This window comes from Phoenix dactylifera, chromosome 15 (genome assembly GCF_009389715.1).
Source record: "Phoenix dactylifera cultivar Barhee BC4 chromosome 15, palm_55x_up_171113_PBpolish2nd_filt_p, whole genome shotgun sequence".
Lineage (NCBI taxonomy): Eukaryota > Viridiplantae > Streptophyta > Magnoliopsida > Arecales > Arecaceae > Phoenix > Phoenix dactylifera.
The window spans coordinates 7477994-7708075 of record NC_052406.1 but is presented as its reverse complement, the minus strand read 5'-3'; the positions used below and the strand labels follow the sequence as shown (position 1 = coordinate 7708075).

The 230082-nt window shown below is 38.5% G+C and overlaps 17 protein-coding genes, 1 long non-coding RNA gene and 3 other non-coding genes across 47 annotated transcripts; 14 read left to right on the top strand and 7 right to left on the bottom strand.

Annotated features, from left to right (window-relative positions):
• Positions 1-11872: 11872 nt before the first annotated feature.
• Positions 11873-14169, top strand: LOC120113276 (myb-related protein 306-like). 3 transcript variants are annotated; one of them, XM_039134308.1, is made up of 3 exons: positions 11873-12312; positions 12756-12885; positions 13057-14169. In XM_039134308.1, the coding sequence occupies exons 1-3, from the start codon at positions 12180-12182 to the stop codon at positions 13766-13768; spliced, it is 975 nt and encodes a 324-aa protein (XP_038990236.1). In that variant the 5' UTR covers positions 11873-12179; the 3' UTR covers positions 13769-14169. The 3 variants fall into 3 exon arrangements, with proteins under 3 accessions (XP_038990236.1, XP_038990237.1, XP_038990238.1); XM_039134309.1 differs by having other exon boundaries at positions 12187-12459; XM_039134310.1 differs by lacking the exon at positions 11873-12312 and adding an exon at positions 12468-12682.
• Positions 14170-26257: 12088 nt separating this feature from the next.
• Positions 26258-27484, bottom strand: LOC103716411 (zinc-finger homeodomain protein 9-like). The gene has a single exon (XM_008804394.4). It carries the CDS (start codon positions 27318-27320, stop codon positions 26427-26429), a length of 894 nt encoding a protein of 297 aa, XP_008802616.2. The 5' UTR covers positions 27321-27484; the 3' UTR covers positions 26258-26426.
• Positions 27485-42268: 14784 nt separating this feature from the next.
• On the bottom strand, positions 42269-58688 carry LOC103716412 (ATP-dependent 6-phosphofructokinase 5, chloroplastic-like). 2 transcript variants are annotated; one of them, XM_026808209.2, is made up of 14 exons: positions 58448-58688; positions 55846-56192; positions 55550-55631; positions 52209-52282; positions 51810-51921; positions 49757-49852; positions 49565-49666; positions 49374-49448; positions 48948-49088; positions 48703-48819; positions 48526-48630; positions 48315-48395; positions 44817-44945; positions 42269-42817 (listed from the first exon to the last, which is right to left on the bottom strand). In XM_026808209.2, exons 2-14 carry the CDS (start codon positions 56151-56153, stop codon positions 42650-42652), a joined length of 1590 nt encoding a protein of 529 aa, XP_026664010.2. In that variant the 5' UTR covers positions 56154-56192; positions 58448-58688; the 3' UTR covers positions 42269-42649. The 2 variants fall into 2 exon arrangements, with proteins under 2 accessions (XP_026664010.2, XP_008802617.2); XM_008804395.4 differs by having other exon boundaries at positions 55846-56163; positions 58448-58685.
• A 3283-nt stretch (positions 58689-61971) lies between these two features.
• Positions 61972-66118, top strand: LOC103716413 (probable galacturonosyltransferase 9). Its single transcript, XM_008804396.4, has 2 exons — positions 61972-63983; positions 65475-66118. The coding sequence occupies exons 1-2, from the start codon at positions 62652-62654 to the stop codon at positions 65751-65753; spliced, it is 1611 nt and encodes a 536-aa protein (XP_008802618.2). The 5' UTR covers positions 61972-62651; the 3' UTR covers positions 65754-66118.
• A 3509-nt stretch (positions 66119-69627) lies between these two features.
• LOC103716423 (NAP1-related protein 2) lies at positions 69628-77570 on the top strand. Of its 4 annotated transcripts, none has more exons than XR_005515160.1 (10): positions 69628-69892; positions 72980-73102; positions 73226-73276; positions 73488-73559; positions 73666-73779; positions 73866-73927; positions 74452-74512; positions 74795-74851; positions 74976-75100; positions 77149-77570. XR_005515160.1 is itself a non-coding variant. In XM_039134307.1 (10 exons), exons 1-10 carry the CDS (start codon positions 69764-69766, stop codon positions 77215-77217), a joined length of 783 nt encoding a protein of 260 aa, XP_038990235.1. In that variant the 5' UTR covers positions 69628-69763; the 3' UTR covers positions 77218-77570. The 4 variants fall into 4 exon arrangements, 2 of the variants coding, with proteins under 2 accessions (XP_038990235.1, XP_038990233.1); XR_005515159.1 differs by having other exon boundaries at positions 77146-77570; XM_039134307.1 differs by having other exon boundaries at positions 74976-75020.
• A 1378-nt stretch (positions 77571-78948) lies between these two features.
• TRNAE-UUC lies at positions 78949-79022 on the top strand. The gene has a single exon. It is a non-coding gene; the product is annotated as a tRNA-Glu (tRNA).
• Positions 79023-81501: 2479 nt separating this feature from the next.
• On the bottom strand, positions 81502-89819 carry LOC103716414 (3-oxoacyl-[acyl-carrier-protein] synthase III, chloroplastic-like). Its single transcript, XM_039134304.1, has 8 exons — positions 89306-89819; positions 86940-87088; positions 85640-85776; positions 84705-84807; positions 84498-84616; positions 82408-82472; positions 82084-82303; positions 81502-81995 (listed from the first exon to the last, which is right to left on the bottom strand). Exons 1-8 carry the CDS (start codon positions 89515-89517, stop codon positions 81774-81776), a joined length of 1227 nt encoding a protein of 408 aa, XP_038990232.1. The 5' UTR covers positions 89518-89819; the 3' UTR covers positions 81502-81773.
• Positions 89820-94164: 4345 nt separating this feature from the next.
• LOC103720002 lies at positions 94165-100376 on the top strand. 3 transcript variants are annotated; one of them, XM_008809505.3, is made up of 8 exons: positions 94165-94316; positions 94863-95030; positions 95169-95306; positions 95458-95536; positions 99345-99416; positions 99597-99672; positions 99761-99829; positions 100003-100376. In XM_008809505.3, the coding sequence occupies exons 2-8, from the start codon at positions 94863-94865 to the stop codon at positions 100085-100087; spliced, it is 687 nt and encodes a 228-aa protein (XP_008807727.2). In that variant the 5' UTR covers positions 94165-94316; the 3' UTR covers positions 100088-100376. The 3 variants fall into 3 exon arrangements, with proteins under 3 accessions (XP_008807727.2, XP_008807729.2, XP_008807728.2); XM_008809507.4 differs by having other exon boundaries at positions 94173-94316; positions 94815-95030; XM_008809506.4 differs by having other exon boundaries at positions 94173-94316; positions 94738-95030.
• A 3119-nt stretch (positions 100377-103495) lies between these two features.
• LOC103720001 (haloacid dehalogenase-like hydrolase domain-containing protein 3) lies at positions 103496-109433 on the top strand. Of its 4 annotated transcripts, none has more exons than XM_008809504.4 (9): positions 103688-103986; positions 104186-104305; positions 104500-104582; positions 104714-104797; positions 106005-106080; positions 106179-106251; positions 107254-107327; positions 108732-108825; positions 109130-109433. In XM_008809504.4, exons 1-9 carry the CDS (start codon positions 103863-103865, stop codon positions 109197-109199), a joined length of 798 nt encoding a protein of 265 aa, XP_008807726.2. In that variant the 5' UTR covers positions 103688-103862; the 3' UTR covers positions 109200-109433. The 4 variants fall into 4 exon arrangements, with proteins under 4 accessions (XP_026665374.2, XP_017701401.2, XP_008807726.2 ...); XM_026809572.2 differs by having other exon boundaries at positions 103689-103986; positions 104515-104582; XM_026809573.2 differs by lacking the exons at positions 108732-108825; positions 109130-109433 and adding an exon at positions 108226-108714 and having other exon boundaries at positions 103496-103986.
• Positions 109434-111113: 1680 nt separating this feature from the next.
• Positions 111114-113184, bottom strand: LOC103720000 (V-type proton ATPase subunit D-like). 2 transcript variants are annotated; one of them, XM_008809502.3, is made up of 2 exons: positions 112957-113184; positions 111114-112272 (listed from the first exon to the last, which is right to left on the bottom strand). In XM_008809502.3, exon 2 carries the CDS (start codon positions 112184-112186, stop codon positions 111392-111394), a length of 795 nt encoding a protein of 264 aa, XP_008807724.1. In that variant the 5' UTR covers positions 112187-112272; positions 112957-113184; the 3' UTR covers positions 111114-111391. The 2 variants fall into 2 exon arrangements, with proteins under 2 accessions (XP_008807724.1, XP_008807725.1); XM_008809503.4 differs by having other exon boundaries at positions 112953-113070.
• Positions 113185-114530: 1346 nt separating this feature from the next.
• Positions 114531-127480, bottom strand: LOC103719999 (cullin-3A-like). 4 transcript variants are annotated; one of them, XM_008809500.3, is made up of 4 exons: positions 127024-127480; positions 126177-126282; positions 115193-117291; positions 114531-114960 (listed from the first exon to the last, which is right to left on the bottom strand). In XM_008809500.3, the coding sequence occupies exons 1-3, from the start codon at positions 127073-127075 to the stop codon at positions 115251-115253; spliced, it is 2199 nt and encodes a 732-aa protein (XP_008807722.2). In that variant the 5' UTR covers positions 127076-127480; the 3' UTR covers positions 114531-114960; positions 115193-115250. The 4 variants fall into 4 exon arrangements, with proteins under 4 accessions (XP_008807722.2, XP_008807723.2, XP_008807720.2 ...); XM_008809501.4 differs by having other exon boundaries at positions 126177-126267; positions 127024-127479; XM_008809498.4 differs by lacking the exon at positions 126177-126282 and having other exon boundaries at positions 127024-127473.
• Positions 127481-131180: 3700 nt separating this feature from the next.
• Positions 131181-131252, top strand: TRNAM-CAU. Its single transcript has one exon. It is a non-coding gene; the product is annotated as a tRNA-Met (tRNA).
• Positions 131253-131324: 72 nt separating this feature from the next.
• Positions 131325-141440, top strand: LOC103719998. Of its 8 annotated transcripts, none has more exons than XR_005515156.1 (7): positions 131325-131416; positions 131931-132428; positions 133380-133569; positions 133860-133946; positions 137542-137589; positions 137669-137746; positions 140908-141440. It is a non-coding gene; the product is annotated as an uncharacterized LOC103719998 (long non-coding RNA). The 8 variants fall into 8 exon arrangements; XR_005515152.1 differs by lacking the exon at positions 133380-133569 and having other exon boundaries at positions 131327-131416; positions 131931-132061; positions 132170-132428; XR_005515157.1 differs by lacking the exon at positions 133380-133569 and having other exon boundaries at positions 132314-132428.
• Positions 141441-148996: 7556 nt separating this feature from the next.
• Positions 148997-151159, top strand: LOC103719997 (transcription factor TCP15-like). The gene has a single exon (XM_008809496.4). The coding sequence runs from the start codon at positions 149669-149671 to the stop codon at positions 150788-150790; it is 1122 nt and encodes a 373-aa protein (XP_008807718.1). The 5' UTR covers positions 148997-149668; the 3' UTR covers positions 150791-151159.
• A 6250-nt stretch (positions 151160-157409) lies between these two features.
• On the top strand, positions 157410-168067 carry LOC103719995. Of its 3 annotated transcripts, none has more exons than XM_008809494.3 (10): positions 157410-157642; positions 157769-157935; positions 158026-158090; positions 161994-162034; positions 162399-162487; positions 162569-162682; positions 166649-166726; positions 166953-167018; positions 167363-167443; positions 167616-168067. In XM_008809494.3, the coding sequence occupies exons 1-10, from the start codon at positions 157519-157521 to the stop codon at positions 167721-167723; spliced, it is 933 nt and encodes a 310-aa protein (XP_008807716.1). In that variant the 5' UTR covers positions 157410-157518; the 3' UTR covers positions 167724-168067. The 3 variants fall into 3 exon arrangements, with proteins under 3 accessions (XP_008807716.1, XP_008807717.1, XP_008807715.1); XM_008809495.4 differs by having other exon boundaries at positions 157419-157642; positions 157760-157935; positions 167620-168067; XM_008809493.4 differs by having other exon boundaries at positions 157423-157642; positions 157760-157935.
• A 3275-nt stretch (positions 168068-171342) lies between these two features.
• LOC103719994 (transcription factor BHLH062-like) lies at positions 171343-176233 on the top strand. Its single transcript, XM_008809492.3, has 5 exons — positions 171343-171597; positions 172202-172264; positions 173973-174091; positions 174672-174799; positions 175573-176233. The coding sequence occupies exons 2-5, from the start codon at positions 172218-172220 to the stop codon at positions 176002-176004; spliced, it is 726 nt and encodes a 241-aa protein (XP_008807714.2). The 5' UTR covers positions 171343-171597; positions 172202-172217; the 3' UTR covers positions 176005-176233.
• A 4899-nt stretch (positions 176234-181132) lies between these two features.
• Positions 181133-186250, bottom strand: LOC103719993 (AP2-like ethylene-responsive transcription factor BBM2). Of its 2 annotated transcripts, XM_008809491.4 has the most exons (9): positions 186127-186250; positions 185193-185978; positions 185017-185099; positions 182329-182337; positions 182141-182235; positions 181922-181995; positions 181779-181829; positions 181586-181668; positions 181133-181457 (listed from the first exon to the last, which is right to left on the bottom strand). In XM_008809491.4, exons 2-9 carry the CDS (start codon positions 185804-185806, stop codon positions 181315-181317), a joined length of 1152 nt encoding a protein of 383 aa, XP_008807713.2. In that variant the 5' UTR covers positions 185807-185978; positions 186127-186250; the 3' UTR covers positions 181133-181314. The 2 variants fall into 2 exon arrangements, with proteins under 2 accessions (XP_008807713.2, XP_008807712.2); XM_008809490.4 differs by having other exon boundaries at positions 185193-186245.
• Positions 186251-189524: 3274 nt separating this feature from the next.
• LOC103719992 (proline-, glutamic acid- and leucine-rich protein 1) lies at positions 189525-203963 on the top strand. The gene is made up of 13 exons (XM_008809489.4): positions 189525-189876; positions 190762-190878; positions 193128-193192; positions 194217-194322; positions 194424-194495; positions 195566-195625; positions 195804-195930; positions 196007-196200; positions 196337-196521; positions 197245-197372; positions 200166-200446; positions 202325-202568; positions 202684-203963. The coding sequence occupies exons 1-13, from the start codon at positions 189610-189612 to the stop codon at positions 203484-203486; spliced, it is 2649 nt and encodes an 882-aa protein (XP_008807711.2). The 5' UTR covers positions 189525-189609; the 3' UTR covers positions 203487-203963.
• A 2772-nt stretch (positions 203964-206735) lies between these two features.
• On the top strand, positions 206736-214274 carry LOC103720232 (40S ribosomal protein S9-2-like). The gene is made up of 3 exons (XM_039134302.1): positions 206736-206869; positions 207524-207905; positions 213848-214274. The coding sequence occupies exons 1-3, from the start codon at positions 206842-206844 to the stop codon at positions 214029-214031; spliced, it is 594 nt and encodes a 197-aa protein (XP_038990230.1). The 5' UTR covers positions 206736-206841; the 3' UTR covers positions 214032-214274.
• LOC113463594 lies at positions 209652-209745 on the top strand. Its single transcript, XR_003388095.1, has one exon. It is a non-coding gene; the product is annotated as a small nucleolar RNA Z161/Z228 (small nucleolar RNA).
• A 6988-nt stretch (positions 214275-221262) lies between the features above and the next one.
• Positions 221263-222331, bottom strand: LOC103720226 (transcription factor ILI5-like). 2 transcript variants are annotated; one of them, XM_039134301.1, is made up of 2 exons: positions 221746-222331; positions 221263-221654 (listed from the first exon to the last, which is right to left on the bottom strand). In XM_039134301.1, exons 1-2 carry the CDS (start codon positions 221845-221847, stop codon positions 221496-221498), a joined length of 261 nt encoding a protein of 86 aa, XP_038990229.1. In that variant the 5' UTR covers positions 221848-222331; the 3' UTR covers positions 221263-221495. The 2 variants fall into 2 exon arrangements, with proteins under 2 accessions (XP_038990229.1, XP_026665456.1); XM_026809655.2 differs by having other exon boundaries at positions 221263-221651; positions 221746-222131.
• Positions 222332-230082: the final 7751 nt, after the last annotated feature.

The window sequence follows — 230082 nt, the reverse complement described above, 5'->3', positions numbered from 1 at the left end:
ACGCGCACATACAGGAGACCGGGCTTAAATGCTTAATAGCGTTACCTGTGGCCAATGCACTCTTAGTCAAGTAGTGCAAGGTGCGTGGGAGCATTCTCATGGCGTCTGGAATCTTTGATTTGGAGATGGAGAAGAATTTGCATCATGTCTTGGACATCAATGATTGCGGCTCTAGCAATGCAAAGGACGCATTCCAGCTCTTCCCTATGAAATGGAGGAACACGGGACGAGGCCCCATCGAATAACATTCATCTCCATGCTGTAAGCTTGCAGCCATTCAGGATCGAGTTTTTTTCCTAGAAGAATGGAAAGTACATGTCGAATTGAGCGGTAGGGCTGCATGGTTGATTTCAATGGGCGAGCAGGAGGCTGTTTTCATATTTAGAACCCATGATTTTCAGGTCACAATGGAACAATCTACTGTTGTGCCAAGCTCACCCTCTGGCTAAGGCCTCTGAGTTCATGGTCGGCAAGCCTTCGAAACACAATGCGGGGGACACTGCCTGAGGCCTGCAGCGTGAGGAAAAAACTCGGAGCTTGACCTCGATGATCTGGTGAGAATGTTCTAGTTTCCAATATCTATGCTATGGCTGGAAAGCAGATGCTGCCAACGTGAGGAGGTATGAGTGACCAGCAGGGAATTCAGAAGACTCGTGGTTGGAGCTCAATCGAGGTTGATTAGGCTGTGTATACATCTGTCACAAGCGATGACTTAAGGGACATGAAAGAGGAGGCTCATGAAAAGTTGACGGGGATAATGCTGAAACCTAGGATGGAACGTCATGTTCCAGGAGCTTTTGCATGATATTGAGGAAGAGGAGGAGGATGCCATTTCGAGGCTCAGCGAGAAACTCGCAGTGGTTTTTGGGTTGGCAAGAACGGTTGGGGAGAGTATCTTATGGATTGTGAAGCATCTGAGAATATGTCCCGGATTGCCATGTCGTAATGAAGCTGATATTGGAAGTGCATAAATGGGTGATTGTGGCGAGGGATCTCGGTTGGTTTCATTCTGTCAGTGAGGGTTCCTGTTCTTGCAGTGATGTATACTGGACAAAAACATGGCCCTCGATTAGAGTTCTGAGTTCGAACTGAGACTTCAAAAGCCTTTTTTTTTTAATTTTTTCCTTCAAAGAACTAGAATGCAAACAAGCATCTGTTTGCTCGAAGAACTAACCTTCTTTTCCTGGTCTTGGGCATTGAATACTAGTCTCATCCTGTAGTTTGTGTCAATTTTTCAGTGTCCCTTGTTATACAACTTCTTGTTTCTTCTCTTCTTTTTTTTTGAGGGAACGACGTTATACGACCTCATTTGGCTAGTTTTTGTCATCTTAGCTCAAACCTCCATGGCTGTTCATTTGATGAGTTATATTGGTGCTCAAAATTATGTTAGTGATAGGGAATGATTGATCATAGACTCATAGCCTACAAACCTCTCCATCCCTAGTGTAAGGAATTGCTTGAAGATCAGATTAGTGGAATAGACTCAATATTACTTTATTGTGATCGGATTAATGGAATTAACATTGATGTGCGACTAAACAGATGACGGATGCAAGAATTTTTGTGCACCGAGAAATTCTTATCAATTCGATTCCAGATGCTATTTAGAATGTCAACGTGTCCTTCTACCATCCAATTAACCAAGAATTAAGTGATATTAATACAGCTCGAGATAAACTTGTCTGATTCGATGTATTTGTGAAGTAAATAAAATACCAGTGAGCTCATCCTGTTTCATGTAATGTGGTCGTATATTTTTAGATATACCATTTGTCCATTGGAAGTTATAAGACTGGATCATAAATCTCTCTCTGCAATATCCATGCTAGTGCAGTTGCTCATTTTCATGGAAATGTCGGAATTGTAAAATATCGAACTCTCTATACCTTAACTCTAAAAATTATCCAGTCTTAGGAAAAAATATTTGATTCTCAGGCACTTGATAAAAATGCCTTTCAATTACTCATCACTGGAGAACCGATATAAAATCTCAGACCATTTCAACAAATCGTCGACTAGGAAACTGGGGAAAACCGTAAGCTAGTGTTTATCATTGCTCGAATGGTATTGAGCAATGATATTTCAATTCATTCCTCTCTCTGAAGCCGTCGGTGTTTGCTTACCAGCATTTGAACTCATTAAAGCTGTCACAAAAAGGTGCCATCGACATTAAAGATTAAAAGAGACTACTGTAGAAATATTCATATCGTCCAAGATATCTAATCTCAATGAGGCTTACGTTCTATACTGATTGGAGTAAATAATGCATTAATATTACTCAAGACGTAGTTCAATCTCAATACTTGACTGAGCTATGCAGCTCCTTCCCTTCCCCTCGAGTATTCTTCCCAAATTCTGCGAGGCACTATAGCTAAAGCTAGTCAACCCTGAGAAACCTAGGAACATTATTATGAAGATACGACTTCCAGTAATTGAAGCCACAAACTGCAGCAAGAAAGTAAGTGCCTGTGCAAACTTGCTGCAGCTGGTTCAATTCATAGAGTTATCCAGCTGTGGATAGGGTGGGAATTGGATGAGCTCATTGTCTTTGCTCTGCTGGTTAATTTTTATATGGGACAATTAAAATGATGTAACAAGTTTGGTTTCTTTACAAATGAAAAGAAATAGACTGCTGTTGTATCAAAAAAAAAAAAAAATCCCCAAGAGGAATTCAATTAGTTAGAGGCACCTCTCTCTCTCTCTCTCTATGTGAGGACCCGTGCGGGTGTGTGTTTAGTCCCACATCGGTTATTCGCTGGGTAGATCTTGGGTACTTATACAGGATCAAGGAACCCAAATAATATCTTCCAGCTAGCCATTTTGGATGAGGTCCTGGGTTGTTACAAATGGTATCAGAGCGGACCCAGCTCATAACTTATGTGCACTAGGGGACACTGCAGCACAGATTTATTGAGATTGACCACGGACCGATCGTGGTGTTTGTGATTAGATTTGAACCCTTAGCCTGACGAGGACGTCAGGGCTTGAACGGAGGGAATATGTGAGGACTCGTGCGGGTGTGTGTTTAGTCCCACATCGGTTATTCGCTAGGTAGATCTTGGGTACTTATACAAGATCAAGGAACCCAAATAATACCTTCCAGCTAGCCATTTTGGGTGAAGTCCTGGGTTGTTACACTCTATGCGAGTGAGATTTCTGAGTTACACTAATACTTTTTTTTTTAGAAATTTCAAACACGAATGTTCTAATTGAAGACTATAGTTCAAACTTCACTGACACCAAGATACCCGAGGGGCTAGAAAAAATGGTTGGAGTATTACCTCACAAACTCAGGATGAACCATTATTATTCTCGCTTTAACTAGATCATCTAATAATTTTTCTACAAATTAATTTTATTATTATTATTTTATTCTATTTTTTTATAAGTGAGAAATTATAATTTATACTGTTGTGAATCATGTGGCCGTGCATGCCGACAATAATGGCTACTGTAGGCTTCATTCATCAAGCTCGTATCTTAGTATTTGATGATAAAATTAATATAGTAATTGTGATAGGATGCGCAGAGTGATGCATGCCAATAAGTGTTATGGGACAAGTAGGAACACTTCATGGGCCCCATCATTTGGATGGTTGGAGATGGCGGACACCTTCACCACCATGGGCTTGCTGCATCTCGTGGTCATACACCTATCGGATTGCCTCGGCACCGGCGTCAATAAGTAAATGCGACATTGCTCCCATGATGGTCCACGAAAGCGATACATGTCCATTATGGTCCCATCAATTAGCTATGGATTTCAGGACTGGGCGTCAAGTGTCATGGCTCGCGACCACTCGGCTATTCGCTAGCGTAGCCACCAATTCCGGGTTCTGCCACGGCTCGGCAGAGCCAATGGAGATGGGCTTTCGCGGGTGGGCGGCTTCCTGATGAATTAAATATTATGAGCTGAGTTGGTCTCATGTCACTTCAATGCGTTACACGTGGTTGAGTGCAGTTTTCCATCGGGTGACAGCTGTTTTCCTGGTGCAGGTCCATCAAATTGCCGTAATTTAGGCAGAAAATTCATCACGGGCGATGGTATTGGAAGAACTAAACAATCATGTTCGTAGCAATAAATTATAAATTGATGATGAGGTATGTTATTAGTGGTTCATGGTAGCGGTCGCCTTAGTAAATATCTTTGGAGCATGTATCAATATCTTTAAAACGATAATTAAAATGTGAGGACATATTGTGGTGCAGGCATTTAGTGATAAAAAAAGAATAGAAGAGAGAGATGAGTTTGAACCCAAAAAAAAAAAGAAAAAAAAAGAAAAAAAAGAAAAAAATGGTAAAGTACACCCTATTAAGTCGATTTAGAGCTTAATATTTTTTTTAACTTACATCTCTATCTCCAAACCCTCACATCGGAAACGCTGCACTATGAAATTGCTACAAACTGCACTCTTTTCGCCAAATGCTCCCCAAATAGCCGGTTGGTCTGGCCGACATCCCATCTTTACTCATCGGGCCGAAACAGGTCACAGATGCACATGCCAACCTCCTCCTCTACAATAACAATGGTCGTTCAGAGCCTCAAAGGAAGGTCACCCATCCACTGGTCCTCCATGACATCCACACTACGCTCGTCCCCAATCAGCCACTTGGAGTTGGCTAGCACTAGCAGAGCATACGCCCAGATCTCCTTCAACATGAAACAGCATCTCCATCTCCCTCGGGTAGCCACTTCAGAGGTCCATGGGCCATACTTAGCCCTCATCATCGAACTCTAGAGGCACTCCGGCTCAAGAATGAATATCGCGGCATGTCTCGCTGCATCGCCTCCCTCCTCGTCATCAAGGATTGGATGCCCATACCGCCTTCTTGCACTGCCTGACAAACAGTTGTCCAGGCGAGATGATGCACCCCGTGCCCTGGGGTATACGAACCCTACATAAAGCTCCAAAACATCTATTCAATCTTGTGAAGCACAACCATCAGCAAGATGATGTTAGACATAAGGTAAACCGACATCGAGCTCAAAATCGATCTCACCGGGTCAGACTGTCCATCATGGATAAAAATGAGGACTTCCAGCCCTCCTTAAACATCATAAGTAGTGCATGTATGAGCTCGCTAAAAGATGGTTCTTTGGCTATGGGGAGTAATAATATAAGTCCATAGCTGTAGAACATCATCAACTTATTTCCAATGCGAACCATAGGTTTACAATAACATTATGAGATAACATCAAGAAACTTATCCATGAACGTGTCTTATGCGACTATGCATGGACCACTTAATTCATCTTTTTCGGCCAATAAAGGTTGCTATTTGTGCAAGGATAGGTCACCAACCTTAAATCTAAGAGTCACCTGATGTATGCAGCTTCTTTGTCTCGATCTTTTCCATTTATTAGTTGATTCGATCGATGATGAAATGGGAGATTAAGATTTAATGGACTTAGGTCAGCAGTGACACTAATTTTCAGTGTAGTTGGGTCAAAGTAAATCCCAACCTTGGTCGCATGAATTATGTGTAGGATCGAGCTTATGAGGCAGCTACGAGCACGTTCAGAATGTTTAGAAGAAAGGATCAAATCCATCACCTAGATGGAAAAAATTATTGAGAACAATTAGAAAGTTGCTTAGGAAATTGACCACATACACTAAATCCAATTTGGTGATATGAAGGGCATATTTAGTTGAGGGGAGTTGAACTTTGAAATAGGAATAGGAATGAATGACTCCTGTTTGATTGGGGTGAGTCCCATTCTTATTTCTATTCTAAGAAAAAATAGAAATGCTCCAATTCTCCAAAATTCAATACCTACTCTCTCCTAGTATTTAAATCTCATTTTAATTCCGATCACGAACTAAACATATCTGTCGATATAATTATTTCGATTCTCATTCCAATCCATTCCAATTCCTACTCCGGTTGCAAACCAAATACGCCCGAATTGTGTGTTGCATAGGACTTAAGTGTGGCTACGAGCATGTTTAGAAAGAGGATCAATTCGGTTTTTGGAATGGAAAAATTAACACGAGGTCTAGAAAGTTGGTTAGGTAATTGACCTAGAGAATGAAACCATATGGGCAATGTGATAAAATAATATTTATCAGGCTATACATAGTTTCTTAAATTTTTCTTATGTTTTTTGTGTCGTTCTTGTGCTTTATACAAGCATCCGTTTTATTTAGCTTCAATGATCTAAACCAAGGAGCGCAATGAAGCCCCAGTCCTCCGATTTGAATTAGGTTCCTCTTGAAAGATGACAAAGTTTTTTAGAAAAACAAAAGCAAGAGGTTATTAAAATTGGCTACAATACCGGATCTTGACTTCTGTATCAATATTGCACATCAAACTGTCACTTAATTGTTACATGGTTGAAATGGATTTTGCCATGCATGTTACTCTTTCTACTTTCAGCTTTTACCTCAATTTTCATTTTTTACCATTCAACTTTTTGCTTTCATTGCAAGGGATGAACATCATATATGCATTAAATCGTAAGCATTAACTTCACATGAAACAAAATAAATAAATAAATATGCTTTTAGGGTAAAAATTTCGATATACAACACCAATATGAACGAATTATGAGGGACCCTTTAGAAACTGATATTTAGCACCGTCAACACTTTAATCGATTTTTTTGTTTATTTGATTATAAAATAATGATTTTTATGATGTATGTTATTTACTGCTATAGACGTGAATGATGATGTTGTCTTCTCATATTTACTCAGTACAGTGTTCAATAAATAGAAGATTACGTTTTCAGTAGGCAAAGATATTTGAATTTCTTGTGATAAATAAACTCTTGAAAATATACTGGATTAGAGGGGAGGTGCAGGCTTTGTGGTTAGAAGCTCGGACTTCAGGATGGTTGCTGCTGGGGGCTGCCAGCTGTTTGACACCTCGGTGCCTGGGGCGGAGTTAAGAGCGGCATAGTCTGGTTTGTGCTATGTGCGGCATGCTCTGCAGGGGGGATTGGCGATTACCATTCGTTGTTGAGAGATATCCGGGCCATGGTCCAAGATGGGATGGCCATTCAGGCGAAGCATACTTTTCGTGAGGCGAATGGGGCGGCCGATTGGGTGGCTTCATTTATTGCCAATCATTTTGGGGACACCTATAGGTGGGTGAGGCGGAATTGCCTGGTGCTTTCCGAGATGTACTGATTTTTGATTTTCTTGGCTGTACTCGTACTCGTGTAGTATGATTCTTCGGATTTAGCAATATATATATATACATACTTGATTAGATGGATATTGGAAATGGCAATCAATGGCCATGATTTCAATTTCCCTATCTTTATGGTGGTCTCTTCTTTTTGAATCTTGATTAGCTTTGGCCAATCCATGATGGAAGAATAATAAGTGAGGGTCACTTTCTGCTACAATTTAAAAGCAACCATGTTTCTCAACTATCCCTTTATCCATATGAAAAAGATCAGTCCAAACAGCAGTGTTACATCACTAAAACATCAACGCCTTAACTATGTCTCCCCCACATACAAGAAATGAGCAGTGTCGTGGCATGGGTTGTGTTCACTGCTTCACTTTTTCAACAATCTTGAAAACCCCTTTCATACTTCAAATCCCTCGTGACCAAAGACTCACAAAGAATGCATCAACTTTTTTTACTTTCAATCAACAAGAAAGCATCGTTTTCAGTTCAAGAGACAAATTAAGTTCACACGTCCAGGGTGTCTTCAAGATGGTAGAAAAATCTTCATCAGCCATATATGCATGCACGATTCATTTTCCTTCAACATGTGACTAATCTCATGATTTGCGTGCTTGCAAGGTAACTTAGGATTCTAAAATTTTGGAATATTAATCACGCTAGAACAAATAGACCTAGTTCTAGGTGACTATATCTTCTCTGCAACATATGACCAACCATTCATCCTTCTTGCAAGGAAGAAAAAGGGAAGTTTAGAACTATAGAAGAATAATACTAAGTGACTAGGACATCATGTAGCCTATCTACCAGCCGTATTGGGTCAATGGAATGCAAAGAATAAAGGTATGTAGCCATTTGAGTTGTGCTTGATGTGCTGCATGAATTTGATGTTAAAGGGATGTATGGTTAAATCAATGTAATTAGCTATACCGCCTTGAGTTACTTTCGTAGACCTTGCTCTTCTACTAATTTCTCAACTACAAAATAACAATATTAGAATTACTGTCCTAGCATATTTATGCTTATAAAAGATCACAATTAATACTTATAAAAATTATATTAAAATTTTCTATTAGACTATATATGGTGCAAGTTAGTTTACTAGGCAAACTGAAATAGATAAGCAATTTACATTTGTTGTGATTAAGGACGTTGGAGAGAAATTTTTTGATAGAGAAGCGTCAAGGGAAGTGCTATATCATCTTGCAAAAAGACATGGTTATTGTAATTTATAAGTAACATCAATAGAATGATTAAATCACTCTTTTTTATGAAAAAAAAGAGTTGCTAATTTGTTGATTGCATTATGTTCAATTACAAATAGTCATATGACTTTCATTTCAGTGCTTGATATTGCAAAGTTTTTCTCCGCCAAGCAAAAGGTAAATATTGGCTTTCTTTTTTGAAGGGAATAAAATATTGGTTCTCGTATTTGTGACAATGACGGAATTGATGGTATGTGATGGAATAAGTGGTATTAGGGAAAAATAATTAATGGAGGGGCGAGCAATGACCAGGAGGATGGAGAAATGGCAAAATAAAAGATAGAGACATGCAGAGAATTTTGCTGGATTAATAGTTATGATGGCAATGCCGCTAACAACAGTGGTGCAACCGACACTACCCGGAAGGATTGAAGAGAAAGAGAATGGGTGGTGTAGAAATGTATACAGATAATTACGTACTCCATTTTATTTATTCAGATGTGACATCCATTATGTCTTTAATTAAATTCAAGAGTTTTTTTTTTTCATGAATACCTTTTCAAAAATTCAAATTTATGTGAATATTCTCTTAAAATTTATATTGATTTTTGTACCCTTATAAAATACTGTTTTTACACCGTTAATAAAAACCAAAATTATTGTAATTAAAAATAAAATAAAATTTTGAAATTATTTTTTTGGTCCTTTATTATGATGGCCTTATAAATGTTTCGTTTTGCACATCTACCCATTAAGGCTATTTTAGTCATTTTAATTTGAAACTATTAATTTTTGAACGGCATTAGATGGCGTAAGTACATATGCAAAATAAGGATAAAAAATGGATAGAGTAACAAAACAAGTATTTTATGAGAATATATATACAAATAGTAATTTTAGAAGGGTATACATGCAAAATTTGATATTTAGAAGAGTATTCGTGTCAAAAACAACCTAAATTCGATGTAAGATTGGATTCATCATGTCTTGCTCTTTGGTCATGCAAGGCTTTCAAAGCAACATGGCAACTACTTTTTTGAGTTATTATTAGTAATATAATTATTTTCTTCACTTTACTACAATTTTTATCATGTCTGGACATGATAATAATTAGATGAAAGCATAATTTAATCCTTAATTCTTAACATGACATTGTTTAAATGACAAACCTCATTCCATCTATTTGGGGTTTACATGATAATAATTACTGTTATGCTTGCCCTTTAAAATTGATCAGTTCATTATTAACTTGATGCATCACCTGAATATGGGAAGCTGTTCCCGATGGAGCCTTTTCATTCCCATATCTTGTACCCAAACAACATCGTAGAGTATTTACCACTTTCGGCTGTAGATGGCCAGGGCTATTTCTAAGCCTTCATTAAAATGCCCTTTTCTTGTTCTATATATATTTCTTAGTTATTGCTCAAAAAAAAAAAAATCCCAAAGTTTGTGTTCATGATAATATCCTCTCTTTATAAATGCTTTATCTTATGTGATGGAAAATGACAAAAAAGTGATCATACTTTGTGTTAAATCTACTAGTCTTGCCCCATTATAAGTAAATATCAGAATTTGTGATGCACTGCGATGGGGACAGTACAAGTGCTTGCGCCCTCTAATCAGATTAAAAATTATTTTCAAATATTTGATTCAATTTAACAGACTAGACTCGATGCTTTTGAGGTGCATTTTTTTTTTTTGTTTCTCTCACTTATTGTGAAGGTTAAACTAAACTGGATGCTTTTCTTTTGAGAGAGAGTATTGTTATAGTGGTTGGAAAAGATTGAGGCTTGGATATCATGAGTAGGAGTGGCAATTAAGTTGGGTTAGATACGTGTCAGGTCAAAAATTCATCAATTTATATCCAATCTATTTATTAAATATGTCGAAATTTTTAAATTCGTCCTATTTATTAAACAGATAATCTAATCCGATCCACATAACCCATTTATGAAACAGATTAAATTAGTTAAATAGGTTGGACGGGTTTTAAGAGGGTTAAATTGATTTAAATAGATTAAACATATTAAGCAGATCGAGTTAAACAAGTTTTAAACATGTCAGAAATAGATTAAATAGATTTCAAACAAGTTAAACGGATCGGATTAGAATCTGACCTAATTATTAAATGAGTCAAAATGGTTAAACAAATCAAATGTTTAAATCTGAATTCAACCCATTTAATAAAAAGGTTTAGACGGGCTGATCCATTTACGACCTAAATCTGTTTATGTCGAACCAAACCTACTTAAAGTGGTCATTCATGAGTCAAATTAACGGGTTGAGTCATAAATTACCACTTATAATCATGAGAGACTTACAAACGGAACAGTTTGGAGTTTCCATTATACAATACTTGCATATGATCTAGGAGAAAAAACTTCAAAATAAAAGGGGACTGAATTAAGTATTTTGATAAATATTTGAAAAGTGGATTTGTTCAGGGGACTAGTCCTTCCACCATTATAATGGTAGAGATCATGCACGCAGATAACAACAGGAAAGGGATTAAATGGATGGGGATGAATTTAACTGTGATTATTGTAGAGTTATTGGATCAACTTCAGAATCAAGAGTAGAAAAAGTTTGATGGAACGTCTAATGACATACGAAGAAATATTATCTCAATTCTAAGAAGGCATAATCAGGAAAATTCAGAAAAATAGAGTTGCTTTGGGACAGAGCTACAGCCCAGAGAATTTCACTACGGTGGTAGAGAAAGTAGGTTAATAGAGCTCATTCTTCAAAGAATTATGAAAATGATACGTGGGAGAATTGATTAATTGAGTCCACATACATGTACATGCAGTCAAAGATGTACGGATGATGTTTATGAATGTGTGTGTTCGTGGAGGCACATTAGCTTCCTCTTCAATGAATTGTAGAAATAAAAATCTTGGTGAAAATTGTACCTAATGAAGTATTAAAATGCTCATATTGGGCCTTATGATTTTGGAAGTAGTTAACATTATTACATTTCCCAAAATCATTTTTTTTTTAATTTTTGTCGTGGTGTATGCCTTCTATTTTTCTTATTATAATTCCCATAGCCTAACGGATCCTACTATTAAATGTTATAATTACTATAGGATCAGAAATGCTTAAAAAACAGTGTCAACAATAAATGCTGAAATAAAACCATTTCATTTAGGATGGGTATGTATGTATGTATGTATGTATATGACATTTGGTAGCAAGGTCGCAGCTTGATGATGGGAACTATCCTAAAGCTGAATTATCGCATCGCATCACATCCCAGTATAGTGGACTCGCATCACATTACTTGACCGTGCGCTACTCACATGCATAGATCTCTTCGGGAACAGCAAAAAAGCTAGGGTTTCTGCGCGATGGAAAAAGACGACCAAAACTCTCTCTCTCACTCTCTCACTCCCCCACCTCCCCCTCCCTCATTACTGCTAATAACTAGAGTTTTGGATGAGTTCAAGAGAAAGGTAAAGCTCCACGCCACGTTGAAGTCATTCAATGCACGCGGTTTCGTAAGGCAGAGAGAGTGAGAGAGGAGAGGCCCTCCACTCCACCACGCTTACTTTGGCCTCTGGAGAGCCCTTTAGGTGTAAATGCACCTTGCTGTCCTCTTTTGACTCTCTCCTCCATCCCTGCTCTCCGCCCTCCCTTTCCTTGCTTCTCTTGGGTCGGCCAAGGCTCTTATGTATATATAAGAGACGGAACCTCTTGCCTTGACCCTCGTCCTTGCCTTCTCCAAGGAGAAAGGAAAACGGACGAAGAACAGAAAAAAAGAAAGAAAACAACTCCCGTATATCTCTCTTGAGTCGCTTCTAGACGTAGAGAAAGGGGAAAGAGGGTGACATGGGGAGACCTCCTTGCTGCGATAAGGTTGGTGTGAAGAAGGGCCCTTGGACTCCAGAAGAGGATCTCATTCTAGTCTCCCACATCCAAGAGCATGGCCCTGGGAACTGGAGGGCTGTGCCTACTAGTACTGGTAATTAAGCTCCTCTAACCTCTCTATCACGCCCTTCTGCGTCCCCTTTTGACAGGATGGCCTCTCATCATATCCAAAATGAGTTAGCTATTTGCTGAGGCTTTATTTAGTTTTGGATCACCAAAAAGGGTGGCCTTCCGTGAACTGGTTAGTTTTCTTGATTCTATTGTGATGTGTTGGTGTGTTGATTAGATATCCTTTTGAGTTCTTCTTTGTTAGTTTTCTTGATTCTGTTGTGATGTGTTAGTGTGTTGATTAGATATCCTCTTGACTTCTTCTTCAACCTCTCCTTCCACATGGTGAGCTTGTTACTAATTGAGACCCTAATTTAGTTTGGATGCAGAGGGTCTACAACTCTAGATCTAAAAAGGTGGTCTTTAGTGTCCAATTTTGTTTACGCTGTGTGGTTATTCGTTTATTAAATCCTCTCTTGTGTTTGGTAGGGCTGATGAGATGCAACAAGAGCTGTAGGCTAAGATGGACTAATTACCTGAGGCCAGGGATCAAGCGAGGCAACTTCACAGAACAAGAGGAGAAGCTCATAATCCATCTCCAAGCTCTTCTTGGCAATAGGTAAAATACCAGCAAACATGCCTTAGATCCCGAAAAAAAAAAACTTTAGAATATATGAGCTTTCTTTGCACAATTTGAGTCAACATATAAATTAATATATGTTCTTATCATATAATATGAAAGTACTTTGGTCCTAGGCTCACTGTGGTTTATGCCTATATTGGTTGTTAGATGGGCAGCCATAGCTTCTTATCTCCCAGAGAGAACTGATAATGACATCAAGAACTATTGGAACACCCATCTGAAGAAGAAACTAAAGAAGCTCCAAGCTGGTGATGGCAGCTCAATGAGTGGTGGGCTTTCTTGTGATCAATCCGTCCCCAAAGGCCAGTGGGAGAGGAGGCTCCAAACTGACATCCATATGGCAAAGCAAGCATTAAGAGAGGCACTGTCTTTAGACAAGCCCAATTGCCTAGCAGAATTGAAGCCCTCCAATGGCAGCTACTCTTTTACAAAACTAAGCCAACCGGCAACATCGTCATCGATGACACCCTATGCATCAAATACTGAGAACATATCACGACTGCTCGAAGGGTGGATGAAGAATCCACCCAAGTCGAGAGCAGCTCAGACCAATTCGGAGTCTACGCAACATTCGATCAACAATATGGTTGGGACTGACTCATCCTCCAGCGAGGAATCAGCCAGTGCAGCCAACCATGATCTCACTGCAGCGCCAACTATGCTTGAATCATTGCTCAATGTGGACTCGTCGACACCAGAGATGTCTGAAACAAGCTTCTTCCAAGGTGAAAGCAGTACAATCTCAGATTCACACATGCCACTCTCCTCGCTTGAGACCTGGCTCTTGGATGAATTTTTTGGTTCAGTGAAGGTAGAACTAATTGACATGCCATTAGGTGATACTACCGAGCTGATCTAAACCAAGTGCTGTTGGAGTGGGTTTTTGGTTCATTTTTCGTGTAGGCCTTGGACTGATTCCGATTAGAAAGAGCTCTCAATGCCAATGAAGAAGTGTGAATTCTAAATATCCACATGGACATGCAGTGTTATATAAGTCAACTCGCGGGAGTTCGAGAATAATTTCTACCTGTGAGGTCTTCTGTGAAGTCTTTGAAACTATCTTTTGTAAGGGGTTTTTTTTCTTGGGTGATGTCAGATAGATTAAACTATAGGACTTTTTTAGTCTTGTTCACTTCTGAATTGTAATCAAGCGGTGTGTAGAAAGGAAGGATTGTCATGTCCAGAAAATGTGGTTAATTATTACTTCTCTGTACTCTGTTAGTTTTCTGATTTGGCAGTCTAATGAATGTGTTTTAAGAACGTTGCTCACCAAAAGAAACAAACAAAAAAAAAGTGTTTTGGGGATGAATTCTGATGGATATCTCCTATGGATCATATCATCTTGCTCTCTGTACACGGAATAAAGAGGTCCATGAACAAATATTTCCACATGGCTTGTGATTTAGTGAGAACAAGGTAGACCTTGGGTTTAAAGTTCTGCAGGGCCATTGTTTTTTTGTGAGTTGCGCACCTGAAACGGAAGAGGAGGATGCAGCCAAAAAGAAATCTAAAAGTTTGTATGGTAGTGCATGGTGATATGGTATACAAGTTAATAACGACACCCGAAGGCCATTTAAGTTACGATCAGTTCATGTACTAAAAGGGACAGCATACGGAGACCACAATCTCAACCCATATCATCCTAATTGGATTGGCTTTTAGCGATCCGGAATCTTCCTACTCTACTATTTTTGTGCAGGACTTGAATCCTGCCATACTTTCTATGGAAGACATGGTAAACCCGTAAAATGACTTTCGAGCAAAATACTGCAAGTTGTGTTTGAAATAGTTTGTAGACTCCATGATGAAGGATAAAACTAATAATCAGATTTGATTTTTTACATAATAGTGATGGATCTACTTTAATGTACTACATTGTTGAGGTGGAACTCATTCCAACAGTTATATTTATTGAGGCAAATCAATCAACAAATAAGTAGGAGTTTTAGGTTGTGATTAAAAGAAAATGTTGGAAAATGGGCTGAGCCTTTAAGTGCTACGAGCTTGTAGTGAATGGAGAGGTTATAGTAAATGGATCAGGCAACTCTAAGGTGCTTGCATCCTTGCAAGGTGCCTTCAGTTTTTGCAGTAATCTAGAGCAATTATGGATTGTAGCGGACATTTTAAAGTGATTATATATTGCAGTCTTGTAGCCTTCATTGAACATCAACCAGCTGAGGGGAAGACTAAGAAGCCTAGGGCTGTCATTTCTTGGAAATAAACAGATGGGTCATTAATGCAGCTCATGTGAAGTGGTTTGAACTTTTTCCCCCTCTATTTCCACTTGGACTTGCTAGCTCCTGGCCGACCATGCATGCAGTCCCAAGCTGTAAAACAAAGAAAAGAGCCCAAAGTACTCTCATGCATGCCATGACCATATGGCAAGATAACCTCTTTCAACTTGAGAGAGAGAGAGAGAGAGAGAGGAAGCTTCTTGTTTTCTCCAATTCACACTTAAAAAAAGACCTGAGATACAGAGAGAGAGAGAGAGAGAGAGAGAGAGAGAGAGAGAGAGAGAGAGAGGTTTCTTAATCTTCGGTTTCTCAGTTATCTTGTCAAGGGGCCTAACACTAAGAAGAATTGAGAAATCTTGATAGTTTGGCCAATATATCCCAATCAAGATATTAAAACATATCAGCCAATACTTTGCTCCACAAAAAAAAAAAAATGATATTAACAATTGTGTCACACATTAATCTTAATATTTACTGACCAATAATAAGATCCATCTAAAATGATTAAAAATTTTACGAACATATATATTTATACTGTGCCAGTTGATATTTTTGAGGTATGCATTTTATTTTAGCTTAAATGATGAGGCTGTCGTTTCTTACTTATCAGATTGGCAAAACCCAGCTGATGCCAACATAAATCATTGAAGGAATAGGAAAATCATGAATTAATGACTGGGCAAAAAAGCTTTTATATATATTAGGAAAAGGGAAAATAAAACTTATTAGACAAGTGCTTTAATGCTTAAGAGAAATTCAGTAAATGCTTGGTCCCTACTCCACATGTGAATGTTCCTATCGATAGGACTATTGAGCTCACTTTTCTTAGCTGTAAGGGTCCTGCAAAGGGATTGCAAGGACATGCACCATTGCTAGCTTCCCCATTCGTATGCTTTGCCTGGACTGCTTCATGCATGAATATATATATTCTAAAGCTGGCAGAGGGAGCACGAGAACCCAATCCATCTCCATTCCTTCAAAACAGCTGCTCAAAGCTCGATCACTATAATTCTACATTTCTAAGAGTAAGGAAATTTCCTTCCCAAGTGAATAACTACAGTGAGTCTCTGTAAATCATTATTCTCCACTGGTACTGCTCCCATTACTCCCCTTGCAGACACTACCATGTGCTTCCTAACAGTGCTTGAAATGGACTATGTGGATTAGGTTACTCATGGTTGGCATCACGATATCATGAACGGAAGTAAGTTATCAATCACTTCATCTAAATAATAGATAAGCTCTACACAAAATTAATCTCTAAGCAATCTACTTCTTCTTAGCAAAATGCGGGCAAATTATCAATCACTTCCATCTAAATAATGAAATGTAACAATAGGTCTCGTCCCAAGACATATATCCTCACTAGTCCATGTAATGATGGCCAAGATGAAATATAGGCATTCATATAAGGAAGAAATAAAATAGTAGACATTATTTTTGAAGCTGCCTTCATCTTTCGGAGAAAGCTTGTGGTAAGCGAAAGCACGCGTCTACTAGATTTTCTAAATAAGTAAAATTTAGGTACTTGTTTAGCTGATCAGTATCATGCATTTGTTGACATTACAGAGTAATACAAATAGATTTATTGTTCAAGATCTCTCCTAATCGAATTTTTATAGATGTGAAATCTCCTTATTTGTCTTCCCTTATCTTGCAACTTAGGATGGGAATTCATTTTAGACATAAGTTGGCAAAGAGAAATGCCATCAAATTGAAGATTAGAGCAGCTAAGTCACTATTTAGATGCGCATCCCAGTTAAGATAAAAATGTTGGCTATTTGTGTTAATAACAAAGGGGTTATTAAGAAGGGCAAAAAAGAAAAATCTTCCCGGCCATCTAAATTGAAAGAAAAGCCTTCATATCTTCTTCAAAGACTTGAGGCTTCTTCATCAACTAAATGAAAGAATGTTCTCAACCTTTTCTCCACTCAAGCTTAATCAATCTGTAAGGGAAGCGCGTGCAAAAAGACATCAGACAATTCAGCATGCAGCCTATATGGATAATGATCTTGAGCTGCCTAGACAACGGAAGGGGGATTAAAAGTGTCACACCCTAGATCCGGAGTATGATATGGTCGTGCTACCGTTGGATATTACTCACAATAACACGAAGCCCACAATAACGCTTCATATAGCATAATAAAGAAAAATTGTCCAATATCATTTGCTAAACAAAAAGAAGTAGGTAGAGTATCTAAACTCAACATATAAATTCATAGACATAACTACACTTATAGTCTTATTGCTAGTTTGCAACTATGCTTCAACCCTTATTCTTTCATCTTTTATTTATTTTTATTTTTTTCGCTCTTAGCAATCATAATTATCTGGAAAAAAAAAATATAAAGAGATAAATGAGCTTTGCGGCTCAGTAAGTAACCATGCACAATCTTACCGAATCAAGCATCAATTTTTACATGATTCAATGCATCATTTAGAAAGTAGAATTATACCATAAAATAAAATATTTCATAAATATAATAACAAACTGCCATAGCAAACCAATCATGCATGCACAAATAATGCAAATTCATAAAATTGAAAGTACAATTTAAAATATCCATAATTATCAAATATGTGCCATCTATCCACAATTTTAATCAAAACAATGCTCACAGATTTTTTTGTTATCGTCACTATAATCATGTGACAAGGTTCGTCTTCGTAATCGACAAATTTCATAGTTCATATTCGTTACCAACTTTAACCCGTTAATTGGCAGAGGGCCGTTTTTGTTAAATACTAGCTCCAGGATGTCGATTGGCCTCCATTTCTAGAGACGGTCATAGCTATCTGAGAGCTCATAAAATATTTTATATTTTTCATAAATTATACCTTTATAAATAGATTGGAAATACTGAATGGAGTTGCAAAAGTTTAAAATGCATAATTGTACCATATATATTATTTTCATGCAATTTTTATAATCATAATTTATATGTAAATCAGTTATAATAAAGTATTCAGTAAGGATGCTATTTGGCCAAAAATATGGAATATTTACAATCATATGCTTGATCCTAAATTTTAAGAGAATAAAAAGCCCATCACATCACTATATTTTATATTTTAATTTTAGAGAACATAATTCATGCGTAAATTATCTATAGCAAAGCATAATGAATTATTCATAAATCATGGATCCTAAATTTTTAAGAAAATAAAAAAAAAATCACATCACTATATTTATATTTTTGTAATGCATATAAATTAAATAATTCAAAAATTAGCAAGGTTCATGCGGGGGTCACTTACCACTGTTCGCCAAAAGATCACTAGGTTCAGTTAGGCAAATCCGCTGCACATATCCAAACTATTAAAAATTAAATTACTTGCTATTCACTATTTAAAATCTAAATATAAATTAAAAATCTCAATGCAATCCGAGATGAACTTGAGCAGGCTATAAGTTCTGACTCGGTAAATTAGACTAGAACCTACAAATCAAGTAGAGAGAGAATGATTGCGCCTAGAATGGAACATCTCTCTTTTTTTTTTATTTATATATTTATTTAATTAATTAATATTATATTTTTTTATTTTATTTTTTTCTTCTCTTATTTTTTTCTCTGCTTCTTCTTTTTTCTTCTTCATGGCCCAATGTTGTTTTCTTAGGCAGAGAGAAACAGGAGAGGGGAGGAAAAGGGGCCTCCGGCCGGACAGCGGCTGCGACCGAGGACCGCAGCGCTCGGTGGAACAACCACCGTAGTCTTCCACTTTTTTTTCTTTTTTTTCCCCTCTTTCTTCTTTTTCCTTCCCCTTTTCTCTCTTCTTCTCTTTTTTCTTTTCTTTTTTCTGCTCTTCTTTTCTTTTTTCTTCTTTTCTTCTTCTTCATCGCCCCACCACCACCCTCCCCCCCTCTCTTTTATTACCCTTGAAACAGGAGGGGGAGGGGCGAGAGCCCACCCCACCGGAGAAGAGGGGAGGGGAAGGGGGCCTGCGGCCCGGCGGCGGCGCGGTCGCTGCGGGCCTGCGGCGACCGCGGCCAAGCACGGCGGCACAGCGGATCAACCAAGGTGAGTGGTCTTCCCCCTCTTTTTTCTTCTTCTTGTCCCAGCAACCCTTTGGTCGGATTCTAGCCATCGTCGGGTCAATCGGGAGGAGGGGGAGACAGGGAAGGAGATGGAAAGTCTTACCTTGCTCCGAAGAGGCGTTGCGACCACGAATCCGGCGGCACAAGTAAGGGCACGGTGAGCCCAAGCAGAGAAAGAAAGAAGTGAAGGGAGAAAGGAAGGGAAGGAGAGGAGAATGGAGGAGGAAGAAGGGCTCGGCGAGCCCAAGCAGACAGGGAGCGGAAGAAATAGAGGGAGGAGACCGCGGATTCCGCGATCTCCTCGCGCTAGCTATTCTTCCGAAACTGCAGCTCGCCGGAAAGGAAAGAAGAGGAGCAGGGCTCCGGCGATGTCGCGCGGCCCTGCCTCCCTTGCGGCGATGATCACAGCCAACTCCACCCAGCTGGCCATAAACAGGGTGTCACAAAAACATCGACACTTTTTAAGTACCACGCTCTGCATGCAGTGAAGATTACTATAATCAAAATGAATTTAATCGAGTGTCAAACGTGAAATGTACAAGGTCAAGCAATAGCAAATGCTATTGTCTCTGAATTTGGCATCCAAACAATGACAGCATGATGAAGAGTACAGAATTTGCATCAAAATATGTGGGAAGTAGAATATTTCCTGATACTGTGTCCTATTTCTGGATTAATATTTTACCTTTGGCTGCATTGAGTTTGATTTGAGGTCATTGGTGTTGAAATCACCATTTGTTCCAAATAAGGGCCGGATTTTACTTTTAATGAGCGAGCCTAACATGTAAAATTTTTTAATAATGAGATTAAAGAGTGCGGAGACATGGTTCGAACTTAGGACCTATGCTTTGATACCACCATTTGTCCCAAAAACTTAAGTTGATTGAATGAGCTAAATTTATTTATATATTTTATATTTTTTTATAGGGAAGATTGTTATCTAAAGCAATCACTTGGATATGATTGTTCTTGCATTATGAAAGTCTTCTATTACATGCATCCCCCTTTGGTGTTACACATGCATGATGGCTCCTTGCATTTCATAGAGTACATGACTTGACGTCTAACGGATGAACCTTTCCTTTACACCGATGGTGTTAAGGAATGAAAAGGAAAATTCTAAGTCCGAATATCTGATAGTTGATTACCTTCCTAGTTACACCATAACATGAAATTTATACAGATCAGTGGGTGGGTGACATTAGCTTATTGCATTTATAGTTCATTTGTCATGGAATTTTAATCATCACAGGGTCATTAAAATTGTGGTCAGAGTAAATAATGATGTCCCATGTTCTAGTTGAAGGATGCCAAATGGATTTCTTGGTGCTAAGACCGTGGAAGATTAAGTTATATGAAAATTTAGGAAGAATATAATTTATTTAAATATCAATGTGAATTAAGGTTATTGCTTTATGGTACAATTAAAGTCATGATTTAGAAGTCTTGTTGTAAATGAGGTCCTTCACTCAAAAGAAATGACCTATGGCTACTCCATGTCGTAGGCTATTGGCTAACCAAGAAGAAAAGGAGATGATCCAATCCAAGATCTTTGTCGTTAATGCATGGGAGCTAGACATAGACACGAGGCAAAAATTTATACAGGGAGCCACAGCTAAATGAGAAATAGCAGGGACAAGCTAAGGCCTCAGTTTTGAGGGATGACTAATTCATCACCACAGAATGGATGGTCTAGGACCTTAGCAGAGGCCTTATGGCCCAACTCTCTCTAAACACCCACATTTCTAACAGGATTAAATTTAACCTGAGCAACATTTGAAGGACTGCCTATTTTTGGAGTCTCCCCCAGTGGGACAAAATACAGTCAAGGCTCGATCTTTCATCATTTTGATGTTATCTTGATCGCATCTCACTTTATAATTTGACAATCGATCCATTCATATACAATAATAAAAATGCGGCAAGTATGTTTCTTCCTGAAATAACTTTCACATTGGAATTATGAGAAAGTGAAAACGGTGCGCTAGCATGTAGCTACCCAACTAGGGTTACAAATCGTCGGGTCGGGTCGGGTCGGGTCATGAGTGACCCCGACCTAACCTAGTTTCTTGTTCGGGTTCTAATTTTGGACTCAGATCCAATCCAATAGAAGATCGAGTTGGGTTGGATCCACCGCTATAATTTTTGATCCATCGAGTCATTCGGGTCGGGTCGGATCCATGTATAACCCGAACCCAACCCAAAAAATTCGGATCCGGGTCAGGTTTGGTTTGGGTCAACCCATCTTGGCTTTAGAACTCTTTGCACCCCCGCGGGCTGCAACCCGTGAGCTCAAATAATTTTACAGATTCGGATCAGGTTGTATGATTGAAAACCCAAAATTACCCAAATTTCAAATGGGTTGGGTCGAGTCAGGTCATGTATGAATTCAATAAACCTAGATCCGACTCAGAAAATAGAACGGATTCAATTTTAAAACTTAACTCGGCCTCACGAATCCTCCAAAATAGGTCGAGTCGGGTCATGGGTCGGGCCATGGCTTCGTAAATGTGCAATCTTTAGTGCCATGACCTATTATGTTGCCGAGGATGCAGTGTATAGCCACAATAGGGCTTTATAGTCTACAAAGAAAGGTCTTCACCATTATGTTTGGGGCAATTAGATGCCAGACATTTGTGGGTATGCTCTAAATATACAAGCCATTAAATAGAATGGCACGAATGCGATGATTTCTTGCATAATCAGATGTTGGAATTGTTCATGTTTCCTCCCGAAATTAAAAATTTTCAAAATATATGCTGTAAAGTGTAATAGGCAACCATCATTAGTTTCTCTGAGCATATAAAGCAAAGTTTTCCTCAAAAAATAAATCAAAATTTGACGACTTCATAGAAACTAAAATGTTGTTTGCTATTAGCTCTTCCAAACCAATATATCAATATTTGATCATGTTAGATCCCAAAAGAAAGAAATTTCAAATTACTATAAAGCGTTACAAGCAACCACCAAATACATCAAATTTAGAGTTTTAATGACTCAGTGGAGATAAAACTTGGCAACGTCTTGAGGTCAATAAAGCTATGATGAAAATTAGATCTTATGATACTCTCATATGATGTCAAAACAGTGGCATGGAATTCCATTGCAGCCAACTGACAGTGACAAAGAAGAGATCAGTGTCCATATTATCGATCATACGTCGTCATCCTCTCCAATTTCCATGTCCTTGCTCTCAAGTAGTGCTTAATTACCGATGCGAAGAAACTGGAAAGGGATGGAAAGTTAAGTACACAACCACTTTCGGTGTAGTTTGATTGGTTTAGGATAAGATCCTCTTACCTCTAGCAACTCATAATTCCAATCTCTAATCCTCATCATCCACCCTAGAAGGAATCATTGCCTCTCTCCTGCACAAAGTGATGCAGGCCCCCCATGCTGCATCAACAGTACCAATATTCTCCTGGACTCTTACGAGATTTCTCACATTGTTCATGTTTTTATCTTGGCCAGATGATTCTGAAAATTAATGTCCTCGGATTATTCATAAGTTCAAATAATTTAAGGAATCTACAATTTATCTGTGAATTTTTTCTGACTTATATTAAAAACACTCATTGATTACTAAATAAATTATGCTTCCTATTGCTGCTGTTGGTGTATCCATTGTGATTTTCCCCCCTCTCCTATTTACTTTTGTATTATGTTATAATTCGCCTAAAATGACTAGCTGGAAGGTGTTATTTAGATTATTTAGTTTTGTATAAGTATTCAAGATCTTCTCAACGAATAGTCGATATGAGACTAAACACACGCTTGCACAGATTTTTATATATTAGTTGTTTAATAAATATAAATAAATTTATATGTTTACTCTAATTTTTAATGATCCAACTTGTTTCTGAATTTATGGTTGGTACTCCGTATTTTCTGGACTTCTTAACTTAAGCCATAATTTCTGAATTAAACAACTCGAGCAGAACAAAGAGAATCAACTCCTTCAACTCAAAAAAAAAAAAGAAAAAAAAAGGAGAGAAAATCAAACATTGCCTTCATGTTGTTTGCAACAGTAACATGCTTTTTTTTGATTCCTCTCTCTCAGTTCACTGCTTTCAAGTCATCCTTTTGTTTTACCAAGACTCGGGAACAGCAGATCTTGAAGTAAATACAGTATAAGCATGATAGGAATTAAAAGGCAAGTTGAGGCCCCCGGGGCCTGAGAGGGGGGTAGGGGAGGGTACCTCTACCTGGCGCACCATCTGTTGCGGGGTTTTTTGGGCCCACGCAACAGCATAATCCCAACCGAGCCGAGCAGAGAAAGAGACTGCGTCCCTTACGAGGTATTGTCCGCTTTGGGTGCTCCGGCCCGCGCGTCCAGCACTACGGGGGAAGACATTTCCGGCCCGTGCGTCGACGGGGGATGTCCTCATGGTTTTGCCCTTCAAAAGGCACCTCGTGAGGAAAGATCTGTGCCTCCCCATTATAAGGCCAAAACCTTTCCTCACGAGGCACCTTTTGAAGGGCAAAACCGTGAGGGCATCCCCCCGTCAGCGCTGGACGCACGGGCCGGAAATGTCTCCCCCCGTAGCGCTGGACGCGCGGGCCGGAGCGCCCAAAGCGGATAATACCTCGTGAGGGACGCAGTCTCTTTCTCTACTCGGCTCAGTTGGGACTATGCTGTTGCATGGGCCCAAAAAACCCCGCAACACTTATTATGCCTTTAATAAAAAAAAAAAACCTTATTCCATTCTATCTAAAAGCTTAAGGATACTTTTGAAAAAAAAATTACTCCAATTTTTAGCCAATGTTGGACTTTTTCATATTCTATATGGATTTTTTTAATAAAATATAAAATATTATTTCTATGAAAAAACTATTTTTTTATCTCTCATCTTCGAAAACTCCAATTAAATATAAAATATTTTTTTATTTTTTTTTATTGACCACACTTTTTTCTTCTTCAATCTGTGAACAAAATGAGTCCATGATAGATTGAGCAGGCCAACTTAGGGAATCCCACAACATACATTGAATTCAACCCAATTCTCCATTAAAGTTCTGCCCCGTTCTTTTTATCAGCTTCGATCCTGGCAAACTTCGTTGACATACCTTCAATAATATTTATTTTAAAACGTGGAGATTCCTGAAGGCTTGTCTCAGAGATTGGTTTGTATAGCAAAGCGCAGTTCGAAGACCATACAATAATAAGCTGAAGAAACGTAACAAGCAAAGTTGCCGTCTTCAGTTGGGCTACCAACACTCTTGATGGCTCTCTCTGCATAACTCCCAAGTATAACCACATACAACCAAATTTGCTTGTCATGGACTCAAAGCTTTTTATGTCATGTCTTTTTTTCTGATGGAAACTTTTTATGTTATGTCATTTTTCTGATGGAAGCTTTTTATATTATGCCATCTCTCAAGTAAGATAATTAAGGGAGTGCATAACAACAAAAGCATTCAAGCATAAAATTCCAGTTCCTTTCCCTTTAAGGGAAAGGCTTGTGATCACCTGCCAGCGTCCTTATCTAAACCCTCCAATATAGCCTTAGAAACACCACAAGAAATATAAAACAAGGACAGAGCAAAGGGAACTAAAGCCAAATGCCCTAAACAAACCTTGACCAAAGCCAGATGGCCGAGGAAGGAAGAGACAGAAAGCTAAGTAAGCCGAGTTTTTGTTTAGTTTAGCTGACATCACTTGATTACTTTTTCTTATTATAAAGAACTCTTAAGTAATACTTCATGATTCTTGGGCTATGCCAAGTCGTTGTAGGGAAAGAACTATGTGCTTCATCATAGATGAGAGAAAGTGTCAGGATAAGCATCTATCTTCCAAGCTCTTATTAATAAACTTATCATGAGAAGAGATATAATGAGAAAATGGGTCCAGTTACTATGGTTAAGATATCACATGATCCCCCCCAACCCAACACAAAAATCTTAAAGAAATATTTTTCACACCCTGTTATGTACCAAGGATATCAGGAGGGCAGGAAGCAGCAAAGTGAATGATGAATGGCAGCATTACCAACAAAGGGACAAAAGGCAGCATTACCAACACCTACAAAGGAAACAATAGATGGCAATAGCCATGTCAAACTTTTTTTTCCCCCTTTTTTGAGATGATAGCCATGTTAAACTTGATTAGCTTACTAGATATTAATGGAGCCACCATCAAATATGAAATATAGTAATAATAGCAATTAGTTGGGATTAAATAAGAACCAAAAATCAAAGCACCAAACATAGCAGAACAGAAACGTACTGCAGCACAGGAAAATAATTTATACAAACCAACCACACACCCTGGTGTTTCATCACAAGAATCCGAATAAGAAAAAGCTCCATGGCATCATCCCAGAAAATGTTTGGAAAGCAATACCTGCACCCTTTCAACATCATACCGGGGATCCAAGCAAAATACTCTGTCAGATTCTCCCCCACAATCTCAAATCCCGAGACACGAGACCCCAATCACATGGCTTCAGCATTTTAAAGTAAGAACACCAATCAGATCCACCCACAGGACTAACAGCATGGTAAAAAAAAAAAAAATACTGAAATCCAAGAAGTAATAAATAGTCCATAGAGCTCGACTTTTGTATATAGCTATAATAAAAAATAAATACTGATAAGGAGGCGAAAGCCAAAGTTCCTGGCCGATAATTAGGTTGTAATATAACAAATTATAACATCGGCCATCAACAACAGGATCGATGAAAAATTAATTCATTAAGAGGACAAAAGAATGGTTTAGATAAAACCCAGTAATTAACAAAATGGTGTCATAGTAATTAACAATACCCAACAGATTACAAGAATATACTATAACTAAATTACTTAGTTAATTAATTAACAAAGTTGATAAGCACTCAAAATTATGTCTAGATGTTTGAAGTCCTTAACTCTCTTAATACTTAGTGAATGATGCTGAAGAGCCCACCACCCTTGTGTCTTACTAAATGTGTAAAGAATATTCTAACTATCCGTAAAGCTTGATTAGCAAAAGCAGCATTGAGGCGTATTAAATTCACTAAAAACTCGCTAAGATCTCCCTACGTCGCATGTAACCATTCTTGGATTAAAGTACAATACCACCATATCCAAGAAGCAAAAGTAATTTAAAGTCTCTTGCAAAAAGTTTCATTACCAGTTTCCATTGCCTAAAAAAAAGAGAGCATAAAGCTAGTGTTTCAAATCAACATCATTAAGACCAGAAACACCAGATTAACCATGAATAACAACTGGTAAAACTAACAATAACAACATAATTCTCCTCCACTCTCTCAAGAGGAAGAAACATGGCCGTTGCGGCCGCCGCTGTCATGGCCGGCCCCCCCAAGCCCGCCACAATCTCCAGCATCACCGCAGCTACCGCCGCCGTCACCAACTCCTCCTCCGCTGCCGCTTCCACCGCCTGTCTCCCCTCTCCTTGCCAAGCGCAAGAAGGTGTGCTTGTTGTTGTGCATCCACACCTTGAACACACCCCTCCCGACACCGATCTCTCGGCACCATTCCTCCACCAATCCTTTATCCCTCTTCTGCATCCTCCACCCCAATCTCTCCGAGAGCTCGTGCATCCTCTCCTTCTGCTCCGGGCTGAACTTCGTCCGAAACCTCTTCCTCGGCAACGCCGCCGCCGCCGCAGCAGCAGCAGGCGGCCCCACCGCCTGTCCCGGAGAGGGGGTGCCCGGGAGGCCGGAGCTGAGCGCGAGGAGCATGTGGGGAGCGGAGGAGTAGGGCGGGGAAGAGGCGGAGCTACGGCGGCCGTCGGCTTCGCCGTCCTCCTCCTGGTCACGGCCGTTGGCGTCCTCATCATGGCGTCCATCCATCTCGTCTCCGCTCTCCTGGCCGCCGCCGTTGTCAGGGTGGTGGAGAAGGAGAGGCTCCGGTAGGCGACGGTGGAAGTTGCGGTGGCAGCCGCAGGCGGCGCATTTGAGGGAGGTGGGGTCGGCGGGGTTGGCCGCCGGCGAGGGCATGAACTCGCCGCAGCCGTCGAGGGCGTGGCCACCGAGGCTGGCGGCGTGGTTCTTGAGGCATTCCGTATAGAGGAAGTCCGCCGCCGCCGCCGCCGCCGCCGCCGGCAACGGCCGGTAATAGTGGCGGTTCAGAGCACCATTGGAGAAGGAGAAGAGCCTGGGCTTGGCATCCAGAACTAAGATTTTTGGGGAGGGGTCCATTATTTAGAGGACCAGGCAAAGGGCTCCTAGGGTTAGGCTCTTGGGGGTTAGCTTGAAGCTTAGAGAGAATGAGGAGGGATACAAATAGACGAGGGGTGAGGTTCGGAGTTGGGTTGGGTTGGGATGTGAGAGAGAGAGAGAGAGAGAGGGTGACGAGGGTGGGGAAGTACAGGTGTCGAGGCCTCCGAGCCACAGGTTTTAGGCTGAGGATTAATAGTTAAGGTCGTAAGAAACGTGAAATAACATGATCAAATCCCTAGCTTCCCTAAGAAACTCCGGTATTTAAAGGAAACATTATTCCCTACACTGCATACACCATGTGGCGGTGTACGTCACCAATCATAATCGCTAGATTTTATAAACTTCATTCATCGAATACGAATCTTGATACACCGCTACAGCAATAAGTGGCTGTGATTAGTGGCATGCACGAGCCATATGGTACACGTAGAAAAAAAAAATCTGAGTCAGCTAGGTTCTAACCGTACCTTCTCTTTTTGGCGTAGGAGTTGATTTAAGATTGTCGCTACCAAAATGATTCAAAGGTGCCGACTCAAGGACCACAATTGAGTTGGCAATTCAGCAGCACCTTTCGCATGTTAAACAAGCTGCACCACCGCCCTAAGTAAAAAGAATCTCAGTATCACATTCTTACCCAACCAACATCCATTCACCTTTGCTTACAAGAATTGAGTTATGCCCCCAAGATAATTATATTATCACTCTGCTATGTGATTTTGAGGATTAAAGATATTGCTACCTGTGAGGGGTTTGATATACGAAGAACTGAAAATAAAATATGCTACAAAGAATAAAAAGGATAACTGGGAAAATGACACGTAAATAGCTTAAACTTTTTTCTACATTTTTTCAGCAAATGATCTCGGTCACACTGTTTCATTAAAAGGATGACATGGTAAAAATATGAAAGCAGCATGGACGGAGAGACTAAGGCCATATATTTCTTGCAAGGCGCCCTCCCTTTCTCTCCATTTTATCCATAAAAATCGAATGGAACCTAGTGTGTCAGTAATTCTCAAGTTCTGCTTCGACCTTCGCAGTGCCTTAGCACTCCTGTTGGATGATTTAAAGTAAATATATTTTATATTTGTTATTTCAAGATATATTGAATGGATTATGTACTTCTAAGTTCTAAACTATGGATTTCCTGCTTCTATTGATGCAAAAAAGACACAGCTTAAAAGGTCATTTTTTGTAAGGGTTTGATATGGTTAATTCATTTTCCTTGGTCAACAAAATTTAAGATAATCAAATTACCAGGTTATAGTCATATCAGATTATTAGCAAGCCACTCATGCAAATAATTCATGCCAGTCGTAATAAACAGGGTAATGCACAGCACCCTCGTTGGTCAACTGAAACAACTTATTACCATTTCGACGCATCTTTCTGTTGGGACAGTAGGTATAAAAAATAAAATAAATAAAATAGAGATAGAAACTTATAGGCTTTGAGGCGTGTCTAAAGACATTACCTTTAGAATGTCATTTGTCCCCACTCCTAAGAGTTTGCTGATGAATTACAGACAAATACGTTCTCAGGACACAACAAAGCTTAATGAAATAAAGTACTGCAACTAGCAAAAATGAAGAAGTTTCCCAAGAAATCTTTCTAAACAAAAACTCTTCTGATATGTTATTGTTGTTGTAGTATTTGTAGAACGCAGAGAATCTTCTATATATAGAGTTTCAGATTTTTTTTGCAAGAGTCACAACTCTTACCAAATAATTTCAGTTATTTTAACCGTACAAAATAATTATTTTAACTATACAAAATAGTTACCGGCAGATAGATTTAAACTTGAAATTTGCACCGTTTAAACAAATATTGGCCATAAATATTTGAACTTGAACATAGCACATTTTTACAGCACTGTTTCATACATATCTCTTACATTTGGTAAATGTATTTTTACCAAATACATTTTTTTCAAAGCACAACTATTCAACCAAATAGAACCTCGACGCTTTCTAGACGGCCATTTGAGATATTTCAAATGTATACAGTAGAGCATGGTATACGATTCCTTTCAATGTTGCATGAGGGTCGTACGTGACCTCCATCAAAAACTTGGGTAATGGGAGAGTGCCTGTGCCTGTGGTGGGACTCCTACTTTCCTTATTTCAAAGTCACCTCCCTAAATTCCTTATTTCCTCTATCAATATTACATCTTAAAGAATAAAACAACATGTACTCGATATGTTAAAATATATCACAGACATGATGAAATATTGACCCAAGAGGGCCGGGCCCCATTGGTGACAAGTTCTGTGGCAACCTGTTTTAGCTTCGCCTTGAAGTCCCAAAAACCATGACAATGCTCTCAAACAACAGGTATTGTCCTCACCAACCCTTCTTGACTTAATAGGAAGCGCGACCAAAGATCAGACTCACACCAACTTCCCAAGTATAATTAGTGAGATCAATCTGATGGGAGGCAAAATAGATCGTCCTACTCCGACATGGAGTCTTCCAATTCCGGCCGAGTAGACCTCAGAGTTGAGCAGGCTGAAGAGGCTCTCTCGACCGTAGACAACAACGCCCCATCATGAGCCGAGCAGACCTCGATCCCGCCAAGAGCCAGGCCGACCTCGATCAGAGGCCAGGTCGACTTCAGCCCACCAAATGCCGAGCCGACCTCAAGGAGGAGGCCAGGCCGACTTCGGACCCTGCTGAAGACCGAGCCGACCTCGGTCCGAAAACGAGCTGACCTCGACCATGTTAATGTTGATCCCGTCGAAAATCCCGCGGATCCCATACCTAGGCAGCCGAGCGGCCAGATTGTGCCAGAGACTCCCTCAACAGATCTTTCTGGATCCCGGTGTTAAAAGCCGGTCATTATGATAGCCGCCTCGGGGGGCGGGGCATTGATGACTGACTCCCCGCATAGCACCAGGTAACGCCTCGAAGTAAGTGCGCACACGACGCATTTAAGAACTTGCTCGACCACTTCCATTTAGAATAACATGGCGGACCCTAAGAACAGATCTGGAAAGATAGCTCCCGAATTCTCCGCCCGTAGAATGGATTTTCATGCTGTACGCTGCCTCCAATTAATGGCCAGCTGATCACGAATCAACTTGAAATTTTAGGTAACGGCCGAGATCCTCATCCTATAAAAAGGGAGTAGGGAAAGGCCTTCAGTAAGCCATTATAAGCTACGAGAGGCCATCTAAGCCACTAAGAAACCTCTCCAAAAGCCCGACTAACTTAGCCATCGGAGGGCCTTCGCTAAAATCCTCGGCCAAGGCTTTGTCGGGTACTTAGGAGCACAGGAGGTAGCCCTTTTTCTCCATTTCGGCCGGTGTCCTCTCATTTTCTTCCGGCATGGTCACCCTCAAGCCAGATTTCAACCACAACACAATCTTTTATTAGGAGTTCATGATTTGGTATGTTTTTGGAGGATGGACGTTTTCTTTTTCTTCATGTTGTATATTTAAAAAAGAATTGATTATTGAAAAATAAGTTTGAAAGATGAGCTTATTTTAGGAAGAGTTTGCCAGAAGGATCGGTAATGTATATCCTAGGCCAGATGGGCCAACCTGGACTATAGTCGGCGGCCCATCCGGAAACTTGGGAGGAATGGCAGTGGAGATCGGCAATTGTTGAGGCGGTTATAACCGCCTGACAGCCACGATCACCACCACTTCTCCCTCCCCGCTGAGGCTTATAAGAACCCAAGGACTCCTCGGTGAGTCACTGCTTCTCACCCTCTCACTGCCTCTCATTTCCGAGCTGGATCGGGAGCAACAGAGGAGGAGACACCCTCAACTCGTCCCCGCACTGTGTCGCCAGAGCAAACGCAGTAGCTCTCCGAAAAAGCCCCACAGCTCCTTTCCGGAGCTAGGTGAGTATTCTAATCACTCCATCCCTTCCATTTCATATTCCGATCTATCCGGATAAGTGATCAAAACAAAAGAAAAATAAATAAATGAAAAGAAAAAGGAAGAAGAAGAAGAAGAAGAGGAAAGGAAGGGAGATGAGCTTACCGGATGTCCTCGGTCGTGGATCCGGCGCGGTGAGCTCGGCTGTAGCCGTCGACGGTCGAAGGCTCTTACTCCCCTCCTTCGATCGCGGTGAGATCGGCTACAACTCTTCTTTGGCTGCGGTGAGCTCGGCCGTAGCCATAGCGACGGTGGTGGGTTTCTCCTCCCACCGCAGTGGGAATGAAAGAGCCGCCGGCTCTGACTGCAGGCTCCGCTGGCCGTCGGCCGGAGCTGCAGTGGGCCGGAGGCCCCTTCTTCTCAAAGGGGGGTGGTTCCGACCCCCATTTCCACCAAAGAACAGAGAGGGGGCCGGCCACTGCGGGCGCGTCTACGGGTTCGGCCGTGGGCGACTTACTCCCCTCCTTCGATCGCGGTGAGATCGGCTACAACTCTTCTTTGGCTGCGGTGAGCTCGGCCGTAGCCATAGCGACGGTGGTGGGTTTCTCCTCCCACCGCAGTGGGAATGAAAGAGCCGCCGGCTCTGACTGCAGGCTCCGCTGGCCGTCGGCCGGAGCTGCAGTGGGCCGGAGGCCCCTTCTTCTCAAAGGGGGGTGGTTCCGACCCCCATTTCCACCAAAGAACAGAGAGGGGGCCGGCCACTGCGGGCGCGTCTACGGGTTCGGCCGTGGGCGCCGCCAGTCGCAACGGACCTCTTCCGTGAGGGGGAGCCGCCCTCCTCCCTTCTAAAGAGAAGAAGGATGAAGAAGAAAGGGGGATCAGCCGCTACAGACCGAGCCGCGAGCGATGCTGGTCGGCCGCCGGCACCCCCGACCTCGGACTCGTCTCCCTTCCGAGCGCCCCTTCCAAGCTTGCCTCCTTGCTTCATGGGAGAAGAGGAGAAGAGGAGGAGATCGGGAAGGGAAGAAGGATGAAGGAGAAGAAGGTTCGTTTACTGGATAACTTTCCAATTTGTATGTTAGGGAGTAGATCAAAGTTTCGCTATATGGAGTAAGAACTCAGCGGGACCCTCCTTTGTTTGATTAGAGCAGTAACTTGAATCTTCCTCGATAGGTACATAGAACGGGAAGAGAGGAGAAGGAAGAAAAGAAAAAGAAGAAAAGAAGGAAAAGAAAGAAAGAAAGAAAGAAAAATAAAATAAAAATTACTGTGGGCTGAATTGGGCCGATTCCGGTGGTGGGCTTCAAATGAATCGGGCTTTAAAAGCCCGAGGCCGGACTGGGCCCTGGTCTGAGCCCAATATTCTTAAATCCAGAATTAACTAAGCCAGAAGCTGAATCAAATCTGAATCAGAGGTTGAATCAGGTCTGAACCAAAAGCTGACCCAGACCTGAACCAGAAATTGAGTCAGATCTGAACCAGTATGCAATTGATCCAGACCTGAACCAGAAATTGAATTAGGCTATGGACCCGAAAATGAAATTGAGTCCTATGGATGGGCTGTAAATGACTTTAAGATTATGAATAAATAGAAATTAAATGTGCAAGTGACATGTAATTTAATGATCTTGCTAGGTATTGGAGAATTGGCATTTGGTGAGCAAATTAAGGTAAGTAACCTGTCTTAATCTTATTATGGATCATGTATTACGTTTTATAAGATGAAAAAATATTATTTATGCAATTGGAAATGTGTATATGAATTATGGAAAAAGTAACCCTGATATAATCTTATGTTTTATCAAATACTTGGGACTACTCGATTATGAAATTGTATGTGATTATTTATGTTTTCACAAAATTAGAATCAAGCATGTGTTAGCAAATGATTACTTGATTTTGGATCATGATTATTATTATATTATATACACATGATTATGATGATGCACAGAAAAATAAAGTTTTCAGCATGATCATGAGTTTTATTTAGCGTGATGCCATTATTCACTTTGCAATGTATCTATGAGAAAAGATTTATAAAAAGCATGATATGTTTTAAGAACTCTCAGATCGCTATGCACGACCCCCGCCAGTGGGTAACAGTAACTAGGCATATGACCCCCGCCAGTGGGTAAAAGTAATTAACTTGGCTTTACGACTCCCGCCAGTGGGTAATAGTAACTGGAAGAAGACCCTGCCAACGGGGAACAATAGTTGGCAAAGATTATGGCCCTCGCCAGCAGGTTACAGTAGCTCGGCATACGGCCCTCGCCAGCGGGTTATAGTAGCTTGGCTTAGACTCTGCCAATGGAGAATAATAGTTGGTAAAGATTATGGCCCTGTCATGGATAATAATAGTGACCATAGCTGCACATTATTTGAGAGCATGAATTTCAAAGCAAGAATTATGACAAGCACAAATTTCAAAGCATGAATAATGACAGGTACGGATTTCAAAGCATGAATTATGATAAGTACGGATTTCAAAGCATGAATTATGGGATAATGGCAAAAGTTTTATGATGCATAACCATGTTTATGAAGTTGCATAAATGGACATGCATACTTTTTATGACTGATTTGTTTATGTGAAATATTTACTTTGTTACAACTGTTAGTTTCTTAAAATAATGCACTGGCATGCAAAACATTATACTTGATCTGATAAGATTATGCATGGTTACTTACTGAGCTGTTATAGCTCATACCCATTCATTTATGTTCTCACAGATAAATATAATTGCTAGGAGCAAGGAGCGTGACATGCTTCAGGATTATGGGAAAAGTAGAATATTAAATGCTGATATTTTTAGAAGCTCTGTATCAATCCTTAACGATGAAACATTTGATTACAATCATGAAAGAAATTGTTCATAATTAATTTGAAGTTTTAAAGTGGCTGCGTGTTATTGCAGGCAAAAATTTGCAATAGCACGGCCGTGTCATGAACCGAATTCGGGGCATGAGAGGTAAGCTCTGATACTATATTAGAATATGATATATATATATATAGAAATCCAAGTATTTAAATGGATAGAGCTAAGATTATATAAGCACCGTAAAAGTTCCTATCCCTCAACGGGTAGGGTCTTGTTCTCTGTAGAAGTGTAGGGTTTTGCTCCTTTTTCTTCTAAGTTAAATTTGGTAATATGTGCTAGTTGCAATCACGTCATGTTTGGGGCAGTAGAAGTGATTCGCCAGTGATTTAAAACCCTTCTTTTTATTAGTTCTATCCAACAATTATATCTCAATAGAGTGCTCCTTGTTGATGTCTCAATTAGACCCAATGATTCCTCTTCTATGTTGTGTCTGTCCATCTTACGCTTGGTTTCCTCTTGTTTTACACATTCTAAGGTCCAGTAATAATTACCTGAAGCCCGAATCAGTTCTTATGAGTACTTGCTAATAAGACATCTTCAGGGATAACAACACTCATCATCTTGACTCATTGCCTCCACGGGCAGTAACTCAGACTCTGTGTTCAACGACATTCCAATTCTAAAAGCATATAATGGTCCTTAAATGATCCGATCGGAGAAAAAAAAAATTTCATTCAACCCGCTCAACTTGAATCTCTCAAAAGAAAACTATAAAAAAATGGAAGAACTCAAAAGTAGAGCTTTAAGTCCCATTTTTCTTCATTAATCCTCTACCTCTTAAACTGAGGTACATATCCCCTATTTATAATGATAGTGAGGTTCTCCTTTTCATAATTTGGGTTGGATTACTCTCCTAGTTCGAATATGATTACATATCCTAAAACAAATATGATTAATAAAAATATTCTATAAAAAGCTAAAATTTAGAAATATTCTAGAAAAACTGAAATTTTTGAGGAGATAAATTTCAACTTCTACATCAACTTTGCCTTCAGTCGCTCTGCCTGATTTTTCTTGGATAGAGAGCTACACTCGGTCAAAGTTTTACCCAAAAAGAAAACTTTCGGTTTGACCAGACCGTTTTGGGGCCTAAACGATGGAATAATTATAGTGGCCAAAGTGTTCTACATTGAGTCTGATGATATTTCTGAATACTTATAATGGTCAAAATATTTCATATCGAATTAGGTGATCCTCCTGAATACTCGTAGTGGCCAAAGTGGTCTACATCGAGTCTGATGATCCTCCTACATTATTGAAGAAGCAAGAAAATGATGCAACTTGAAGCAAACTTTGCTTAAGGCAAAATTTGTCATACTATTCGATACCGATGCATGCCGACCCATATTGTACCATATCGATACCGAACCTATATATAGTATATAAAGATGTATCAATACTGTAATAGGATGGTACTAGTATGATGCCGGGTACCAAGACCGGCAAATTTTAGCTTGAGGTTTACAAGGCTTCAGGCTTCCTCTTGAGTTTCATTTTGGATAGTTGTGACGGTAGGGGAAAAGGGATAGATATGGCCGGATGTTCGTTAGCAGAGTCATATTCCGACCTACCCAGGTGGCTTAAGTTTGCAACACGGTGCGGAGTACCAGCTTAGATCTTCTCTCTTCGAATGCGCGGGGTGTAATCCTCGGCCTTGCACAGCAGTTAGTGATGAATTCATTTCATGCAGATGCGATCTTTGTGCCATTCATCGTTAAGCAACAACCGGCGTTCTAAGCTTCATGGGAAGGAAAAATATAGTCGAAATGAGCTCTCGCAGGACGAATTGGTGGACTGCTTCATGAGCTGGAGGAGTGGAGAAGAGGGGGTGGAAAGGATCATCTTATTGTAGGCTGTAGCCCATCATCCAAACAGCATGTTGGACTCGAAGGAAGCTTGGGTCAGCCATGTTTCTACTCGCAGATTCTGGGAGATACCCGGTTGAGACTGCTGATCTCAAGAAGGATGCTATTGCTCTTTCCACTGCTCTGTACTGCTTTCATGGTTCAGTACCATCTGAAGACCACCCTACATTGGCCTATTTCCAGGGAGCAATCTATGGGAAGGATGGAAGATGGTTTCTAAATAGTCTACATTCTGTTCTGTTAATTTTCAGCGGCTGTTTTGAACTCTTCCACTGCTCTGTATTGGTGTTAATTAGGCACAACCAATTGTGAGCTTTATTGATTGATATACAATCAGAGTAATATAACATTACCGATCGAAATGATAAATTGGGTTTGCTAGGCAAGTCCATTCTAACCACAACATTACTGTGATGTTCTCATTTTCTTCATGGTTATCATATATGGTTCGTTACTAGACCTTGTTTATTTCATTCCATTGCCCATCAATCAAATAATGAAAGTTGATGACTTCTAGAAGATGGAGAAATATGTGCATTTTGCCTTCAGAAGTGTGAGGGGAAATGGAATCAGACATGCAGGTTGGAGATGGCTTCATCGAAATTTCTGCTTTAATATATCAGAGACCCAACCCTTCGTCGAATCGCCTCTTTGATGCCATTGTGATTCACTGTGTTCCCATGGTAATCAGTGATGACATTGAGCTGCCTTTTGAGGATGTCCTGGACTACTCAAGAGTTTGTGTGTCTTTGTAGGGGCTCCAGATGCAGTCAAGAAATGTTTTCTGTTGAATCTACATAGGGGAGCCTGAGACAAATGGACTAAAATGTGGAAAAGATCAATACAAATTGTGCATCATTTCGCATAACGGTACCCGTCGAAGCTGGGGATGCTGTTCGGATGATCTGAGAGGCAGTTGCTTGCAAATTCTCTCATCTGTTCATTTGACACTTCACAAGGAGAACCGATTCCATCTCACAAAGTTAGGCAAGTAGGATGAAAGTACTGAAGTCCTATACCTCAACCTAAGGATTAGTCTTTTAGAAGTAAAATATAGTGATTAATTAGAACACTTTTTACTCCACAACTTTGTTTAGCTTATTCAATGAAGACCTGTAAGAGCTTGCTGATAGTTTACATGATTTTATGATATAAATTTCAATATATACCAAGTTGATTCTTTTCTTTTGCCTTTTGGTGAAAATGTACCTTGGATGATCGAAATAGGACAGTAGTAAATGCTTGAAGAATTTTTTGTAGATGTTACCAAGAAAAAACGATAACTACAGATGAGCAAAAAAAAAAAAAAAAAATCTTCAGGCACATTTAATACATAAAGCAAATAAGCATTGATGTAATAACTGCAGATGAGCAAAAAAATAAATCATCATGCTATCAAAGTGTTTCAAAGCCAACTCTGAAATTGATCGACAGCCAGTCTTAGCATTTAATGTCCAAAGAAAACCAGAGAAGAGGCATGGAAAGATTTCCAGAATTTACTATGATTTGCAAAAGTAGAGCTGTAAATGATTGACATACTAGAAGTCTTTCTCCATGTTTGTTTCTAAAGAAAAATAAACTGCTGGATGAGTAAAATACTGCATCGTCGCACATAAACTTCTTCGGTAATTTGCTCGGACTGGCTTACCGTGATCGTCGAGCATCCTTTGCTTTAATAGCTCTGTACAAATCATCTCTATAGCAGGACTCTTGAATTATTAAACAAGATAGGGAAGACCGACCAACCCAAATGAGTAAAGAAAACGAACTTCGAAAGCAATAAAACCTTGCAGTTTCTTCACATCGGAGATACTTCCAAGCTGTCGTTGCTTTGGCCATGGAACTCCTTCCTTTTCGGCTCTGCTCTCTGACTAAAACGAGCTCAAAGCATCAGCATCTATTATGGATGGGGTCAGATCCTCTTCGGACCCCTCTTTTGCTGGTTTGATTAGGATCGAATGGGAAAGGCGAAGCTGCCGATTTCTTCTTGGCGTCAAGGCTGACAACATCAATGCTGGCAAGTATCCGTGACTTCTTTCCTGCTATCCCGCGTTCTTCACTCCACCTGAGGAAAAGATCTAAGTTTCTCATACCATAGACCTTCTCTACTTGGCAAGCTAAGAAACCAATGCAAACAAGGAAGATAAGAAGCTTTGGAGTGTGAAAGCCCATCGCTCCACCACTTAGCCACAGAGAAGAAGTATTTCTTCTTAGACTTCGAAAAATATACACCACTCCGAGACTCTGATCCTTGTCTTGGTATGCTCCATTCCTGTAGATATAGCCCTAGTGTTTGCCACCTAATGGATTCTTAGTCTAAAAGCATAAAGCTTAGTGACGCAAAAACACCTAGAGAATTTAGATTCACTTCAATCATATGCCTGCAAGCCAATCAAAATTTAAGGCTGTTTAAGAAGGTTCCGACAGGTATGAATAAAGAGATTGGAACACAATCCTTGGGAAGCTGTTTAAGAAGGTTCCGACAGGTATGAATAAAGATATTGGAACACAATCCTTGGGAAGCTAAGTATCTTTCCACTGGTTCCATTGTCTCCCTTCCTCCCCTCTTCTCCCTCTCTAAGCAAAGCATTAAAAAGAGATGTGGGGAGTAGGACCCCCAGCAAACGAAATGCTTGCTTTATGCCCCTCCCTGTGATTTTCCTATGCTTTAGAAAATTCCTCCTCGAACCAAGAAGCACTCCCATCCATGCAGCAAAAAACAAAGGTACCTAGTTACTTTGAGCCAAATGAGTTTCTTTGTGCTTTTCTTTGCTACCCTTGCAACCAGACCTACCTCTTTCCCCTTGGATTTGTTGGGCCCCTGGCCCCCATTCAAAGTTTCAAAGAGAACCGCAGCAAGCTTTCCTGTAATTTTTCCATGTAATTCCCTTGTTCTTTAATTTTCTCCTTTCTCTATGCAAATCAGATTCCCCTTTAACTGTTCTTTCGTATTTATTTTTGTCACAGTTTAATTGCATGCAGCCTGAAGGATTCCTAAAGCACGAGTTCTCTCACTTTATCAAAAAATGAAGGAGCTTGCGGATTAGCTGAGATGGTGGAATGGTCATGGTCCAAGCCAAGGAAGCCCAACAACTCAGAGTGGTGGGATTTCCAACTTTGTACTAAAGCAAAAGATGGCTGTTGCTGCTTTCCATGGCTTGTTCTGTGCCACGACTAAACCTCATCTGGGAGGGGTTTGCTTCTACTGTAGAAAATACTTGGCGTAGAGCATGCAAAAAACTATACAGTACTTGTATTTGCCCATTAAAAACTTATTGTCTCAATGAAAACTTAGGCATAAGGTGATGGTGTACGGCTACATTCCCTTTTGTGAGTTCTGGTACTTCGACATTTATACTCCACTTCTGTTAAGGTTCCAAGAGAAGCCCACAAGGCTGTGATCATTGTTGGAGGAGGGATTTAGTAAAAGAAAGATACGAGTGTAAGCAAGAAAGATAAAAACAAAAGAACCATGAAGGAATTTTCATGATTCGGCCTTCTCTATGCAGTAATTCTTTTTAAAGGATGAGGCATTTTTATAGTACTTCTCCAAAGCCATGTCCCCTGCTCTGCTTTGGACCAGGCTAGCAGATAACTTGAGGGGCCCCACTTCAATATTTTTGAATCAAAACCCAAAGGAAAAGGAAGCGATCGACTGAAGTTAATTTGATGTCAGCTAAAACAATCTATAGGTAGGTGTTCGAAACTTCGGTAACAGAATCAGGTCCATACTCACAGAGGAAGCTGGCATTTATATATGACCATGATTACGTGGTTTTGAATTTAAAAGCTCGTAAAGATCTGCAATGGAACAACGTGTTATGAGGTGTAAAAAATTTATCCTCTAAATTTCTAATTACTTTCAATAAATCAACCCTCACCAGAAAATATTTTATATATGAAATACCACCATTCGTAAACTATGGAGGTAACCCGTAACAGCGATATTAATTTTGATTCATGGAGCTGTGAAATTTGCCAAGATTACATTGAGCCACCTCTCCCTTTTCGCCCAATTTGATCCATCTGCTAAGACGCATATAAGCATATACTGGCGAAGCATGTAGGCCGATATTTTGTTAATCACTTAAGTATTGCCAGCAGATTTACTTCTCAATAACATCTAGCATTTCCTTTTAACTAATAGGGACCCTTTAAAGTAAATAAAAACTAATTAGGGATACAACAACAAAAGTTTCTATATTTTTTTGGAAACAATCTCAGAGCAACGTCTAAATCAAGCGAGCTGGGCGATGCTACGATGATCACATTTCTTTGTCAGGAAAGTGTTGCAGGTTTAATTTTTGGTTTGTGCATCTCCAAGTATCCATACTTTGTGAATTTTCTTGGATGGATCATCCGTCCAATACTTCTAATTTGTTAATTTTCTCTGCTAATGTTGTTACTGTTATTAGTTATTACCACCACCACTATCATCATCATATGAATGCTTGGTGTTCGACTCCATTCCAAAGTTCAACTTTAATTTTTAATCATCTTTTCAATTTATATCTCCTAAAATATCTCCACTCTGCTTTTTTTTTTATTATTTTCTAACCGCTTCTTTTTTTTAAAAAGTCTAAGAGTCCAAGTCCGACTCTCTTTTCCGAGCATGACCCCCACCCCACTTCTGCTTCTCCCTTAGGCCCAATCAAAAATCAGGCAAAAACATGAAAATTTTCTCAACCATTTGTTCCTCTCCTTTCCCTCTCACTCAATCTCCGCACATGCTAGATATATACAGCGCCGATGCAAACTAAAATATCTTCCAAATTATATTAATATCCCAAAATGGACGATAGCTAGATCATAGAACTTGCACCAATGGCACGCATCTTAGTTCAAATAACATCCAATGCTATAAGAGAGACAACCTGCTACGCCCATAAAAATCTCAAATATCAAAAAGCTGCACACACATCCTAATAATTTGGATTAGTTGTCCAAAATAAGACTTTAGTTTCTCTTAATTGACGATAATTGTTAGTTTGAAATAGACACTTCTCGCTCATTTTCAGCAAGATAAAAACAACAGTGGTGGTAATAAATTGAAAACATAAGTAGATGTGAAGTCATATTTTCCGAAAGTGAACGCTAGTGCATTATGTAAATACTATATTTAGTTCCACATTATTTATTCGCTAAGTAGATCTTAAGTACTTATACAAAATCAATGAATTCAAATAATACCTTCTAGAGATCCTAGGTTGTGTAAATACGACTATATAATGTATCTCAAAACAATATTTGGAAAAGAAAAAGCTATTGCACTATCGCAAATTTTAACACTACATAGGAATGGCTGAGAAAGAAAAAAATATCTTTTGTTAAATAAAATTTTGGAAGGAAACTTTTGTACAAAGCCATTTAACCACCTAGGATGTTTTGATAGACCGATGTTTCTCCTTCCACCGCCGACGACACCACCCTGCCCCCTCTCCCAATACCATCGCAACATCCAGCCGTGAAATTATTCCCACGTTAAGGAGGAGAAAAATTGCTCCGCGTCAGTTGTCACCAATTTGTGGCAAAGCACCGCGTTATCCTGTTCCGCGTCCCCTACCCCTGTTCTGCTGGAATCCACAAAAAGACCACCAATTGGACGGCCGAAGGAGACCCCATCATCTGATTTATTGCTTGCTCGCTATTCCCACAAGTCCGTATAAATTATCCGTGGAGACTTGAGAGGCGCGTTGTTTTGGAAAGAAGAAAGAGAACTCGGCAAACGAGAGTCCGATAATGAGGGACCGGCTCCTTCCTGTATCCACTCTCCCCTTTCTCTCGCTTAGTTTGAGGACCGGTTCCCACCGTTGATGGAGTAGAAGAGAGGCATAGCCAGAACTAGCGGGATCTGATATGTATTTATTTTCTAATATAGTTCACTAAATATATAAAAATTATTTTCTCAGACATTATATACCTAAATACCGGCTTTCTAAAAAAATATTTCAGTGAAAAAAAATCTTTTCACGAACCAAACAGATTGGATTGTTACAGCGAATCTTCCGCTGTGGCCATGTGGGTTATAGTTTGCAGGTTAATGTGACCTTGTTTTTGGTCAGAACAAGCCATGGAAACAATATCTGAGTTTAAGCCTCGTTAATTTTGTCATAGTCCTAAGTTAGCTGTTGCTTCTGCGACATGTAACGATAATACTATAACAGTCAGGAAGATAAAAGACCAATAATAAATCAATGAAACGAATCTAGATTTCAAAAAGTAGCCCGCTCTACTCCGCATGGCCAGCTCCAATATTGTAGTTCAGGATTGGCAAGTTCCTCTAGCCAGTGCTTGGGCCTGCAGTGTTGAAGCAAAAGTTATACCACGAACATAAATTGCAATATGAACAATTCTACGCATGAAGCAGCAATAGATGGAATAATTTGGCCATTGAAGCATACAGCAACTAAGGGGACAATGGTGAAAAAGGAACAAAATACGGTAATACATTTCAGGCGGGCTGCTATAGCATAGTAGCTACTAGCAAGATATTTCCCACAGGACAACTGTAGTAACAGAAGTACTACAACTTGTTTCTTGCAAGAGATAGAAATCTGGAATCTGCAGTTGAATTAACTGTCTTAAAAAAAAACCCAGTAAAGATTGTTCGTTTGTTATAAACTGTTCCCATAATATTGTGGATTCTGATCAACCCGGACTTGCTGAGTCCCGGCGAAAGGGCAATGAATGATATATGATGCAGCTCTGCAGCAAGAAAGGTAAAAAGATCTACAGACAGATCAGTGGAAATCTGGCTGGCCTGTGGATGTCAGACATCGGTGCCACATCCTGCTGTTGGGGTCGACACACCTGGGAGATCTAATGACCTCTGGAATGGGAAGGTAAACATAGTGGGTGTTGCAGATGCCTGTTGTAATACCACTGAAGCCCGCAAATGCACCGTGAACCTGAACATATCATGATACAAGAAAATGCACATGGCTGCTCAAGTAGCATCTTGAATAAAGAAAACACATGTAACTGTAATCACATAAGCAGGAGCATGCCTCACAAAGTTCAAAGCAATCAGGATAAGCAATTGCAGTCATAATTGACAGGAGCCAAGCGAATAAAAATATAGATAATATTCTTTCTATATAAATTAAGTTGAACTTATGAAAATATCTAACAGATTTAGCAATTTGCTCAATGCTGATAACGTATGGGGGCTTTAAAATATCAATATAACCTAGAATAATTCCAATTATTTCAACTTATGAATCATTCATTACCTTTTATTCACTTTTCTGGCATTATTGTAATACTTTGATCCTGAATAATTTTATCATGCCATTGAAGGTTTCCCCCTCCTTTACCTTAACTCTCAACACAAACCTGAGCTACTCTTATGAATAATTATCATAATCTGAAATGCCTGCATGCTATTGAGGATCCACCGTCCGCCTTTTCTTGTCCCGGTCACTACCTCATACATGGGTTTTGGTTATTTACATGAGAAAAATAGTTGGTGAAGGGGATTTCAGATCCACATGTGGCCACTTTGAATAGGATAATTACTCCCTATTTATTGAGACCTCATATCTATCATCCATGCCCAGGCTATGTTAGGGGGAGTTTTCAAGAAAATCCAAATTGGGTGCAACTTCTTCATTGCCTTCAATGCACTTATCATTAGTTTTATTTTCCTTCAGGCCTTAGCTTCTGTATCAGAGAATTCTGTCACAACCCTCTGAGGCATAAGGCGATCATACAAGAGATATACCTCACCACGTTTTCACACACAGTGTACAGGTAAAGTGATTTTTATTCTTATAATGCTCGAGCATATAACAGATGATGGTAAGCAACACCGTGACTGAGTCAAAAAATCATAAGAAACCACTAGGAGAAAATAAAGAAGCAAACTCACCCACCAAGGAAACATGAGATTTAGTTACATGCACTCAAAGCAAATATGTAATACCGAATCTATACATTCAACATATCTTTCAGTTACGAGAAGAGTGTGTGCAACTATTAGGCCACGTCATTGAAATTAAGCGACCAGCTGCATATTAAAAGTCATATAGAGTACTTAGTGTTGCATGGACATGGATATGAGAAATGGATTCAGACGTATCCAAGTGTACTTAGCAAGAGAGAACAAAGGACATATGCAGATACATAGGATAAAGTACAATTTTTAACTAAATGAAATAATACATTTATACCCTTAATGTTGTTTGTTTAAATATTGACAATAAACAATAAGAAGATATTGTTTGATAAGGTTTTTCAGTACATATATTTATCATTTAAACTTATAATAAACTTAAGGATATAAGAGAATAACATTTTGCAAAATCCCATATCTACATCCTTAGCCAATCACTAAAAAGAATGAAAACCCCTTTCTAACATGAACATGGAGGGTCAAATTCATTTATACAAGAGTCTAACTCTCCTCCAATCCTTAAAAGTGGCAACCATAGAACTTTACAAGTATCCATCCCAGTGTCTGATACATATCTGACTCGGAAATGTATTCGACACAATTTTTGGAGCCTGGACATGAGTGTCCGGGTAGCATCGTTCTTAGGAAAATCACTGCGAAGAATTTAAAATGATAAGCAGAACCACTGGGTAAAAACCATATTAGTAAGATGAATCCAAATTGCTGTAATTTTTTGTTATAGGAACAGAAAAAGGATGTATGAAAGAAACCATTTTGTATTCATGACATAGAAGATGTCAACAGACTCATACAACAGATTTTCACAATCATTTAATAACTTTATAAGTTTAGAATGAGATCAATAAAGTAGAATAAGTTCCCCATTATCTAGTTTAGCAGTAGCATCGAACAATTAGCTTAATCATTCTTCATACATGCATTGATATATGGCTTCTTTTCTGAGGCAAGTTGCAAACATATGATGGCATATAAGGAAAAGGAATGATTCTTACAGCATTCTGTCCAAGTACCGTGCAGAGGATCGCATCAGATGCATTGGCTCGACATGCTCGGATCATATAAGTAGGATCAATATATTTTACATCTGCTGGAACACCAATGTCCTTGAAATGTTTCTTTATCTGTAAGAAATATGTTAATTGTTGATATATAAGTGCAGTCATTCCATAAAATGGCTGAGCTTTAAAAATAAGTGCAGCTGGGAAACTGCATAAAATCAAAAGCCAGTTACTCCTTTTGAGAACATACCATAATGTGACTGAAAGAAAAGACTAAAGATAAAAGAATATTTTGTGTACATATTGAAAAGAAAATTGGTGCAAAAAATCTGCAACAAATACAGAATTACAGAACTTCTTTCACAGAGCTAATGACACCGAGGTGCAACAGATGCACTGCAAGATGGAATAAATTATTTTTATAAGATTGTAGCCTTCGCCAGAATTACGGAACTTCTGATAGGCTTTTCACAGAGCTAATGAGCATGTTGAAGCTGATGGAAAGTTGTGCTAAGAATATGTTTTTTCACTTTTACTAATCAAGATAAATTACAAATATGCATAAATTTTTTAAAAAAATGTATACAAATCAAGCAGAACAAAAGTCATTTTTATAATTTTTTGTGGAAAATTTCTAACATTCTCCTAAGAAACTTAAGGCTCTGGTGGTTAGTTTTGGTAGCTGTATCAGAATCTATTACATGATAGTACAAGGATAGTGGCTAAAAGGGCACATATAGTTTTACTTATTTATGTGTAATGGCAGAATGCATGAATATAAAGTTGGCTATCTTGACTCGAACTGTCAATTCCGGGCGGAAAACTAGTTCGAGATGCAGGTTTCACTTGAAACAAACCTTGGACCGGCATGAACCAACCCGAACCAAGCAGAACCGCTTGGTTGTGCTAGATTCAGAGCAGTTCATGTAGTTTGCTGCCTGACCTTGAGTCGCCTCACCTCCCAATCACTCTCTCCCTCCCTCTCACCTTCAACTAGGGTTAGGGTTTTGACGCTGCCATCACCATCATCTCCGATGATGACCATAAGTAGGCACTTCGCCATCTCTCTTTCCTCTCTCTCTAAGACGACGACCCCAGCAGCTTCACCCTTCTCTTTCCTCTCAATCTCTCTCTCTCCAAAGACAATGACAATCCTGACAGCTTCTCCCCCTCTCTCTCAATCTCTCTCCTAAAGATGACAACAACCCTGACGGCTTCGCCCACTCTCTCTCTATTTCTCCTCTCTCTTAGTCTCTCTCTCTTGAAGGCGATGACAACCCCGGCAGCTTTGGCTCCTCTCTTTCTCCTCTCTCTCCCTTTCTTCCTTTCCTTCTCCCTCGCCCTACCACTAGTTTCGATATGCCTCGAGTTAGTACGGCACAAATCAGTACCATAGCCAACCAGTTGTTGGCTACAATCCTCGGTATGGTTCAGCAAACCTATACACTATGTTAGGAGTATGATGTGTATCAAAAAGGAGATAAAATGATGCTTAAGCAACTCGTTGAAGACTTCAAAAAATTAAGCTTGTCACCAACTCAAGCCTATATTCTTGACAAAACAGTAATGTCAGGAATTTTTAATCTTGTTCCTAAGTCAATTCATAGACATTGGATTTTGCAACAGTTGAAATTTGAAAACCATGTGTTGTTAATATAAAAAGATTAGTTTGATGAGTCCCACCCAGTTTGAAGTAGAAAATCAGCAACTTACAAGTTCTTGATCAGATATACAATGGAATCTCAAAATTCGTTAAAAATTGACCCCTCGTCAAACAATATTATTCAAAATAAGCAGAAGCTCCATTAAATTTATTAAAATTCAATTCTAATCTATCTAGAGTACCATCCTTTTTAAGACAGAAAACAAAAGGAAACTTAGAATTCTTGACTCCACATAAATAATGAGAATGGAATTGGAAGAAAATAAACTATTGTTGATCGACTCAATCCAAGTGCCAAAAGTTACCCCCCTAAGGGGCTGTTTGGTTTCCTGCAAATTTTGCTAAAGCAGATATTCATAAAGCATTATTCCATGTAAGACAGGATTTATGAAAAACAGGGAGAGACCTCCTTTTTTCATAAAACTCACTTTTTCAGGCTTTGTGACTTCTCAATTTTGGCAAAACAAGTTTTATAGAAAATAACCAAACAACCATTTTTGCAGAACTCATTCATTTTGAGTTTTTTTGTATACCTGTTTTAATAAAATTTGTTAATCAAACAGCCCCCTAGAAAATAAGTGCAACACTATTCAATATATCCAAAGAGCTTTTTTGACTGCCATGGATAGTCCTCTTTTAAGTGGCAAACTACTGACCACTCCTTTCCTTAGCAGATGTGCCCCACCAATATATGGGGCCCACAACCGAAACTCCACCAATCAAAATAAGCCTTTTCTTGTTCCATACAAATTTTTAAAACATACGAATTACGATAGTAAAAAATGATCCTTCATGCCCCCTACCCATTCACCCATAAAAACCCCATGCATACAATTTTTCATGGCCAAAGAAGTTCTCAATATTCACAAGCATAAACTCAAAACAAGAACAATTTCATCTTTGTATATGTATATAGCATTCCAAACCCCTCTTACTATATAATTGCAACCTCTCTTGCAGGCTTAAGGCCCTTATTATATTACTGTAACTACCTCTTCAATTGCAAATTATGTATATCCTTTTGTCAGCCTTAAATTGTTGGGACATGGTTTAATGGTCGTGGTTATGATACATCACACGGTTCCCTAGTGAATGATAAAAACTAAAATTAAAACTTCTAGTTCGTGTGTTGTCATCAACAATTAGACATTCCTTAATAACAAAACAATTAAAACTTCTTTTCATCAATTCACAAAAATTCAGTTTCCTTCACATAACAAAGTTTGTTGTTGAGTCCTGCAGGCAGCTATAACAAGAATTCCTTTCAAATGTTGGCTCTTAGCTCACATTTTCTAAATTCGGAATGGCTGAAAAAATGCCAGCAAGACCCTGATTAAAAGAAAGAACAATGATTCAAGTGCCAATCATCGTAGATTCCCGAAAAACTTTAACCAAAATTATATTTCAGAAAACTGGTGGCAAACCACCTCCAACTAAAAATTAGATAGGCACAACCAATGGTCTTGGGAAAGGAAACCAACTTCAATCATAGTAATACTTTGCAGGACTGGATAGTGAGAACGAGTTTTCTTTTCTGAACTAGAGGCCTTTTTTCCCATAAAGATTTAAAGAAATCCTGAACAATCAATCAGTAAAAATGTCTCAATTTCCAATTCTTAGAATTTAACTTTTATATTAAGTTCATTATTGATACAAAAAAAATACATATTTCCTAACTAGCTACTGTAACAAGGATACTACACTTTATCTAATCCTTTCCTCACAATTGCTGTAGATCATGTATACCGAACCCCAGTCAACCAATGTTCTCACTAGATCCACTAAAACAAAACAAAGAACAAGCATAGTAATGATAGTGAGGCATAAACCTTGTGTTGAATGTGGACACCAAAATCACTAAGTACATTATTTCCTGATGCATCTGTTGCATTTGACTTTTGCATAAAATCCTGTACAAACAAAGATACTGTAATAATTAATACAAATTGGAAAAACATAGACTCTTATATTCTCAATTGATTTTAATCCACATGTCATTCAAGAAACCTTATATAGTTACCATACAGATTATTCACTTACTTGTCCCGCCCCTTCAGCGACACAAACCACAGCATGTCCTTTGGTTTGTATCAGATGCTCAAGGTGCCGCAAGACACCATATGGTCCCTCTAGACCAAAAGGTACCTTCATCCCAAGGTCATGAAATTATTAGCAGATGAGCATAAGAAAAGGAAACAGGATACAGAAACTACACACCTCAGGTATTAAACATATGTCTATCTGCCCACTTGAAAGAGATGCATGCATAGCTATGAACCCACTATCTCTTCCCATCAATTTCACCAGCCCAATACCATGATATGCACTATGTGCCTGATTGCAGCAGAAAAGAAATTAATTTACAAGAAACAAAAACAACAAATATCCGAACCAAATCATTTTTTCCCCTTCCAATCTGAGTTGCCCTGGAGAAACTAGAAAACTGCAATATAACAGCTTACCTCGATATATGCAGAATTGATTGCTCGTTGAGCTTCTTCTACAGCCGTGTCAAAACCAAACGTCTTATCCATCAGGAGAATATCATTATCAATGGTTTTTGGCACACACACAACCGACACTTTCATTCTTCTCTTACGACACTGCCCACCAAAAGGACTGTAGATGAGCATAAAAGTAATAATATATACCAAGACACAACATGTCTTATTGCGGAAGAGCGAGAAGTCGGAGTGCCTTGAAGAATAAAAATAAAAACTAGAAATACTGCTTCCTAATTGGAAGTGGACCAAATGGAGGTTGATTATGACTGGGTAATATGGCAGTTGAATGCCCACACCAACTAGAAGTTATTAAGATTTTATAATGTAAATTGTTAGCTAGAAGTATGATAAAAATTCCAAGCACAAAGAAACAAAGATCAGCACCTCATTATGTATTGCATTTGCCCCTGCATGTGTACCATTGCCACCAAGTACAAAAAGCATATCAACTCCCCTGGCCTGAAAAAGTTATTGACATAGTCTTAAAGAAAAGTTTTATGTACATTAATGCTGGAAAAAATAATTTTATACTCCATCAAACTATCACCTGTAAACTGGAGAGCAACTCAGCATACCTGAATGTTATCTACAATCTCACTGATGTTAGGCCCTCCACGAGAAACTCCCAGCAAACTCCCACCTTGCAAATTAATGTTTTGAACGACTCTACGTGACAACTGGAGAAAAAAGGACAAACTGTAGTCTTATATTATAGTTATATATGCGACCACATGAACACCATGAGCATTATGGGGAACTATTCTCACCGGTATTTCTTCTAAACCCTCTTCAGAAAAACCACGATAACCAAATGGTATTCCAACAATCCTTTGAACACCATATTTTTCAAGGGTGAAAACTATCTGTAATTGCAAGAAAGAAAGTCAAAACTACTCGCTATGATTTGTCAAATTACGGGAAACATCATAGTAACCAATCAATGGATTCTTTCCAACCAACAAGATTTCCAAATCCAGCCAACCCAATGTCTGGAACCACTATTTTAATAGCAGAAATTGTAAAACGTGCCTATCTTTCACATCATAAGTCATCTACAGAAATCCTAACAGAACTATGCGATTTCAGTGGTCAAGATAATTTTGAAGGCATTGGCTGAACTGAAGCATCAAAAAAATCAATATGTAGAAACTAGAATGACACAGCGAGAATCATTGCAAAAAAACTATGCAATTTCAGTGGTCAAGATAATTTTGAAGGCATTGGCTGAACTGAAGCATCAAAAAAATCAATATGTAGAAACTAGAATGACACAGCGAGAATCATTGCAAAAAATTCCAAAATTAACGACAAACTATTTCTTTACAGACAGAATCCTTGTTTCATCAGTAATTCCAAGTTGGGGAATTGTCCTCATTCATGAACTTAAGTGCCGTGAAGAAAGATATTCTCTGTAAGAATTTAACACATTCTCTATGGAAGAAATTGCGGACCCCGCAATATAGCAGTATATTAATACAAACATATATTGTCCTCATCCAGTCATAAGGCAACAGTATATGGTTGACATGCAAGCTACAGAATTCTGAAAAGGGTGCATCTATCAATTGTCAAACATGACATAACATAATCTAGAAAAAAAAATAGACAATAAAGAAAACAATGATTTGGCTTGTTATATATTCAACTACAACCATACACATGAATATGTGGTCATTAGTATAGTTTACCAAAGAAATTACTTTTAGACAAATTTGTCATACAGAAGAAACATGAAAATAAGTCTATAAATTCATTTCAAAGATAGTTGAGTGTCTATTTTTATTTAATAATACTAATTAAGATCAAGTGAAATGTAGCAGCATAGCATCATGATCATGAATACCAAGGGCTTTAAACAGGTGAAATTTGGGTAAGATCCATTTCAGATAAAAATCCAGTCTCAATATTAATGGAGTGCCTACTTTATATTTAATAGTACTATTTAACAACAAGTAGAACGTAGTAGGATAGCATCATCACCATGAACACTAAGGGCTTTAAACAGGTGAAATTTGGATCGGATCCATTTCGGATGCACATTCAAAGATTGGATTTCCATCAAACATTTATTATGGAGTTTGGACTCAGTTTTGGGTAAATAATAGATATTCATATTAGACTTCAATTTCTTCTTAGAACTTAAATAGTAGCCAATATAAATGAATATTTTAATAAATAAAGCTTTCTAGTTTATTGGTACTTTGACATTTTCCCGATGTTTTGAATGTCAAACTCGAGTTTGGATTTCAACATGGAGCTACTTATGATACTCAAAAGTCAAATTATCAAATTTTTAGCGGATGATTTGCATTTGTACGGTTTCTCAATGTTTCTAATGTTTTAGGCTAGTTAAAAGTGCAAGGAAACCAACATCTTGTTCTGGACAAGCAACAGGTTTTCAGTATTCTTAGCTGTCATAATGGACATTTTTGACCTTACCAACAGCTAATACTTATTATAAACCTATTGCACGTGAAGTGGTGACTGTTGGATAATAATTTTATCTTCTATTGGAGAAGAATATGAATAGAGTTTGATGTATAATGGAAATTCTGTTTTGTTTATCTTTTAAATAACTTTCTAATAGATTGTACAAACTACAAACCAGCAAAGATGGTGTTTTAGCAGTCAATAGATCTGAAATGATGGAGAGTCAATCATCAACTCCAATGATCCACAAGCATGAACAGCCTCATGGATCCTGTTCAGTTTAGCAAACATATAAGTGCATAAAGGCTTCTTAAACATCTAAACTGGTGTTTAAAAAAAAAAGATATACTCTAAAACAAAACATAAAAAAATGACCAAACAGAGACTGACCTGTCTAATGACATCATTAAGACCAGGGCAGAGCCCTCCACAAGTAACAATTCCAGCTTTTACTTCATTGGGCTCAAAATATATTTGCTTACGTGGCCCCGCACGATGCACCCTAGGGTAATGTGAGAATCACTAATCCATAGAGAGAACAAGAATGAAATAAAATAGAAATATCATCATTCTGCATGTACTATATGCATCTGAACACTTTTCTTGGAAAACTTCATCACCAGATTTTCAAAACTACAAGAATATTTACATACAGGATCCCAAAGTAATAGACAAGGATTGCAACACTGGTGAAGAGGGTACAAGAATGAGGGAGATGCAAATAGTGGTCATCCATTCATATAGCAAAAGATGCTTCTTCTCAACATGGTAAAAGTTCCTTAATAATACCATTGCTCCACCCAGCTGCAATCAGGATCAATGCACTCTGCTCCAGCAGAATTTGGTGAAGAATACTTGATTACCTGATACAAATAAAATAAAATATAATTACATGAAAATTTTAGTGAATGACAACTAATGTGAAATTTTCCTAATTGCAGACATCTTTCACTAAAATGAAGATCTGAGAATTGGCTAGACCAGAAAGTGCATGTAACATAATAATGCAAGAAAGAAAACCATGAAAATGGTTAAATTAAGAATTATGTGCACCTAATATGCACAAGGATAGTAGCATGAAACTGCGGTGGATCACTAATATGATGTCAACATAAAACTGAACAATGTGTATGCAGCAATAAGTTTCAAATGTAATTATTCTCGTAGACCAGCTTGTAGTCAAGAGTATACTGTTATCTCTAGTCTAACATTCAACTTGGAAACTTGCAAGTGCAGAAGATTCCTATTAAGCTTGATCTGAATGAAAAGGCAGGCCATAAGGAGTTATCTGTTATGATTTAATTGCTCAAGAGAATGAATTTTAACATACTTACACCTGGAATATACAGCAGCTTCAGTAATAATAACTAGTTAAATGACCAGTTAAAGTTTACCAATATGCAAATTCAAGAAGTAGAAAAGTACATTACCCAATTATGATCCCGGCAATCCGGAGTCCAGGGAGGGGCAAACTCGAGATAGACCTAACATTTGGCACTTTTTGCACAAGCGGCTACCCAAGGACTTGTGCCACTGCACTTGTCAACCCTAGACCTTTACCATTGCACCAAACAATAGCCCCTAATACGCAAATTCAAGAAGGGGAATGCAAAATTGTTGAAGGAAATAAGCAAACTCATGCTTTGGACTATTGGACTTCTTTTTGAGCTTAAAATAAAATGAGGCAAAAGATGCAACTTCCATGATCATATCATGGTTATGCAATTCATAAGCACTCCTGATGTTACTGAACATGTTTGTCAGCTCATGCATTTATCCCACGTTCATTTAAAAGGCCTCAAAGAACTCTAAGGTTGTCTTGGATATGCATATCAAGCTCCCTTAGGGTATACAATGATTCCTGATCCTACAACTCTAAGAGTAGTTCACAATGATGGCAGCAACCGACTAGCTAAGTTACAAATAAATAACACTTTGTTCAGGCTTTCATAACCAATTTATTTGTTGAACATTTAAACCACTACTGAAAATTATTTTTTTCACCTTTAAAATTTTAACATACAAAACCATTTACGATAACTTCTACTGTCCACTCTAAAGGGAAGCTGCTAAGATGCCAACAAGGAGAACATATTAGGGAACAGTCTGATAATTGGCCATCTGTTGGAACAGTTCCCTCGGCAGCATGTCTTCTCACCTTGAAACTAGTTTTGTTCATACCAGTTTTACTTGGAAGCAGCTTTATGTACAAGTGTGTAACCAATAACAAGTGATGAGAATTCTGACATAAGCAGTCACCATTATGTTACTCAGTAAATGACTTGTTCAAGAAACAACATGCCAATGATTTTAATCACTTGGTGATACAGCATAAAGACAGTGCAAGTACTATGGTCTTCGAGAATTTTGATCTAAAAAGTTGATGGTGGATATTGTTATTTTAAATGACTTGCTTATGAACATTGCATATTGCAATTCCCATACCAAAATTTATTTAATATGTGAGGGTTACATTGTTAGCAACACTCTGGTGTTTTTATTTAATATGAAACTAAATTTTTATATCTAATGTATATATTTGAAGATATAAAGAAATGCTTCAAAACATGGAGACCTAAGGAAATAAATGAGCCAAGAAATCAGCATTGAGGAATTAGTATAAGCTTTACAAATTTTATACTTTTAAAAAGAAATATACATATTCATACAAAAAAAGAAATATCATGTCTAAACAATTTGAGTTGTATTCAAGATCTGCTATACTGATAATTGCTTAGTATAGATCAAGCAATACATATACAAAAAGATACATAAATCTAGAAGCAAATTTGTGAAAAATAACCTGCTTTGAATTTGGGTCCATGCACAGAATCATACAAAAATAAATAGGCTCATCCTTGTCCTTCCACAGTCGTCGAAATAATCAAGGTCTAATGCACATGCTCCCCACATTAAGCATAATATGAAGAACAAGATATTACATGGCTTCATCAAGAGGTATACAATGACACCTCCTTAAAAAAGGCCTTTATTGACAATGATGCTGACGCAATTTTTTTCACGGAAATGTTCTGTGTTGCATTTTTTAGAGGTTGACACGGCAGACATTTGAGACACTTGGATACCTAGTTCTTGCATGAATAGCCCCAATAAGGAAAAAAATCTACTCTCAGATATATTGACGCTAGATATGTTCAACTAATTTGGCCTGTGCAAAATTACTCACTGTCATTTGGTAGACTTTGTTTATGTTTGTTCGATAGAGACTAATAAGTTCCTGAAGGTCCCCAGTTATATCCAACATGGTTCTATTCAAGAATTTAATCAAATAAAATTTAAATTGTGGCTCTAAAAATTATGAATTAATTAGAACCAGAATGGAATTATAGAACTGGATGACAATTTAAAGTTGATGTGGAATTGAATTGGATATAAATATTTGTGTTTTATTGTTTTTAGTGTATGTTCCAGCTGTCTGCAAAGACTTCTAGTGGTGCTAAAACATTTCATAGAAATCACAAAGTGCTGTGACAAGTCAAAATAGAAGGAAAGTAGATATTCTGTTGTTTACAACTTGGAATAGCACAGAGGAACCGGAGAGTAAGTAAAGGCAAGGTTTGGATTAAGTGATCCTGATTTCAAGTTCATGGTTATTAACAAGATACATATGTAAAGCCAAAACAAGTATACACTGAAACTTGTTTACAATGCCATTTTGCCTTTATTTTGTACAGTACTCACTCCATGCCATCATTGTTTATAACATTTATTAAGTGATCTATATTCTCTTTCAAAATATTTACAACAAATAAAAATTTACTATGATTTTGAATTATTTATATTCCATTTAATTTAAATTGCACATTATAAAATTCTAAATTACATTGCATAGTCATTTAATGATATACAAGGATCTAGTCCAGCTTACATCTTCTTTATTATATCCCTTACTGTTTCTATAGTTCGTGAATATTAAAGGAATTTCGGTCCAAGACATAGCTTTCAAAAAATGTAAGTTAGAACAAAAAAACTACAAAGCACTTGCATAATCACAATGTTTGGAATCTATATTGTCCAGGAAATGCAAAAATTTCTGTTCAAGTTGATAGATTGCTGTTCTTCAAAGTATGTTGAGAAAAAACTTCAAGAGAGGTCTAGCAAGAATGGACCTTCAGAAGTGCCCTATCATCATTGTACACATAGTCATTCCTCCTGTCATTTGATGCACCATTTATGTTTTCAGGAGAGCCTCTGTCAAAACCAAATAAAGAAATTATTGCACTTTGGTTTGAAAAGGAAAAATAACGGATATAACTGAAGATATACATTCATTACAAGTGGTTGAAAGGTATAGATTGTCTGAAAACAAAAACAGCAAAGCATTTTAACAGTATTTTGGAGAAGGCAAATCAGTTCAGTTGGATATGGGGACATCAAAAGTTAAAATAGAACAGGGCACGACAACCTTTTTTTGAGAGAGAATGTAGTTGGCCTTGGCATCACATCAAGAATATCTGTCAGATGTGGCAAATTGAAACGCCTATCCCAGTCCTCCTGAAAGTGTTTTTTCCAGTTTGCATCCTCAAAATCTATATCTGGCTTCGCAGCAACAGCTTTTACATCCATAAACAAGAAACCATTTCTTGTCTTCTTGTCAGATCTTCTAAATCTTGACTGTGAGAAACTAAAAATAGATACATTCCCGCTCCAATGCAAGTGATGCAATCGTATGCTGACAGGACCAACAGCAGTTGTCGATGGAGCAAATGCCATCCTAAATGAACTGACAAAGCAAACTCAAAATCAGGGAACCTATGAACAGAAATAAAAAAAATGAATCATGGATGCAAATAATAGAAATTTGAAGTTATAAAGGCATAGGAAATACCAAACAACAAAACATCCAAGCGTCCAACAATTACTTCCTATCAACTGTCAGCATGCTATCATGTCCTATCATCTTTGTGAATCTTGTATATAGAAGAATATAGTTTGTCGCCAACCATTTTCATGTCCTTGTGTATGATACATACTCTCGCCTCTCACACACAAGCACCTCGATATCCAACATCCCTTCCTCACTCTTTTTCCAAATAGATTTTCAAACCAAATCTTGTAAAAGCCACCTCTATACCTCTGTTACAACATTGAACAGGTGGCTATGTAGCAAAACATTTTATGGGAGGTATATTAAAATTTTGGAAAAAGTTTGAAGAGAGAATAATCATATGGGTAGGTGATTGCCCACCAAAAATTTCTTGGTTCAATCAAAACCACTACTTACATCCAAGGTTTACAAAACCAATACCGAGAACCGTATCACTGTATCAGTATGTCACTGGTTCGATATAATATAGTTAGATATAGTAAGGTACAAATCCCGTACGAAGATACGCTTCCAATATTTGTTTCTCACTCCCAACCAAGGTACCACCCGAAATTGGATGGTACAGGTCAGTACCAAGAGGTACAAGGTGGTTCCACTCGGTTCGACCAATACAGAACAGTTTAGCTCATATCCAAGCCAAACCTCAATAATGTACCAGTACCTTACCCGTATAGAGATAGGCTTCCACCATTTTTTTCTCACTCCCAGCCAAGGTACCCCCCAAAATTGGACGATACAGGTCAGTATCGGGTGGTACAAAATGGTTTCACTCAATTCCTACTGATATGGATCAATTCGGCTCACATACTAAAACGAACCTCAATAGTACCTTACCAGTATGGTATGGTAAGGTCGGTATCAAGCAGTACAGAAAGGTACAGTAGACATTGCTTACATCTTTAACTTCACTCACCAAACAAAAAGCTTTGTAATTGTACCCCCTATAGTTTCTCTCATTTCACTTGTTATAAAGGTACATTTTGGATCCAACCATATTCTTGATTCATATCGGCGTATATGAAAACTAGCTAAAATCTGCCTTAGTAGTTACGTGGGTCTAGGTGACCTTGGCTAGGAAAACTAGCATCATACATGAGATGTTGCAAAACTTGTCCACCTAATTTTAGCCTTCTTTTCAAGGTTATGTTCCTTTTCATTTTCAGAATGGTACTTTCTAAATGGTACCAGACATCCATTTGAATCCTTCACCTTAATTCCATATCCAATGAACAAATGGTAAACCGCCTTCATCTAATAGTTGTTTTGGATGCATCATTGGGCTGTTATTTCTATGGCAGAACTTTTGGCTCAATGCTGTACCATTCTTACTGTGTACTCCCAAAGATCAAATTATTTCTATGATTGTCATAATAAAATTGAGATTTTGACTTCTTCCAAAGCAACACCTCGAAAAGAGAAGAAAAAAAACCGGGGACTGCTTGTCAGGATCCACAGACTGATCTCCCGGTCCTTTATTATTTTTGAAAAATTTCTGACAATCATCATAGGAATATGGCAGCAGAATAGTCATAACAAAGTCCCATGCATAGATTATAAATTTTGTCACCTTCATCACTCGCCACAAGACCATAGTTTTGCACAGTTTAATGTTCCATTTATTTTCCTTCTAATTTTCCCCGTAAATTCTCATTTGTTTTGCCTCAACATCCTCATCTCAACCATGCTCATATCTCAGGCATATATTATTTTATATAGTGCTTGAACCATAGAAATGATTGCCAACTTCATCCACCCAATTCGAATTCCATTAGAAGAAAAAGCATCCATCTTGCAATAGATTGAAACCTTGATTCAAATAAATATAGTAAAAATACTTCATTATCAGGAAATAATGGTGCTGTAGAACCGTAACCAAAAAAATCTTGAGCGACGGCCTTAGATACCTTTTTAAAAAAAATACTGTCCAAAAAATAATATAAGTACTTCGAAATCCAGTTGAGACGCATCATCTGGAACACAACAGACACTTCAACACCACTCAAAAAGATCCAGTCAAGCTTAGAAACAAAGGCAAAATTTCACATAACGAGAGATCATAAGAGTGTATTTTATAATACTCACCAACCAACTTATTCGATTAAACAAAAAACAAAACTTCGACTTTTTTTTATTATAAAGAAGCTAAAAGATCGGATCAAAATGAGCTCAAGAAGAAAACCTTTGATTTCGACGCGAAGCAGGTCGAGAAGAAAACTTTCGATTAATGCGATAGCCTGGCGAGTGGATCGATCGAAGCGTGAGGTGAAGAGATTCGGTGATGCGGGATTCCTCCTGCTCCAGGGGAGTTTCCACCAACCGGCCTTTGAGACAAAGAGGAGGCGGTTTGCGAGCCGGTGGGGTTAGGCGAGCTCTTTTCGGGTCCCTTTTTATCTCCGCGGTACGGATACATCCACATACAATAAAATTAGAAAACCATGAGTCCCGGAGTGCCCAACTCCTCCTTTTTCGTTTTTTTCTTCTTCTTCTTCTTCTTTCTTTTTTTTTTCTTTTTTTTCTTTTTCTTTTTTTTTTTCCTGCTGAATACGGGTGCTGCATACCGTGCGGGTACGAATACACCCAATAAGATCAAAATACAATAACTTACGGAGTGTCAGTGGCAGCTTCCCCTCCTCCGACCAGAGGGCATACCCCGAGTGGTGGGCCACGTAGGCAGCCACCCAATCGGCCGCCCCGTTGGCCTCCCTGAATACATGCTTGGCCTCGATGGCCCCCCATCTCTCATCATCACAATATTGCGGATCAAAGGGTGGTCTGTGCCCTCACCCCTCGACCCCCTCTGAATCCACCCGATGACAATGGCCGAGTCATCCTCTTGAATAATCGAGCTGGCCCGCAATACCTCCCATGCATGTCGAAGGCCCGCCCAGGCTGCACGCAGCTCTGCTTCCGGAACCGATATATCAAACAACTGGCAGCCACCTGCGGCCACTGCCTTGGAGTGCGGGCCCCGTATGACAAAGTCTGCACCGCCCCACGTGCCGCCATCCAAAACCGACCCATCGAACTCCTCCTCTTTAACCTACAACAAGAGGCATTTGGTAACCCCAACGGGATCACCGAGGTGATCTAAAATTCAAATACTAAAGTGATTTAATTTTTAATAATTTAAAATCAATGTATTTAATAGGCTATGGTTCAGTGATTAAAAATTTTCGAGCATCCATGAGTAACTTGTTTGATATGATACGGAGATCCAAGATTATCGACTACATAATACCACAAATACCCCTGATATATCTTGGATGGATTTTTTATGTGTTTTTAATTCTGTAAGTCAATATATTAATTCCTATAATAGCTCCATAATTTTGTCACATATTCTATTTTTAGTAGCCATTATCATATATTTATTAATATATAAAAAATATATTATAATAAAATATTAATATATTTATCAATATATTATTACTCCTATAAATTATTAATCTTATAAAAATATGTTATTTTTTATTATATAAGTAATATTTTTATTTATACTTATAATAGATTTTTTAATACTAATAATTATTTTGATTAAAAAAAGTAAATAAGAGTAATATATTAAATATTTTCATTATATAAATAAAATATAATAATATATTTCTACTATAATTTAAAATTATCCTTCAATAATAATATGATAATAACATGATTAATAATATAATATATAATATCAACATAATTTTATATATATATATATATATATATATATATATATATATATAACATTGACATAATATATATTCATGGTATATTGATGTATCATTTTTTCTGCTAAATTGAGAGGTATTTTTGTCTTTAACTTTCAACCCAGGATCACTGCTTTGGGTGATCTTGGATTTTCGACCTCAAGGATGGGTATCCCCTCACCAGATTGGACGGAGATTTAGGATCACCGCCACGTAGGATCACCATGATGCAACTAAATGCGGTGATCTTATTACCTCCACCCATACCATTTTTAATTTTGGAACGATCACCCCATACCTAACGTCTTCATAGGATATCTCAAAATAGCAGGCCACATAAAAAGCGATCTAGTCTATAACTTTATTGACCTCTCTAAATATATGCTTAGCATAAGGCCCTGTTTGGGGGAGCTTTTGTACTTTCTGGCCCTCCAAAAGTACTTTTAGATGAAAAACTGTGTTTGGTAAATTTTTCAAAAAGCTGTTTCAGCTTTTGCGGGAAGCTGAAAACAGCTTTTGGAAGGAAGCTGCAATTTGGAGCTTTTGGGAGAAAGCTGTTTCAGCTTTTTCGGAAAACTGTATTTTTGACAAAAATGCCCATATTAAAATAACATAATTACATAGTTTGTCCCTTTATAAATCTAAAAATCTGCTGGAGCCAAGAACCCTAGCCGTCAGACTCCCTTCTGTAAGAAAAGATATTTTTCTTTTCAATTTTTTTATGCATCTCTTGAACCACATTTTAGAAGAAAATTTTTTTAATCCTTTTCCATACCTTCCAAAATCAATCTATTATTTTTTTTATATCATCAACCTCGCGGCCCACGTTGAGGTCCTCCTCGAGCGTGGACCATGAAGAAAAGCCCCTGGACCGCAAAAAATTATTTTATGGGAAATTATTATGGAAAATTATTTTATACTAATAATTATAATATTGTGTACCTTTATTTTTTATTATACTATAAATATAATATCATATTATATTATATCATAATACATTAATATGTTATGTTAAATAATTTAATATTATGTTATATTATGGAAAATTAATTTATACTAATAATTATAATATTTTATACCTCTATTTTTGTATTATACTATAAATATAATATCATATTATATTATATCATAATACATTAATATGTTATGTTAAATAATTTAATATTATGTTATATTATGAAAAATTAATTTATACTAATAATTATAATATTTTATACCTTTATTATTGTATTATACTATAAATATTATATTATATTACATTACATTATAATACATTAATATGTTATTTTAAATAATTTAATATTATGTTATATTAGGAAAAATTAATTAATAATAATTAAAATATTTGATACCTTTATTATTGTATTATACTATAAATATTGTATTATATTACATTACATTATAATACATTAATATGTTATTTTAAATAATTTAATATTATGTTATATTATGAGAAATTAATTTATACTAATAATTATAATATTTTATACTTTTATTATTATATTATACTATAAATATAATATATATTACATTATATCATAATACATTAGTATGTTATGTTAAATAATTTAATATTATGTTATATTACCAAATATTAATCTACTCTAATAATTATATTACTATTATGCTATATTAACATAATATTATTTTATATTACAATAATATTATACTATATCGTATATTTATGTATTAATTTATGTTATGTTGTATAATACTATGCAATGTCCTTTATGGTAATTTTGTCATACAAAAGTACTTTCTCAGTTTGTTTACCAAACACAAAATAAAGTATCACAGCACTTTATGAATGTAGTTACCAAACAGCAAACAGCTTTTTATAACCGCTCTACTTCAGACAGCTCTACTTCTAACAGCTCTACTTCCAACAGCTCTACTGCCAACAGCTTCCCCAAACAGGACCTGGCCACTTTATCTTTTACTATCGCCTAATATTTTAAAACAGAAAGTGTCTTTCTCCACCACTATTTAAGCTTCTCTGAATCTAACTGATCACGATGGTGGCCAGGTAATCAGTCTCCCTCAGCATAGACATGCTTTACATATATCCTTAATGCAAATTAGGCTTGAAAGAGAGAATACCGTATCCAACCCAGCTGACTGGGAGAAAGGTTGATGCGCGTCCATGGTATACCTTTGGATAGCTTTTGGATATGGAAAGTCCAGTAAATGCAGTCTGCCAGTTAGTGATCTGTCACGTTCCACTTTCCGCAACTCATCGGTCTAAAGGCTGGAAGAAGCGCCAGTGGGCTAGGTTAGCATCCACCGAGCCGGCTCGCTCCGCCGACCATCAGGTCCCGCGCGGTCGCGGCACAGCAGTAAATGCGCTTCTTTTGTCGTCATCACGCCTCGCATGATCATAGAGCACGAAGAAGTGAGCAAACAGTTGCATCAAAAAGGCCAAATGGTAAGTTCCCAGTATCATCATCATATAAGTCGGAGGGACAGTCCAGATGTAACCCAACAGTCGGCAACGCGAAATGAACGGTCCACCTCACTCCTCGACACCATGAAACCACTCCCCTTTGCCCGCCGGCGACTCTCTTCCCACCCGCTTCATCTCAGCGAAGCACCGAGAGAGAAGAATGCCACTTTTCATTAATTATTTATTATTATTATTATTATTAGATATTTAGAGTCGATCCGGTGGAAAGGCCGGCATACCGGTGAGAGGCGATGGCGGGAGGCCGGCCTGGCCGTCCGGCGACGGGCATCCGTGGGGTGTTCGGCTACCGGGTGTTCGTGTCGGCGATGCTCACCCTCATCTTCCTGGCTGCCCTCTCGGTGCTGCTCTCCACCAACCCCTCGTCCTCCGCCGCCACCTCCGCCGCCGGCGCCTCCTTCGTTGCCGGCGATCCCTCCGCCGCCGGCGCCTCCTTCCGCCCCTACCTTATCCGCACATTCTTCTCCCTCAAGTCCGACCCCCTACGCACCCGCCTCGACCTCCTCCTCCGCCAGGCCGCTGACCACTCCGCCCTCGTCCACGCCTACGCCGCCTATGCCCGCCGCCTCAAGCTCGACAACTCCCGCCAGCTCCGCGTCTTCGAGGACCTCGCCGCCTCCCTCTCATCCCTCGCCGCCCGCCTCGATTCCAACCTCCCCTCCGACGAGGACTCCCTCCGCCCCCTCGAGAAGGAGGCCAAGGACCGCATCAAGCTCGCCCGCGCCCTCATCTCCGAATCCAAGGAGTCCTTCGACACGCAGCTCAAAATCCAGAAGCTCCGCGACACGATCTTCGCCATCCACGAGCAGCTCCACCGCGCCAAGAAGCTCGGCGCCCTCACCAACCGCGTCGCCGCCGGATCCACCCCCAAGAGCCTCCACTGCCTCGCCATGCGCCTCATGGAGGACCGCATCGCCCACCCGGACTCCTACCGCCGACCCGGCCCCGAACCACCGGAGCTCGCTGACCCAGATCTCTACCACTACGTCCTCATCTCCAACAACGTGATCGCCATCTCCACCGTCGTCAACTCCGCCATCCGGAACGCGGCCGAGCCCTGGAAGCACGTCTTCCACGTCGTGACCGACCCCATGTACCTCGACGCGATGCAGGTCTGGTTCACCCTTCGCCCGCCCGCCGGGGGCGCCCGGGTGGAGGTCAAGTCGGTGGCGGACTTCGGGTTCTTGAATTCCTCCTACTCGCCGGTGATGCAGCAGATCGACGGCGGGCGGCGGGATCTGGCGCTGCTGGACTACCTGAGGTTCTACTTGCCGGAGATGTATCCGAGGCTGCGGCGGGTGGTGTTCTTGGAGGACGATTTGGTGGTGCAGAAGGATCTGGCAGGGCTGTGGAGGGTGGATTTGGACGGGAAGGTGAACGGGGCGGTGGAGATGTGTTTTGGGAGCTTCAGGAGGTACGATAGGTACATGAACTTCTCCCATCCGGTGGTCCAGGAGCGGTTCAGCCCAAGGGCTTGCGCATGGGCCTACGGGGTGAATGTCTTTGATCTCGACGCATGGCGGAGGGATAGGTGCACTGAGCAATTCCATCAATACCAGGATCTGGTGAGCACTTTCAAGCTTCTTCTTATCTTTGTTTTATTGTTTTCTAGATTCTTTCTTACTTAATGGATGGATGGATGAATGAATCATATTATTTGCTTAGTTTTCAAATATTTTAACATAATATCTTGTTGCCATAACTGGGGCATATATTATGTTTTGCCAGAGCAACCCTTTGCTGCATGATTTCATTCCCCAATTCTTGATATGTAACTATCTAAGATTATTTTGTTTGAGTGCATGAAAGATGTACTGCTGTCTTATATGTTATCGAAGATTAATGATTGATTTGGTACTCTGATTTAGTATGTCTTTCTGCTTCAGAATTATGACTTTTGCTTACTTTTTTCTCTGCTCATGCATCACTCGGCAAGACATATTTTACCTGTTTTACTGAAGAATCTTTAATTTTTTTGTGTTAGCTTTGGAAGTTTCATGACTAACTGTGAAAACAATAGAGACAGTTGGCTTATATAATTTCTGTAACCTTCTTTACTGTTTTTGATTTTCACCGAATAACTTACTTTCTGCACATTGTAAAGCACAGTGAAAAGTTTTTTGTTGAATAATTGCTGTTATTTTCTTGCATGAAGAATGATACGTGTATGCAAGTCTCCACTCTGCAATTTGTGCAATGTGAGGATCTTTTCCAATCAGCAAACTGTACACATCTCCTAATTGCCGCTTTGAATCAAACAAATCTCACTTTTGTTCATAAGTTGTAAGAACTTTACCCAGAAGTGGGCACCTTTTCAAAAATATGAGTTCTTAAACTGAGTCATCGACACATCTTTCGTCCAGTTTAAAATCCGCCCAACTTGTGGATGTTCATTAAATTCAGATCAACTGAGTCCACATTTGAGAGCACCATAGTGTCCCTCCTCCCATTACCATCCTTCCTAGCTGTTGAGATGAGAATATTTTATAAATTGTTAAGATAGATGTTCTCCCTTTGCCACTTCACTATCATTCCAACCTTCTATGAGTTTCAACATTTTAAAAAACTGATCTTTGGAATAGTTAAACATTGTATTTAGAATTTTCTCCAATCAACCATATTAGTCTGGTATTCTTGCAACAGTATTGGCCTCCATATGCCTATCAAACATGCTAAGTCATTATTTTCACTAATTGGCATGTTTATGTCTTCCAAATAAGTTTCGAACCTGTTACATATACTAATGCACACCTGGTCTCTCTTCTTGGTGGGCGACAAAACCTTAATAATCCCCTTGCTCCTGGAAGAACCTGTCCGTCACAATTTTCTCTAATCATTTTTGAATTTTTATTGTTGTCATAGTTCTGACTGTTTGTACCAACATATTCATGATATGTCTTGGTTAAAAATTTTCTCTGATTTATTTTATGTCTTTCTTTTGCCTTGGATTACCAGACTTGCATGCGGCATATCTCATCTTATCGTCAAGTTTAGGATATGCCGCTAAAAGAAACTAGATTTATGTGGTATCTGAACTAATGCTGTTATTTTGACAGAATGAAGATGGAATGCTCTGGAACCCAGAGACTGTGCTTCCAGCAGGATTGATGACGTTTTACACAACCACTAAACCATTAGACAAGTCATGGCATGTGATGGGACTTGGTTACAATCCAAATGTTAGTCCAGATGAAATCCACAATGCTGCAGTCATACACTTCAATGGGAACATGAAGCCATGGCTTGATGTTGCGTTGAACCAATACAAGCATCTATGGACCAAGTATGTGGATACTGAAATGCAATTCCTCCAGCTCTGCAACTTTGGCCTCTAATTTGGAACACGAGAGAACTCAGTCCACCTGATAAGGTTACTTGCTAGCAATCTCTTCCCAGAGCCAGAAGAGAGATTGCCAGGCAAAAGTTCCTGGGAATAATTTTTCTAGTTTTATTGCAACTTGTTGTGACAGAAGCCTTCTCCAATATCCCATTTTGATGCTAGTTCTTCCTTTTTCTTTTTAAATGTTTTTTTATGATGTACTAGTTGATGTTTCTTGTGTAGCTCAAATATACTGGATGGTTTCTGGTATACAAAGGTATCGAGTGAGTTTACTTGGTAGTAATTTTTGGGCAGCATTGGACATATGCTGCGGCAAGTGATGTTTGGGGATCTAATTTGTAGTTTATAAAGTTCTACTATGTGTTAATACCTTGGTATCATTGAATCTTGATGGAACCAACTCTAGAAAGTAAATATGGCAAGAATTTGTCTCTAACTCTGAGGACGTTTAGTATGGATTTTATAGTGTTTGGTATGTGTGCTTCTATTGGATCTCAAGATTTCGTAGCTCACCATGCCTAATTGAGAGAAGACTATCTCTTGCCAGTTGGCTTGCTGTGCAGAAGATTAAATTAAAAAAAAACATAAAAACAAACGCACATACCCATGCATAACCACGTAGCTCGCACATAAACACTCTTCCAAAACTTGTATCATAGGATTCATCATCTGACAGATCATCAAAATGATTTAAAGGATCATCATTAATCACTAATTCTTGTTAGGAGCTTCTATTTGCTCTAACTTCTAATAATTAATTTTTCTTCTTCAATGTGTCCTGCAGCGTTAGCTAAACTCTTTTTTCCTCGGCACATTGTCTACATGAAATAATGTCAATATGGTGCCTTTTGGGTTATAGGCCGGGCTGGGCCACCAAATCTACGAATCTAATAGAATTTTCGATCCAATCAACCAAACAGGCTCTAAAAGGCAAATAGTTCTAAAGCTCGAACTATTTGAAGAACTCGTGGCATGTCCCAAAATCAAAACATAAGACACGTATCTGCCTCCTCCCCTATGTATAGAGGCATGGACGATCAGGGAAGTGTTGTTACTAGCCAAAACCATGAGTCTCGTCTATAAATATTTGCACACATATATCAATGGAATAGGATAGAGAAAGCTCTTCCTCCCTCCAAAAGTTAGAAAAAAACTTCAAGAAAATCAAAGAAAAATCAACCATCATATCTCACGGGATGCTATCGATTCATTGCTCCATGGCACAATTTTAGACATACGCTTAAAGCGGACTAGTTTAGAGGCATGGGCATTTGTGCACATAGAGATGGTTAAGCTCATTATGGAGGGATGTACACTTAATGCTGACATGGAGCTCAAGGTGGAGAACTTGAAACAAAAATTAAAGAGGTGATGAATCATAGAATTTTCATATGAATGTATTTGATTGGTTAGATCATATGTTACGTCTACCAATACCAGTTGCTTGACCAGTGTGTGCGGTGGGCATTCTATATATTGCCAAAGTGTGTCAAACAAGTTTAAAGAGCAAAGGGGGAAAAATGAAGACTAATGTATCTTTTTTGTATGATTTTTCATGTATATGTCCTTGCTTCTTGGGTGACTAACAAATGTTAGATTAAAATCTTGATCTATCTCTTAATATGGTTTTTGTTGATCATGCAAACTCTGGCTGTGTCTCCAAACGTAGTGACCATGCCACCTTTCACAACTTTGTAAATCTTTTTAGCTTCATATAATTTATTATCAAAGTATGAAGGAAATATAAACGTAAAATCCCATCCTTCACACCAGAATGGTTCGGGTAGAGATTCCAAAAAACAGATGTAAATTTCCACTGATGTTGTGAAATCTACTCTAAACTCAAGCTCCATGTAGAAGTACTTCAATTTATGACTCAAAAAATTCAGCAAAATTAGACTAGATTTTCTGTTGGATCATGAATTATAGAGTCTATTTAAGTAACACCCATATCAACTCAATCCCTCTACAATCCAAATTCTATAAGAAAACGAAAAAAAATTATGGAGATCTCTTTTTTTTTTAATCTTGCAATCCAACAAACCTATAGATGGAATTTAGGCCAAAAATAGGACGGGCCATAAAAAAAGGCTGGATAGGCTAATAGGCCCAGTCCTACTGGATTTTCCAAACATGTTCTTAGTAATCTCATGCTAATACAAAGAAACTAATGGTGGAGCGAATCTATTCCCTTCATAAAACTATGATTATATTCTTTTAATATGGTCATGCTAAAGCATGGGGCTACAATACACCACAAACATTCACATCCAATTCAAATGGGGGAGCAGAGGAAAGCATCTAACTAGTAAGGTCTGATTTCTCGAGAAAAAAAAAGGGTATAAATGTATTAACTCCATCAAACTTGCGATATTATGTGCTATTAGGGCGGAAAATTCTTTATTCATGATGAGAAGGATTTACAAAGCAAAGAAAATGTTGGGGTTTTACAGGGAATAAAGTTAGATAAGATGTTCATCAAGAATGAGAAAAATTATAAGAATCTAAAATATTAGACGAAAACTGAGTTGCTCATCAAAGATTTAAATTCCTTTTCTTCTTTCACATACGCTGTGGCTCTACCACAAGATTTGTGTTTGCCTACATTTTGTCTTATGGGAATCATATAACTTGATAAGAGATAGCAGGTTATGATAAACGCATCTAGTTGTTAAACGGAAAGGCAAGTAATTGGGAATGTAACCATGACTTGGGAATGTTTTATCGATGTTCCTCAAATGATAATAAGAAATACTATAAAATGTGTCATGCGTTCTTTTCTTTCTTTCTTCATTTCTTAAGTCGTGTATTGAGATCTGATGCCAAGCTAGATGTATAAATTTTTTTTTTTTTGGTACATCGGTGGCTCACACATGACGGATGTGAATACAGCCAACAAAATCAGAAAGCAAAGATATATGATGAGATTTCATGTCACACTTCTCTATTACACATGATTCTATGAATATTGAAAAAGAACAATAAGAAAGTACATATCTAAATTCACTCTAAAACAACCCTGAGAATATATATAAGAAATTGCGTAAAAAACAAGGCACTGCTTTTATCAATTAATTTAAATTTCTTTATAAAGATTAGAGATTGACAAGAAGTCCATCAACCAGTCCCTCTTTATACTCTCACTTTCAAGCGATAATTAAAATGCTTTCACCTTTCCTTTTATTTCTCGTGCATTCGCATTATAACTTTATATTGTACCAAATATATATATATATATATATATATATATATATATACATTCATATAACTGTTCATACTTCGCCTCCAATGAATTGGACGTGTCAAAGGCCAGGCCTAGTTTATGCAGCAACCAAAGTATCATTGGGCTTTGCGTTGTTGGGCTTCCCGGACTCGAACTCGTATAGACTGGCCCAGGAGACACTCTATCAGCGGACAGGATGTCTTTAGAGGGTAACTTCGGCGGCAGATCTTGACTCATTTGCTCCAATTCATTTGGATCGGATGATCCTGACCGTTGTAGTAAATAGCCGTGGTCCCTCGACCGGACGGCTATGACATCATGTTAGTCCATCTATCATCGCTGTCCATCACCGTTCATCGTGCAGCAACCACGGTTAGGCCCAACCATCAGACGGTCAGCAGCACTGCTCTGCTTGACCACCGCCGCTCCTAGGGTTAGGGTTTTAAATATCTCCCGCTGGGAGATGGGCAACCCGGTGCGCGCCCCCGCATTCCGCCCTTACGATCAGCACCGTCAACAAGACCCCAAAACCCATCATACGGACGGCCAAGATGAGCAGGATACAAGAAAGCGGGAAGCGGTAGGCTCACTGGCGAGTGACGGGATCTCAGCTCATACGAGCTGGTATAAATTAACGAAATGTTTACTGTTATGAAGTCCCTCGTCGGTTTTCCTTCTCCGGTGGCCAAAACCCTTATCGCCTCCACTCCTTTCTCTCTCTCGTTCTCTGTCTCTCTCCCCCCAGGTTAGTGTTAGGGTTTCGGACACCGAAGGGGGAAGATATGGTGGCGGACAAGGGGAAGAAGTCGAAGGTAGCGGAGCGAGGGGAGGAGCAGGATTCCGATCACGTTGACGGAGAGCTCGTGCTGTCCATCGAGAAGCTTCAGGAGATTCAAGACGAGCTCGAGAAGGTAACGCTTCTTTCGATTTCTTGTATTCTTGCTTTCTTTTTGGATTTTTTTTGCTTGTTCTTTTCGTATCGAATGATGGTTTAATCTGGGGTTGGTGCTTCAGTGTGTATGTTCTTTTGTATCCTTTGCGAGATAGTTCACTTCTCAAATGTGTATAGAAGAGAATCGTCTTTTAGAATTCTTGATGGTCTCTCCTCTGTTGACCGATTGTTAGGTGATCAATGACTATTGGGTTCTTGTTGTGAGTAACAAATGGACGCCTAATTTACCTGCAATAGTAATTTGGTATTTGGATGTCTTGAAATGTTTTGATTCTTTTTTTCGTGAATTTTATGTTGCTTTATGTTTCTGCGGCAACAAGTTGATGCATTTATTTTAACTGCAATAAAAATTTAATATTTGGATGTCATAAAGTGTCTTTTGGTTATTTCTTCTTTTTTTTTTGCAAGTGTTGCGTTATTCTGTATTTTTTGCAGTGTATAGAATTTTATGATGTTTAGGTGAGTGTGCTAGCGAAAATTTTAGTTTTTTTGGGTCAAAGTTCGTTTTTTAATCAAGATGTCTTGGTGGCTTGTTGAATTGTGATTATTTTGGTTGGATCGGTACTTCTGCATGTTTGTTATTCTGTTCCTCTATTGATAGGTGCCTCCAAGCAATTATATAGGAATTGGTAGACACAAATGAATTCTTATGAGGCATAACAATCAACACAGTTATATTGATTTTAATAAGAGCATTATATTTGGATGAAGTGGATTGTGGTTCTACTATTGTTGAATTTTATGTCAATTTCTATTTTTGCAGTGTAAAGAATTTTATCATATTTAAATGGATGGGGGCTTATAGATTTATGAATGCAAGATAGCTTATAATGCAACTAGATATCATGTCAATGCTCTGTTGTTGTTGGGAAAGTGTTGGTAGTCAGTCAAATTGTTATTCTTATTATTTTGTTGGATAGCAGTGCAAGGAATTCCAACAATTATTATTTATAATAGCATAGAAAGATTGATTGTTCAGGAAGAAAGTGTAACTTATGATACCATTATTATGGTAATAAATTCCTGAATGCTAATACTACGTACACAGTGGCAGTTCTAATTGAGGATCAGTTATTTCATAAGTTGCAATTTGGCAATTGCTTGTCATGTTAGAGCTGACTTGGTAATTTGGCAATCCGTATTGTCAATCGTTACAATTCAAGGTTGAATGTTGAGACAAAAAGCAGAAAGCATGAGTGTTGTAGTAGTGATTAATCCAAACAGAGAAAGTTTTGCAGCAAACAGGGATGGATGAGTTTCAGGTTAAAAAGAAGGATTCACTAACTGGTGAAGGTGTAAATGTTGAATATTTGTAGGTTTAGGTGACTTGGAGGGCATTAAATAGTGGATGGTTGGTTTTGGAGAATATGAAGAAGGATGTAGAAGGAATTTGATTTGCAATAGGAATATTAGAATAGTTATGAGTTAGGATGGAGGGCTATTAGGTTAGGCATATGAAGGAGGGACATCGCATAGTTGAGGTGCTATATTGGGGTGCAAGGATCTAAGGTGTAAGCTATCATGCCCTGAGTCCTTAAGGTGCAAACAATCTGTAGTAAGTAGCTTGAACAGATATCCTATTTTCCCTTTCTTTCAAGGAAAAATGGAGGGCTAGCCCACCCAGCTTGGACATGTTTCTAAGTAATAAGATGCAAAGTTCTACATTTTTTAGATATATACTTATTTTTCAGAATTAAAGGAATGTTTAAGGGGTCCATAGAACATTTGAATTTTTGTAAGGCCTTGCTAGAAAGCTCGTTAAATTTTCCAAATTTAAGTCCTAGTGACTTTAGAAGTTCCTCAAGCTAATAGATACCTAAAGTACAAGCTCTACACACTAGTCTTACTCAAGATAGAACATTAAGACCTACATTAATAATTATGTAATGAGAAGATCCCACAGTATTGGGAAGAATATGGAAATTAAACTTCCTGGACTTTGTTGTTTCTTTGTTTCTGTGCTTAATCTAAGCCATGTGGTACTTCTGATACTTTGATACACTATATTGCATTCTTTGCAGCTAAATATGAATTCAAATCAACATGTATTGTTTCATGTGATTTGAGCCCCCGACTTCATCAATTCTTCTCTGGATGCTTAGGTGTACGTGCGTGCAAGAATTCTATGTTATGCAATGTTTTGAATGAAAGCAACATTGTTTATTATTGTGATTTTATAGTAGTCATAAAAATAACCAAGCAATTTGAAATCTTAGTGATCAACATTGTAAATTTATGTTCATCCAAGCATTATAATGGACTGAATGGCTCTTCAAATGTTTAAGCAGACTGAGCTGGTCGCAATGTGTAGGCAAGTGGTTCTTCCATTTTTCAGCACCATGTAGTTATTTAAGCTGCTGCGTAAGCTTTTAGATGGCTGTTTTTGATAACCTTGATCTTGAGCGATCCCCCTTTATCCATTTTCATTAACGCCTCATGTGAGCCAAAGCAATTTAGAAAAGCCCAAACATATACATTTGCATGGCCTTGCTTCATGATAGCATCTCTCATAGGCTAGTTTTTCAAATATAATTTAAGGTCAAAGTCCTATGTAGCAATTTTTTTAATATTCTTATTGTATAATAACAATGCAGTTGAACAATCAAACCTCAAACCCACTGTTAAGTTTCCCCACCATGGAAATCCTTTAAAAAGAAGGAAACCAAATTTCAAGCATTGGCTTTCTGATGTAGTGAGTGGAGGATCCTCCTTGTGAATTATAAATGCTCGAGCACATATGTAAACTTTGATGAAATTGCATGTACTGCAAGCATCGCAATCTATACTTGTAGATTTCCACAGTTTATCTTACTGGATATACATTCATTGATCATAGATTTACTATGTTCTTAGGTGTGGTAAGTAAGAAGTGTTAGCTGCATAAATGGTTGAATTGCTTGTTGGTTTTGTTACTTGAGTGTGCTGCTATTCTCATTGAACCTCAATGGATTTGGCTCACTTGTTAAGAGTATGGCAAGTTTCGCTTCCTAAAGCTGTATGCCTCTTGCCTGTGTCTGCGATTTGCTAATCTCATTTATGTTTGTAGATTAATGAGGAAGCAAGTGATAAAGTTTTGGAGGTGGAACAGAAATATAACGAGGTTCGCAGACCTGTCTACATTAAACGGAATGAAATCATCCAATCCATTCCAGACTTTTGGTTAACTGCGGTTTGTAATCTCTCTCTTTTTAGTAACTTTATAATTAGGCTACAACCTCTTTTCTGGAACATTCTCATCTAATATTTCTTCCTTTCTTTTTTGTATTTTTGTGTGAAATGCTCAACCCTTTAGTTCCTGAGTCATCCTGCTCTTAGCGATCTTCTTACCGAGGACGACCAAAAGGTATGGATGCTGTTATTATCATGACATGCTATGATCAAACTAGATGTGGTCGAAGTTGTTACTGCATCCAGAATAAATATATTAACTATATCACCTTGAGATATCATTCTGTGACCTGTGCTAGGTTGTTATGGATCTATCAGATCTGGTATTATTTCGGACCCTTGATAGATTTACAGGTGCTTGTGTTAATAAATTTCCTTTGATGCAGATTTTCAAGTACTTGGTTTCGTTAGATGTTGAAGATTGTAAAGATGTGAAATCAGGCTACTCCATTGTATTTGTGAGTTGTTGCATTTTTACTAAAAAAACCATTTTTTGGTTATGAAATAAGTATCTTGATGTTATTTATTATTTTTAATTAATTGATTTGGTGTTTGCATGTATAGAACTTCTCTCCTAACCCATATTTTGAGGACACAAAGCTTGTGAAGACATATTCCTTCACCGAGGAAGGAACTACTAATATAACCGGTACGACTATCAAGTGGAAGGAGGGTATGGTAAGTATAATATCTTCTATCGTATTCATTGATAATTTTCTGAGTCAGGTATTAATTCTAATGTTTCTTTTTTGTAATATCTGTAGGATATTGCCAATGGTAATGGTCATGAGAAGAAGGGAAGCAAGCGACCCCTTACTGAGGAAAGGTTGGCTTTAGTGCCTTGTAATCTTGTTTTCTAGGCAATAGATGGACATTTAACTGGTTTTGTCATGTTGAATAAATTATTATAATTCATGATAGTTGTGTTGTCATTGCTTTCAATATTTTGATTGCTCATATTTATGTATGTCATATACATATTCCTTCCAAGTATGCCACAATACGGAATTCCCTTTTTTTTAGCTCTCTTAAAAACCAGGCAGTTCATTTGCCAAGGCCCTCCTCTGGTCCTGAATATTTTGATTTGTGTCAGTTGTTTGTCATTTCATCCTTAGTGCAAGTTCTGCACCTCTTCTAGCGTAAATGTTCCACTCCTTGTCCTTCCAAGTTTTACTACCCATGTATTCCATTGTTCTCATCTCTACCACATTCATGTTCTATTCATAGAAAGATACTGAACACAAGTCTAACAGTAATATTTGTTGAACATGGTTTTGTATCATTATATGTTGCATGATACTTGGATGCCTGACTTGTTTTCTCATTCTTTGTTTTGATTTTTTAATGCAGTTTCTTTAGTTGGTTTGGTGAAACTGAACTGAAAAATTTCTCAGATGGAGTAACAGATGAGGTAATAATTCATAGTAACATTGGAAAGACTGATTGTTTTGGAGTTTGGACTATTCCAAATCTTTCAAATCAATTTTTCTTTTTATGCTTCTGTTATCAAAAAAAAATTATATGATAACCTGGTCTTGATGTTTGTCTTGTTTTTTTAATCTTCCTATTTTATGAAGTCTGCTATCTTGTATGCAGATTCCTGTTTTCAGTTTTTGAATTAGTTCAAACCTCGAGCTTCTTTTCCCATACATTTTCTGTCTGCTTATGTTTCCTCTACAACAAACTGATGCAGGTGGCAGAGATTATCAAGGAAGATTTATGGCCCAACCCTTTGAAATATTTTAATAATGCAAGTGTTCTCCCTTCCGTCCATTACTCTTTCTTTTGTCAAATATTGATATTTCTTCTCACCGAACATCATTTCTGAGTTCACCTAAGACTCTTCTGCACTTTTCAATAATGTGATGATGCAGGAGGCTGATGAGGAGGATTTTGATGGAGATGAAGATGATGAAGAGGTAAATGTCTCACTTGTTTGAGTTTTAAACGAAGCTAGCCAGTTTCTGATGCTGCTGCTGCTGTTGACTTAGTCAAAGGGGTACCTATTATGAATATTGGCCTCCCATTGCTTGTCTATTTTTAGGGCTCCAATTTCTTTGTAGTCAAACTATTTGCTTTTCTATGATTTTATGCACTGTATCTGCAATCCTCATTAGTTGTGCTGCTATTTTTCTGTATCCATATGGATATAAACTGTTTATTTTAGCTTAATGTTGTGCGGGCGTCTAAAACAAACATTGTGTTTGAGACTCATATCTACATAAATCATATTGTTAAAAAGGAACCTTTAAATAATGGTTGCTAATTTTCCACTACAGTTTTTTCTTCTCAAGTATATGCATGTGTTCTTGTCTGCTGAAGCTTTATGCCCTCATTCTTGAAATCATCATTATTTTACTTCTTGTTGGATTATGATGACTTAAAATTAAGATTTCTTTGGAGAGATTGATATAAAAAATTTAGTGTTTTGATATAAAAATTATTGTTTTGAATTTCAGTTTTCCTGCTGTATGTGTAATTATTGTATCTTTTACCAGAAATAATTATTGTATAGGTTGTATTTCAGAACTAAAAGAACTCTTTGTATCTAAGGTCTGATAATGTGTTATATTTTAAATGGGCTAGTTTAAATTTATATGCATTGCACTGGGAATGTAAGCTAACAAGCAGTTAGTTGCTTTTGGCTATGCGAATATGGGTAGGATTCTTGATTTCTCAAACTTCTGCTCTCATTTATTCTTTGGTTCCATTTTATTTGTTCTGTGCTCTGTCTTTTGCTTAAGATCCACTCAGCTTTTGTGTTCATTATAAAATTCAATACAAAAAATCAGCCAAAAAGGATGTATATACTACTCTAGTCTAGCATCTGTACTTGGTGTGGTGACTGATATTATAGTCATAATCCATTTTCTCTTTTTTTTTTTCAAATTCTCCACTTTGAAAAAAATAATATTTACTGATCCATAGAAGTGCTTCTGCATATTAATATTAATAATTTATGCAAATGATGCAATCTTATTCTTAGACATGTTAATTTTATTTATTTGTTATTTTGTTTAGATGTTTTTGCACTTTTTTACAGAAATAGTGATTGGCAATGGCTTGAACTGACTTTCTCGATGTCCGTGGAAATTTGACTAAATTACAGAGTAGGCAACCCAAAAAAATTTACTCCTATGATTCCTAATAATTCTATCCACTTTGAGGCTTCAGAAGTCTTTATTTGATATATTTTGAAATCTCTGGTGTTTTGCTTCCTGAATATTCTCATGTTCCATTCCTTTGTTCCTAAGCCTTTAATACGGTTCAATCATGACGTTCGATAAGGTATCATGGAGACCTAACAAATGACTATCAAGTAAATTAAAGAGTGAATGCCAGGAGATCATCTGTAGACAAGTATAGCACTATATTAAATCATGGACATGAGTTTTGCTTGCAACTGGTAAATGGTTTTTTTTTATTACAAACTGGTAAATGGTTAACAGCAGGAATTTTCTCATGCTTTGCTTTGAATATGATATCTGAAGGTCAAGTGCTGTTGTGTACTGTTTGTTTTGCTCGGACATTCAAATTTTTTAAACATGAGCATCCCATAAATGAAAAAAGTTAGCTACATAAAATTGCAACCATTACTATAACATTACAATTATAATGAGCCAAATATCGTAGAGAGTGAAATTTGTATTCTTTTGTACATTATCCTCATTGCAATTGTTTGATGCAGAGCAGCATATGGTGTTTTGAGATCACTCAAATCCTCTTGTTCTCCATTTTTATTTCCTATTCCTTCATCAGGGCTCATATTACCAGTAGATATCAGATATATATCCTTAATCCATTTCTTATGTGCTTTGTGCAAAAAAAGAGGTCATTATTCAGTTATGGTCTTGGCAATCCAGGTTCTGGAAGGGGCGGCAAACTTGGGGATAGACCTAACTTTTGGTGCCTTTATTTATTTATTTTTGTACAAAGTGGCTGCTCCAAGGCTTGAACCTGTGCTATTGCTGTGTATTATACAATATCTTCTTATTTGCACACACTAATAAATCATGTGTGACCAATTATGCTATTTTTTGTCAGAAGGGATCTGAAGATGATGAGGATGGCGACCAAGATGATGATGAAGAGGAGGATGATGAGGATGATAGTTAATCCCTTGTAGCTTCTTTCATTTTGGCTTCCACCACTTGGCTGTGGCGAGTGCAAGGCAAGCTTATGACCATTGAAGGGCTCTTGACTCAAGCGGGCTGACTTTTGATCATGCTTTAAGCTTTGTAGTTGTCAATTTTTGTACTTGGGGAGTTTCATGAGCCCTAGTTATAGCTGGTGGCGTGTCTAAAGCTAGGAGTTTATTTACTGATGTGGGTATTAAATGTTTGATCTTGGACTTATAGCATCTCCGTATCAAGAATCCAGGACTTTGTATGGGCAGCTGCTGCATCATTTTTTATGAACTTGTTTAGTTTTACATCAATTTAATCTGATCTCGTTTCCTCTGTCTTTTAGTTGGTTCTTCTTGATATCTCTGCATGGGGTAAATTTTCTTTTCATCTATTATGTTCTAGGGTCCGGTCAGTTTGAACTTTTGTATCTCTCGGCTCTCAGTAGCACCACTTGAGTTGTGCGTGCCCATTGTGTTTGTTTTGACTGTGTTGGGCCAGGACCCCACATCGGTCTTCGTCCCAGGAACCAATATATGGGACATTGTGCCCGTTGTGTCGACTAATTACATTTGTCGCATAACAAAAATACGACATATGGGAGCGAGATATCATTACATAATTTGTAATGCAATATATGGGAGAGAAGTAATGCACAAGCTATTAATCCAACTGGAAAGGATCGGAGCTTAGATTTAGGTCCGCCATTTTTGTTTTTCTGGGGAAAACTAGTCTTCATTTATACGACTCAGAATAATTCACGAGCTGTCATCAAGGGGTCGCATTAGTTCACATGAAATTGTTATATAACTCGTTTTGTTCCTGTGCTTTGGAATCAAGCCATAGAACTATAAACCTCTTCCTCCATTGGCAAGGATAGGCATATATGGCTGTCTAGCTTTACTCCAATCAAATTGAAGCCGAGTCTTCTTCAGCTGTTTTCGCAGGACCCTTCTTGAGTCTAAGACATAGAGCCATGAGCCGAGCTGATCTTCTCTTATGACTAAGGGCAGAGCACTCAGCTGCCCGTATAAACACATCAGAAAAAGTTGGAGCGGAGGGGAGACTGAGCCCGGCACCACCATTCCTGTGGTTGATTTGTCTCCCTTCTTTCATGAAGATGGAAATGGAAGGAAGGAGGCCACAGAGATCAGAGGCCATGCATGCCAAACCTATGGCTTCTTCTGAATAGTGAGTGAACCATGCATGGCATGGCCACCAATCCTTCATCGCCTGAGCCATCAGTTTATTAAGATGGAAATGGAAGGATTGCTAATGATGTACAAGGGGAGGGAGAGAGAGAGAGAGAGGAAAAAAGAGGACAAAAAAACAACCATGCATGACCGAGCCATGGGTATTGATTCTTCTTGAAGATCCTGAGCAACAAGAAGTTCGAGAGCGCTGCTTCTTTCATATCAATGATGAGAAGTGGATCGAACCGTTTCCACAGTTCATGAGCAAGATCCACGAGGCTCCCGATTACTGTGGTTTTTTGACATGTGGTTGCCATCAATTTCCAAACAATATTCACATGTGATTGGTTAGCCAGACCTAACAAGTTGCAAACATGTCAAGTTGATGGATGGTCTACCGGACTCATTAATATTGCACGAACTTTCTGACCTCGGCTGTCGAAACTTAATGAGATTGAGACGACTTTGCAGTCAGCTCTATGCAACTGTGCACACTGTAATAGCACTTATGACTAGTGATCGGACGTGAATCCATTGTCGTCTAGTCCGGTTAGGATACCTGGCTTTCACCCAGGCGACCCGGGTTCAAATCCCGGCAATGGAAATTTTTCCTCCTGATGTATTGCCTTTGGGAACATTTTTTTAAGTAACTCGAAGAGGTTTCTTTACTTTTGTGGCAATAACAAGGTGAAAATACGTTTTGGATTTTATGATAACATGTTGGATCTGAATTTAAAATATCAATCCAGCTATCTGAAACTATTTACGATTTCCAAAAAAGAGAAGTAACAAAGTGAACTTATCAAATGCCCTATCAGGATATGCTAGCATCCGGGGAGAAAAAATCTCTAAGAAAATTTTTTTCTCAATAATTTTGATATGTTTAGTTGATCATGAAAAAGTAGTACATTGCAAAGTGGTTTATGTTTAGTTGAGCATCAATTTTTCTAAAAATATTGCATGAAACATCTATTATACTCTTAATAAATAAAAAAATTTTGCCTATAAATTTTGATAACTTAAGAGTATTTTTGAAAGAAAAAATAAGACCCAATTTTCAACATGTGAAAAAGTAACTTTCTCATGTTCTCCATAAGTTTTTATGAAATATAAAAATTTTATTTTTATAAAATGCTACTTTTTTATCTTTTTTTTAAAAAAATTCTAACCAAACAAAAAGCATTTTTTTACTTTTCTGTTAACCACATTTTCTCTTATTCTTTTTTCACGAACCATACAGATTTTAAAGAGATGAGGATAAAAGGACCACAACATATTGCACGTCTCTAATATTAATTTTAATTAATGTGCCAACATGTGGTTGCCGGTTCAAATTATCAAGGACAGGGATAGCAATTTTTGACTTACACCTAAAAATCTGTCTAAAATAAATGGGTTGGATGAGGAATTTTATAATCAAGTCAAATTTAGATTATCCAACATGAACCTTATTAAAATTGGGTAGTTCAGGTTTTGCCCTTCAAACCAACGGGTTGCCATGTTGGATAGGCCTTTGAACTCTAGTTCTAGGTCTCTAAAATAGTAGTTTTGAGTAAAAGAAATGCAATACAACAAGAGTCAAAGAAGACAAAAAAAAAAGAAAAAAAAGAAAAAGAACAATCAAAGGAGAGGGAGAAGCAGCAATTGAATCATGTTAACCATTCTCTCTTCACTTCGAAATGCCCAATGTTTTAGAAAGAAGGAATCCCAATTTATAAATATTTAAACATGTAATTTAAGATATTCAGTTTTGTACATGCGTAAATATTTAAGTTTAAAGTTATTCTCTCTTCTCTTGCCTAGTACAGTATGATAGTATTGTATATCATAGTCAAGACTCTGGGCTATTAGAAAAATTATACATTAATATTTGTGAAAAAAAGTAAAAAAAATGGAGAGAAGAGTGAAGTTTTCAGCATTTTCATGATTTATTTGATTTTCTTCTCTAATTTCCTCTCTTCTCTGTCGTTTTTCTTGGATGCGAACCCTAGATCACCTCTTCTTCATCTTAATTGCTCTTATTTGTAACTTGACCTATAAATAGATTAGTAGGTTAGATAGGGATCATATAAAATACATGAATTAGGCATAGGTTTATTCTTCTTCCAAACCCAATTATAAGTGAACTGGAATTGAGGATTGATTTTATCTAAATCCATACTTGACCTGACCCAGAACCCACCCAACCTGGCTCTGCCACCCCTAAATAGCAACTTTGACTTCCTAAATTATAGGCAACAGCTCATGTTTCCGGTACAAGTGTCACTCTATTTTCCTGCTAATGTTGAAAATCTTGAATACACCATTAATGCTTTACTAAGACCAATCCTTATCATGGATCGCTGTATTTGAATTACTATCATTTATAATACACCCAAAACTTTATTTTCAGTAGCCAAAGAAGAACATTTGGTTGGGACACAAGAAATTTGTGCAAATATTAAAAATTATTTGAACAGTAAAGTTAAGCAATGCCTAAACTTGGTGCCAGTAAATAGTTTGCTGAGTCAAAGATATATCTCAGCACTACAATACAAAATAATCCATTTGAAAGTTCCCTCTAGGCTTAGCATACAAGCACCACAAGATAGAGAATCTCATAGTTGACTTTAATTTACCGACTTGACCGTTTAAATTTTGATGGAATTCGTTTTTGTTAATTGTACATAAATTTTTATAACATGTTGTGCATGAATACTAAAATCTGCATCATATTTATTTTATAAAGTTGAATAAAGTCCGAACCCAATCCAAACCGGATCCGAATTTTTTTAAGTTGGAACCGAGTTATCTATGAACTCAACCCAAATGACCCATTGGATCAAAAAGTGTAGTCGTGAGCCTAACCCAAACCGATCTTTTATTAGGTTGGATCTAGGTTCAAAATTAAGACCCGAACAAAAAATCGAGTTAGGTCGAAGTCACTCATGACCCAATCCAACCCAACCCATTTGTACCCCTACTTGATACATTCAAAGTAAGATGTCCAACAAGTTCAATTATACTAATATTATTAGGGCTTGGTTTATGCAAAAGATTAACTATCTATGTCAACTGGTGAGGATTCAGCTCAATCTCAAAGAAGTGGCTAGGTAAAAACACCAAAAGCTCACATTTAAATGGTTCAGCACCCATTATGACCCAGGGAAAAATAAATAAATACTTGGCTGCTCATAGTTCCACTTGAAATAAAATAAGAGGAAACTTGGAAAACTGATAACAAAAGCTTGGCCTAGAAAATAGAGGAAGTCCTCTTTCAGCCCGACTTCATGAGGAGGGAAAGCCAAACTGGGCTATAACTTGATGATTCATGCTCCCTTATAAAGCTTTTCAACTATTCCCATGTAACTCCAGCTCATTTCCACCTTACTATTGCAGAGCCCCATGTAACTCCAGCTCCGAAACCTGCAGCGGCAATGGTATTGCCAGCCTGCACCCTTCCACTCCGAACAGCCTCATCTAATGCCAGAGGAATGGATGCAGCACTTGTGTTCCCATAGTTAGCCAAATTTGAGATGACCTTGTCCGAGGGCATCTGCAACCGGGTAGCCACGGCATCTATGATCCGTTGGTTTGCCTGCCATGCCGATTGTTGTTGCCACTTTGGTTCTGAATGAATTTAATCATGGAGCAATAAGAATTTGGCATTAGCAGGAGCTGGTTACCTGATGAAGCAGCAGCCAGTCAATGCTGGAACTTGTGAGGCCAGCTTCTAGCAGTGCAGCTTCAATGGACTGTGGCACACACCGCACTGCGAAGCGGAAGACCTCCTTGCCATTCATTTGGATGCAAGAAAACGATGATCTTTTTGCAGGGAAAAGAGGTGCACCATTATTGTTTGAGATGAGCTCGGTTTCCTCATCCTTGGCTATTGCATTTAGGTACCTACAGTGAAACCACAGTGGTTATGAGTGATCTGAAAGCAACGGTCAGAAAATGTAGAACAGGAATGAACACTTTTCATGAAAACTTGAATAGCAGATTTATACTTCTGGCCATGACCATCACTGTGGAAGTCAAAGCCAAGCAAGCCATCTTCCTCGTCACTGCAGGCCTGCAAAATTTGAAAAAAGTAAACCTACCTTTCAAAAAGATATTCTTTACATTTTATAGTGAATAATACTAAAAATAATAACAACAATTCAATTATGTAGCCTGTGCATGCACCAAAGATGATAAACATATATCCAAGAGCATATCAAAACATTTGAAAGAACTGTTTCTATTAGGATGTTAGGCAATAGCATGTTTTTATGTACCACTATTATAAAATCACCATCAAATCTCTCAGTTATATACTAACATCCATCCAACTAGTTTCTCTACTGATTGCAAGTGAATCCCTACGTTACCTGGACCCTTCAATTTAGCCTAAAGTACCCACACTGGAACTTAAACATGGAAATTGGTATGGCACTTGAACACGGATCTGAAAGAAGAACTGCTTATACATTGAAAGGATCCGATGCTTAAATACACACCCGCACCCAACAGAGGAACCAAAGTCCATATAGGTGAATCCTGTTATCCAAACAGCTGATCTTAGTTACAGACATAAACTTTAAAGTGCTCTACTGTCACCTTGTTATTCAGTTGTTTTTTGTCAAAATGACATTCTTTATGAAAATTTAGATAAATCAAAGGATAACATCTTTGGGATTGCAGGATCTTTTCAGAATGTGTCCAAATAGAGAAGCATATGTGTGTGAGGACTCAAAATCCTCCCCCAAGGATTGTCATTAAATTAATGTTAATATATTGTCAGGATGTCATCTTAGCTTAATGGAGACACTGCACTGTATTCAACACATATACAAACACACATTTCTGATTGTATAGTACTTTGTAGTGGATTATAATACTATTATACTGACTTTCAGAAAAAAAAAAAAAAATGGTGCCCACCATCAAGAGTGTGTGCCACCAAGGACTGCTATGCCGGTACCGGGCCGCCCTAGACCGGTTGTCCGGTGGCATGGGTCGGTAAGGCCTCATATTGTGCCAAGCCTGTACCGACACAGTAGAAGAGGCGGGAGAGAGAAAAAATGGGAGAGAGAAAAAGAGAAATAGAGAGAGAGAAGGGCGAGGCCGATGGAGAGTCATCAAAGGGCCGGAGAGCCGCCGCACGGAGGAGGCAGAGGCCGGAGAGCCGCCGCGCGGAGGAGGCGGAGGCCCTCTTCCACCTCGTCCGAGCGGCTACTCCCCAGCCTCCACCTCCTCCGTGCAACGGCTCCCCAGCCTCCACCGGCCGGCCTCCACCTTCCTTTCTCTCTCTTCCTTCCTCTCCCTCACCCTCTCTCTCCCTATTTTCCTATTTTCCCTTCTCCTTCTCCCCCTCCGTCGTTGGTTCTCGTTTTCGTTGCCGGTTCTCATTTTCGTTGCCAGAACCATCCCAATCCGCCGCCGGTATAGCTCGAGACGGTTCCGCTGACCATGTGTTCCACTATGCCCGTGTCCATGCCCATTGCATGTTGGCACTTCCCATGCCACTGACTTTACTTCCAAGAAACACAAGAAAACCTATTACTAAGTTAACCGCTTAATGCCACTTTACTGAAAACACCTACTTTAAGATCATATGATATTATAAGAAAGAAAAGAAAACATAAGAATTCACTTAAGTAGTTCAAAAACGTCAATCATACAATCTGGCACTTCAAACAGGCAAAAATTCTAATATCAACATTAAGACTGGAGGGTACTTCAATAAGAAACTCCAAAACTGTGCTTGAACACCAAGTTTCTAAAAAGGCTAACAAAGGTAATGTCATATAGCATCATGTAAATAAGTGTTCTTGCTCCAAGTTTCCTAAAAACTGAACTGCCCAAGTACAACATTGATAAGGGATGCAAGCAATACAGGGGAGAGTTCAGATAACTTTTAATCTTCTTTTCTTCGTGTTTCACTTTTCTGTCATTAACAACCTTTGCAAACAGTTAGTTGTTCGTATCTTCATAAAGACATGTCAGCAACTATAAATAGCGTGAGAAGTCCGGCTATGGAACTTGGTATAAGATGGCTGAGCCATTTACTTAAAAGACAACCTTAAGCTTGAGAGGAAAACAGAAATTAAGTTACTTGAACTAGCACAGCACCAGCAGCATCACCAAAAAGTATGCACGTGCCCCTGTCTGTCCAGTCCACAAATCGTGAGAGAGCATCTGCACCAATTACTAGGACATTTTGGAACCCACCACCTGTCGTTGATGCAGCGTAGTTATTAATTTTGTCGACTATGCAGCTATGCAAGAATTGCCTTTAACCTTGTATAAATAATTAAATTACCTTTAATAAAACGAGTTGCTGTGATCAGGCCCACAACAAACCCGCTGCAAGCTGCTGTAGCATCAAAAGCCCAAGCATTTTTGCATCCTAAGTCTCTCTGTACCTGAATTAATGTTTAGTGTTTACCAAGAATGATGTTTAAATAATAGATCTGTCAAGACAAAAGGAAAATCCAATAGAAAGATCCATAATTCAAACAGAAAAATGGTATAGCTTAGACAACAAAAGCATTGCATTTAATACAGTAAATTTTTTAACATAAGGGATGAAGATGGAAAGCAAAATCATCCAGTACCATCTCTATAACCAATAAACTCAATAAATGAACCAAATGCATGCAATGAAATTCGCAACTAAGCGGAAAACTTCACAAGACTATGATATACTCATAAGCCTTCATCAGCTACTGCAATTTCCTAGTCCTTTCAGATAAGAAATATCACTTCAATATTAATAGCATTTTTCGCATTTCTGATCAGTAACCTGGGTACACCTCTGCAGCTCCAAGGCTATAAATAGCATCACTAGATAAGTTGGTCCAAAAACATATCAATTTTTTTATCAATTCAAAGAGAAAAAAAGGCAATCAAAATTCAGATTTTGTCATCCTCCTCTTACTCACAGGAGGTTCCAGCCAGTAATAAGTATTCCAGAAAACAACGTTAATTGCTCATCCATGAAACTTACAAAAGGAAGTTGACAAAATGCAAGTTAAACAACATACAAGAGCAGACGAAAAGTAGTAATATTTAAAGTTGCAAGGTGCAAACAGTCCCTTGCCTTTGGACTTGAGAGTAGACTCACTAAAACATTCCATTTAAATCAACTAACTTAAGCATAAAAAAATGAACCATGGATGGATACTATTTCTTCATCTAACAGAAGATGGCCCAACTTTGAGAATATCATTTAACAGCATTGTCTTGATAGCATACCCGAGCACCGCATCCAAAAAGGTCATCTGGAGTAGATGTGCACATAATTACAAGGTCGACATCATCAGGCTCTACTTGAGCCATTTGAAGAGCCCGCTTTGCTGCTTCCACAGCCAACCCACTCAGTGTTTCATTCCCTGTCAAATTAAGCTAATTATATACAAGTCCAGATATAGTTTTCAATCATAAAAAATTTGAAAGACAAGTCTTCTTTGGGTGCATAAACAAACATAATATGCATCGCAAAATAGAAGTATTGTGTAGAATTTTATTTGCCTGCTATAGGACAACCCCTTGAATTATTCTATCCTATTTATGAATTCAAATTTTTGAATTTTAAAAGTTGAGATTTTTCAGGAGGTATTTGCCTGTTCCGAGGGGCAGAACACAAATGGAAAGAATTGAAGATATGTACAGAGGCAACGGCGGCGCGACGAGGGGGAGGGGGTGGCAAATGTGGATTTGAAAAATTATGCTCAAAGTAGAAATTATCAATTTTGTGTTTTCAGAACCTTCTTGAGATCTCATTAGGGGCGTCCATGGGCTGGGTTAGGCTGCACAAGCCTAGACCTGAAGCAACCCCCTAGGTTTGAACCTCAGGCTCGAACACAATCCGGCTTGGCCTGGTCTATGTTTTTGGGCCAGCCCAGGCTCAAAATATGACCCATTAAATTTTTACCATTTCTATAGCTCAGGCCCAGCTCGAAAATTGACCAAGCCTCAATTCCCAGGCCCAAGCCAGGCTTGCAAACCTAAAAGCTGAGCCCAAGCCCAGTTTTTTCCTTGTCAGGTCTTCAGGCCGTTGAGGCCAACTCAACCCATCGACAGACCTAGATCTCATCGCACAATGACAAACCCCACATTACAAAATTTTCTAGTATATCCAACCATACCTAAGCTAACACTTGTTTCAATGTAAGATTAGGAATTACCTAGCTATCAAATTGAAGGCTTAATAATGTTGTTCTGTACATAACATGGTCTTCCTACCTGTTCTATTTTCTGGCTGCATGAATATCCTAGTGCGCTCCACCAGCCTCTTAAAATGCCTTATTTTGGGATAGAGATGTCTAAAGGTATATAGAGGTCATTGAAAACATTAGGCTTAGATCCCACAACACCAAGTTGTATATATCACGTGGGGTGGTTCATGAATTTTTCATTTTAGAAAATAGTTTACATGCTGATGAAGTTGAGATGTGTCTAACAACATTCCCCTCCAAACAAGGCATGGTAAGGATACATTATATCACCACATCAAGGATGGAAGTAAAGGAATGATATATTAACAATACAATACCTGTGAGGACACGTCGATTACGAATCCCTGTACGAACAGAAATCCATTCATCTGAAGTTTCGACAATTTGTGCAAGGTCATCATTAGAAATCAAAAGCTTTGGCACAGCCGATCCACATCCAACAAGCTTTGAACCCATTCCAACAACTCTGTATATTTTCTTGCTCGATTTAGAAAACAGAATCATAAAAGTGCTCATTACATGATCTATCAAATTACTTTCCAACTTCATAAACATCTTTAAGTCGCTTAAAAATTAGAGATCAAGTTATGAACACTATTAACATAAGTGTAGCAAAGTAATATGTGTAGCCCATGGCATAAACATGCAATTTGAGCTTTGGTCCCTGGTTCAAAGCCCACAAGTTTTTGAATCAGGGACCAAAGCCCACCAGAAAAGAAAAAGGCACCAAAAAATAAATTAGAGATACAGCCTAATATGAAAAAAGAATATACTGGACAATCGTTGCTAATTCAACTATATTTAAACATATATTGCTTGCTTACTGACTTTCTTACAGGTAGGACATCCATTAACGTATATATTTTAGGAGCAAACTCTTTTTTAATAGTGTTATTGGAGGTGGTGACTGTTGTTGCATTAAACATGACCATGAAGTCAAATCAACTTTGAGTTTATCTTCATTAGTCATCCTTATTAAAGGATACATCCTTTGTCATTGTCTGCTCCTGAATCCTTCTTTGGAAATTTCTACTTATGCTATTCTCAGTCTTTCCATCCCCCTTTATTGGCCCTTCCTCACAAATTTTAATGTCTCCTAACTGGGACCTCCTAGACCCTCCTTAACATGCCCATCCCATTTATATACCTTCCTTATCAACTTCTAGTCCTAGTTTTCCTTCTTTAACCACATAAGCCAAATTGTGAAAGGGCTGACAATCAGGCAGGAAGTTTATTACAAAAATCCACTCAATTATTCTGCAAAGCTCTCACTGAAAACATCATGATGATAAGGCCCAGTAGTTTCTGATAAGCTTGAACTCTCTTTACTGCCCAACCTTTTCACATGGAGAAAATTGCAACCTAGCAAGATTTTCCCTTGAACCTCGAGGGAGCGTGGCAGCCGCATGCTGATCCATCAGTATCTCTCTCCATCTATCATGCAATAAGTCTGCTGGAAATGCATATTAGGGCATGTGAATTTTACTTAGAGGTATGGTTAATAAGGTCTTCTGGAGCATGTTGGAAGAAATTTAGTGGAACAGCAAAACAAAGTACAATCGCCACTACCCTTCCATGTCTACCTGTGAAAATCTAGAGGCCACTAAATTGAAATCAAGAAATATCATCTTTTCGCAAAGCAAGCACTTGAAACAGAACGAGCAGTGAGTGGCAAATAACAATAAAGTGTGCATGGGAGTACATACTGTAGAGAAGAATTCTTGGCCGCATTGCAGCTGTCAGTGAAATAAAATGAAAAAAAAAAAGTTTTGCATACCTTCCATCCAACACCAGTTTTCAAACAATAGCCAGTCATGTAATTCGTATATTCTCATAAAATTACTTACAGCGCTGGAATTGGTGAACAAGACTGGCATAAAAAAGAATCCAACGTCTGAATGTCATTTGTTAATTCTACAAAAATTGCAAGTATATAAGCAACTGTTGGACTTCTTTTATTTTAAAAGTGAATCTGATATATTGATTGAAATATGGCACAGTAGATGGAGAAAATAGTTGTAAGACATTGACACAAAGAAAGGCCATAGCTTTAAAAAAAAACTGTTTAGTCTTTCATTCCAACAGGGCTGACAAGACTCTCCTAATAACAATCTTGAAGAACACACACATGCACCTTCTAAACTTGGTTTGGAGAGAGCAACCATCTAAGATTAGTTGTTTTACAGAAAGCAACATATAAAGGTTGAAACTGACGACCACTAATCCTATCAAGTAACGGTTGATGGAGAAAAAAATCTCTAGCCAGACATAAATCCATAGTAACGGGGGAGTCTGGAGGAGTCTGGACTTGATTTCATTGTCTAAATTACCTCTTAAGAAAAGCAAAACATTTTTTAAAGTGAATGAAAGAAACCAGTGTACTTCACCAATATCTGCTATTGTTATTCTTTCCCTTCATATCCTAGTTTTTGTGTTACCAATTCTTGCAAAATATTTTAATACAAGAAGAAATCCATCCCGGTACCACCAAGACCCGATCTTTCCTCAGGGAAGGAACCCCAAAAAATAAATAAACAGATAAATAAAATTCACACACCTCCAAGAAAACCGAAGTATCAAATCATGATGCGGTAAATTAGCAATGGAAACAATACCACAAACACTAAAATGCATCAAAAAGGTCTCAGGCGAGAGGGAAAAGAAAAAAGAAAAAAACGCATGCCTTGGAAGACGAGGCTTGGAAGAGGCGGCAGCGGTTCCCAGGACGTGGTCCTCCACACCGCCGCCCACGGTGGCGGCGCAGCACTTGAGCGGCGCCCTCCTCGCATTCCTCGCCGCCAAGAAGAGACCGGATCGGAAGAGGCCCGAAGGCGCCAGATCTCTCCCTCGGAAGCAGGGGGCCGGCGGAGAAACGAGCCCGGGAGCGTTGGACATCGAGATTGGCAACAGAAGGAAGGGAAAACGATATCGAAGACGGGATGGATCGCCTCGAGATCTCAGAAGAGGAGGAGAAGAGGAGGAGGAGGAGAAGGAGGAGGAGGGGAATAGAGGAGGGAATCGGAGCGCATGGAGACGAGATTAATAGCTTGGAGAGTCGGTCTCGGTCTCTTTCTCTCTGGCTCTGCCCACAGCTTGGGAAGCTCCGCCGAGGGGCGATGAGGCCGAAACGAGGGGAGAAGTCCCCGAAGCTTGAACTCAACTACTCCCTCTCGCCCCACCGCCCTCTTTTTTTTTTTTTTTTTTTTGTTGATTCCTGTCCTGCGGGTGCTTGTAGCTCAGACTCTGAACCGGACCGTAAATGTGAGACCGGGCCGGGCCCACTAAGCAGCCCGAAAGCGATCCATGGAGAGAATAACGCCCGTTGCGGTGTTACCCCACCAACTACTGCCCCGCACGTGCAGACCAAGTGAGATGGAGCGCCGAGTACGAATATATGTAAAAAGAAATTGCATTCCAATTCTGTGGGCAAAAGGAAGAGGATTTACCATCCGGATTCTAGAATAACAGGTTCTTCATGCGTTATCAATCTTCCGAAGCACCTCTAACTGATAACAGAGGCCCGTATGCATGACCCTTAGTCATGGGATCATGATTCAGAAATATGACAACAACTGTTATGTCATCATGGAAATGCCGACGAACCTTCTTGTCAATCGTCAAGACAACTGATTTATTGGATGTATTCGTACTCGTCAGATATGAATCATCCGTCTTAGATAAAAAAAAAAAAAAGGATTAAAAAAGAAAAAGAAGATACATTGTTGCTTTGTTTTTAACACCAACGTCTCACACAATGCACACATGAAAACAGCCAACAAAGTCAAAAAAAAAAAGCTGGTAAAAAAATAAAGAACATCCGCTTGGTTCACTTAGAGAAACCCGCCAAAGTGATGTGCCGCATAGGAGGCTACCCAGTTGGCTACACTTTTTACCTTCTTATAAACATGAGTAGCCCCGAAAGGAGCTACAGCCCCCTACGAGCCTTCAAATGTCGTAAAGCAGAAGCTAACCGTCCGATGCAGTATATCGACCTCGAACCCACTCGTTTACCATAATCGAATCTCCTTCAAAGTGGATACAATCTGCATCCTAAAATATGCCTCGCATAGGAGATGCCTTCCCACGTCGCTCACAACTAAACTCTAATGGCCAAGGTTTCATAGAAGCCTGAAAACCTCCGAAGAATACACTTATACTAACAAAGGGCTAGCAATTAAAAAGACGATCTAGGCTTGAAAAACTTTACACAGTCAAGAACGATAAGCACCGTAGAGGTACCAGTATTGCAAATGTATGATATGTATCTTGGGCATGAATTACTTATGCATGACAATTTATTTAATTAAGTTGTGAAAAGTATAAAATACAGAATGATCTATTTATGCCGGTTGATTGATAGTCCATCAATTTTTCTTTTCTTTTTGATGATGCAAGATGCTTGAGACATATCATGATCAATTAACCAGGTTAAGTATTTTTACATCCAATGTGTGTGTTAGAGAGTGAGAGAGAGAGAAAGCACAAATCTATGAGTGATCTATAGTTTTTTTGCTGACAACAAATGGCTAGGATTCATTATAATTATAAAGTGTTGCAATTCAATGAAATTGATAAAGGGATGTCCAACCAAATTTTCTGAAAAAAATCACTGGACCAGAAAGGTGGGTTTGTTGAAGGTGGACCTGTTGGCTTTCCATGGGCCTTCAGATGATTGGTGCTCCCTTTGATGAGTCGAGTCATCGTCAATCCTGCACCTGGCATTGCACTGTTACGTTATCCTAAAACTCGACAGTCTCACGTTATGTTATGTCATTCTCCAGTATTCAGCCATGCCTTCGAGTAAAATACCTTGATCCAGGATTCATTATTTGAGCTGCAGGTTCCTTTTGACCTTACTATTTGCATCATTGACGTTAGTCTAGGAGGTCCTTATCAAGCAAAATTAACAAACTTTGCTTTTTATCCAAAGATTGAGACTTAATCCCAACCTATGAAGTTGGCCAAAATTTTCCATGCTGAGTTGGAACAGACAACTTGCTGAACATTTAAAGTTTGAACCCGTATCACCTGCTTTGCCAGTTTGTTTCAGTTGGAGCAAAAAACTGATCTGTGAAACTTGAGTTTGACAAGCAAGGTTCTGAATGTTGGTTTTATGTATCACCACCAATCATTGCTCAAGTTGGAGCTCTGAGTTTGCTGACTCAGGAACTCAGATCCAGAACAATGTAGTTTACAGAACTATTCATGGATAATTAACTCTGGATCAGCTTAATTTTCTAATTTTTAGATTGTCTGTCATATCCCTGTTGTTTATATTGCAGTTGCTGAGGGCGGCCATGTCTTCGAGCAGGCACTTCAGAACTTCAGATTCCTTCCACCATTGTTAGCAGAAAGCTAGGCTGCATTACTTTTATTGTCCTATGAAGGTGAAAGTTTCAGTATTTCAGGCCATATGATGGATACTTGGGCTCTTCAACATAACAAATTTTGTGATTTTTTTTTTAATTCTTTATTTATTCGTTCTTCTTTTTTAATACATGTATTTTTGATTTTTCTTAGTTCCTCTCTCACATGCATACAAGTGAGCGCTCATGCATGCGTATACACAGATATCTTTACTTTGTTTCTCTTCTTTAGAATGACCATTACCAGTATCCATGTGGATCCTTTAGAATGAACCATCTGATTGATCTTGTGATAAAACTTGTGTTGGTTGATTGTGCGAGGCTTGCTAGAATGTTATTTCTTTTATGAAGATGGGTGATCAACTCAGTTCTGTTGCTTCGTTGATATCGTTCACAAGAAACTTGTGGTAATAACCTTCTGTTAATCTCGACCAAGGCTGTTTTTGAGTCTCTGCTCCGTATTTCACTATGGCATTTAAAAGAAATCTTTGGTCGTAGTAATCTCTATGGGGAGCAAGTTAGATCTTATCTGTGATTGATATTTTTGATAGTTGTGAATTGGGACTTGTTGCAGTGATAATTTTTAGGATTCTATTCTTGGATGGTGCTTTTTTCCAAAATGTAGATCTGTATAATTATGATATGGGAAGGTTTTCCTCCCTTGCTCTTAAAAAGATATTTTTTCGTTAATTTTGCTTCGAACTGAGGATTGCTTGACAAGTTATTGTCATCAATGCATCATTTGCATCAATTATATAAATCTTTAATATCTAACGAAGGGAGACCATTTCGTTATTAGATTTCTTTGCTATCAAACTGTCCTTCTATAGCGGGATTTTTAGAATTGAATTGCCTTTCTGAGAGTCCCGGTACTCCTTGTTGTGTATCACGTGATCAGAGTCCCGTTTTGACTTTTGAGTTAGAAGGCTTGTAAGAAAAAAAAAACCGTGTGATACTGCCAAGAAAAAATTGTAAATAAAATTGAATTATAAAAAAATGAAAATTTAAAATTAATTTTTCTCTCAAATTTTGGTTTTCTTTCACAGGAAAAGCTTTGTTTAGTCCTAGGTTAGATTTGTTAAGAAGCAGGGGGTAGGAAAAGCTTTGTTTAGTCCTAGGTTAGCTTTGTTGGACTCTTTCTAGCTTGAGGGCCAGTTTTTCAATCATGGCCATTCATGTAGAACATAACAGCTGGTTCAACCTCGAACTAAAGAATATCTTGACGAGATGCAAGTTCGAGTACATGCAACTTAATTACCAATTCTATATCCTTATTCTTTGAGATCAAAGCATAACCTGCAAGCAAAGATGTCAGAGAATTTTTTCTTTACCCAAGCTAGAAGAGTTGGATAGTGTATCCCGATCTAGAATTTTTTTTTTTTGACTACATGTGCTTGTTGAGCTAATGTAAAAAGATAATCTCACACAATTGTATAAGGCATTGACAAGCAGCTATAACCAATTCACTTGCAACTATATGCAGTTTTGAGATTATGCTTGTCGAACCTAGTTAACTCTTGCATCATTTCTTTGAAAAATGATTGATGATACTCTTATTGTACACTGTTCAATATAAAAACTTTCTCATTCCCAAAGTACCTCTCTGATAAAATGCCTTATTTACAAATAAAAAATATATCTTTTTCCAAATATTTCTATTGTTATTGCCAGTTAGAACTCTTAATATAACTAAAAAAATTCTGGCCGTCTAAATTATCATAAAAGGGAGATTCTAGCTATATAAAATTTTCCATCCTGCATTGAACTTAGATAACGAGCCTTCAGAGCCTCCCTAAAAGATTACATCGAAGAAATTGTTGTTAAAAAAAAAAGAAGAAGAAAGATTCCTGCATATCCTAATATCCTTATCTGCACAATGAAATAATTTGGGTCATAAAAGCCCGGAACGATCCATTAAATGCCCTGGACACCGCCCGATTCCGATCAGACGGTTTCCAGGTGCACGGGTTCCATTGCTGTGTCATAAAATATTCGCTTCTCCAACGAATCCGCGCGTTCGACCCACTCCGAGTCATCTAACCTCCCCACGAAGGTCCGCCAAAAAAATTCCATATCGCATTATCACTAGCTCGCAGGAAACCCAATTGATTCCGGTGAGAGGTAGCTAGGACAAGATGGAGGTGACCATATCCACGTTCAAGAGATAAAAAGGGAGGTGAGCGTTTGGGGAATTTGCGAGCCTCTTCAATGGTGATCGGATTAAAAATAAAATAGAATAGTTCTTTCCAAAAAAAAAAAAGCTATTGGATTTTTCTCCTCCCTCGCTTCTCCGGGCGATCGACGCCGCCTTTAGAGAAGTGGAGCGCGGTAATCTTTTTCTTCGATTTTTGTTTTTTTTATTAGGTTATTTTTCCTCTATAGTTATCGGAACGAATTACCTTCTAACTTTTCGTGTTCAATCCCAGTTCTCCGCTTCGATTCAGTAGTTTCTTGATCCGATCGCGCTCCTCTTTTCATATTGCTTCGTTTTCCATAAATTTGTCGACACTTGGATTGATTGATTCGAGGTTCAGATCGAATCTATTTTTCATTCTATTTTTTTGGTTATTTTATATAATTTGGTTATTATATCACGAGATTTATAAGGGATTTTATTCGATGTTCTCAATATTTCATTCTGTTTTGCTCGTCCCCAATTTGAATAGAAAAATAGATATGTCTTTCTTGGATTTGATATTTGTTTTCTGTTCTTGTATCTAAATTGGACCGAGTTATTTTTTTCTTGCAGATTTTTAATTTTATCTAGCTTTGTATCTGATGAATACCTTATAAAGAATTTGGGCGACTTTCTGTGTTTAAACCTAGAGGGTTTCAATTAGCGATAGCTAAAAAAAATCGAATCATTAACGGTAGATGGAGTTGCGGAGGGAAGCTCCTACCTTGCTGGAGCTTTGCAAACAGTTGGCAATCTATAATGTTAGATACATCGGGAACGTTGAAGCGTTGGATTTGCATCTGTTGAAGGATATTTTACCTCACTGCACTATTGATCAATTGACTCGCATAGAAGATGCTACAAAAGTAAGTCATTACGGCAGTGGCAGGTTTTACTAGCTTCATGAGTCTTACTGTCAATGGGTTTTTAGCTAGACTGCACTCACTTGAAGGTTGGGTGTAGACATTGATCACAGTTTGTTTGCCTTCCCAACATGGTTTCAGGGAAGGGACCTCAGTCCAGTGACCGATGACTTGTGGAAGAGATTCTATGAGAATCAATTTGGTGTGGATAATACAAATAATGTCATCAGGAAGATGAAGCAGAAGCGAATAGTATTTAAGTGGAGACGTCTCTATGAGGTTTTTCTTTTTCCTTCAACATTCGCGCCCTTTAGTTTTAATCAACACTGCTTCCATGATTTGTTTATTCGCGGTGATATTGTGTTTCAATGACCAATGAACTGTATATTGGAGAAAGGATTTTGTATTGAATTAGGTCATCTGTCTGCAGGCAAAGATGAAAGTAATCGAAGAAGAACAAAATCAGATAGCTAAAAAAATTAAACAGAGATATGAAGAAAGCGAGGCTAGTAAGTTATCTTTCTTCTCGCTTTGTGGTTTTAAAAGTATTGCTATCATCAGTTTCTATGCATATAACAGAATATGAATTACTATTGGATGGATAATTCACAACGATTAGTGTTGTTGGTACAACTTGATGCTTACATCCTAAATTGCGGCATTCATTTTTAACAGGGCTACTAGTTGTGTGAAGTTGCTTAGGGCGCATATCTTCCCTCCGACTATGAATAAATCAAATCCAGTTTTTTATTTTGTATTTGCATAACCCTTGTGAACTAAGTTATTTTTATTTTTATTTTTATCACTAAAGACCTTTGTCAACTACAATGCTCTAAGGAGTTTACATCTATATGATGATAAACTTATGCCAAAAATGAAGATATATAGGCGGAACACCACTTTCATGAGAGCATCAGTACAACCAGCAGGATTTGATATAAGTGGTTGTGTAGTTACAAGAACTCTAGCAAAAATTGTCAAGGCTACACAATTATGAGGTCTCTTGTTCCCCTATAACAATTCAAACATTTGTGATGGGAATTTGATCAGATGACATAATGGTGCAGTACAAAGGCGCAAATGACGGACTTTAGAAGGACTCGTGGCTGGCCCTTGCTGGTCAAAGAACGGATATATATCAAAGGTGATGAATTGACTTTTTTTTCTTGGACCTTAAGCTGATCTAGAGCTCTAATTCTTTTAGGATTTATTGTAATTATATTAGCAACCTAGCATGTGCAATGCATGTGTGAAGCAAGATGATAAACAATACGCATGCTACCATCACCTAAAGGTTACAACTTCTAGTCAGAAGCCAAACTATTTTGTTTCTTCTTCTTCTTCTTATCCTTTATTTTATCTCTGTTATAAGTACAGCCACTCCAATTTCATCTCTTGAAAAGAAAATCTGTGGCTACAGTGATTATATGAAGCTTTTTCTAAGAATCACATGTCATCTGTCATGATGATGGCTTTCTGTTGCATCAATTAAATCCAGAGTTTCTAAGCCTACGAAATGGTCTGAGACCTAGGTGGACTTCTCCAGTACGTCCTGCCATTATAAGTATATTATAAGTATGGCTCTTTCCATTGTGCAAGCAAGATTGGTTGGATTAGCCCACTTTTCCGTAGGTTATGTATTCACTTATGCAACTTTCTTGATTGGACTTGCTCGTCAGCCTCTTTATGGAACACAAGGTGACAGCTCGCTCTCTTCTTATTTTCCTTGATTAGCTATCCAAAGCTCTCACAAGAAACCCTTTTTTCTTTCGATTCAGTGTCTGAAGGATGAGTTCTTCCTTGAGTTTTCTTTGTAATAAAGTAATGGACAGGTAGTTCAGACATCCTAAGGACCTCTAGAGTTGCTTCTTGTTGGTAAGATTGTAAGGGAATTTTTAAGATGCTGGAATGAATTTGGAGTGACAAGTCTGCTTGGCAAGGCTGCATAATAAGTGACACCTAGCTTCTGGCTTCCCCTTTTGTGAGTATTGTGTGCCAAATATTCAAAATAATTTCTGTTCAAGAACTTAAATAAAAAATTCTTGAGAATGACTTTTTAAAAAGCAGAAGCAACTCCAAACATGCCCTTCCTCTCATTATGCCATTTCTCTCTTCTGTACTTTATTGCTTTTCGTTTTGTGCTGAATGCTGCAGGCAAATCAGATCTGAAATTCAGATCTGGATTCATCTCTGCTCCAAAATTAATCTGAACTTGACTCCTTAATTTAAGTTCTGAATTTGTTTTATGTTCTTAAGTGTGAAAAAGGCTGTTTGTTGGAGGCTTTTTCAGATTACTCTAAATATGAACAAATTCCATCACATTTATCTCAATTAATCCTAATTCTCCATTGGAATTACATCACATCAATTAAGCAATTAACTTACCATGAAGGACAGCTGGGGGCATTGACTAAATAAAATGATTAGAGCAATTATAAGAGAGAAAGCTGGCAGATAATATTGATCCACATGAATGTCACCAAAGCCCTTGAAATTGGAATATAAAGAAGTAAGGTGAAAGGTGCATGGTGGTTTAAGTCTAAGGGAAAAGTGAGGAAAGGAATATAAGTGTGTAAAATAAGGGAGCAGAGGATCTTACCAAAGCAAGAATAGAGGACTTGAAAGAGGAGGAAGAAGAAAAAGAAGGGAGAGAAGGAAGAACGAGGTAGCAGTCTTTTTCCTTTGAGGTTGGCCAAGTTTAGAGACTGTGATGCCACTTCTGGGACTTTATCTCATGAAGGATAGGTCAATCAAAGATCCTTTAGAAATGAGAGGTCCGGTCAGCCTGGGCTACCTATTTATTGTTCCTTTTCGGTTGCAGTATCCTACTTTGATTTCTTTAGCTGACTGACAACAGCTTGTACTTTCATTTTCTGTATTTTTCCTTGTCAAGGTCCATGTAAAGTAGGACTTATCTATTAGTTAATTCGCTGACTATCCTAATATAATTCGCTGACTACCCTAAAATAGGATGATGACTTCATGTGACAAGGTGTCTCTCCAAGTCGTTGGTGATGATTCTTTGGGTTTGTCTGTGGTGATGGCTCCACCAAGGTGATCTTAGCCACATCTTGCTGGATAGGTCGTGGACACCTTTGCTCCTTATCATTAGGCCTTAAACTATCGAAACAAGATTGGAGATCCTTTATTCATCTCCTTCCATCCTTCTTATCCTTATTTCAACTCTAAGCAGATTACATGTCCCCAAGAAAACTCTAGTAAAGTTGAGATTTTGCTCAGCCTTTCGCAAAACATTATCAACACTTAATTGAAACCATACCATCAATTTAGAAAAAGTCTTAATTGACAACTATCCAAATCTACAACCCTAGCTCTAGACTTCCATTACTAAATTTCCCTTGAAATACTGTCTTCATAGTATGATTTGATCATGTAACTAAAAGCCCTTCACTAAATCTAAGAGTTGCAACCTGATCCTGCATCACGCATGATTTGGGCATCTCTACCAAGCCTCATATTGGTGCATTGAGAGAAGCAAAGGAAAAGGGGGACAGTTGGGTAGTCTCAGGCCTTGTTTGGACCGAGGGTGGTGATCAAGAAAAAAACTATGGCCTACAAAAGAAAAGGGAAAAGATTTAAAGAGGAAAATGGGCTGGAGAGGAGAAGAAAAGGTGGAGGAAGGTTGTGAAGGAGGGAAGATAAAAAAAGGTACACAGGAAGCAGATATACATAGAAGAAAATCGGTGAAGCACATATGCTTATCTAGAATTATTCGATGTGATATCACAAATTTAACCTGCGGTAGGAGACCCCAATGGAAGTGGGACAGAGAAGGGAGAGGTGATACGTATAGAGGTTAAAGAATCAAAGATGATACTTTTTAGTTCCTAGGGTCTTGCTTTAGATCAGCCTATTATATTTAAGCAGCTCTATGTTGGACCTCACTGAGATATAATGTGTGTGCAAACCAGTGGGCTGCATTTCAGTATCCATGCACTAGTCACTTGGTAACTTGAGTGGGGATGTGGACTGCCTTGACATGATAAGCATATGGTTATCCTCTAACAGATGACTCCTAAGTTATTTTAAAGAAAAGAATATTCAATGGGAGCTTTGGTTCTCTTGGACATGGTGAAAATTGTTTTCACATCAATGCTCGGTTTACTTGATTTTATGGAAATATTCCTTCTGTCAATGCATTTTTGCAGCATTTATTACATTCTATTTTTATTTTGCTAGATAATTGATAATACCTTGTCAAAAGATGCAGAACTACTCTAGCTTTGTGGTTACATCATGTTCATATTCTAAGTGCTTTCAGTCAATGAACAACTTGTTTTTGTCCTTTTCATGTAGAGAGACAAAGCCGACAAATCCGACTTTGTAACAAAGTTCCACCTTCAAGCGGTAAAAGAAGCTTTTATGGAGGTATCATTTTTGTTACCTTTTCATTCCTGTGCTTTATTTTGAAACTTGTGGACACCAAAACAACCTACATCACTTGCTGGCTACCATGATTTGTAGTCATAAATACTTGATGATGCTGATGTTAAGAGATGTTGCGTGTTGGGTAGTTTGCAAGTTAATGTACGCAGTGAATGTTTATAGGAAGTGGATCGAGCAACAGCTGTTCCAATTTGAGGGGCAACCTGATGAAGAAGGCAAAAATGGAATATCTTAATAGGTGACGTGAAATTATCAGTTTTCTTTGAATACTCTTCCCCCCATTTATATGACTCTTGATGAAGCTGGCTACTATTTCTGGTTAACAGCCATGAGGCAAGAATACATGCAGCTATGAGAAAAAATGCTTTGGAAAGAAAGAGCTTTCCAACCCAAAGGTATGCCTAATTCTCTTTCTCGCTCTTTCCATAAGTTTGCATTTCTTGTGGTTGTACATTTGCAGGCTAATATGTTCCAACATTCTTAACATGTTCGTCTTATCATCTTCTGCTATACTTGTTTACTCTTGCCTTTCTTTCTTTAACTCATGCTCTTATTTCTTTTTTTGCAGTACCCCTCGTTCATCAAAACCTAATAATTTTTCTGGAAATTCATTGTCCAGTTCTAAATTAGCAAGGCCAGGGGAAAGAAAATAATAGCAATTAAACTCTTACTTTCGGGGTTCCCTGTTTGAGGAAGCAGGTTTATTTGTAATGTGCTGGGGGCTCTGCTCATGGAGTATGTGTGCTAGTTTTATATTTGGTGCATCCAATGGTCTGTCCCCTGGTTGGTGGTCTTCATTGTTCTTTGACCGCTCATCCTTTCTTATCTCCTTTTTCCTAAGGTCAGATATTCTTCTATAACAAGGAAGAAAAATTTGTGGTTACATTGTTCATGTAAATTTGAAACATTCTCTCTATATGATGCCCCTTTACGTTTCATGCATTTTTATGATGAATTATCAGTAACAATCTAGGACCTTACTAAAAAAAGCTTGTTGGAATATATTATTTGGATTTCTTGTATAAATATCCAAAATTTATTCAGCGTATAATCGATATGGGACTAAACCCATGCTCGTATGGGTTCTTACATACCCAAATCCAATCACAAATATGTCTGTGTTGTAATACTTCCTAGTTTACATAGAATATGGGTTGGGTTTTCTCTGATACCATTTGTAATAATCTAATTTTTTTTTCAAAAAGTCTGAGAGGAATGTATTATTTGGGTTTTTTAATTATGCAAAATTTATCCAGTAAATAATCGATAAGGGATCAAGCATATGTCTGTACAGATTTTTTTACATCATTAATATAATTTTTTTTTGATTTTAATTGTTGTATGAGCTGATTATCTGTCTAATATTTTATGCTTTCTAACGGGGGCATGCTTATTTAATATCACTATGCCTACTGCAACTCATTTCGCATGGAGTAAAAGTACTTTTGCAGCGGGTACACCAGGATTTAATATATAGATTTCTCAAGGATGTCTGACTTCTAAGATAATTATGAATCTTTCTGTGCTACTAAATCTTAATAATTAATTTGGGAACCCTATTCAGGTTAAATACTATGTTTGAATACCAAAATTGGGTCTACAAGTGGATTGCCACTTCTGTGGTACAGCGGGCTTCAACTTTCCTAGTTTTGCAATTAAGACTTATTTCATGTGAACTTGTGATGTTTGACTCCTTTGTATCTTGAAGAGATCATTTTGTATTGGAATTCATTATTCTTATGTTCAGTGCGTTACGATCTGATCTACTACATTTAGTTAGATTACCACTACTAAACCACAATGGTCCATAGTGGTAACATATTTTTTCCTTCTTGATATTGATTGAGAAATGACGATAATTGGACATTGTCACTTGATTTTGCTTACGTGAGGTTGTTTAAAAGGTGTTGTGATACCACTTGTTGCGATAGATAAAGAAAAATAACAAAACAAGAAGAAAAAAATAGAAACAAAATAAAGACATATAATATTTATATAGTTCAATGTATTGTTCTATGACTATGCGCAAAGATGTTGCAAAAGTTATACTATAAGAAACTGGAAATTACAAAGTATAAGGTTTCTCACAAATATTGGCCTCTGATACACTTGATCTTTGGGACATTCAATTTTTTTCTTCTTTTAGGATTACAATATATATATATATATATATATATATATATATATATATATATATATATATATAGTAAGTTGATTTGGATTTGAATTGGGGTTCTTTTGCAGTACCCCTTGTATGGCTTGTGATATGGTAAGTTTATTATCTTTGAAGAATAAGTGTGATGCACTGGAATCCATGTTGCTAATAGGCACATTCATGTTGCATTTCTTCCTCACTTTTTAAAGCCATTTGCTGGCTCGTTAACAATTGTACGTATCAACATGGCTGAGAATAAACTATTTTTATTACTAGTGTCATTGATGAAGCAAATAAACAATGCCCTATCTTCAAAACATATGTTGCGCCTTACCAAAATACAGAAGCACTTGGAAACCACCATATTTCTAATATGCGGTGTCCATGCAGATCTTGAAATGCTCCTTTATTAAAGTGGCAAATCTTGTCCCCACAAATTCAAATTGCTTTTTAGGCCTGGCCATGACTTCTGAACCTGAATCTTTCCTTCCAAATTGATGCTCTTCCTTTTTTGAACAGATATATAAGCATGCACATTAGTATCAATAATCTTATCTTTCTCTCTATTCAAAGCCACTTCTGATCTCACTGGAATACCTTCCTAATCGACACATAATTTTAGAAGTTTGTAGCAATGAGTTTAATTGATGACACTAATTCTAGCCTTGGACGTACAAACTATTCCAATTTACATGTATAAATTGTATTTCAAAGCATTCCATCTTTACCCAGATTTCCATATCCGAAATCAAAAGTAGTACAATGAAGCCTCTATCTATTTCAATATAATATTCCACCATACTCAAGTTGTAGCCTGACCTCTATCTATTTCAATATAATATTCCACCATACTCACGTTGTAGCCTGACCTCTATCTATTCCTAACCCAGCCTATGGTTTTTCTCTTGTCCAGTTCCATGTGAGCTGGTTATCATGTTTCCATTTATTCTTTTTGATACCAACTTGATTTGTTCATCCATAGCCAATTACTGCGAGTCTGCTTTGATATTTACCAATGTTAAGTTTTGTTGGTCCCACTTACAGATAACAAATTGATGCTCAGAACTGGAATTATATATCTGATATGATATTTCTTTGTTTATATATATCTGATTTGTTATTATCCCCCCTGGTATTGATTAAATGTTCATTACCTATTTGGGGACTTATAAGAAAGCAAATTTCCATGGTTACACAATCATTCTCGAGAACACCATTAATCCGATATCAAGTTTAGATTTTATAAGATAAAGTTAACAAGACTTATCATAGATGCACCTTAGCAGACAAAGGACTTACGACTTGGACTAAACTAGAGAGAATTTTATAGCCTCTGGGATACCAGGCGGAGCCGCAGTGAGTACGACAGTCCTGAGAACACCCAGGCGAAATGAGGCGAAAATATTGCCTTTATTTATCGCTAGTTATATGTTATATTGGCTAAGTAAATACAGTCAAATTCACGAGGAAGGATAAAGGATGAACACTCAAATCTAGAAGCTCCGGCTACAAATCTACGTATGATACATCCGTTACAGCAAAAAATTAAAAAAATTTTTTAAAAAAAATTCGGCTTTAAGCCCAGTTCAAAACCACACACACAAAAAAAAACAATTAATTGTAATCCAAGCCAAAAATTAACCCAACTCAATCAAAAGTCAAAACATGGTTTAATAATGCTCAAATATATTATATTATACATTTATATTATATAAATATATAATGTATATTAGGTTATATATAATAGATTATTGGATCAAAATCATTATTAGCTTTTATTATTAATGTTGTCAATATTGTTTAGTCCCTTGGCATTACATGCTCGAACCGATCTTAAAATCATGCTTGAACTAAACTTGATTTATACTTGAATTGCCTTCAACCAAAAATTAAGATCATTAAACTAATCAACAAGACTTGTGTTTGGCTTGATTTGGATTAAATCAAATAATAATGAACAAATCAAACTTGATCATGAAGTTTAGGCTTGACATAGATTTCAAACCAAGCTTGGATCAATTACACCAGTAACCCTTAGTTAAGTGTAATATTTAGTTATTTTGAATAGGGATCGAATATTTAGTAGGAAGACTCAAGACAGCAAAACAAGGTCCATGAAACTTCCACTCGCGCAGGCGCCATTTGCTTAGTGATATATATATAGATAACTACATCATTTTTTATATTTTAAAAACCAGCGTTATATTTCTTTTAACGTCTTTTATCTTTGTATAGGTGGTTAAGAAACTTAAAGATGTATTTGATGCTCACCCATGGAGGCTTGCCGGCTAGTGCGACGTTGTCCGCCGGCGAGATCCCTCGGCCTCCTCAGTCGTGCCGCCGCCGCTGGAGGCCCCTACCCTCCCCGACCTCCGATGGCAATCCCCATGACGACGGGTTTGTTCTCTCTCTCTCTCGCTCAAATCATCACTCTAGTCCCATTCTTTTTTCATGTAGATCTGCCCCTTGTCTCAATTTAGGGTTTCTTGTTCTAGTCTTCGCCGCCCGATCCAATCGTGCGCCCAGTGGCGGCGGCGGGCATACTATGGGGGAATCCGGTGTCTGGTAACTAACGTGAGCCTCTTTCTCTCTGCAGCGTCCGGCGTCTGGAGGCGGCGGAGGGCGTACGAGGGGCTGCTGCTCGACGCTGGAGGCACGCTTCTCCAGGTGGCGAGGCCCGTCGAGGAGACCTACGCGTCAATCGGGAGAAAATATGGTATTAGTTCGATCCCTTCCCTTTTTTTGCTCATCCCGTTGGGGAAATATTCTTGTTATCTTGATTAAAGATCAAATCATATGAATCCTATGCACTATTAATCGCATACTACTAGGAGAGAAGTTCTTTTTTAAATTAATTAAAGATCAAATAGTATGAATCTTATGAAAAAAACATGATTACTATGTGTCCAGGGATTAATGCAACAGAGAGCGATATTAAGCAAGGGTTCAAGAAGGCTTTCGCTGCCCCATGGCCTGATAAACTTCGCTACCAGGTGTCGGCAATTTTAAGCAAATAAACATTCAATGTCTGTTGTTATAAGACTTTGCAATGGAAAAACTGTAACAAAAGAAATGGTGTTAGGGTAGTTGGATTTTTAAAGGAAGGGTTGGCTTTTGGGTGCAGGGTGACGGGCGGGCATTCTGGAGGCTTGTTGTTTCTGAAGCCACAGGTTGTGCTGATAATGACTATTTCGAAGAAGTATATGAGGTGAGGTTCTTTCTCATCTGATATATACGTTCATGAACCAAGACATACCCTTTTGTAAATTATTATTAAGCTTGCTTGATAAGTAAGGAATTTGATTCAAAGGAGTTTGAATAGTTTTTCACTTCGACAGGATGCAGCCATAAATTATGATGAGATTTCATAGGATCAACCTTGAATAATTGGGGATGAAGCTTGTTGGTCATGTTTATAGATTGAATATTGTAACATATGGTCATTTGTATTAATAGGTATACAAACACATGATCCTAGTGAGGAATATAGTAGCATTTCTTGGCACTTAAAAGCGAAGAATAGTGCTATATTTCCATCCAGTGCTAAAAATTTCAGATACAGTAGACTGTGCATAGCTATCTTAAAATATTTTTAACATCATTTTGTCATTTAGTATGCAGTCAATTTGTGAGGGAGTAGTCTTCATCTTCGGAAAATCAGAGATTGGCTCAATGTACCACTTCTCAGTGTTAGGAGGATTAATCTATCCATTGACTAAACTTTAACTCTAGATATAATGTGATGAGCTTTTAAATGTACTAGAACTGGATTTATCCAAGGAACTGCTTGAATTTATAATTCTTGTTGACAAGCCATGCTGGTGAGAGGACACCATGAGCTGAATTCTTTGCTAAGTTAACTTCCCAAATCATGAGTTTGAGATGTGTCTAGCATGGTGCTTCTCTTTGAAATAAGTGGAAAATCAATCAAGTATTGGTTCTCTCTGCTATGCTAATATAGGCTTGTGTTATTCCAACAAAAAGTTTCTCTAATGCATTGTTGTTATACTGAAGAGCTCTAATAGATAGAGTGCCACATGTCTGGGATGTGTATGATAAATTCATGGGTACATGCCTTTATTTGGTCAATAGAAAAGGGAAGCCCAGTGTACGAGACTCCCGCATTGTAGGGTATAGGGAGGGTCAAATATGCAGTCTTACCCCTACATGAGGAGAGATTGTTTTCGTGTTCTACAATTGTGGCCTCCAGATCACAATGAAGTAACCTTATTATTGCACCAAGGCTCACCCTTTTGATCCAACTGTCATATGGGGAAAAAATTTGACAAATAGTCAATGCATTTTACTCATCTACTAAGTCAATCTCAAATGGTTGTGGTAGTTCATTTATTTGTTTAAGATCATAGGACATTAACAGAAAAAGAAGTTGATAAATTGTTAGCCTTTTCTGCCAGCACTATGCAAATGGTGATGCATGGCGTCTACCTTTTGGGGCTTATGAAGCATTATGTCTGTTGAAAGATGCTGGAGGTCATATAAGCCAAGTACTTTTCACCATTTTTCTTTTGCATGATGTTCTAATCTTTATTGTTTCCTATGGTCTCTTGACTTTTGATGTTCATGAACAGTTAAGTTGGCAGTTGTCTCAAATTTTGATACACGTCTGCGCAAGTTACTGAACGACCTCGATGTTGCACACATGTAAGCTTCTATGTCCCATATTATTTTTTTTGGTTGGATCTGCTAGCATTTGAAGACTGGATTTTGTTCAAGGATTTGTTGTTAACATCTTACTCATTGAAATTTCGCAGTAGAAGCATGCATGCATATACATGGATGCACAAGTTACACACATAACTGCGCACAGGCATGCAGAAGTGTGTGTGTGCATATGCATGCATGCTTGCATTAATACAAATCCGATGGAAGCCCTGAAAGTTTCAATTCGTAGTGCAAAATGCTTGATAATGTGGATAGATTTGAGCATCTGCTCATGTCATGCCCTTCAGCCAGGGTTTTTTTTTTTTTCTGTTCCCAGTCTTATGCAGGCTCAATATTGTATGACTTCATTGTTTCTCCCCATTGTACGATATATATTCAGTGCTGCACTTTATTGTTTCGCTTCTTATATTTGGATTCTGTTCCTTACCAAAATTACCTTGTTAAATAGGATTAGCTATATTGGGTGTACCAAGCACATTCTTTGCTGAAATTTCTACTTCTGCTTAGACTTGAATAGGAAAAGGAAAATAAAAAAGGATATTTGGATACTCAGTATAGCCAGATGAGGAAGCTGCCTTGATCGTGCTGCTTGCATTTCAATAGAAGTATTGACATTATTCTAATTATTCTTGAGCCATATATACAGAATAATAGCATGACTAGCTGAAGCGTTAGCAAGTTCAACATTAGATCTTCAAATAACCCTTATGTTCTTTTTAACATTTCTGTGAATGAACTTATAGAACTATAAATAACCGTAAGACAGTTGGGACCAGTAAGCAGGATTGTATCTATATGTTATATTCTTTTGATTTCTTTATTGGTAATTTGAGATGACCACAGATTACCAGTAGTTACTACCAGTTTGAGCATGTTTTGCCATAATTGTATCTTCCTGGTGCTTTTCTTCATAATCTCAAGTTCTCAACATATTTTGTATGTCATTGTTGGCGATTGAATTGCTCTAATATTTTCTTCTAGGTTTGACGCAATAATCATATCTTCGGAGACTGGGTATGAAAAGCCAGCTGCAGAGATTTTCAGAGCTGCTCTAGGTACGAAATGGCAACAAACTTATTCATGGAAGATAAAAAATAGTAATATTTAGTGACATGAGCATCCTTTGGTTCCATAGATTGGTTAGCAAAAGTGCAATAGTCCAAGCTTCTTTTCTATTTTAAAAAATTGTTTAAGTCTCATTTACGTCTTTTGTTTCTTTAATTAATTGATGTGTTTTAGATAGAAAAGCATCTAAGAGTTACTGTTCATGTTACTGTAGCATAAACAGTATGCACTATAGCAGCCATGACCTTCAAAGAGTCCTACTAAGAGTCAAACAGGTAGTTAATTAGTGAGATTTTTGAGGGATTTCTTTCTTTATTTGTAAGAGTCCTAGATGATTCCATCTAGAAACTTTCTAGGGCTTTTGTTGGGTCTATGAAGAGTCCATAAAGAGTCTGTTGCAAGGCGAGTTATGTTGAAAGGTTTTTATGAATTCAAGAAGGCTGTGAGCTGTTTGTTTCCCCTTTCTCTCTCTTCCATTCTTTCCTATCGTCACTTTTTCTCTATTAATTCTGCTCTCTATATTATTTTCTGTTAATGCTTGCCGCTATTATTTCAAAGATTACCAGATTTAAGTTTCCTTTGGATATCTTTCAAGTATTTAATCACTGCATTGAAAAACTTGTTGATTTCAATCAGTAGGGATTTCAATACTTATTCTCTTCATTTGAATGTTCAGATCTGAAAGTTATTGCTGCTTATTTAAATATGTGCACATTTAATTGCTGAAAGGTGGCTATAACCTTAAAATGAACTATTCAATTGAACCTTGAAAACCCTAGTCCTTGATTTCTCCTATCCTCCTTCGCACATAAAACCCTAGATTACGGTTATTTGATCCTTTCTTCACCGAAAAAAACTAATATTAGTTCTTTGTTGTTTTGTTCTCAGAACTTGGACAGCAAGCAATAAAGCGGCCTTAAACCTTAAACTATCCTATTCCTATGGTCCTCTCATGCAACACAGGCCAACCATTTTTGGTCCTGCATCATGTAGCGTAGTGCATTGTAAAATAAAGGATTTCAAGAAGTATAATGGAGGCATTTGTTGTTTGTATTTCTCACAAACCCTGATGTGATAATTTTCTTAGCTGTGTGTTCATTTCCTCTGAAGGTGAAGTTCAATAGTTGTACTCTGTATTTTTCACTATAGGCTAGTTGACAAGTTCACTTTGCTAACTTTGATCTTTAAAGAAACAATACATGCAGACTCCTTGTCTGCTTATGTCATCATGCCTCATTGAGATTATCAAGTAGTTGAATTTTTATGGAAAATTTGGTATCATACTAAAGATAGTGAGAAGTTGGTATATTTCACTTTGATATACTAAAGCTCTAAATTTCAATCACCTTCTCCCTAAGTCCAGTCCTTTTTTGTCATTGCACATTTTTTCGCAGACCAACTTGGCATGGAGGCTGGCGAAGTAGTACATGTAGGAGATGATGAAAGGGCAGATAAGACCGGTGCCAATGCCATTGGAATTGATTGCTGGTAAGGGCACCTTATGTCATTGCGTGGTCACATTCCTTAAGACCTGCCCCCATTTTCTATTTTGAACACTCTCTAAAATCTGAATCCATGTGCATTATATATCAATTAAAAGTACAAAAAAGTGTGCTTTTCAAGCATTCAGCAACCAATTCGAAAACTCCATATCATTTGTTTCTTGTTCTCCCAACGTGGATGTGTTTTGTTAGAGAAAAGGGCATGGATTGCTCTATGGTTCACTAATTATCTGTATGAGGATGATGTCACTATATTTGCTGAAATATATTAGTAATCTGTGTTGTTGCAGGCTGTGGGGATCAGATGTGAAGACATTCACTGATATATGCAATCGAGTTCTGATATCAGATTGGAAGTGAGGAAAATTTGCAGTCTTTCGGACATAATCAAAAATTCAAGATCAGGCTTGTTCCCCTTTTTGTTTATTAATAGATTTCAATTACTATCCCAGCTTCAGGTTTTATCTAAGTCTACCTTAGATAAACTGACAAACATAGTTCAGGATTATCAGAAATCTGCAGCCTCTTCCTGGACATGACGGTCAACAACCAATATACTTTGCCAAAATAATAAGTATTAATTGTAAAACTTGTGCTCACATATTCTCTGGTGAACTGGGTTAATCTGCTGAAAAATGATGTGGTTGTTTCCTTCTACTTCAATGGGGCCTCACTTCAGAGTGGTCTACGTCTAGAGTTACAGATTATTAGCCCAACACATTGTCCTCTACAGGGAAGAAAATAGGGAAATTATGGTGGTATCATTGCCCAACCAAATCAAACAGTAGCATTGTCATATGATGCTGGTTATATTAATATAAAGTTTTTGTGTTTGTGGGCGGGCGTGCGCATCAAGGGAGCTGGAAATGGACTAGTTTTTGGTGTAGTTAAAGGAAAATGGTGATAGTAAAAATATAGGAAGCAGGCCTGTGCAACTGTAGCAATCCTCCCCCATTCCAAAGTGTTATTTCCAGTATCCCTAAATATTGGCTAGCAATTTGTTGATAGGCCCCTCCAGGCCAGCACAAACATATTGGCTACCAATTTGAAGATCCGGTCTTTGCTATTTATGATGAAAGTAAAGATCAGGCCTTTGGGCAGCAAAATGAACATTGAAGGTCTCATTAGTTCAGGACACGAGGAGCACGATACATAAAAATTCAATAATGTCTCGAAGTTCGTTATCCTGAGTGCATGAATCTGCCAGTCCAAAAAATGCTGCTGGAGACGGTTACCCACATGGCACAACCATGTAGCATTTTATATCATCAGACATCACAGGTTAGTGATTGCATGATTCCATCATGCTATCCTCAGCCACCTTTTTTTTCATTCATAATAAACTGACTAGCTTGATCAATGTGAACCATTCGAACACCATAATAACAACAATCTTTCCAAACTTAGAACGCTGAATAAAATAAAACACTGAACCAAAAGAAGCAGAACCAGCGATCAAGTTCTAATCCTCCATGCTCAACAACTTCACTTATAAAAATCAAAATTTACATATATAAGGACGATTATCAGTAGACGCAACACAGGGGACAAACTGAAGAGAAGCAATAGGTAGATAAAAATAGTTGAAAAATGAATATGTCCATTATGATGGTGGTTGTAAAGTAGGGTAAGAATAGATGGAAAAGAACAATCTAAGTGGAATAGGGCTTGGTTCTTATGGATAGGTCCTAGTTTTGTGCACCCAGATCCATGGTCAGAAAATCAGGGTTCTGTATTACTTTAATGATAGGGAATAATTTTTAAGCCAAAAAAGTATTCAGTAATTGGAAATAATCCTAAATGATTGCAAATATGGAAAGCAAAAGCAAAGAAGATATAAAGAAGATATAAAGAACAACTCAGTAGGACAGACAAAAGCAGTGGATGCATATAACTCATGAATCCATATATCCAAATGAACTAATCGCCCACAAAAATCTTCCCTCAGAGGTGACCAATTTGGGAGAGAACACAAGATAGAAAATGATACCAAACATCAGGATAAGAGTTAGAATCAACCAAAAACAAGCATACAAACTTGACTTTAGATGACAGGCAGGTCCTTTTACTTCACCACATTGATAAATATGCTGCAATCATGATAGTCAGGATTGAATTTTGAATTCTACAAGTTCCTCACCTAATGAAATACCCAGGATATTTGTAATAGAGATATGAGTTTCAAAAGCAGAACTTCAGAATCTTTCTACTGTTGATTCCTTTTATTCATCCAGAATTTTTTATCAGAATAACCACAAAAGGCTCAAAAAGAAGTCCTGAAAGCTACATTGGTGGAACTTCATACAACAAACCAGATACATCTCCACATCGTTGATCTAGGTAGTTAACTGAACATCCCGCACATCGACATTATAGTATACTATATGCATAAATATCTTAAAAAATGGAATTTATCACACAAATAACTAGAATTGATAAGCAAAAAAATGTCGAAGCATAGAATATGCACACAATCACTAAAAAGGCAAAAAAACCTTTATTAGAAACATCATGAGAGCAACCCACCTAATCACCACAAGGATGTTCCTGCATCAAAAGATAATATCCTCATCCTTCTCGGTCCCAGCAACAAGCAGGTTGTGGGCAGAGCTAATAGAGATACCCTTCTTGAGTGAGACCTTCTCAGAAAACTGCTCTTCAGCGAACTGCTTTGCAGCCTGGAGCTGCCGCTCAATCTCCCTCTTCTTGTACCCCTGTATCTTCTTCAGCCGGAAGAAGTCCTCTCGCTCAAGCTCATCAAGCTCCGCCCTGATGTAGCTTATGGTGTTCTCCAAGCGTGGCTTAACGACATTCTCAAGGGCATTGACTCTCCGGTTGGTGGTCTTAATGGCCTCATCAAGGGTGAGGAAGGAGGTCTGGAGGGAGGCCAGCTCCACGAGGACCTCAATGGCCTTGACATGCGCAGCACGGCAAGCCTGGATCTGCTGGCCTCCACGGGCAAGGCCGGTGAGGTCAGCCTTGGTATCGCCAGCGCCCGGGTCGGTGAAGTGCTCGAACCGTGGGAGCTTGACACCGGCGATATTCTCCTGGCGGGAGCGCACACGGAGGGAGGCAGACTTAACCGACTCGAGGACAACATGCTTGATGTTCTCGCCAGCCGCATACTTGGCCTCCGTGAGGGCGAAGGAGGAGGCACGCATGATCTCGCCCATGGATTCCTTGGTGGAGACAATCATCTTCAGGATCGCCCGAAACTTGACAGTGAGGGCATCGCTCTTCTTCTTTAGGAGGGCATGGCCGCGGGTGGCGCCCACCAGGCGAGCCTTCATCACCCCGAGCATCGTCACCGTCGGCACCACATTCAGACGCTGGCTTTGGCCGGACATCCTTCCTTCCTTTGAATTACAAGAGTGTAGGGTTATAGTCTCTGTTTTCTCGGAGCTGTTTGGGGGAAATTCTGGAAGAGGTACCACTGCAAGGGATTTGGCTAGGGTTAGTGGGATTTTTTTTTTCCTTTGCTTTTTCTATCAAACTTTAACAAGATGAACACGAGAACTTTAAATTCCAAGAGGAATCGCAAAAATAGCCCGAAAAATATGAAAATTAAGAAAAACTTCGGCTTTTGATGTATTCGGACATATTCGCCAGAAACCCTAAATTCCGTCTCTGCTAGGGATCCAGCTAGTTATTTCCTTATAAGATCTAAACAAACAGACGATTGAGAGAGAATCAGATTGCATGAAACATCACAAAATCTCCCAATACGACTCAAAGAAAAAAAAATGAGATAGAGCAAATGAATCGCTTAATAGCATTTTATTAGGAGTACAAAACATGTTTTTTATTTTTTAGACCATCGATTTCTCTCCGCCTCAAGCGATTCCGCCAGGTTTAGCCTATCTCTTCCACAAAGAACCAAAATAGAGGTTGATCAAGAGAGTATTAAATTTCAGAAACATTAAAAATCGCAAAAGTCGGCCAAAAAAAACACGAAAATATATCAACCGATGCGATTTGAAACGGAATTACTCGAAAATCGCTATAAAGATTGAATGATTCCGAAACGAGTTCGATGGATACTTGCCAGGTAATCGATCTGGAACAAAAACATCAATTCGAAGAAAAGAAAAACCAAAAAAAGCAATCACGTACAAACCTCCTCCTCGGATCCGGTCTCCCTCCCGTGTTTTTCTTTCTCCTTTCTTTCTCTATTTCCCTTCTCCTTCTGGCAGAGGAAACGGGAAGCAATGATAGTTCTAGAAAGGCCAGTGTATACAATTATTTATTACACGAGAGAGTTATGAGCGAGGCTGGAACCTGCCCGGCTTTTTCCGCGCTCGACCCGGTCTGGTAAAAAAAAAAACCGACGGGATGTGGAAGGGAGAGGGAGCGAGAGAGGCGCAGAGAGAAGAAGAGAGAGATTGTGAGGTTTAGGTCTGGGTCGAGCGTGTTCGGATCTAAAGGTCTGGGTCAGGTTAGCCATTTAAGGATACGGGTCAGGTTCAAGAACAGGGCCCTGGATTGGGTCGAGACTGCGGCGTGGCCTTCGGGCCTGTAGTTGGGCCCATTCTTTGGGCCCTGGATAGGATCTTTTATAGTGGCCTACTAGAGATACATAACTTAGATGTCGGCCTGGCCAGGATATAGAATGGCCAACGCAATTTTGGTTGTTCCCGAGCCTCTCGCTGCAATTCTGATCGGGCTGAAAAAATCTAACCCGGCTTTGACTAATCGAGTCTCAAATACCTAATTAAGCCTGTCGAAAACCGGGTTGGGAGAGCCTGGCCATTTTTGAACAGGTGTAGTTCTGGCATTTATTGCGGTGGAACTCAACCCCGTCTGGTGTGATCCGGTTCGGTGCAACCACTCAATTGAATTCGTTCCTTCGTTTCTATTCTTTGTATTATTTTACTAAAATATTCATTGTATTAGTACCTAGATGAAACTTGTTTATATTATATATTGACCTGTACTAATCAAAATGACCAAATGGTGAAGTTGTTAGCCTCTTGATAAATAATACAATCTGTTATGATATGGCTCTAAACCGTGGCAAACTAGCATATGGATATATATCCTGCTTCATTGGTGACAAGACAAATACCGTAGCAACACAAATATTATATTGCTCCTCCATGTCTCAGGAATAGTACTGGATAGGTGTTGGTGACGATTTGGGAAATAGCTTCTACCAGCTTTGTGTTGATTTGAGAAGACAGTATTTTATAATATCAACGACAAAAAGAGAAATAGTCCAGGACAAATTTTTGTAACACCCACTGCAAAGGGAAAATTATTGCACCCTATAAGTCGAAGGTGGCAACGATATATACTTGGGAACCGAATAAAGCTCCCGGCCAAAATATAGATCCCCCCGCATATTATTAGTAAATAACCAGCAGTGTCTCGTAACGACCTGAAGTTAACATAACGGACACCAGAGACTAAACCCATCTACAATCCCTATAGACATGCGAACATCACTAATGCCCAGTGGAGAACCATCACCAAGCAACAACACCAGGTCCCTTACGGGCAGCTCGTCGGATAAGGTTCTTGCTAATCAATTAAGTTGTACATACAATATTTGCAAGAGAGCAAGTGTTATAAAGTGTCTGATCTCTGATGCAGAAACTCTCTGCAAGCACTCGAGACATATGAGGGTAAAAGCGCCAGGAAGCTATGGTTGCCATAATGTGACCACTGACTCTAGGATCACAAACACAAACATTCATGGTAACAACAAAGCAGCAACATCTCCGTAGTTTGACCACCCACTATATACAAATGAGTCTCCCAATTACTGATAGATCAGTGCAGCTTCTATAGCCAGGGATAACTCTTCATTTTCACAAATGGAAAAGTGAGCCGTATGGCTATCTTAATGGCAAACAACATGGTTACCTGACGATACACAAATCACCTAAAATCAACTTACATTTCGAAAGATAACTGAGGAGAACAATGTTCCCTCTTCTAAGATCACCAGCACTGGTGTCATGGGATGAGGCAGAATGATACAATGAAATCTTTCGAGAACAAGGAGGTCGGCTTTCCTCTTCCTGATTTTGTTGCGAAAGAATGGTTGGGCACACAACATGATTCAGCTGTACGAATTTGCCATTGGCCCTCCCATGTCTCAAGCATCAAAGACTTTCATCTGAAACAGGAAATGAAAAAGTAAAATGGAAACCAACTTACAGAAACATGGCAGAGCATTTGATTTTGATGGCAAGATAATAAAATAAAACTAAATTCTGCTGACCTTGTGAAAAGAACAAAGAATGCCAAGTAAAAAATTTGCATTTCATCAAAACTGGTCAATGGAGTGAAAACACTAAGCAACATTAGCAAAGCATTTTGATGAATACATCAGATAGCAATTTTCTTACCAACTGCATTTTAAATGAAAAGTATGGCCTCAATCCACAGGAAACATGCATGCAAGAATCAAGCAAGATATCGATACAGTTTCCTGTCTGCTTTGTCCCTCTCTAAAAACTCCCTCTCAATGAGAGATTCGATTCGTTTCTTTATCACAACAGGATTTGGCAGGAAACGGGACTGCAGTTGTGTGGTAACTTCAGTTACGATGCTGTTATGATCTAACACCCTTCTGGATTTCATGATTCTCACAATGGCAGCCTCAATCTGAGGCTTTCTGTCTTCCTCCACCCTTTGACGAGTCTCATGCTTCTCTGGTTCTGACTCCTTTTGTGCCACCACTGTCCCTATCTTCACCTTAATAAACTTGCTTGTAAACTTGTCATTGAAGAAGAAGGCATCATCCTCTGCAATGTCCTTGCTCATGGGTTCCTTACGGAGAACATTCTTACCCTTGACACAAGCAAGAGACTGAAGGCACCGCTTCAGATCTGAAGCTGGTATTTCTGTTGCTTGCTCAATTTCTTTATAACTCAAACAATCCGCTGAATTGAACAACATGAGGACACACATTTGGTAAGTAGAAACATTCAGCTCGTGCTTCAGTCCCTTACCAAAGGTTGCTTTTATATCTGCAGTGCCCATATTTGTTTGCCATGTCAATCTCCGTCCAGTATGAGTTCCAAGATAATATGCACGAAACTTCTCACACACGCTAAGAATTTCAGCCGGAAGGTTGCAAGGGGCACTGGGCTGTGTCGGCCAAGAACCCGTTGTAAGAACTTGAACAGCCAGAGTAGGGCCATCTCCCATCTCAGAATACTGACTAGCATAGAAACCTTGCATGGTGTCCTGGGATGTCCTCATATCTGTAAACATACCTTCCAGTTTAGATGTGAACTGATACCCACATTCAGTCTTGAGCTTGACTATCATGCTTCTTTCTGCATCATCGGAAACAGTCTTCCCAGAAAGAAGCCTCTTTGCCAAGTGCTGCTTGTAATATTTCTCAAAGACATCCTTCTCCTGCAGGTACCGGAATAGCATCATCACTTTGTCCAGAACAACCTCTACATCTTCTTCAGTGACCCCCTTGAGACCTTTACGGAGCTTATCATCAACATACAAGGATATAAACTCAGGAGACCTGTTGTTTAGATTGATAAAATATTCAAATGATGAGTTCAAAGCATTCTGAAAGGTCTTGTCATTATTAAATGCAACGTTAATAATCTTATCATGTTTGTCCTTCATATCCAAGAGGCGTTGAACAAAGTCCACAGGATCCCTTAACCTATCTGGATCAATTACTAGCTGTTTCCCAGTTTCTCGAAGGTGAGAGGTCATCACATCTCTGATTGTTGAAAGCCCTTCAGGAACTCGGCGAAACAAGTTGTACATTCTGCTTAAATCTTCATACTTGTCATCCACAAGCATATTCACAAGACCGGAATTCTCCATGTGGACCAATCTCTGCATGTGGTTAGCTATCATCTCTTTCTCCACTACACTTGTTATTTTCGCCTCACTTTTGGCATCTAAGTAGTGTGAAACTCGCTCCATCTCTTCATTAAGCCGCCTCTCAGCTTTCTTAAGGTAATCACCACAATCACAGCACTCAATGAATTGCTGGGACTCGCCACTGTAAAAACTAGCTGAGACCTCTAAAAATGGTCTCTCAAAATCTTCTTGATATACAGAAGATCCAAGGTCCATTAACATTTTTGTAATGTTTCTCATCAACCCTCTGTTTATTACTTCACCTTTTCGCTCTCTGTGTATGAGGTCGAGGAGTGTGTCAAGCAACCTAGTCTGGATCTTGTGGGTGTGAATGATGTTATCCCTCCACAGATTAAGTCCAAGCTCATGAACAGAAGTCTTGTGATTACTTGGAACAAATGTCCTATCCATGTACATCAGTATGTCCCGAATCATCTGCAATGCCTTGTTGTGATCCCCCCATTTTCTGTTCAGCTCCTCTAAAAATAAACCTCCCTGAGCAGCCTCTATTGATTTTGCTATTTCTTTTAGGTGCCATGTCATAGTAGTTACAAGGCCAGAGTACAGCTTTTCTCCATATTTGTGCAGCACCATATTGTACGCATTCCTGAATTCACAAGAGAAGCCCAGATTTTCTCAAAGAAGGGGTTCTGGTTCAGAATAATTATGGCAAAAAAACTTCAACTTGATATATAAATAAATGAAATTACAAAAACCTTAAACAATCTGAGGTAGTTGTGAATATGGGTGCGAATGCAGAACATCATTCAGCTGAGCGAAGAAAGCATATGTGGCATGAACAGAAGCATCATCTTTTAATTGACAAGTGCAAGGGAAAAATTGCTTAAAACAGCAGAATATCATAGAATGAGACAAACATGCAAAGTCTAAAAAAGATGGGATGCATGTATTTCCACACTTACGCCGAAAATAGAACAAAGACAGAAGCAAATTATGAGGCACAGGTCAAACTCCATAACAAGCTTAAGACTATTGAGATGCAATTGATCCAACTCAACACTTCAGACTATTTAAGTACCCAGATTCCCATGCCAGACTAAGCTCTATGGCAGGTTGAAACCTAAATTCTAACATGATTTTAACATGATCATGATATAGGTTAATTAGCCTCAGTATTCCCTCTCAAATTTAAATATATACCTTAAAGTACAGGGCACAAAGATATGATGTATTAATACCAATCCTATGGGGAAAACTGTCATACCAAGACTACACAAAACCCATATTTACTAGGAAACCTCCCAATTTAGCTGGTACTCATTGCCTTGCATACTCATTTCTAACCATTCCCAACTGTATTTTCTAGATATTCTAAAAAGTCATCATCTTTAATTCCATTAAAGTACACTAGCATATGGATATGCATGCTCAAACTGTTTTTCTTGACCAGAAACCTCTATGTATATGACATCTTCATTCAAATTTTACCTTTCAGTTTCCATTATGTTTCTGGCAACAAAAAGGCCGGCAAATAAATGCTCTATAAGCTAAAAAGGATCATGTCTGCTTATCTAGACAACTGCAACTGGAGTAAAGTAGACTGACAGGGCCTTTTATGTTTGAAATAACAGTATCTTGTCAAACATGGAAAAGCCTTTACTTTTGACTTTGAAAATTCAATATCCAAATCTTTCATTATTAAAAAAATGAAAGTATTAGATGTCAACAACAATTCAACAATGTGAAAATTACCAGCTAGAATGGATAAATGAATTATCATAAAAATTTGTCATTCCATTGGAGAGGGAAATGCTAGGCACATAGTCATCCCCAATACATAAAAGATCACCATGTATACATTATAACAGGTGCCAACACATTCAGCAGCTAACCATCAAACCTAGAGGGTCACCACCCATACAAACATTGTACTTGAGATGGATGCATATGACTAGTTGAGGCTTACAATTTCTAAATCACCCATTACTGCAAGCTCTTCTTTTATCAATACCAAGTATTGTTCCACTCCATGTTTATCTACAAAAGCTTAAATCACACCCCCTAGACCTTTAATTTCAGCTAATAAATCAGTTAGCACCCTAACTTGACTGATTCCTTCTTGATCTTAGTATAACTTGTATAATACAGACATAACCAAGCGGACATGGATTGAAGTTGTGGGAAAGAATTTGGAAAATCTGGTAAATAACATAAAAGAAGTGCTTCATGGAAATTGCTGGCGACTCACAAAGTCAACACAAAAAAGTAGGGACAAGTCTTTTTTTATGGTTATGGCTATATAATGCCAGACAAGGCTTTCGCCTAATAGAAGAATCACCAGCATGACCAACTTAATATGACATAACTTTGTAAAATTATTTGAAAAAATCAGCCTATCTTATGGGATGTTGGAGTAGCATTCATGGAGTAAAGCTTCTAGCATTTTGTACAGATAACTTCCATTTTTCTGCCTTCAGATTTCAGGCCTTCTAGAAATTCGTAGTTATAGCTTTTGAGATTATTTAAAGACTCTTTGATTAATTAATTGGTGAAGTATGAAAACATTTTTTTTTAATTACGATAGGAATTAAATAGACATAATCAACATATCACAGGATCTTTTAAAACTTATTTAACGAAAAATGTGCAGCCCTATACATTAACAAACATATGCTAGTTTTTGTTGAAGTAAAAAGGTCGAGGTTTTTCTACTCCTGACAATTCAAATAACATCCATCAGCTGAAAAACATTATAATTCACCCAGATTCTCCAGTTTTCTACATGATAGTGGACCATGTTTTTACCACTTTCTAACAATCATATCAGTTAGCAATCATTATACAGTAATAAGTGATTAAATTTACATAATGGAGCTTATCAAATAAAAGTGTGGCATCTTGCTAGCGCAAATTGTCATCACAGAACCTCCTCTTACTGTTTTCTAAAAAGAGCTGTATTAGCCAATAACAACCAAACTACCTCATCAACTTATATGCAGCAAGATATTAGTATTTGTTTTCGCTTGTATAAACTGATCGGCCATATTTTTTCTCCCATTTAAATCAAAAAAAATGTGTACGAGGTTCAGCTATAAGTGAAACTAGAAGAGTTTTTTCGTAAAATATGTCCAAATTATTTTTTCTATGGAACATGCACAAATAATAATGTCCCTCTCTATGGGCTTCCAAATCCAGTCCAACAGCCCACTTTGGTAATTTTCACCATACAGGCTTCACCTTGCAAAGATGTATAACAACAGAAACGTTCTTTGAAATGGATGCCTTGCATCCCTCTTCTGAAGCTTACCAGAATAAAATAAATTCCTAACCATATTAACATAATAACATTTTATGCAATCAAAAGCAAGGTATGAACCAAGGTCCACATCATTTATATTTAGATATGTCATTACTTTATGCAAGATTTCTTTCCCATCATAAATGCTGTACATTACAACTGAAAGATCCTACAAACATGATCGACGCAATGATTAACATGAATTTCGTTCATCCATGAAATTCCATATGGAGTGATCTAAAATTGTTTGATGTCAAAAGTCTCCTTAGAATGAAGTGGTTCCACTAAACTCCCAGATAAAGGTGAACAATGATACAATCCCATTTGTCTTCCCTCCTTTTACTTATGCAATAATTTGATAAGCTTCTGGATTTATCTGCCTTTTGCTCCACTGGACCAAGGGATAAATGTCATGAAAGTAGTGCAAGATTTTAGTTCTCTTTTTCCCAAACTTCTCCTTGTAAAACTTCATTGTAAAACTCATTCTAACCACCATCCTTACCCTCAGTCCATTTGAAAACTAACTCCATCCATGGGAACTCCATCCATGGGTTTAGATGATACTGAAAAAAAATTCAAAACCATCAACATAAGCGTGCAAGGAATCCTTCAATTGCCGAGTTTTAACCTCAACAAGAGTTAAAACTCATTGAAAAAACAAAATAAGGGAACCTAAATACTCAACTAAAGCATGCCATACAAATCAATTAACGTACATAAATCAGTGAAGAGGGCAGAGAATACAAAATTTATAAATTGTTTGCTTTATAAACAGAGAGATTTCTACAAGAATGTTTACAGCCTTGAAAAAGCTTGGACTATAATACAAGGCATCTAAGAATTTCCAAAAGTTCCTATTATAACATGATTGAAAGGCAAGATTGTTATGTCTATAGAAATCAAGTTAAGAATCTTGAGAAAGCAACATGAACCTTTCTGACTTTAAGAGCTTAAGTGAACAAAAATGCGAGTTCCTGATGGGAAGGAGTGGATAGCAAATCGTGGAAAAGCAAAGAGATTTGAAGTGCAGACAGGGAAGACAACACTGCAGACATGAAATTCTAAAATTAAAAGAACGAAAAAATTAGAAAAAACATAGTTTCATAGTTTGTGGAAGGAATAAATAAGGTTTTGTGTGGATGAACCAAGCATCCACTTGAAAAGAGATAAAAGAACAGAGAGAGAGAACGGTAGAAGCTCGATAGAAAGCTAAAATTGATTTTTTTTTTCCTGACACCGCCATTTCTTTCCTTCTTTTACTCCATGCAGCATGTTGTCAAGCAGAATTCTGGAAAATTTCAGCTTGCTTCTTACAACTTCCCCTAGAATTGAAGCATGACAAAGGTGTAAATATGCTACCCCCATTACCCATAAAAGTGTCAACAAAAGGTTGCTATTTACAAACATTCATATAGCATGAAATCTCTATGATAAACTAGAGGCAAAGTTCATTTAGAACCATCATAGTTTCCTCCCTAATTCCTAGAAAACTAGTGCCAATGCATTCAAGGAATGCAAGAGAACCAATGATCTTAATTTCCTCAATGAACTACCAAATTTTGGTTTCTCTATAGTAATATTTCGGTGGTATATATATTCCCTCTCATCTTTTAGTATACCTTAGCATGGTATTATTGTCCCCTCAATCAAAGACCCCACAATGACTTGCTCCGGTAGACTTTTGACTTCATCTTCGATGGGGGAACCAGAAATAGAAGGGAAGGCTCAAAAGAAATAGGTTGGGAAATGGGTATGCAGAAATTACATGTAAAAAGATTCCAATGATACACCATATAACCCTTGATAGGAACTAATGGTGAAGGAGTTGGAAGCAGTTACAGATATAATAATTTGATTCATTTGCAACCATGCTTTTTCTTTCAACCTGCAGATTTCTTGTAATATAGACACTTTCTGTCTCCCTCTACTAATAGATTAAAGACAACAACATTTCCAACGCCTTCTAATTAGAATATAACTCCTTGTCAATTTACTTAAGGTAGCTTAGCTTTTTAACTTCTAAGGACTCATAATTTACCTGTTCCACTATGACAAATTTTGCTCTACCACTTCTATACCTCTGTAATTTCGCATGCTCCATTATTTTGGGATACATCAAAATCTGGGCCTAGAACATTATTAAGAAGCTTCAACAAAGTCCATTGGCAATAAGTATTTCAACTTTTCAAATTCTTACAACTTCATCTAAAATCTCTTATATACACATCTTTTCTGGCCCTTCTAGGCAAGAAATTTAGCAAACATATTAGGTCCTTGTCTAGTCTTCATTTCACATTCAATGTTTGCTTGTCACCTCACCAATTCCAACAAACCCTACGTTTTCTCTGGTCAAAAAACTTTAAAACTAATCCTTCAATGCTTACAATTTGAATAATCTTATCTCAAGCCTTCATCTTATGTCCATCAACCCTAACCCATTTGACTTTGTTGCTCAACACTCAGCAGCCCCCAAGAACTCCAAAATCCCTTCCAACTTCACCCACATCCCAAACTATACTAGACGTAGCCCACTTCTATCTCTCCATTCCTACAAGTGACAAAATAGCAACTAAGAACTATGGCCATTTAATTTTGCTTAGCGCCTCATGTTCTTTTACATTCCCACCGAAATTGTAGATTATATACTTCATAATAAGAGTTTTAAACCCTTATCATCTGAAGTCCTCCACCATAATTTATGTCTACAATACACAATTCCATACTCACTCATATCTCATCAACATCAATACATAACAGCCAGTTATAACACACACCTAAAGTTCTCAGACCCCCTAGCTTGTCAAGCAAGAATGAAATACATATCTCGACATTTCATCAAATGAGGAAAGAGCAACAGAGAGAAGAATTTCCTTCAATTCGTAGTGCAGCCCTACTACAACTAGAATCTACCAATGGAAACTGCTGATTCTTGACGCAATTAGCTCTCATTCATATCACTATTTAACCACATACTCCTAAATAATATTCATACATCATTATAATACATTTTCCATATGCTTCCTCCAAAATGACAAAAGAATAAATGCAGACTCTTTCCCCTCTGAAAATATTGCCACCAACTTTGACGATATTTTTTCCATCACCCTCCCATACCGTCAAATGGGGTCCACATATTTAGCTTCAGTAAACTTTTATGGACAAATTCACTTTTATGAAGTTGTAACATGATATCTCACTGGTCAATTGGTTTTGTACGTCTAAGATCATATGAATAAGCATGTTAACAACAAAAGCCCAATTTGCTCCCCAAAAATCATACCACTAAAAATATATTGCAAGATACTAAAGCCTTCATTTTCACATCCTTTTCGCAACATTTCTACCTCAATTTGCAAAATAGATGGTGCATAAGCAATACCTGAGATGTCGGCCTACCAAATCTCTTCCCTTGATAAAGTTCCTATGCATAAACAACTCGAAGAAATGTTCACTATGCATTAACCTTACCGATCTTCACAAATACTTCATTGTCCTTACTTTCAAGTTTCAAAGCACAAATGTCTACCCCCAAGAACCAATTCACTTGGGATTGAAAGCTTTGCCTTACAAACCTTTTTTCTTGCCATTTTCATTTTCTTCGTCTTCCTTACTTTCTATACTGCTAGATCCTTTAACACATTTTTTCCTCACTTTACATTCATATGTATACACCTTTCAGAGTCCCCCAGAACTTCTCAAGATAAACTTAAACAAAATGATTAACTAAACTTGTATAGGAGTTGTATAGCAAAAAAAAAAAACAGTTGCATAGGAATTCCACCAAACAGATGGCATGACGACAAGAAAATGACACAAACTATGGATGTGTGCTCAAAACAGAACCTAGTGAGTAGAAGCGCTAGAATTTGTGCCACAAAAACAAGCAAGAGGTGACAAGCCTAAAATAGACAGTTGGAAGCTGTGACAAGCCTTTACAAAAGCATATAACAATAGCAAATGCAGACATCAATTAGTGGAAATGATTCATAAAGCTAAATTTAATTACTCAAATCTTGGTGGCTACCTTTTATACTCTATTACCACCAACAGCAATGAGAGTGTGGATGAGAAATAAGGTATGAGTTCTATTTAGCTGCAGCAAAGAAATATTGCCTGTTGAAAGTGACACGAAATGCTGTATGGTGGAAGAATTAAGCTACAAAGATTCAGTCAATGCAAAAAATAGAAACTGGCTGCACGTTAGAGAGGAGGGGGGGGACACATGTTGATCTTAGAGGCTCACCTGAAGGGATAAAAGAGGTAGAAGCAATAAAGGAATAGGTGTGGGACTCTAAGGAGAAATTTGAGCAAGTTTGTTATAATGGACAACATGGCTCGACATAAGTGGATAAGCAGAAGTCTTGAACCTAAATATGTTGCTAACTAAGGTTATGGCATCAAAAATCAAAAAGCTTAGACATAAATATTCAACCTTTGTATGGCAGTATTGCTTAAATACGAGATGTGATGGCCAGGAAAGTAACAAAAACATAATTCACCTGCTGCTGATCAAAGCTACAATAATCAATAACCGCTACAAAGAGCTGAAATTTATGACATTAACTGAGAGAGTTTTCATTGAAAAATATAAAATCACATGAAGCTTTGCAACAGATTATACTTAAATCACAAGCCAGCACAAAGCTAAAGCATGTAGGCTTTGATCATCTAGAAATGATGATTATATCAAATAAAGAATTTTTCAGTAGTAGTACAGAAAAGCACCTCTTGCATCACATTCCTCTTGCATCCAAAAATGTGCTATAACTTGAGGCTAGCTGTTGTTTTGGGTCTATTATTCAATTTGATTCTTTGGCATATAATTTGTGCATTAGAAATGAATATGATTCCTTATATTAAAACTTGTATACTGCCTCTTCATGTCTAAGGGAATTTGGAGGCTTTCATCATGTTGCATGAGTTTAAACTACAATTGATTAGGTAATTCTTCTCTGTTTGTCCAACAGCCTTTCAGGTCTCATGGCAGTCTCCTCTCCTGCTATAAGTCGTGTTAGACAAGAATTTAGCACTAATTCTTGGGAAGTTGTCAACTGATTGATAGTGAAAATATGTTGAAATCTTCCATATAGCCTGCTCGAAATAGAGTTTTGCTCCATTGTTGGCCCCATTTAGGTGGGAAGATGCTTAGATATTAACGATGATGATGTTTTTCAAAACTTACGTAAAAAAACATATACATCATAAGCAACATTTTGGTTGAGCTTGAAGGACTATGATCAAAGCATCTTCAAAAACAAGGCAGAAATTTGATTAGATGCTTGTGTCTATGGGCAGAGGAGACGGCCATTATAACATTCTAATAAGATAGGACCATGGTCAATAGATGCCCAATCTAAAATACAAATGAGAAAAAGAACCCGCTATAAGGAAGCTGAGTCCTCCCATGGTGCTCATTTTGAGGAGGATAAAAATCTCTTACAAGCCAAGCACATTTCAAATTGTTCGCTTGTCCACTCTTACAATAATATAAATATAAAAACTAACAGAAAAAAATGGAACAGCCAACAGCCACCTAGAATCAATAATAATTAATTTACTTAAAGAACTTTATTCTGAAGGTTCAAGCACACAAGAAGCAGCATCATTAGATCCATCATCATGCACGAAAACAATGTCAAGGAAAAAGGTGGCTGCTTAAAGGGGGGCTTCCTCCCAAACTTTTACCTTCGCAACAACATTTTCATCACCATTGAGATCTTAGTTCGTATGAATATCAGGCACCCCTTATGATATATAAAATCTCGGTCCTATTACCTTGGCTGATATAAAACCGATAAAATCTGAGATATCAGCTAATGTGATATATTCATATCGGTCGACATTTTTTAATCATTTTTTTACTTCCTCAAAAAAAATTTAATAACAAATCTCGAAAGTAATGGTTAGATACAGTTTTTAATATGAGACTTGCCATATCATCTAATATTTCCATATCTTGGTTCGGAAATATTGACTAGGATCTCAGAAAATTTTAGATGCCTCCAAATTTTCTCGCTTACCATATTAGCCAAGATAAACCAAGATCTTGATCCATCTCGGTCTCGGCCACTCACTGAGATAACTAATACATCAAGATTTTAAAAACTTTGCTTTGCAAGGCTCATTCTTTCATTAAACCCACAGCCCTTGGCCCAAGAAACACTCTGGTACCAACTGACATGTGTCTACTATAAAATAAGACGTAAAATCGATGCGCAGGAAGAAATGCCCACCTTGGAGGGAAGTAGATCCTCCAAAGCGGCCCGCTTTGAGAAGGGCAAAAGCATCCTACAAGCCAATCCTGATCCCAGATTAGTTCATTCCCTAACAAGTCGTAAACTGTCAATACAAAGAACATAAGAAATAACCAAATATAGCTGGAAAAACTGAAAGGGGAAAAACACTACTCCATAATCAACAAATAATTAATTTCTTTGATACAAAGAGCAGCCAATATTTATAGAATTGAATAATAATGATTCGAAATAAAAAGTAAAATAGAGAAAGGCAAAATCGTGTGCACTTAGAAAAAGGTACTTCCTACAAGCCAACTACGAGCCAAACCCATTTTAGGCTAGTCCCTTCTACCCCGTGGTGCAGCATCTACGATGCGTCAAATTTGGATACAGAAATAACTGAAAATAACTGGAGATAATCAACTAGAACTACAAATAACAAATTTCCTCAGTCATGTGAACAACCATTCCAATATATAATGAAATAGGATGGTGTCAGCTTTCCAAATTCTACTCCAGTAGATTACGATATACCGATCACTCCTTTTTTTTCGATAATAATACCGGTCACTCTCAAAACCTTAAAAAGGTTCGTCTCAATAGGGAAAGGGAAAAAAGAACCCCTCATAAACAACAGCAAAGAAACCTATAATTCAACAATCCACCACGAAATCAATAAAACTACCGAATTACCGATTTCCAGAGGATTGTGCAAAACCTAATAGATCCACCACACCGACTAGTTACAGATTAGAACCATCAAAACTTGAAACAAAGCATACAATACATAACTAAAACGACTCGAGAAAGAAAAGGATGCATCGGACAAAGAATGGAAGCGGACCTATAGAGTTCCTCGAAGCTGAGGCCGCTGGCGTTGTGATTATAGATCTCATGGATGGCGTGCTCCAAGATCTTCCAGGTCTTCTCGGCGTACTTGGGATCGACCTCGACCCGGTGCTTGAACGCCTCGATCTTAAAGTTCCTCTTCTTCTGGGCGCTCATCGTCCCCGGCCGCCGGAGCCAACCTTCCCTCAAATTAGGCGTTGAAGACCGTCTTGGGCGGCGCCGGAATCGATTCCTCCGACCAAATCGGCAGCGAATCTGGGCGGGAGCGGCGGAGGCCGCCTCGGATCGAGGGGACGCGGGTTAGGGTTTCGCGAAATGGCGGGGGTTCGACAAGAGAAGATAATAGAAGAGAGGAGAGAGCAAGAGAGACCTGAAAATAGACGAAAGAAAATGATCTCTCCTTACTTTTTTCCTTTTCCTCTCGCTTCTTCCCCTCATTTCCCCCGCAGTTTCTCTCTTTCGCGGACGGGGTTCCGTCCGGTTGGATTTGGTTCTGTGGGCCGCTCCAATCATTCATGGGGGGCCATGATCGTATTTTGATTCTCAGAAATTCCTACGGGAGCATGGCTGATCAGAACCGTCTATTTGATTGATATATGATTGATCAACGTACAATGCTATCCGCTGGTCACGCGCATAAAATTTTTCATGTGAGCTCTTGATGGGTGCCATTAATTCATTTCGTTTATCTCGTGCACGCCTAAATTCTGATACAATGTGGCGTTACACTTGATAGCCGTGCATGATTAATCTGTATATATACAAAGGTATATATAGCCTCTTTATGATTACGTCGAGTGCCTGCATGTACATTTAATGCTCATGCATGTCGTAATGCTATATCTTTGATGCAGCTGGTGGGCTTCTAATCTGTTTTCATTGTTTTCTTTTTGTGTTTTACTGATAAAAACAACGGTAGAGTACCACCTCAGCTCATTGATATCAGGGACCCTCGCATCAAAGAGGCCACAAACTACAATAGAGGGTATGAGATTAAGATTAGATGAGAGAGAGAAAGAGATAGAGGAGGGGAGAGCTGCCCGGGCTCTGCACCAACGCGTGATACCTTGGCCACAGGGCTCGGATTACATCCCTGGTGCAAAAGAATGATTCACCACTTTCGTAACATCAATCATTAGGTCGCATGATAGCCGCTTTGAGATCCATATAAATAGATGGAAAAAAAAAATTGGAGTTTTTTGAGAAGGCATAATTCAAGAGTTAATATCATGAAAGAAAATTAATCATTCATTTGAGCAAAACATATAACCCGTGTGCTTAGGTGCCCTTTTTAGACATTTTGTCACAGGAACCAAAATTCATGAAAATATAATTGTTGGTCTAATGTTATAATTGTACTAATATGGCTAAGCCTTTGGTGGGAGGGGAAAAAAAAGCTACACATCATGGATATTACGTGTTGAAATCAAGGGTGAAAATTAGGGTTGTCAGTAGAAATGAATACCCATATATTTTATCTGTCTCTGAACTGAATGAATTAGTTTAAACCAAAATTAAATGGGGATGGTTTAGATGATAATTTTAAAATTAAAAATGGTTCGATTTTTGTTTCGGTTTTGATGAATTTCTTGATCCGAAATTGAATCTGAAACCGATTCCAACATCGAACCGGACACCAAGCATGTAACTGAACATATACGATAATTAATATCCTTAATTCTTTTATATTTAGTGTAAATCTAAATTAGAAACTCTATGAGATAGTAGTGAAGATGACTTTTGTATTGATAAGGTGATCTATAGAACCTTTCTTAGTATTAATAAAATTGCTCACTTTGAATAAATGGTTGTAAATTATATCATAAACTATCTTATTAGTTGAGCTTGTTTTTCTTATATTTTTTTCTTTTTCTTAGGCATAATATGTTCATGGATTAGTGAAGGCAAAAATAGAGATTTGGATTGTTCACCACAATCTCTTATATTGAAAAATTTATCACTATGTTTTCTTTCATGTAGTTGAGCTCAGTTTTAACTTTGATTATTATATTTGTTGGATGGTTGTATTATTATTTTTGAATTACTGAGTTTGTTTTATAGTGATTTTATTAATTTTGGATATATTTATTAGATGAGTTGGTATGAATTATATTATAAAAATTATGGATTATGTTTTTAGTTTGATTATTTATATGTAAAAAATTTAAAATAAATAAAAAAATTAAATAATATTTAGTTTTTCTTTTGTGATTTTAGTTTTTTTGATTTTTTTCGGTAGTAGATATATTTTTTTATTTTAAAAATTATTCGGTTTCGATTTTGATTTGAAAGAGTGGTGATTAATTTTGGATTTGGTTTCAACTTTTTTTACCAACGATACCGAAGCTGCTCAATTGTTGTCAAGATGCCTTTTTTTTTCAAAATATCTATCCAAAGCCATGACCCACATTCATGGAGTGCAAGAAAGCAAATTATTGAGTCAAATGATTTGCTCAATTCTTGACCTCTCACACTTACAATGACATCTACACCTTTTCTTTTTTGTTTGATTGAACATTTACACCTGCTGCATCCATATTCATGTTTTATATGGTATGCAACAATACGTATGATAGCAAAGCACCTAAAAATGCAAGTACTGCTACATATTTATGCAGCAATGGAGCAATGCATACGGTATCAAAGAATCCTATAAGGCCTGCTTTTTTTTTGGGCCTGAAGCGGGTGTCTCATACATACTGGGTACGAATACACCTAAAAAAGCTAAAAGATAACAAGTCCTAAAGTACATTGGGTAATCTCTTCTTCTCTGGTCGCAGGATCTTTCTAGAATAGTTAGTCACAAAGTCATATTTGGATGACAAAGATTTTTGACAAGTAGGGACGGAATCAGGGGGCAACCAAGTTACCAAGGCTGTGAGTTTCTCCAAAAACCCACGTACTCCTTGGAACATGGGAATGGTCTTCACTCTAATCCGTATACAACAAACCCTATCTCACTGGATTAGATCTGTTAGGGGCAAAATATCATTGTGGATCTTCCACATAATTTTTATTCTATTTTCAGTAAAATTCTATGTCCTTCTCTCGTTCAAACTTTGTCACACAGTTTAAGATTCTTATAAAATTAGGAATCTAGAAGATTACACGAAAGAATGAAATCCAAAATTTGTCACAGTGTAGTTAAAAATTCTTATCAAATTAGGACTCTATTTCTCTCGATAAAATAGATATCTCCTTAACTCTTCAATCTTGTCCATCTTCTCTCGCGGCATCTGTCCTCTCCCCGTTTCTCGCGCATCTATTCCATCTCCATCTCTTCCACTAGCTATTTACATTTTTGTTTTTCAAATCAGATCATCATTTTTTGCTCAGTTTTTGTTTTTCAGCTCATGCCGTGCTTACTACATGTAACATGATATTTAGTAGTAGTTAGATCAAGTCTATACTTGTCGAGATGATTTCAAAGAAACACTTTTAATGTCAAAATATGTCACAAATATATTGGTAATCTAAATATATAGGCAAATGCAAATTATCAACAATATCAAAATGATAAAGATTTATATTAATTTTAGGCCATTGCACTGCATAGCCATGGCAATGGTGGCATATTATGCTGTTTATTTACTTCTTTTTTTGGTATGTATTTGATCTCTCCAATGCTATAATCCTAGCTTTGTCCCTCTCGATAAAGCTTTCCCTCAGCGATGTGCTAAAAAACTAGGCGGTTTATGAGATTGAAACAACAAAAGTGAAACTTATATCATCTACTAATTCTTGTTATCCGGGTAACCAATTCATTTTTAAAAATGGTTTATCTTATCACATAAAACTCATATCTGCAATTGGAGAAAATCTCTCTTGTACTCGCTCTCTGCCTAACCTCTTCTCAACCACAAACATGTATGGCATATTTGGTGGATGGCTTACTAGATATTCAAACAAAACTTAAAATATATGCATAACTATGATAGTGTATAAAAGGTGTATCTGCATATTTTTCTTTTTGCATGTAACTCTGTGTATCATTAGCATTTGATAGGGATATTGATTAAATAATCAACATGGTCCAGGACACCTATTTTCACATTGTTTGAGGAGGAAATACGGCATGTTCCAGTACTGTGGGGCAATGGTTGGTAGATACTATTATTATTTATATTATTAACAGAGCAGTTTAGTCACCAAATCAGAGTGGCGCAGCGGAAGCGTGGTGGGCCCATAACCCACAGGTCCCAGGATCGAAACCTGGCTCTGATAGAGAAGCTTCCGTTATTTTAAAATTTTATCCCCCGCCGCCAAAACCTTTTTTTTTTTTTCCTGCAAACCTTTATGTACTCCCCCTCCCTCTTCGAGGCTTCCCCCACTTTTCTTTTCTCCCCCCCCGTCCGCCACCAAAAACCCTCCCTCACAACCTCATCAAGGTAAATATTCTACGAATTAAAATTTCCCTTTCGTTTTTTTACATTCACTATTTCTTTCTACCAAAAATCCCACTTATTCTACTCCGTTTAAGACAAATAGAACCCTGATTTTTAGAGTTGCTGGTTCTGTACGCAGTGTTAATAAAATTTATATATTACGTTTTTTCTCATCCGTTTAGTATTTAATTTTTACCTTTCGAGGTAGTTAGTTCAGTATCATCAAGTCGAATAAAGCATTCTTTTATTGGGTTGATTTTGTTGTTGTTGTTGGCGGCTGCGGCGTGTTGTAGTTGTTGATTTGTTTTGGGCTTATCTTAGGATCACTAATGTGTAGTACTTGTATCATGTGTTGCTCCATTTTACTTATTTCATTCAGTTAATTTTGGTGTTGCCAATCATATCATGTGTAAAAAGAAACCGTTTTCCCTAAATTAGGTTGCACTTGTCTTTAGATTTATGGATTTATTATTAGGCAATCATATCATCTCTCATGATTTCTTGCTGAATATTTTAGTGATTTGGGTTTGGAAATACCCGATGAAGGGAATTGTTAAGAAAATAGGCGGTGAAATGCCTGGAGACGATTGCTTAGTGCAGCCCTTATTTGGAGGTGCTATAAGTAGTTGCTTTCCTCAAAGGTTTTAGGTGGTTCCTCATCTTATTTTCTTTCAAATGTAATGATTTTTGGTTTTTGGATAATCCAAATATAATCCTAGAAGTGGGGAAACTAACACATGCCTTTGCTTCGGACAGGATGCAAGCAACATACGGAAAGTTCCTGATCATCAGATTCACTAATAGTTTTACTGCTAAGCTTATATTTATATTAATTTGATGAAGTCTGGGTTTGTTGACATAGTTCTTGTGTTACTAAATCTCTGTAGGAGGTTTTTGCAGATCCTTGCTGGGATGAGAGCCTGATTTTTTAGCTGAAACATGAGGTTGGAGATGCTGGAGGTGCTGTCTGGTTTTTATGTGACACTGCCCATGAACAAGATGCTGAGAAACCATGGTAGCTTTGTTTTCCCATTGCTCTTTTGCTAATCTTGTTTATGCTTGGGGCATTGGGCATGTCTTTAAGAAAACAAATTATCATGCTTAAGGGTGAGCTAACTTTATAAATGCAGAGGCTCTTGGAGTTGCACGATGATTGTACATGTAGTTTTCACAAGCTTCAAACTGCAATTTGATACTAAAGGGCCTACATGTAGTTTTTATGAGGCAAAACTGCTTTTCAAAATATAAAGGCTTGTTACTATATATTTAAAACCACTGTATGGCAACTTGATAGAGATAGAACTTTGAGTCATTATTGTCCGGGCTCTTGTTTTGATGGTGGTGGTGATGGGGGAAGGGCGGGGGGGGGGGGGGGAGTGTTTGATAGAATAAATTTAAGGCAGCTTTTTTTTTCTTTTTTATCACCTAGGTCATGTTCAGTCAGGAACAAAGCAGAATAAAACACCTTGATCTCAGTTAAACTGCTTGATTACTCCAAGCAAACATTTTTTCTTTGGAACAAAGTTGGAGGAGCAATATGGAGATTTCAGAAAAATATTCTACTCATTTTGCTTAACCTGGATAAAAGTATTCAGACAGAATGGTAGAATAGACGTATTCTGGTGAGCGTTTGCCCCTTCTTTTTTCATCCCAAAAAAATTCCTCTTATTAAATTTACCTGGTAAAATCTTCCCGAACCAAACTGGTCTTTAAAGAGCTAATATTTATTATAAGTTCATTTTCTGAAAGTAAACTGTAACTATTCAATAAATCTGAGGGCAGAGCAGACCTTGACCAGGTTTCTCTATAATCTTGTATCTGTTGGGGCTGTAAATATGATAATTAGTCGACCTCCTATTGTCAGTAATAGAGATCATATGGTCTGCGTAGCAAATTAGCAATTACTTTGCAAGAGATAGATGTTGGACATTTTGAATATTTCATTGCTGTCCGACTCTTATATCAGTGATAGGTAGCCTTGGAACAGATGGTGAAGCCTTGAGAGATATGTATGCCTCATGGTATGTTGTACCTTACTATACGGGACGGTACCGGGCATACCATACTGTACCAATGGTATACTGTGTACTGTACCGTACCGACACGATGATAGGGTGGCATCAGTATGAGGTCCGATACCGGTATGGCGAATCTTGGTATGCCTCTTTATAATCTTCTTAATGCTCTTAAATCAGCAATCAGATCCCTTTATATTTCCACAGATTGTATTTGAAGTAGAATTTGTTGGGTGGTGCACGCTCCTATTTAATGAGGACACTTTCTGTGGTCTATGGAACATCGATACCTATTGTTTGTTTGTCATTTGACATCTTGTGTTGAAAGCCCAGTGTAATAGAAGTAGCAGGCTTTGAGGTAATTTGATTATTAAAACTGCAGCCAAAGCCATTTACTAATTGATTTTTTTAATTGTTTGTTAAATAACCAGGTGCTCGAGCATTCTGGCACTCTTGAGGCAGCTGGTTTAGGTTATGGAGGTGGAACCACAATAGTTACAACAGCAGTTGGTCAAATGGTAAACTATTTATTCAACATTTATGTTGTTAGTTTGCTTGCTCGAGTTTTTTATTATTCTTATAACTTTCTTATTTTGGGTATTATTTATGTGATTGCTATCTTTCTGCAATTTTATAACGCATATTGTGGTGGGAATGGTTTTAAAATTTGGAAAATTCAGGGTTGGATTGTTAATGCCAATAAAAATTGACTTTGGTGAGTCAACTCGAAAAACTCAGACATGTTATGACAAATTCTGACTCAGATATGAATAGAAGATAGAAATTTTCGCATTAATCATTTAATCAAGTAATTAATGTTCAACTAGTATCATCCAAATACAAAAAATACTTAGATGTCCTTCATATATTTTGTGTTGACCATATAAAGGGGGAACTAAGGTTAATGCAGTCTTCCGATATTATCATTCTTCTATCTTTTGAATTTGAAACATCATAGGGCTGTGAGATTGTAAGTGGAAGCTTTGATATTATATTAATATTTTTTCAAATGTATATGCATGACTTTTGTATTTAGTTGTTAGTGAAAGTGGTCATTGCACGATTTCTGTCAGCTTCTGCTGCTCTTTGCTGGTCATCATGTACTGTGCTGGGCCAGCAGTATTTGCACCAGGCAGTGGTCGACAGTGCATCGATTGAATCTTTTGTGGCATTTTTTTAATTATAGAGAGATCACAGTGATTTTAGGTATTTCACACTTGTCCCCGACAATATTTTGCAACTTCATTTTGACAGTATACACATATTGGAAACTGAGTTCTGTAGATCATTACATTACAGCAAAGGATGCAATATGATACCTTTTGGTCTCTATATTACAGTGAGGGGGGGGGGGGGGGGCAATCTGAATTCCTGAGTAATATGTTTATTAAGGCTATGCTTATTTTATTCTGGGTTGAGTTGGGATCAACTGACTGCTTGGTCAGTGCTGGTCTTTGCTATTGCGAGGTTTGCATTATTAAAGGGATCCCATTCAGGGCTTTTGTTTCACAAGTGGCATGCCCACGAAGCAACTCTTACAAATAATTGAGATCCAACTAAATTTGTGTTTATATGCATTTCTAGAACTTGTATATAAAGAATACAATCCACTAATTACTAGGACTTGTATATAAAGAATGCAATCTACTAATTACATATTAAAAAGGAGGGAGGCTTTATAAATCTGCCACCACAGTAGAGCATTATCCAAGCTATGTATTTCTGCTCTTCACTGTTCTTAAAGCAAACCTATTATCCAAACCATTGCACCTTGTCGTGATTCTTTGCAATATCTCTTCACCTTGCTTGGTGATTGCATCTGGTAAGTCATCTGCATCAAGCCTTCCTCCCTTCTCTCTCAAACATTTTTATATTCTCAAAATAGGTTCTGTTTTCCTTTTGGCTTTCCCCCTCTCTTCTCCAATGAGTAAAATCAGTAAATACTTGATCAGGATCACTGCAAGAAGAAAAATTAGGAAAGTTGTTTTGGGGATTTTACTCATGCTTGCTGTTTTTAAGTTTGAGATTGCTTAATGCATTATGAAACATATTGTCTTTTCTTTCTTTCCTTTTTTTTGGTTTTATGGGCCTCATCAGATCACATGCTCTACTTGCTGGCAGGTATGGGTCACAGGGCCAGCCGGTCAGGTCTGGTTTAGTCAAGTTTGATTATAGGAGGCTGACCTTAGATCATTTGATCTATGGTTACATGTTCTGTTTTTATCTTGGATTTGTTGCACATAAGAATTGAGAGATATCTGAACACATTAAAAAAAAAATCTTAACTGGAATATTCATTTCATAATTGGAACCATGTTTTAAAGCTTGCTGATGGTACAATTGATTGTTAGGAAACTCAAAATTAAATATGAACACTCTGCTTGACATCAATTATGGTCTCAGACTCATCATCAAAATACCACTAGCATGCCCTGAAAGAGCCTACTCTTTGCCACATCATAATGAAGATATGTCCATTCTTGCAAATCAAAGCTTAAGCTTGTTGGAGGATTTTCCATCATGCTAGGGTGCACATATGGTCAAGTTACAGGATGATGAAGATTTCGAATAGGTGGTTTGGTGGATAGCAAGCATGAGAAAACTATTGGAGTATCTACAATTATTCTAACTCACATGTAGAGGTATGAGATAGTTTCCATTCTTAGGAAATTGGGCACACAAGAAGAGAAGTTAACTGCAGTTTGGTTGGAAGCTGAGAAGGGTCCGATGAAATATCTTCTTGTGTATGTGTCTGCAAGACCTACATTATATTAATTCTCATACGATTGGTGAAGGTTTCATGTGGTGAATTTTACATCATTTCGCCAAAGGTTTGTTGTATCGGTCGTCGGTACTGGTGCCTACTGACTGTACTTGTACCGAACCAGTACATGGTACGGGATGTATGGACACTCGGTATGCCGAACTGGGTACCATACCGAGCATACTGACACAGTGACACCATAATAGGATGGTGCAAGTACGGGATCTGGTATTGATACAGCGAATCTTGATTTAGCCCATTCTGAATCCAAGCATGGAGCATATTATTAACAAAACAGTTGTAATAGCAGACTTGAATTGGGGTGGGGGAACTGATGGTTTTATATCACGTGAAACCGTGACTAAAACTATTCATTCATATATAACACTTATGATGAATGTGAGAGGGATGAAATTAGTTCTGGACTTCAATGTGACTTGGATGTCACTTACGTTCCTTTTGTTTTCATTTCTCTCAAATACTCTCCTACTTTTATGAAGCTGCTATGATATCTGAAGACCTTTGTCATGAAGACTTGTAGGCATTTTGAGATATGCCATTGTTGATAACCCTTTGCACTGCACTAGCATTTCTATTTTCTAAGCGCATTGAGTTAGTGCAAAAAATCGCCTGTCAATGGGCTAGGAAATCTGTTCTGCACTGCCAATTTAGGGAGATGCAAGACTTATGTCTAAACTTAACACTGAGTATTCTGAAGGTTTATATATGTATATATACATACATACATGCATAAATACATACATACGTACATATACATATATATGTACACATACATACATATATATGTGTGTGTAAACATTTATTGATTATCCTTATTTCATGAAAATTGAATTTCTTAAATATGACAGTTGTTCCAGTCCTTGCATATCAACTTTTTCGGTAACCATTTGAATTGATGAATCCATTTATCTACTGCAGAAAAAGAATTTATGTCCTGTCGTTTGTGATATTCTATACTTCTTTCAGTGATAGACATAAGTAGCTATGATACAAATTGTTATCAAAAGTTTTGATTACTTGGGTCTTGATATGTGACATGTTTGAGAAGAAACAACACTTTGAGATTCAGTGAACTCGTTTATAGGATTAATATAACCTATTATATGAGGCTAATATATTAATGACATGACATATAATTTGAGGAAAAGAAAAGGACTCAGATACATGTCTGATGCTTCTATTCACTAAGTAATATTGATGCACCAGTTTGTGGGTACTGTTATTTTAACACTGCTGGCAAAATAAGTGCCTGCTTCTTATGGTGTGGTTTGTGTGAGAACTGCAGTATCTCTGTTCATTAAAAATGACTTTTTTCTTCTCTTTGATAGGTTATATCAAAAGGAAGACAAGTAAGGGAGGCACAGAATGTTGGGTGGGTAAGTTCACTTTTTGTTTTTCTTGTTAGGCATAAAAATGGTTAGATAAATGTTGGCTTGAACTGTTGCTTGATTTCAGGTATATCTGGCAAATTTGCATCTGAAGGAAGTTTCTTCTGATGTGCTTGATTACTGTATATGAGCCGATATTGATGAAGTAAGTGTCAAGCATAACTTTGTGATTAAAAACATTTAATCATGAAGTTATCTCATGTTCGCCTCCATGTAAGGTCTATTTCTTGGATTTAGATATGCTCCACCCTCTATTACAATTGAACTGCCTATCTATTATAGTCAAGTGCCATCCTTTCTTATGCAATATATGTTCGTTCTCAGATAATTACCAAAAAATAGAAGTTCTTATAGTTGAACTTAGCTCATGCCATATCAGCAGTATCTCCATAGTTTATGTTTCTAATGGCCTTATTCATATGCATGTTGGAATGTGTTCTAACTGCAAAATTGCCTTGTAGTTCCATGCTTCCATTTGCTGGTTAATTCTACATTCATGAATTGTTGATGGTTTTCTATTTACAATTGTTTTTAGAGAGGTAACACATAAATGCTTGAATAAGGAAGAGATTATCAGTGTTTATGTTTAACATGTTAATGATAGAGTTCCCTTTTCTGTACTCATTTTTTGCTCATATGCTGTGGCACTGTGCCTAGGCTTGCCAGGCAAAAAGTAAACAGGTCACTGCCAATAGTATGAAATTCTCAATGAAGTGAGTTGATAGTAAAAATTAGTCTGACAGATGGTTGTTACAAATTGCTTTATGAACAAGAATATGAGCTTGTGCTTTAGTTTCACAAGGCAATGATCTGGCATCTAGAATCCAGAGATGCCTGCAAAGCAGGCTTTCTATTCCCTTAATGAGTTTTCTTGTAAGATCTTTTGAGAATTTAGACCATATTTTAATATTGGAATCTATTAAATCGATGGAAGTAATATACTAAATAGTAAGTTTCTGGAAGACAATAAATCTAGCTCCATGGGTGCTGTTTGTCTTCAGGATTTTATAAATTTGATGAGAGGGGTTTAGAGCTAAATAAAGGAAAAATGAAGGGGGTGCGGAATTTGGATATAAGGAAGATGAAACCTTTTTCCTTTTCTTTTTTGTTTTTTTTTTCAGGGGGAGGGTGGGGCAAGGGGGGGAGGGGAGATGCAGGGAGGGAGGGAGGTTGCTTGCTTTCTCATGCTGGTGGCAGGATATTGTGATAGAGAAGCGATCCAATGTAATATGGATACAAAGATGACTATCAGAACCATACTGGTGTCTCATGCCGGTGGCAGGATATTGTGGGAGTTGCATGCTGTCTCATGCTGGTGGCGAGATATTGTGATAGAGAAGTGATCCAGTGCAATATGGATACAAAGATGACTATCAGAACTATACTGGTGTTATTAACCAGCAACAAATGCACTGAGCTTGTGTGATAACTATTTGTGAAGAAATGTACATGTAATTGGACCTTGCTATGAGGTCTGAAAGATATGTCAGGGAAGCCACATGTAATGCATAAGATTTGGGAGGTCGTGCCTTACAGCTCAGGTTACTTTAAGACATGCTATTGATACCGAGCACAACGCCCCAGTGACATAGCCTCAACAACTTTCTTGGGGGAATTTTTTTTTTGTCAATTTTCATGAAGAGCTCATGGATGACGTGTATGTGGTAATTATTGAACTGGTAGTTTCTGAAGACATTCATCTATCAGTTATGTGGCTTAAATGGCTCATTTGTTGATGTATTATGTTGTCTAAAATCTGCATGACTGATGGCTGACCTGTGTTGTGCTTTCTGCAATAACTGACATCCAATTAGCATGCATGATCATGGTGGGCCTGTCGGCTTGCATGTTAGCCTTGTTGTAATGTGATTTTAGTTCCATTATCTCTATGCAATGTAAATTTGCTCTGTTATTTGGTATTATCTGGTATGATGTCTAATATCTGCATGTCGGACGAAATCTCTCAACTAGGCATGCTTTCTTAGGAGGTATTGAAATGCAGGTGTGTGTTGAATTTTTTTCCTTTTATCAGTCCTCTTTTTGTGGCTTTCAAGGTATATTTTTCACTTTAAAGGCTGTATCTTTTCTGTTATGATTTCAGCCATTTGAGTGAAAGTGCTGGGACTGCAGGAGCTGGTCCAGCTGTACCGGCTGCACAATCTGGATGTCTGCCGGTAGCTGAGGTCTTCAAGCTTGCTGTCACCAACTTTAATGTCCATGACTGGAGTCTTTTTGGGTCAGGGGCTTGAGAAAATAAAAGCAGATAAGTATGTGGGTTATTTTATGAACAAAACGTTACCATCTCTTCTACCCCGCGGCCATTCTTCTAGAAATGGGCTAAATGTCTGTGCCTCATGTGAAGCACATCTTGGTCGTATGTTAGAACTGTTGAAAGTCTGAAGGTATGTACAAGATTTCAATCTATTCTAAATAGGGCCCATGTTTTCAATAGTACACAGTGTCTAATGCATATTATGAACCACCATAGGATCCTAGCCGACGTTCATCCAGTATTTATGAATTTTCCGAGGTGCATATCTATAATAAGGAGAGAGTATTTAACCAAAGGGAAGAGAGATTCTTCCAATCAGGTATTGGAGGCCAGCCGTAACAGCTTAGCTGCTAACAACTGGGCCAAGCTCTCCACGTAAATTGATTTTGTACTACATTTATTCTTCCATGTTTTGCTAAATTTTGGATCATATATTAATTATCAGTTATTACGTTGTTTTACGAGACACTGTCAGTCAACTAGGATTCTGATAACTTGATTGAAATTTTACATTTTAACTAGTAGACATTACTGCTCTTTGCTGCACCAATTGCCGGTTTTTTTTCCATCACACTCATTTGTGTTTTAGAAGTTAGGAGTTAGGACAGGTACTACATGACAGTAAAGAGGAAATTTACAGTGGGAATCTTTAGCTAAATCCATGGTATGAAAACCCATTTCTAACAGCTGGAAAGATGAATTCTCACAGTGAGAGGAAGTTGGAAAAAAAAAACAGGATATTTTCTTCTGACATGAAAATTTGCAGGGTACCTGGTTGAGTTCATTTCAATTTTATTCAATTTGTTGTTGATGTGTTCATAACTTGGTTGACTTCAGTCAATTCTCAAATGCTGCATCATCCAGTTTGTATTTAAAATTTACTGAAAGTTTTCTTGATCTATGCATATCTTTTCTTCCATTCCCAGTTACTATGCAGGATGCTTATCAACACCTAGTGTTCTAACTTCCGACAGAAATCTCAGGATACCTCTTCAAAGACCTTGCATGATTTATGCTGTGTTCCTCTTTTACAGGTGCATCACTCCAACTGATGGTTTTAGTTGCAGCTGAAAACCAAATCACCGAGGCAGATTAGAACATTGCCCGAATGTCATTATGAGGCTACAAATCTTTCCACTGTTTTCGAACTTCAGCTCTCAATTAGAAAGATGGTTCGGTGTGCCATATCGTCAGCTCTGTCGCTGTTGTTTTCGCTGTCACCGCTGTCTATTATTAGTGCTGTTGCTGCTTCTCACATTATTGTATTTGCTCATGTTACCATTGCTGGGCCCAGGTGGAGAGCTCCATTCCTGATAGGTTTGAAAGTGGCAGGCCCTATCTGTTTGTCAGTTGCGAGCTTTCATGGGCCTTGCACCTGATCGGTTTGAGTTGTGGGTTCCATTGCTTCTTCTGAGCTGGTTCCGATCATATATGTTTAAAGAGATGGCATGAAATGTCTTGCTTTCACTATCAATAATTCTAGTAACGTGGGCCATGTAAGGTTGGAGCTTCACTGGTTTTTCGATGTCACGTTAAAAAAAGAACAAGAAGAATGCTTTGCCGTGCATCTTAGGTATGTATTGTCCGATAATGACACAGGATTATTGTGCAGATGCAAGCTCTTCCACCAAGTTGCCATGCATGAGCCATCAGGAGCTAAAGACCAGCAGGTACACCTGATGGGGCGTTTGGTATGGGGTGATCGTTCCAGGATCAAGAGTGATATGGGTGGAGGTGATAAGATCACCGCATTTAGTTGAACCACGGTGATCCTAAATCACCTCCACTCCTCAAATCACCATCCAATTTGGTGACGGTGATGAGATATCCGTCTTTGAGGTCGGAAATCTAAAATCACCCTAGGACAGTGATCTTGGGTTGAAAGTTAAAGACAAAAATATCCCTCAATTTAGCAGAAAAATTGATATATTAGTATACCATCAATATATTATGTTAATGTTTATATATATATATATATATATAAAATATTATGTTGATATTATATATTATATTAATGATATATATTATATTATAATATATTACTAATCATATTATTATTGAAGGATAATTTTAAATTATAGTAGAAATATATTATTATATTTTATATTTATATAATAAAAATATTTAATATGTTACTCATATTTACCTTATTTTTCTAATCAAAATAATTATTAGTATTAAAAATCTATTATAAGTATAAATAAAAATATTAATTTTATAATGAAAAATAACATATTTTTATAAGATTTATAATTTATAGGAGTAATCAATATATTTTTATAGAATATATTAATAACTAATATATTGATAAATTTATTAATATTTTATTATAATATATATTTTATATGATTAATAAATATATGATAAGGGCTACTAAAAGTAAAATATGTGCTAAAATTATGGAGCTATTATAAGAATTAGCATATTGACTTATATTTTTGATTTATGAGAATTAAAAATACATAAAAAATTCATTTAAGATATATCAGGGGTATTTGTGGTATTATATGGTTGGTGATCTTGGATTTCCGTATTATACCAAACAAGTTACTTATGGATATTTGGAAATTTTTAATCACTAGATCATGGCCTACCAAACAAATTGATCTTAGATCACTGGGGATTAAATCACCTCAGCATTTGGATCACCGGATATTTTAGATCACCGTGGTGATTCTGTTGGGGTTACCAAACCCCCCTGAGAGTTTATTTACCCAACGGTTAAAAACTTTGGGTATCATGAGATCAGGCCGGTTTCAGGGTTCATGTGTGCAGTCTGGGCCTTATCAATTTCTGGGTAAAACTCTTGGGCCCAATCCCTTTTGGACAAAGAGGTGGGGCCCACTAAGAACTGCAAGCAGGAGCGCAGCAAGTTATAAACTTTGTACAGTCTGCCTCCTCCAATCCAAGAGGGGGCTTTAATTTATGGTCGGAGTTGGCTTCTGGTCACCGCCAGTGAACTTTAGGCTCCTGTGGCCCACCTCTCCATCGAATTTAATCGCCCTTCTGGTTTAAGCCCATATTGGGAAGTCATGTGGGCCCATGAGCTTGTGCAGGGGGCTAACGCATGCGATGTTTAGTTGTTGATCTCTGAAGGCTGATTTAAAGAGTTTGCTCCTTTTTCACCTCTTATTGCTGTCAGTGAGTGGGATCTGTCCGGGGAAAACGGGCTGCAGATCTTGGGTGCTTGCATGGATTCTTTATACAAATATTATAGCTGTAGGGTTGGCAGTGGACTGGGTTTTTGGCAAGTTGAGAGTAATAACCTAGCTAGACTTGTTGCTAGATCAGGGAACTCAACATGTACCCATCCACAAGCTGATTCCCCATTCCTACGAGTACTGACCAACCTATGGCTCATCGCATACAACTTGATCTACTTTAACTTCACTTGGCCCATCTTGATTAGTGCTAAAAAAGGTACGTAGCTAGGCCCTACTTTGTTAGGATTAGGGATGCTAGTATGATTTTTTTTTTCTTTTTTTGAGAGAGAAAGGAGGCAAGTCCTATCATCACTAAGTTAGGTGATTGAGAAGAAAGATGAATGATTGTGTTTTGAGACAAACGAATACCCTCCATCACTATAATTATGCTTTACTAATTTTTCTGAATGCACCTTTCGACAATTGAACCCATGGTGTTTGGTGGTTGCTAAGCCAAAGGGTGTTAGCATTAAGACATGCTCCAATTAAGTAATACTTGAATAATTTGCACCAAATCAGCGGACTCAACAGGCAACAATAAACTTCATAACTTTGCTCAGGTCAGGCTCCAATATGAACAAGGTCTACTTTGAAATTTAGGTGAAAACTCTTAAATCGAACCAAAGCAGCTTTAGGCTAAAAGGGTCCGTGCACGCATGCATGCACCTCACAAGCCTCCGCTTGCATAAATAACGTAACCATCTTGATGTGGAAAAGAGGCCAGAGGGGTGGTGGTGAGGTCACCGGGTACGTGGCCGGACCCACCACGTACCCGGAAAAAACCTGATCATTAATGCTGGCGAGCAGCGAGTTATAGTCCGGAATACCCGGGCGGGCCCCACGTGGCGGATGCGATCGAATTCGAACCGCCAGTTCTTGTTTTGGGTGACGTCAGCCCTAGGGCTGGGTGGGATGGGGCCCGCCTGCTTCCCCGCGGGTTCTCGAAAGGGAGGTGGCTCCTCCGGGGTGACGTCATCCCTGGGGATCCAGGCAGGAAGATTCCAACTGTCTGATGACGTGGCGGCTCCAGGCCACCCACCTCCCGGCCGTGCCGGTGGGAAGGACATTCCCCATCCAGCTGGACCCCGGGCCCCACCTTTTTTCGTATAAAGCTCGGCTTCCTTGGCTTAGCTTCATGGCTCATCATTTCACTTGCTCGCACCTTGCTAAGTTTGCAATAATTATGATTTTGGCGAGGATTTGTAGCATGATTTTTTTTTATCTTTTACAATATGTTCTCAAGATGGCCTCGGCATGTGGGGTCGTAGTGTCCTTGATACATCTATTTTAGTCTTGTTAGTTTTTATTTGTCACTAACTTGACACTGGAGAACATATTGTCACCCTAGTAAATTATTTTGGCAGAATTGGCCGAGCGCATATTTGCTTCCCACTGTCAAGTTCAACATTTACATTTGAAGCAAAGTCCGGCATAGCTGTCGCTAGCCAATTTGCACTTAAATATCTCTCATGTTAACGAACATTATATGTCAGATACCCCTTCAAGTACACAGCTAGCCTCGAAGGTGACACATTTTTGGTAAGAAACTTATGAAATCTTAATAGAAGAGAAGAGATTGCTATATTTCAATTGGGTGTCTCCAATATTTTTGTTAAGTGTAGCTGCACTTAATTTTGATGGAGTTTGGTTGCACTTGAATTGTTTCTTTAGCTAGGTAAGTTATTGATAAAGAATTTGGTGTGGAGAAATCATGTGTGGAGCATGATGGACAAGATGGAACACTCTGCGTAACTGCAGTAAAAGCATTTATGTTGCTGCTTTGGCTGCCAACGTATACTATTGACATTGTCACATCATCATTATTATTTGTTTCTAATTTTCAAAACAAATGTTGTTGTCATAAGATCCATATCATACATCATAACGGGGGCATGTGAAGATGCCGCACATAGGACGAACGTTGCTTTCTGGGTCGTGTCGAGTCTGCTTTTTATTGTTACAGGGCGGGGTGCAACTTCTCATGTCAATGAAATTCTCTTTACAATTAACTTCTAACATTTTACAAATAGCTTCAGGTAGTAGAAAAATCTTGAATGATCGTAAACTATGACTCAATTTAGCAGAGCTGTTAGCATCTAACAGTAAAAATTTTAGAAGTAGAGCTTTTTGAAATAAAATTTTTATAAAAAACTATTTGTTATTTGGTAACTATATTTCTAAAATGTTGTAAAACTTTAATATCTGTTTGGCAAATAAACTGAAAAAGTACTTTTGGTATGACTAAATGACCATAATAAATATTGCATAGTATTATACAACAGAGCATAATAAAATATAATATGTATTAATATATAAATATATGATATAGTATAATATTACCGTAATGTAATATAATATTATTCTAATATAGTTAATATAATATTATATACTATAGCATAATAATATAACATAATTTGATATTATATAACATAATATATCGATGTATTATGATATAATATGATATAATATAATATTATATTATATTTACAGTATAAAAAAATTATTTTGATATAAAATATTATAATTATTATCGTAATATATTAATATTTTGTTAATATTATATTTTTAGGAACTAATTTTGAAAAAAAAATAAAAGCACATAATCATACTTGCAAAATGAGATTTTATGTTTTTTTAATCTTTTTTTGTTCCTGTTTTTTATACACAATGAGATATTATAGGTGGTTTGCATAAATTACTGAATTCCAAAAATATATATAATAATATCTTGATCACATGGCAAGGGAGAAAGCCAAGGCTGATTATGGTTCCTTGTTTATTAGAACTTCTGCAGATTTTTTTTCTTCATGTATTATAATATAAAAGGATACTTTCTGCAATTATATGATTTTATCATGGGCATTTTAGTTTATATTTTTTTATAAATCTAAAACAATTTTTCGATGTACGCTAAAAGTACTTTTTTGGAGCTTATCCTAAGTAGACGTTTTCATTTTTCTGGCAAAGCTAAAACGTACAGCTTTTTGATTTTTTTTACCAAACACTTCTATTCTATCCAAAAGTATTTTTGGAGGGTCAGAAAAAAGTTTTGCCAAATGGGGCCTAATGTTTTGGCATGATAATTGTAAAGAAAATAGAGCTTGGGTCGTATCTTTAAATTTTCTATCTACAAACGCATAGGGTTTGCCAAGCACCCTCTCACGCATATGTGAAATACAAGGGATTATATGTAATGCCCATGCCACTGTGCATGCCCAGCTCACCAATCCTTTAATTCCCACAGCATGACAGCAAGGCAACTGCATAATTTCATTTTGAATTCTATGTATGTCATGCAAAAGTTCAGCTTCTGTGTAATGTTCAAGGCCATGGTTAACCTGAGGATTCAATAGGAGCATGCTAATCGGACGGTCCACATTGCTAGGGATCTACTAATAACAATCAAGAGCGATGCATACTCCTGCCTTCTATTACATTTTTGCTTGTACAGGTGGAATCTGGAAGCCTTTTGATCAGCTCCAACACATACTCCTTATGGGATGATGTATTATTACTTGGAGCTTTATCTATACTCTTCGACCATCTGCTTCAACCTAATTTTGCTATGAATTATCTTGTCTGATAGCCCTTTTGATTTCATAGTGAAGTTTACAAGTCTTTCATTGATTAATTGGGTGAACCATCATGGCCAGATAAAATTTTTAATTGCACAAGACTATAATTAATTCAAAGGATTATATGTAATATCCATGCCTTCGTACATGCCCAGCTCACCAATCCTTTAATTCCCCACAGCATGACAATAATGCAACTGGATTATTTCATTTTGAATTAATCCTATGTATATATGTCATGCAAAAGTCCAGCTTTGGTGCAATATTCAGGGCTATGGCTAACCTGAGGATTCAATAGGAGCACACTAATCAGATGGTCCATATATGTTGCTAGGGATCTACTAATAACAATCAATGGCGATACAAATCGCTGCCTTCTACTACTCGTTTGCTTATGCTAGTAAAATTTCGATTGCTTAAGACTATGACACAAGTCTCAGCTCATGTAGAAGGGAAAACTTAGAAAAGAAATTCAGCTCATGTCATACAATTATTTTAATTATATAAAAGCTTGCCCCTTAAGCACATTTGCTTATTAAACAATTGGTGCATCATTGTTTGTTTGTTTTTCTCAATCATTAGTCATGGGAAACCTTCCATCATCTATTCTTTATACTCACCAAATTTCTTGACATTTTGGACATTTATGTGGGGCCTAGCATAGTTTAAGAGATTTCATGTCATTGTTCTACATGATTAATGTAATATTTTATTTCTTGCTTTCTTGTTGAGCCCCATTGGACGAATCTTCTTATCTTTGGTTTCCTCTTGTCTCGGTTAAACTTGGAGCGTTGGTTAACAAACATCTACACCCTTTTCTATTCCCTTTATTTCCCCTACCATTCCCACCCACCCTTAATTTCTGGTTCTTGTCTCCCTTAAGACCCTCATCAAATGCCCCATCTCCTTTTAATGAAATGGGAGCATTGGAAGACTATCCATAAATTCAAGTGTTCAAGCTAAAATATAGATGGGCATCTTCACGCCACTTTTTTCTATCTTTTTAAAAATCTTTTAATGATCTCAAGATCAGGTCTTTCAACAACTAGTACATAATCTTTAAAAAAGGAGAAAAAAGAATAGAAAAAAAGGTGGCAGGTTGAGCGCTTGGAACAATGTTATTGCATAACCGACGCTCCTTTTTCCATTTTCTTTCTTTTGGTTTTGATTCTATTGCTGCAAAGTTGCAAGCTTCCATATTCAACACCCATAAGCAAATGATTAGTGATAGCATAAGGGCGTGCTAAGGTTTTGTACAAGGTTTTCAAAGGAATGAGTATGTTTCACTGAACAAGAATTGTTTGGGGTCCTACCCACCTCAACGAGCTCTCCTTGCCCAATAGATCATAGCTAAACCACCTTTAGCTCAAATTCATCAAGTAAGGAACAATGTATAGTCTGAAATTAGTTCAGTGGATGCGGTAGGAGACATGTTATTGATGTCCATTTATCACAACAGTAGTCCCATTTGATGCCTAACATCAATGTCTCCATAACATGCAGTTGCTCCTCTCCCATTTGGCGCAAGAAAAATACAATCATGAGGCACGAGTACATGATATATTCTAATTCATATGGTTGAGAAGCTATAGATATATTGGAAGAAAGGCTTTCTATGGAAAGTGGACCACAACACAACTCTTTAATAGAAAATGGACAACATCTTAGGAAAAAATGGAGGATATACCTTCCATCTATTCTCCCAACTCCCACTCCCATTGCATGACAAGCCCTAATAGATCCAAACCAAAGGCTTTTTTTTTTTTCCTTCATACATCCCAAATTGTAGGCAAAGCAAGGCTAGTAAGCTCTCTAGAACGGTTTGGTGGTTTAAAAGCAGGCCTATGGATCAAGGTTTTGGCAAATTTAATTTTTCAAAAATGGGTCCCATAGGAACCCTAACCCTAGCCAGGGCATTGTAGGAGAGGGAATTTGGAAGGACCCCATCCCGGGATCTCAACCATGGTTAGGAAAACAAAGGGAAAGGCAAAGGCTAATGGGGAAAAGGTAACCGAATGATTACTAGAATGGAGGGGGGCCCACCTGATTTTTCCTTTCTATGGAGCCTCTCGGTTTTTTTGACTCCGAAAAGGGACCTACCTCGGCCACTAATGTCTTTATGGATTGAATGATAAAGAACACCGCACGTGGAGTCTGAGGCAGGTGACTGCCCCGCCACAGTGAAAGGATTGCGAAAAAAAAAACAAGAGAAAAGAAAAGAAAAGAAAAAAGAAAGACCTGAAAGAAAAAGAGGGAAGGAGGGAAAAAAAAAAATAAAGCTCAGTAAAGCAAACATTTCCCCCAAAAACCATCGCTTTCCATGCCACCATTGTAATCTCCACTCATTATATTTCTTGCTTAAAGTTTTCCTTCTCCCTCATCCTTCCTAGTCCCCTCTCCTTCTCACTAGAAAGTTTAGAGAGAATGGAGCAATTAACTCTCCTTCCCTAGCTCCATCTAATCCTCCTCCTATCTCGACAGGCTTAAATTTGAGTTGTATGTCCTACGAACTCCCTAAACAGTTGGATCTCTCTCTCTCTCTCTCTCTCTCTCTCTCTCTCTCTCTCTCATTTCATCTACTATCAATCCATCCCTCTTTCTCTATTCCCCTCTACACACAAATCACACACTTGGGTGTTCCATAGAGTACCTCCAAGCTCCATACAATAGTTTGATCTCTCTCTCTCTCTTCGCCTACCCCCCTCCAAGGTCCATCTCTCTTTCTGTATCTACGCAAACGTAAAATTTTGAATTGGATATCACTGTGAGCCTCTCTTTTCGTCTCTACACAGATCAAAATTCGAATTTTAGGTATCATCCTACAAACTCCACGAACTAGTTTGATCCGCCTACTCATTCCCTTTCTTGTAGTCTACAACGTAAGTACTTGAATTGGGTCCCCAACAAGCTCCTCAAAAACCTTCAATCTCATCTCCTGTAGCTATCTCGAAGACTAATTTGCTCCCCTCCCCCATCCCCACACATATCAAATCACCACTACCATGGTTTGAACCAACATGGAGGGCAACGCCGCCGGAGGATCCCGAAGGCCCAACTTCCCCCTCCAGCTCCTTGAGAAGAAAGAAGAGGACTCCTGCTCCAGCTCCGGCTACCCGTCCCTCGCCATCTCCTCTGGCCCCTCCACCGCTGCCGGTGGCAGCGGCAGTGATGGCCACGAGCTCGCCGTCGACCCCCTGCCAAAGCCTCCCCCCAAGCGGAGCTCCACCAAGGACCGCCACACCAAGGTCGAGGGCCGGGGTCGCCGCATCCGCATGCCGGCCCTCTGCGCGGCACGGGTTTTTCAGCTCACCCGCGAGCTCGGCCACAAGTCCGACGGCGAGACCATCGAGTGGCTCCTGCAGCAGGCTGAGCCCGCGGTGATCGCTGCCACCGGCACCGGCACCATACCCGCCAACTTCACCTCCCTCAACATCTCCCTCCGCAGCTCCGGCTCCAGTATCTCCGTCCCCTCCCGCCTCCACTCTGCCAACTACTTCAGCTCTGCTACTGGCCTCACCGCTCCACCCCTCCGGTTCGGTGGCTCCGGCTTCCCCTCGGAGGCCCCGTCCTCATCCTCCTCGTCCTTGCTCCTCAATTTCAATTCAGGCAGCTGCGTCGGGGCCGACACGCCATCGGACGCTGACATCGGCAGTCACCTGCGGAAGCGCCGGTGGGAGCAGGAGCTTCAACATCATCAGCATCACTTGCAGCAGCAGCAACAGCAGCAACAACAGCAGCAGCAGCAGCAGCACCAGATGGCGAGCTACAGCCAGGCGAGCCACGGCCAAATACCGGGACCCTTGTGGATGGTAACAAACCCTAGCAGCCAAAGTGTAGCGAGTGGCGAGTCGATATGGACGTTCCCGCAGATGGGCAGCACTACAATGTTCCGAGGCTCCATGTCTAGTGGCCTACATTTCATGAATTTCCCAACCCCCATGGCTCTGCTGCCAAGTCAGCAGCTAGGCCTCGGCTCGGGCGGCGGCGGCGGAGGAGGCTCCGGCGAGGGGCCCATGGGAATCCTTGCCGCCCTTAATGCGTATCGGCCGCCGGGTGCTTCTGAGTCGATGCCCGCCGGGTCCCAGCAAGCGCATGGCAGAGGCGATCGGCATGACACGATGAGCACGAGTGAGTCGTAGGTTCGGTTGGTCTCGCGCCCATGCATGCGATCATGTTGCTCTTGATCTTTCTCTTTTATTCTTCTTTAATCCTATCATTTTTCTATCATCTTCGGTTCTCATATTTCTCAAGTATAAAACATGCTCGCAATATACATGCAAACCATTCTTTTTGTGTGTTAGTGAGAGGTATGGATTGTAGACTTTTAGCTAGGGTTTCATGTGAGGGAGGAGAAGAGTGAGTGTTGATGGTTTTCAGAGAGTTTCAAGTTAGGGTTTCTTTTCGTTTTCTTTTTCTTTTTCTTTTCTTTTTTTCTGGGGAGGGGGATATGGTGTCGAATCTTTGGTTCAACAAAATTCAGTGCTGTGACACAATTATCATATTCTCGTCATATCATTTTTCCTTGTTTCTCCATTCCCATTTCCATCCTTGAGGATGTTATGGCCATGAATTTTGATCTCTAACCAGCCACAATATACTAATTGCAAGACACTTTTGCGTGTCTATGAGAGAGAGACCATTCAGGTCAACAGTAGATATAGAGATGGAGAACAGCTGCGAGCGATGACAGTACACAAAAGAGAAGGATCCTGAAGTTCCTAGCCAATGAAGACCACAAGATCCATCGGTTTCAACAGTGAGCGAACTTAAAATTTTAACGCCACAGGGTCATCTGATCAATGATTTCCTGGTCCTGGAATCGGTTTTTATAGTTCCAGGTGTCTTTTTTTTATAGGTAAAACATATCAGAAACTCTTTTGTTTATATTTCTCACCTGTTAATACTCATACCTACTAGATTGAGTCTTTTAATTGTCATAAAAATAGCATTTGGGGTGGTGGGAGAGTAGTTCTTAGCTCAAAGGTTGCCTTGTTTATTCGGATGTGTGTGCTGGTGTTGTGGGCTCACTCCTTCCAGGGTGTGAAAGCTGAATGTAACGAGAGGGCATGGAAAAAAGGCCAAATGGGTATAATACCATGGTGGTGCTGTCGGTTGTTTTGTTCCATGTTAGAGCTGTCACTTGTCGAGATGATGGGATACTCGAGTAACCCCAACCACATGTATGGTTTGATCCTTTTGGTCCTTCTTTTAAGCTCTTCGCTAAACAAACAAGTAAGGGGACTTGACACTCCCTCTCCCAACAATGAGAAGAAAAAAAAAAAAACCTCTTCAGGAGTTACAACCACCGGGGGGAGAGAGAGTTCAGTGAAGTTTCAACTGGAAGTATCTTTAGGCACCCCCGTACCATTACTTCTAGGAGCTAGCACATTGCTTAATTTTGTTGTTAGTTTTGTAGGGATAACACTAGTTTTTTTTTTCAGATGAAATATACTGTAGATATTAGAATTATAATATACTTGGGTTGTTGGATAAACAGGTACTGTAGACTACTTGTGACTAATTTTGTGCTGGTTTTTCTTTAGATATTTATAATAACTATTTATTTCATTAGAGGAATACATTTGCATCCCAAGATGAATAATTTCTGAAGGTCCTGGCATTTGTCGCTCTATGCCTGTTCTTTTTATTTTTTTTGATGCGACTCTTTATGCATGTTCATGAAATCCCTAACATGCAATCATTTTACTGTGAACCGTATATTACTTTTTTATGGGATGCTTGTATTGCTTATCATACCTTTTCTGCAAAAGTTTTATTTCTGGTTTACATGATCGTCAGATTTTCTTTTTAAAAGAAAGTTTCCATTTCAAACTTTTGTTTCTTGTTTTCATTTCTAATTTTATTTCTAGTTTTCGTCTCATAATTAATCTCTCCCATCATTTCAATCTTTGGAGCTTTCTTCGGTTGTGGCTGTAATTCTTTACAGCCTCTCCCGGGCGATGACAGTATTATTTATGTTTGATGGGATCATGATGGAAACTACTATATTGGGGTTATGAAACCCATGTAAATCACTGCTCACCAAAGGAGACAATATAAATTATAAAAATGTTGTTCCAGAATTAAATTTTGAAGAATATTGTCCTCCAAGAGAGACTAATCTTGAAAGCACCTGCAACCAATACAAGTCTTTAATGCTCACTTGGCAGTGCCTTAATTATTATATTTGAGATGCTTATCCAGTACTCATCTTCGCTGGTTTAACTTGACTTAGGCAAAATTTGTTTGCTCCCCCGGCATAGCGGTAGAGGAATCCTTCTTAGATAGAGACCATGTCAACATCGATCTTGACGTGCCCATATTGTAGTATAGAACAAATTATTGTGATCAATGATTCATTATTTTTTGTTTTCTTAAAAGAAAAGTTTGAAGCTTCATATCATTGTCCAAGAAGTTGCTTTGAATTGGGATTCTGAAGTTTTTAATCTCTATACTTAGTAGTGAGTCATGGACACTATTTTTCCTAAACAAAATAACTCCTTTTTGATAAGCGTCTCTCTCTGTGTTGCTTTCTCTTGTGCCCACAAGCACAAAATAACTCAGCCCAAATGCTAATGCATCATGCACCAAAGCAAGAAATATATATGAACAAAATAATCTTGTTCGCAAAACGCAAGGAACCGTCGCATGTTGTGGATTTTATATTTCACGATAAATAAATTTTACTTACAAGTCAATTAAAGAGAATACATGATTAGTTTGCTTGTATGATTTCTTCAATGTATAAAAAGCTATAAAAACAGACTCATGTCCTAGCATTCGTCAAACAGTTGTGTCAAAACTATACCATTTAATGTCCTTAACGTAACCCAAAAAACAATAAAAACCTTTCCTATAAATCTAATAATTAGCTCAAATTTTACTTGATTCTCATTCTACACATTTAAGCTCAAATTTGAAAATTAAATGACAATTAGCTAGAGCTCAAAACTTGTGGAACTGGAAGTCTACTTCAAAATGAGTAATCACAGGCCTCCAGCGGGCATCTATTTCTCTAGCCCAAGCCCCTAGAAACAACAGTTGACGTGTTTGACTAGAAAATTGAGATGCTCTAGAAATCCTAAATCTGATCGATTTCAATATTTGAGTCACCACTGAAGAAGCTGACTGAATTCTCTTGCGTTGGCCATGACTCCCATGCTTCCTCGTGCACTTTTTGATTTTTCGGATCATCCATTTACATGAAGCCAATGCCCATTCCGTCAACTTTGATATTCTAAAAATGGGTGCAACTTGAAATATTTATTGAGAATGACTTTCTTGATGAAGCTCTTGATTAAATGGCCTTCTAATTAACATAAAGAAAAGAAAACCTACTGGAGATTCTCGACTATGGCTTTCTATGTAGCTAAGAGGCTAAGAAGGATTCTCTCCTTCCTTTCTTTCATTACTTTTCTTTTCTTTTCTTTTTTTTTAGGAAAACCATCATGTTGGTATAGGGCTTCTGACAGCCTCCACCCGAATCGAGTCCATCCTTGTTTTGATCATCTCCTTCATTTTAGTTTGTTTCGAGTTGGTGTTTAGTTTCTTCTTCTTCTTTCAGGAAAAGGGAGGGGAATCCTTGTCTCATAATACACTTATTCTCCTAGCAACCATGTTTCTCGGAACAATAAATTGAGGTATATATAACTCATCTTGCCTAGCGAAAAAAAATAAAAAAGAAAATGCCTGAGAAGAGTGAAGATGGTGGGACTATGCATGCTGGTGCTCAGATGAAGAGCAAGAAAGAAAACCAAGTTTTAGAATGTTTTATATTTATGTGATTAAGGTTATTCAGTGAAGAGACAGACTCACTTAAAGGAAGCATTTAGCAATAAGCAGTTCACAAACACGTAACCATAACTATAGCCGTCAAGCCTTTCCCCAACTACGTACCTGGGGCTGGTTTCATAAACTCCCGTTCATCAATCAAAAACTATCATAAATCCTCACTCACCAATCAATGGCTACGCACTATTTAATTTCGTTTAGTTGCTTGATAAGCTTTGTGCAACAAGTTGTCAGCGATTTAACACCCATCTTTTCCATCCAAGCATGGAACTAGCATTAGGATCGTGACAACCACAATATATTTGGAACAATTTCACTGGAGATTTGATGATGGGAGTGTACCATGTTATATTTGAATAGGATAGTTTGTTAAATTGGTAATTAAAATCCTTTATCTGACCGTTTGATTATCGAAGCAGTTGCAAAATAACTAATATTTTTGATAGTTTAATAACTTGCTTACCTTGGTCCAAAAAAAAAAAAAAATACTGCTTTTCCTTTTGGCCTCTAACTGCAATTGATAAGCTATATACATAAGCCTATATTTCTCCAGTTTCTCTCCAAAAACTCGATTGCCAGAAACCTACAGCTTATGACATGAGCCACCTAATGAAAAGAGAGGAAGAAATTTTGAGAAAAAAAAGGGAGAAAAAGAAAAGACTGGTGAGCAGAGTCGCCACCAAAAGTAAACGTGCTGACCTTATGTGTTCTCATGAGATTGTACATATATTCACCAATCCAGTTCTTAATATATGTCTTGAGATCTAATCAGCTAGCTTTTCCCCTCCCAACATTCCTCGCATGAAAAAGCTACGTCCAGTCCATTGACATACCCCATCCGTCTGCGTGGAGCTGCAAATTTAGACACATAGAGATGGACATAATAATTTCCATGGGAGCAATCAAGCTACCTAGCCTGAACTCTCCTTCACCGCTTCAGGCGTGCTGTTCTAAGTGCCCACGCATGACACCACAAATGGGTGGATAAGATGTCAAGGAGAGGCACCGCCTGTTTTAATAATCAAACGAGTATGCAACCCAGGCCAACAGCTCATGTAGACGAGCTAATCTCTCAGTTCAGTAGGAAAGTTTTTGGAGGCATGGAGTCGTAGGGACATGCGAGTCCAGTATTTGACAAACTGAGCCTCTAAACAAAACCAACATAACAGGCAGCACAAAGAGAGAGACTAGTGCCTAAGTTATTTTTTTTGGGGAAATCTTTCAAATTGATAGCTTTAGCACTAAAAGGAATATAAATATTTTCATATCTGTAATAGAATAGCTCACATGTGTTTAGTCCTATATCAATTTTGCATTGAGAATATTTTGGATATTTATATAGGGCCAAAGAATTTGAATAAAACTCCAGCTAATATTTTTTGGATGAGATCTGAATTATCACAAATAGGCCATTCTAGGGCTAATCATGGGCTGTTTGTAATATTTGTGACGGGATATAATAAGATTGGATCTCTAGTTTGGCATGGATGCTGGAGTTTAAATTGAGAGAGTATGTGAAAGCTTGTACCAGCACACTAACAATTTTTGGATAAGGTTCTTGGTTGTTATAATTTAACTACCATTTATCACATTTGATGTTTGTGATTGAATTTATGGATGGCTTTGATTCGATCACGTGGGATATATCTAACCTAATAAAGTTATTGGATGGGCGATTGTAAGCACATTTTTATCCACCATCAATTTTTATATTTATGCATGAGTATTGTAGCTTTCCATTATATGGGCATGTTGAAATTATATAGGCTATTGTACTGAATTTTTTTCCTTTTTTTTTTTTTTGAGAAGTATGATGGGACTTTGGACCAAATTGAGTGGGGTCAATGTTCAAACCCAAAACATTGGTATCAACAACCATTGACTTTATTAACTAAGCTTATTGGCACTCTATATTAGATAGACTAGTGTAACTAAACCTTTACATGCTAGCTCGTGGTATAGATGATCCACATGTTTATTTCTATTGATGTATATGGTCCCATTATATCAAATCCATACCATTGAAATATACATTTGATGGATAATTACTATGACATGATTTATCATCATCTTTTCTATTTTTATGAACAATGTGTCACATAATTTTTCATATGGTTGCAATACTAATGCAATCACCGTTAATTAACATGATGAGATTTCATTATGATCCAAATCTACACACATAGAACTAGTAAGTATGCACGTGGTGGCATGTTTCGGATGAGAAGATAAACAAAAATTTATATATTTTGAAATATAATTACTTATACAAGTGATTAGAAAAAACAAATTGTAAAATACAAAAGCTGTTTTTTTTTATAACTTGTCCATGGTAAAAAGAAATCTAAAATAAAAACCATGTCGTCCATAAAATCATGTAAAATGAAAGTATAAGATATATTTAAGTTGATCTAATCCATGAGGACATAGAGTCCTGGTCAAGGAAGGGTATTCATCGTGCTTCAATAGAAACTGAGAACCAATAAGATCCAAAGATTTTAATCTCTTATGAAAAGTTCATAGTTATGCTTTTATATATAACATAGAAAGAAAAATTAGAAAAATAAAAGTTAATTTTTAAAAAATTGATAGCTAGCATTAGATAAATTTTAAAAAATAAATATGCTTAAGAAGAGCGACTATTAAAGCAAAATAGCAAAAGAAATGTGGGTTCAGCTGGAAAACACCGATAATTTTTAAAATATATTGGTGATAGATATCAAAGTAAATATACTTTTTATAATGTTTACATGACTAAAGACTTTTTGTTATTATAAAAGTTATGGGATTCTACTGGGTTACCGTCTTTATTTATAAATATTTTATTTTCTGATTTATGGGTATATTTTTAGTAGTATGGTATAATCTTTTTCAATCCTCCTTCCAAAAAAAAAAAAAGCTCTCTGCTATTAAAAAGGAAGTTTATTAGAAAAGTAAATTAAAAAGTTTTGCCTTCATCGCCGACCCTGGCGCTGTTATCGGATAAGTCAAGGATGTGACCTCGACGGTCTTCACGCTCTCAGTCCCAACTCCCAAGGTAATATTAGGCTTGTGGAAGATAAAGCGGAGGAGATCCATGGCTAGGGTTCGAAGCAACTACGTACCATCAAAGCAGGCCACCTTGATCTGGATCTCCTCCGCCTTCCTCTTCTATCTCACGTTCCGAGTTGCCATGGAAAACTCCTCCTTGCCCAATTCCGGTAATTTTTTCCCAATAAATCCCCAGACTTCCGCTCCAAGATTCTCGTCATTTTTTTTTTACTTCTTTGGATTTTGGTTGATTCGATTAATTTGAGCTGATTTGGTGATCTGGGGAGGTGGATCAGAATCCCCTGCGTCGATCGCGGATCGGCGTTCGCGTTTGTACGATAAGATGGCGCGGGATTTGGATGAGAACGGCGCGACCTTCCTTAAAGGCGGAGAGACTTCGCAGAGTCTAGCTCTTTCTGATATTTTTGTTCTGAAGGATGGCGCAGTCACTCCGGTACTTAAGGTAGATTACCCTGTTGTTTAAAGATTACGTTTTTTATATCTATGTTTTCTATTGACTCTGATGTTTCTTTCTATATTTCTTTGACATTAGGCTGCTAATCCTCCAGTTCGAGCAAATGTGCTTTACCTGAGTAGGGAATTTTCGACGCCTATCTCGTACGTAATTCTTTTGATCATTTAAGCTAATGCTAATTTTGTTTAGTGGAAAACTATTTAGCACTGGAGGAAAGGTTAGATCTAGTGAAGTCGGTTGCACTGTAGGGGCTTTACCACAAGAGACAGAGGAGACTGGAATCCACCGTTAGATTTAAAAAGGCACACTCAAATTTCATATCAGTTCTCCATTGTATTTCTTTCCATGAACATGCCTTTGTAGAGATACGGAATGGTAGTTGATATCCCTTTGCAGTAATATATCACAACTTTTTTAAAAAAAGACAAGTAACAATTACATTTATACACTCCAATAGGTACATGTTATAAACCATCATTAATGAAGACTAGAAACTCTAAAATTACATTCATCAATCAGAACAAGTATTTATAGTTTAACCACCAAGTATTAACTATCTAATAAATACTAACTAGACTTTGACTTCTTCACTTAGGGTAAGATATGGGCTAGGTATATGGACTCATCAAAATTGACTCATATAAAATGATTGGTTACTTGCTTCATAGACTTTTGTTACATGAAACTTGTCCTCGAGTTCTTTGGTCGTTAGTGCTTTTTAGGATTTGTTGTGTTCTAAAAGGACTAATACAATCTTCCAACTTTTCACAACCTTCATTGGATAACTGGCATTTTGCTAGAATCTAAAACACACACACACACACACAAAAAAAAAAAAAGAGGCTCTGCTTGTGCAGTGCTCTCCATTCGCTGCATGGATGAACGTATTAATATTGCTGTTTATAGAGTTAGGATCATAAGTCGTTTATTAGCCTGTTAAATCTTATTTAATAAATAATTTTTATTAGTACTAATAAATTAATGAAAAAAGTTAATGATATTATTAATAACCTTATTTGCTTAACGTATGTTGATATTAATGAAAAACATTTTTCCTTGGTCATTGGATTACACTACTATTTAATTCATTTCTGTTGCATTTTTATGATCATGATCTTATTTGAAAGTGAAAGTACAACAACCAATGACTCTACTATATTGTATGTAATATCTCTTAGATGCAATACCTTTTCTGGTTTCTTACTATATGCAAATTGGATTGTGATCTTATTATTTTACAATAGTATATTATTTTTCTATGTCGATCGATAAACATATACACTTTTTTTGTAAAGTGATAGCATATCATACTATTAATATCAAAGATTTATTTTAGAAAATAATTAGGCTCTTATATCTATTATATTCTATTCAGTTTCTATTGTCTATTTTATATTGCATTTTAAGAATAATTGAAAAAAGAAGAAAAAACTGCATCTCGCACAATGGTTATATGCTAGTTGATGATGAAATCGAATGATGGTTGTCTTTGGTGCTTTAATAGAGAAATATGGATTTTTGAGAATATAACCAAATGGTTCATGTACGTGATTTTAGAGTTTCTAGGCTTCATTAATTATGATTCATGCATGTGTCTCTTGAACTATATATGGTTCGCGCTATGGGGACTAGAATGGAATTGGGATTCCAATTTTGACCTCATTCCAATTATGGCTTGTGCAACAATGGAATCACATTCCTTTTGGAATCTCCACTCCCTTAAATAAAGGAATTATGATTCAAGTATTAAATAAGGAGAACAATCATTTCCATAAGAATGGGAATGAATGATATTACCGATATAATCTAATCAGTATTATTTATAATATAAATAAGAATAAATGATATATTTGGTATGAACGAAGTAGCATCATTTATGGTGTAAAGTAAAAAATAATGATTTACTTTTTTATTTAGAAGTCAACTCTATGTATATAATAGCAAATGGGCATGTGAAATGCACATTGGAGAAAAATTTAGAAATCAAATCATCAAACTATATGTAACATAAAAGAACATAAGCTATATATCTATTTGCAAGAATAAATACAAACAAAAAGAATTAGAAAACAAAATATATAAAAAATAAATTTAAAATATAATACTAGATCAACTGGTGATACAGAAAATATAAAAATAGAAATATATATAATAAACTAAATTAATTAAAAGGGCAAAATGTGATGTATGTAATAAATGCTAAAAGAAACCAAAAAAATAAAACAAACTAATATGGAACTATAACTATAAAATTAAAAATATATTATAATGAGAGACCTAAAAAGCTATAGTGGTTGCTATTTTAAAATTTGGTTTTATCCTTTACTCAAGGGTATATTCAGAAAACTAATATAAAACTGATTACATTCTAATGCATAAGCAAAATTGAATGGTAAAGTTGAATTGCCTCTCTCTTCCTGTGCATGTCTTTGTTTTGAGACAAATTAGTGCAATAATATTGGTGGTTTGGATTCCCTATGTTCCATTCTTTTTCTATTTTGATTTTCGCTCTTATTCTCTTTCTTTCATGCAGATGGAAATATCATGTCATAGTTTGTAAAACCAGTTACTCATGTGTCATTTAGAAGGTTGTATTGCGCTAATATAAACTGGTATGCAGACTCATCTAGTTTCCATATAGAGCCATGTATTACAGTATTAGGGGAATAAAAGAAAATGAAGAATTATTATGAAAATTCAGTTAATGTTTATTTTGAATTTAGGGTGGATTCAACTCAGTATTATCCTTCTGTACTACTTTCTTCCCCTCTGCCTTTGCCTCTTCCTCTTTTTATGGTGGAGCACCTCTTATGCTGGCATCTATTAACATTCAAATTAATGGAAAGTTTTGAGGAACTTTTCTGTAATGCATCAACTAAATATATTCACATTTCATGATGGACCACTTTGCATATTTCATAGTGGTCTCAATTAACGTTTTGATGATTTTTTTTTTTTAAGTTGCCTGGAGCTTAATTCAGGGCAATACTCTGTAATCTCCCAAATGTGCGAACTGTTTTCAAGATCTGTGTTTCTGATTGCTCAGCTCTCACTACCATTATCACATTACTACTTGTAGGCACAATTATCTAGATTTCTTAGGAAACTACATCTGACCTAATTTCCTATCCTGCAAACCACAAAGGGCAACTTACAGGATATGTGATTAACCTTGTGAAAACAAGAGCATACAATTCAAGTGGTTAATGGTGGATCTTAATGCATTTTGTGTTGCATTTTTCAATTCTGCATTAAGGGCATTTTAATTTATCCCTTTTCTGCTTCCATGTCACATATCACTTCTCATGCCTAGCTTCCAATTTGTCAACTATTTATCCAGGTAGATATCATACTGCACCTTACAATCACAAAGTGTTACTAACAATGCTGCAAAAAACAAATACTTGTAATGATTCTTTATTGTGTTGGGCATGTGATATTTTCAGGCTATAGACTTCTCTCCTAAAGTCTAACATTGTCAGATTCTCCCCCGCAGGTTACACACATGCCCACATCCACACACACACCATTCTTATAACTTCACATGCAACAAAGGCATTTCTCACTCTAATTTGGTAGTGTTTGGTAAACACAAATATGTTGAATATATTTAAAGTTACATTATAGATTACATACTAGCAACAAGGCAACGGTTTCAGAGCAATTAGTAGCATTTGGAGGAATCAATTCATTCGTTATATATTGGTCTAAAATGAATCTAATTTAATACAACTAATTTGCTGTTCTATCAACCATTCTCATTTAAACTTTCTGCATATGATGACTTTATTCAATGTTGTTATCTGTTTGACATTGTATGCTTTAAAAATTCTCTATTTGCTTGGTTTCTCGGTGAGAACTTGTTGTGACAGGTCTTTGAGCTCTGAAGAGAATATCAGTTCGAATACTAAATAGAGAAAATAATTGTATGATCCTGCATATAGAAATTTTGATCATCACTAACTTTTTTTATCATTTATTCATTATATTTGTTTATCAAAGATTCTTGGGTTACACATACATGTTTTTTTTTATGATTGCTACAGAGACGCTGTCAGAGAGATCTTTCTTCCCTATTTTGATGGAGGTAATGCCTTTGGTTTTACTTGTTCTCTTTACTTTCATTCTGTAATTCTTACAGATAGTTCAAGAATATTAGCTTAGAGACACATTCAACTCTTTTACCTTTTGTCACTGTCTTAAAAATAATTACTTAGGCCTTTTGGAGGCTGAATTTTCAATTTCCTTGATGTATGTATGTTTTTATTAGTTTCCTCCTAAGTTCCCCTCCCTGTGTCATACCCTCTAAAATTATAAACTGCTAGCAGCTTGAGTTTTACAATCTGTATATGAGCATCTGATTTTCTTCTCATAATTCTCATTTAATGCTTTTGTGCCCCTTGGAATTTCTATCATCATTTTATTGATGAATTTTCTGTTGTTATGTTTAGTCATCTGGTTTCAAAATGCAAGTCTATATCACTTCAGTATGTTCCATGCCTCCCATCATCTAACACCTGTTATTGCAACTGAAAATGAGGTATAGAAAATCCTGTCAGTTTTTATTTTTACCCCTAGATTAGATTTTCTTGTACTAATGTGGTCCATCCTGTTTATTGAGATTGAAGCTGAAGCAAGTGCTATTAAAGGCGTTGCAGACGTTCTTTGCCCCCTGAAGATTGTCTTGGATAGAGTGGTGCTGACGTCAACTGGTGTGCTTCTAGGATGTTGGCAGGTATGACCGCTGAACTTGTTCTTTTGCATTAGTCTTCCTAGATATGTTGTAAGATGCAATATCGGCCAGATTTTTTAAGCGGTAGTTCTTTTTATATATGCAGAAGGTCAGAAATCCATGCAACAATGATAAAATATGTATGCAGTTACTATTACCTATAGTTCTCATGTATGTAGATATTCTGTTCAATCACGCCTTTGCTAGTTTCATCAACTAATAATATATTATCCATGATGAACATTCACTGCAGGGCCTCTACTAGTCTTGGCATCTATATCAAATACAAAAGGCAAACCAATAAATTTCCTCACCTTTTTAGTAGTCTATACACAAGTCTTGACCACCCAGTAAGCTATCTCAGCTCTTTACTCAGGTTGAGATATAACATGTGTAATTCTTAACTAGGATGAATGACAAATAACAATTCAAATACCTCAAGGATTCGGCAAGGTTCATTTTTTATCGCTATGACTATAGCTAGGCTCTTCCTCTCATGATTTATTTATTTATCTGTTCTTAAGAGAATTGACTCAATGCTTAACCTTCTTGGTATGTAGCCATATTGGCCGTGCGAAATCTTTTTAAATCACAAATAGTCTTCATGTACTTGTAACAACCCAGGACCTCACCCAAAATGGCTAGCCGAAAGTTACTATTTGGGTTTCTTGATTCTGTATAAATATCCAAGATCTACCCAGCGAATAACCGATGTGGGACTAAACACACGCCCGCACGGGTCCTCACATACTCCCCCCGTTCAAGTCCTGACGTCCTCGTCAGGCTAAGGGTTCAAATCCATTCAAATCTAATCACAAACACCACGATCGGCTCATGGTTAGCCCCAGTGGATCTGTGCTGCAGTGTCCTCTAGTCCACATAGATTATGGGCCGGGTCCGCTCTGATACCATTTGTAACAACCCAGGACCTCACCCAAAATGGCTAGCCGGAAGTTACTATTTGGGTTCCTTGATCCTGTATAAATACCCAAGATCTATCCAGCGAATAACCGATGTGGGACTAAACACATGCCCGCACGGGTCCTCACAGTACTATTGTCTATAGCTCATGATGTGACTTTGTAATTTGATTTCATGTTGATTGGTGTTGTTCAAATACCACCATTGCTCGTCTAAGGGGTAATATTGTGTTTTCAAGATGTCTATCATGACCTTGTGCTTCATCATCTTATTAAAACTACACAATTTGCAAGTCAAGTGTTAGTCTGTGCAGTTTGTCCATACTATAGTTGGTATTCCATCTAGTCCGATTTTGCTTTTTTCATCTTATCTTAAGCCTGATTTATTTTTGTCAATCCTAGGATGGATCTTTTCCAACACAAGTTTAAAATATAGCAATCTTTTTTTACCCAGTCCCTTCAGTCCATCCCATGGTACACAAACCTGAAACTTATTTGCAAATATTGGTACAATACTTGGACTTGGCTCTATAAGAAGAAATTCTTAGATATTAAATGTAACAACCCAGGACCTCACCCAAAATGGCTAACCAGAAGTTATTATTTGGGTTCCTTGATCCTGTATAAGTATCCAAGATCTACCCAGCGAATAACCGATGTGGGACTAAACACACGCCCGCACGGGTCCTCACATACTCCCTCCGTTCAAGCCCTGACGTCCTCGTCGGGCTAAAGGTTCAAATCTATTTGAATCTAATCACAAACACCACGATCAGCCCGTGGTCAACTCCAATAGATCCGTGCTGCAGTGTCCCCTAGTCCACATAGGTTATGGGCCGGGTCCGCTCTGATACCATTTGTAACAACCCAGGACCTCACCCAAAATGGCTAGCCAGAAGTTATTATTTGGGTTCTTTGATTCTGTATAAGTACCCAAGATATATCCAGCAAATAACCGATGTGGGACTAAACACACGCCCGTACGGGTCCTCACATACTCCCTCCGTTCAAGCCCTGACATCCTCGTCAGGCTAAGGGTTCATATCTATTCAAATCTAATCACAAACACCACGATTGGCCTGTGGTCAGCCCCAATGGATCCGTGCTGCAGTGTCCCCTAGTCCACATAGGTTATGGGCTGGGTCCGCTCTGATACCATTTGTAACAACCCAGGACCTCACCCAAAATGGCTAGCCGGAAGTTATTATTTGGGTTCCTTGATCCTGTATAAGTACCCAAGATCTACCCAGTGAATAATCGATGTGGGACTAAACACACGCCCGCACGGGTCCTCACATTAAAAGAATCTGATGCTTAGCCACATCCGCACCTGACACACAAACTCAAGTCCATGTAACATAGATAGCAGTCTTGTTGGTTTTTAATCTGAGTGAAAATGAAATGTTTCTTTAGTTTCAGCTAGAGTTTCAATGGTTGCAGTCCAGAACTACTGAATAATGTTCAAAAATTATAGATGAAAGAAATGAAGAATAGATTGGAAGACAAGATTCACATATAGGCTGATGTTTTTCTTGAGGTGAATGTTTAGTTTTTCTATTATTTCCACCTTGCATTGAATGACTGCTATATTTTTTCTTCACGCTGCACAATTTCTATCTCATCTATTTATGAAAAGTAAAAGAACTGGTGCACCTGGGACATGTCCTCTAAATAATATTAACTAATTGAGTTCCACTGAATTAAATTTTTAGGCTGGCGATAAGTGGGCCTCTTACCTACACTATCTAGCACCCAGCTGGTCTCCTTTTCTTTAGACATACTCATTTCATGCAATACTTGAAGAATAAATTGGGATGGTTATTTTTCTATGCTGCTAGATCTAGTTGTTTTGTTCTTGTCTTAGGAGCTTAAATCAGTCGTGCCTCCTTTGTATTTAGTGATCATATTTATCAAAAGTGTCTGATTTTGTTATTGGGATCTATTTTCTAAAATACTGGAGAGAAAGATAAAGATATTTATTACAGAATTAGAGTTGATTGGACAAAATAGAGAGGTTCCTCTATAGTACCTTACGATCAGCATATACCATGGGGACTTAAAGAGGGTAGCTTTACAAAAATAAATAATAATAATAATAATAATAATAATAATAATAATAATAATAATAATAAAAGTCTGCGATGTTGTATGACTTGGAATGTTGAGCAAATCGAGAGCAAAATGGATGCGCTCCTGCCACAAACCATCGGATGAGAAAAATGCCCCATGTGCATGCTCTAATTGAAGCATGATTCCAAAGGAGGCCAACTCGTATGTGAGTGTGAGAAAGCTAGATTTAACCGCTTTGATGCTCGATCAGAACGGAACCAAGGAGGTCGTATTGCGTAACGAGACTACAAGAAAATAATTCAACTAGAAGTTGTTGGCAACTAGTGAACCCGGCGGTTCAACCGGGTGAGAGGTAGATCTTCGTTTTAGGTAACGAGTTAAGTGTGACATAACTGAGAATGTTATGATGGATGTATGGTAAAACTATAAATGAGTATATTGGAGGAGTCACAAAAGTTGGAAAAATTAGGGACAAACTGATGGAACATCAATTTAGATGGTATAGACATGTATTGTCAAAATCTAAGAGGGATTGGTAAGGAAAGGTATTTTAATTTGTGCTGAAGGTTGTAAGAAAAGGAGGGAAAGACTCAAAAGTAACATGGATGGAGGTTGTGAGAAAAGATGCGGAAAAAATACTTAAAACCATTGAGTCCTTTGTGAGGGTCCTAACTTGTCAAACTTGGTTGCTAAAAACGATACCTTGATTGAGATTAGATGGTTGGGTATAAAAATTCATTTCTGACTTATCACAGCCATTATATTATTGCCATGGCTGCTTTTATTATCAGTAGCAGCGGCAGCGGCAGCAAATTTGGCCAATCCAAGAATGCTACATTATTTATCTTAGTTTAATGTCATTTGGAATGTCAGTTCTGACATTCCGTTTGCTTGATTTAAACTCCATAAACTCTCATGATTATAGCTGCATATACCTGCTATTAATATTCTAATTTTGGTGATCTTTTTTATCTACTAGGTCCTCTCTGGTTCAGATCCTACAATGATTCGTGCAAAATTAAGGAATGCCCTTCCACGTGCACCTGAAAAGCAACTGGTAAGAAAAAGTTTGCACTCTTCTCCTTCTAATAATCTATAACTTTATGCTCTTTATGTGATTAATTTAAGAAGCATCATACAAACTGCAAGTCTTGTTTAGGTGGGTTTTTTCAAATAATAAACTGATATGTATCTGTAGGATATCTTCAAGTTAACTGGAATGTGCTATGATTTATTTCTGCTTTCATGTGCCATTTTTCTGATATTATCTTTTTTTTGTGCAGTATGACCCTGTTTTGCTTCACACTTCCTTTGCGAGACTTCTAGGACACCCGAAAGTCCAAATCAAGGTAACATGTCAAATAGATCTCAGAAATGTAATTAATTGTTCTAGTGGGTGTTTTCCATATAAAAACCACTGTTTAATATTAACTTAAAACATGTCCTGCGGTATTGTAGATAAAGATAGTGTCTGAGAGGTATTTTGAACGTATGTTAAAGATAGGTATCAAATTTGTTAATTCTTTGCGGTTATTGACTTGAGCCACATAAGCTGCTTCATTTTATATTCTCACATTTGTTAATTCTTTGCGGTTATTGAACTTCCTAAAAGTTATCTCCATGCATATTATTTCTGTTTTGACTACTATTCAGTTCAGCATATCATCTTACTACATAAATCTGTTTACTGTAGGAGATGAAGAAACCATATGACCCACTACAGTTCTTTGATGAGCTTGTTGCACAAGTTAACAATAAGATTCGTGGTTTTGAGGTAGTTTCTGGTCTATAGCAGATTCCTTTACATTTAAATGAAATTTGCCTTTTTATTCGAGTAGGCTTGAACCATATGATTGCCAATATGTCAAGTCCTTATTTGTTCTCATACCCCAGAAACATATTTATGGCTGCTAAACTTTAGCTTACTGTTAGGAGTTTACTTTCAGGCAGCTGTATCAGAGCTCTGGTTTGTGGAAGAATATGATGTCCTAGCGCTTGCATTGAACGGAAGAATCAAGACAAGGAGATTCCATCTTGGCTGCCAAGGAAATTAAAACCTTTAAAGTAGAAGTGTGATTTTCGAATAAGAAATCTTTGTATGATAGAATATTGATATGGCAGTCGTATGGTTAGGCAACCCTCATGAAACTACGGTAGGCTTAAAGCAGTACAACATAAGGACGGGCCTCATGTCGATGGTGCTTCTACCAACAAGATTCTAGGTGGATATGCATAGATTAGTGCAGGATTTTTCAAGTTATGTTCTGTTATAACTTTGCTCTTTGTACCACGGAGATAAATATGTGCAAAACTATGTATTTTATATGTAATTATTGGATGCACAAGCTGTTTGCCCATTTACTTAAGGGTAAAATGCAAACTAAATTTATATCATCAAGGCTGTGTGATAGAAACATGCCCATAATGTCTCCATTGAGTAATTCTTATGGGGTGTTAATTTTGCTCGAATTGCACGGTTGTTTTCTTTCTCAATGATTTGTTGCATTCCAAAAGAAAATTATTCAATTCCCAATTTGCAAAGGGCCGGTGGGAGCTCTGAGTTCTTATTAGACCTCCAGATTAGTATGGATGTTAATTTTTTTGAAGTCTTTTTGGCACAATCAGTCAAGTTCATGTTATTAGGTACTTTTCGGCTCTCATCGCCAGACGCCAAAAGTATGAATCAAAATGGGCCTCACCTTCACCAATGTGAAGTCAATGTGGAAGGCTTTCAGCTACCTCGCTTTCCAGTTCCAGTCTGGACTCTGGGGTCTGGTTTCTAGTTCGTAATTTGCTCCTTCCATATGAATAGGTTTTCTTTGTAATGCATGATTGCCATTTTTTTTCTCGGTAAAAGAATTGCAATGTTTTTGATATCGGCCCAACCATGCTACCACAAAAGGCTCCATGCCATATGACAGGAGGAGATTGGTGCAATCCACAGATCCAGGGCAATACAGACTGTGAATCCACACTACACATGACATGAGCAACTAAATGTCTCCCAGTGAACAACACGATGCAAGACTGGTTTTGCATCACATAATTAAAGGTCCCATGAATTTGCCTTGAATGAAAGATTGGCGGTAAACCATCTAGGTAAGCATTATCTAGTTTCAAAAGATAGAAGAAATATGAGTCGCAGAAAATAATGTTTAACTACCCTGTTAGAAAAATATGTCATGATGAAGCTTTTACGTGGGTCCTAGAAAACCTACCTCTTGAATGCGTCATGTGATTTTTTTTTGCCAATATTGTTGTCTGGGTCCCATCCATTGAACTCAAGCTCCTACATCAACGTCAAGTTGTCTAATTGATGAGGACTGACGTATTTGATGGCCATATGAGGCTGTTCACGTTAAAATAGGAGAGAGAGAGGGGGGAAAGAGCGAGGAGAGTGTGAGGAGAAGGAGACGGCCTCGCTCTCTCCTTTCTCGCATTATTTTCTCTCTTTTCTAAGCTGTTTCTCTCCTCTCTTATGCATGTTGCTGTCTCATTAAATTGATGCATTGTTGGATTGATGGATCTCATCCAACCAATAATTTTTCTACTGTAAGTAAAATATTTTTTATGTTATGGGGATGTAGTACTTTGTAAATCTTTTAGTTTGCATCTATGTTCTACCCTCTTATTATACCAAAAAAAAAAAAAAAAATGTTCGAGTGACTGCAAGGGAAAAGGGCAAAAAATTCCAAAGGAAACGTGGGGGACGGGTGGCCAGTCGTGTGCCGCGCACGCGTCCGCGAAGCGTGTGCTCGGGTCCGCCCACCTTCCCAGCGAACGTGCTCCCCACGCGCGCGCCCTCCGATTCTTCGTGCTTTCCTTCTCCACCATCCTTAGTATCAAAAAAAAAAAAAAATTGCTTTTAAGCAAAAAAAAAAAAAAAAGAAAAATTGCCCCTAAGCAAGTGAAAATTACCCATCTCATCCGAATGATCAAAATTTCTTCCCTTCTCTTTGTGTCCCTCCCCCTCCTTTCTCTCAATGAAGTGTTCAATTTTATAAGCCAAGCACCCGTTGTGGGTGAATTCATTTATATATGCATACTCGACAGTTGATTGTGTAGGTGCATTTGTTGAAATTACTGATCAGCATAATTTTTATGTTGATGCTAAATGGAGAACAAACATTCTTACGATATAGAGTTGATAATGATGACATTTTAACTGCTTTTCATCATGTCAAGTTTTTCCTGAAATAAACTTACTTAACTTACTTCTAAATAGATATTTTAAAAATTCGTTTTTCTTTATTTTTATGTCTACAATTAATTAGCAAGCTGTATCTTTTTATATATATGCCTTCTTCTTTGGGAACAAATTTACACAGAGAGATAATGATACTATTAATATACTATTGGGATAAATTAATCTATTAATGTAGAAGTGTATGGAGAGAATGTTATTTGCATGCCCACTATATAATAACTCAAAGGTATCAACACATTAACATATATTATGCCTACCACATAAAAGTATGATTTATGAACAAATTGACTTAGCCCGGTTCGACAATGTCAACATCCAATCATATATCATTCACACAATAAAAATACTATTCAAACTTTAAAATGAGATTTTTTTTTTTATAAATGTATCAATCATTTAGGGGTGGCAATTTATAATTCGATCGGTCTATTCGACTCACAAAACATCCGCTTTAAGCAGGTTCAAGTTTGACATAAACAGATTTGGATCATAAATAGGTTAATCTATTTAGATCTTTTTATTAAATGGATTGGATTCAGGTTTAGATCTTTGGCTTATTTATCTATTTTTATTCGTTTAATAATTAGGTCGAAACTATCAAATGACCTATTTAACTTGACCTATTTAATAAACAGATCAAATTCACATATAAAATTTTGATCTATTTAAAAAATAAGCCGAGTTCGGATTAATGAACTTTCGATCTGATCTATATCCAATCTAATCGACCCGATTGCCACCTTTAGAATCATTTCAATTTATAATTTTATTTGTCAAATACTAACGCATGTTATTTTCGCTCATGCTACCAACCATCAATGCTAGCATTGCCATTCTTATAAATCTATACTGTGGTTACTATTTTTACTAAAAATGTTTATACCAATATTTTTATGCAAGTATTTCGCACGCGCTTTGCTTCTCCTTAAGAGTAAAAGCCTGTAGAAAGAGAGGCTTGATGTGCCACCAAGGTGGTAGCCTAGTGGTACTGGACAGCAATTCTAACCACAAGGTCCCAAGTTCGAATCGCTGCGGCGACGATTAAATTGTGGACCGGAGCTCACTACTTTGGCCACTGCTTGGACTTGTGGTGTAGGACCGCTCTTGAACCGCTAGTAGCCGGAGTGGTGCCGGGTGTGACGTACTCACACGTGGGACTCGAGCTAGAGCTCAGAGGAGTAGCTGAGCCGGGCCTATGGGTGGGGAGGGTATAAGTAAAATCGGTCGGAGTGCCCAACACACGGCCATTTCTGTCCGCATCGAACATTCTCCTGGCGGGGCGGGGGCCCAGTGGGACTGCTATGCGGGGGTGGGCTTGTCCCTTCCTCCCCCTACCCCTTTTGTTTTAGCAAAAAAAAAAAAAAAAAAAAAAAAAAGAGAGGCTTGACGCTGAGGGAGATATCGGTAATTGAAGAAGGAGAGGGAGGAAAGCTGATGGCGTCAAATGGGGCCGGAATCCATGTGGAGGCACACGCTGTTGGGACCGGAGCCAATAAAGCGATAGTGCTCGCCACACGCTGCTGCGTGGGATGCTCCCACCACGCTCCCTCCTCTCCCTTTCAATTCCTATTCTAATTCCCCTTCTCCAGTCGAATCGCACCCCGCCTTCCCCGCTTCTACGAACCCTTGTTGATTCTGAACAACTCTCTCTCTCTCTCTCCGTCATCTCTTCCCTCTTCCTTGTTCTCTCCGACGACCCCCAAATCGGTTCCAGGCTTGAGGTATCTGCTTCCGATCGTATTCCTCTCAAATCTTGGCTTTTTTATTCTTTTTCCAAAAAATTCTTTCCGGTCTCCTGTTGTTTACTTAATTAGGGTTGGAGAAAATTTGACCTTTTTCCCTAAAGTTTTTTTGTGTTTAAATTAGATATTATGGTTTTCGGGAGTTGAGTCCTCGCTGTTATGGTTTTAGAAATTATTTCTATGGTATCGGTTTTATTTAGTGATGGTAGTATCGTAAAACTCAAGACGGATAACGTCTAGTTGTCTGCCGATTAGTTTTCTTGCTCCAGTTCTATTGTTGTCATGTACGGTAGGAAAACGAAGATAAAGTTTTGAACTTGCCTTTCTCGTTTTCAGGAAAGAATTATTTTGAATGATTTTATGCGTATCATGTGCGGAAAATTGTGATCTTTGGGAAAGAAAATTGGTTTCTCTCGGTTGGTTTTACATTTCGTTGCACCCGAAGTGTTAATTAGTGGTTCTGTTTGATTCGATCTGATTGGAATTTATAACCATGGGGTTTAGATTTTGTCTTGTGGGTCTTCTCAGAAGGTTGAGCTTACTGGCATCTGATCTTATTAGGTTGACTGTGTGATTTATGCAGATTCTGTAGCTTAAATATGGTTACGGAGCCTCCCTCTTCTATAGCTGAACAACCAGTTGGCGGGTGAGTAATTATTGGTTGTTCTGAATTAGTTTTTCGGAGTTTGCGAATTTGTAATGGACTTACATGCAGTAGTAGAAAACTTTTTTCCTTTTTTTTTCCATGTAGATCCAACTGTATACATTTTGTTGCTTATGCCAGCGCTTTGTCCATTTTGTATACCTTCTTCAGTCCATCGAAATGAGCTAGAGCTAACTTGAATTTTTGAGATATAAATAAGCCTTGCAATTCTAATTAAACTAATTTCACCTTTCAGCAGACAAATCTGTGATAGGTTTTTCCTTGCACTGGCGCAATGATTTGGTCCTAATTAGTGTTGTCTGGTGGCACTTGTCTTCTTATTATTCTTTATATTGCATTTTTGGTTATTGTCAAGGCTATGCAACAACTACCAGTGTTCATCTCTCTTTTTTCCTCTTTAGATTTTGCTTGGTTAGCCTAATGCAGCTGTTGGGTTTTAACTTGTCTTCGGCAATTTGGGAAAGAATATAGGGGGACACGAAAGGGCCAAGTTTTTATTGCATTTCTGGAATAGTCGCTTCTTAAGTATTTTTTCCAAGTTCAGGTTGAGAGCCACCTAACTTATTGAGTTGGCATGGTGTAGGATCTTATGAGCAGCTCTCGTACCCAATTTGGAAGCATCTGGTCCAAAATTTCGATGTAAACAAATGCCCCGTATTTACATGCACCAAGCTTAAGCCTGACTTTACATAATTTGTGCAGTCAATTCTTAAAGGAAAAATAATAAATACAGAAAATTGGTCCATGAGAAAAATAAAAGAAGGGATTGAGGAAAATTTCTTTGAAAATGTTGTACATAACCAAGTAGAAAAGAAAAGTTAGGTAATACGTCTCTAGCAAAAGTCGCCCTTCATAAATTGGAACCTTTACTGCTAAAAAAGGTAGATCATTCAATGTACCTATTCATCTTATATCCTTATACGATGTATGAATAAAGTCGTGTGCGTTGGGACTCTGGGAGTCATCTCTGTCTCCTATATCCACTGAAGGGATAAGATAGTGATGAGTTTACACCAGACGAGCTAAAGTATCATGTTTGTCTCATAAGTGATGCAACTATATTTTGTTTACTTAAGTCAAGGCTCATATTCCTTGCTGCAATTGTTATTTGCTATCTTGGACCACAATCTATGGTGGATTTTGAATCTACCAAGCTGGATATTGATCCCCTCATTTTGTATTTGTATTTCTTCTATTCTGTACAAATATTAGAGAATAATTATTCTCATTAAGAGATAATAACTATGAAAATACTTAAGTTACTGTTGCTACAGCAGCAGTGTATATATACGTCCTGTTTGCTAGAAGTTGGATTGTTCTGTCTGTTGGATGCTCTTTGCTGGATAAACTCAGAGCCTGGCAGAAGAAGCTTGTTTTTATGCTCTGTAATTCTAGATTTGATTATTCCAAGTACCTATTTCATCTTCAGTGTATTATATAAGTTATTTTAGTACATGTTTAATCTTTAATTTCCCAAACTATGCTGCAAATCCTCCATCAGACATTTGTCCAAAGTTTAACTTCATATCCTTGTGCTATATGTTCCCTCCACTTTCGTGGTGTTTTTGCTTTATCATTACTATCCTACTACTTTATATTACGTGGGGCTCTATGTTTGCTCTATTTTGTAGTTTCTGCTTCTGTTTTATTTTTTAATAAGCTTGAATTTCTGAATTATTTCCTGGTGCAGGTCAATCCCCAATAAAAAGGACACAAGAAAAGTGCCAAAGAAAGAACACAAAGCTAAGAGAGAAAAGCTGAAACGTGATCATTTAAATGAGCTCTTTTCAGAGCTGGGCCATGCACTGGGTAGTTTTCCCCTCTTATCCTTTTTTCTAAAAGTTCAAATGACACTGTCGTTGTAGCCCAGATGTGCTCTGACTTTATGAACTAGTTTAAACGACGCAGATTATTCTGTTGAAAAAAGTTAGAATATAACCTTTTCTGCTGAAAATTTAGTGTAGCACTTTGTTCTTCTATTTTTTTCTATAAACTAATTGTTGTCCAAAGATGGAATTTCATTTCTTGTTTTAATTCTACCTCGCTGATTGTCCTGGATGGTTTAGATGGAAAATGGATCATAATAAGGAAAACGAATTGAGGTAGGCTGGTACGGGGCATTCATTTGATGCCACTCTGCCAGCATCAACATATTTCTGCCAATTGATTGTGCTGGAGGCTTCCATTTAATAAGAGATAGTCTGCATCATCTTCTGGAGTGGAATCTTTTCCTCAAATGTCAATTGCCTAATATAACTTCTCATAAGCAGAATCATAACTGTGATTATTGTTTTCTATGGATGTCCATTTCGCATTTTGTTCATGTTGTTATTCTTGAAATATGAAGAACTTTTATAATTTTGTTTCAACATAATGCGTTTATTTACAGAACCAGCGAGGCAGAATAATGGCAAGGCCTCTATATTAGGTGATGCCACTCGATTACTACAAGATCTCATTGCACAGGTAGAGTCCCTCAGGATGGAAAATGCTGCTTTGGTGACTGAATCTCAATATGTAAGTTCCTCAAACACAGTACAAACCCTTTTAAATAATAATATTTATATCCCGTTTCTAAATGTCGCTGTCCTTCATGTTTGGAAAATATTATTCTCATTTAGAAGAGGACAAACTATAACACAGGTGTTTCAATAACTTTATAAATTGAATTTTCTCCATACCTGGAGGACAAACATGTAAAAAACAAACATATAGTCCAGAACCAATTTATATACTATCTCTAGTCTATACAAGGGAAAACTTTGACATCTCCGCTACTATTTTTTTGATTATTGGTGAATTTAATATTCTAATTAAAGCTAATGTCTGCCTGTCAGAAATCTACCTTATTTTCCCATAGATGGTACATGTGGTCTTCCTCCTACCTTGTTTGAACAGAAAAAATGCACATTTGCTACGTGAGTTCATCTTCCTACCATTTTGAACGGTAAAAAAGCAAATTTAATACAAATATCTACAATACCCCAAACCGATATGGAGAAGGATGTGTTTCCTTGGACCTTCAGTTCCTGCTAGCTTCTTTCTGAAAAATTTTCTGTCTGGACATCATGCTTTTCCTGGTCCTTCTTGATGCAGTCTGGAGGCTGTTGACCTCGGATCATGAAACTAGTAGCTTTAGAGATTTAAGGGTGGTTCATGTGTATATGATGTGATATTTCCAATTAAAGTCAGAATCAGCATTAGGGTAAATTTTGGAAGATCACATCATGATCTTAATGATTTACTTGTACCCCAAGTTAACACTAAAACTTGTCTGGAATTCTGACCAGGTTGCTGTGGAAAAGAATGAGCTGAAAGATGAGAACACGGTCCTCGGAGCTGAGATCGAGAGACTGCAAAATGAGCTACATGAGAGGATGCAGTCCAATCCTGTGTGGCATGATGGAGAAGAGGTGGCTCCTCCTGCTCCGCCACAACCCACAACCGCTGCACTGCCAATGCAGCAGCCACCTGTCGGAGCCCTTTATGTCATCCCCCTCCACCAAGAGCTCCATCCCTTCTCAGAGGCTGCCAACACACCAGCTCCTCCGAAACCCCCCTCTCATGTGAGGAGGCCACATGCCAGATATCCCACACCATCAGATTCCTGGCCACTGGAGCTTCTTTCAAGGCGTCAAAGAGCAGCCCATGAAGCGCAGCACAAGGGCAATAGCAGCAGCATGACATCTAACACCAGGGAAGAAGGCGTAGATGAAGTGTAAGTTAGTAGTATGGTCTGTCTGAGAGTTGTACATGAACACCCTGACACTCTATCTCAGTATGGAGAGCATTAGTCATTAGAACTTGAAGATAGCATCATATCGATGATGATGATGATGAAGAATGCATTAAGTTGATGAGAAAGGATTTATAATTATATGCATGCAGCTGGAGCAGTGTATCTTTGTGAAATTTTGAAATTTGAATTCAGGCATGTCTGCATGCAGTTCTTGTCACATTTTTTTGAAATCCTATCCGTTCCTGGTGACGGTAGGACTGTGTGCTGGTGCATGCAGGCTCCAATTGTTTTGCTGCTCTGTAATGTGGACAAGTAGGAGTTTTAAGTTGATTTATGGCAAGACATTGTGGTAAGGCACCATAACTGAAGTGGCTGGAAGGCTGGGACCTGGGACTACATTTCACTCCCAGCCCGTAGCGGTCCATGCCAAGATGGATAAACTTGAAGAGCTTCCAAATATTAGGTAAGGGGAGAGGACTATCTCTGCTGTCTTTTCGGATTCAGCTTGCAATGTTGTTGCAGTGTGGTCAAGGGAAAAGAAAGGGATTGACATACTTCTACAAGGAGTTGCGCCACCTGTTTAATACAAACAACTGTATCAGTTGATTGTTTCACCCGACTATGACCTCGATCTACAAAGAATAAAAAATGTGGTAAAATCATGACAAAAAAAAAGAGTATATATATATATATATATATATATATATAAGAGTAATCAACAACACAATCATGAAATCTTTTTACAATTATTTGAGGTAGGGCTGAAACCTAGTTGAATAAAGATTGAATATTAGTATATTCATATCTATATTTATTTTATTTGGCAAATACAAATACACATGCAAATATTAATCAAATGCAAAGATTCATATCTAGATTTTTTTTAGAAGGATATAGATACAAATCGAGTATTGAAAATATGGATATAAATGCGGATATAAGTCAAATAAGACCAAAAAATTAAAAATAATATTAAATAGATAATAAATTAATTTAATAGTATGTTAATGTGGTTACATATTTTTTTTAAAAGTTTATTAGTGCTATATAGAATTGGATATTTGAATACGGATCAGGTAATTGTCTATCCATACTCATATCTTTTTTTTTTTTTTTACAGATATGGATATTAGTTGAATGCTTAAATTTCTGACTATATCTAAATAGATTAAGATATGAAAATGGATCCGGGTAGATACCATCCAGTCCATGTTTATTCCTATTTTTATTTCTGTGTGATAAGCAAAGGACCAAGCCCAGAATTGCAGTCCTTCAATGTGGCATCTCCCATGGCTAGGATATTAAGAGATCATGATTTCCTTGTTCAATCCAGCTCTTACTAAATCCACTGATAAAAATTTGGAGTCTCCCTTACTTGGGTCAACTGGGATCTCCCTACATCTACATTATATACTTTCATCCTATTCCTTTCATTACCATGTTAGTAGAACTATCTGTACTCCTTTATTATACCCGTTAGCCTAACTTTCGCAATTTTTTCATGAAACTATGTCTCCATTTTTATTTAGTAAATTTTGAAGGAAAGCCTACATTTTCATTTTCTCAAAAAACGGAAGCTTCTTTTTTGTGTGTAAAATGATTTACTTTGGATTTAATGGGACCATTGCAGTCTTCCTCATAACTACCGTAAGAACATATTTTCTGCATTGATTTGCCTTACACGTGCATCCATAAAACATATATGTGCATTAACTTCTATTACAATGTTTATCCATTAGTCAAATGTTAATTGGATGGGGATAAAATAGTCCAATTATTTATAAGGTAAGAATAAACTGTGATCTATTTTATAAGGTAAAAAAAAAAAAAAAGGTGATTTCCTCTGCAAAATCTCCAGTTATTTATATTACTATTGTGAGAACCATCGTGACAGATATAGTTAAATTCTTGAGTAAATTATAAAAATTTCTTTAAGATTAGAGGTAAATTATATTTACACCCAATAATACGAAAAATCTGTGTTTACCTTTCTTGAGTTTATTTTTATCTAATACTTTAACCCATAATTTAATAGAATATTAGTCAAATCTTTAACTTTTAATGGAATCCAAATGCCACATCAGAAAAAAAAATAAAAAATAAAAATGACCAAAATAACCTTACAAAAATATCTCTTAGATTTACATTTATTATATTTACACTCAATATTTTGTAAAATTTATACTTATATTCAATTAAATTGACAGTGTTAGTGAAGTTGTTTATTTATGGTAAAAAGTCAAAAAATAACTCTATAAAAAAATAAGGCTCCTTTTATACTGTTTCATTTTTCAAATTTTATCATAGTTTTCTAGATTGAGCGGCAGGGAATTTTTTTTTGCTTCACCACCCTACTTCGAGTGTCTTTTCCCAACGAGCGATTGACGATAAGCTTTCTTTCAAACTAGCATCTGAAGACGAGCATCCTTCCCGACCAGCATCCGACATTGAGTGTCCTTCCTAATAAGATTTCTTCTCGCTTCTTCGCCTACTATGTCATAGAGATCGAAGATGCCAGTGTATTATTTGTTGATTATAAATTCTACTTGTCCCACACCGGAGATATGATTCTTTAACATTGTTGTTATGGATAAGGATTCTTAGGTCTACCTATGGAGCTATGATAGTGTTGACAGCCTGTCATCAAAAGAATTCAAATTAGTACGTGCATGAGAATTCTTCTTTTTGGAGGGTGCATCAGTTGCGGCTCCATAGCCTGGCTTGGACTATAAAGAGGCTTGCTCAAGCGACAAAACTCTTGATACTAGTTCCTGCAGCAAAAAATTTTAGAGGCATCCACTTGCCTGAGATCTAGATTGTTTTTATCTTGGCACATGGCTTTTTTCTGATAATGTATCAAGATCAAACTCTAGTTCCATGGCACTCTCCTGCCTGGGTGGATGTTATATCACTTAAAGCTAATTTGGTTATTTTTAAAAAAATTTCTGATGTAGCATTTAGATCCCATTTAAGTTAGTGATTTGGTTAACATTTTATTAAGTTATGAGTTAAAGTATTGGATAAAAATAAACCTCAGAAAGATAAGTGTAGATTTTTCAAACTACTAAATGTAAGTATAATTTACTCCTAATCTCAAGAAAGATTTATAATTAATTTATCATTTAGAGATAATTTTGACTTTTCGCATAAAGTAACACATCCACTAAGGTTGCTAAAATAACTGGATTTAAGGATAGGTGGCGTAAGTGTAATAATTTACTCTATTTATTTGTAAAACTACAATCCAAGTCTTCTTCTGACTTTTGCACGCTTTGACAGCCTTCCTTCCACAGTCATATTCCGTGCACTTCTGATTGGATGTCCTCCATTATATTATTATTGTTGTTTTAGTTTGTTGCTCCCAACTGAAAAAGAATTAGAGGCGAATGGCTATCTGATACATGCAATTAAGAAATAGATGCTTGCATAATTACTCTATCAATATCCAATTCCATGACATTTATGTTACATAGTAATTTAGCTTGCCAAGCAGGTCCTTAGTTACTTTAATGCACAACAATGTGGTAATATAGCTGTTCGAGATACTAATACAACGTAGATCATACTTCCAATGAGATAGCTAAATGGAACATTAAATTTATATAAATATATATAAAAAGATGCTGAGTTATCTTTTCCTTTTTACGAAAATGGAAGATCAAATATAATGGCATTGCCAAAGCTACAAATAGATATTAATTAAGCCTTATAAAAGGCTTGGTTTACGTGGCCTGTTTTATCATCATTTCCTACTAGGGGCTACATCAGATTCTCCTAGGCCATTGTTGTCCATTTCTTCCTTCCCTGACTCTTTTAGAACAGTTCTGTATTCCTTGCTCGCCTTTCTCAAATAAGAAAGATGAGACGGATGGCTACAAAGAATTTATAGCTGATGAGAATGCTGTAGTAGTTTACTACCACTGCTTTCATTTTTGTACCTTGAAAATCCAAAAAAGAAAGAGAACAACCACAACAGCCTTTTTTTCCTTTCACAATGGATTAGCTGGATCGTTTTGTCTCATAGTGGATTAGTTGGATTGAGCTGGATCCGGCAGGTCAGTCTAAAACAGTATGGGAGGAAGCAAACTAACGTTTAAATCGATCATGATGACTGCCTTATCCAATAAATGAGGATACCAAGATACGGTAATAGCCGCTAAACACTGCGACAGCCTTTATAATGGCTTCTGGCCCTTTCCATTTTGTGAACCAGAAGAAATAATGGCTATCATTATATATTATTTAACATTATAATGACCAGTCATAACACAAATAACATCCATTATGTTCATTTATATAATTTCTGTAATAAAAAATCGTTTTCAAAATTGAATTTTTTATCCTTTTTTTTGTAAATTAGATCTACAATAATACTGGTAGATGTAAATTGACTTGCTGCAGCAGCAGGAGAAGAAAAGGGATGTATATAATGTTACAGGCTGGTTTGGCACCGATTTAGGACCAGTTTTTATGTGGCATCAAAATCATCCTTGAAAATATTGAGGTCTGTCTCCCGTTTGCTGCACTCTGTGATTTTCCCATTGCAATCCTGCACCCAAAAAATTCAGAAAGCAGTCGAAATCAGCCAAAGCATTATCAAAATCGATGTTTGAAATATTTTTTATGCGGTATGCCCTCTTACAGGAGTCTGAAGGCTAAATGGCTACTTCACCTTGCCGAGTACTGGCGGTGATCCTCTCTTCTTTCAGCATCCAAACTTCCTGCTGTTGTAGGAGCAATAATCGTAAGTCCCCTACATCAAGATCAACTACCAGCCCAAGGAAAGAGAGGTAATGATGGAAGTAAAACCATGAACATTAAAAAGCTTGAACATACCATCCGAACTACCACACAGAACCTTGGGCCTATCACAGAATAGCCATTACACCAAAGGCCTTACAACTTCAGTTCCCAGATAGTCCTCACAGGTGCACTTTGTTGCGTGTCACGATTTTAATTGGTGCACCAAGTATTTGGACATGGATAACTATAATACTTTGTGGGTACTTTCGCTCTCTTTTATAAAGAGAGGAAGATGGTTCTATATAGGTAAGAAGAAAAAAGAACAGTCATCTAAAGTGATACATAACACAATACTCAAAACATTAAACTTCATCTGAAAAGCGAAATCAACGAGAGTTCTTTCATTTACTTTAAACCTTTAGTGCTACATCCGGATTACAGCAATGCACAAACGCTACCCAAATTTGGAAAATCATAGAAAATATCCGGATGGCATTAGACAGTCAGCCGCCTAGAAGGGGAAAAATATACATTAACCAACTGCTGGCCTTTATGTCTCAAGTTTGCAGGGCCCTTCTAAACGCTTAAGACCTCCCTCACAGTAGTTGCTGATGTCAAAATTAGTCACAGCATGCACACCACGCAGTTCAATAGCTGCAATGTCATAGGCCTCCGCAGCTTCTTCCTCGGTATCTGATTTTACCCCACATGCATAGAGCTATCAGTAAGACAGTAACAGTAACATTCGCATTTCTCCACTTCCTAGAAAAACTATTTAGTATTTGATCGGGCTGAGTGAAGATGGGGAGCTTAATGCTTACCAAAGGTTCCAAGGTATATATCTTTGGCATCCCTGCTGTCACCAACACGGCCAATTCGAGCTTGCCACTTACCATCTTTCCGTCTTATGAACCAAAATTTCCCACCAAATGTGATGGGAGTCCAGATATGATTAATATCGATTTATAAAGAAACATTTAAATAATTAAAAATAGACAAAAATGTATTGACAACCTCGTCACTCCTCTGTAAATTGATGCTCCCCTCGAGAAACAACTACTTTTTCTGCCATTGTAACATGCCAGCAACAAATTATTATACCGGGCAACGAAATAAAAAAAAAAGAAAAGGAGATCAGTTGACTCCAACATGCATACCTCCGTACATAGGCAACATACTCTTCCTGGGACATGGTCTTCATTGTCTCGAGCTCTTTCTCATAATCAGAGACCTGAGAATAAAGAGGTGAAACCAGCCGGATTGTTCTCATTTGAAAAATCCAAAGATAACTGAACATATATAATATCTTGAAGATATGAAATAAATAAATAATAGACAAAAAAAATATCTATACAAGATAGCATTAGTAATCTCACAGGGAAATTTAGTTTGGTATTCGGGTTTGGACCCCAGTATTTAAGAGCTGCAAGGTCATGTGCTCTTGCTGCTTTTTCCTCTGAATCATAGCTGCCTGCATGAGAAATTCAAAGAGAACTGAATTAAATACCCTGTTTTCATGTAAAACTAATGCAATACCAGCCAAAACATTAATAATACTGCTTACCTAGATATACTGAAGGAACCACCACAGCAGCAATTGAAAGCAACAACCCCAGCCATAAGCGTGGCCCAGAGAAGGTAAAAAAAAGGAAACAGAGGTAGAAGCATTAGGTAGTCGGCAATATATCTAGACAGTATCGTTCAAGTTTTTCAGCTCTGATAAATGGTAGAACTATTGAGGAGGGGTAAAAAAGAAGGAACCAGCATAAACTGGAAAGTGACAACCACAAATAAAACAACTAGAGTACCCAGTGCAAAGCAAACTCTGCATATGCAGCAACTATAATTATTACAAATGGCACTTGAATCACACAGTGCAGAAGCCAGTTCAACATTGACTAGAAGAGGTCCTATGAATTGGGCCTAGAGCACCAGCCTATACTAGAGAGTAATACTCAAAAAGGTCTGGAAGGGGCAAGAGAGCAAGAGGTGATGCGTTCATAAAGCCATGTAAGTTATCTGTAGCTTCCAGTTGAAGTGGTGAACATACTTATTTGGGGAAAAAAGAAAAGAAAAGAAAAGAAACAAAGTATCTAATCCAGACTGGAGCAGAACACATTTTACAAGGATATCCTAGTTGTTACCACTTTCAATGTGTTTTGCAGTCAGATATAAGAAGGGATGTTGCTCGATACTATCTTCAATGAATGAGAATAATATACAAGAGTAGCAATTATGAATGTCTGGCAAAAATAGGGACGAGCTTAGCAAAGTAACTTATCGCATAACCACATCTCTTCTTATTTCCAATATAGGACTTAGTCTTTTTCTTAGGTTCCTACTTAAGATCAAGAGGTGCAAAAAGAGAAGCTGGGAGGTCAAAAAGTAAGTTACCAACAAGTGAGACATCAATTATTTCTGAAACTAAGTCATCTAGTTATTGATGGAAATGTATGTCAGAACTCAAGCCTAAGAAAAAAAAACAACTACATGCCAATTATAGGGGGAATCTTTAGATCCACAAGCTAAAAGGTTGAACTTCCTTGACCCATTCAGAAGATATGAAGAGACAATGATGATTATTGGCAGATGAGGCCATAAAAAAACTATAGAGAGTTGAAATATGCCTCTCTAGTTAGCCTCATCTTAGCTTTGCTTTATAAATATTACCTTCCTTTGAAAGAGTGGCCTCCTGGAAAAAAATGTGCTCATTGAAGGCATGGTTTGCCGTACCGGCTCGAACTAAGCAGTACGGAGCGCACCGTACCATACAGTTCGATACTGGTACCTGGTATGGGTGGCATATCGACATTCGGTACGCCAAAAAAATCTCCTACCATACCGTACTGACACTGTGCTAGTGCAGCACCGATACGGGGTCCGGTACCGAGACGACGAACCTTGATTGAAAGACATAAGTTCATAGTCACTGAAGCATGAATAGATGTTGCCGATTACCTGGATACTAGCACATGTATGCAAAGAGTACAATCACATCTCATTTGCATAACCAAGCTTGTTTCTTAATTGAATCTGACATGACCGCTACCTTTCTTTACACTAGGACATGAAACATGAAATGCAAAGTCATCAGGGAATCCAGAAAATTAAAAAGGGTGGCATACAAATCCAATTTTGCATGTTGGGACCCATCCAGCTGAGGCAAATTAACTCCTACATGACTCCCCATGAGTACCTTGCAAAGGCTTATTTACTCAGCAATGACCAAAAGAAATTAAATTCTCCACCGCACAGCTAAGGGGATCTAGCATCAAAGCTGATTGACTCAACTCCACATCATAAAAATAAGGTAAATTCCCTCGTAGGAAGCTCAGGAATGAGTATAGGATCACTTCCTAAGATGGACTTACATGAAATGGACGTTTCCATGTATCTTGTTTATATGTCATTGTTTTTATAGGCTTGGGGAAGTAGGAAAGAGAATTTGGAACCATTTTTCATAGTAGATTTATTGCATGAAACAAAGGAGAGATAGAGATGCATCACTGCAGACAAGACTCGTGCAGTGGAGAGGATAGTTGACAAGACTAGAAGCAACAACATGCTATGACCATCAACTCCTACAAACTGGTAGTCTCCTAATTATTGATTGAGGGAAAAAAATAGAATTTTTGTACAACTTGAGTTCATTATGGCCCGCTCTGAACTCGAAGGGAACACTTCCTTGAAATAGGCAGACTATGAGGATCATTTTGCATTATACAAAAAAAAAAAAGGCTTGCATTATCTGGTCCTGATAAATGAAACAACTTATTGAAGTTGACATATCAACCTTCAAAGAATAATTTCATATGAACCTCGTGTTGATTCCAAAACATCATCAGGACAGCCAAGGGAGCAGACAGGTCAAGGAAGGTTGAAAAAGCCCACCACATCATTCTCAACCAGTCTGCTAACAAATGTGCCAATAAGATCACATATGAGCTTATGACAGTGTTTCGCACCGAATACTAATGCATTGTATCTCAACAAGTGTGCAATGTTACTAACTTCCTAAAGTTTCTTATATTATTGGCCTACATCTTCTTAGCGCAATCACCTCATAAAGCCCTCAGCAATAACAATACCATAAAAGTGCCTGATTATTTATGATTAAAAGTTCAAACTTTAGAGAACGCAATTCTTCATAAAGCCCTCAGCAATAACAATACCATAAAAGTGCCTGATGATTTATGATTAATAGTTCAAACTTTAGAGAACGCGACAAAACTAGAACAAATGCATCGCATACCATGTTTGCCTTTCCGTTTCCGACCTTCCACTTGGCTTGTGTTATCCCACAGATGCGCCTCAAATTTCCCGCTCCATTTCAGCCTGCAATTGAACCACCAAAAATCACAACAAACAAGAAAGATTGGTATCCTCACAAATGAAACTTTCCAATATAGGCTCTCCCTCTAAACTCACCTAGTAACTCCATGATAGCTTGATGACCGCGGGGCAGCATACTTCTTCATTGCCGCTGCAAGAAGAGTACCGGCCTTCTTGTCTGGATTCTTACCAGGTCCAGCCATGGCAGCAACTGATATATCGCCATTAGTGACCTCGATGGACTCAGCCTTCTCCACATCGGTGCTGGTAGCATTGAGCTCTTCACCACTTCTTGATGAACTCTTGTCCAAGACGGGCACACCCATGGCAACAACCAAACCACTGACATCGGTTGCGTTGGAGGAATCAGCCTTCTTCTCATCATGATCTTCGCCATTTCTCGATGGCACTTCCGACCTAACTCGTTCTTTTCCGGCAGCAGCTTCTTCCAAAGATTCAGCCTTCTCTGCAGCAGTGGCTTCTAATGGATCAGATTTCTCTTCGACAGCAGCATTGACAACGGAATCCACTTGACGGGCGGCGTCTTCTTGATGTCCGGCAGCCTCTGAGGGTTCGGCGGCAACCTTTTCACCGGCGGCGGTGGATTCGGAGCGCTCACCGCTGTCGTCCAAAGAGGGACGCAGGGAAGCGGGGTTTTCCGAAGGTTCCGCATCTTCCAACGGATCCGGCGATCTCTTTTTTTCGCTCATTTGTGCGAAACCCTAGCTCTTTCCCTTCTGCAAACCCTAATCCCGCTTCCAGTTCTTGAAACCCTAGTAATAATTCTTGACTCCAGAAGATTAAATGCGAAACTATAATAACTATCACAAGATCGCCGGCGAGGAGAAGGAAAAAACTACTTCTTATAGTTTCTTGTCAGATCTAGATTCAATATAAGCCAAAGAAATACAGAAAAGATCAAAAATTTCGTTTATCTCGAGATTTCGAGCAAAAATTCTTGGTTTAACATTGAAATCAAGGAAGAAACTAGGGGAAGAATAGAGAATTATTAAAGGGAAACAATCGGAACCTTTGCCCTAGATTACGGTAGGACGCAGAGAGTAGAGAGGAGAAGAGAACGCCCAGGGTCTGGTACTCCGCTTCAGCGTTAGGCTACGCCTTTTGCCGCCACGAGGAAGTCGAGTCGCCCCCATCCGGTGCCCGCCATACACGAGGGATACCGTACTCCGCGCTCATCTGCCGTTCGATCGTGTCTCGCGCAGATCATAACGCGCCGGATCGTGCAGCGCGCGCAGATCGAGGGACGGAGGCCGCGCGTGCCTCGAGATCCGAGCACGGCAGCCTTGAGGAACACCACGCGCCACGTGGAGAGGCACGGATCGGGAGGCGGGCCGGGAGCACGGTGAATTTGTTTGCTCCGCAATATGATGGGCTCTTTCCTGTCTCTTTCTCTCTCTGTTTTTTTTTATTTTTTTTATTTTTTTAATACTGTGGCATTCCCGCTAGTAAAAATAAAGAATCTCATTAACATACTATTGACTTAATTTATCATCCACTTAGTAATATATTTGATTTTACTGTCATCGAGTTTAATTATCCGATTTATATCCATGCTTTTGGTATCTGATTTGTATCTATATCCATTTTAAAATAAATATAGATTTGAATTTTTGCATCCGACTAACATCCGCATCCTTAAAATAAATATGGATATGGATATACTAGTATCGATCTGTATTCGATTCGATTTCAATCCTAATAACCAAGATAGATATAGAAAGCAATATAGTGAAAAAGTAAGAAAAAGAACTACTCTAGTACCTTAATCGACTATTGAAGTACCAATGTATACAATTGAATCTGGCATGTTAACAAAAAAAGCAGCATGACCATCCCCCCAGTTGAGAAGTGGTAGTGACAAATGCTTGGAAAAAAGTGGGTCATTCCTGTCATTCTAAAGTAACTAAGCAATGTAGGCCCCTTTTTTTGTTTTGTTTTTTTTTTTTTTTTGGTAAAAACAACAATTTATATAGCTCTAACGTGAGTACAACCTGTCAAATCAGAAAAAAGTAAAAAGTATAAAGAAGAAGATATGTCTCCTACATATGTCCAGGTGATCTATCCGAAATGCCGGATAACATAAGAGGTAATCCAGTCCAAGCAGTGTAGGCCTTAAGGGACCTCATCCCCTTCTTGTACATGCGTGGGACAAAATATTCACCAAATCCAGCAAAGAAGTTGGTTCCAAACCTTGGCCCATAACTTTGGTCGAGTGATGCCAACAATGCTATGCAAAGGGGTAAGAGACAATGATATGAGTATAGTCCTCGACCAAGTAGGGTAGAGGTCATAGAACAACAGGTCATCACCCAAGACTCCCCATCAATGTAGAAGCTGCTTACAAGGGAGCTTATGCAACGCAAGCTTCCTTCAATATGCCTTTACCCTTGGCGGCACAACCAAAGTCCAAATCCCACTGGAAGACAGGCATACCTGGCTAAGGCAGGAGAAGTGAGTGAGTCAGTGATACAGCTCCGTGGTACGAATTGAAGCAAGCCCATTGGTGCCCTAAATTTCACCAAAATGGCACTACACGGGAGCAAATATTTCTTTGTGGTAGTTGTGCTGTGTAATGAGAAAAAATTAAAAATATTCAACAACTCGAGAATAATACTATCCCATGTGGCTAATACCACTTTATAGTTTATTGTCGTTCTCAAATTTCAAAGTTCATTGGGTAGTTAAGTTTGAGAAGTTAAATTTGCAATTGCAACTCATGTACATCGTGAAGGAAATCAAGCAACCGGCTGGTTAGTAGTCCAAGCAATCCAAGAGGGCTTTAATATTCACCACGGTGACATACTACAGCAAGAATTTGCCTACGTTTGAGGTTCGAGAGGTTAAACTTTAGTACACAATATCACGAGAGGAGGGTCAGTATTCTTAATCAATCCAGAGCAAAAATCTTTAGATCTTTGGATCATGAGAGAGAGAATGATGGGGTTGGAAGGATGGACAGTTTTTATCCATTGTTTGGTTCAAAAAATTTTAAGAAGAATGGATGAAAGTGAGAGATTGCTTATCCATCTTGATTTTTTTTTTTTTAGGAGGGTACAAGAAAAGATGGATAAAATATGTAAAAGATAAGTTTCTATATTGACAAAATTATATTTTATTATTTTTTAACAAAATTTTAATACTTTTTTACCTTTTTTTAATCGAAGAATCGTATAGTAAAAATGTCATATAAATATCAAACGAATTTTTTCCACCGATCATTTCATGTTTCACTAAATATTTGAAAGGATAGATAGAATTCCATCTGTTGTGGGATGGGGTTCCCAGTTTAGTCCCACATCGGCTAATCAGCGGAAAGGTCTGTGCCTTAAATGGGGGGCTCAATAACCTCTCCTTACCGAGGGCTTAGGCCCTGTGGTACTGAGGGCCCCTCTAAGGAGGGACAAAACCGTGCGGGGGGCGGCAGCCGCTGGGCCGGTTCACCCGATTTCCAAAGTGGACAATACCATATTCGCTCTGAGCTGAGCTGCTCCAGCACTCTCTCATCTGCGAGGGCCCTTTTGTAGGACAAAACCGTGTCCCGGAGACCCTAAGCGGCAATCCCAGAGCGGACAATTGTGGGATGGGGTTCCCAGTTTAGTCCCACATCGGCTAATCAGCGGAAAGGTCCGTGCCTTAAATGGGGGGCTCAATAACCTCTCCTTACCGAGGGCTTAGGCCCTGTGGTACTGAGGGCCCCTCTAAGGAGGGACAAAACCGTGCGGGGGGGGCGGCAGCTGCTGGGCCGGTTCACCCGATCTCCAAAGCGGACAATACCATATTCGCTCTGAGCTGAGCTGCTCCAGCACTCTCTCATCTGCGAGGGCCCTTTTGTAGGACAAAACTGTGAGGGTAGGGGTAGTACCTCCGCGGACCCCGCGCTGTTAGGGCTCGGGACTGTCATTGGGCAAAAGACCCTGGGCGACCTCCCGGAGACCCGAAGCGGCAATCCCAGAGCGGACAATACCTCGGGAGGGACGCAGATGCTTTTCCTGCTCGGCTGGTGTGTGGGCTGCTGCCGGGGTGAAACCCCGCAACACCATCCATCCTCTTTATCTTTAATTTTTTCTCCTCAATCCATTCTTCATAACAAATGGAGGGTAAATCTTGCCTGCTCCGTCCGCGGACAATGGTTCCTATATCTTCACAAGCAAGGCAATCACGACCTCCCATCAGTCGATCAACGGGAAACCATTTCAATCGGACGATCCACAACCAACCCCATCACGGGCATTCCCAAGCGGACGGTTCTGATCAACGATCCTTCTGTCGCCATCCTGGCCCCCAGGCCCCAGCCAAAGAGCCTCGCGGGCCACCCAAAACCCGCCGCCCTTCGGCCCCACGCGTCAACTTAACCCTAATCCTCGACTCTAACGGCCACCGCCCCCTTGGGTTTTAACCCCCAGCGAAAGAACAGAAACCCTAATTCCTTTATCTCCCTCTCTCTCTCTCTCTCTCTCGCTGGTGTCCGAACCTGAGGTCGTCGTCGCCTCCAATGGCGGCCATGGACTTCTTGAAGGGCATGAACGACTACCGGCTGAGGCCTCGGATGCTGCGGTCGCTGGTGAGGGACCGCCTCCCCGACGAGAAGCGCCCCTTCCCGAGCCCCGCCGAGCTCTCCTCCATCCTGGCCTACGTGAAGACCCACGGCCTCCTCTCCGAGCGCCTCGCTGATCCATCCGATGGGAAACTGATCGAGGCTTGGAGATCCGCTGTCGATGCCTGGGTTGATCGCCTCCTATTGCTGGTCTCCAGTAATATGGTAGCTGTTCAACTCTTTTCCAATTTCTTGTTCTCTAAAAGTTAGAATTTTTGAGAAAAATTTTCGAAATGCGGTTTCTTTGAGCATATCGTGGAAGTTCTGCAGCTCGTTTATAGTCGGAACTTCGGAAGAACGAAGATCTTCGTTTTTGTGCTAGTTATTTTCTTTTCCGGAACTTATTTCGACAAGTTTAGTAATTATTCTTCAGATGCAATTGTAAATTTACATGAAGCCTGAAAAAATAAACATGTATACTGATAAAGTATTGAGAATAGAAGAAATAACTTTGTTTGATTCATTCATTTTTTATTACTTAAATGTGATAATTCATTTTTTTAGCTGAATTAATGGAGGCAGTAAATACAAATCGAAGCTTTTAAAGGGTTTTATGAATTGGTTTCATATGGCATCATTGGTTTTAATTTATTTTTTTTTGTATTCTATATGACAAGAAAGAGCTTCGACAGTTTTCGGGAAAGAGAGGATACTAATTAAACTTGAAACCTCAATGTCATTAGATGAGGCCAGAAATTTAGTGAAAGAACCCTTTTCTTTCTTAAATCAATAAAGCTTGTGCTTATCCCATAACGTACACTAAATTGCTGTTTGCTCAGTCCAGGTTGGGCGGTTTCTTGGTTTCACCTTCAGGAGGGCAAAGTTGCGTGTTAGAATTATCTCTTCAGGGCTGTGTTGTCATAGTTTTAATGGAAGTTTGGATATGAATGTTTTGTTGGCAACATATTCTGATGAAATTTTGGATTTGAATGTTTTGTTGGCAACAGATGCTGCCAAGTTGCCTGTTAGATTTTGTTTGATTTCAACTTCAACACTTTCATATCAATTATCCAGCCAACTGTTTTCTTCTCTCTATTTTAAATCATCTAGCCAGATAAATGTTGGGCGGGTACATGTTTGCTAGGCGTGACTTGCGAAGAGTGCAGCTCCGACCGTTTCATAGCATCATTCTCTATTTGGTTCCAGAAGCTTCTCTCAAATATTCAGGTACTAGTATCAACTTCTGTTTATTAACCCTCCCTGACAGTGGAACCTTGTCCATAGTATTATATGAGACCTTTTTCTTAATTTAAATTTCAAATGCAATTGTTTAATTCTTAATTCAAATATTTGATGATTTTGAATATATGTTTTCTGATCTTCCTGTTGTCCTAATTGTAACACTGGTACCTGTACAGGTTTGCCATTCACCAGTAAGCAAGGGTTACAGGGGATGATGGATTTTGGGAATGTACCATTCACTTCTAATGCAATTAAAGATGTCATATTAATGTCTGATATGGTAGATGATGGTTTGGGATTATATAAACTTCTGCCACATAGGAAGTGAATAGGAGGGCGGCAAAATATTATATTCTTGATTGTAATTAGATATAAACATAAGCAAATGTAAGTAATACTGAAGATGATAGAATAAGTCGACCTTGAAGCTGATAAGAACTTGAAACTGTTCCTCAGTTATCCAGGGAAAAGCTATTAAAGTGGCAAACTCATATGTCTAGAGTTATCTTCGACCCAACTAAACAATATTTCAACAAGTCGAAATAATCTCATGATATACACTGGCCTAATGGCGGGAAATTTATGTGTTAAGGTTTCTTTTGGGTGATTGATCAATAAATTTTACACTCAGCACCACAAACTACAATGGCTTGAATTTGAAAACCAAGTGAGGTTGTTTGATGGTCGAAGAGGATGGTTGATGGGTCTACATGTTGACAATGTTTAGGATATTCATGAAGTAGCAATCCAAGATGAGACTGTATTTTGCTTTAATTTCATGTTGTATCTTACAATGAATCTCAAGAAATTTGGGTTCTTGAAATGTAGGGATAATATATGCTGCTTTTGAAGTTTCAGTGGGAATTGAAGAAGCATTGAATATCGAGGAAAAAAGATTTGCTATACAAATCACTAACACTACTTTGATAATATTATTATAGACGAAGAAATGGTAGATGAGGACGTATCAAGTATTATGGTGAAGGTAGAGTAGGTGGCTATTTCTAATTGAAAAGTATGCACCTGTGAAGGAAAAAAATCATCAGGAAGTTGTAAAACCAACTCTCTATTTGAGTTGATCGTAATATTTGGAAGTAAAGATATTCATCAATGCAAGATAATAATGTGAAAATGATGGTTGTAAAGTCAATGGTCTGTAAAAAAGGGAAAGAGGTCGTTACAGATTAGTGTGCTGGAGCAGGCTTGGTTTTCCCAATTAAGAAGTTTAAAGGATGAAGTGGAGGTGTAATAGTTGTGATGGTTTGGCCCATATGTAGCATATTCATTGGAACAGCCCCATTGTAATGGGGTTCACATATAGGTTCATTTGGGGTAAAGGATATCAGGAAACCACAACAGTTGGGCGAAACTATCAAAAGATTTGGTCTTGCACAAGATCCAATTGTGATGTAGGATCTGTAACCATGCGGATAAGATATGTTTATGTAACTACTTTATCATAGATTGAACAGGGGGAGGTCTCCAAGGACTGAAAAGGATTTACAAGTTGCATTCCTTTATCAATTGGAAGGGGGACAAGAGGGTTGACTCCTATTTCCTTTGAGCCTTGACCAAAAAAAGGAGTCCGTTCTTATTTTTGTTGTATCCTGACATTTGATGACATATATTAATGGTCTCAATGACCTCTAGAGCCTTTATACCTGGCTTTCACTCTTTAGAACAATATTGTTATTGAGCTACTTTGGAATATGGCTTGTGATCTAAGAAATCATGATCACCTGCCCTCTATATATACTGTTGTATAAGTATCTGTTAGGACCATTTCTTATCTTAAAGTCTAGGTTCAGATTTGACTTTTTTGTTTCCATATTTAAGGAAATAACAGGAGAATTAGCATGGAAGAAGATTTTGGTAAGAAGTTTTTTTTTTTTTAAAAAAAGCGAAGGAGGTTGCATAAACTATTCCAAGAAGAAAAACAAACTTTATTTAGTATTCTAGTTTCTGCCAAAACTTAATTTCTGCTGAATTTGAACCATCCAACTTCCAAGTAATCTATCTCAATAGCTAGAGGTCCCTTGAAAGTATTAGATGTTATTTCAGTTCATATTTAGCATAGACAGAATGTTGTAGTAGTGACTGTTGTGTATTTTATTGATGCTAGTTTTGTTGATCCTGTCATATGTTTATGATTGAAGCTTCAGCATATTGTACTCACGTATGAATGATGTGTTCATGCATGTTTAATTAATATGCATTCCTTTTCTTGTTGACAGCCGCCATCCACCACACATTTTGTGAAAGTGGCATGTTGCGCTTCCTTGGCTGATCTTTTCACAAGGTCTGTTGAATTGAACTTGCACTTGCATGATGATAGTAGTATTGCTTCTTAAGATGCCTCATGCAATTGAATCGGTTGCAGCACTTTTTTCTAAACTGTGCTTGACTTTTTCATCAATTTTGCTTGACTTATTTTAACCTATGCTTAATTGACTATGGTCCTTGGCTCTTATATGACATTTCAAACTGAGAATCCACACATCTACATGGTAAAAGCTATTAAGAAACTGAAAATCATGTATTTTTGAAGCATCCTATCCATTCATCGAGCAAGCACCAAAAATCATGGTGGTAATAATATTATTATTCTAAACCATATGAGATGACATATGAATTGAGATATATACCATGAATCACATCATAATGCATGTATAACCAAATTCAATATATCTGGATGCTTCCAAACCATAAATCATGCTAGACATCATGTCAAGCCATTAAAACAATGTATTTTTGAACCAGTTGATGTGTAAGCAAATGACCTCCAAAAGACATGATCTTTGATTTCATAGTAGTTTTAACGATGTAGAGCATACTCAACGGTGTGGATCCTTCATATCTTATCTCTGCCATTGATTTTGGATTGGTAGGATTGAGGCCTCAGTCCTTCTAGGAGGGTGGATTCTCTCTCTCTCTTTCTCTCCTGTTAAGTGGATTCACACTATAGCTTCCAACTCCTAACATTCCAGAGTTTCTTGTGAAATACCATCTGTGGCATTGCTTTACAATGTCAAGCCAAACTCAATAAGCTGTAATTCCCTTGCTCCTATTTTATGTTGGAAGCTTGGTCTAACAAGCCAATGTAGCATATTTGGACAAGACTGAGAACTCTTCAATCCTAATTTAAGGCTTCTTTTCTATTGAACTTTCTTATCAAGCATTCTTGCTATGTTCAGTTACATTATTTAGATTGTGCTAACCTTGGAAGTTTACATAATGTTCTTGGTGCAATTTTTTGGCCATGTTCATATGAACATTTTCTTTCATACAATTAGGCATCATATGACTTATTTCTTGGATATCAGATCGGCTGGTTTTCCTAGTTTAAAGAAGGATGCAACATCATTTGCTGGGAGACTTATTCAGCCAGTTCACCAGTTATTAAATGATGATGGTGCAGAGGCTGTATGGGTGAGTCTAATATGTCAAGGAGTTTGTGGTTTATTTCTTTGTCAGGATGCTGATAGCAAGACAATGGAATTATGAGTTTTTTGTGCTGCATGTCTACATAGGAAGGAGCAATTGATTTATTATCTGCCCTCATAACATTCTATCCATCTTCTTTGCATCGACATTATGATAATGTAAGTCCCTTCCCATCTTTTCTACTTGTTTTTTGTTGGGGAAAGCATGCCCTTTTCATTCCTATAAGCTTGGTGTTGCTTGTACACATTTATTTTATTAAAAGATATATAAGAAAAATCTATACTCGTGGATGAGCAATTTAGTTGTTATTTGGGTGAGATAACTTATTCACTAGTTGTAGTTATTTTGATGAAGATACTAAAAATTTCTGCTAATCTGCAGATGTCAGCAAATATGTTGTGTTCAGATATATTTGCATCACATAGTCATCACATACTCTTTAATGGAAAACTACAATTGATATCAGTTTCATTTTTAGTGGAGAAGCTAATTCAATATCTCACAAGGTACAACCATGTGCTCAATACGTATGCTGAAACTTACGTACAACTTCAAGCTTATGCTTAAATTTCCAGTGTTTAGCCTTAAAACTATCTTTTAATCCTTTAGAAAAGGTGCAATAATAACCATCCTTTTTTTGAATATAGATGATAATGGAAAAAATTTCCGGATGTTTATTTTTTTTAATTGTGTAGTAATAAAAAAGTGCTTCCAATAACAATAGGATAGATGATCCTGAGTATTCCCATAAAAAAGTGACAGTGATAGCAACTTGCGGAAACAACAATCCTATTGATTGATTCTCTATGCTGACAACCAAAAGATTACAATAAGTGGGCCTAACACATCTAATGAAGTCACAGTGATGAAAAGTTTTGGAAACTGTTGGCACACTGGTGGTAACATATGAATTGATATTGGGTAAATTGATGGGAAATAATTCATGTGATAGGTACATGCACAACAAAGACCAGCAGAAGTAAGCTGAAAACAAGTTCATAGCAGTGCAGAAGGGGAGAAAAGTTGAGGAAAGGTCAAGAAATCCTGAACAGGAATTATAAATGGATGAAACCTGTAATAGTACTTAGTATTAATTGTTAGCTGCATTCTGCATGGAAATTTTGATTACATGGCACACTATTTAAGTTCTGGGTGATTATTGCATTTTCTAAACCTTTTCAGTTAAAACTACAGTGAGAATGCTAACTCGGTAGATAATGTATGGCAGGTTGAAGCTGTCCTTGCGTCAAAGATTATGTCAGCAAAGTGCAATAAACATACCTCTAAGGTGAGAGATTGCTTTTTTCCTAGAACATTCTCTTCCTAATCATGTCATCTGAACAAGCAATAGATAATGTCTCATCTATGTGGCCGAGCTAAGAGCCTTCTATTTGCTCTCAACTGGCAGTCATTTGAGGTTTTTAAGTGGAGGGTGAACAGATTTTGTTCTCTTACTTTCTTTTCAGAAATTTGCCCACTGTTTAGCATTACTTCCAAAGGTAAAAGGTGATGAAGATAGCTGGTCTTTGACGATGCAAAAGATTTTAATCACAATAGATAGGCTTCTGAATGATGCCTTCCAAGGACTAGAAGGTAGAGGATATCCTCACTCTGACTATTTGTTCTTTCTATATTGTTGGGAACTAACATTTTTACACATATGTGGCAGAAGCTAAAGGTTCTGAGGTTGTGAGATTGTTAGTTCCACCAGGAAAAGATCCCCCTCCACCACTGGGAGGTCATTTGGGGTCTGAAGAAGCATCTCAACCAGCTACAAAAGTTCTTCATGCATTATTAGTTCCCACAGTGTCTACTCTGATGCATTGTTGCTGCATGATGCTTACTAATCCTTATCCTGTTCAGGTTATCTGCATATCCATTTTATCTCGTGTCATATATTTTTTTGCTTGCCTCCAAAATTAGATATTATGGAACATCTGGAATATGTGATACTCAGGAAGTCATTAACCCACTTTCAATGTGTTTTATTGTCAAAAAGGTAGCGGTTCCTGTTCGCCCTTTACTGGCTTTGGTTGGGAGGGTGCTTAGAGTGGATGGTTCTTTGCATGAATCCTTGTTGCTGTTCACAACTGTGATGCATCAAGAACTTCTCTGTTCAGAGCTTCCAGAATTGCATTTAGCAAGCTTGGATCTTTTAATTGCGACAATAAAAGGAGTGCGAAGGTGAGGATTGTATATTATTTCTTTGTTCCTTTTGAAGTAGGGAACAAGTAGTTATGTTAACAAAAAATGCTATCATTCTGATAGAACAGAGGACATTCGAAATAGTGTCCGTTATTTTCTTTTATATGATGAAATGGCACTTTCACTTATTTAATATTTATTATTTTCTTGCACTTGTTAACACTTTTTTTTGGGGCTTAGTTTCCTTTGAATAGTTTTGAGAACTTTTTATTCTGGAGTTAGTCCTTTATCTTATAGATAAAGTTTATTTTCCATTTCTCAAAGCCAAATTGAGATTTAGTTTCAAGTTTCGCCATACTGCTCCGTACCGTACCGTACCAAAAGAAAACTGGTATGAAACACACCTTCGAGTCGGTACAAATTTCATACCACCCGTCTCAAGGCATACGTCCCATTCCGAGGTGTACCACCCTGTACCGAGATGTACTGAGGTGCGTACCAGTCCATATCGAGGCATACCGAGATGAAAATTGAGAAAAATAGTTAGAGAGTTATTTTGGCACAGGAATGTATCGTATTATACTGAATCGATAAGGTACCGATACAGTACTCGATACCGAGATTGTGGATCTTGTTCAGCTTCATTTCCTAAAACCATTGCTTGCTGAAAATTCATTAGTTTATCTAATCCAGTTGTGCTATGGATATAGAAGTTGATTGTTTTAAGATTTTTCCTAATTGTGTTTGCTATTTTTCCTGCAGCCAACTCTTACCACATGCTGCTAACATTGTGCGACTCCTAACAGAGTATTTCAGGAGAGCTACATTGCCTTCTATAAGGATGAGAGTTTATTCTATTACGCAGATTTTGCTGATCTCCATGGGTGTCGGTAAGTCATACTTCCTCAATAAGACCCTTGATATCCTAATTCATTTTAATGGAAATACAGCTGTACAATACTTCATGGTCAAAATTTGTGTTGCTGGAATGAAGCTGCTCCTGAGTGATGGACATACGTATGTGCATTTTGAGTTCATGAGATCGGTCCCACCTTGTTAATCAAAGAAGAAAGATTACAATTCTGTGTCATTTGTTTACTTCAAATGTTGGCAGCAAAGTTCATGAGATAAATACGTAGTAGGGGACATGCATTCTGTTGGCAGAGATGTTGCTTAAAATAGTAGTGTTTTTTATCTCGAAGGCATTGCATACACTTATTCAAACCTTAAAGTTGAAAGGTTCTCATAATTGTTCAAAATCAGATGATGCCATAACCACTTCAAACGGTGGCACAACACATAAGTTCATGACATAAATGTGTAGTAGAGGACATGCATCCAGGCAGAAAATGCCTTGAGATACTAGTGTTCTTAATATTCAAAGCATGGCATAGCCTTGTTCTAACCTTGAATAGTTCTCATAGTTGTTGAATATCAGATGATGCCTTATACCTTTTCCTGTTTACATAAGTGACTCCCTTGGCACTTCTCTTCTTGGCCCTGACCACTGAAGCTTGAAGGCTTCTACTTCTTCAAGCTGCACCAGTTTTTGTAACATCATGTTCATTCCAGTCATGCTTTTAATATTACTTTATCCTCTTTTCATGACACTCTAAGCTCATTCTGCCATCTCCATCTCTACCTTCATTATTTATGCCCTCTACCCTTGTCATTCCTGTTATTCTCGCCAGTACCGTTGATTTCTGTAACAACCACAATTTAAGGCCCCATACCTTATTCACAAACAAAGTTGGGCCTACCATTATTTATAACATATAAAATATATTTCCAAGTTTTGCCAGCATACAGCAGTCAACATTGTAGAATCGCATGTTTACCCCCATTCACCTATCCATTTTTATTGTGTAATAACTATATTGAGATACGATCATTCTCATTTATTTATTTGCCATCATTTCGGTTCCAAATCTCTTCACCATGCATATTTCAAAAAAAAAAAGGTCAACTAATTTTCAGTATACTATTTTTGACTATTCTACTCTTGCCCTTAACATAATCTAATCTCACCAAATGACGCCGATATACAATGAGCTAAAGGTTTGAATGTAAAGAACTAAAGGGTAGAGGGTAACCTCTCATACATGTCAATTATCACTCTAACATATTGAGTATTGACAATGCTATAATATCATTGTTTTAAATACCAGTTGAATTGTGGGGTCTCATTGTCCTGAGTGTCGAGATGAGATGAGTTGGGAAATGGACCGGGATGGGACATTCATCATCCAGGGTGTCCAATTCCCATGGTATTTAAAACCATGTACAATATATACATACATTTTTATATGTACTTATATATGTATATATATGTTTGTATACATTTGTATGTATATCTGTACATTTATGCATGCATATGTGTGTCTATGTGTAGACTTCACATTATACCAAACTAAGACTACTAGGATTTGACTGATAGCTGGGATGCCATTCCTTTGTGAAATTTGTCAGGACCTAGCCTTCAGATTTTTGCTGTTGCATGTCAATTATTGCTTAAGTATATCATTAATGCTACCTTTTACATGAAATCAGAGTGCACTAAACTGTCTCTTGGCATTATTGCATGCTTCTCCAACAGAGTTGAAGTTTTGCATTGTTTGTTCATCCTCTGGATTGTCTAGTTAACTGCGTAACTAGAAGAAGAGTGTTGTTGACTGAAAGCATCGTCATGAAACCCGAATTGGTTTCTGGATCACTTGTTTCCGTCTTCATTTCAGAAGATTCTTCAAAACTTTATAATCCTACTCTTACTAAATTCACAGTATTTAATGCTCATCCTTGCAAGTAATATCATAATATTTATTCTATTGCCATTTAACATTTTATATTTACGATTTACATTGGCAAACTTAAAGAGTAAAAACCAATCTCACTCTCAAAATGCACATAAGTCTCTAAGTTTTGTAGGTGCAGATGTATTTTTTATTATCTGACTGGAGAGGGGTTAGTAAAAGTTGGTATATACTATATAATCTGTTTCTACACCCTCACATCATTGTTTAAATATTTGTTTTTTCAGTGGTGGAAATTGTGTCCCAAAAATTCTCGCACTTCATGATTTTTCAAATAGTTTGATTTATTTTAAAGCTGAAGAGATGTTTATTGGGAAGTTATACAATATCAAGCAAGAAAATCCATCATATTATAGCTTATATCTACTTCCTGATTAAGTTGTGTTTCTTCCCTCATCTCCGTTTTGTCACCACCACAATGCTCTGTAGTTAGGACTATGGTTCTGCTGTGAGTATGGTTCTCCTATATTTACTTTAATGCTGTCAAAGCTGTAATGGACTCTTAATGTACTTGTCAATGCATCGAAGCTATCCAATCTACAATGCATGAACTCCATGATAATGATTTTCTCCAAATAGAAGTGAAAGGAACTGAACTAGGTTTATTTATTTTATCTCTATTTGCTCTTTCGTGTATAATTTAATATTGTTAACTGAAAAGTGTCTAAAGATGTCTTTTTTGTTCACAAGACTTTTTTTTAATTGTATATATTTACAATATTCATAATACAGAATCAGGCTCAAAAACCCCCTCCCCCTCTCACCCCCTCTCTCTCCTCTCTCTTTCCTTTTTCTTTTATGTTCAATGAATTGTTCACTTGCTTTATAATCAAGTAATTTGGTTACTAATTCGCAGGATTGGATCTTGATCAGGGATGGCTTTATACCTAGCTCAGGAAGTAATCAATAATGCTTTTGCTGATCTGAAAGATAGTCCGGAGAACAGTTTAATGTTCTCGAATTTATACTCATCAAAAGTAGGAAGTGAGACATTGAAGCAAAGTAGCCCACGGAAGAGGAAGCATGCTTCTGGATCACCAAGGCAACATTTAAATAGCATTGATCCTGAAGTTGCAGCGATCAACAGAAAACCAGTTACTCCTCTTTCTGTGAAGATAGCTGCACTTAAAACACTGGAAGCTCTTTTGACTGTGGTATGTGTATATGTTAATGCTTTTAGTTGCTGTTGACCATTTAAATATATGCATTTTCCTACATAACTTTGACATACATTTGTACATACAAGTAATTGAAACTTCCTACTTTCATGAGTATATATTTGTGACTAGATGCATACTTTTTTTTAAAATCTTCAAATGTATATTGCATTGACCATAATATACTTGGAGAAAAAAAATATTTTCAGAACAAATATGTTCTGTCCTTTACAGCAAACTAATTAATCTTCTTACAGAACAGGATAAATATTGTAGGATAATCTAGAAGATAGTAAATGAAGATATTGTAGGACAAATAGGTTCCACTGTGTTTCTCAAGCCTAGAAACCCTGAGAGACACACAATGCATTTCCAAATTGATTGCATAGAAGATGTCAACATGGACCGTGATTTCCAAATTGCCCGGGATCTCAGCCAAGACATTGATATTGGCATCAAACATTGACTGATGTATGTATGTGTGGATGCAAGCATGCATGTATTAATCATTATTATGTTGGCTGATACAAAACCAATATATCTCGAGGTGTCAGCAAGTATGATATCAATACATTTCTCAAGTTTTTTTTGGAAGAAATAATTAACTAGAATGAATCTTTTTTACAAATTATTGAAATCAATGCCTAAAACAATAACTAATCTTGCTTTCATTGTTCATATTTCAATATAGTGTACGGCATTGTCTCTCAGCTAACAACGTCCAATGCTCTCTCTTCATACTTTACTGGTCCTAGAATGCCTCATACCACCAACAGCTTGAAATTACTGGTTGTATCCTCTGTAGTTGGTCAATCAACCTAGTCCACCACATGGCACCTTGTGCCATGCTAGCTCACTCCCTCAACCCGTCCACCTCCTTATGCTTTATAGGTGCCATTTGCTCTAACCTCGGCTACAATTTTGGGATGTTACTAGCCTTCACTTCCATGTGACACTGCCCTCATCCATGTATTTGTTGGGATCCTTGATATCCATTCTGCAGAAAAATGTTGATAATTGTGATTTCTTCTTGGTTTTCATCACAGGATTGGGTGGTAAAAACTGAGGGAAGTGTGCAACCTGAGGAGAGGGCGGCATGATGGGAGGTTAATGGAGGAGTTTCTTTGGGATGTACAGAGGAGTTTGTGTGCAATGAGAACCATGATATCTTCAAGATCTCAGAATACATTGGGTCTTTTAAAATCTGTCCATCCTTACACATTTATTAGCCAAGAGAAACTGATATTTTGCTTCAACTTAGTATTAGCTACCTGATGAAATAATCAAGACTTTACAAACCTTGACTTGCACCCTTAGATAATTCAATGCCCTATGAAGTGTGGTCGCGTGCATCTCATATATTGTGATAGAAAATTTATTGAAAAAGAAGTGATTTTGATTAAAAGTCATAAACTAATATAAGTTTGTTGATAAGAAACTCTTTCCTGTCATTGTAACGATGTAGTGCTCTGACTTTTCTTTATTATTTTTCATGTTTCTCAAATTTTCTTGTTGAGGATATCCTTTCTGAATAGGTGGTGCTTTGGTTAGTCCTTGATGCCACTCCAAGAAAATTAGTTCCATAGTTTTCTGAGGCAATCATTATCCTATTATGGATCAGACCATGGTATAACCTGGTGTCAACCTGCTAAGCTATGATGATTAGATGGCGGGCATGTTTGCCTTGATCATTGTTGTGTAGAAATGATATATTTGCTGTGAACTGCTTTTGAATAATTACCTGTTCTGTGAGACTGTCGGTGTTTATTTGTTGGTTTCTGAGTTTTACTGTGGTGCTTCGCTAACTTTTCAAGGCTCAGCCATTGCAAAGCAACTGAGAAGTGTTCTTATGCAATATTCTTGGCATTTTTATAGGGTGGTTCTTTGAGATCAGAATGTTGGCGGCCAAATGTGGACCTACTTTTGATAAATGTAGCAAAAAATGCCTGTGACATGGGATTGTCATACGAGGGAAAATCTGTCATTTTAACAGAGGAACCAACAATCTCACGAGCTGAATTCCAACTTGCCGCATTACAGGCACTATTAGCATCCCTTCTTTCACAAGCTCATGTTCGCCCTCCATATTTATCAGAAGGCCTTGAACTTTTCCGCAGAGGTAACTATTTAAAGCATGTATATTAAATCTCCTAACATATCACAAAAATAGTGGTTAAAACTAAGATCTGTTAAACATTGGACTGCTTTCAATATTTATTGGCATGGTCTTCCAGGAAAACTAGAAACTGGAACAGCACTTTCTACATTCTGCGCACATGCCCTGCTGGCCTTGGAAGTTCTCATCCATCCTCGGGCCTTACCCTTGGTGGATTTTTCAGTTGCCAACCACAGGTTCTCGGAAAATATATTTGTCGCCAACCAGAGAGCCAATGTGCCTTCATTGTCCAAGGGTGGTCTTGGAGCTCTTAATGATTCGGAGGATGATGAACAATACTTCGATTGGTTGGGTAATGATGAAGAGGCTGCAGCAGATGGCAGCAACCTGAGTAAACATAATAACAATGCTGATCAACCTGCACCTGGTTTACTGGAAGATTCTCTAGCGGAAAAGGATGCGGCGGTTCATTGTGCTGTAGGTAATAAGATTGTTGAAGGCAATCAGGAGAGCACTATTGATGTGGAGATGGAATGCTTTGGTAAAGAAGAAAATATGGAAGAACCCAATGCCAGTACTTGCATCGATGTTGCAGCTGGCTCTGAGTGGGCATCACCCAACAAAAATGTAGTTTCCAGTAATGGGATGCCTCTAGGCAAAGAATACATGGTTTCAAGTGATGCTGCGGATATCAGCAATATTGCTGATAAATCTAAAAATTTTGCTGCTGGCATTTACTCTGGTGATATGATGGTGCCTGGCAGAGGTGACCTCAGCGCTTCAAATCTCAAAAATGATGCAGATGGTGGTTATGGAGGGTTAACTGTCTGGAATAAGGGAAAGGAGCCGATGGATGATTCTGACTCTGTTTCTCTTGATTCATTACCAGATATTGTTGATGGAGATCCAGATTCTGATTAGTTATGTATGAAATTTTTGTAGGTTTACAGGGCATAGAGTAGCATAGACCTGTATCATTTGTAGGAAGTCTTGGTTTTTCTGTTGCTATTTTCTCATTTATTCAATTCGTCCAAACTCCAAAGTAACCTGGTGTGACTTCACTTGAAGCGGTTAGCTGCCCGAAGTATGTTGTGTCAGTTTGCTTTCTTAACCGAGCTATCTGGAAATGGATAGTAAAATTTTATGCATATATATGGACATCCAATGGGATGGAAACAGAAAGTAGTTTTGCTTTGGTATTGTTCTCTATATGAAGCCTAAATTTTGTTTAGGATAATGAGTATCTGAATGGAGAGATGCTTTTGATAAGGTTTAGTTGTGGGGTCTCTGATATCTTTTTAACTATTGTGTTGTCGCAGCTGATTTTCAACTGATTTTCAGGCGGCAAATGTTTGATATCATTAATTCCAATTTTTCCATCTGGTCTGTTTTGCTTCTCGCTGAGCTCCTTGTGTTATTGTTTGATTCTTTTGGATGATGAGTGGTGGAATTGTGGTTTGCTGTCTAAAATTTCAACAAGTGGTCTGGAATTTTAAATTTTGCTTCTTTAGTTGTAGTTTTTCCATTGACTTATTGTTTATATTACAATTATTGGTGTGCCCATTTCCCCTTTAATGGCAAATGAGAATCTGTATCAAGCTGCAGGTGTCTCGACAGAGCGAATAATATATACTATTTTAGGTGTTCCAGCAGCATTATTCTCTTGGTGAGCTTTCTCATATGATCAACAGAACAACTGCAGGGTACTTGTGTAATTCAGAGTATATCTCTCTCCCACTCTATAATTTCTCCCAAATATGATTATAACTGTAACCAAAACAAATGGCATCTGAATTATTGGGGTTTGGTCAGATAAGTCCTCATTTGGCATTTGGATCTATTTATTCCTTAAACATAATTTAGAGCCTTTTTCGCATCCATCATTACAATTTACATCCATAAAACTGTAACTCTTTTCCTTCTCTTTCTCTATCCTTCAAAAAAGTAGTCTTAATTACCTTTTCCCAGAGGAGGATCTCCTTGGATCTTTGTTGTATGTATTTATATTTATTGCTATACTCCTTTCCTCCTCTTACTATACCCTTCAACAAAGCACCGAATGCCTTTTATTAGCGCCTCCTTAGGTCATGACTTCTTATTCTTGCAGCCAGCTAGTCTCTGATATAGTGATCTTTAATTTCTTACTCTACAGGTTCCAATTCTGAGATGGCCTTGTGAAGGTGGAAGGTACCTTCGTGGCCTGTAGCTAGTTTAAATGGTCAATTGGGCTGGGATTCAATTTGAACTGGACAGTGGGCATCTGACTAAAGTTTAGTATATACTTTTTTTTTTTTTTTTGGTACATTAGCATATCCTCTTTACTAAACATTTTAAGCTAGTGCCCGATCCAGAAGCTCGAGTGCAGATCTTTGGGACATGAATGGCTGGCAGCTGAATTATAGACTACCATCTGGAGAAAATTTACAAGAAAATATATGGTAGTTCTCTCTGTGAGAGATCATAGTAGTGGCGGTAGTATCAGTAATACTAGCAGCAGAAGCAGTAGTATGTTGTTGAGCGGAGGTTCATGAGGCCTGTATTGAGAGAAATATGCTTTTCCTTATCAAATGATGTGGACTGAACTATCAGGCAAATAATTCCATATGACAAACTTGAATCCTCTTGAAGCAAAGAATGCTCATTTGGTCTCTCAAAAGGCAGGGTGATATTCTAGTAGTAGTATGACTTGAGAGGAAGTTCACAAGGCCTGTACTTGGGGAAATTAGCTAATTGCTTTATCAACGGCATGGAGGATGGAGCTATGAGGCAAACTAGGATCCTATTGAAGGTGAGAATGTTCTGTATTAATTCGATCTCTCTTAAAATGACAGGCTGCCCACCAAGGATAACCTACTTAGGAGGAATATCCAGGTCATTGCATATACCTATAAGCTACCAAAAACCACTCAAAAGGTCTGCTTCAAGTCTGTTGTGCAGCAAAATTAGAAGTTTCTGCTAGGCCTGGTGAGTCTCAGGTCTTTGAGATTGCTATCAAACACCTATCTAGAGATACCAGTCGGGTGGGTCTTTTTGGGTATCCGACCCATCCCGAACCTTAGGATTCTATTCAGCAAAATCCTATAGGATTTGGAACATGTTTGGGATTTAAAATTAAAACCCATTAGGGTTTAGAATTGGTTTGAAATTGGCCCTTCCGCTGCACGAAGCTGATGAAATATAATATATATATATCTTATAAAATTTTATAAAAACATATATATTGTGAGAAGACTTGAATCTCCCAACTCAAAGACATCTAACTACCACATTTACCAATAAGCTACAAAACTCATTTGTATTTAGATTATTTGCTAAATTATTTATAATTATTTTTAGTTAATATTATTGGCTCTTTTTTTTTTAATAATTTCGGTTCAGGTACCAGACCTGACCGGAATAACCTGATCCGAATAAAGATTGATCGGGCGAGTTCAGATACTCGCGGATTTACGGTTTTTTAATGGAACGGATTTGGAATTTTTGGGCAAATTCTTAATCGGACTTGGAACGGTTTTAGATAACAAAATTTTAAATAAGTTCAGGTACAAGTAGGGCAAATTTTGCTGGTACCCTATTTTTTGCTATTCCTACGCCTACCATGAATATCGCAGTTGAGTGGGATAAGATAGCAAACCCCCAGTCCTCAACCCCGCCTCTTATGCAAATACCAGAAGCCACACACTTCCAGTGACATATCCCTGAACGTGAGATTTGGGCGATCAAATTAAGAGTATCAACTATTGCTCAAGTTGCAGCAATCAAACAAACAGAAACTTTAACCACTCAGCAAGAACTTAAATCATGTGATCTTTCTCATCTTTTTAGTTCATGCCCATTGTATGCATACAAAGCTATATTGAGCCATTGACTCTTCCAGATATTTTTTTTATCCCCTCTCTTGGGAGCTGCATCAGCAAGATAGTATACAGACAAGCATGATCATCACAAAGTAGGAGAAAATATGACTCATCTCTGGCGTTCCAAAGTTTTTAACATGTTCTATTGGGCCAGCGGTCCGAACTTCATGGGCCAAACCGATTACATCAACAGTCGTGTTGGCCCATTCACTATGAACATAAATGGCCGACCCGGTCCAGTCCTCATTGCCAGGCCAAGCCCAATGGGTCGCCCAAGACACGAGCCAGGGTTTCGGGGTGGCCCTATAAAATGGCGATCTAGGGTTTTGCGGTCGATCTCTCGGCCCTCCTCCTGCTGCTCCTCTTTCCTTTGGCTTCAGGGAGCGAGCGTGCGAGAGCAGACGGCGAGGTAACAAGCCATGGTCCACGTTAGCTTCTACCGCAACTGTGAGTCTCTTTCCTGCTCTCCTCGTTCTTTATTCCAGATCTTGTTCTCTCTCGCTAGATTACTCGATTTGAAGTCGTTAATCGTTGATTTCAATCGTTTCTTGCCGGTTTTCTTTTTTATTTGGAACGTTTTGCTATTAATATAGCTAATTTTGCTCATTGTTTTTTCAATCTAGTTGAGTTAATCCTAATCGATGCGATATCGGCCTTTTTAGATGTACGTTTTATTTCTAGATTATATTCTAATGCTTTCTCTAGATTTACGTAATATCTGTTTTGCTACTGTTTTTTTTCTTTGTTATTTTAGGCATTGGGAATTCAGTTGGTATTTGTTACTTCAAAAAAATTGAGATTTTTATCCCGAGGTGTTCAATTTGATGGGGAGAACTGGAATAATAAGTCGATCACACTCGTTTGGAACAATTGGATCTCCATTTTAACAATTTGTATCTGTATGTTAAAAGCAGTTAAATCTCCAATATATGGGGAGATATATGTTTATACCTTACATCTTCTAAATTTTATTTTCATCAAATAGATTTTGATTTTGATTAGTTATGCTCGTATTTTTTTTTCCTTTTTGAGGATTTAGTATTGCTATCGATTATTTATATTATGTGGGATGTTTTACCGGAATAACACTAATATCTATAGATGGGAAGACTTTCAAGAAGCCCCGTCGTCCATATGAGAAGGAGCGTTTGGATGCGGAGCTGAAGCTTGTTGGAGAGTACGGGCTCCGGTGCAAGCGGGAGCTTTGGAGGGTCCAGTATGCACTGAGTCGCATCCGTAATGCTGCAAGGGAGCTCCTCACCCTCGATGAGAAGAATCCACGGAGGATATTTGAGGGAGAGGCCCTCTTGCGCCGGATGAACCGGTTCGGGCTTCTTGATGAGAACCAGAACAAGCTTGATTATGTTCTGGCCCTCACCGTGGAGAACTTCCTCGAGCGCCGGCTCCAGACACAGGTGTTCAAGTCTGGAATGGCCAAATCTATCCATCATGCCAGGGTCCTCATCAGGCAGCGCCACATCAGGTATGTCAGGCTGCAGTGTAGTTATTTACATGTTTTTGACGTTTTTGTGTCGATTTGGCTCGACCTGTACAGGGTACATTTTCTTGAATCCGACTACTTGAAAAACTTTGGTGGTTAGTCAGATACAGATATTGTAAAATGTGTCAGTAGTCATGTGCTACTTGGATGTCGAGCCAACCTGAATTCTACTTATAGACATATATTCATTTAGTCTATGGTACCTTGAAATTTCTGAAGTTAGGCTTTGTTTGGCTCTTTCATTAAAAAAAAAGGGAATAGCTAAAGTTTGGCTTGTGAGGATCATAATGCCACGAATTATTCCATTTTTTTTATTTGGGTCAACATTTGGGAATAACATTTGGATGATAACTTTTATGCCAGGAATAATTTATGACAGCTCTCCCTTGGAATAGCTAATGCTTTTCACAAGCATATTTGACTAGCATAACTATTCCTTTGTTTTGCCTCTTTCCCAAATGTTGTTTGACAAGTGTTAGCCTTAGTCTATGATTTATGCCTGCTTTATGCTTGAAACAAATGTAGCCTTCGGGAAAAAAAATGCTATATGGGATGACAAAAATAAAGAAGCCAGAGTTAATATCTAAATATTATTTTAAATATGTTAAAATATATATTAGTTGTGTAACTCTTCATTCTTCCTTTCATTTGCAATGCTCTTCATATAGTTCTTTGCTGAAAAAAGTGATACTGACTTCTAGAACAGTATAAAGCGACGAGACAGCAAACCAGTTTTTTGAAAGGCTCGCCTAGGTGCAAAGCATAGGTGAAGCCCACCCTAAGTAGTGCCTTGCCTGTGTTGAGGTAAAGCCCCTTCAGTGAGGTGCATAGGTAGCACAAATGTGTATTCCTTGTTGAGGCACTAGGGCACAAAATGGTCATGCCTTGCTTATATAAACTCAATTTGTTGGGCTTCTGCAGGACTAGATCATAGACTTTGATTAAAGCTGATCAAAGCTTCACAATTAAAAGTAAAGTCTTCAGAAATTAATTGACTTCAGCAGTGATGAAAAGTGGGAAAAGAGGAACTCATGGCAGTTTGAGGGTGGTGCAACAAACCTCTCCATTCTCTTGTTTTGCTGATGTGAAATGGGGGACAAAATCTTTTTCTGTGAAACAGGGGACTGGTCCCTTGTCGTCTTCTTCTTCTTTCATCATCATCTTCTTCTCAGCAGCTGCTGCTGCTGTGTGATGACAAACAGGGTGCCTAGTCTTTCTTTAATCCTTTTTCTTGTTCTGCTGATGTGAGGGGACAAAGCCTCTCTCTTTTTATTCTTCTTCTGGTTTGCTGATGCGAAACTGGGTACTAAATCCCTTTTTTTCCTTCATGCTGAAACAGGGTATTATCTTCTTCTTATTTTTGGTCTAAGTCCCCTGTTGCATTTGGATATTTGATGCAACCTAATATTTTTATACAATTCATAATTAGTAGTAATTTTGTGTGTTTTTTGTGCCTCAATTCGTCAAGGCGCGCTCCTTGCATTGCTCCTTGTGCCTAGGCTAAAAGAGACCAAAATGTGTTGTGTGCCTTGAGCCTTTGATAATTTTGTAGCAAATGATTGTAAAGTTAGACAATAAGTGCTGGTTGATGGCGTGATTTCTTATCTCCATTTTCTTTTTCTTTTTCTCTATATTTTTTCCTCTTTTCCATTTTTACCATAGATGCTTTTTTTCCCCAATAAGTTATGTGCACTTTTAATTTCTTATTTCAAGTGAAAATATATGGATGCACCATATGATGAGAATAAGTTAATGTTTCTCACGACGGTCGTCTGAGACAGTTTGATGTCTAGATTGATGCAACCTATTTTTCTCTGATGGTATCTTTATTTTTTTCCTATGGATCTTGTTTATGTTTTTGAATATCTTTTTTTCATTGTTCTTGCTTGAGAGTTGAGAGTGTGGTGATGATGATTTTGTCTGAAATTCTTGTGATTGAAAGAGCGACATTCTTCCTCTTTAACTATTCTGGAACTCCATGGTATCTCCATTTTGTGATTTATGTTAACTATTTTCTTTTCTCTTATGATATCTTTTTGCCTGGGCACAATAAGTAATAATATTATTCTTTTGTGAGATCACCAGATCTATGAGTAGCATTAATTTTAGTCCTTTTCATTTGGAGTCTCCCATTAGTTGTTTCGATAGTATTCTTGCCTTAAAGTTAGAAAGGACTTGTCAATACTGATATTTATGTAATATGCTTGTTAGATTAGTAGCAAATAGGCACCTATCATTATTATCTGGGCTTTGTCACATGTCTATATATATTTGTATGTGTGTGGCTACTGTGTGCCCCATGTTTACCACAGTCTAATCAAGGCACGGCTGAAAGCCCATATAACAATAGAAGGCTCAAATATTTTCCTTAGAGTCATTTGTATTTATTCACAAATAAAATTCCTGATCATCTATTTCTTTTAATAGTTGCTTCTTTCCTAATCAGAATGTTCGGTGTTTGTATTTTCGAATCGTTTGTTGTTCCCAGCAAATGCCTGGTTGGTAATCACCGTCACATTCATGAGACCGCTCCTGCAGCCCCCAGCTTGACAGTCCTCGAGTCAATGACTCAGGCTAACCTTTCAAGATGGCAGTTAATACATACAAAATAAAAAGAGGGCCTTGCAGATAAGTGAATATCCATGTCTCCTCACTTTAGTTCGAAGGTGATTCTCAGGCGGTCATAGATTGGCCGCCTCCCTACAACACATATACTTGCAAATCTCACCGTCTCTGCAGTGGTATGCTTGCTGAGCTATCCTTTTTCTTAATGCTACCTCATGTTTGCCAAGAGAGGTCACTTGACATGCTAACCGGGTATCAGAGTTTGCTTTATATAGCTTGACCGGTAAGTTGGGATCATGACTTCCCTTCCCCTTCCATGGTTCTAGCTAAGAGTGATTGTAGTTCGGTTTTGTTTCTTGTGGACTATTAGGACTACTATTTGGCATGTGTCATACATGTGCCTTTTGTATGGAGTGGAAATAGAAAGAAAAAGAGCTAATTTTTTTTGGAATAAACGGGAGAAAAGGAAAAGAACCATTAGAATCGTTCCTGGCTAGTCTGTCTCATAATTGGTACTTCTGTAAATATATCAAAAATTGGGTCAAATGTGGGTGGAGTCATACCTCCAAGAGTTTTGTTATAATAGCAGACAGGGTCTTTGTAAGTCAAAAAGAAAAATATGTCTTAGGTTAATATTAAACTGCCAAAGCACCCTTGGATGGCGTGAGCAGGTGCAATAAAAAAAGACTTGGTTAGAACTTAGAAGTTGGTTTGGTTTCATATCGGAAGGTCAAGAAAGAGGCATGGAATGAGAAGATAAACTGGTTAGGATCTGTGGTCAAGGAGATTTGAAATAGTTATGGTTTTGGAGGTAGAATGCCAAGTCATTGATTTGGTGGCAATGGTGATTGAAGGATTTGTTAATTGAGGCACAAACTACTAGGCAAGGCTAAGGTTCGTCATCTCGGTACCGGACCCTATACTGGTGCCTAGGGGTGCAAATGGGTCGGGTCGGATCTTGAGTGACTTTGACCCGATCCGATTTCTCGTTCAGATCCTAATTATAGACCCAGACCCGACCCAGTCTTCACCCAATTGAAGATTGGGTTGGGTCGGGTCCACAACCATAATTTTGGACCCAATGGGTCATTTGGGTCAGGTCGGATCTATGTATAACTTGGACTCGACCCGAATAATTCGGGTCTGATCCGGGTCGGGTCCATGTATAACCCAGACCCAACCCGAATAATTAGGGTCCGAGTCGGGTCTGGGTCGGATCCGGGTCAGGTTCGCATATGCGAGTAAGTGACGGCGGCATGTCAAAGAGGGGAGAGGAGGAGGAAGAAAACAGCATCGGGAGATGTCGGCATCATGTTTGCATGTGAGATCGAAGGAGGAGGAGGGCAATGTCTAGAGAGGGCGACGTTAGGGTCACATGTGAGATCTAAGGAGGAGTTGGAAGAGGGTGCATGGCATCGTGATCGGGGTAAGATCCGAGGGGGAAAAGTGTGGCATTTGGGTTGCAGGTGAGATCCGAGGAGTAAGAGGGTGGGTCTGGGGTTGCAGGTGAAATCCGAGGAGGAAGAGGGTGGTGTCGGGGTCGCAAGTGAGATCCAAGGAGGAGGAAGAGGGTTTCGGAGGAGGGACATACCTTGGGAGAAGGGACGAAGCACGCCGAAGTTGCCGAACACAGAAGAGATGCACGGGCGTGCAGAAGGGGGAGATCAATTTGGGAAGGAAGGGTCTTCTCGACTTCTTCAGATCTAGGGTTCCTCTGCCAGACAGGGGGCTCGGATTCCAAAACCTCCAACGTCCAACGTTCTCCTTGGTGGCGACTTCGAGTCCTGCTTCATTGACTATGGCCTCGTTCCCTGGCTCCTCCCCTCCCACGACGACGACGACCACCTCCCCTCCTCCCTCTTCTACTGCGCCCCGGAGACCCGCCACCCCTGTTCCCGCTTTTTCACCCCTCACTCTGACGTCTACAGCTTCGACGCCCTCCTTGAGCTCCCGACCGGCAAAACCCCATTCCACGACCTCGTCCAAAAGCACAGTGTCGACATCCCCCGATGAGTCTGCTCGGTACGTGAGGAGACGGAGTGAGGATCCGGCCTCGGGCAACGAGACCTCGGAGGAGAAGTTGGCGGCCTATGGCCCTCCAGATCTAGGCTTGCGGCCTGCGGGTCTAAACGGGTAATCCAAGTTCGGGTCGGATCGGATCAGATCTTTTGATAAACGATCCAAAATTGACCCAAAAAAAATGGGTCGGGTCGGGCCGCGTCGGAGTGAGATTGGGTTGACCCAGACCGGACTCGAAAAATAGAACATGTCCAAATTTAGGACCCGGCCCCGTGGGTCCTAAAATTCTACGCGGGTCGGGTCACGGGTTAACCCGACCCATTTGCAGCCTTACTGGTACTAGACTAGCACCATATTGGCACGGTATGTTATGATGTCCTTTCAGCGTACCGACACTCTGTACGCCTCTCATATAGGGTACTGGTACTGAACCCGGTACGGGGTGTACCGTTCGGTTTGGCCTGGTACGGCGAACCCTGGGCAAGGCTTTTATCAATCATATTTTTGGTTTTAAGATATAATTTTGGTTTTCTTTTCAGCGTCTTGCCCCTCTATTTATTACCTGCAGTCATAATATAACTGTAATATAGTTTCCAATTTCATTTTGGAAAATCAGATTTTTAGTTGATTTTGGGATTATCATGATGGCACAATAGATTTTTGTTTTTAAAAAAAACAATGTTGTGTTTGGTTCTTACGCAGAAATGCTATAAAATGTCATATCATTACTGGCTCATAGTTCTGAGTTATTCCATCAAACACTCTCAGGATGCCATGCTATCACGTCAGTTTTATTTTACTTGTTTAGTCTGTCTTTGAATGATCAAGCTTTTCTTTAAGGAGATTTTATTTTCTTCCTTATGCTTCAAAATCTAGAATTCTGACCATTAACCAATTCTTCACAATTCATTAAGTTTGAACTGCTATAAATATTCTTGTTTTTCTTGTCCCTTGTGAAAGCATGGGCTTTGTTTCTGTTTCTTGTTCCATTATTCTTTTTTCATGACTTCGGTTTGTTAGTTAAGCAGCAGTCCTGTTTTGCAATATTTTTGCACTACAACCACCTCTACTCTATAACTACTAAGCATGGTGCCATGCTTATCTCATATCGGTCGTATGACGCAGCATCTAGCTTTCTCATGTATGAAAAGAAAGTTGATTGTTTTCTTTCATTTTCTGTTGGCTAATTACATATTTAAAATATATCTAACCATCACAATTTCTTTCATACTATGTTCTGATGGTTTCTGTATAAGGATTAGCTCTATAATTCTCACTTTTTGACCCTGATGTGGTCCTGTGGATGTCTTGAATAAATTCCTTTGAACCTCCTGTTGCAGGGTGGGCCGCCAGGTGGTGAACATTCCTTCCTTTATGGTGAGGGTTGACTCGGCTAAGCACATTGATTTTGCTCTCAATAGCCCATTTGGTGGAGGCCGCCCTGGAAGAGTGAAGCGAAAGAACCAGAAGGCAGCAGCCAAAAAGGCAGCAGGAGGTGATGGTGATGAGGAAGATGAAGATTAAGAGCTTGATTATGGTCCTAGTAGCAAATAATTGTCAATTTAGTTTCTAAAATATTGCTATGAAGACTCTTGTTAGATTCAGCTAGTAAACCATCTTGTTCTTTCTTTTCTGACTATTGGAATATGATTTTGTGTTGCTCTATTCTCTCAGCTCTTATTTGGATGTTATATATGTTGATGTTATATTATGAGAGTATGCTGAAAGTGGATTGCATCACCGATGTGATGCAGTAGTTTGCACTGATTTTTCCTTCCAGTTTTGCTTGTCTGTTTTGAATTATTTGCTTTAAGGTTTACTCTGTTTCGTTTTCTCAGGGTTATATGTTTTTGTCACTATTTCTAGAAATTATTGGTGCTTCTTTTAAAGTGTGTGTAAGATGAAGTGAAATAATAGTGGATAAGGATTGTTGTGAAGTTATAAAATTATGTAAGGTTGTTGTGTATCGGTCTTTTCCACCTTAATGGCTGCAATTTACAACGGCTACTGTTGTGGGAAAGGAGATGCTGTTTTTGGATTGAATTGCTGGGTAGATCAGCAGCATGTTTCAGAAGGGTACAAAATTGCTGTTCTTTCGCATTGTTTGCGACTTATGAGTCTAATAACTGGAACGATAATAACTATTCTTCATGTCCAATAAAAGCCAGTGGCGGATCTGAGAATTTTCTTCTAGCTGGAATTAGATGCTAGGGCAGGACTGACATATTGGATGAATTCAGATGTATTACAGCACGAATCGGATTTTTTGAGAAACGTATCGAGAGAGAATTTGATTTAGGAATTGATGATCTTTTAACAATACCTTCTAAGGGATGGTTAGTCCAAGACAGTGTAGATATCAGAGTTTTTGGAAACAAATGTTGTCGTAAGTATAGCAGCATTTCTAAAGTATTTGGGCCTACCGAGCATGGAAAGTTGGATATCCGGCTTCAAATGTAGGAGGTCTCATTAGGTAGGTTTACAACGAACATCAGCAGGTCTCACAATCTTAAAATTGGCGATATCAGGTTGGGTAGAAACTAGATCTTCCGGTTTAGTAAGCAGATTTACTCCCAACATTATTTTGTCTTAAAATATCGTTAACGAGAGAAACTGTTAAATCTAATTCCATTAGAGCAACTAACCTTGGAGCTGGTAAAAAGTTTAGAGCAATTTCTGCTTGCCTCGTAAAAAGTATCTCTTATTTTCAGATAGAACCTGAGATTTAAAACTAAAATTTGTGAGCACAGCAATGTCTAAACTTTGCCCACCCATTATATCTCAATTTTGAATGAGTTTTTTAAAATTCCACTTTTCACTTTTATTCTAAAATATCCTCTATTTTTTGATTAAAAAAATCCTCCATGTTTTGACCAAAAAAACTCTTCTATTTTTTGATTAAAAAACTTTTTATTTACTAAAAAGAAAGGAATTTAGTTATTAACAATGTAACATGCAAGGTATTCAATTATTTTTGTAATCACTTTAGAAATCAAGAACACCTTTAGAACACACACTTTGGTATATTTTTTTCATCGAGCAAGAAATATGTTTCTTGGCTTTGCCGTTGAGAATCTCATTGTTCAAAGTATCCTGAACTTTTTATGTTTTAAAGTCAAGTGGTGCCTTTTTGTCCGGGGAGATTTGTCCCAGCTGCGACTCCAGGAGTCAAACAGCTGCACTTGGGAATTCGTGCTAGAATCGTATGGAACGGACTTACATGTCTTCCCCGCACGACTCTCAAAATCAATGGCTCGTTGTTCCACCCGAATCAGTTGGTAATTAAAGAGCCAGCGTGTCCTCGATGATTGCCTCTAGCCATGACCCACCGTTAACCCCTACGTGGCACCGTCATACCCGGCGTCGCCGCGACGACTCTCTTTCTGACCCTGACACCTCCGCCCCCGCCCCACTCAAAACGCCCAACCCCCTCCACGTGTCTCCTCACGTGCCCCCCATGTGCCCCTTGGTCACGTGGTCGTGATGGTGATCTTGGACAGCACAACTAGGCCGTAGGTTCTTGGTGCTATATATGCCCGTACAGATTTTCGGAATAGAAGAATTCTGTAGGAGGAGATAGCCAAAATCAACCAACTGGGTCATCCTCTACTAGTAGCTGGGGATTTCAATTGCATAGATGGCCCGCGAAAGAAGATGGGGAAAAGAGCTTTACCAACAAGCGGGAGGTTAGAGAGTTTTAGAACTTCGTCACATGTAATGGTCTGGTGGACCTTGGCTTTGATGGCCCCAGGTTTACGTGGTGCAACAATCGTCAGGGGTAGGTCAGGGTTTGGGAGCGTATAGACAAAGTCTTCGCCATAGGCAGTTAGGTGTAGAGCTTTCCGGACTACCGAGTGAGTCACCTACCTCGGATCACTGCCCGATCTTGGTTAGTACCTCCTCCCCTACTCCTTTTCGTTGTCCATTTAGATTCGAAAAACTATGGTTGTCATACCCCCGCTCTTAGGAGGTGGTCCGTGAGGCTTGACGAGTACCAGTTAGGGGGAATGCTATTTACAGAGTTTCCCACAAATTGGAGTTAACCAGGCGGCGATTGCAGCGGTGGAATAGGAAGCAGGTAGGTAACATCTTTAGAAGGGTGGAGGAGGCCGAGGAGGCTATTTCCAGGCTACAAACTCAGGAGATGCAGGGAGGTGGGTTGTCTCCAAGGGAGCTAGAGGAGCTTAGATCCTATATGTCTACCCATGATTCATTTCTTCGCCAACAGGAAACTTTTTGGAGGCAAAAGTTCTGGGTCCAGTGGATTAGGGAGGGGGATCGGAACACCAGATTCTTCCATCAGTCTACTATCATCCGGAGGCAGAAGAACAGAATCAGAAGTTTCAAGGATACAAATGGCCAGATGACGGAGGACCTAGTTGCTGTTAGGCGGGTGTTGGAATTGTTCTTCAAATTCAGGTGGACAGACTAGGCGGACAGGGAAGGTTCCCCTTTGATGCCACTGCCTTCTGCCAGAGTCACAGAGGAGGAGAATGCTGATTTAATTAGGGCTATCTCTGCAGATGATATTAGGGAGGCTCTATGGTCATTGGGGGAGGACTGGGCTCTGGGTTCGGACGACTTCTCCCTAGTTTTCTTCAGGAGGTATTGGTCAGTCATCAGTCAGGATGTGGTGGAGGTCATATAGCAGTTCTTCAGCTCGGTAGTCCTACCAACAGTTTGGAAAAGGACATTTGTTACTCTGATTTCGAAAAGGATGGATGCCTCGGAGCCGGCCCACCATCGGCTGATCAGCTTGTGTGCGACCTTGTACAAGGCTACGACAAAGGTTCTTGTCGCCAGGCTTCGGGGTGTTCTATCTAGACTTATCAGCCAGGAGCAAGGTACATTTGTGGAAGGGCGCAGTATCACAGACAACATTCTCATTACCCAGGAGTTCATGTTTGATCTTCAGAGAGCTTCGAGTCGGAGGAGCTTGATAAGCATTAAGCTAGACATGGAGAGGGCCTATGATAGGATGGGATGGGACTTTTTGCGGAGTTCATTGGTGAGTTTTGGTTTCCATGAGTAGTGGATTGACTGGATTATGGGGTGTGTGTCTTCTCCCACTTTCGCCATCCTGGTGAACGGCTGACCCACACAATTCTTCGAATCGGTGATTAGTCTCCAATGGGGCTGCCCGTTGTCCCCATTGCTCTTTATTCTTTGCTTTGATACGCTATCCATGGCCCTTCGGCATGTGGCTGAGCAGCAAACCCTAGAGGTGTATAGTCCGGCATTGGGGGCGTACCAGATATCACATCTATTATTCGCCAATGACTGTCTATTACTGGTTCGGGTGACGTGGTAGGTGGCAAGGGTGATCCGGGACATCCTGGATGATTATTGTTCTGCCTTGGGTCAGCAGGTGAATAGGGCCAAGTTTGCTATTTGTTTCAGTCCGAGGATTCAGCTGCAGGTCAAGGCCTCCATCCAAGAGATCCTAGGCATGGGGGAGTAGGAGGGCACCATGAGATACCTTGGGGTTTCCATCACTGGCCGGCATTTTCGGCATTGTGACTGTTCAGAGGTTGAGCTAAGTATCAAGCGCAGACTAGAGGGATGGTAGATGGATGCTCTTTCCGTGATGGGACGGATCACCATAGTGCAGTCGGCCTTGAGCTCGATGCTGGTGTACTTGCTAGCTAATACATTGATCCTGATGAGTCTTTTGAGATCCTTGGAGCAGGTGTTCAGAGACTTCATATGGGGCAGGTGAGAGGGCAGGATGGGCATTCATTTGATTGCGTGAGAGGTTGTTTGCCAGCTGCTCAAATATGGTGGATTGGGGGTTCAATCATTGTTGGTGAGGCGGAAGGTTTTAGCGGCGCGGTGCGCCGCCAAGTTTATCTTGGGGTCGGACAGCCTGTGGAGCGGCTTATTGAGGGCCAAGTATGGTGCTTACTCGACTGGGGTGGAGCTTCAGGTCGGGTGTCATGTCATTGTTCCTTCATGTGGCGGGAGATTTACTTCTCCGCCCTATCGGTTCTACCGACGATCAGGTGGATGACTGGGGATGGGCAGTCTGTTGATGTTCTGGAAGATAGGTGGTTGACGGAGCTTCTACTTTGTTGGATGCCGACGATGGTCAATTCAGTGAGATTTTCCGGACTCAGAATTAGTGATCTGATGGTTCCCGACGTGGACTAGTGGGATAAGGGTTTGATTAGGGAGGCCTTCGGGGCACAGTTAGCTAAGAGGGTACTTGCCATCCCGATACCCTGGGGTGGGTTGGACAGACTGGTGTGGGCTGCATTTGGATCGGTTAGGGCGCGGTCGGCTAACATACATGCTATGCTGGGGGACATGGTGGTTAGGCGATGTGATGACAGTTGGATTTGGAGGATGCGTGTCCACCCCCAAGTGGCCCTGTTCATCTGGAAGGTGGTATGGGACTGCCTGCTTGCCAGGTGTATGCTGGCCAGGAGGAGAGTCAGAATTCCGTAGATGTGTGTGGACTACCCGAATTCGGTGGAGACTTTTAGCCATGCTCTGTTTGAGTGCCCCCGGGTAGCTCAGGTTTGGAGGAGGACATCGTTTTCCCTGCCGGGGTCTGGTATTGCGGTGGGGGAGTTCCTTCGGCAGGTGAGGTCCGCCATACGATCTCCGAGCACTGCAAGGTGGAGAGTTCCTGCTGTTTACTTGGTGTACCATATTTGGCTGGACAGGAATGCCCGAGTTTTGAGGATAGGAGGGCTCCTATGAGGTATGTTGTGGAGCGAGCCCTCCATCAGGCAGTGGAGGTCATTGAGACTGTTGAGACTGATTCATCTACGGTGGCTAAGGACATCTTAAGCCCCCTCTCCGCTTTTATAGCGCCTAAGTTTGCTCTTGTTTCTTGGGATCCCCTATCCCCTGGTCATCTTAAGGTGAATTTTGATGGGAGCTTGCCCAGCGGTGGTGATGGTGCGGGAGTGGCATTTATGATCAGAGAATTTCAGGTTGATTGCGGCGGGGGGCGTCGTTCCTTTGAGGCATCAGTATTTGGGGCGGAGCTCAGGGCTGCATCGGAGGGACTCTCCTATGCGAGATATGTTCTGGAGACAGGCTACATCATCCTGAAGGGAGACTCAGCCTCGCTGATTGTGCGCCTATGAGAGGGGAGGCCGGAGGAGGCAGAGCATCCTCTTCTAGTTGACACATGCCATTTGCTTCGGGAGTGTCGTGCGGTCCAGGTCAGGCACGTCCTTAGGAGGGTGAACCAAGCTGCTGACTAGGTTGCCTCATTTGCTGCTCATCATTCGGAAGGTGTCCTTTGGACCCAACTATTTTTCGTTTCTTCTACGTTGTGTAGCCTTATTGCTAGTGATGCAGTTGGTTGTGCTTACGCGAGAGCAGTGTGAGCAGCCGATGTACCCCCCCAAAAAAACCCTACCTCCTCCTCCATCTGCCCCTCTCCTTTCTATAAATGCATCTTCCCCTCTTGGGAATAAGGCGATGATCGGGTCGTCCGTCCGCTGATACCAGAGTTTGGAACGAGTCCTTCTTCAATTCAATCTTGTTTTTTTTCATTTTTTTTACATATCATTTTACTTTGGCGATCGATCTTTTCCTATTCTTTCTCATCATAGATGATGTTTTTTCCCCAATTTCAATTTAACAGGATTTTTTTTCTCTTTTACTTCAAAGGAAAAAAAAAAAGCAACACTAATTCATCATTTCTCATAAATTTCATCATTTCTTTCTTCCTTTCCTTTTCTAATTTATTGATGGAATTTATTTGAAATATCTATAATATTAATTTTTTTAATCTTTGGCGACAGTTAGCGCACCTCGTTTACCCTTATACGTTTATCCCCCACGGTCCTATCCTCCTCCTCCTGAAATCTGAACCACTTCGTACACCTCACCAAATGACTGATTCTACCCCTGTGATTCCATCAAATACCCTTACTCCTAGGGGTATGAAAGTCATTTCATATCCACATATATATTCTTTTTCTTCGCTCAAAATTGCCTTTATACCCTCATTCATTAACCGAACCCTACCTAACTTTTCCCACGAACTTCCGCTTGGCGCAGGTCCGGACGGGAAGGAAACACGCTTACCGGCGGAGCCGGAACTCCATTTCAGTCTTCCATTATTTTTTTTTTATTCCTTGTCTACCCCTGTTCTATTTGTACAAAATAGACTGTCTATGTGTAGGTAAAATTGTCAGTCTTGTAGGGGCGTACGTGGAAAGAGAATTGTTTTGCTCTTTCGGTGTAACTTCTAATCGCGCTTTTTCCGTGTGTGTAACCGTCAGCTCAACTAACTCTCTGTGACCGCGGGAGGGAGAAGCGAAACGTGCACTGATTGGATGGTGGGGGCCACATCATTATCGCGGGCCCCACCGTAGCTAAGGATTAAGCCCGCATCACGTTCTGAGGCTGGTAAATCCGGACGCCGACTCCTCGCGCCCAATTGGCCGTCATCCCTCGCCGCCAGCCGTCCGATCTCGCACCCTCGATCAGCATCTTCGTGGGACCCATGTCCGTTCCGTTGCTCCGCCGGAACCACTTAATCCCCATCACTGAAATCCCCTCACAATGCTATCCCTTTCTTTTGATCGCCACTCGCCACGAGGGTAGGATTCTTAATGTGGTTCCGGCGTGCACCGGAACGGTCTGAACGCAGAGGGGAGTCCAACTTTTTTTTTTTTTTCTTTTATTGTAGTTAGATAGCGAAACCTTCTCACATGAGGTACGGACAGAATTGGAGAGCTGGAAGCAGGCAAGAAGGTGAGAAATAGAATAAAATAAAGGCGACCGAGAGTAGTAGAAGAAGAAGGAGAAGAAGAAGATGCATTACATGAGATTTAGATTTCTCAGCGGTGGTTGCTGGTCGGTTGCTTGGGGAAACAACTCGATCGAGCCTAAAACCTCAAAGAAATGTACATGAAAAGGAAAGAAAAAAAAAAAGAAGAGCTAACGCTACTCCTGGTCCGGTCCTAAGCTTATAAATAGTTGTACATTAGGATATAGTAACGGTAAGACTAACTCTCATATTTAAGACCGAAGGAGGCTCCGGACAATCTCGGCGTGGGCGCTGTTGGTGTCCATGGTGGCCAAGAGATCGGAGAGGCGGTCGCTGAGGTCGTCGACCTCCCGGTGGAGGCTCTTGATGTAGTTGCATGTCTCCTTTAGTAGCTTGGAGGCCGAAGCCTGCTTCAGTACATAAATATTGTGAGAGCTCTGATTAGACTTCACATCCAGCTCAACATGGTATGGGAAAATGGTGGGTAGGTTGGAAGCTTACCCTGCTAGTGCCTCGTCGGCGGCTCTCAGGGAGTATAGACTGGAGCTTGGAGATGAGCTCATTGATCTCCTCCTCTGTGATCCTGGACCTTCTGCTGGACATTCTTGAGGGGTTTGGATGGGGAACGAGGGGGAAATCGGAAGGAAGGAAATGGTGTGAGAGAGACGGAAAGGGAGAGAAAGGAAGGGAAATTTATAGCGGGGGAGAAAGGAGGTGGGAGAGGGAGAAAGAGATGGAGGGGCATGTAAAAAGGCAAGCTAATGAGAACATATATTAAGAAAGTTTCAAGGGCCTACATGTCCCTTACTGTTTTTCGTGGTAGGCCCATCTTGCTCATCCTGCTGCACTCACCGCTTTCCATGGCATTCTAATCCAAGCAATAAATTTCTTCTCCGGAATTCTTAAGAACATGGGAATATTGTATGATTCGTGATTTTTCCCCGGGCCGTACTATGATATTGTGTGATTAGATAGTTGATGGAGCCCAGATCTTTTTAGAGTGATCATAAACTCCATGATGATATCATTATTGTCGTCGGAGCCATACTCTTTAGCTATTTGCCTCTTCCGTGCTTGTTACTTGTAAAACTAATATTATTTTTTGTTTAATTCTAAATTTTAAGTTTCTTTCTTTCGAAATTTTATTTGTTCCATTACCTCCTACACTCGTGGCAAATCTTTTCTTTTTTTTTTCAATAAATACTCGATCTAAGCCGATTCATTGGCAAACTCATGCCGTATGTCGACCATGTTAAGCTCTTGCTCCTCGTCATCTTTCTCCCACTTGCCTGCGACTAGGATTAAAATAAACTCGGGACTTCTGAACTCTTGCTCCATACAGTAGAGGCTTTACCCACCCAAGTCTTAAATTAATTACTTCTACACTAAACCCAAAAGATGCCTTGTCTCCCTTGTGGTTGAGAATAGCACCACCTCCCGTCCTGTTCGTTGTCTTCTCTTCTGGAGAAGACCTCTCAGGTAAACATAATCTCCATCGATCCCACCATGTTCGCTTAGGAAGCCTTTAAATATATGATTAATTCGAGGCCGCGCGTGCTTGGAGATTATGGTACGCAACTGGCCGGGGTGGCTGAGAGTTTTAAGGCACGGTTAATTACATCCAATAACAAGCTCGAGAGTTTAACTTCCTCAACCCCAAGTAGCTTCAGTGCGACACATGGTGGCCCCGGGGTCGGAGGCGAAGGGGCGCCCTGAGAGCACGGCCGGCATGGTTGGCTCCGGTCCCTCCGACGTGGTGTGGCACTGCCACGTGGGGCCACTCAGGCACCCCGGGGTACAGCCACGTGACCCGGCGTGGCTGGCGAGCCCATGCTGCACGGAGCCATGGCCCATTTATGGCGATCATGTGATGCAGGTTCCCAGGGCTCGGATGCATCAGATCGAGGCCTCCTTCTAGCTCGCACCGGTGGTTGGTTAGGGGTGTAAAAGTGGGCACCTCACCAACCCAACCCTGGCCTAGAGCCCTAGCAGAGGGGAGGGGGCCCTCCCGTCCTTGAGAACTATTTGTCAGAGAGGCGAAGTCCTCTTGGAAGCAGCACAACATGTGAGGAATTCCTCTCAGAGGCGGCCTACATGGGGGCTTTTCCACCCCATCATGTTCGATGGCAATTGGCAAGAGAACTCGGTTCAAGCGGCAGCTAGCTTAAGGGTGCCTAGCTCTAGTGGTGGCCATCAGTCGTCCCATGTGAGCAAAAGGAGACATGACATTGAACTAGATGTGGAGATAGAGAAGAGGGAGGGTTGGCCTCCTCTCACCAACATGTGTTACGTTCGCTACCCACCACGTATATCCCGGATGCTCACATGCAGCATTAACTGCTCAATTTTATGTAAGTATCCGACCCCAGGATATATATATATAACAGACCTCTGATACATATCCACCACTTTAATTTACGTGTATATGGAGATCGATCGTTCTTCCCATTTCTACATCACGACCTAGTCCTCTAGCTAGGTCACACCTAACGTTTCTTGATCATGTTTTGCTGATAGCTCCAGTATTAATTAATAAATTGGTCCGATAACAGCCATGGGGTGCAAGTAGATGGTGGAGGGAGTATCGAACGGGGATGGGGCCATGGGGGGTGAGGAGTTTGTGGAAATGGGGCGATGATGTCAGGCGAGTAGTGGTCAAGTTGGTCGCACACCAAATGCACGTCCCCGTCGGACGTCATTGCATGGGGCGGGCGGGGCTGCATGGGATGCTCCCCCGGGGTGGGCACCCACACGTGGTGGTGCTTCTGGTTGCTGTAAGATGCCTAACCTTCAAATAGCTTTGGTTCGACCGAGAGAGTTGAGGAGCTTGGGGCCCATCTGGGTTTGGGTTCATCTACTCGATCGTGTGGCTCTTCACGGGGGAAGCCTAAGCGGGACCAATGAGAGGTCGCCAAGTAAGCAGAGTAACGATTGGATCTGATGATTTTTATATGTTGGAAGTGCAATGGGCAGCTGGTGTTATCTTGGTTGATCACGAGGATCAAATGGGATTACTTCAGCTAGCTCTATCTTGCTCAAAACATTCAATGGGACTTAACTCTTAAGTGGTATTAACTCCTAGCTCTACCGTGCATCCTCATCTAACTTTATAATTATGACATATTTAATCTTCTTGGCTTACTTGACCTTTGCCGGTACATCCCTTAATTTGGTGCGATTGAACTAGTTCAATTAATTTGTTACAATTCTTCTAAAGTTATTCTTGGTGAGGGATGTCGATCCATTAGATTTTTCTAGTGGTTGTTTTCCTTTTAAAAAGAGAAGAAAGAAGACAGAAGAAAAGACAGACCTTTCAATTGTTATACCGAGGAACGTTACCCTTGGCAACATCCACTGTAGGTGTGCGACTCGCAGTTAAACACCACTCCGCATATTACATATATGAGGTACTTAGGCTGTGTTTGATTTTGGAATTGAGCAAGCAAAAGACTTGGAAACCTGCCAAATAGTTCTAGAAAAAACATGAAAACACACACCCACACTCACAAAAGGCTAAACCGATCAAGCCTGCTTATTCTAGAATAGCTATTCCAAGGGATGATTGGAATAACTTTATTCATGGAAGAAGACCATCTTTTCTTCCTTCTTTCTTTATATATAGGCAAAAGCACCCTCAGTCCTCCAGTTATTCCAGCCTTCGATCAGTTCCGATCTCTAGCTAGCGACCTTCAGTCGTCGTTACCATCGTGACGACTGACGACCAGCTTTTATAGCTTCACAGTCACCAGCACTCGTTGTTGGATATCATGCATTCTACGAATATTTTCAGAATGTAACATGTTATTAGTGCCCAACATACATATTTACCCCTCATTCTAGTTTTACTCGTAGTTTCATCCTGACGCTCTAGAAAAATAAAAGAACGAGGTTTCCGTCACAGCTGGCTGTGATCGATCCTTCCTAGAAATGACGTACACGCTACGTGATGCAAGAATAGCGACCATCCAAAGGCCCTTGTGAATCACGACGGTGGTCCTTCCAAATAGAACAATATGTCCCTCACAAAGCAAAATTAAGAATTCCAATTCCCGTAAATAACCTTTGACCCAAGTCCTCCCTCTTCATGTGTGTGTGGAGTCCAATCCCTTTTCTCTTTCTTTTCCTTTCCCTTTTTGAGGGAAGGACGGGTCCGTTCTTGGGCTCCATTTCGTGGGGACTTACAGCTTTGGTCCTTTGTATTATAAAAAGTTCGTACTGCCAGTGTGGTTGTTTGTTGAATGTGGCTACCGTAACAGTTGCATTACAGCAACGGGTAGCCAACCCTGCAGGAAGGAATGATATTTTGTATGTCTAGCACCAGTCGTAATGGCCGATGTCGACCGTTATGTGACATATTATTTGTATCCAAAATCAGGGTGCCATCATAATTATGAAGATGGTCTTTTAAGCAGTTCTAATGATGTCGACTGATTTGTAGTGCTACTAGAAGTGCTAACATAGTATAAATAGGCTCTCATTCTCTCCCAATTTTTAGGAACAATGTTGTAGCTCTTCCCATTCCCAAAAATGGAACAATGAAACCCAATTAGCAAGAGAGGCAGTGATTTACCTATTAACCGTTGGAACATGCAACCGCGCGCGAAATGGATACATTTAGACCTGCTAGCGATCGATGCGCTCGAGTTGCCTGATCTTTGTCATTGTTAGTTATTGGTGTATGTGATCACTAGCGCAACACATACATCATCTGAAATATCCGCGTAAAAATTGAACTATGCTTGTCTGAAGATAAATTTATGTTACTTAGAAACAACTTCTTTCTACTTCTTTTTTAAATAGAATAGGATAATTGCAAGTCACAACATTGTGAGAGCCCAATGAGTCAAGCTGATCGATTTGTACTGCTTAAAAGTAAGCTTGGCCTAGTTGAATTACTAATTGGATAATTTAAGTGGAGGAAAACATGCCAACACACAAAAAAGGGATTTGTCGGATTGTAATTATGGTATCATGGAGATTAGGCTTTCAGGAACTGCGCAATTTACTATTGACGTCATTAAGCATTGTTTGGAGATGTTCACTTGTTTCTCATTTTACGAGCATTTCGCTGTTGATAAGATTTGTTCAGATCTATCCAGATACATCAGGTCTGGTGCTATCTCATCAAAATCTCTTCAGGATTAAGACAATATATGTTATAATCTTGAGATTTGCCTCTATGCTTCCAAGTAGCAAATACTTCCCTTTGGTCTTTGCGCCCAAGTAGTCAAGCTCCAATCAACTCTCACTGTCTCCTTCTGTGAATAGTATAGAAGGTTTGTACCTTGGTGGACAAAACGTGCCAACGGCTGGCATTGATGTGCAATATTGCAATCACTGTCATTTAATATCGAAACGATGAAATCCAAGGATTTACCCACCGGAAACCATTTGGCTTTGAAGCAGGTGTGCATATGCTGCACTAGATTTACTCCCATCGAGTTTCGGTCATTTTCTCAATTAAATTGTTTGATTTTTCGAATCCTCCAGGGCAAAGTTCACTATCTCGATACCAGATCTCACACCGGTGCCATACTAGCACAGTATCATTGTTAATTAGATTGCATGTCTGTTTCGTCATCACACCTCAACATCCACTCTTTTTCCCTTTATATAAATAAACTTATTAGAGCTTAAAAAACAAATTCTACATGCTACATGCTGTCAACCAGCCAGTTAACCCCAAATTCTACAAATTCTCAGGATTTGCTACAGCTGCTGAGAGACTCATTTCACAGCCCTAGATCTGTTGAGGTAGGGATGCTTAGAGCATATCTGGCCTACCATATTTGGTTGGATAGGAATGCGGGCTTGTTTGAGGGCAGGAGGTCTTCTCCTAGGTTGGTGGTCATCAGAGCAGTGCTTCAGGCCGGGAAGGTAATTTTATGCGCTGCTATGTGTTCTCTTGGGATGGCCAGGGACATCTGAGGTACCCGCTTCGCTGTTACAACGCCCAGGTATACTCTTGTTTCTTGGGTTCCTCCACTCTCTGGTTTTCTCAAGGTGAACTTTGATGGCAGCATGGCTTTGGATGGGCGGTCAGGAGGTGTTGGTTTTGTGATCAGAGACCATCGTGGTAGTTTAGTTGCAACAGGAGGTCGTCGCACTCCAGGTCTTACCGTCGTTGGAGCAGAGCTTCGAGCAGCTTGGGAGGGTATATCATATGTGAGACGGGTGTACATCGAGGAAGACTCATCGATGGTGATTGAGTGGATACGGGGTGCGGATAGGTTCGAAATGGTCACCCCCTTATTCGTGACACACGTAGACTAGTGGCTGAGCTGGGCGAGTTCCAGGTGGTACATGCTTTTCGAGAGACGAACAGGGCTGCAGACTGGGTCGCCTCCTATGTTGCGAGACATTCCAGGAAGTTCTTGTGGATGCCCACAGTAGAGCTCCCGCCTTCATTGTACTCTTTACTTTCTTCTGATTTGGCACGATGTACTCACGCTAGAGCTATATGAATTACCGTTTTCACCCTCCCAAAAAAAAACCCAAAAGCAAGACACGAAAACTATTTCCCTTTCTGCCATTTTGGCAGACCAAGTTTTCTTTTTCGAGGATGATATTAGATGCACTGCATGCAGGTTAGACTCTAAGATCTGCATGCGACGGGAGATATTAATCAACAGCTCAAAGCTCCAGCTAAATGATGATCGAAACCTTTTCGGAAGTAGTATATATGACACCCACCTGTATAAATAACCAGCGAGCTTCATGGTGTGGAACGAGCTCCCTAAGTGGTTGGCCCGCGTATCAGATGTTCGATGGTTGTCCCGCGTGTCAGATCTTCGTTGGCGAGGGGGAGGGTGAATTAAGAAGGTGCGCACGCAGTGCCAATTGATCGCTGTCGCAGTATCGTGTGTCGAACGCTGATTTGCAGGAAAAGTTAATTGGCTGCTGTCGAGCACCGTACGTACAGCCGGTCGGAGAGCAGATCTCTCTAAGATTGAGGCATTTATCACCTCGCAGGCTCGCGCCCCTGCGGATGGTGCCAGAAATACCATGGAAATTTCTTCAAGTAGTTCCAAGTCAAGCTGCGAAACTGGCAGGTGACCCCCTCACGGCCATATCTTTGTGATAGGGAGGTCATGGTCATCACCTGCAACGCTGTTGGAAAATCTTTGCATATCCGGTGGTCCTCATCCTGCCTTGCCGAGGGGAGAACCTCAACAAATTTCAGAGGCCTGGATACTGCAATCTTTGGTATTGGTCTTAGCTAGTTATTGCGCCTATTATCATCTGAGCGGAGTTCCAGTTTCTTTACCGGAGGGGGCAATGGCAAGCGGGGACCTTTCACTGCGAGTGGGATTCACGGGTCGATTGGCCATGAAGAAGTACGGTCTTATGCCTCGAGAAAGTTAAGACAGCCTTTGCATCCGGCCTTTTTATCAACCATCAATCATTGAAAAGCTAGAAATATGCAGTGAAATCCAAGATAATAATTGTCGTATAAACGTCAAGCTCGAAGTTTCTCGATTGGACAGGACAATTAATCATGGAATCCAGAAGCTTATCACGTGGCATGTGGATGAGAAATGCTGATCTTGATGATGCTTTGCATAATCCAAGTTGTGACTAGATCTAATTTCTGGGATAATTAGTACTGTAACGGATGTAGTAATAGATAATCTTCAAAATTAATATACGCGGCTCTATGATTCTTGTTAGCTGCTGTAGATTGGAACGAGTCTTGCTTGTCTTGGGTGATTGAAAATTCGGATCCATTCAGCCAAACTTTGGGCACAAGCAGGGGTGGAGAGTTTTGACTAGAGGTGTAACCGAGTGAGCTTCAGCTAGCTTGACTCTGCTTAAACTCAATCTTGTGCAAATCGAATAAAGCTCGAGCATAGTTCGATGATATTGCATAGTGCTTGTTAATAGCTCATCACATACCTTACCGCTTCACAACACATATTTCATGTTTCTATTTAGAGCAAGATTCGAGTAAAGGAGTTTCATTGATTAAATTTTGATCTAATACTTAAATGTTCTTTAGTAATCTGAATGGAGAGAGAGGAGAAAGCAATTCTTTCAATCCACTTAACCGGATCTCTCTCAAAAAATAGTAAAACATTTAATGATCTACAAAGTTGCGAAATTAGGATTCTAAACCTTTTTTTTTCATTATTTAATAATAGAATCGATTATGATGCTTTTATTTCCACAAGTGTGGCCCAAGTCCCAAAGTCCAACTTGGAATCCTCTTTTTGTTAAAAAGTTTATAAGTTTTCTATAATATAAATGTCTAATAAGAAAAATCACAAAAAAGCTAAAATCATAAAGTAGGTATCTCAACTTCTACATTGGTCATGCTTTCTTTCTCCCTCATTGGAAGATATAGGTCAACCAAAGACTACCACAGATGGTAAGATTTGATTTGATCCAGCATTTTGGAAACCTAAATGGCCTTAAAAGATGGTAGTTCATGAGAGCCGCCGGGCTATAAGCAAGTCGTTATATTATAAATATCTAAAATTTATTTAATTTCAAAAGAGAAAAAAGAGGGAGAGAGAACATCAAAATTGGTATATGAAAGTTATACCACACGGAAGTTTTGATATGTTAATCGGTCTCCGATGTGGGATCTCGCCCCCAAACTCTATCTAGAACTGTTCAAAGTGGTCAAAGCGATCAAATTAGGCTTGGTTTTCATATATTCTCAAGGATGCAAATCAAGCAGAGTTCTATTCCGATCGGCCATTAAATTATTTCCTAAACTTTGTGTTGGCTGGATCCAACTAATGGAAAGTCCCATACCTGACCCAGTCTAATGGCTGGCCAGGTCCAGTTAGGACGTACGTTAGCTCCCAAAAAGCTCGCGGGGATCTCCTTTTT

Excerpts from the sequence above, each read along its gene's own strand:
- LOC120113276 (XM_039134308.1), top strand. The coding sequence starts at position 12,180 with ATGGGGAGACCTCCTTGCTGCGATAAGGTTGGTGTGAAGAAGGGCCCT. Across the intron at positions 12,313-12,755 it reads GGCTGTGCCTACTAGTACTG|GGCTGATGAGATGCAACAAG; the intron begins GTAATTAAGCTC and ends TGTGTTTGGTAG. Across the intron at positions 12,886-13,056 it reads CAAGCTCTTCTTGGCAATAG|ATGGGCAGCCATAGCTTCTT; the intron begins GTAAAATACCAG and ends ATTGGTTGTTAG.
- LOC103716411 (XM_008804394.4), bottom strand. The coding sequence starts at position 27,320 with ATGGACCCCTCCCCAAAAATCTTAGTTCTGGATGCCAAGCCCAGGCTC.
- LOC103716412 (XM_026808209.2), bottom strand. The coding sequence starts at position 56,153 with ATGGCATTTGCTCCATCGACAACTGCTGTTGGTCCTGTCAGCATACGA. Across the intron at positions 51,922-52,208 it reads TGCAGCTGGGTGGAGCAATG|GGTGCATCGTGCGGGGCCAC; the intron begins GTATTATTAAGG and ends ACATTACCCTAG. Across the intron at positions 49,667-49,756 it reads AGGGTTTAGAAGAAATACCG|TTGTCACGTAGAGTCGTTCA; the intron begins GTGAGAATAGTT and ends TTTTTTCTCCAG.
- LOC103716413 (XM_008804396.4), top strand. The coding sequence starts at position 62,652 with ATGGCGGGAGGCCGGCCTGGCCGTCCGGCGACGGGCATCCGTGGGGTG. Across the intron at positions 63,984-65,474 it reads TCCATCAATACCAGGATCTG|AATGAAGATGGAATGCTCTG; the intron begins GTGAGCACTTTC and ends TTATTTTGACAG.
- LOC103716423 (XM_039134305.1), top strand. The coding sequence starts at position 69,764 with ATGGTGGCGGACAAGGGGAAGAAGTCGAAGGTAGCGGAGCGAGGGGAG. Across the intron at positions 73,928-74,451 it reads CGACCCCTTACTGAGGAAAG|TTTCTTTAGTTGGTTTGGTG; the intron begins GTTGGCTTTAGT and ends TTTTTAATGCAG. Across the intron at positions 74,513-74,794 it reads CAGATGGAGTAACAGATGAG|GTGGCAGAGATTATCAAGGA; the intron begins GTAATAATTCAT and ends AAACTGATGCAG.
- LOC103716414 (XM_039134304.1), bottom strand. The coding sequence starts at position 89,517 with ATGTCCAACGCTCCCGGGCTCGTTTCTCCGCCGGCCCCCTGCTTCCGA. Across the intron at positions 82,473-84,497 it reads CTGGTGCTGTGCTAGTTCAA|GCCTGCAGTGACGAGGAAGA; the intron begins GTAACTTAATTT and ends CAAATTTTGCAG. Across the intron at positions 81,996-82,083 it reads ACTGGCTGCTGCTTCATCAG|GCAAACCAACGGATCATAGA; the intron begins GTAACCAGCTCC and ends TCGGCATGGCAG.
- LOC103720002 (XM_008809505.3), top strand. The coding sequence starts at position 94,863 with ATGGAGTTGCGGAGGGAAGCTCCTACCTTGCTGGAGCTTTGCAAACAG. Across the intron at positions 95,031-95,168 it reads GCATAGAAGATGCTACAAAA|GGAAGGGACCTCAGTCCAGT; the intron begins GTAAGTCATTAC and ends ACATGGTTTCAG. Across the intron at positions 99,830-100,002 it reads AAGAGCTTTCCAACCCAAAG|TACCCCTCGTTCATCAAAAC; the intron begins GTATGCCTAATT and ends CTTTTTTTGCAG.
- LOC103720001 (XM_008809504.4), top strand. The coding sequence starts at position 103,863 with ATGGAGGCTTGCCGGCTAGTGCGACGTTGTCCGCCGGCGAGATCCCTC. Across the intron at positions 106,252-107,253 it reads GACCTCGATGTTGCACACAT|GTTTGACGCAATAATCATAT; the intron begins GTAAGCTTCTAT and ends ATTTTCTTCTAG. Across the intron at positions 108,826-109,129 it reads GCCATTGGAATTGATTGCTG|GCTGTGGGGATCAGATGTGA; the intron begins GTAAGGGCACCT and ends GTGTTGTTGCAG.
- LOC103720000 (XM_008809502.3), bottom strand. The coding sequence starts at position 112,186 with ATGTCCGGCCAAAGCCAGCGTCTGAATGTGGTGCCGACGGTGACGATG.
- LOC103719999 (XM_008809499.4), bottom strand. The coding sequence starts at position 127,184 with ATGAGCGCCCAGAAGAAGAGGAACTTTAAGATCGAGGCGTTCAAGCAC. Across the intron at positions 117,292-127,023 it reads AGCTTCGAGGAACTCTATAG|GAATGCGTACAATATGGTGC; the intron begins GTCCGCTTCCAT and ends TTGTGAATTCAG.
- LOC103719997 (XM_008809496.4), top strand. The coding sequence starts at position 149,669 with ATGGAGGGCAACGCCGCCGGAGGATCCCGAAGGCCCAACTTCCCCCTC.
- LOC103719995 (XM_008809493.4), top strand. The coding sequence starts at position 157,519 with ATGGCTAGGGTTCGAAGCAACTACGTACCATCAAAGCAGGCCACCTTG. Across the intron at positions 158,091-161,993 it reads GAATTTTCGACGCCTATCTC|AGACGCTGTCAGAGAGATCT; the intron begins GTACGTAATTCT and ends TGATTGCTACAG. Across the intron at positions 162,035-162,398 it reads TCTTCCCTATTTTGATGGAG|TCATCTGGTTTCAAAATGCA; the intron begins GTAATGCCTTTG and ends TGTTATGTTTAG.
- LOC103719994 (XM_008809492.3), top strand. The coding sequence starts at position 172,218 with ATGGTTACGGAGCCTCCCTCTTCTATAGCTGAACAACCAGTTGGCGG. Across the intron at positions 174,092-174,671 it reads AGAGCTGGGCCATGCACTGG|AACCAGCGAGGCAGAATAAT; the intron begins GTAGTTTTCCCC and ends GTTTATTTACAG. Across the intron at positions 174,800-175,572 it reads TGGTGACTGAATCTCAATAT|GTTGCTGTGGAAAAGAATGA; the intron begins GTAAGTTCCTCA and ends AATTCTGACCAG.
- LOC103719993 (XM_008809491.4), bottom strand. The coding sequence starts at position 185,806 with ATGAGCGAAAAAAAGAGATCGCCGGATCCGTTGGAAGATGCGGAACCT. Across the intron at positions 185,100-185,192 it reads AGCTATCATGGAGTTACTAG|GCTGAAATGGAGCGGGAAAT; the intron begins GTGAGTTTAGAG and ends GTTCAATTGCAG. Across the intron at positions 181,458-181,585 it reads TATATACCTTGGAACCTTTG|ATACCGAGGAAGAAGCTGCG; the intron begins GTAAGCATTAAG and ends GGGTAAAATCAG.
- LOC103719992 (XM_008809489.4), top strand. The coding sequence starts at position 189,610 with ATGGCGGCCATGGACTTCTTGAAGGGCATGAACGACTACCGGCTGAGG. Across the intron at positions 196,201-196,336 it reads CTAATCCTTATCCTGTTCAG|GTAGCGGTTCCTGTTCGCCC; the intron begins GTTATCTGCATA and ends ATTGTCAAAAAG. Across the intron at positions 196,522-197,244 it reads ACAATAAAAGGAGTGCGAAG|CCAACTCTTACCACATGCTG; the intron begins GTGAGGATTGTA and ends TTTTTCCTGCAG.
- LOC103720232 (XM_039134302.1), top strand. The coding sequence starts at position 206,842 with ATGGTCCACGTTAGCTTCTACCGCAACT. Across the intron at positions 206,870-207,523 it reads CGTTAGCTTCTACCGCAACT|ATGGGAAGACTTTCAAGAAG; the intron begins GTGAGTCTCTTT and ends TAATATCTATAG. Across the intron at positions 207,906-213,847 it reads ATCAGGCAGCGCCACATCAG|GGTGGGCCGCCAGGTGGTGA; the intron begins GTATGTCAGGCT and ends CTCCTGTTGCAG.
- LOC103720226 (XM_039134301.1), bottom strand. The coding sequence starts at position 221,847 with ATGTCCAGCAGAAGGTCCAGGATCACAGAGGAGGAGATCAATGAGCTC. Across the intron at positions 221,655-221,745 it reads GCCGACGAGGCACTAGCAGG|CAGGCTTCGGCCTCCAAGCT; the intron begins GTAAGCTTCCAA and ends TATGTACTGAAG.